This window comes from Eretmochelys imbricata, chromosome 2 (assembly GCF_965152235.1).
Source record: "Eretmochelys imbricata isolate rEreImb1 chromosome 2, rEreImb1.hap1, whole genome shotgun sequence".
In the NCBI taxonomy this organism is placed as follows: Eukaryota; Metazoa; Chordata; order Testudines; family Cheloniidae; genus Eretmochelys; species Eretmochelys imbricata.
This window is the reverse complement of record NC_135573.1, coordinates 43,282,759-43,520,454: the sequence shown is the minus strand read 5'-3', so window position 1 is coordinate 43,520,454 and position 237,696 is coordinate 43,282,759. Positions and strand designations below refer to the sequence as shown.

At 42.2% G+C, this 237,696-nt stretch overlaps 4 protein-coding genes across 7 annotated transcripts; 1 reads left to right on the top strand and 3 right to left on the bottom strand.

Moving 5' to 3' along the window:
- Positions 1–36,486: 36,486 nt before the first annotated feature.
- On the bottom strand, positions 36,487–159,479 carry RAD54B (RAD54 homolog B). Its single transcript, XM_077810008.1, has 15 exons — positions 159,373–159,479; positions 149,999–150,152; positions 148,299–148,479; positions 75,727–75,927; positions 72,356–72,643; positions 70,929–71,091; positions 69,608–69,833; positions 64,122–64,329; positions 58,165–58,304; positions 53,299–53,589; positions 48,572–48,747; positions 43,838–44,099; positions 42,378–42,444; positions 41,306–41,506; positions 36,487–37,665 (listed from the first exon to the last, which is right to left on the bottom strand). Exons 2-15 carry the CDS (start codon positions 150,134–150,136, stop codon positions 37,445–37,447), a joined length of 2,763 nt encoding a protein of 920 aa, XP_077666134.1. The 5' UTR covers positions 150,137–150,152; positions 159,373–159,479; the 3' UTR covers positions 36,487–37,444.
- FSBP (fibrinogen silencer binding protein) lies at positions 102,528–117,756 on the bottom strand. Its single transcript, XM_077810003.1, has 2 exons — positions 117,386–117,756; positions 102,528–103,390 (listed from the first exon to the last, which is right to left on the bottom strand). Exons 1-2 carry the CDS (start codon positions 117,754–117,756, stop codon positions 102,871–102,873), a joined length of 891 nt encoding a protein of 296 aa, XP_077666129.1. The 3' UTR covers positions 102,528–102,870.
- A 35-nt stretch (positions 159,480–159,514) lies between the features above and the next one.
- LOC144260983 (RING finger protein 151-like) lies at positions 159,515–187,382 on the top strand. Of its 3 annotated transcripts, XM_077810004.1 has the most exons (8): positions 159,517–159,710; positions 170,998–171,137; positions 173,591–173,817; positions 174,693–174,832; positions 176,707–176,869; positions 178,784–178,904; positions 184,366–184,608; positions 185,768–187,382. In XM_077810004.1, the coding sequence occupies exons 3-7, from the start codon at positions 173,612–173,614 to the stop codon at positions 184,600–184,602; spliced, it is 867 nt and encodes a 288-aa protein (XP_077666130.1). In that variant the 5' UTR covers positions 159,517–159,710; positions 170,998–171,137; positions 173,591–173,611; the 3' UTR covers positions 184,603–184,608; positions 185,768–187,382. The 3 variants fall into 3 exon arrangements, with proteins under 3 accessions (XP_077666132.1, XP_077666130.1, XP_077666133.1); XM_077810006.1 differs by lacking the exon at positions 170,998–171,137 and having other exon boundaries at positions 159,515–159,710; XM_077810007.1 differs by lacking the exons at positions 159,517–159,710; positions 170,998–171,137 and adding an exon at positions 171,609–171,629.
- Positions 187,383–189,301: 1,919 nt separating this feature from the next.
- Positions 189,302–228,922, bottom strand: VIRMA (vir like m6A methyltransferase associated). Of its 2 annotated transcripts, none has more exons than XM_077810001.1 (24): positions 228,837–228,922; positions 221,633–221,748; positions 221,306–221,392; positions 220,400–220,448; positions 219,199–219,367; positions 218,040–218,162; positions 217,212–217,505; positions 214,751–215,900; positions 213,267–213,758; positions 209,886–210,040; positions 208,203–208,285; positions 207,478–207,571; positions 206,788–207,332; positions 205,854–206,089; positions 205,051–205,303; positions 203,159–203,376; positions 202,217–202,349; positions 200,723–200,875; positions 199,796–199,956; positions 199,053–199,149; positions 196,199–196,365; positions 195,481–195,812; positions 193,392–193,535; positions 189,302–192,907 (listed from the first exon to the last, which is right to left on the bottom strand). In XM_077810001.1, the coding sequence occupies exons 1-24, from the start codon at positions 228,897–228,899 to the stop codon at positions 192,750–192,752; spliced, it is 5,472 nt and encodes a 1,823-aa protein (XP_077666127.1). In that variant the 5' UTR covers positions 228,900–228,922; the 3' UTR covers positions 189,302–192,749. The 2 variants fall into 2 exon arrangements, with proteins under 2 accessions (XP_077666127.1, XP_077666128.1); XM_077810002.1 differs by having other exon boundaries at positions 205,051–205,300.
- Positions 228,923–237,696: the final 8,774 nt, after the last annotated feature.

Sequence of the window (237,696 nt, the reverse complement as noted above, 5' to 3'; positions counted from 1 at the left end):
GAGGCAGAATGTCTTTCATAGCAATCTATCACATGGGGGACCGTGCCCACCTTCAGAGAGGGCATAATTCCCAGTGTGCTGGTCCCTGCCCATTCTGGGGCACTGTGCACCTCAAGGGGTGTGCAAAGGGAGAAATACAGAGACTGCAGTTGTGCCTGTCCCTTACACAGACAATGCAATGGAGTGAAGGTTCCTTGCACCCTCTCCCATCACTGCATACCCAGGTAAAGTCCAGCGGAATCTGCCGGGACTTTGTTAAACAAGAAATTGTTCTTTGCCTGCAAAGTATCATGCTTAGTCTCAACTGACAGTTGAATCTGTTGTGAGAACAACAAACATTATACTCTGCACATTTAGATCATTTCCTCCGGTGGAAAAAGAACCACATCAACAAGTCTTGCTATAAGGGGCTTGATTTTGTGCTCAGTTATACCAGTGTAAAAAAAAAAAGAGCAACTCCATTGCACACACTGGAATTAAGCTGGTATCAAACGGGTGTAAGAGAGAGCAGAATGAGATCTGATGGGATCCCAGAGTATGTATCTGATCACACCACTAGGGGAGCTATCACTGGGAGAAAATAGCTCATACATTTACAGTTTTTAAATCAACAAATTAATTTGGCTGAGGAGCAGCTAGTCAGGCTAGCTCCTCTTGTCTAAACATGGCTTTTAATGACATTTGACTTTTGAATGGATTTTGCCTTGGTTGGAGGCAGAATGTTGTGATGTCTTTCCTAGTGGTCCACAGCTACCATTTTTAGGAAAGTTACTTTGATGCTCTCCAGTTCCCAAGGTGACAGTTATTTATACATTTTGCTTTGTTAGACTTAAGTCTGATGGCTCTCAGTTCTCTTCTGCATATTAACAAAGAGAGCATCTGCTATTAAAACATCCTGGGCCGCTTTCCAACTGTATTCCTCTTTCATGTTTGCAAAAAGTGCACAGCTCATCAAATTGCACACTACCAATTACTTCTTCTAACTCAAGAAACCCTTGAAAACTTTTTAGAGCAGGTACGGAGCAGGTCATAAAACAAATGTGCTGAAAAACAGCAGACTATACCTGTAATTTGAATATCAGCCTTTACCAAGCATATTGCCTCTTATGACCAATGCCATTTTCTATCTGTAATTACAGCATTTGTTGCAAAATGAGTTCATCTGAATTCTATACAGTCACATAAACCTTTGCCAGCAAGAAATGTTTTTAGCAGGAGACCAGGCATCCAACAAACACTGCTTCACAAACAAAATTAAATATTTTAACTTTCAAGCATATATTTTGCTGTCATTTCCCTGTCAAAAAGACAGAATGAGAAATGTTAACTTTGATTTGGCTAAATAATAAACAGTCTACATTAGTAGTGCTTCCTTAAGAGAGTTCCACAGTTTAATAAACTAAACAAGACAATGTCTTATAACTTACTGTAGTGCACTCAATTACATATTCAAACTATATTCCATGTTACATATTTCATTTATCTACTTTGTTCTATAATTTCTCTTCACTTAAGTAAGACATTCAAACCAATACTTTTCAGCCAGCACCACCTTACTTTTCACAGTCTCTTCCACCAGTCAGCTTTGGTCTTATTGTCTATTTCTTGCAGTGGAGTGTGATATAGTGAACTGGTCTGCTGGAGTAAATCCTCTCCTGTTCAGTGGCTGCCTCTCTAATTCTTTCTCAGCAAACCTGGTTTATATTAAGCCCATCTGATCAGAGACAGGGCTTTTCCGTGACGTCGTTGGCCTGTTCACACAACAGCCAGCCCCCAGCTGGGAGGAAGCGGCCAAGCAGAAGAGCAAAAACTTACAGACAGTAACACTAACGAAATCATTTACTTGCAGCCATATGATTTTTTTCTTTATTAATAATGCCAGTAAACCTTTTGCCTTCTTATGGAGTGGAAAAATACAATAAATTCTCATTTCATCACAAGACTCTTTCAGCTTTGCCCTCAAGTGCTCTTGAAATCAGCAATATCTAAAGAATTGCTTGAGCTTTTCTAATGTCCCAAAGGCGACAAATATATTTCCTTATCTAACTACAAAAATGGAAGGAACTCCATTCTGGAGAACCTCATCTCCTAAACGTAATCATAGATCAATAATTTGGAAATACCTGAAAATTAGGGATTTTGTGCTATTTTTCAGTATAAGAATGACTAATACAAAAGATCCCATTTTTCATTTTCTTTAAAATCTACAAGTCACTGAACAGTTTTCTCAGTCTCACTACATGCTTTTTGGATGCACAGATTCTTATTCACCGCAGTGTTACTCCAGTTTGATGCTAATGTAATTCCACGGGTATCAAAGGTGTGACACTCGCCTAAAACTGGAGTAGCACAATGCTGCCTGGTTTTAGAAAAGCTGAAACTATATTGTACGTGTTACAAAAGAGGGGCTTGATCCTTAAATCTTTACTGTTTCAAGCCTCCTTAACTGCAAGGAGTTTTGCCAGAGAAAGCATTGCATTATCACACTCTTAGCCTGATACTTTTAAGGCTAGATGGAAAATTTTTATTCATTCTACTGATAAAGACTGGGGAGATTCCCTTACCAACAGTGTATAAGGTCTCCAGGTGTTATATAAAATCATATAAAATTTTTACTAATAAAGCACTATAGAAATCCGAACAGATGAAGTTAATCCATTTCTGAACATGGACACAGATGTCTTTGTGGGCATGATTGACTGCTATAAATCAGGAGTAACTCCGTTTCAGGTAATGACCCTGTAACATTGCTAAGAAAAGATGGAATTTACAAAACTCTTCAACAGAAACATGTTAATTTTGCTTTTGGGCAGGGATTCTTTCCATGCTCATTCTCCAACATACGAAGACAAGAACATTCTCCAAAATAATATTCCCCTATAAAGTCAATAGGAGTCACTCAAGCCTGGCAAGTGGAGAATTGGAGAAGAATCAGAATACGCCCTTACTTTCACCTGCCCATGTCTCCTAATGTAAAACTGATTGTATGACAAACACTGAACTGCTTCAGAACTCTGAGTACTAGCTAGCTCTCCCGGATGACTGAATCACCAGCCAGTCGTGTGTTTGCAATATTGGGATTAAGCATCAATAAGCAGCATGCACCATAAGAAGCAGCCTTTTATTTGGTCTACTGGCCATATGGAACTGCTATGAATACTGGACTGTACAGCACTGCAAAGTCCTATCATGCAGCATTGACTATTCTCTTGTGGGAGGGACAGCAGCATGCCCCACAGGCCTTGCTCAGAGGTGACTTTACAGAAAGGGCACCTTGTTCTTTGGCTGGCCATGCATTTGGCTTCAGTTTTCATCTTGCTGGTGGTTGTGGACTAGGTGCTGGTGGTCCAGCTGACTAGGTGCCTGGACTGCCCTGTTCTGTAGCGCATGTTCATTTTTTATTGTAGTTTGTAGTTCTAAATGTGAAAACAATCTTTCTCCGCCACAGGAATGGAAAGTTTATGGCCAGACTTATCAGGCAGAGTCAGAGGCTATGAAGGTTTCATGGAAAATTGTAAATAGATAATACTGGAAAGCACAGATGGTAGCGCTGTATCTAGGAAATAAACCCAGAGTCAGTCAAGCACTTAGAGATCATTAAGGTTAGTGTTTAAGACCCACTGTCTTGCATAAATTCTTCATAATATTCAAGGGCCTTTTTAGGGTAGAAGAAGAAAACACAGCTCTGTAGTAACTACACAGAACATCTCTTCCATAAAACTGTCTGTAAGGACCACCCTGGCCTGGTATGTGGCGCTGGTATTTGTGAAACTTGCATGCACATTTTTCCTTTTGTTTTTTTCTCTTAAGAGCCTATTTGTCACTTTTTCTGATGTGACACTTAACCCCTTTGTTTCTGATTCCAGCCTAGATTCTTCCACCTTTAGTCATGTGGAGTAGAACTGTATTCCTCATGCAACCTCTGTGATGTCAGCAGAGCAATTCTGTGTGAGGAAGGGTGGCAGAATCTGGCCCTCTCTGTTTTTAATTGTGTGAAAGTAGGGGAAATGTGCCGCATTTTTATCCTGTAGTTACATAGACAACAAAACAGGGAGCCAGAGGGATAACTAATTAAACATACGAACCAAATCTTTATTAATAAAGCTTATTACATGCTTGGACTTCCAAATACAATCCAATTGACTGTTGCAGGGCCATGTGATCCTGAATAGCTTTGCCCTCTTACCCTCCTAGCAGGTCAACCATTTTGCAACCAATAGTCACCTAACAGCTAACAACTGTTTGAGAGGGGTGTCACATACATGATCATGTTACTTAGATTACAGAAACCTTACCACAAGGAACTGTTATACTTAGGGCCCTTTGTTTTCAGTTTTTATTTTACTTAATTTTCCCCAGGAATTTATCAGTGTTTATTGCCACCACAACAAAAAACAGGTGAAGATCAGTGCAAAAGACTATTCATAATTTTTCTGGGTAAATATCAGGGTTTATGTTGGTGGACGGAAAGACAAGAAAAAAAGTATTCAGTAGATAAATGCTTTGAATTCCATTACTCAATGTTGTTTGCTGGACAACTAAAACAAAACTCAAAACACAATGCCACCTCTGAGTTTATCTCTAATCCCCCAAAATTTTTCCTCTGAATAAACAGTTTACTGTTGTAGACTTAGAACTATTAGCCTATAAATCTTTACATTTAATAATTGGGCCACACCATTTGCAGCGCATATACTCAACTTCATCCTTTTCTCCTGTTTTTGTTTTCTAAAACTTTTGAATACTTCCTTGTATTCTGAAGTGTATTCTGATACAGATTTTTGTTTTCTTCCCATTTGAGTGTGTCAACTCTTTAAACCGTTATCTGCTAACAGCTTGAAATGTGTACATGTGGGCATGAGATTCATCTGCACGCACTTCAGAGCTTGCGTGCGTGCCTGTTTGTTTATCGTGCATATCTTCTAGACTAATACATAGTCTTACGTTGTAAGCAGCTTTGCATATACACACAGATTAATGTATTATCATAATACATATATCTCATGCAACGTATTGTATTTTCCTAATAAAACAAGTACTTTTTTATATATGTTAATGATACAAAAGTAGGGTAAAAAACTGAATAATACTTTTTGTAAAACCTGGGAATTTTTAGGTAAAAATCAGTTTAAATTGGAAATGAAGGGGCTTAGTTATACGGCAGCACATTTGACCAAAAAGATCCCATAGCTGAGACATTTGAACTTAGTGCAGCATTTGGGGTACATGAGGGCTCAGACAACACAGGTGGGCGCCATATAAGAATGATAGATTGTTTTGCTCTCCTGCTGCTTTTCAAGCTTCTTCACCAGGCTGAAATACAAATTGTGGTGTGACAACTTCCGATCCCTTTATGGTCAGCTGGCTGCACAGTGCAATTAGGCAGATATTTTCACTAGAAAATAAAATACGGGGGGGTTCTCTGCCACCAAGTTAACCACTATATTTAGTGTTCGTTTGCCAGGGGTAAGGCATCTCCTCATTTCTAAGACTGACTAGCACACCTTGCAGGCAGACACATTGGAGACTATTTTCCCCCATTATATGCTTCAGTTGTGGCTGGACATCAGGGGCAGGCGGATCTATACCACTCCAATAATGCCTCAGCTGTCAGTCTGAGCTAGTAGAGACAGAGACTAGGTCTGACTGCTGCACTTGACAATGCAGAGCCACCTGCCACCATAGGGTGAACCCTGGTGAGACGGAGCATCTCCAGATAGGAAGATGAAAGGATTCTGAAACTGGGGGTGGTGATAAAATGAAGGGATAAGAGCTAGGGTGGGCAGGGCATGGAGTAGTCTTCACTGCTTGGGTGCCAAAGAAGGTTGGGTTGTTCTGAGCCTGATGCAGAAAAGAAAGAGTTTACGGCGCAATGGTTAAATGTTCATTGACTTCAATGGGAACGTACCCAAGCCAACATTGAAACTTCTGAAAGTCCCATCCCACAATTCTAGTAAAAGGATCAGTCTGTCATTCAGGTTTGTTTTCCCTCCGAAAGACAGAATGTGAGGCTGCCCTTCCTGTAATCTCTCCTTTCCAAGTACTAGAGAATTAACATCTACTCAACAAAACAAGAATACCACCAGCCACCATTAGGCAGGCCACAGCAACATTTTACATTTTTCAAATTGATCATTCAAAGTGTGAGGTTTCCCTTAAATACTAGAGGAAGAGAATGAAAAAGAAGCACTGTTTTGTACTTCTGCACGTAAGATTGCATTTACGATAAAAGGGACTATTAGAGCATTCAGAAAATGGGATTGTAGCTAATAAGCAAACTACCTGATTAAGCAGATCGTCATTACTATATTACTTGCAGATAATCTGGATTCTGACATCTCAAAGGGAAATTCTTCTACATAGACGTTCACTGCAGAGCCATGAGAACTATGCATACCAGCCACAAAGTGTCCTCCCATTAATGCATTTGGAGGGCCCATTAGAACACTGAGGCTAAGACTAAGAAACAGAGAATCCAGAGAACTAATGAAGGGGGTATGCTTCACACAGCATACTTGTTTTTAATAAGTTATTTTCCAATCTAGTTTATCGAAAGGAAAGAGAGATATTAACTCTTTGAGGTTAGCGCCGTAAAGATAAATGCAAAGAATTTCCTTTGTGTCAAATTCTGCACACTGAGTTTTCTAGTGGACCCCAAAAATAATCCAGTGAATAGGAGAAATGCATGAAATATGGAGGGGAAAAAAACCCAATGATGATAATTAAAGGTGATGGCAAAAAAGAACCAATGATGATCATTAAAGGCAAAATACAAAACTGTATACCCCTCTGAAACCTATATTATTAGCATAAGAAATGCTCAAAGAAGGAACTACTATGGCAGTGGTGGGCAACCTGCGGCCTGCGGGGCCTCATGCGGTCCATCAGGGTAATCTGATTGCAGGCCACGAGACATTTTGCTGACGTTGACCATATGCAGGCACGGCCCCCGGAGCTCTTAGCGGCCATGGTTCACCATTCCCAGCATGTCCCTGTGGCCCCTGGGCACATGGGCAGCCAGGGAAGCTTTGCGCGCTGCCCCCATGCTGGCTCCGCAGCTCCCATTGGCTGTGGAAGCAGCACCTGTGGGAGCGGGCAGCGCACACCACACAGAGCCGCCTGGCCACACCTCTACCCAGGAGCCAGACAGGCCAGCTGCTTCCAGGAGCAGCATGGAGGCAGAGCAGGCAGGGAGCCTGCCTTAGTCCCGCTGCACTGCAGACCAGGAGCCACCTGATATAAGCGCCACCTGGCCAGAGCCCACACCCCAAACCCCCTTTCCCAGGTCGGAATCCCCTCCCGCACCCAAACTCCATCCCAGAGCCCACACCCCCTCCCACACCCAACCCCCTGCCCAATCCCTGAGCCCCCTCGTATTATTATCCACTGGTGTAAACTGGTACTGAGTGCCATTGGCAATGGAACTGCACTGATTTACCCCAGCAGAGAATTTGGCCCATAGTTTCAAATCCATGCTGCACTCACTGCCAGAGGCTTTGTCTTGATTAGGACAGCTAGTTAAGTTCAGCCAACATATGTAGTGGGATTTAGCTGGTCAAGTTTTAGGCTATGTCTACACTAGCACTTTGTCAGTAAAACTTGTCGGTTAAGGGTGTGGAAAAACCACACACACACACACACACACCCCCGACGGACATAAGTTTCACCAACAGAAGTGCTGGTGTGGACAGTGCTATGCTGGTGGGAGATGCTCTCTCCTATCGGCATAGAGCAGCTCCAGGAGAGACCTTACAGTGGCGCAGCTGCAAGAGCTGTAAACGTAGCCTTTGACTAGCTAAAATCGAGCTAAAAGGTGTTACCCCACATCTACACTGGAAGAAAGATGGAATTTAAATCCAGCCTAGCTAGCGCATGATAGCTAAGCCCAACCTAAACTCACCCACTTTTCCTAGTCAGACAAAGCCAGAGTTATAATATGCCTTCTGACCTACCCCATATTGTCAAAGAAGTGGTTAGTTCCCTTCTATAACAAACGTACAGCTAAACAGCATTTGCGTCTTGCGATCCAATCATTCATTTCATTCCCGGTGTACAGGGTGCTCTAATCGCCTTCACTAGTGTTGTGCTTCCACCCTCAGCTGCATGCTTGTCGCTCACGGTGCTGACACACAAGGAAGTGGTGCATACAGTGAATGGCAAGTCATTCGTGGCTTTATTTTGATTTTCTGGCTCCCAGTCTTGTGCTTTTATCAGCAGACTGCACTGACTATCCAGCCCCAGAAATTGTGCTTTAAGCCCTGGATCATATGAGCTCTCTTTTAGCAAATGCTGTGTATCCTTGGGCTTAATTAATATATCTTAATACTTGGGGGATGGCACATCTCCCTTAACCTATATACACCTACACCTTTGTCAGTTGGTGCAGCCAGGTGCAATTGATTAAAGCAAAGTCCACTGTTCCCAAATAAAATACAGGAAAATGAACGCAGACATAGTTTGTAAGGGCATGATTCTGCCTTTTGTTACATCTATTTTGGGCCAGCATAATGGAGTAGAGAATCAGGCTAAATCCTGCCTGTCCCTAAAATGAGTTTAAAATGAGCTGCTCAGAAGGTATCCTGCCACGCTATAGAAGAGCGCATTAGCACATACTTTAGCCAACACAACTTGACCATAACACGGGTGGGAACTGGCATGTGTAGTACAAAATCTGTGAACACTAGGGCTGCCATCCACACAGCAACTGCATACCTACCGAGGTAATAGGGAATACATTGTTTGTGCAGAAAGAAGCAGTAAAAACATTCCACAGCTTGTTGAGGGGCCTGGCGGGTGGCATCCTGACCCAGGATATCAGAGTGGCAGGGTATTCATGATATGGCTCTAAGAGTCCATCTTTTAAAAATCATGTGTGTGAGAAGTACAGAGTGTTACCCTGGTTCTGTATTAATAGATGCAAGTCAGCACTGCAGGCCATTTGCCAACGAAAACAGAGAGAGAGGCCTTAAATAAAATGTGGGCAAGGGCTCGGTGATTATAATATTGTATACAGAATGTGCAGAAATCCAGGCATCCTCTTTCCCGTACAAGGGGTGATCACAGCCAGTACTTTTTACAGGGGACACAGTTAATACAATGCCAATAACTACAATACTCTTGGCGTCACTCCCACTCTGTATCACCAAGGTATGTAGCAGCTCGAAAGGCGTAGGCTGGAAAAGTGTTAGAGCAACCTATACACACAGAGGTTTGGGGACACCACTTTCATACACAGGATTTTTGTCTTTTCCTTTCTCTCTCTTCTTTCACAAAAATCTATTGATTTGTGAAAACAGACAATGAAGAACAGAGGGGTTGTATGTAATAAAAGTATTATCATTACAATCTCTAAAGTAACATCAGTGCAGAAGATTTGCTATGCTTATGATAACTTTTTCATGCAAAAGTTCATCTGACACATCAATCAAAGGTAAGTCTGAGAAAGTGTGTGGTATAGTACTGTCTCTCTTAGAGGCACCGAAATACAACGGCACAGGGAAGTTTCTGCATTAACCATGATGTCTTCTACATAGTAATTAACGAATTATCTGGTGGAGGAGAGCAAGTTCCCCTATTAGGTAAATTTTCTCCACTGACCCTTTTCCACTTCTAGGGGCTTCACATGAGAGGGGCTGTTCTTGTGAAGTTAATTGAAGTTGAGGGCACTCTGCACCTTACAGGATAAGGCCCAGAGAGAGGGTCATTTGTAGACAGAGAAGAAAAAGTTTTCAGAGTAGCAGCCGTGTTAGTCTGTAGTTGCAAAAAGAAAAGGAGGACTTGTGGCACCTTGGAGACTAACCAATTTATTTGAGCATAAGCTTTTGTGAGCTACAGCTCACTTCATCGGATGCATTCAGTGGAAAATACAGTGAGGAGATTTATATACACAGAGAACATGAAAAAATGGGTGTTATCATACACACTGAAAGGAGAGTGATCACTGAAGATGAGCTATTACCAGCAGGAGAGCAGGGGGGGGGGGAAGGGGGACACGACCTTTTGTAGTGGTAATCAAGGTGGGCCATTTCCAGCAGTTAACAAGAACGTCTGAGGAACAGTGGGGGTGGTGGCGGAATAAACGTGGGGAAATAGTTTTACTTTGTGTAATGACTCATCCATTCCCAGTCTCAAGAGACTACTGAATTGGAATTAATTTGCAGACTGGATACAATTAACTTAGGCTTGAATAGAGACTGGGAGTGGACGAGTCATTACACAAAGTAAAACTATTTCCCCATGTTTATTCCCCCCCCCCCCCCCCGCCCCCCACTGTTCCTCAGACGTTCTTGTTAACTGCTGGAAATGGCCCACCTTGATCATCACCACAAAAGGTTCCCCCGCCCCGTTCTCCTGCTGGTAATAGCTCATCTTAAGTGATCACTCTCGTTACAGTGTGTATGGTAACACCCATTGTTTCATGTTCTGTGTGTATATAAATCTCCCCACTGTATTTTCCACTGAATGCATCCGATGAAGTGAGCTGTAGCTCACAAAAGCTTATGCTCAAATAAATTGGTTAGTCTCTAAGGTGCCACAAGTCCTCCTTCTCTTTAGAGAAGAAAATCTGTTTCAGCAGCTGCTCAAGCAGTTTGGAAATAGCGCATTTCTAATGCAAACCCATGTGAACGGTGCATAAAGTTCATTTGTGGAAAATCTGCCCTTAAAGAGCAAGTCTGGAGAAATGGGCAAAAGCAAGTCTTGAATTCTTGGCACTATCAAAGCAGCTACATGTCCTGTTTCTAGAACTCCAGCTTGTGTTGCTCGCAGTTCAAGCAATGGCCAGGGGATGGACCTAGAAACAAGGAGGAAAGCGATAATCCAGAGTCAGAAGCACATGGATCATAATTTTTGAATGACATAAATCAGATCTGATTGGTGAGTCCCTGCAAAACTGGGCTGTATGTAGTTTACAACTTGGTGCTTCAAACACTTCCTGGCACGTATCATTCAAGGGCAGGTATTTACACACACTATATTCTATAGCAAGGTGAAAGTTTCTTTTAATGAGTTTTAAACAACACTGTCATAATATAAACTAAGACCCAATGTGCCACGTACAAGGACTAGAGAAGAAGATGATAAACATCACTCTGAACAAATAGGAAAACTAGGGGGCAAAACATAATGTAGACATATCTCATTACCCAAGGGACGGAAAATATTTTGACCTCCTAGTTACAAGCCCCACCTCTGTGTGACTTGTAAACTAAACCTACCCCATGAGTGATCACATCATACCTGCTAGGCAGTATGGTGCTGTTTCCAGGAACTCGTTGGCTCTTAGTGGACAAGCTAATAGAATTGCATGGCACAGCAGAAACTTGGTACCAATTCTGTCCTCAGAGCTGCACTGGATATCTTCAAAACATCTACTAAATTAAAGGCCTGATTCTTGCTTCACACTGGTGGAAATCAGCAGCAACTCTTGAAATCAATGAAAAACAAGCCTAAGTGAGAAAAAAATCATATCCAAAGTGTTTAACGGGCTGACAGCCATCACTTTTCTTAACTTATGGCTCACCAGTCCTGTGACCACCTTGATAACACAGGTCCATAGGGCCAATCTCTTGTAAATATGCAGTCAAAGAACCTAATGTATAGTATTCAGAGTAGCAGCCGTGTTCGTCTGTATCCGCAAAAAGGAAAGGAGGACTTGTGGCACCTTAGAGACCAACACATCTGATGAAGTGAGCTGTAGCTCACAAAAGCTTATGCTCAAATAAATTTGTTAGTCTCTAAGGTGCCACAAGTCCTCCTTTTCTTTTAATGTATAGTATGTAAGCAAAAATTCAATGTGCGTGAGCAAATCAGATATTCAGTTTGGTACCTACAACCATGTATGTGTGCACATTTCTGATAGAGTACTTGAGTAGTTGCATGACTAAGATAGGCAGACACAAATGTACGCAAGAAACTGCACGTGGCTAACTTGGCTATGTCTGACCCTAGAGATGTCGCGTTATTTCACTTTCGGTTGCCATTGTTCAAAAATGTCAGCCTCTTACAAGCAGATTTACTGACCTTGCACCAACAGTCAGCATGGATTCACCAAGGGAAGGTCATGCCTGACTAATCTAATCGCCTTCTATGATGAGATTACTGGTTCTGTGGATGAAGGGAAAGCAGCGGATGTATTGTTTCTTGACTTTAGCAAAGCTTTTGACACGGTCTCCCACAGTATTCTTGTCAGCAAGTTAAAGAAGTATGGGCTGGATGAATGCACTATAAGGTGGGTAGAAAGTTGGCTAGATTGTCGGGCTCAACGGGTAGTGATCAATGGCTCCATGTCTAGTTGGCAGCCGGTGTCAAGTGGAGTGCCCCAGGGGTCGGTCCTGGGGCCGGTTTTGTTCAATATCTTCATAAATGATCTGGAGGATGGTGTGGATTGCACTCTCAGCAAATTTGCAGATGATACTAAATTGGGAGGAGTGGTAGATACGCTGGAGGGCAGGGATAGGATACAGAGGGACCTAGACAAATTGGAGGATTGGGCCAAAAGAAATCTGATGAGGTTCAACAAGGATAAGTGCAGGGTCCCGCACTTAGGACGGAAGAACCCAATGCACAGCTACAGACTAGGGATCGAATGGCTAGGCAGCAGTTCTGTGGAAAAGGACCTAGGGGTGACAGTGGACGAGAAGCTGGATATGAGTCAGCAGTGTGCCCTTGTTGCCAAGAAGGCCAATGGCATTTTGGGATGTATAAGTAGGGGCATAGCGAGCAGATCAAGGGACGTGATTGTCCCCCTCTATTCGACATTGGTGAGGCCTCATCTGGAGTACTGTGTCCAGTTTTGGGCCCCACACTACAAGAAGGATGTGGATAAATTGGAGAGAGTCCAGCGAAGGGCAACAAAAATGATTAGGGGTCTGGAACACATGACTTATGAGGAGAGGCTGAGGGAACTGGGATTGTTTAGTCTGCAGAAGAGAAGAATGAGCGGGGATTTGATAGCTGCTTTCAACTACCTGAGAGGTGGTTCCAGAGAGGATGGTGCTAGACTATTCTCAGTGGTAGAAGAGGACAGGACAAGGAGTAATGTTCTCAAGTTGCAGTGGGGGAGGTTTAGGTTGGATATTAGGAAAAACTTTTTCCCTAGGAGGGTGGTGAAACACTGGAATGCGTTACCTAGGGAGGTGGTGGAATCTCCTTCCTTAGAAGTTTTTAAGGTCAGGCTTGACAAAGCCCTGGCTGGGATGATTTAATTGGGGATTGGTCCTGCTTTGAGCAGGGGGTTGGACTAGATGACCTCCTGAGGTCCCTTCCAACCCTGATATTCTATGATTCTATGATTCTATGACCTGAGGTGCGCCTGTGCTGGACCAAAGGGTGGTAATAAATCCCAAATGTATGAACTGAGATACTAGCCCAGCCCCTCCACTTGAAGCCCATTTAGAGCTGTGCTGCTAGTGGAGAGCAAAGGTCTCTGCCCCTCACTTCTGCTTCCTGGCGTCTCCCTGTAATTACAGGCAGGGCAGTGTCTGCAGAAATCCTGGCTGGGTGGCTCATGCTTGGAATTTACTTTCTCTGTGTCTAGGGGAAGATGGGAGGAGGTGAGGAGGAGAAGGAGCTGGCAAAGATAGGAATTGGGATGGTGGGGATGGGATAGGAGCAAGTTCTTCACCCACAGAAATACAGTGACTGACTAAGGGGGAGATTTCTGTGCAACCTGGGGATTTCCCTTCACGGGAGAATCCCCAAGCAGCCACATTTAGCTGGCTTTCTGCTTGCTTTCTGGAGCAGCACAAATCCAGCCTGTGATCTGGCCCCTTTTCTGTTCAGGTTATAAAGACCTTTTCTCTGTTTTTTACCATAATGTTTGCATTGCTGAATTAATGTTTAAAATGTATGTTCAGAACAGTACAGAAAAGCTGTCAAGAAATTTCCCCACTATTTTCTTGTAGATTTCTACCGAGAATTACTTTTCATTGTGGAAGGAAACACATGGCCCAGAAACAGTCTTTTGAAAAGTGTTTTTAAAAAAGTAAAGCTAAAGAGCCATGTTCTGAACAGGAATAAGTTAGAGATGGGTACGTGTTACTAAGGTTACTACTCCCCATTTCAGCTGCTCGATGCACTCTTCTGGGGGCCTCACTCCTCTCTCACCCAAGGCCTGCGCCGGTAGCCTATTAACGTACGCTGTGATGTGGGTTTTTTGCTACATTGTAGCACCTTGGCTGTGTTAGCAATGTGGTATTAGTACCTCAGCTATATTAGTAATATCAGGAGATCCTGACCGCCCGTGCTAAAGGGTTAATCTCATCCCTAGCTTTGCCTGGAAGCAATGAAAGGCACAGTGGATTTACATGTTTATGCTTTCCTAAAAGCCACTGATGAGAGAACTGCAGCTACAGCAGTTCTCTGAATCCTTAGATTACATGTTGGAGAAGGAAAATTTTGTTTTCATAAACTAAGCAATCTTAGGAAACTGACAATAAATAGCCATTGATTCTAAATGCAAGAAAGCAAGACATGATGCATTGTATAATCAAAATCCCATGTACTATGTAATAGTATTAACTGCTACTTCCATTAGAAACAAGGAGATTCCCAAATCACCAGGTAGTAACCCTTTTTTACATCCCATCCAGAGTAATACTGTTACTGGTATTACTGGTTTAGTAGCAGCCTTTCCTTGATGCACTCAAAGTGAATATACATCATTGCAAATGAAGCAGCAAGAATCAAAAGCTTTTTTATCTACCAAATCCCTTCCAATTTAAAAGCACAAATTTTACTTACCATATTTCAGAGGCGACAAACTAATTTAGCTCAAGAATACATAAGTACATTCTTGTGTCAGTTGAACAGAACATCTTGGGTTGCTAGCACATTATCGCTTTGAAAAAAAGTTTTTGCAGTGGGGTGAAGGAAACACTGAGTTCAAAACTGAACTGGAAAATATTTGGTATTGCCATAAAATGTGTCTGTTTAAAGGTTCAGAAAAACAAATTACCTGGGCATCAGACATAGTATGTGGGGCAAGCTTGAGATCCGAACGGAGCCATTTCAGATTGTGAGATTTGGTGCTTGTCACATTGTTTTATATTTATATCCATGTGGCTTCAAGTGATCGCAAGCATAATAAAGATTGGTCAAAGCTTTTAATTAAACATAGTAAGTCTGAACGACTTAGTGACAGAAATAACCTCTGTTAATACCTAGTGTTACCCAACTGCTGAACTAGGTTAAGGTACTGTTCAGCTTAGCTAGGTATGTCCCAATATATAAATAGTTTGTGTTTATGTTTAGCTAGGCAACAGGATTCCTACAAGGGCTAGTGTAGTACACAGAAGAGCTATTGATAAACTACTGCAAGAAAATAGAATGAGACTCACTCTTATTAACGAGTAAAAATAGAGCCCAGTGACAACACCAAACCTGAGTACAAGAGTGTCATTAAAATCAGGACGTTTACCAATCACAGTAGTTAAAATTATTGTGGTATTTGGGGAATTCCCTATTCTATGTATAAGGAATGCTACAAATACTGTGTGCAAGGCAGTAGCGGATTAGTGATTTTGCCACCCCTAGGCCCAGAAATAATTGCTGCCCCCCCAGCTCACCTCCGCTCTGGCTCCGCCTCTGCCTCTGCCTGAGCGCACTGCCGGGTCCTGCTTCTCCCCGCTCCCTGCTAGCACTTGTGCATGAAACAGCTTTACGAAGGAGGGGGGGAAGGGGGGAACAAGGCATGCTCAGGAGAGGAGGTGGGGCTGGGGTGGGGATTTGGGGAAGGGGACCAATAGGGGCAGGGAGCGGGCGGGGAATGGGGGCAGAGAAGGGGTGGAGTTGGGGCGGGGCCAGGGGCGGAGGGCGCAAACCAGCACCGTGCCGCACCTGCAAATTTGCCGCCCTAGGCCTAGGCATTAATACGCCGCTGGTGCAAAGTACCTCCGTGGAGTAAACGTTAAGGGCTAAATTATGGCTAGCACTGAAGAAGCACACTGGGGACTTAGCAGGTGCAGGGTTTGCCCCTTACTCTCTCTCTCTCTCTCTCTCTCTTTCTTTCTTTATCAAGGTATTCACAGTGGTATCTGAGTGCTTGGTTTTCAGTGCTGTGTGCTGTCTCTGAGCCACCGAGGGTAATCATTAACATCTGTAGGCCTCAGCTTGTAAAACAAGTATAACAATGCCTGCATCACAGGGTATGTCTACACTGCAATGTAAGCACAGGGTTAGTGGGACTCAAGTCAGCAAATCCTGGGTTTGAGCCTCTGCACTGATAGCTAACTTTATGTTAAGAAAAGGAGTACTTGTGGCTCCTTAGAGACTAACAAATTTATTTGAGCATAAGCTTTCGTGAGCTACAGCTCACTTCATCTGAATGCATCCGATGAAGTGAGCTGTAGCTCACAAAAGCTTATGCTCAAATAAATTGGTTAGTCTCTAAGGTGCCACAAGTACTCCCTTTCCTTTTGCAAATACAGACTAACACGGCTGCTACTCTGAAATCTATGTTAAGAATATTTTAACCCAGGCCTGAACCTGGGGCTCCAGCATCCACACTGCAGTACACAGATGCAAATCCAAACAACCATATCCCAGACTTCCTAGCACCCTCCCAAAATGCAGTGAGGGAAACCTTGACTGTCCATGCTCCCCGCCCCCCCCCCCCATTACAGAAAGTGTGAACAACCCACCAACACATCTGGCCAAGCCATTATCTTGGTCTGTGCTCTCCCAGCAACCAGAGCCAGCAACATGGAGAACTTGGCTGGGTCTTGTGCCCATAGTTGCCCTCTTCAAGGAGCACATGAGTACATAAACTGCCAAGGGTACTACTCCATTGTTAGGCAGGCCCTCATGGACCACAGAGGCTGATCTGGAAAAGTTCATCATGCCAGAGTTTTCCGATGATCATTCATGGAAAGGCTGGGACACTATTCACAGCACATGGCATTGTCATAAGCAGAGATACTGTCCCCACAGTTATTCTGGGGGACCCTTTGTACCTCTTTTTGCCTTGGCTTATGAAACTGTCCCCTGATTTCAGAGGCCCTGGCAAAAGAAGGTTTAATTACACTCTCAGCAGGAGTAAAATGGAGGTTGAATGTGCCTTTGGCCGATTGAAATCCCTCTGGTGATGTTTACAGAGCAGTTTGGATTCCAACGTCATCAATCCTGTCCGTGTTACTGCGGCTTGCTGTGCTCCTCCCAATCTTTGTGAAGCCAAAGGTGAGCCAATGCCCCTGGACTTATGACAGCGCGGGGCCACTGAACCAGGACACTGAGCAAGAAAGTGCACCTAGCACAGCTGGACCTGGATGCACCCAGGCAACAGAACTCAGGGCTGCTTTGTGCTCCCACATTATGGATTTGCTGGGCCAATGGAAGAGGGAGAATAGTAGCTTTATGCATGCGCTTGGAGAGTGGGGGGAGGGGACTGATCGTCATGCACTGTACTTCTGTGAAATGGGAGGGCACCGTTTGGAGTGATGTAAATAAATGATGTGTGGATTGATGTATATAGCTGCACTGACACGTCGGTTTTTGCATAGAGTCTCCCAGTTTTCCCTGATCACGTGTTTGACTTTATTACTTGAAATACTCATTAGAGGACGTATTGCAGTGATAGCAATACAATCTCTTTATAAAATAAAATACTTTATTTTCACACACACACACTGGAAAAGCACACTATTAAACCATTGCCTGGCTGGCCAGCTGCCATTAGCACACTCAAACACCAGTAACACCCAAAGCTTTCAAAGTAAGCATGAACAAAGCACATTAAAAATACAAACAGCTGAACCATGTACAGGACGCACACCCCTTATTATTGCATGGCCCCTGGTACCCCATTCTCCTTTCACTTTCTTCCATGTTTGCCATGCACTTGGCACCAAGCCGGGGGATGGAAACATTGTAATAATTTTTGTACATGGCATGTCTTGTAAGGTATCATTTGAAAACTCATAATTTGCTGGTCAGCATCGTCCTGATAAAATATGTACAGCCACATTGTATGTGAAGTTATAATATTTACTTGTATGATGTTATTAACACATGAGCCAAACCCACAGCCCTGCTCAAACTGAAGTTGGCAAATAGATCTGTCCTAAACAAAGGAATGTATGCTCTGCTTAATTTGCATTTAAGCAGTGAACAGAGTCATCAAGCAGGAAGGGAAACAAAGAAAGCCTGAACAGATGAGAAAAAGCCAGCAGAGAACATCCTTCCATATAGACGCGTTGTTTCCTACTGCCCAGCTGGAAATATTTTTCAAGAGAGGGACTGAAACTATAAAAAGGAGGGACAAACACTCCAATGTACCCCTCTCTCTCTCTTCCCTGTCCATCGCCTTCACTGTATCTGAAGTGACAAAGGAAGCAGATGGTGGGCTCTGGGAGAGGGGACGTGACCTACAGGGTTTGGTCAGTAAGGCTGCTGAAAGCATGTGGTGAGAAACTTTGCTTGAATCTGATATAAGTTAGGTATTAGTACTAGTGCTAATTTAAAATCTCTCTTTGTAGTTAATAAACTTGTTTTATCTAGTCCAGTGAAGTTAAATTGAAGTATTTGAATAACTTTCTAAGATAAGAAGCTGGCAATTATTGCCTTGAAGGAATAACAGGACTTAAAATATTTTGTACTGTCCAGGAGAGGCCTGGGCAGTACAGGACATACATTTCTGTGGGGAAATCTAAGATTGGGTGTGTTTTTTGGGTTACCCTGCAGTATAACCAAGGCTGGTGAGAGCCAGAGTGTAACCCAAGTGCGGCTGGCAGGCTGCAGGTACATAGAGACACTCAGGGTGTGGCTTGCATGCTGGAAAGCTGTTTGTGAGTGGCCCACGTGGAAGCTACTTCATTGTAGCATTGTAAGCCACCCAAAGTTGCAGGGCAGGGGTGACAGTGCTGCTCATTAGTCTGGATTGTACCCTGGTATGTCACAGCATCCACGGGGCAGGAGTTCAGCACTGAGGACTTCATGGGCACATTTGCCATGTCCAGCCTCTCATAGGGCCCGATTGCATGGGCCACCCAGCCATGGAGTTGTCCAAGCTGTTCCTGGAATGCAGGCCAGGGTACTGCAAAGCGGACGCAGCACTTGGTGTCTATCTTCCTCCCTTAACTACCATTCCTGTTCCAGCAACGGCAAAGCAAGTGCCTGCTCCCATGCAGTTACCATGTCCTCAAGCTGCAAAGCCAGCCTGAGACTTTCTTCTTGTCTCAGCGTGTCTTTCCTCTTGCTGCAAGTCCCTTTGCCTTTGGTACTCAACTGGCTTCTTGGCCCTGTCGAGAACTTCAATCATAAATTCATCACGGAAATACTTCCTCATGGAACTGTCCGTGAAGATATAGTGAGCCAGGCTTCTGCAAGTGTGTGCAAGCTGTGGAGGTAGTGAAGCCTGCAGAGGTTGAGGAGCCTGGAATAGGACAAGACTCAGAGAGTTATTGTCTCAAATAGCTCAGTGCAGGAGCACAGAAAAACTCATTTTGGATACAATATATATAGGTATCAGTTGAACACAATGTTTTATTGCTATATTTACAATTTTTAAGCACGTTCAAAGCTTACCAGTGACCTCAATCATAATAATAAAATAAAATAAATAGAATTTCAATTTGTATTTCTTACATATACCAAATGCTTCTATGTCTGTATTCTATACAGTGGAATAGTGGAATACATTTATCCAATCTAATTGGGACTGGGGTCAGATCAGCTGAAACCTGAGCCGATCCGCCTGGGGCTGAGAACCCAAGCCCCGCCACCCAGGACTCGGGCCGTCAGCCCCAGTTTGGTTAATATGGAGAGCCGGATAATAGAGGTTCAGATAAATGAGGTTCTACTGTATGTTTTTATTTTTTCACAAAATGTAAAAACTAAAGATTCTCTGTAAAAACTCAAATTCTGCGTTTTTCTGTGGCGAATGGATTTCTAGGCTTCTTGCTGAACAGCACATCTATGAACGGAGTGGGCTGATGCGCTACTGAGGTGGCCCTGAAACATACACCCTTCCCTGGAATGAGACTGCCTATCTGGCATTCCTGCTATGGGAAGAGTTTGCAGCTAATAGCACCTGGGATTGGGTCAGAATTGATGAGGTAAACAACAGCTTCCATGTGGGTCAGTGACTCCCCACAGCTTCCAATACAGATTGTTAGGGCAGCAGCAAACACACAGAACTCCACTCCCTTCTTCTCCTGGCAGATTTCTGGATTGCACTCAAACCCCCACTAGTACTTGGGACTAATGATTTTGTTAACCATGGAATTCATGGACTATATTTCATAGAATCATAGCATAACAGAGTTGGAACGGACCTCTGGAGGCCATCTAGTCCAACCCCCTGCCCAGAGCAGGACCAATCCCAACTAAATCATCCCAGCCAGGGCTTTGTCAAGCCTGACCTTAAAAACTTCTAAGGAAGGGGATTCCACCACCTCCCTAGGTAACGCATTCGAGTGTTTCACCACCCTCCTAGTGAAAAAGTTTTTCCTAATATCCAACCTAGACCTCCCCCTCTGCAACTGGAGACCATTACTCCTTGTCCTGTCATCTGCTATCACTGAGAATAGTCTAGATCCATCTTCTTTGGATCCACCTTTCAGGTAGTTAAAAGCAGCTATCAAATCCCCCCTCATTCTTCTCTTCTGCAGGCTAAACAATCCCAGTTCCCTCAGCCTCTCCTCATAACTCATGTGTTCCAGTCCCCTAATCATTTTTGTTGCCCTTCGCTGGACTCTCTCCAATTTCTCCACTTCCTTCTTGTAGTGTGGGGCCCAAAACTGGACACAGTACTCCAGATGAGGCCTCACCAATGTCGAATAGAGGGGAACAATCACGTCCCTCGATCTGCTGGCAATGCCCCTACTTATACACCCCAAAATGCCATTGGCCTTCTTGTTGACTCATATCCAGCTTCTCGTCCACTGTCACCCCTAGGTCCTTCTCTGCAGAACTGCTGCCGAGCCATTCGGTCCCTAGTCTGTAGCGGTGCATTGGATTCTTCCATCCTAAGTGCAGGACTCTGCACTTGTCCTTGTTGAACCTCATCAGATTTCTTTTGGCCCAATCCTCCAATTTGTCTAGGTCCCTCTGTATCCTATCCCTACCCTCCAGCGTATCTACCACTCCTCCCAGTTTAGTGTCATCTGCAAACTTGCTGAGGGTGCAATCCACACCATCCTCCAGATCATTAATGAAGATATTGAACAAAACCGGCCCCAGGACTGACCCTTGGGGCACTCCGCTAGATACCGGCTGCCAACTAGACATGGAGCCATTGATCGCTACCTGTTGAGCCCGACAATCTAGCCAACTTTCTACCCACCTTGTAGTGCATCCATCCAGCCCATACCTCTTTAACTTGCTGACAAGAATACAAGAATATTTAACAGAAATGGACTACATTTGAACCTCTTCCCCCCACCACCACCCTCACACACAGTTCAATCTTTTCAGGTGGTTCATTACAGCGCTGGGTTGGTGCCAAACAGGGTACATACAAGGAAGGTAACATAAAGTTCTTATTTTAACAAACCTGAACGTATTAGCACAATGTGCGCCTTCCCAGTAAAAATTCTCTTGCATGCTTTACGTTTCCCGCTCTCCATTTTGAATTCCATGTGATTGGAGGGGGACGGGACACAGAGACATTGGCATTCAGTCCTCCATTAGCGGATACACACTGCTGCTCAGGGCTTTTAATACCTTGTGCTTTGGTTTGTAGGTAGAATTCCCTGCCATTCCTATATTAATAAACTCAAACATGGAGCCAGAAATGTACCAGGCTCCAGGGCAGCTTTTCCCTTTTCTGTTTCTGCTGCCAGTTCCGCTGCAGAGCTGCTCCTCAGAGGGTGGGGAGGGAGGGGTGTCTAAAAGCTTCTCTGAATACAGTCCCAGGATGTGCTGCAGCTGCTCCTGTGGCAAAGCTTCCGCTAGGACCAGTTTCATCCGCAGAGTCACTTCATTTGCCTCATTCAACGCCCACTTCCGGTTCCCACCGATTCCTGTGCTGGCTTCTGGTGCCAGCAGACCACCATCCCTGATGATGATGTCATCGCACGCCACTGCTGGCTCTGTGTTTGGTGCAGTCCATAGCACCGGGTTAAACTCATCATAAAATGGGCCTGATGTTGGCGAGTTGCCACAGGTGTGGTTGTGGTTTTCCAATATTCGGTCTTGAGCCACTATCACATTCTGGGGTGCATCCAGAGCAGTCAGGGTGGTGTCACCACCCGCCCTGCAAACATGGGAGCCTCACAATACTTTGCTGTTGTAGCCCCCAACCTGGGCTGCTCACAAAGAACCCGAAGGCCAGGTTGTGTCCCACAGCCCCTGGCCAGATCGAAATGAGAAGGCAGAGCAGTGCCTCCAGGAGAGACGGGGAAAGCCACTGCAATGCCGTTAGATTTGATATTTTGTCCCTGATAATATCCTACCGTTTTGTCTATTTCATACCTTTTAACTAAATGATTTCTTCAGCATGCACAGAGGTCCTGGCAGATTGGAATGTGTACTATTACTGCAAATGTTTTGTCTGCTTGATCCATCAAACCCTTCTCATGCAATAGTGTGTTTGAGCAAGGGATGGAGAGTTGGACTCTGTGTCTGTATAAGAAAACAATCTCATCTGCTTTACTGAGAAGGCAAATGATGTACTGAAAATGTCTGGCTGTATTACAGCTTGTATAGCAGATAGCAATGGGCTAAATTGGGGTATATAGCCAAAGCCAGGCACTGGAGGCACAATGCCTCCAACGCCACAGGAACAATGTGCTCTGGGGAACAGTCACAACACCACCTTTAAGAGGAGGCAGTGTGGGGTCCGCTATGTGGCCAACCAATTCCACTGAAACAGTGGCCCAGTTTTAAAGGTCTCGGTAACTGTTATCAAAAGAGTGGACAAACTGCTGAGAACTAACGCTGGGACAAAGACGAGATTTCTTAAAGAAATCAGAAAGGCAGCAAATAAATGTATTGGAAACCATAAAGACAGCGAGAGGCAACTACTAACTCTGGGAGCTCTCGGGAAAAGCAGGGGTGGATCACTGAAGAACAGTAAAGGAGCAGAGTGGTGGCAGAGTAGAATGGTCAAAAAGAACCCTCAACTCCGTAACATTTCCCTCGGTTTCTCTAACTGAGTATGTTCCAAAGGAATTTAGATAATCCACCAAGAGGATCTATTTGTCAGACATACCATATGGAATGCTTATTTTTCTACTAGTTATCAATCCACTTTTTAAATGACTGCTGGCCTAAGAGAAGAGCTCAAAGCCACCCTGAATTTAGAAGGGTAGGGTTTAGCTTTACCAGTGGAATCTCTGAGTCAGGCTAGCGAAAGAATGGGGTTAGCATCCTGCCTCACAGCTGCCAGCACTTGCAGGACACTGAACAGACCCGTCAGGAGCTATAGCAGCTGCCTGGCAAAGAAATAGAAATCCCAACAATGCAGAGCTCCTTGACATTGATCAATTTATACAACATTTACAGGTAAAACATTTCAGCACATCTGTAATTGAAAAGGGGCCTTTTATACAAAAACTCAGTAGGAAAAAATAGTCCTATCTTTTCAAACTGTCTTTCCTTTGTATATTTGCCTGAAAGCCTGCCACAATCATAGCTTGAATGCTATCTAAACCATCCATGGGTATTTCAAATACTTCATAAGACAACAGCTGATTGAAACCAGATATTTACTACAGTAGCCCAAACCAAATACACACTGAAAATGATTTCTTACCAGTTCACCTATAATGTGATTCCCTAGCCATGGTATTTTATCCCCTCAGGAAAAGGTGTACAATACAGTGAACATTTATCTGGGAACATTAACAGAACAGTAGAAACTATAGGAAATAATTTAATGTGATTTCCAGGCCTTAGAAGGTTGTTGCTCGCAGGGTTATTGTGGACAGAGTCCTAACAACACTGAATTCCAATAACCTGCAGCTTGCCATGTGTTCGAGGAGATAAAAGGTGGGCAAGGTAATATCTTGCATCAGACCAACTTCTGTTGGTGAAAGAGACAAGCTTTTGAGCTACACAGAGCTCTTCCTCAGGTCTGGGAAAGGTACTGCCTCTACAACACTGCAAACATGTAGCTGAGTTCTCAGCCTTTGTTCTTCATCATCTCCAGTTGCATCACCCCTTCCTGTGAAGTTATCTTCACCATTCACTGCATATTTTGGCATAAACTATTTTTCCTAGAAAGAGTAGTTCTCAAACTGTGTTCCAGGAACGAATCTCTGCAGATAACTGGCAGTAACCAAGAATGCTGGATGGAAAGATGTGAACTGGAAGTTTGGGTGATCGCAACATGATCTCTCTGACATAGTGCGCCGCAGAATGGAAAGCAAAGAAGAAACAGGGTGATCCATGACTAACGAAAAAACACAAACATACAAGCCACCCATTTGTGCCAGTCTAGCTTATGTTTTTGTGTGTATAGAAGGGCATGTATACCAAATACAGCAGGAAAACTAAATTGCATCCAGTACATACTAGATGGGGGACAAAAAAAATCTCTATCATGATCATTTGAGATGAGTTTTTGAATACAAATTGCTGTCCTAGTCGAGGCCAGCCTTACCAATAGGCTAAAAGAAAAGGCACATGGCTCATACTCATGTTGGATATAATTCAAAATGCATGATTTCACACCAGATCTCTGTATTCTTCAAGGCTTGGTCACCATTTCTGTCTATGACAAATGGTTGCAAATATGGTGTATACAAGCTGCTGGCTGATATATTATTCACTTCCAAAGTACTATTTCTCCTCTTCCAATCAGTCTGTCTTATTTTCTGACTTGTGATTAAATGATTCCATGGACTTCAGGTATTCTGAAGCCCAGGATCATTTGGATGACCACAGTCAAAGGCCAGTCTTGCATCTGTAACTCACACAGATAGTCCCATTGATTTTATTTGGACTACGTGTATGAGTAAGGATTATTGATGTAAGGGAAGCAAGATACAGAACTATAGGAAAAAGAAACAAAACAGACATTCCAAAAAGTTAGAGTAAATCATGTAAAATAGTAAGTATAGTACACAAACTAATTGAGACAAAACACAGTCTCAAATATGCACTTGTTTTTCACAAAAGATTTTTACAAATGGTTGCAACTGCATCATCCAGGGCCAACTTTTCAAATTTCATCTATCCATGTGCACTTCTGAATATGTTTGCACATGCCTGTATGCTTGTGCAAAACGGTTTGGCTGTGCATTGGCATTAGTGCATGTTGAAGGGGGTGCGTCTCAGAATGCATGCACACACTTGTGAAAAATCTCTTTATTGTGTTAACATTAAGAGCTAATGTAAAGAGGAAACGGAGGAAGCCATTTGTCCTGTACAACTTTTTATTCTTGCTTTGTACAGTGCCTAGCACAACAGGGTCCTGGTTGGGTCTCCTAGATAATATGATAATGCAAATAATAAATAACAACAAGAAGTTTTATTGGTTCTACAGACCCAGGAGCTATGCTGCATGTTCTTGAGCACCATCTACTGGCGCATTATCTATTAGCTACTTACATATATACATAGAAAGCACTCCTATACCATATCCTTCCCATAATGGAAACTGAGTAATTTCAATCAACTATGTAACCCTTCAAATAACTAGGCAACTTTACAGCTCTTCCATTTTGTGTGGTTCCACTCTGAGTCCCTTCCTTCTCCGGCAATTTGCCTTTATTTTGTATATGGTGTTTCTCTCCTATTCTGAATGCATTCAAGTACAATTTTAGCTTTTCCTTTGTTTTTTTCACTATTGTGCCAGTTATCAACAGCATAGTTAAGTTGCAAGTGTGATTGTCACAATATGTGTGTGCTGGCTTTATCATCTTTGGTGCCTAAAAGTACTGCATATATGATCTCTAATAAGTTAGTGTGGGATTCACAAAGATATTGGCCCACCCTGGTTGCATGTTGGTGTATCATTTCAGCCTTATTTTGATCAGACATAATGAAAACACACCTCCTATATATTGCATTTCTTTTCGGCACAAAGGATGGCATTCACAGGGGGGACTTGAGTGCCTAAGTCCAATGTTTAGGTATTACTAGCATTCACAAAACCCTGCTCAGCTGCCACCTAACTCTGTGGGCACCTAAAGACCCTACAGGCTAGATTCACAAAAGGACTTAGGTGCCTAACTGCCACTTTAGGCATCTAAATCCCAGAATCAGACCCCACTGGCATTCACAAAGCCTCTGTTCAGCTGCTGCCAAACCCTGTAGCCTGAGGCTCCTACACTCGCTCAACACATGTGTTGTTGCAGTAAAAGTTTCTGCCTCTGGGCATAATCACTGCAGCACCATTCTAGGTGTCCAGATGCGTAAGACCAAGGGTGAAGCATGACCTGGGGAAAGATAGGTGTTCTTCCACCTAACTCACCTGCAGGGCCCAATCCAATAAGCATGCTCTGAGCTGGCCAACCAGATCAGGACCCTACTGGTAAGCTCACACAAGCTGGAGCAGACACAAGTCTCCTCATAATTTTTAGCCTGGAGGTTAGGGTACTCACCTGGGATGTGGGAGACCGCCAGTTCAAGTCCCCACTCTGCCTAGGGGGGAGTAGGGATTTGAACGGAGATCTGCCATCCCTCAGGTGAGTGCCCTAACCAGGGGACTGTTGTTTCATTCACAAAGGGCAAAGCTGAATGCAGGTTAAGTTGAACAAGGGAAACTCTATTCAGTTCTGTGCACTGCTCTGTCCATGCAGCTGAGTTCCTTCCAGCCTAACTTCTACATTCCCTGATCCACTGGTGTCCTGTCAATAGCAGCTCCTCTGAGCAACAATAGCCCTCTGACTCCAGTTCCACTGATCATGATACAGCTTTTCTATTTCACAGATGTTTTCATACAAACATTAAAAACAAATAATTGATGCTCAGGCCCCCTTCAGCCAAAGATTGCTAGCACATAGCCAAGTTGGAATCTCATCTTTATGACAGACTCAGCTGACTAGTCTCTGAGATAGTTTAGTCTCCTCAACAGACAACTACATGGGATGACCTCTGTCTGTCTCCTTGTCACCAAGCCTAGCTCACTATCTCTCTATGAAGTCTTCTCCCTCCCTGTGGGGAAGGCCTCCAGCTGGTTCTCTGTCTCTCTGTTCTGATCTCTGTAGTCTTTCTCTGGGTCTTCTGTCTGCTGGCTCTTAAGTGACTCCTGTTCTTTTGGATCACTTGTCCCTCTTACATAATCACTTTGTATGTCCTAGGTGCTCCAGCACCCGCTTCACAGCTCCTTCGGTGCACTGCTTCCAGTGTCTCTCTCTCATGGCTGGATCCTCACAGGAGTGTCCGTTTCCAAGGCCAGTAAGTCTTTGGCTGACCTGATGTACTCTAGTGCCTGCTTTCTCTGACTGTTGGCCATTTCCTCTCAGCAATGTTCCCATCCTGCTGGCTGTAGCAAACCAGCCGTCCGTCACCCCATCAGTGCCTGCACTGGACTGCTTTGGCACCCCTGTGCTTTGGCACCCCAGTTTGCCAAAAATGCTAACAAGAGGGCCAAATCAGAAGAAACAGCCGTGAGTAACTCTCTCTTAGCTGTTTCCACAACTGATTCCACCCTACCATTACTCTGTGGGTATGCTGGGGAGGAGGTGTGACGGTCAAACTCCATTTGTGTGCAAATTCTTTGAATTCTTCTGAGGCAAATTGGAGTCTGTTGTCAGTGCATGCCATGTCCGGAATGCCGTATCTCACAAAGTGGGCCTTCAGTTTACCAAAAACTGATTTGCTTCTTGTGGCGAGTAGGGCATTTGACCTCCCAAAAGTCTGAGCAGTCCATTTTAGATATATTATATATCAAAGGACACCTGCCATTAAGAAAGGTATCTCTGAGTCTTAGTCAAAAGCAGTAAAATATTATTAATAATATTCCTAACTGCCTGCAGTATGCTTTCTTTAGACCAATTACTATATTTTTCAATAGACTGTCATTTCCTTTCTACTTTATTTATATAAGGCCAAATGTTGTTGGGATCAGGCTACTCAAACAACCTTAACTCTGCCCCAGATCATCATCAATCTCCCATTTCCCACCCAGCCTTCTCTAGTCCTGCTCTGTAAGATGTGGGAGGGTTTTATTAAAGTATTTTCCTGCATGAGTTTGTAAGTACATTTTCATACTGCTAAGAGCTTCAAGAAGTTTGCAGCCTGTCTGTCACATTCTATTTGGAAAAAAAAAACTGTACTTCTAAAGTTTCCATCTGGAGTGTTGCAAGTACACAGCATTGGTTTTATAGATGTTTGTCTCTGAGCCAAAGGTATGTTTACATTGCAGCCAGTGGTTGAATGTCAGCTTATGTAGATGTACCCATGCTACCTGAGATCTAGCTAACTTGCTAAAACTATCGATGCTGTGGGCTGCACAAGCCCACCTGACCCTCCTGGGTATTTACCCATTCGTACAGCCTGCGCTGAAGTCCATGACACCACAGCTTCACTTCTCTTTTCTAGTGCGCTACCTACCTTACACAAGCTGCCATTCCCCCCCTGGCTGCAAAACAGACGTACCCTAAGTGTGATCTTTGGCAGCCACACTAAACTTTGGTCTCAACTTTTCTGTCCAATCATTGAAGGATCTAGTCTAATATCTGCAGTTTGTGGCCTAGTAATTTGAATCTGTAGATATGCTAACTATGGCTAATAACATCGATCTAATAGGCGATGCTCACCTTTTGGAAGTAGTGGGAACTACATACAGCTTTAGAGAAGGCAGGAATCCTTGGAGTTAGAGACATAAACACTGGTGCAGTTTGGTTTAAATTACACTGTAGTGTGTAAGATTCTGGTTTATTATTTATTATAATTATTACATTCAATATTATACAATAAAGAAAAAAGTGCCTTTTACAGAAATATATACAGTATAGTACAGATATTAGATCAGCTGATTACTTGCCTCTGCCCCACATAACCCACACCAAGTCAGTTAACTTTAAAATTACCCCATCTCTCTGAGCATACCAACCAGGCATCCCCTCCCACCCCACCCCACAAGCCTGGTAGATCCCCATCTAATTAGATGATCCTGGCTGCGGGTCCTGAATGTCAACACATTCAGGTTATTTCAGACCAGAGGCTGTGAATTCCACAGTAAAAGGTCCTCCATGGAGAACCGCCCTGCCAGCTGTCTCCTTTCTTTTAAATCATGGTAGCTCTAGCTTGAGCACCTCCACTAAGGATAACGATGTCAATCTGGCTCAGAAAAAGAAGCAGTGTCTCAGGTAGTTTGACAGGTTTCAGAGTAACAGCCGTGTTAGTCTGTATTCGCAAAAAGAAAAGGAGTACTTGTGGCACCTTAGAGACTAACCAATTTATTTGAGCATGAGCTTTCGTGAGCTACAGCTCACTTCATCAGATGTATACCGTGGAAACTGCAGCAGAGGAGGTATTGTTTCATATTCTCTGTGTATATATAAAGTCTGCTGCAGTTTCCACGGTATACATCTGATGAAGTGAGCTGTAGCTCACGAAAGCTCATGCTCAAATAAATTGGTTAGTCTCTAAGGTGCCACAAGTACTCCTTTTCAGGTAGTTTGGTGTTAGGTCATTTGGGGCCTTTCGGGGATGAGGTAAATGAAGTAACTGAATCTGTGAGTTCTTATAAGAAAACTGTGTCTCTACATTTCTGGGTATACTAAGGATAGCAACATGGGGTCAGAGTTAAGGTTATTTGGGTGACCTAGTGATATGAAGACATTAAGTTTGTTCGGAGGACCTTATCTGACCCTCTCCAGTGGCTGGTGTGTGTTTGTTGTAATTGAAACCTTAACATGGATTTCCCAAGTTTCCTAAGCTTACCTTTTTCTTTTTAACTGAAATGTTCTTTGTAGGCATGTTCCACACCCAACAATTTTAGAGGGGCACTTGGGACTGTTTGTTCATTAGCTGAGCTGGATTTCTCCTATTTAGGGGTTCATTGCATTGTACCCTCATTCTACAACTTCTGGGAATATATGGCTGTATATGGAAGGTTCACTTAGTTTTTTCTTCTAAGGTATATGTGGTTTAGCTCCTGCCCATTTGGAGACTGATGAAGTTGCTGGGATAGGACCTGGGGTAAAATCCTTTATTCTCAAAGGTCACAGAAGGGAACTGGGGAGTTTGGGACTTAGCAAGGAGGTGACTAGGGGAGAGCCCTGTGCGGATACAAAATTTGTGTTTGCATCTGATCCGTGATCCACAAAAATGATCTGTGGATATCAGCAGCTATAAAGTGGATGTCGTCAGAATTGCAGGGCTTTAGATATAAAATCTGGCTCTGTATCCATTTGCAATCTGCAAAAATGGTCTGCAGATGCAGATATCTGCGATATAAAGTGGATATCCATGGATTTGCAGAGCTCTAGATTAGGGTTCTCCAGTCCAGCATAAATGGGTGGGAATTTGAGAAAACTGAATACCTAGGGAACATTGCCACAATCTGTAAAATTGAACAGTGTTATTTTATGTCTCCCTGACTCACTCTTGTCCCTAGCCTTGGGTGGACAACTAACCCTGTCACCGGCAATCAAGTCTTACCTCCTAAACTTCTCGGTTTCCTGTGCTCAGTTACCTTCCCTGAAAATCAGCAACTGTGTTTGTCGTGTTGTCTTTGCCCCTCTTCTATCACAGCTGCAGATATGTACAATGTATTGCTTCATCCCAACAGCAGCACATTGGCTTGTCAGGCATAGACTGCAAGCCGTTGTGAAGCATTCTCTGGTACTTTTGAATGGAATCTAAACTAAATTGTGATAGAAAACAAAAACAATAGATTACCTACCTTGGGTGTTTCTGAGATGCTTAAAACCTGATTTTGTAATGCACCTAATGATGCAGATATAGACATACAGTTTGCGTAGAGAAAATCTATGTTAATTATTATGCAGCTCATACTTCAGATTTATTTTCCTTACCAGAATTTATCTTTGCTGAAATTTAAGTTTGCTGAAAGTGTGTGTGTGTGTGTGAGAGAGAGAGAGTGAGAGATTTATTACCAGTTTCAAAGGCTGTCTAACTGGTGACACCATTGCAGCAGTGGGGATTTCTCTTTGGAATTTCCCATTTAGTATTGGCACTGACAGCAAACAGAGGGCATGATCACTTTGATTAATAAAATGTGCATGACATTGCTTAGCAACCAGAGGTTGTTTCTCTGACTAACATTCTCAGGCAAGGCTCATGTGAAGGTCACTTTGTATCACCGAGGAATGCAGGAGTCACAATCTCATTTTCATGAGCTCAGAAGAGCAGGAAAGAAAAGTTACTTACCTAAATAGTTTATTACGACTGTTCTAATGCAGCAGGGACATTTTAGCAAGCACAGGTGAGATGACAGCAAAGGTTGGAAGGACATCATGTGCAGATGGAGAGAGTGCAGCTGGGAACTGTGTGAAGAAACATCTGTTGCAAAAGTACTTGGTTTGCTATCGTCTGTTTAGTTCTCCCCAAAAGGCTACTCAGTGTAACAAATGAATGACTACATATCATTTCAATGTGGCAAATACAGGAAGGACCTCTAAGGATACAGCTTTGACACTCTCCTGGAAAGCATGTGAAACACGGTCTCCTAGTCATTAGGCTGGTGCAGTGTTAACTCCTGATAAACAGCCAAAGCCAAGCACAGCCTGGCTTTCACCCTTTCTTCCACAGTGATGTTCACACACTTTCGACACTCTGACACTGACTATATATTAAAGAAGGCTATAAGGCTATGTATAGTATAAATTCACCCTCCCCAAAACAGTTGTTAAAAACCAACGCAAGTACATATACCACCACCAAGGCACTAGAAAAAGCCAGGAACCCCCTGTTGACACCCTCACTCAATCCCTGCAATCGACAGCCATGATTTCATTTTCTGCACGTTACCCCACTCCCACCCCCAACTCAGGAGTCTCCTCCCTCTGCCTCCACCCTTAAGCCATCTTCTGACACCAGTCCCCCGACTCCTTCCGCCTCCCACTTACAAGAGGGGGAAGGGAGAGTGAGAAACTTGGACCTGGAGTGTCTGATGAGCAACGACTTCTCCCTGCACTTGGCTACAGGGGAATGCTTGTCAGACTGACCTGAAGAGGTTGGTCACACTGGGACTCCAGCTAAGGAGAGTGAAGCTTTCTCCCAGAGCCGGGGGCCACAATTGATCCTACTCTCCCCATCCTCCCTCTCCTTTTCATGGCTGTTTAACTCCCTTGATTTCCCTTGCTCCAGGGAGACTGGGGGTGGACGTATGGGGCAAATAGGCATGTTGTGGGGCAGGAGAGCTGCTATCAGCCTACCTTAACAGTGTTCTTGTTTGCTTGTAGAATCAAAACAAAGCTATGACAGACACATATGTAAGTGCTGATAAATGCCTCAGCTACACTAGCAAACTGAGCCTTTGCTGGCAATGGCTGTGAGCAATGGGTCTGCTTAACCAGGGCAGAAATGATGCAGCCCATGACTAGACTGTTTTCAGCACCATTACAGGGAAGTGTGACTTAGATGTGGTGGTGCCAGATCCCTGCACACACAGCGAGGCCTGGACCAGTGACAGAGAACACCGTTTTCTACAGTCAAGTGGTGAGATTGTAGAGTCCATATAAGGGGCAACGTGACGGGCTTGGCAGTCAGGTAAAGCACGGGTAACAGGCGAAATAGCAAATGCTACTGCCAGCCAAGGGAGCTCAAAGATTAGAGTGTCTTATCAGCACAACTATTATTCACATATTAAATTCTCCAAATCAGAGCAATGAGAACACAGGGCCATGTGTTTCCTTGCCATGTAACTCATGTGTAGGGGTGATGGGGGAAGCAAATTAACATAAACACTGGCTGCAGTGAAGCCATTCTCCTTCCACCCCACTTCGCTAGACTGGTAGGGATGCAGAGTGGGTAGGACACAAAAAAGCCAAGGATCTGCAGAGAACCCAACCTCCCCCCCAATCTCTGTGCTCCCCTTTGCCCCCTTCCTTCACAAAGGCAATTGCAGAGCATATAGTCTCAGTTGTAGGTTCATAAGCCATTTCGATGCCTCTTCTGTGATATTATGGATATCATCCAATTCATCTTTGCATCCATATTGGGGCCCTGTGTTATGTGTTCGATGGTTTGGATGTTCTCACCACAGTTTCACAAAGGGGAGTCTCTGATTTTCCATAGAAGAGTGGGAAGAGAATCTTTGTGGCAAGCAGTAGAGTATCTTATCTGCTTTATAGCAAGCACTTTGCTTGCAGCTGTACCACCCCATTCTGTGATCTCACCAAATCAAACAAGCTACAAGGGGTAGGTCTTGAGAGACCAGCAAGTAAATCACAAGTGATGCAAGGAGTGATGCTGATGAATCCCTCTGAAGTCAATAGTGAATCAATGTCCCAAGATGGCATTAGGGGTTCTGTGCTATTGAAGACACCACCATCCAGATGATTTCCTAACCTGGTAATTGGTTTTCTGCACGTCAGTACAGTAATTTGTAACTGAAGAGGTCATCTACCCATTCTTTGAACAGACATGCAGCTCCAATAGCCAATCACAAGGCAGGAAAATTGCTGCACTGTCTGCTGTTTTGCTACTGCTGTGACTTCAAGGTGACTCCTAGTCTAGTTAAACTAAAACTCGAACCTATTCAAATAAAATGAACAGATAAAAAAAATAGTTTATATATTTGACAGAAAGGAACAAATCAACCGACTTGTAGGCAAGTTGGTTTTTATCCCAGTGTACTGACAGCTATGGCCAATTCAAAAGGGAAGTAAAAGTGGAGAGTGAGGAGTATACGTTGGCAAGGTGGTGTGAGTCAAACCAAACAAATATAAAGCGAGAAAAGGGAGAATTTAAGTTGCTGGGTTATATATGGTGAAGGGGCTAGAAGGTGAAAGGTTTCAGAGTAGCAGCCGTGTTAGTCTGTATTTGCAAAAAGAAAAGGAGGACTTGTGGCACCAGAGAGACTAACCAATTTATTTGAGCATAAGCTTTCGTGAGCTACAGCTCACTTCATCGGATGTAGCTGATGTCCTTACCCACCCCCCACCCCCCGACGTTCTTGTTAAATCCTGGATTTGTGCTGGAAATGGCCCACCTTGATTATCATACACAATGTAAGGAGAGTGGTCACTTTGGATAAGCTATTACCAGCAGGAGAGTGAGTTTGTGTGTGGGGGGGGGGTGTGTGTGAGAAAACCTGGATTTGTGTTGGACATGGCCCACCTTGATTACCATACACATTGTAAGGAGAGTGATCACTTTAGATAAGCTATTACCAGCAGGAGAGTGGGGTGGGAGGAGGTATTTTTTCATGCTTTGTAAGTATATAATAAGATCTTCTAAACTTTCCACAGTATGCATCCGATGAAGTGAGCTGTAGCTCACGAAAGCTTATGCTCAAATAAATTGGTTAGTCTCTAAGGTGCCACAAGTCCTCCTTTTCTTTTTAAGAAGGTGAAAGTTGCAGAAACTATTAACAGGCAAATGTTTACTTCAAATTAGGTTTGATGTGGATTGAAAACCAGGTGAAAGGCCATAACCAAAGGGTAATGACACTGACCAGTTTATCTAACTGGAGAGGTTTCTGATAGGGTACCACTGGGATTGCCCTAATAGTCAGTTGGCTTGCACGGTGACAGGTTTCAGAGTGGTAGCCGTGTTAGTCTGTATCAGCAAAAACAACTAAGGTGCCACAAGGACTCCTTGTTGTTTTTACTAATAGTCAGTGTTATTGATTTAGGGCCTGATTTTGCAATGCTTACTCAGCTACTTATTAACATAGCTAGTTCCTTTAAATTGGAGAATTGCATTCTATGTTGTAAGCCCTTCCAGTTCTTCTCAGGATCTGCCCATTGCCTGTAAGGGGCCTATCACACTTTTGGTGATATGTAAATACTAACATACAACTGTTTTTAAAAATACCCCTGTATTAAGTTTATCCCTCAGTAACAGAACCTCTTTAAGGTAGAGCAGTTGTTTCCTCTCGTTACTTTGTACAGCCTCCCAGATGGTCACACGACAACATATCAGTTATTTAAACTGCGTATGAACAGAAAAACACAGTTTACATCAAAGTTTCATTCCATGGAAAGCACATGAATGAACGACTCTCCTTCCACATGCATTTGGCCTGCAAAAGCTGAAATCTCACTTTGCAAATTCCTGATGATAACCCACGGCAATTGGCAAAGATTGTTTGAATCTGGCATTTTAGAAACTCCTGAGTTTTAGTCTGCTCCGCCAGCAGCAGTATTAACTGAATAGAAGCATAAGAAATTTTTACTTGGACGCTCAATTTATGAATGAACAATGAGGTAGTTCATGTGTATGTGTGGGAGACAACACTGCCATCACCTGAATTAAAGAAGATGTGAACCAGGGTGAGTAAAGCTGGAATCAGGAAAACCAGTCACTTGGAGCTGAGCTTAATGGAGACAAACAATTTTTGTAATAAAACAAACATGTGCCCCCCTGAAATCAGGGTAATCCCCAATCCAAAACATGGTGCATTTGAGTCTCTTTAGCAATATGTACTGTACCAGGAATAATAGGGTAGATTCTCTTCTGCATCCAAGCCCTGTTTGTCTAGAGTAGGTGTGGCAGGGTGCCTGTTATGTCTTGCTGATTCTGTGGCACACTTTGCCCTGCTGTGACAGAGCAGCAGTGTAGCTGATTTAATCTATGGTAGTGGAGTTTGGGGTCTAAGGCACAGATCCTCAAAATTATTTAGGCTCCTAACTTCCAGCCTAAATATCTTTGAGGATCTTGGCCCAAGACACTATATGCCATCTGAGGATTGGTGTAAAGGAGAAGAGTTCCCCTACATGCTTACACACCAGAACAGAAAGTGGTAGGTGCAGAAACCAGCTCTCCTGCTTTATGCCAGCTGAGAACTCCCACCCCCAACAGGGGAACTCTCAGCTGGCATAGAGCTGAGCTGGAATTCTAGCCAGTAGCGGCCTAGACTGTTACTGAGCATCTGGGTGCATATTAACCAAAATAAACTGATCATGCGGAAGAATAAAAGGTTTTGACCATAGAGAATTTGCACCAGGTTATTTCATTCTGATCCTCAATGGAGGACATAGACTCACACACCAACAGAACTTGTCTTTTTAAAGTGTTTACATTTTAGTGCCCCCCTCAATCTCTCACTTCCCTCCCCTACTTAGACTACCCAAAATCATTGCATTTAGAAAGTTCAGTGCTTTCTTTGTTCCTGTCATTAGTTCTCTGCACTTAAATACCATGACAGGTGCATCAAAAATAGATTCACGGTGGAGTCAGTGGGAACCAGGGCGATGGGAGCCCTAAATGTTGTGAACAACTAAAATGGAGGACAAATCAATTAGTTATTTCCTGCAGGTTGGGCTTTATAGTGGACACTCCAGAAACCTAACATAGTTACCAACTGTTCTGTCTTTATACAGCACGTAACACACTGATCAATGATTAGGGCCCCTCAGCACCACCACAATACAAATAAATAAATACCAATGAATTCCAAATTACAATTTTAATTTTATTAAAAGTGATTTCACTTTCTATACACTTCTAGTATTCCTGGAAATAATGCCACATTTTTGTTCATAAGATTCCATTTTTCACATTTGTGAATAAAATATTCTTCTTATAGAGAGGAATTGCATAGCTGAGATACCACACAAGGTATTTTTAAAGCTATAATTGCTATTTCAGATTCTTATGCCTGATCACATAAAGAAACAAATCATCATCCTAATATTATACTGCAATTACATTGTATGCATGCTTTGAGATTCAGAAAAATATGTTCGCCATATCTATTTAGATAGAAATAACATGCACCTGCATTGAGTATAGCTGGGAACCACAGAATGTTAATTTCCCCAACTAAATGCACCGTGCACTGCTGTTTCTTATAAAAGATGGTCAAGCACAATTAAGTTGTGGTCTCAGAATCTGGGTCTGATGGACCACTATGCTATTCTAGTTTTATGCTGGGGTAACTCCACTGAAACCATGAGTTATATTGGGGTAAAGCTGGAGTAATGTAGTGGTGAATCAGGCCCATTATCTTTACAGGTGCAGAGACAAATCCAGTCAGAGATTTGTAAACATCACATATATACTATAGCCTAATGTACCTTCTAACATCCAGCTAAGTTGTCATCTCTGTATTATTATTATTAATGTATTATTATCATTGAAAGAAAACTGTCAGGTAGTTTGGGCCTAACTAGGAGGTTGTGTAAAATAGTTTAAACCACTACTAATTATTATACCAAACCAGCAGATGTGTTGAAAAGCAAATTAAATTTTTAAAATTCTTTCAGTTATAACTATTTACTAATAAGTTACTTTTAATCTGATGGTATCTCTCTAACTTTACAAAAAACATCAACAGCTGTACATTTACACAGAAACCTCCTCGTAAAAACACTGAGTTTTGGCAGCAACATAAAGGCATCTGCATACTTTACTTTTCTTTGAAGACTGGCACCAGTGAGTACAAGGCACATCATGTACATGGAAAAATAATTTAGTTTTATGGAGTGGGAGTAGCTGGATTGGTTACATTCTGGAAAATAAAAGAAATACTCGTCTTTATTCTTTCAAGGAAGGGATCAGCAAGAGTCTGGTGCTGCCCCGAAAAGTGTTTCCATTGCATCAGCTGCGACATAGAAAGAGGTTTCTTTGAATCAGCCCTCTCATGATGTTGTCCAAGCTGGCAACCTCTATACACAGAGAGCTTTTCTGAAGAAGGATCTGAAAAGTGATAAAGTGAAACAGAGATTGAGAACTACCAAGAAAATTCTCAGTCTGGATCAGTATTGTATTTTCCAGAACAGCAAGTGCAACCTTCTACACCAATACAAGCCACACATACACAAAAACGTAAATTACTTGTTAATTTTATTTCTCAAAAATCCCCCTCTGCCAGCCCAGAGTACAAGTCCTGGTACAAGTAGATGGAATGGAAAGTTTCTTATCTGATCATTTCCTTTCTGCTAGCAGCATCTCCTGCAATTCTGTGACACATGGGCTATTCCCCTCTTCTCTGCAGTTCTGGAAGTGGTTCAGTGTTGCAGCTTGTGCTGCTACGACCCCCTTTTCTGGCTTCCTGCCAGGAGTCATTCCAGAGCTGTGGAGAACGTCTTAGAATAGGAGTAACAATAACCTGAATCCCAACCAGAGAACTATGTACAGTGGGCTACTTGGCCCACAAACTGTAGATATAGAAATGAAATGTTGTTCTTTGGTTAATAAAGCCATACAGGATAGGAAGAATTGTGGGAGATGCTGCTAGCCGGGAGAAAATCACTGCTAAGAAATTTTCCATTCTGCAGCTCAGCATCTCCCACAATTCTGTGATGTAGAGGAAGTAGCGAGCGGTGAACGTTCCCGTCCTCTTCAATTCCCAGACGTACCCCAAACCAGCCTGCCCTTCCTCCTCCAACCAGCCTGCCCCGCCCATCCTCTGAGGCCCTGCCCCCACTCACTACATCCCGAGTCCCTTTGTTTCTTGCTCTCCCTGCCCTCACTCACTCGCTCATTTTCACCAGGCTCAGGCAGGGGGTTGGGATGTGTAGGGGGGTGAGGGCTCCGGCTGGGGATGTGGGCTCTGGTGTGGGGCCAGGGATGAGGGATTTGGGGGGCAGGAGTGGGCTCCAGGCTGGGGGGTTCAGAGAGTGAGAGGGGGCTCTGGACTGGGGCAGGGGTTACGCGCAGGGGGGATGTTGAGGGATCCAGCTGGGGGTGCAAACTCTGGGGTAGGGCTGGGGCTGAAGGGTTTGGGGTGCAGGAAGGTGCTCCAGCCTGGGACTGAGGGGTTTTGAAGGCTGGAGGGGGATCAGGGCTGGGGCGGAAGTGGGGGGGGAGATGAGGGCTCTGGCTGGCAGTGAGGGCTCTGGGGTGGGGCTGGGGATAAGGTGATTGGGGTGCAGGAGGGTGCTATGGGCTGGGACTGAGGGGTTGGGAGGGTGGGACAGGGATCAGGGCTCTGGCAAGGGGTTGAGGTGTGGGGGGCGTTGAAGGCTCTGCCTGGGGGTGAGGGCTCTGGGGTGGGGCTGGGGGGTATGGGGTGCAGAAGGGCGGGAGGGGGATCAGGGCGGAGGCAGGCGGTCAGAGCGTGGGAGGGGGTCAGGAGTGCAGGCTCTGAGTGGCGCTTACCTCAAGCGGCTCCCAGAAGGCATGTCCCCCCTCTGGCTCCTATGCAGAGACGAAGCCAGGCGGCTCTGCACACTGCCCCCGCAGCTCCCACTGGCTGCAGTTCCCAGCCAATGGGAGCTGCAGAGCCGATGCTTGGGGCGGGGGCAGCGTGCAGATCCCCCTGGCTGCCCCTATGCATAGGAGCTGGAGAGGACCATGCCGCTGTTTCTGGGAGCCTGTCTTGGCCCTGCTGCACCGCTGACTGGACTTTTAACAGCCCGGTCGGCGGTGCTGACCAGAGCTGCCAGGGTTCCTTTTCGACCAGGCATTCTGGTCAAAAACAGGACACGTGGCAATCCTATCCTCTCCACACCAGCCTGCCCCTCTTCTTCCCCTCCAGGTACCTGCCACGATCCTGCCCCTCCTCTTCCAGGCACCCCCCAACCAGCCTGCCCCTCCTCTTCCTCTCCCAGGCACCCCTCTCCACCAGCCTGACAAATACCCCTCAGCTCATGAACCCCTACACCGACCCACCCCAGTAACCTCAGACCAGCATCCACCTTTAGTATTTCTGTAATGGTATTTTTTGGCTCTTGCATCTTACTCTATCTAATTGTGTGGCTGCTTATATGCTTACCCTTGTCAGAGTATTCCCTTTCATCCCTGGGATGGGAAAAAACTGGCAGAACTCTATATGAGAAGCATAATGCAAACAGCTTGCACTCTCTGACATCTCCATAACTACTTGGACAAAATCAGGGTGTGCACGCAATTTTTTTCCCTCTGGGAAGGTCTACAATACTCCTGTAACTGTATCTCTTGATCAAGTCACTATCAGGATACTAGGTAAAAAACAGGCCCTGCACGAGTGCCCATAGAAAACATTGAGCTGGATCCTCTAGGTATATTTTACCAGCTCACATGAGCTCCATTTCCCTCTCAAGAACTGAAGCTCCAGCTTTTCAGCCATGAAAAGAACACAAAGACAATGAAATCAGTGGATTGCTTGTCAGAGTGCTTTAACCAAAAGTAAAGTGAAAAACAAAAAACTCTTCACTATAAAAGCACCCTATCTTAACTATACAACCTCGTCCAGACTTTAGGTGAGAAGGGGAGGAGAGGAGAAATGAGCAAAACTCTAGTCTATCTGCTGGAAACATATAAACAACCAAACAGGGTCAACCCCTTTTTTAATTGCTTAATTTCCTGTCTGCATCTGCTGGTAAGAAGACACACATTTAGATGGAAGACTTTGGAGGATTTTAGAAGAATAATTCTCACCACCTGCATTTTTACTTAGTGCTGTTAAAATTCAATTTAAAAATGTTGTAGATATTTCTCATTACTATGATAGCAGAGTGTCTGTTTAGAAGAGATCCGCATTTGCCCCATTATCACACTAGTAGCGCTATTATAGATGAGCGTCTCATGCCCATCAGAAGAAGGGAACTTATTGGGGCAACAGATGCACCTGTTTCTTAGACGCTGGGTCTGTCATAAAGGTTAGACCTGATGGAGAGCAACCTTAATGAAAACAAGATTAAGACATTTCAAAAAAAAAAATGAAAACAAAAAATCCTATCCCTAATTTAAATCAGCTATATGCAAAAAGGTATTAACACCACACCACAAAGAAAGAGTGGAAAGGGAGGTATTAGGAACACTAGTGGAGATGGTACTATTTGTATCCTTGGTATAGGGCAGACAGAAGCTAGGGGGTCTATTTTTGCGCCTTTCTGCTGACTGTTCTAATCACTCTTCTCCAATTTTAGACAGTGACCTTGCCGCAAATGATTGTCTGTACTTTGGGCACTACTACACCTTTGGCCAGATCCTCGACTGATGTAAGCTGGTACAGTCCCAGCCAAATCAATAGTGCAACAGTGATTTACACCAATTGATAATCTAGTCCCTTGTTTGTATCATCTAATCATTCTTGCTCTTGATACTTTCTTTCTCTGAGTTTCATAAATTATCTTGCCTGATTATAACCATTGTCACTAGTCCAATTTGCCCTGATTGGTTTAGGGATTTAAGAGGCTGTTAAAAGTAGAGGTCATTAGTTCAAGGAAGGAATCTTTTCTCATCATCAGCTGATGAAAGGGTCCTGTGGATTTGAAAATAAAATCAGGCATAAGGCAATATCATGAGGATCCAATAAAGAATTTCATTACTTTAATCCTCTTGTAATGGGTGTCACTGGAAATGGATGGACCAACCCTGCAAGTGCCAAAGAGATAAAGAACAGAAAGCTCACTTTGATGGTCTTTCTTTCCCATACAGTTGCACTCAAGCAGGTCATGGGTAACACAGCTGGAATCTTCATGTAGTATAAAGAGATTTTTAAGTTCCTCAATGGAAAAACGGATGTGTTCAGATGTCTTGGAAAGGTCTACAACTGCCCCAGAAAGGCCTTGCTTGCTGATCTGTCTCTGATAGATCTTTTCTTCTATTGATCCTGCATTGAAAAACATCATATACATAAGATTAATTTTGGACCAGTATTTCTAAAGGTAGATTCCACTTACCTGATAATTGCATAATTGGAAATGTTGGAGTATTACCTTCAGTTACTAAAAGAATAATCAGAGCAAAGCATAAGAACATAAGAAGGGCCATACTGAATCACACCAAAAGTCCATTCAGCCCAGTATCCTGTCTATCGACAATGGCCAATGCCAGGTGCCCCAAAGGGAGTGAACCTAACAGGTAATGATCAAGTGAACTCACTCCTGCCATCCATCTCCACCCTCTGACAAACAGAGGCTAGGGACACCATTCCTTACCCATCCTGGCTAATAGCCATTAATGGACTTAACCTCCATTAATTTATCCAGTTCTCTTTTAAACCCTGTTATAGTCCTAGCCTTCACAACTTCCTCAGGCAAGGAGTTCCACAGGTTGACTGTGCGCTGTGTGAAGAAGAACTTCCTTTTACTTGTTTTAAACCTGCTGCCCATTAATTTCATTTGGTGGCCCCTAGTTCTTATATTATGGGAACAAGTAAATAGCTTTTCCTTATTCACTTTCTCCACACCACTCATGATTTTATATACCTCTATCATATCCACCCCTTAGTCTCCTCTTTTCCAAGCTGAAAAGTCCTAGCCTCTTTAATCTCTCCTCATATGGGACCCGTTCCAAACCCCTAATCATTTTAGTTGCCCTTCTCTGAACCTTTTCTAATGCCAGTATAAGCAAAGCAAAGCAAAGCCAAGCCACATGTTTATGCGATTTCCAAAAGTTCCCCACCCTCTTCTTATACTTGCCAAGATTTGCCTCCCTCCAGCCTATGTTAGAGTAGCATTTACATTTATAATATTTCTGACCTGTAGTTAGCAGTCTGTAAATATGCACAGTGTGTTTCTGACCATCTCTCCACACCCTGGCCATTGCCTAAAGAAGATAAAAAGGTAATGATGTTATTTGAACTCTCATTACACAAAGAACATTAGCTAAAACGTTTATTCTTTTCTAATCAAGTTCTTAGGTTATTAAATCTGAAAAATTTTTAAAATCTAATTTGCTTCTAACATTTACTCTCTGCCTCTCACCTTGCCTAGATTACCACATGAAATTTCATTTCTGCTAGCCCTAGTTTCACTTGTGGTTTTCAGGTATTAGCATGACTCTATTGGATTTAGATTTCTAACACTGCACAGGCGTTTAAGTTCCTACCCCCAATACTTTTTTTCAATATTTATAAAAACAGTGAAAACATCCATTTCAGTTGGGTTTGGAAAATCAGTTTTTGCACAAAACCTTTAAATCTAAAAAAATTACTTGACAGCGTCCACTTAAGTTAATTTTTGGCAACAGTTTAAGGGTTACAAGTACATATTCAGCATATGTGCACAAAGCACAAGTTTCAATATTTAGCAAGCTGTAATATTTGTGGCTGATTTTACTAGACTGTGTTTCAAGCAATACGACAAGTGACCACATGATGGTGCTGATGAAGATCAGGAACAAGAGCAAAGCCTCTGAGTTCCATGCAGGTGATAGGCAATTACCATTACTGTACAATCTGAGGCGATTTATTGAAATTGTAAGAAATTTTTTTTAAAGACATTTAAAATTTGTTAAAAAAAAGTTTTATCCAAGCACTCTTATGCCAGATAAAACAATACCCACAGAGCTACCACAATCATTACAAGAATAGCAGTAACTTTATTTTTTTTTTGTAACATCTGCTGCCATTTGATTTTGTCCCTCTCTTCATGCTACTCAGGACCCCCCCCCCCCCCCCAGCTCAGATGTAGCTGAGTTCCCTCTTCACCAGCACACATCACACAAAATGATCAGTTTTAATTTCATTTTCTTTTGGGAAACATAAGAAAGAGATGATGGCCATTCTACTAGAAAATCAAAGTCAACAGAAGACTGGGCCTTATAAGAAACCCCTCCAGGGAGACCAGAGATTTATTCCCCTACACTTTATGCTCCTTGTTTATCCCAATCAGCTGTTCTAATTTAATTTTACCCTGACTATTCAAACTAGAGACAAGCATCTCCTGGCTGAATGTCACAATACAAAGAGACCCAACGGCTGATCGATATGGATAAAGTTGCATGGAAAATCCTTCAGATGTGTTTCTGATATGGAGACAAAGCTAATTTAAACATTCTCCTTCCCCACATAACTACACTTGTCTAGATGCAGGCTGAGCAATATTCAATAATGGACCAGTGAGAGATTTAAGGTCTGACATTTTAGAATCTATCTCCTCATCAATTAAAACCCCATTTGGTCCACATCCCGTCCCTGATACACATAACTGTATCAAACCTGAATATCTGTGGCTGGATTCCAGTCAATGTCATACAAAATTAAATGAGATGCTCCAACAAGGTTCAGACCTACACCGCCAGCCTTCGAACTCAGCAAAAAGATAAACGCTGAACGGAATTTATTATTAAAACTATCCACAATCTGTTGCCTCTGGGAGACAGGAGTGTGTCCATCAAGTCTTGTATAAGAGTATCCATAATGTTTGCACATCTCTTGCAAAATATTCAATGTCTGTGTATAATTAGATACCAACACAATTCTGTCAATCAGAGAAACAAAGAACTTGTTATGTTGTGCATAAGTAGTTAAATCTAATGAAGCATTATATTTATTTATTGTAGACAACTGAAGAAATCAAATCACAACTCAGACAAAAATTGCACATCAGCCTGACTTTACTCACCTCTCTTTAAAAATGAAATATTTGACATTGCAAATAAAGACATGTCAGACCTACTGTGAAGCATTCAAATAAATTATTAAAGTTATTTTTTCAACAGGATTTTGCTTAATGTACAAACAGGACCAAGCACAGAGACTGGATTATAAAATTTCTACTTACACAAACTAGGTCTCGTAAGAGGAACTATATGCACCTGTATGTGGCTCCACTTAAAGAAAAAGCTACTGTGAACATCACCACACAATTTGAGAGATTTCTGAGTAGGAGAATTACAGATGAGCTAAATGGGGGCATTCATCTGAAGAAAATTCCTCCTCCCCAAGCTGGGGTTTGGATAAAATGGGATGAGGGAAAAAGGAGGGCAAATGACTTTGTAAATATTACAGATATTTCTGGTAAACTGGTCTCCAGGTCTTTTGAGCTATTGATCTCCCACTTACTTCTACTACATCAATGTTTTATCTGATACACTTATTATTCCATAATAGGGTGACCAGATGTCCCATTTTTATAGGGACAGTCCTGTTTTTTGGGGCTTTTTCTTATATAGACACCTATTATCTCCCACCCTCCGTCCCGTTTTTTCACAATTGCTATCTGGTCACCCTACTCCAGAATCACTTGGTTTCAGAGATTTGCAAACTTCCCCTTTAATCTCTGGGGAAGATTGTACTAAATGGGGAAGGGGGAAGAGGTCTAACTGAAGCAGTAAGACTTGTCACAAAGTAATGCCTCCGCACAAGCTGTAAATCAGTGGGTTTCAAACTTTTTAGGCTGCGTACCCCTTTCCAAATAATGTAGTCTACCATGTACCTGTCTGAAATAGACAGAGGCAACATGGGGGGTAGAGGGGCATTTGGGGGCAGATCACATATTACGCATGCGCCCCAGGTTTCTGCCTTCCATTTAGCAACAGCTTTTAAAGGTTTTCAAACTGGGGTGCACGCCCCACTAGGGCGGCATAGCAGAATATTCGGGGGGGAGGTGGCAAGGCCAGATGGCTTGGGCCAGCCCCACATGGTGGGGCTCAGGGAGGGAGAGCCACCTCCATCCCCGACTCACCTCAGTGGGCCACCTAGCCTGTCAGGGTTGTGGGGGGCACACAACCAAAAATTATAATTCAAAGTATCAGCGTAACAGCTGTGTTAGTCTGTATTCGCAAAAAGAAAAGGAGTACTTGTGGCACCTTAGAGACTAACCAATTTATTTGAGCATAAGCTTTCGTGAGCTACAGCTCACTTCATCGGATGCATACTGTGGAAAGTTTAGAAGATCTTATTATATACTTACAAAGCATGAAAAAATACCTCCTCCCACCCCACTCTCCTGCTGGTAATAGCTTATCTAAAGTGATCACTCTCCTTACAATGTGTATGGTAATCAAGGTTGGCCATGTCCAACACAAATCCAGGTTTTCTCACACACACACCCCCCCCACACACAAACTCACTCTCCTGCTGGTAATAGCTTATCCAAAGTGACCACTCTCCTTACATTGTGTATGATAATCAAGGTGGGCCATTTCCAGCACAAATCCAGGATTTAACAAGAACGTCGGGGGGGGGGGGGGGGTAAGGAAAAAACAAGGGGAAATAGGCTACCTTGCACAATGACTAAGCCATTCCCAGTCTCTATTCAAGCCTAAGTTAATTGTATCCAATTTGCAAATGAATTCCAATTCAGCAGTTTCTCGCTGGAGTCTGGATTTGAAGTTTTTTTGTTGTAAATAGCGACTTTCATGTCTGTAATCGCGTGACCAGAGAGATTGAAGTGTTCTCCGACTGGTTTATGAATGTTATAATTCTTGACATCTGATTTGTGTCCATTTACTCTTTTACGTAGAGACTGTCCAGTTTGACCAATGTACATGGCAGAGGGGCATTGCTGGCACATGATGGCATAAATCACATTGGTGGATGTGCAGGTGAACGAGGCTCTGATAGTGTGGCTGATGTTATTAGGCCCTGTGATGGTGTCCCCTGAATAGATATGTGGGCACAGTTGGCAACGGGCTTTGTTGCAAGGATAGGTTCCTGGGTTAGTGGTTCTGTTGTGTGGTATGTGGTTGCTGGTGAGTATTTGCTTCAGGTTGGGGGGCTGTCTGTAGGCAAGGACTGGCCTGTCTCCCAAGATTTGTGAGAGTGTTGGGTCATCCTTCGGGATAGGTTGTAGATCCTTAATAATGCGTTGGAGGGGTTTTAGTTGGGGGCTGAAGGTGACGGCTAGTGGCGTTCTGTTATTTTCTTTGTTAGGCCTGTCCTGTAGTAGGTGACTTCTGGGAACTCTTCTGGCTCTATCAATCTGTTTCTTCACTTCCGCAGGTGGGTATTGTAGTTGTAAGAATGCTTGATAGAGACCTTGTAGGTGTCTGTCTCTGTCTGAGGGGTTGTATCGCAGAGCTTGGCTGTAGACGATGGATCGTGTGGTGTGGTCAGGGTGAAAGCTAGAGGCATGTAGGTAGGAATAGCGGTCAGTAGGTTTCTGGTATAGGGTGGTGTTTATGTGACCATCGTTTATTAGCACCATAGTGTCCAGGAAGTGGATCTCTTGTGTGGACTGGTCCAGGCTGAGGTTGATGGTGGGATGGAAATTGTTGAAATCATGGTGGAATTCCTCAAGGGCTTCTTTTCCATGGGTCCAGATGATGAAGATGTTATCAATATAGCGCAAGTAGAGTAGGGGCGTTAGGGGACGAGAACTAAATAACATCACAGGGCCTAATAACATCAGCCACACTATCAGAGCCTCGTTCACCTGTACATCCACCAATGTGATATATGCCATCATGTGCCAGCAATGCCCCTCTGCCATGTACATTGGTCAAACTGGACAGTCTCTACGTAAAAGAGTAAATGGACACAAATCAGATGTCAAGAATTATAACATTCATAAACCAGTCGGAGAACACTTCAATCTCTCTGGTCACGCGATTACAGACATGGAAGTCGCTATTTTACAACAAAAAAACTTCAAATCCAGACTCCAGCGAGAAACTGCTGAATTGGAATTCATTTGCAAATTGGATACAATTAACTTAGGCTTGAATAGAGACTGGGAGTGGCTTAGTCACTATGCAAGGTAGCCTATTTCCCCTTGTTTTTTCCTACCCCCCCCCCAGACGTTCTTGTTAAACCCTGGATTTGTGCTGGAAATGGCCCACCTTGATTATCATACACAATGTAAGGAGAGTGGTCACTTTGGATAAGCTATTACCAGCAGGAGAGTGAGTTTGTGTGTGTGTGGGGGGGGCTGTGTGAGAGAAAACCTGGATTTGTGCTGGAAATGGCCCAACTTGATTATCATACACATTGTAAGGAGAGTGATCACTTTAGATAAGCTATTACCAGCAGGAGAGTGGGGTGGGAGGAGGTATTTTTTCATGCTTTGTGTGTATATAATAAGATCGTCTAAACTTTCCACAGTATGCATCCGATGAAGTGAGCTGTAGCTCACGAAAGCTTATGCTCAAATAAATTGGTTAGTCTCTAAGGTGCCACAAGTACTCCTTTTCTTTTAACTCAAAGTAGGGGCTCAGCTCAAAAAATTTGAAAAATAGTGTGTGGAGGTGGTGCTTCCTCCCCATGCCCTGCTGCATGGGGCTGATGCCCAAGCTGCCTGGCATCCCTGCTTGCCCCACTGAATGTTCCTTTGTGCCCCCCTAGGGGGGCATACCCCACAGTTTGAAAACCTCTGCTATCAATTAACAGTAGGAGGAGACAGCAGCTCCCTTTGTACAGACACACTGGGGAGTGCTTCTTCCCGACATTTTCTTTTGAAAAGGAACTTATAGACAGCTAACATCTCCTAAAATGGAGTAGAAGGAAAACCCTGAATGATAGCTAGTCATAAACATGACTATATGGGAGAGAGTTCAGTCTAGTAATTAAAAAATATTTTATTGAACAGTTTAAAATACTGAGCACATTAAATGATTACCCGAAGGGACACAAAGTGCTGGAAAGTCTATGCAAGTAACAGGCAGTATGTCACAGAACGGTAGTTTCAGTGTGAGACATCTGCTTAGTTGGTAGAACTCAGCATGAAAAAGAAAACAACCAGATAACTGTCCAGAAATAACAAAAACAGAAACTTGGATAAGTGTCCACCAGCTGTAATTCCTATGTTAATAATTTTAACAAGAGGCAAAGCTGTAGAGTAGAATACATGTACGTATGAATAAGTATGCTTGGTAGCTGTGGGAGTGACAGATCCCTAAGGGTAAATATTTTGGCATCATGTTTGTGTGAAAACAGCAAGTGGGAAAATCAAAGGGATCATCTAAATTCAAAAGTAGCTCATATGTCTCTCCTACCTTTCTTCTCTCTCACCTTTCAGAAGGGCTGAGTTCACGGATCGCTGCCAACAGCTTTGCCAGGACCTGTAATTTTCCTGAGTCAGTTTCAGTGAAAGTGGTGGAGGTATAATCTTGTGGGAAAATATCTCTTAAACCTTCATAAAGATTGGATTCCTCACATTCATCACAAGTTGGATTACATTCTTTTTCCTATTAAAAAAGATTAATCTGTGGTAGCTGCATGACTTTTTGAAAAGGTACTAAAAAAAAATAAGCTTGTCAATATTTTCATTATGATTACAGAAAGCATCAGAGAAAGACAAGATCAAGAACCAGCACACAGATTTTAATGAACAAACAAGCCATCTGGCTGATAACCTCTCATCATTGGCTCTACTGCAATTTTTACAAACCATTGTTATAATAAAATTAAACTTGATTCTATACCCTATAGACTAATGTCTCATCTACAACTGTATAGAGGATGGGGAAGAAAATAGTATTGCTCACTCCTGCTTCTCTGATTTAAAAGAAGTAGTTACATGACATCAGAAACATATGAGAGGTAAACTCATGCTTTGTTTGCTCCTGCTTCATTCTGTGCCAGCTTATTACAGAGCTTTAGGCATTTATTTTTGAGAAAACTGTTCTCTTCCCAACCAGAGATTAGGAACTGAGAGGATGAAGAGCAGCTATCAAAGGTATAATGGATCCAGAATGAAGGGGTAGAGGAAAAATGGTAAAGTCACTTAGTTGCAGTCTAACAATAGCTATATCAGTGTAATAAAAATAACAGCAATAAAACCAACTTGTGTTTATATCTCTCTCTCCATCCCACCAATTTCTAAGAAGTTAAGCTTTCATGTTAAAAAAAAGTTTCTAGCATTTACAGTTGTGAAGCAAATTTACTGAACGAACATAGTATTCTCTCTGAGTCATAGACACAGACTGAAACAATAGCTCTTGCACTCTTGCAATAGGTTTACACTTCTTCTATTCATCTCAATTAATGTTGACTCCCAAGAAGAGGTCCCCAAACTGTGGGGCATACCCCACCCTCCTAAGGGGGTGTAGAGGAACGTCCGGGGGGATGCGGCAGGGCCTGGGCCAGCCCCCATGGGGGACAGGGAGGGAGCACCACCCAGCCCCTCTGCACCCCCATCTACTGCTCTGGTTGTGCCTCCAGCCGCATCCCCAGCTCCCAGCCTCGGCCTGGCTCCGCTCCCAGCCCTGACCCTTACCGCAGCCTGGCTGCAGCTCCACCCCTGCTCCCACCCCCAGCCTCAGCCCCTGGCCACAACCCCATTCCCAGCCCCAGATCCACCCCCAGCCTTGGCCCCCTTACCCCTGTCCCTGCCCCCCCTTACCTCGAGCAATGGCCACCGCCCCAGCCCCGGTGTGTGTGGGGGGGAGGGGGGGAGGAGGAATAGATGGAGTAAGGGGGGCACAGCCTTCAAAGGTTTGGGTCCTGCTGCTCTAAAGGCTATGGATGTTAATTTTAATATCAATCTAATTATACCATTTGCAGCTGACATTTTAGTAAGATAACTGAGGGAATCATAGAAATGTAGGGCTGAAAGTTACCTCCAGAGCTCAGCTAGTCCAGCCCTCTGTGCTGAGGCAGGACCAAGTATGCCCTACACCATCCCTGACAGGTGTTTGTCTAACCTGTTTTTAGAAACCAATGACAGGGATTCAATGACCTTCCTTGGAAGCCTATTCCAGTGCTTAACTATGCTTATAGTTAGAAAGGTTTTCCTAATATCTAACCTAACTCTCCCTTGCTGCAGATTAAGCCCATTACTTCTTGTCCTACCATCTGCAGACAAGGCGAACAGTTGAACACCATCCTCTATAACGGCCTTTGAAGACTATCAGGTTCCCCCTCAGTCTACTTTTCTCAAGACTAAACAGGTCCAGTATTTTTAACCTTTCCTATACGTCAGGTTTTCCTAAACGTTTATTGCCCTCCAATTTATCCACATTAAGAAAAATGTGTGGTGTCCAAAACTGGACACAGTAGTCCAGCTGAGGCCTCACTAGTATTGAATAAAGCTGGAAAATTACTTCCAACATCTTACTTACAAGACTTCTGTTAATACACCCCAGAATGATACTAGCATTTTTTCTGCAACTGCATCACATTGTCAACTCATATTCAATTTGTGATCCACTATAACCCCCAGATCCTTTTCAGCTGTTCTATCATCTTTTTGCGGATACAGACTAACACGGCGGCTACTCTGAAACCTGCCATCTACCCAGTTATTCCCCATTTTGTAGTTGTGCAATTGATTTTTTCTTTCTAAGTGTAGTACTTTCTACTTTTCTTTATTCAATTTCATCTTATTGATTTCAGACTATTTCTCCAATTTATCAAGGTCATTTTCAGTTCTCTAAAGTACTTGGAGGTGTCATCTGCAAATTTTATAAGCATATTCTCCACTCCATTATCCAAGTCATTATTGAAAATGTTGAAACATATCAGACCCAGGATAGAGCTCTGAGGCACCCCTTATATACGTGCTCCCACTTTGACAGCGAATCAAAGATAACTGCTCTTTGAGTACGGTCTTTCAGCCAGTTTTGCACCCAATTTAATACAGAACACATTTCCCTAGTTTGCTTATGAGAATGTAATGTAGGACTGTGTCAAAAGCCTTACTAAAAACAAGATATATCTATTGCTTGCCCCCATCCACTAGGCCAATAACCCTATCAAAGAAGGAAATTAGGTTGATTTGGTATGATATGTTCTTGACAAATCCATGTTGGCTATTACTTATTATCCTATTATCCTTTAGTAGCAGTACATCCTTCCCATACCAATGATGGTGCACAGGGTGGAAAATAGTCTCTTCTATTCCTGTCATTTGCTGCTGCTTTCATTTGCACTATGGCATTGAGACCTTCTATTCTGCCCTTCCTGCAAAGAGTTCTTCATAAAGTTTCTATTGGGCACCGTTTTTCTCTCACACCAGTTGGCTTCTGCTGGACAGCTTCATGTGGGATTCTTTGTGTTGGCACCTGGAGTATACGCTCCAAATATGCCCAGCGTTTCCTTCTGATCCTGGGGGAAAGGAGCTGCAGATTGGTGATTTCTCAGATCTCTTTGTTGGTAATAGTCTTTCCAACCAATGCCCAGAAACTTTCATAGGCACTTCTTCTTGAAGACTTCTAGTTTTCTGTCAAGCATTTTAGTAGATCTCCAGCTCTCACAGACGGATGTTAGCACCAAGATTATATCTGAACTGAAAATTCCCTATTTTGTTCTGGTGACGTATATCTTTAATTTCCATACATTGCTGAATTAAGTAAATGTTGTGGGTGTCATTCCTTTCCTTGATGTCCCTTCTTTTTGAGGTCTCCATTAGCTAATATGGTGCTGCCCAGGTAAATGAACTGATGTACTTTCTTGATATTTTTGCCATTTAATGTGATATTACTGCTTGACATCTGGGTTACAAGGATATTTGTTTTAGCATAACTGATTTTGAGCCCTGCTTGGCCTGCTATTAACAACAAGTTGTCTATCTTTGTAACTTTTCATGGTGTGTGTGGCAGAGAGCAGGACATGGGTGGTCATGCCTAGTGATTGGACTAGGAGTCACACCTAGTGGCTACAGCAGGAGTTGGTAGGCAGGAATAAGAGCCCAGGATCAGAGCCAGAATCAGCAGCCAGAGCCAAGGGGCAGAGCTGGAATCAGAAGTCAGGAATGTGAGCCAAAAGTTTGAGACGGGTTGTCTGGAGGGCAGCAAGGCAGGAGCAAGGCTGGGTGCAAAGGAGCAGGGTGGGGTCTGAGGCAGGAACAAGGTAGGAGCAGGACTGGAACAAGGTGGGAAGAAAGCTGGGAACAAACAGGTGCAAGAGCTTTTAGCTCTGAGCAGCTACCAAACTACTGCTGCTGCACTAAAGAGCAATCTTCTGACATTTCCCACCAATCAGGCTGTGTATCCAATCTGGCAGCCGACTACAGGCAAGTTGCACTTGTTAGGTTGCCCAGAAACTGGCCTGGCTTCAGTGCCTGATTTGCAACGTTCAAGGGCATCTTAGGAGCCTATGGGCCTGGTTTCTCAGGGTATTTCCGCGAGAACTCCCGCAATAGGGTCAGGGCATGGATGTTCTCTACTTGTTCCCCCAAGACTACTTGTACGGACTGTAGCCTTCCCAGTCCACGGGTACTGAAGTCTTCCCCTAACTCACCAAGAGTTGAGGATTTTGGGGACCAGGTACTCCTACTGTCCACATATGGATATGGATGGTGGGGTTGGAGCAGTCTGAGTATCGGTTCCTGGTGTAGGTCTTCACAAGTGAGTTGTGAAAGATGGGGTGGATCTTCAAGGACTTGAGCAGCTGTAACTCAAAGGCCACTGGATTTACCTGTTCTATAGCACAGTAAAGGGAGCCAAATGCCCTGGTGGTAACTCAGAAGACAGCAAAAATACTGCTCCAAGATTTGATTGACACTCTCTGTCAAACCCACCTCTACCTCTCTGCAGCCAAAAGGTGAAAAGTAACAAAGCGGTGGAAAATGACCAAATTACAGCAAAAATCCTGGAAGTACTTGATAACACCACCCTAATGAAACTGACAAAACTGACTTTCTAATGTTTAAGTTTTTTGAAAGCTCTAAAGCACATCATTTTGGGAGGTCATGTGTGGAACTCCACTGATACAGTTTTTAACAGTAACTCATTTTAATTACTTTTATTGTGTAGCACTGTCTAATTATTTGTGTTGAAGTAAAATACAGTAAATACCTTTATGGCTTTAAACAGAAGACAGGGATGGTTGCAGAGTTTTTTCAAAGCTCCTATACATATCAGATGAGGACTGTTTTCTAGTACTCCTTGTAGGCAGGATCTAACAACTCGAGAACTAAGCAGTTTTCTATAGAGTTCAAGCTGCAAGGCTGTTGGTCGGCAGAAAAGTATGCTCTCTTTTTTCGGTGGGAGAAATTTGTTTATGATCTCTTGTGTTCTTCTAAGAATAAACAGTCCAGTTAGGCGAGTGAGTTCTGCTGCTCTTTTCTCTCCTAACTCCTTTTCCTCCTAATGTAACAAACAGAGGTTTAGATATGACTTTACAAGCATGTTCAGTTACATCACAATTCTTTGCTATAGGATTCTTAATCAGGCAGTAGTGAACACGGTTTGTTTGTATGATACCACTTTATGACACAGGGTTTTAATGATCAATTAATATCAGCGTATTTGGTTTGTCATAGGAGTTTTTAAACTCTTAACCAAGGCAAGAGCTAATGCACTATGAGTCACTACAGACTCAAATTATGTGGCTAGGTTCCTGATTTATGTAGCAAAGCTGCACTGAATTCTACAGAACTGTGCTGAAGTGATAAATGAATGGCATCATATCGCAATTTGTACAGCTCCTAAAATGTGGAATGGACAGACAGTGGCAGGAGTTGAAACAGTGTCTCAGGGCTTGTCTACACTGGCACTTTACAGCGCTACAACTGTCTCGCTTAGGGGTGTGAAAAAACACCCCACCGAGTGCTGCAAGTTTCAGCGCTGCAAAGTGCCAGTGTAGACAGTGAACCAGCGCCAGGAGCCGCACTCCCAGCACTGGTAGCTATTCCCCTCCTGGAGGTGGTTCTTTTATAGCACTGGGAGAGCCATGGCAGCGCTTTAATGTTGCTAGTGAAGACGTGCCCTTAGAGAAAGTAAAGGAAATGACTACCATCTCAGAGCACATCTACGCTTAAAATGCCGCATAGGTGCAGCTGCACCAATTGGAACAAACTACCAAATAAACCACTGTAGAACTTTAACGAAGATGCTCCACGCTGACAGGAGAGAATTAATCCACCTCCATGAGAGGCGGTAGCTACCATCAACATAGCACTGTCTACATGGGGGGTTATGTTGGTATAACTATGTTGCTGCAGGGTGTGCATTTTTCACATCCCTGAACAACATAGTTATACTGATATAGGTTTATAGTGTAGACCAGCCCTCACACTCCCAAACCCTGCCAGGAGCTCTACTCCTTCACAAAGTAGCAGAGGAAGACAACTGCCATGAGAAGCTCCTCAGAACTGCAGAAGTGAAGAATTATACCTCCATGCAATCCCTCCAAGTGTTTCATCCCCCTTCTTTCCCTCATGTCACTATATGCCCTCTCCCTTTCTCCAGCCAATCACAGTCCCCTTCCTGCCAGACTGCTACAATAGTGTGTAAACAGTCTGAGGAGATGGAAGATGGCATGAAAGTGACCATTTTTGTGGGGTTTGCCAGGACAAATTTCTTTCCTAGAAGGAAAGAAACATTGTAGCCATTTGCACAGTGGTAGATATGTGGAGCCCTTCAATTAATTGGACTGAATGATAACCAAGTGTTTAGATTCGTTGTTCCTACCATCTGAGATCATTATCTAATAAATAATCCACAAACTAATTATTCAATAAAACAGGTGTTTGAAAAACTCAACATTATATAAACTTTAAAAAGTTAATTAATTCCAATACAGTTGATTAAATAACAGCATTTAACTCTGATTTCAAATAAGAGGCTGAGAAGTCTGTGTTACCACACCTGCCCTAGACCAAATTACAATGCTCTCCCCACCAAACTACTTTGGTACCCCTCGGTCCTATGTTCCAGGTGGGAAAACACTGAATTGGGGCCATAGAGTCTGACACACGAAAAAAAGTGGTGTTGTAGCCATGTCAGTCCCAGGATATTAGAGGGACAAGGTAGGTGAGGTAGTATCTTTTAGTATCAGGTTCCGTTGGTGAGAGAGACAAGCTTTCGAGCTACACACGGTATGTCAACACAGCAATGTAAGCCTGGGTCTGAGCATAAGCTCGAGCCAAACCCCCCTTGCATCCACACTGCAAATTTGCTAACCTAGGGCTAAGCCCCCGGGTCCCAGGGCTGAAGGGCTTGAGCTCGTGTTAAGCTGGAACCTAGCATTCAAGCCCTACTGTTTTCCTGTGTGCATGTGGCCCCAGCTTGATTCAGAGCCCAGAAGTCCTCTGGATGTATCCCAGATTTCCTGGCAGCAGAGGAGCAGCACTGCAGGCAGCCAATACAGCAGCCAGAAGTACCATTACTGCCTGGCTGAGCGTACTTCCCCTTCCTACTCCTTCACTGCTGCATGGAGCTCGCCCAGAGCAGGGAGCAAAGCTGACAGGTGGGAGATGGCTCCTGGTTGCAGGGATGTTGCAAGTCATCCCTCCCCTGGCTGTGCTAAACTGGGACCTCAGGCACTGTCCCTCCCTGCAGGGTGGTGCTTGGTCCCTGCTCTGCTCTCTGGCCCCTCCTACCCTTCCTGCATGTGCAGGAATACCTGGGCTGCATGCACTGTGAGGGCAGTGAGTGGGAACCAGACCCAAAACTTCCCTGCAGCCTTCCGAGGATCCCTTATCCTTGCCTCGTGGGGTGCGGTGGGGGCAGAGATAATTGATCCCCGGGGGTAGCTGAAGCACACTCCACCCCAAGCCCTGGGAGTGCACTTCACCACTCCGCAGCCAGCAACACCCAGGCTGGGGTGTGAGTTTGTGTTTTTCCTCTGATACCTTCATTTTATGTCAAACTTCAAAACAAACAGACAAAAATAAATAAAAAAACAACCAAACAAAAAACCCCTCCACTGAACATCCCATTTTAAGAATTAAGAATCGCAAAGTTTCATTTTAATAGTTTGACTGCCCTGGAGACTGATATCCAGATGCACATGGGCATTTTTCTGCCACTGTAACTCAGCCTAGACCTGGAGAGCCCAAGTTTCAGATTGGATGGTAGTTCAGTATAAAGCCTTCTCAAACTGCCATCATTCTACTGAGACGGTCACCAAAGGAGCTAATGATGCAGTTTATGTACTCATGGGCTCCTTATGGGCACCTGAGTCCCATCAATAGCACCACCACAGTTGGGAAACAGGGTGGGCAGTAGGGTTTTCCCACAGTGCACCACGTTCCTAGGGCTAGATACTGGGGCTGAGGAGTGCTCTTGGCACTTTGGGATATGTTTACTTTGACTTGGGTCTGTGCACTGCAGTGTGGATGCCAGAGCCCTAGGTTTGAGCACGGGTCAGAAAATTCTTAACCTAGGTATAAAAAAAAAAAAGAAAAAAGAAAAAAAAAGGAATGTAGACGCTCAAGTCCAGGGTTCCCTGAAACAGGTCAGCTGACTCAAGTCCCACTAACCTTAGGCTTACATTGCTGTGTAGACATAGCCACAGAGCTGTTCCTTAGGTCTGGGAAAAGTACTCAGTGTCACATCTAAATATAGATTCATAGAATTGTAGGACTAGAAGGGACCTCAAGAGCTCAATCCAGTCACCTGCACTCATGGCAGGACTAAATATTGTTGCAATAAGCCATAAATCCAGTGTTTTATTATAACAGGCAAACTGGCTTATTACAACAAACTGTAACCCACTAACTCCCCTTTTTGTCCTATGACTACAGGGGTGTTAACAGGCCATTTCACCTTGAATGGTCTCTTAGAATATGTCCTAACTACTTGGGCTAAACTATCTGTTTGATCTCTTATTTAACTGTGACACTGAGTACCTTTCCCAGACCTGACCTCTGAGTAGTTCAAAAGCTTGTCTCTCTCACTAAGGGTATGTCTACACTGCAAAGTTTTTGTGCAACAAATTATACCATTTTTATTAAAGTGCTGGAATTAAATTGCTGTTATGTGTCCACACTGTACTCCTTGTGATGCTGGAGCGCATCCACATTAGCGGCTTTCGCAACAGCAAAGAGAGCAGTACATTGTGGTAGCTATCCCACTGTGCAACTGGCAGTAGGGTGCTTTGGGAAGGGTTTGCAATGTCTCATGGGGCAGGCACAGCATCACATGATGCAGGTTTCCCAATCCCATAGTTCCATGGCCATCCTACTACATTGCCTGCTGCTTTTCAACTGAAGTGGAGGGGGGAGTGTGTGTGACAGGGAGTGTGTCTGTGTATGTGTATTGGGTTGTGGGGGGGAAGAGACTGTGTTTTGGTGGACAGAGACTGTGTCAGCATGCTGTCTTGTAAGTTCAGACAGTGGCAGGAAGCAACCAGTCCTGAAGCAGACAGCCAGAGTTCATAACAATGAGCAGAGTGGCAACTTCGGGATTATGGGACACTTCCGGAGGCCAATTACAGTGCTGAAAGCAATTGATGCGTTTACACTGGCAATGCAGCGCAGGAGCATCTGTGCTGTAAGCCTTACGACTCTCGTTGAGGTGGTTTTTTTGCAACACTGCAACTGAGGAGTTTCTGCACACTAAGTGGCTTGGCAGCGCGTACTCCTCGGGAGTTACATTGCAGAAAGCTGCTTTACTGTGCAGTAACTTGCCAGTGTAGACAAGGCCTAATAGAAGTTGATCCAATAAAAGATATTACCTCACCCACCTTGTCTGACATAAAAGAAAGAAATGCCCAGAGAAGTCGTGCTTTGAGTATTACATGAACTTACTTATGTTTTGATACTGGAATTTTCAGAGGAGCCCAAGGGAATTAGGCTTGTTTGAAAATCTCAGCCACAGGCTATGCATTGAAGAAGAAAAACAGTCTAAATTACATTTGACTCTCTAGAAGATGAATTTCTAACTCTCCTTATGAATTATATTCAATGACTGAATTCTTGTTTTTAAATGATGTACCTTTGTTGCTGAAGGCTCTCGGGACCGAATAATAGGCTCCTCATATATTTTTCTGTATGTGGACAAAGAACCAAGTATTCCTGGATTTACAAACTCTATTAATGCGTAAAATTCTTGCAGGTCATTTTGTATTGGAGTGCCTAGGTGAAGAAAAAATATTTAAATATGTACTTTTACACATTTAAGAGTTTTTTTTCCCTTGAAATTGATAGTAAGTATAATTGCTAAATACAACAGAGTTTAAAGTTGACAATAATAGTAAGAACTTTGAAGTTCTTAATTAGCTATTGTATCCTGACTGATTAGATTGTATATCTAGTTATTGTGACTCAACTAATCATGAATTTGAAATCTTGTTTTCTTATTTAGCGCTTTTCTTTTTCCGTTTTGAAGAAATATGACAGATACTTACCTGTAACTGGAGGTTCTTTGAGATGTGTGGTCTCTATCTGTATTTCACCCGTGGGTACACATGTATTCAATGCTCTTGAGACAAGAGATTTCTATCAAGTAGTATCCTTTAGTTCATGCCAGCACAGTTGCTCCCCTCATGCACCACTTAAACTGAGAGTTTAAGGGGTGGACAGACCAACGTCTCTCTAGTTCCTTCTCTTACCCTGAAACAGATAGGATCTGAAACAGAGGGAAGACAGACACGTACTGGAATACAGATTGGGACCACACATCTCAAAGAACCTCCAATTACAGCTAAGTAACCTCAATTTCTTCAAGTGGTGGTCCCTATGTATATTCCAAACGTTGGTGATTGATAAGCAATATTCAAACAGCAGGAGGTACACAAATGCAGCTGATATACAGTGTATAATACTGCTGCCCCAACAGCTGCATCTGCAGAAGAGGCCTGAATTAAAGGGTAATGTTCCGTGAAGCATGAACAGAATTTCAGATTGCTGCCTGTCATATGTCCAGTATAAGTGCTTCTTGAAGAGATGCTATCGAGGTTGCCTGTGCTCTAGTGGAATAGACCTTTACCCCCACTGAGGGAAGAATATACACCAGCTGATGAGAAAGAATGATACAGCAGGAGACCCACTTCAAGAGTCTCTGAGCAGACAACGCTTGTCCCTTCAATCAGTCTGCTATAGCGACAAATAGTCTAGGAATTTTCCTAACTGGTTTAGTTCTTTGCAGATAGAACACTAAAGCCTGCTTGACATTGAGAGAGAGAAGTCTCATCTCTTCTCATTGGAAGCATGAGATTTTGAAAAGAATACCAGCAGGTGAATAGGCTGATTTATGTGTAACTCAGAAATTGTCTTAGGCATGATTTTCAGGAAGAGGCAAAGGGAAACCTTCTCCCTCTGAAATGTGATATATGGTGGGTCATCCACAAGTGCTCCCAGTTCACTCACCCTTCTGGCTGATGTGATGGTGACTAGGAAGGAGACCTTCATGGACAGGTGGGACATGGAACACATGGCTAACAGTTCAAAGCGTGATCTGGTAAGTATTGGGAGTACAAGATGGAGATCTCATTGCAGTGCTGGTTTCTCCCCAGGGGAGAAGGTCCTAATGAGACCTTTCAGGGATCTGACTGTTTGGGGTGAGTACAAATTGGAGAAAGTCCCAAGGAGAGCAACAAAAATTATTAAAGGCCTAGAAAACATGACCTATGAGGAAAAACTGAAAAAACTGGGTTTGTTTAGTCTGTAGAAGAGAATACTGAGAGGGGACATGATAATAGTTTTCAAGTACATACAAGATTGTTAGAAGAGAGATGGTGAAAAATTGTTCTCCTTAACCTCTGAGGCTAGGACAAGAAGCAATAGGCTTAAATTGCAGCAAGGGAGGGTGAGGTTGGACATTAGGAAAAACTTCCTATCAGGATAGTTAAGCACTAGAACAAATTGCCTAGGGAGGTTGTGGAATCTCTGTCATTGTCTAACCTGCTCTTAAAAACCTCCAAACACCTGTCAGGAATAGCCTAGTTATTTGTTAGTCCTGCCTTGAATGCAGGGGACTGGACTAGATGACCTATTGAGGTCCCTTCCAGTCCTATACTTCTATAATTTTATCGTTCTACCAAAGGATGAAAGGCACTGGTGGCTGCTAAATGGACCCACAAGGAGCTAAAAGGAAGATCCGATGTCTTGAGGATGAGGAAATAGTCTGTCATAGCACAAATACCCACTTTTTCTGGGGACAACTGGTTCTGTTGTATCTAAGTAGAGAAATGTCTCTATTTAGCTAGACAGAATTTTCTGATGGAGCATTACTGCTTTGATTGGGAATAGTCTGAACAGCCTCTGAACGTGGATGCTCTAGGTATGACACCCATCCAAAAACCAGGCTGTGAGGTGAAGAGAATCTGAGTTGGCATGTTTGATCTTACTTAATTAACAATTCGAGAAGGTTCAGATGCTTATGAGAAAATGGGTAAAAGATCTGGGAAACTAGAACAGTCTATGCAAGTTAGATGTGATGAGAATGACTCGAGCTTTGTTGTGATGAATCTTTCACAAAACCTGTAATAGCGGTGTGATGGAACGAAAGGTGTATCTCAGGTGGTCTGTCCAAGACAACAAAAGGGCATCACTCCTGGAGTCCCAGCTTAGTGCTGCTCTGGAGCACGTTATGTTGAAGTTCTTGTTCACCTGGGAGGCAAACAGGTCCCAAGATGGCATTCCTCACTGGGTGAAGATTTCATTCAGGACAGAATGGTGTTCACAGTCTGTGAAGAAGTGCTTCCTAATTTTGTCCACTAGAGAGTTCTGCACATCTGTCAGGTATGTTGCCGAGACCATGATGTGGTTTCCTGCTGCACCAGTTCCATAAATTGATTGCCTTTATAGGGCGAAGAGATTTCACTCCACCATGTTTGTTATACAGAAGATGGTCATCATGTTGTCTGAAATTATCTACATATGATGGGACTGTATAAGTGGGAGGAAGGCATTGCAGCAGTGCTTAATTTGTAATGAAAGAGGTGCCAGGGTCAAGCAATTTTTTTTCTTCCATAACTGATGTGGCAAGCCCAGAGGTGCTGAGGCTATGAACTGCCAAACCTAGAGGTGCCAGGGCTGGCACAAATTAAACACTGAATTACAGGCTAGGCAGACAGTCTTTAATTCTAGGAGACTGATATGCATCCTGGCCTCTCAAGGAGTCGTCATACCTTGTGTCCTGTCCACATGGGCTATGCATCTATGAGGGATGCGTCCACAATTACGGTTGTGTTGGGTATGGGTGGAAGGAAAGGGACTTTGAAACACACTTGTTCCACATTCATTCACCATACAAGAGAAGCTGTAACCTTGCCAGGGACTGTTACTTGTATTTATGCTGTCTCTGTTTGGTGAGTAAATAGACTGGAGCCAGTCCTGTAGACAATGAAGGTGAAGCCTGGTGAACAGTGTTACACAGGTACATGAGGCCATGTAGCTTGGTAGGGGAAGATTGGACCTTGACTGTGGTTTGAAGTTTGAGGGTGATTTGGCTTATCAGGCTGTTTCTGACCTGGAATCTGTCCATAGGGAGACCTTTGATGAGGCTGAGACTACAGTCGCTCTTATAAAGCCCATGATTTTTGCAGGAGTCAAGGTAGATTATTTTCCATTTACACAGACTCCCAAGCATGCCAGAAGACGGAGTAAGGATAGGGTCGCCAACTGGACCTCCTGATTGGATCTGCCCATTAGGAGTCAATTGTCCAGGTACAGGAAAATGGTACAGCTGTTCTGCCTCATCTGGGCTGCCACCACTGAGAGGATCGAAATGAGGACCCTGGGCGCTGTCGCCAGCATGAATGGGAGTACTCTGAACAGGTAGTACTCTTGGTCTACCAGAAATCTGAGGAACCTTTTGTGGGATGGATGAATGTCCCGATGAAAGTAAGCACCTTTCATGTCGGGAGCCTCACACCATGTGCTCTTCTCTAGGGAGGGGATTATTGATGCCAGCACGAGCAAGCAGAATTTGGATTTGCAAATAAAGATATTCAGCTGATTTTTCTTGGGATCTATGAAATTTTAGGAGTAGAATCTTTTCCTTGGATATTGAGGTGGCACTTCCTCTGTAGCTCCATGTTGTAGGAGAGTGTCCACCTCTAGACAGAGGCTCTCCTTGTGAGAATTGTCTCTGAAGAAGGGCTGGGAAAGGGATTTGTGCAGCTGAGGGGAGAGAAACTCAATGGTGTAGCCGGAGTGGATGATCTCGATACTTACTTGTTTGTTGTTACTGCCCTCCAGCTGTGGAGCAAAAGGATGAGGCACCCATCAAAAGTTTGGGAGGCAGTAGGGAATGGCATCAATAGTGGTACATGGTTCTGAAGCAGCCCATCAAAAGTAACCCCTGGATGGTGGGTGAGGCTGAGCAGCTGTGGTTCAGGTGGAGGAAGCTATATATCTAAGTCTTCGTACCCTTTGACATTTACATGGCGGCTCATAAAGGTGCTGGAGATAAAACAGCTGAGGAAAAGATCTTGGCTTATTTACCTGTTTTGAAAGATGATGCGAAAATAGCTTTGGACAGAGAATTTGGACTCAGGCCATGGGGTGGGGAGAAGGAACTGAAAAGGCATTGGTCTGCACTGCCCTTTATACCCTGAGCATGGAGCATGAGGAACAACTGTACAGGCACGGATAAATGGAAACTACTTGCCAGAAATTTCTGGTCTTAGGTACATGGAGCGCATGTGTACCCACACATGAAATCCACATACAGACCAGCACTTGAGAACTATTTGTTCTGTTTCAGATTGTGTGTTCCTAGGGGAAAAAAAAGAGTGAAGACTGTAGCTTCATTTGCAAGGTTATTCTTATTTTGAACAAATGCAGCAGTATCTCCTGCAACAAGTTAGGTTTTAGCTGTTCGCAATAGAGTACAAGGGCTTCTCTCCAGGCTGACAGTTTAACTTTAACACAATACAAAACACTAAGAAACCAGAAATATTTTTTAAATCTTCTTTTAATTTGAATTCTCCCTCCTGCAAAGTTCCTATTATGCAATGTAGTCCCTCCAAACTTAGATGGTCTAAATGGAGGTCTTTCTGATATGTAATCAATGTTGCTCTAGGCATCAACCAGAAGTCAACAGAGCGCAACATTAATAGATTAATAGTTTCATGGATTTTAAGGCTACATGGGACCATTAGATCATCTGTTCTGACCCCTGTATTGACCCTAATAACTTGTGTTTGACCAAAGCATATCTTTGAAAGACATAGACATCAACAGATGGAGAATCCATCACTACCCTTGCTAGTTTGTTCCAATGGTTAAATCACCCTGAGGCAGAGCAGTGTTTCCAGCTAGGGATCAGAGCCCACGTCTTGTCGACACAAAAAAGTTGTATGATTTAACTAAAATGGTGATGAAACTGATTTAGGTTAATTGGTGCAGTCCTAAGTTCCCTCTAAGCTGCGTGACCGTATGGCTGATTATTAAGTCCCGCGCCAGGGCTCAGGGCTGCGGTGGCGAGAGGCACCCCTCCCCACCGGCCCCTGTGCGGGCCTGCCCCGGACTTGCTGTGGCCGGGGGAGAGGAGTTCCTCCCTCGGCCCGGCCAGGTCCAGGCCCACTAGAGCTTCCGGGGAGAGGAGCCCCTCCCTCAGCCCGGCACCGCCCAGCCCAGCCCCACTGAAGTTGCCGCGGCTGGGGAGATGTGCCTTTCCCCCAGCCCCAAGCTGCTGAAGCGAGAGAGGGCTGGGGGGAGTCCTCTCGCCCCACTGCATCCCTGACCCAATCCCAGAGCCCACATCTCTCCCGCACCCCAATCGCCTAGTTTCTCTTCAAATTCTTTTTTAGCCTGCCTAATTATACTTTTACACTTGACTCGCCAGAGTTTATGCTGATTTCTAAAAAAACACTATAAAAACAATACCTCTGATAATGTTGCCAAAATTTTCATACTTGTATAACTTGCAACTTTCTTTCACATACTCACCGAAGTTAGCTCTTTTAGTCTAGCTATAAAATAGGCTATTTGTAATATACTGACCAGTCAGGATAATTCTTCTCTCACAGGACAGACTGACGAGGGCTGTAGCTGTCTTAATGGAACTGTTTTTCAAACGATGTCCCTCATCGCAGATTAGGAGGTTAAATTCTATAGTTTGAATTTGGTCCAAGGTGCGCAGCAGCATCTCATAACTGATTATCAGAACTGCATGAAGTGGGGAATTGATGAACTCTTCTACTTTGTTATCCTGTAGAGCATAAATAAAAGTTGCATCACACAGCCAATTCTCTTTGGAGCTCCTCAACCTGTTCCCCGATTCTCTGGTTTCAGGTGGAATTTCTGTTGCTTGACGAGAGCCCTGCACGGATACAAAATTTGCAGAGATCTGCAGATTTGCAGGGCTCTAGATATAAAATTTGGATATGCATCTATCCACGATCAGCAAACATGTTCCGTGGAGAACTGCAGGGCCCTTGTACGACATGAGTCATTCCCCACCTCCCTATGGGGCTTGGACTACTTCTTCCCTCTTAATTTGCAAAAGAAATATGGGAATCCGACATGGCAATACAGAATACTACTACCACGCTACTGGGCAGCTCACTGTTCTTCGAGTACACCAAGTCTACTAAAGCACATTACTGTGAAGGTGAAAACTACAGACCTGATGTAACAGCTACTTAACCCTGGTGTTGTGAGTAAGTTTCAAATTGATAATTGTAATGGAGATAATGAAAAAGCCTAAGAGACTCCCAGTACATTTATGGTGGGATCACAAGATGCAGTAGACACCAATTTATACTGTGATCTTGTAATAAATTTGCCACATTCTGTTTACCTCTTTCAGTTCAATCAAATAGTCCTCACTCTGTTATGAGCCACATAACATTGCTAACCCTAGGAGAGCATAGCTAGCATGCACAAGTTACGGCAGCATAGAAGCTGGGGAGACAGAGAATCAGGGATGCATAACCAGCTCCTTGACAGCACTCCTGCTCTGTTGTATCCAGCAGAGACGCTACCCCAAAATATTTTACTGACAGTCAGAAAAAAGCTATGGGGCCTATTGTTTTGAACCTTTAATGCCTTTTTCCTTCAGAAGGCATCAACATATATGTTTAACTCATGTTTACTCTTTGCTTTGGTCTCTTTCCTTAGTTACTTATTTCAAGGTATAGAAATAAAGAAAAGTGATAATTGAGTCTGAGCAGCATGGGAAAATCAGAGGTTTTAGATCTTGAAAGCAGCACTGGGGTACTAAATCAAACAAAAGTTCAATATAATACAAGAAAGTTTTTGCCAGATTAGATGGTTAAAAGTAGTCGCATTTGCACATACGACTCACAAAATGACAACACACCTTTTTATTTAAATCCTTGCACCATACCTATTTGATTGTCCATAGAAATCATTCAACAAGCCATAGACTAGCCAAAGGCTTATGATCTCTATATGTCAAAAATTAAGAAATATATGGACAAAAATCATTGCAACAAGAGACTTTTCAGCCCAAAGCCACTTAATAGAACAGTCTACTTTATATCCCAAGTAGCTCATTTAGCAGTTAATATTAACTACACTATTAATACTTGCCATGCTAATATCCCACAGTCAACCACCTCAAATCCTTCAGTGCACCTCTCTACTTGAAAACCCAAGAGATCAGTCTTGCAGCATGACCTAAAAGGTGAACACATTTTCCAATCAGCTCTCCCAAAAAAGGGATGCTTGATACAGATAGTTAAGATGGTCCAAAGCAAGGGATGGTTTCTTCAGTAGAGCCCTAACAATTGTTTTCTTAAAGGAAGCCAAAATCCTTTCTTCCTGGAGGGAGGTGATGATAATCTCCACCATGAGTTAGGCTGTACTTCCCTGCTGGCCTTCTCCAACTGAAAAGAACATGGCTCAACCCATAACCTGCAGCCTGAAGGTCCCTCAACACTCCAGAATTTTTAAAATTATGTTTTTTGCTTCCAGTCAAAGCTCAGTTACCAGAGACAGACAACTCAGTCTGGATCCAAGTGATCTGATCCACTGAGTTAGCAACCCTATTTATTCATTACCCCCATTACATGATTTGCTATGGTCATATATAATGGGTATATGAAGATGAACTATGGAATTAACAATATTCTTTGCAATCATTTCAAAACATTCATTCATTCTCTCAACATTTCTGTAAGGTAGGTAGCTATTATAACCCCGTGTAATGGATCATTCTGGCCCTTTAAGCCTAGGTACTATACATGCTGCCTTCTCTCTCAGAAGGGGGGAGATGTTGATGGGAGAAGGAAGACAAAACCAGAACACTGAGCTCTCGCTATGAAAGCGTATAAGTGGCAGCTTCACGAAGAGCAGATTGGGATAGAAGAAGAGTTCTGTGTGTGGCAGAAGAGCCAGAGCTGAGTATGAACTTTTAGGCTATAATGATGGACTTTATTTTGAGGACTGTCTTGAGTGGTTTCTATTATTTAACCAATCCCAGACGTGGTGTGTATCAGTGTGTTAGCCACAAGACTATATTAAAGTTTTAAGGGTGTCATAAATATAAAGGGAAGGGTAAACCCCTTTGAAATCCCTCCTGGCCAGGGGAAAGCTCCTCTCACCTGTAAAGGGTTAAGAAGCTAAAGGTAACCTCGCTGGCACCTGACCAAAATGACCAATGAGGGGACAAGATACTTTCAAAAGCTGGGAGGAGGGAGAGAAACAAAGGGTCTGTGTCTGTCTGTATGCTGTGCTTGGCCAGGGATAGACCAGGAATGGAGTCTTAGAACTTTTAGTAAGTAATCTAGCTAGGCATGTGTTAGATTATGATTTCTTTAAATGGCTGAGAAAAGAATTGTGCTGAATAGAATAACTATTTCTGTCTGTGTATCTTTTTTGTAACTTAAGGTTTTGCCTAGAGGGGTTCTCTATGTTTTTGAATCTAATTACCCTGTAAGATATCTACCATCCTGATTTTACAGGGGGGATTTCTTCATTTCTATTTACTTCTATTTTCTATTAAAAGTCTTCTTGTAAAAAACTGAATGTTTTTTCATTGTTCTCAGATCCAAGGGTTTGGGTCTGTGGTCACCTATGCAAATTGGTGAGGCTTTTTATCCAACATTTCCCAGGAAAGGGGGGGGTGCAAGTGTTGGGAGGATTGTTCATTGTTCTTAAGATCCAAGGGTCTGGGTCTGTAGTCACCTAGGCAAATTGGTGAGGCTTTTTACCAAACCTTGTCCAGGAAGTGGGGTGCAGGGTTTTGGGAAGTATTTTGGGGGGAAAGACGCGTCCAAACAGCTCTTCCCCAGTAACCAGTATTAGTTTGGTGGTGGTAGCGGCCATTCCAAGGACCACGGGTGGAATACTTTGTACCTTGGGGAAGTTTTGACCTAAGCTGGTAAAGATAAGCTTAGGAGGTTTTTCATGCAGGTCCCCACATCTGTACCCTAGAGTTCAGAGTGGGGGAGGAACCTTGACAAAGGGGTTCTAAAGAGGGGAACCAGAGGCAGGCTGAAGAAGAGCCTTCACCAGACATGAGGGGCAATCAGGAGGCGGCTGCCCCGATTTTACAGATGCAAACACTGAGATGAAAAGTTTAAGTGACTTGCCCAAAGCTACACATGGAGCAATTGCCAGTTAGTATGAGATCTCCACAGTTCCTGGTTCCCACTCCTGTACACTGAACACACATCTCTTGGCACCGGTTCAATGGGCATTGAAGTCAATAGAAGCCTTTCCACTGATTTCAGTGAAGTTTAAATGAAAAACACCTCAGTGACTCAAGTAGCACAAACTTTCATTATTAATTATTATTATTGTAGGTGTTTTGCTTTTTAAAATAGTAGTAGTAGTATTCTGGAAACTGATAATGACAACACTCCCTCAAATTTATATTTCATACAATCCAGCAACATGGATTAATGAAACCTGCTTGGCTATAAAATAGAACCTTTAAGTCAGAGCCTTCATTTTGTCAGCAAAGTTCTGTATGGGTCATTTGTGATTTAACAAAACTATCCCTTGATCAAGTTTCAACATTAAGTAGAAATTAATGTACTTGTTTTAAAATTTGATTACTGAAGGATCAAAAGTAGGGCTGAGTGTTTTCATGTATAGGTAAAGAAAACATGCCTGATAACTGTTTGAATTTATTATTTTATATGCAAGAATTTCAAAAGTCTGAGACAAGCTCTTTTTACGTTGTGCTGAAGAAATAATAGTATGATAATTGCCATTCTTCCCTATAAGGTAGAGAGGAAATTACTATTTAAAATACTTCATTATATTGTAGGCAAGTGGTATTGTTATCTCACTTTTGCATGTCAATGTTTTCTTTGCTTTTTAGGGGCCCAATCTTACAAACTGCTGAGTGCTCTCAAATGCCACTGGCTTCAACCAGATGAATAAGAATGTTAGACATATTTAAATGAAAAGGAAAATATGCTGTCACTTTGGGACACATTAATTACCAATAAATTCAATATTCCCCCACCCCAACATTAGTGTTATAATAAAACCCTAACAATTGAGAGAAAATGTGCAACAACCTCTAAATATCTGTTTAGGTAACTATTTTTTTTTTTTACGTTATAGTGAATCTTTTTCCACCAAAGCTGCTCTCTCAAGAACTAACACAGCTGATCATTTACTTTGCTCAAACTCAGTTACTGCCACATAGACAATTTCTGTCAAATCAGTTCACTTCAGTTCCACATCTTGAAATAAGTTACTCTAAGGAAAGTGATGGAAGCAAAGACAGCATATGAGTTAAACAGACATCTAGATTGGCCTCAGTATGTTCAGCACCATAGCAGGACTGAATGCTAAATAAGTAGAAAAAATAAAAGAGGTACACATCGAAAAAATTAAAAGTTTTGTAAAACATATAAAAACACTTGTAAAAAGAGCTTTCATTTCATCTGAAAGACTTACTATTTCATACAGACCATGAAGGAAGACTGCCAAAAAGGAAGTGTTTAAGGCCATACCTACACTATGGGTGCTACAGTGGCAAAGCTACAGCACTGCAGCTATGCTGCTGAGGTGAATTCTTCACACCCCTAAATGCTGTAGCTATGTCAACTTAACTTTTAAATGTAGATCAGGCCTAACTGTTAATCTATTCGCAACAAATATTAGGTCAAATTTAGAAGACAGCATTCTCTCTGTTACTTCATACAAATACATTTGCAGGGAATTATCAGGTTAAAAAAATATCTTTTTGAAAATAAATTGCCTTATGTTTGTTACAAACAACATGGCAGAGTAATAATAATTATTTTTTGAAGTTTTCTTTTCACTATTTCACTTCTTTATTTTTTGCATTACTCTAATTTTCGTCAATGAAAGTACACTAGTCAGTTTCTAATCAATTTCACTTTTAGTTTTCATGCATACATTTCCCTCCTGCAATGTTTTGGCTGCAAATACTGAAGACAAACATTTGCTTGTTAAAAAACAGCTTATTTGGAATATTGGATTTTTTTTTTTTTTTTTAATTTTGAGCCAGATTTGACCTTTTTGAATATAAATCTCACCTGATCAACTGTAAACACTTTGATCCTTTCACTTCCCAGCCACTTCTGAAATTCTTTTTTCCAGTTCTTCACCAGACTCCCAGGGGTGACAATCAGTGCCTGCTTTATTATAGGTTTGCATCCATAGAGCCCCTGACGTAGGAGAGTCCAGACAAGCGAAATGCACTGCAAGGTTTTTCCTAAACCCATTTCATCAGCAAGAATAGCTCCAAATCTGCCACTTAATCTGTAAGAAATAATTACAATTTAGTAATGAAAAGGAAACCCTTCAACTATTTGCATTCTCATCTGGCTAATATGTTTGTTTTTAAAGTAAATACAAACCTATTTCTTTCTACTATGATCACGCTGTAGTTTTTTATTCAGTTAAATCATTACTAGATTAACATACCGATCATCCAAAATTAGAGATCTTACTTGACTTCTTTCATTATTAAAAATGTTTAAGTAATTTATGTCAAAGCACATGAACACATACCATAAGCAGCCTATAGTATATAAAGCTTATGTAACAACTGTAAAAGTAATATAGTAATTTTTCAACAGAGTGGTACATTGACGTACCTTTATACTTGAGTGAAAATTTCTGAAATACCAACCAGCACTGCATTTTGGCTTGGTTTATAGCAGTGATTCTCAACCTATTAATCATTGTGGGCCGCATATTAAGGCCACAATGTGTTACCTGGGCTGCAGATTGAGAACCACAGCACCCCACCACCACACCGTTATGCCCAGTGCCCACAGTCCAAAGACCCCTTCACAGAGCGGGGCAAAGAGCAGAGCCCCAGTGCTGCGGCCGAGTGGCAGGGACCCCGTACCCCTTTGTGTGGTGCTGGGAAGCAGCCCCAAACCGACCCCATCGCCAACCCTGATCCCCGCCAGGCGGGGCCGGACAGCAGCCCTGACCCCAGACCTTGCTGTGTGGGGCCGGGTACAGCCCCGACCCCAACCCCAGACCTTATTGGGCGGGTCCGGGGGGAAACCCCGACCTGGGGCCCTAATGTGCGGGACTGGGCGGCAGCCCTGACCCCAGACCCTGCCGCAGCGTGCCAGGCAGCAGTCCTGACCCCAATCCCGGACCCCACCATGTGGCAGCCCAGGCCCTGGACCCTGCCACCCTTTAGCATACAGCTGGGCCACAGCTGTGGGCTAATTGGGCTGCATGCAGCCCGCAGCTGGAGAACCACTGGTTTATAGGATAATTCAACCATTCTCTTCTAACAGAGAAATACAGAATGCATCTCAATTTTGGGTTTTTTTTTTTTAAACACGCTAAAAATTACCAGAGTTAAAATTAATAGGACAGTTATTCTCCTACCTCATTCCCATCACACACTCGTACAGGAATACAATTCCTTCTTTCTGATGTGGGCGAAGATGATTTACAAGGTAAGGATCCACAACTACATCTACCACAGGTAAACCAGCCTTATTGAACATCCGCTGGTGATCTGGAGTTGGACGTGGCATAACTAAAGAATCTTAAAGTTCAACATATACACAGATGTGGTAAGAGATAATTTGTGTTCACTTCGTAAGCAAAAAGTATTGTTATTCCAAGGTAACTATATCAAGTAACTATTTGCTAGACTTCAATAACTGCTGAAAATTGCTTTTTAACATATTGGTCATTTCTAGACAAAGAATATAAAGAACAACAGTTGCTATTGTTACGTCTGAGTACCTAGATACAGTATAAATAATAAAAAAAAACCTATTAAAACACTGCCGCATATCCTAAAGGTTTCAGAAGTGCTTTAAAAGTTTAATACCTATAAGAACTACTTCACCCATCATTTACTACAATCTGCCACCTTTGGGATCAACTATAGCAGCTGTTCAAGTGAGGATTACCAACAATAATCAATTTAGGACAGGAAATGAGGAAAAATACCTCATCCAATTAAAACTGCAAGGAGTACAGAACATAATTACTCAAAATAGAGTTTATCAGAACACTGTGGCTAACCTTCTATTTCTTTTACACACACACACACACACACACACACACTATTCTCATCATCTCCGCTCCCCCTCAAAGACTACAGAGGAATGGGTAGAATACTTTGGAGTCCATCAGCAATGGAAGGGGTTAATACTGAGCAACACAAGACAGTGAACAACACAGCACACCCTACTCATGCTAGTTTAGAGATCAAAGGTCCCCATCCTGTGGGGTTCTGAGTGCTCTCAACTTCCATAGGAGTTGAGAGGCTCAGGTTGCAGGAGGCACTCAAATCCATCACAGGATCAGGCCCCCCCAAAACCAAAAATTGGAGAGAAACCCAGGTCTTTCACACAGCATTGCAGAAACAGACAAAATGCAGCCAACTCTGTGGTTGAACACAGCGCCCCAATCCACCCCTTCCCGCCCCCTTCCCTGAGCCTGCTGTGCCCTCGCTCTCCCCTTTCCCCCCCAGAGCCTCCTGCACACCACAAAACAGCTGATCGGGAGGTGCAGGGAGGGAGGGGGAAGGCGGTGATGGTTTAAAGATACTAACACTTTCTCAAATGTCAGTGACACAGCCTCCAGTCTCATGCTTTACAGTACACCTGCCACTTGTAGAACAGAATCATGTTGTGGTGTTATTGGTTAAACTTGATTTTCAGTGGGATACCCTAGATTCTCATTCAGTACTTGGACAGGGAACATAAAAACCTTGGTTATGCATTGAGCTTTCTTACAAAAGGACTTTTTTTACAAAAAGTGGATGGTTAAATAAATAACAGAATTTTAAATCTTACTTGATGCATTTGGATCATGGCGAGGTTTGTAGTTTTGGGACTCTTTAAGTAGATTTTCGTTAGTGCTTGGTTTGCAGACATTTTTGAATGGGCTACAGAATGGTTTCAAGGTACTTTGTGAAGAAGCAGTTGGGACTGTGGTGGACGTCCCTACACCAGTCTGAAAACATTTGCCACTATTAAAGTCCTCTGCTGAAATTACACCCATCACTTCAATTTCTTTTCCCCCAATCATCAGCGTTTGACCTTCATCAAGACTTTCAAGGTCTTTAGATTTGTATCCAGTACCTAAAAATAATAATTCATTTACTTACGTTTAGCAATTAATTAGGACCACAGAGTGGGTATCACTGCCTTATTCAACTGCAGGAAGTGAAAACAGAAATGTCATCAAATCCTTTAATAATCAAGCATATGAATTTGAATAACCTTTCATAACTAAGAAAACAAAGTGGCGACAAGTTTTTTCATTTAAGTGAAAACAGATTCAAGTAGATCCGTTTTTTTCTTGGTATTGTGAACATAACGTCACATCATCTGGAAATCGTTGTACCAAATATTTTAAAAACTGCTGTGAATTATCCTCTTATAACTGAATATAAGCATGCATTTAGATATTGGAGTACCCAATCACATCTTAACAAAGCGATTGTCTCATTGACCACTCCTCTTTCCCCTCCACCCCACTCATGATCAAAAGAACCACTTTCCTGTCCCATTTGCAATCTCATTATATGCCTGTGGCAATCACGGCAATGGCTTAAATGGAAAAATATAAAAACAATATATTTTAGCTGCCTTTTAATGCAAGTTAGCAGATGGATATGGGGGGAGCCTGCATCATCTGACCAACCACCTCTCTGCAACAAAAAGCAAGTGCTCTCTGTACTGCTAGTAATAAGCGGGGAAAATATCTGATCACTCCTCCATCTAAAAACTCAGTTTGGTTCTCTGACAAGAAAGTGCGGCTATTCCAATTTTTAGACTGTGACACTCAAGTAAATTGAAGTGGTTGTGGAAGCCTGGTGAAATTGGTATCCGTGTCAATGGCTGCTTCAAGCACAGAGATTTGATTTTTCTGCAGCTTTGCCTTGAAAGACCAGAAATGTTTTTATGCTGGAAAGATTAAATATCCATATTTAGCTTTCTACTAGTTCTGGAAAGCGCCATGTGCTTTATACTTACCTAGATCAGAACCTTCAGTATGACCCTAAAAGAAGCTAATGTGATTTCAACAAAAAACTCAACAGGGTGGTTGATGCATTCCAGACATTTCTTATTCTCTCACTCACTTTTTTTTTTTAGTCAAGCAAGTAAGTGTATATATAGTTTTGATACAAATTAAATTAAATTTGTAAAGTCATGGATTATTTTTCAATTAAAGTGCCTGACAGCAGCAGAGTTTGCAATGCTAGGGTTGTAACAAATTATTAGAGGGCCATCTCTGTCTTAAATTCAAATACAAGTGTGTTTTGCAGCAACACATTGTAAACTTGTAGTTTCTTACTAAATAATCTACTTTGGCTTTGCTGGCAACTTAAATTATCGCTGGTCTTTCAGGCAAAATTTTTGAGCTGACTGCAACCTATAGCTTACGAGCCTTATTTTTTCCTCTTAATATAAAATCAAAATGTATCTTACAGTAGCTGCTACTAAAAATTGCAGCACCATCAACTCTGGCTTGCGTTTCAGGCAAAGGCAATATTTATAGATACTTCACTGTAGCTGAAAAATGCAGCTCCAGTGTCACCAGACCCCTGATCAGAACGTTAACAAGTAACACATTCAAATAGAGGTTCAGCCTTAGGGCTGTCTGCTCAGCTGTGAATTTGTCCCTGGTGCAAACCCGCTTCTCCACGGCATTATTTGTGTGGCTGATGTCATCAAGGCCCAGCCCCTCCCTTTTGGCAGCTCTACTGATCTGCTCGGCCCTTCTTTTCTAGCCCCTCTCCTTGGACTGGCAGCTCAATGCTTTTGCCCCTGATGTAACTCAGTCCGCCCCATTTTCCCCTGTACTTTTTGTCTAATGGGCAGGAAACATTATCCTTTTACTTGTCCAAAAAACATTTGTACTTGTCCTGGGTTTCTGTGTAATAGTTATTTTTCTCCCATTCTGACCAGCGGTCCAGAGACCAGAGTTTGGTCATCACTAATTTACAGGATTTATAAACAGCTTCATTTCACTTCATTCATAGACTGTAAGATCAGAAGGGACCATCATGATCATCTAGTCCAGGGGTGGGCAAACATTTTGGCCCGAGGGCCACATCAGGGTGCGAAACTGTATGGAGGGCTGGGTAGGGAAGGCTGTGCCTCCCCAAACAGCCTGGCCCCTACCCCCTGTTTGCCCCCTCCCACTTCCCGCCCCCTGACTGCCCCCCTCAGAACCCCTGACCCATCCAACACCCCCTGCTCCTTGTCCCCTGACCGCCCCCTCCCGGGACCCCTGCCCCTAACCGCCCCCCGGGATCCCACCCCCTATATAACCCCCCCTGACTGTCCCCCCGAACCTCCACCCCATCCAACTGCTCCATGTCCCCTGACTGCCCCCCGGGACTCCCTGCCCCTTATCTAACCCTCTGGCCCCAGCCCCCTTACCATGCCACTCAGAGCAGCATGTCTGGCTGCTGCGCCACCCACCCAGAGCCAGACACGCAGCCCCGCCGTCCAGAGTGGGGGGGAACAGCAGAGGAGGGGCCGGGGGCTAGCCTCCCGGGCCAGGAGTTCAGGGGCTGGGCAGGATGGTCCTGTGGGCCGGATGTGGCCCATGGGCCGTAGTTTGCCCACCTCTGATCTAGTCTGATCTCTTGCACACTGCAGGCCACAGAACCTCACCCACCCAACTCCTGTACTAGACCCCAACCTCTGGCTGAATTATGGATGTTCTCAAATCATTATTTAAAGACTTCAAGTTACAGAGAATCCACCATTTACACTAGTTAAACCTGCAAGTGACCCATTCCCCATTCTGCAGAGGAAGGCAAAAAAAACCGCAAGGTCTCTGCCAATCTGACCTAGGGGAAAATTCCTTTCCGCCCCAACAATGGCAATGAGTAAAACCCTGAGCATGTGAGCAAGACCCACCAGACAGATACCTGAGAAAGAATTCTCTGTAGTAACTCAGAGCCCTTCCCATCTAGTTCTCATCAATGGCTGTTGAAGTTATTTGCTGCTAGCAATCACAGATCAGCTACATACCATCGTAGGCAGTCTCATCTTACCATCCCCTCCATAAACTTATCAAGCTCAGTCTTGAAGCCAGTTAGGTTTTTTGCCCCCACTGTTTCCTTTGGCATTTTTTGCTCCCATTCAAAACACACACTATTTTTAGGACAATGTTTAAGTAACAACTATATGTAAATCTATAATACCTCTTCCAATGTCTTTGCCTTCCATATCATTCAGTATCACAGACTTTCCTTTTGCAATAAGAACAGCATCACCTTCCCACTTCTTGTGTTTTTTCTTTGAAGCCTTACACCACACAACACTGAAGTATTTTGCAAGGCAGTCAGGTTCGTCTTCCTCTTTCTTGTGTCTTGCTATTTCTGGTGTTGGTACATACACTGGCTCTAAAAAGAAGCAAAATGAAGAAGAATATCAAAACATTTCTGTTGATGTAGAAAAACTATTTTAAAAAACATCAACACTATCATCAGTTAAGTGCAGTCTGTGCATTTCCTGCTACACAAACATAAGATGTCATGGTCCCTGTTCTGAGTAGCTTACAATCTAATTGAGACAGAGACATCGTAATTCAGGCTTAAAACAATGGATGGGGGTGCAAGCTCAAAGGGGCACTAATTTTACAAAATACTGTGTGGAAAGTATATGCTTTAAGGAAAGATTTTCAAGTAGGAGGGCAGTTATTTAGCCCATGAAAAAGAGGCAGTTCCTGGTGTGGAATGGAAAGAGGAGACAGTGGGTGAGGGATAAAAAGGAAGTTTTGGGAAAAACAAAGCGGTGAGAAGAAGAGAAGAAGGAAATGAGAGTACGGTCTCAGATGAGGAGGAGATGAGCAATGCCTTGAAAGTGAAGATGGGAACTTAGAACTCAATGCAGAAGGGGAGGCAAGTGAATAGATTCACAACTAAAGCCAAAAGATTGAATTCAGAATAACTATTAGTGTAGCTTTAGAAAACCTGAAAATAGCTAGAAAATAAAACTGTTTTACATTTCCAGTTGAAAGAATAGTTCACCCACTTTCTTTGTAATATATTAAAAACCATCCACTATCCTAAAATCCTGAAAAACAGCAGCATGACTTGAGATTGCAGCAAACCAAATGTTTCAACCTAAAATAGTCATAAATTTGGCAGCATTGCAGCTACTTATATCTATAATCAATGCAAGTATTTGCTGAATATAATTAGGTTAATAACTTTAAGGATTCTCAACATTACAAACAACAGTTGTCTATACTATTGAATAAAGACAAAGATCACATGCCTGCCATGAGTTACCAGTCTGGCATGAGTCAAGTAACAATAGAGCAAGTCTGCAGAATTATCTGAAGGAAAATCTGAAACACTCCTTTTTAGCAAAGCACATGTGCACAACATCAAAGTGAAAACCAGACTAATTTTCATTAAAATACCCTTGCATGCTGGTCAAGGCTTAATCAGCTTGCTCCTTTGATTCCATCTGGATTCAGCACTATACAGATTTGACACTAAAAGACTGCTCATACAAAAGACTAACTCTTCTTATGTGCTTATACTTAGACAAGAAGCAGAAAATATAAAATTCCATCTATAATAATGACCAGAGAAAAAGGGAAATCAAATAACCTGAACATCACTTCTTATGGTAATTGTTTAAAAAAAACCCCAGCAAAACATGATTAGATTAACTGCCTAAAAATTAATCTAAATTATCAGATGAATGTTAACTTTATCATTAATAAAACAATATATATGCAAGATATTTTATTTATTGATAGAAATTTTCATGCCACAGCACTTTACAAATTTCAACCCCAGTCCCATAGAGGAATCCACTCCCTTGGAGCTTTGGTTATGTGCAGAGTCCCTGAAGTAAATGGGACTCCTCGGGTGAATCCGCATACTGAATATATACATGTGGATCCACGGTAGAAATGCTTTCACCTCGAAGGTGCAACAAAGCAGCTATTTAAGAGTACACAGCAATGCTACACAATGACTAGAAGCAATAAAAAAACCCAACCCCAAAACAAAACAAAAAAACCCCTCCTCTTTTGCACCTGAAAATAAAGGGAGAATTTAATGTATCTGGAGTGTGGTAATTTGACTAAGACACATGAAAAAATCCTTACACTTTTGAAAAAAGTACCGAAGACCTATCAATGGACAGAAGTAGTCAGGGTGGTGGGTTTTTGTTTGGTCTGATCCTAACAATGGCAGCTACAGCAGTACAGTGCTCTTTTCATGATGCTGGGGCACTGGTTCAGTATCATCAGAGGAAAGAATGCCCTCTGCTAACTTACCAACACAACTTCCTGCAGCTGTTTTAGATAAAAAGCATTGCAGATCCATCCAGCACTTAAATACTATGGTAATGGGGCAGAGAAAACCCTTAAAATAGTGAAAAATACGAAGGACTGAACTTGCTCGGCTTCAAATTCCTAAGTTTAAAGTGGATCACAAAGCAAATATAGAATTGCCATCTCTACATTTTAATGTGCAGCTTTCAATTGCCTTCTCCTTTTAAGATTTTAAATGTATATTCCTGCAAGAACTGGAGACTTGTTGACAGCTGAACGTCCTTCCTCTTCACAAAAGGATGGACGTCGTCAAGTGGGTGAACACTTCTTCCCTTTCTCTTACATAGCCCTCAGAGACGAGTTCACAGAGCCTTCACGCCCGTTTTACAGCCGCTGCTTTTTACCCGAATGATTCTATTTAAAAATGTACCTGGGTATTCTTGGTGTGAACAGCCAGTAAGTTAGTTGCCAAGCCAACATTAATCCCGCAAAGTATTTTAAAGCAATTTAAAGCAATAGGGAAAACAAAATAGGACATAATGGTAAGTTTGGGAACTATTAGCTTTTGGAAATCAGATTTTTGCAACGAACAGTTCTTGAAGCAATTCGCCCCAGAGTGAAGAAAGCCAGATAACAGTATCCCATATGACATCCACATGCTCAGTGAGAAAACTAAAGATTAGGTAAAACATTATATTGCTGAGGTTCATTCCCCAAGTCCACCTTCTGAATCATCACTGCAATTTACATATACAAAATAGCTGGGTTGCGTATCTTTCTGTTGTACCCAAAATAGTCTCATTATTACCATTGCAGCGTAGTCCTATGTCAAAATGTCGAGATATTTGGCTATGTTTGCAGCAATATTTCATGCTTTTAAAATAAGAATATTGTCAGATTAAAAATCATTACACACGCCCAAAATATTCTTACATGTATGGTTGTTAATGCCAGAGACTATAAGATCTGTAAGAAGCTATTGGCTTGTCTATCAGGACATTAGTGTGTGGTAAGACAGAGTGTGCACTCTACAGTCTACTAGTTTGCAGGCAGTAACATCCCCTGGGCACAGCCACAGAGCACTAAAAGTTCCGTAGTGCATTCTGACATACCCCTGTTTAATCATCAAAGCACACCAAGGAACTTTTAAAGCGTGCTATAGCAGCATCCACATGGGATTTTACTGCACAGAAAGCTAGTGCGCTGTAGATTCACACACTGGGTTGCCACACACTTACAAGCTGTTTAGACAAGGTCAATATTTACTTAACATCATCAATGACATTTGTTTACTTATATTCAACCTTGCATTCAATTTGGAAAATACCAATCGACTACTGAGTTTTTCACTTTTGTTTGTACACAGTATCTAATCAATTTAACATGAAGGTTTTAGTCCAATAGCAGAATGTTTGCAAACAGTGGGTGAAATTTTTCAGGCAAATAGTTTATGGGGGGGGGGGAGGAGGAGAACAGTTTGGGTCGATTCAAAACAATTCATGAATTTCACAAATAGTTTTGGTCATTTACAAAACAGCTAGAGGAAGAGGCGGTGATGGTGCCCTCCATTATAACCTTTTGCCCAGTGGTTAGGGCACTCACCTGAGATTTGGGAGACCAAGGTTCAAATCCCCACTCCAGAAAAGACCCAGAACAGACTTGTTCAATTCATTAAACATTCTGAAAAGTTTCAGATTCAGTTCAACCCAAACCAATTTCTTTTTAAATTTTCGGAACGGTCACCAAATCAAAAAAATCATTTATTCACCTAGCTCAACGTTTAAATCATTTGGTGTAAGGCTGACGCACTCCATACAGCTGCTAAGGGCAGTGTTTGGTAGCAGAATACAGAGCAGCAGCTTGGACAGTGAAATTACTGCTAGCTGAAGGCATCCAAATACAGTTGCTTTTGCCGATGCCCTAGAAATGAAGCTACGTACATTGTGATCTCTCTTGTTGCTTCTGGTTATTATCTTGCACACAGACTAACAGAAATATGTGCGTACTATAAACAAAAAGAGATTGATTCCCTATCTGTGTCCACTAATTTCTCTCTCAACAAACAAAAAGCCCACTTTATAAAACTAAACTTTTCATGACCACTAAGAAGCTGTTGCAGGTGACGTGGTCCTTCTTCCTGAACTGAGAGAATACAGCTGAAGCATTATGGTCCAAAGGCTAAAATGCAGAGACTATAAAAGTGGGTATTTACAATAGGTGAAACAGTAAGTCCTTAAGTTTCAATATTTCAGCAAATGCTTGTTCTATGTGAGAATAAATTCCTGTAAAATGATGGAGTTGATGATTTATAGAAAATGGGGATGTGGGAGGAAAAAGAAAATAAATGCTGCAGTGGCAAATTAGTGTAACCAGTTTCTGCAGAACAGGTTTAGGGTAGACACTGATTATACCTGCACAGAGAAGTAAAAGGAAATCTGAAAGAATGCAAAATTTAAATAAAATATGCATTCCCAAATTAATCTGCAGCACTGTGTACAGCAGCTTAAATGAGAAATTCCCATAAGGAATGCAGCATGCTCCAGTGGACACTACAGGACGAGGAGTCAGGATCCTGGCTTTGCCAACACACACGGTTTGATCTTACTCAAGTCATTTGACTCCTCTATGCTTTAGTTTCCCTCATCTGTAAAATGTACATAAAGGTATCTACCCCTCTGTAAAGTGCTTTGAAATCTCCTGATAAAGCATTGTTTAAGTGCAAGTATTACTGTTCAAAAGAATAAGAAATCTGCTTCTAATTCTGCCACGTGATCATAAAAAAGGACAGATGAAGCCAAAATTTAGTTCAGAATATTTGAACATCCCAGCATACAACAGAATTTGGACCTAGAGCTTGTATTCTGACCCTTCTCTACAATGAAATGCCACCTTTGTATATTGGTATCTGAAATTAAATCCATTCCCGTATACATTCTTAAAACATATGCTTAGCAGAGACCAGGCTCTTGATGTCTTCTGAGGATCAACAGAAGTTTTATTTTACTTCAATTTCATACTAGCAATCAGAATAGTTAAGAGAGCAAATGAAAAATAGTACACAAATTCAGAAAACAGCTCTTTGCACTGTAGCTAGGTATTCTGTTACACATGGAGTGTGTATACATTATATTTAAAATTGCATGCTAATCTGAGATCCAGGAATATCTAACCCAACATTATGATAGAAAGATAATGTTACCTTAATTCTAAATTCAGGCTAGAAATAAAACACACATTTTTAACAGTGAGTAACTACTTGCACAAGTTACCAAGGACTGTGGGGGCTTCTCCATCACTGTAAATTTTAAATCAAGATTGCTAGTTTTTCTAAAAAATATGCTTTAGTTCAAACACGAATTAATTCAGGGCACTTCTGTGTCCTGTGTTATACAGGCAGTCAGACAAGATGATTGCAATGGTCCCTTTTTGCCTTATAATCTATGACTCTCACAATGGTGTTGTGGAAATAGATGCATTAATATTTGTGAAGAACTCCGATAGTCTAGTGATGAGTGCCATAAAAAAAAAAACTATGAGGAAATTGATAGTTCTGTCTGCAGGCCAGGACTGAATAGCATGCAACAAATAAGACATAGGGCCACACATTGAACAATGGAACACTGAAAAATCTCCATCATCAGAGATTTTTAGGAGGAGGTTAGATAAACACTTGTAAGGGATGATAATACTAAAATAATATTTAGTCCTGTCTTGACTGCAGGGGACTGGATTAGAAGACTTCTCAAGTCTCTTCCAGTTCTACAATTCGATGATTCTATGAATGAGGAAAAAATAAAATATCGTATAGCTGCTCACTACATGACCACCATCTAGACCGTGCACTGACTGAAGCAGGGGTTCTGTGGAAAAAAAATAGTATGTGATCATGTAATTAAAGACTGTTTTATAATTCTTACACACCATGGGGCAAAATTAAGGTTACACAGGCACTCTTAATTCTGACATTTCCTAATGTTTGAGTGCTTGACTTTGCCATCTTAATAATGTTCTTTTAATGCAGTTTTGTGTGTTCATGCATATGTGTGTCATAATAATAGGAGAGTTGTGATGGCCTTAACTATAGCAGTTGTGAAATGACTGCATTGTAACTTCACCTCTTAGCAAAATATTTAGCTCTTAAGGATACTGCTTTAATGGGGGATGATAGGTAGAGAAGATTTCCAAAACATGGCTTCTAAGGATACATCTTCACTACCCGCTGGATCAGCGTGTAGTGATCGATCTATCAGGGATCGATTTATCGCGTCTCATCTAGATGCGATAAATCGATCCCCAAATCAACACCTGTACTCCACCTCTGCAGGAGGAGTAAGCGGAGTCGATGGGGGAGCCGCTGGGGTTGACTCTCTGCTGTGAGGACAGCCAGGTAAGTCGAACAAAGAAGTTGCATATCTTAGTTCGAAACCACGCCCCCCAGTGTAGCCCAGGCCTAAGTGGAAAAAATGTTCTTAAACCTTTCTACTGTCTGGAAAAACCAACTGACTCTAGCATTCACAGTAAAAATTTAATGAACTAAGTTGAAAGCTTCTGATAAGTTCACAGAAATAATTATGCATGTCCTATCATCAAAGGCAACAGCACTATCTTTGACAATTCTGGAATGCGCAGGCATCAGATGGTGCACTAAACCAGATTACCTAAATAAAATGTTGAATCCATTCAAATGTCATCCAAGTTGACTGTTTACAATGTCTTCCAAGATGTTAGAACACACAGATCAATTCTAACATCTTTATATAAATAAAAAACCAAATGCTGTTCAGTGACAAATTAAATGCAGGTAAGACTTTAGAAAGTAAAATATACACTTGAATGCCATGTACAGTATTTTGTACGTTATTGTAAAATGTGTATTTATAATTATTTGATATCTATTCATTTTTTTCTGTTTATAAAAATAGAAAAACACCCAGTAAACGTCATCACTACATACATTTTTACTAATACAAAAGTTATGATATTTAACAATCACGAGTTAATTGTACCATAGTCAAAGGGGTCACTTTTCAAAGCATTTCATAGGGATTTAGTCATATAATTCACATTAAATGTTAATGGGAGGCATGCAGCTAAATCCTCATATGCCACACTGAAAATATACCGCTTGACATTCTCTGAAGATGTGCCAGTTATTGCAAATTTTTTGAGGTGTTTTGCGGAGGGGGACCCCCAAACTATTAAAAAGATGGACTATTTGTGATTTACAAGTCTTCATAGTTTCCAGAAACCCAATAGAAGTGAAGCAAAGAGTAAGTAGGCAAATAGGGGTTTATTAAGATTATGCATACTCAGTATTAACATCTATGTTAACTCATATCTGAGGAAAATCTGATTTACTTACTTGTTTGGGTTTATTTAATTTATTTATTTATTTATTTGCCAGCGATAACCTTCGATTGGCTTGAATAATATTGACTCAGAAAATCAACAATGGGCCATTAATGTTTCTATTCTGTATTTTAAAGAGCATTTATCAATAAAACATATTATATCCTCTGCAGTGGGTAGGAAACACAAACTATTCCTAGCCAGTCTAAATAATTTAGACATGCCTGTTTAAAATTCATGAAATTACCCTGGAAGAAGGTGGTACTTTAGCATTTTCATGTGTTATGAAGGAATGATTACTGACTGAGGACATTACTGGAGGGGAAGGAATAATATTTCCAAACCAAGTTACATAAATATGATTTACATAAATGTAATCCATTCAATAGTTCAAGCAGAAAAATAATGTTTAGGGCCAAAACTCAACAAAGCTGGTGCATAAGTTTTAACTTGCACCAGGAAAGCACACTGTGCCAGAGGGGGGAAATTCATTCCTGTGGAGGGTAAATGGTGGTTACTGTGTTGTCCTTGCTTGTCTAGATCACAGGAAAATGGAAGCAGTTTTAAATTACAGGGGCTCCAATGCAAATTCACAAACATGAACTTCTGCAGGAAACCACAGATTCAGGCTCCATAGGGCCGGCTTTATTTTAAATCAGTCCTGCCCATTTTTGGAGCTGAACTGACCCCTAACCTATGGAGGCATACACACACGAAGATGTAGCAGCTTTCAATCAACACAGTCTAGTTTCCAGTACAATTTCCAAGGAATCAAATCCCTCTACTTCCTTTTATACCAGGAGTGGGCAAACGTTTTAGCCTGAGGGCCGCATCGGGTTTTGGAAATTGTATGGAGGGACGGTTAGGGGAGGCTGTCCCTCCCCAAACAGCCAGGCATGGCCAAGCCCCCGCCTCCTATCCGCTTCTCACCCCCTGACGGCCCTCCACGGGACTTCTGCCCCATCCAACCCCCCCTGTTCCCTGACAGCTCCCCCAGGACCCCTGCCCCATCCACACACCCCCTTCTCCTTGTCCCCTGACTGACCCCAGAACCCCCACTCCTGACTGCCCCCCACAGCCCCATCCAACCCCTCCTCTCATTCCTGACTGCCCCCCACCCGGGGACCCCTGCCCCATCCAACCACCACGTCTCCCTTTCCCCGACTGCCTCCGGAACCCCTGCCCCTGACCTCCCCCCGCCATCCCATCCAACCCCCTCTCCTTCCTGACTGCCCCCCGCCGGAACCCCTGCCCCCATTCAACCCCCTTGTCCCCGCCCCCTATCCACACACCCGCCCCGACCACGACCCCAAACCCCCTTGGCCTCTATCCAACCCCCTCTGCTCCCGGCCCCCTTACTGCGCTGCCTGGAGCAACAGTGGCTGGCAGCACTACAGCCACAGTGCCCAGCCACAGCCAGCCACAGGCATGGCGGCACACTGAGCTGAAGCTGCGGAGGGAGGGGGAACAGCAGGGGAAGGGCCGGGGGCTAGCCTCCCGAGCCAGGAGCTCAGGGGCCAGGCAGGAGAGTCCCGCGGGCCACATGTGGCCCGCAGGCTGTAGTTTGCCCACCTCTGTTTTACACCAATGTAAATTCTTCCACTCACATTTGTTCCACAGATGGCTTTAGCCCTACTTTTCTAGTTTTTTTTATTTATTTGTAATAGCATTAAGGACTATCTCATTGGTCTCTTTACAGCATATAACAGTTTTAAATTTGTCATCCAAAGACCTGTTACATACTCTTTACAGGGTTCATTTGCATTTTAAGGATTAAAATAACAAAACAAGTTCAAACATACTTAAAATAATTTCTGGATTTTTACTAAAGTTATTTTTAGTACAGTGCTCATTTTTGCATCTTAGAAATGGATTTACAAACAGCCTTCTTTAAAAACTATATTGATCTAAGGTATAGTAAGTTATCATAAAAACACTGGTGTCAGGGACACATTTTATCATCTAAGACTGTGCTGAATACTAGTACGTCTGCAAATGCAGACAAAGATTTTACTAAAATGAATTCAAATAGTAAGCAACCCAATTCACTGACAGTTGTTCCTAACGTAAGAGGACTGCCCCAACCATAACTTTTTCATCCCTCTACCTTCCCCACTGAGTTCTCTGTTTTAGTAGTTTTGTGGACCGGACCATAGTTTGAAGCAGGGAAGTACAATCCAGATGAAAATATTTGCGGCCTGCAAAGTACTGCAAGCCCCTGGAGGATGTTAATACTATCTTGCCAGGTGGCCAACTTATTTATTTTACACCCCCTGGGACCCCACGTACACATGCACATCATCTGTTAAAAGAACTTTACTGTTAATATTGCAAAGTCAAGCATTGGGAAATGCCAGAATTAAGGTTGCCTGTGTAACCTTAATTCAGTCCTCTTGTGCATACGCATTATGATATAATCCTTAATTACATGATTGCATACTATTTTTTCCACAGAGCCCTTGCCTTACTCAATGCCCAGGATGGATCATGTTCACTTAATGTGGAGCTACTGAATATCTTGTTTTTGCCTCATTATTCGATGTGGAGCTCCATGCCTTATTTATTTCACGTTATTCAAATCCTTCTCTCACAACAGAATTTTTGATTTCCTTCATGGGCTTTTCTATGGTGCTCATTATACAATATTTCAGTGCTTCACAAGTATCAGTTAATTTATTTTCGCAACACCCCTGTGAGATGAAGGGCTATTATTATCTCCATTTTACAGATGCAAAACTGAGGCACAGACCTCTGCAACTTCAGCTAATGGAGTATCTGATGGCCAAAGTTGGTTGCCATCCTATGTAGATCAGCATTAATGGGGGATAAGACACTTTGCCAGTGGGTTTCACAGATATTTTCTAACAGCAGAGGAATGGTGACACTCAGGAAAAAATAGTTACTAAGCTATTCTCAAAGAACAGTTACAGATGTGTTGCACATGTCCATTCCACTTCAAGTGTGTGCATGCCCTCTGCACTAGAGTCAGAGATTTTCCCTCAGCAGTTCCTGTCAGGGGGGCCATGTGTCTGCTGCTGCTGCCACCTTGTGCTACTGCACGATGGAATAAAAGGCACTGACACCCCGACCATCCCCCAGTTCCTTCATACTGTATAGAGTCTGATATGGAGGAGAGAGGCAGGGCCGATGCAACCACTAGGCAAACTAGGCGGCCGCCTAGGGCGCCAAGTGGTTGGGGGCGGCCAAAAACACGCAGCGGGGAGGAGGTGGAGCGGAGGTGAGCTGGGGTAGGAGGGCGTGGGGAGGGCCGCCTACAGCAAGTAAAGGGTGGGGGCAGCGTACAGGGGAACCGCTCTCCAGCTCACCTCTTCTCCGCCTCCTCCCCTGAGCATGCCGCCCTGCTCTGCTTCTCTCCCTCCCAGGATTGGCACTGCAAGCCTGAGAGGCGGGAGAAGCGGAACGGCGGCGGCGTGCTCGGGGAGGAGGTGGAGCAGAGGTGAACTGGGGTGGGGAGTGCCGCACGGCTCCCTGGGCCGAGGGGAGGGAGGGAGGGGGGCGGGAAGCTGCCACACACGGCTCCCTGGGCCAAGGGGGTGGGGGAGCTGCCGCGGGAGGGGGTTGCCTCAGGGCTCCCAGGTGAGGGGGGCAGGCGCACGGCGAAAGTTTCGCCTAGTTTCGGCCCTGGGGAGAGGAGAGGGAGTCTTGGAATGGACATGTACTACACATCTCAAAGAACAACACAGTTACAGAACACATTAGTAACCATTCTTTTCTTCTAATAATTGCACATGTCCATTTCACTTCAGGTGACTCACAAGCAGCTCAATCTGGAGATGGGTTTCAGAACCTACCTGAACAATGCCTGAAGGTCTACTTGTCCAAACCTGGCATCATCTCTGGAATACTGAGATAAAGCATAGTGAGTTGTAAAGGTCTGCACTGTGGACCAAGTTGCAGCTTTACAAATGTCTGTTGTAGGTACTTGATCCAAAAAAATCCCGTCGAAGCTGCTTCAGATTTTGTAGAGTGTGCTGCCATTCTGCTTGCAGGGGATACATCAGCAATGTTAGCACAGTTGTATGCAAGACAAAATCCATGAGGAAATCCTCTGCGTCAAGACTGGAAAGCCTTTCATCCTGTCTGCAACTGACAAGAAAAGCTGGGATGGCAATCTAAAAGACCTAGTTCCGTCCAAGTAAAAAGCCAACACCTTCTAACATCTAAGGTATACTCTCTCTCCTCATCCTTACAATAATGGAGTTTAGGAAACAAAGTTGATAAGTACATGGGTTGATTGAGGTGGAATGCTGATATTACTTTAGTCTGGAATTTCGAATGTAGGCATAAGTAAATGTTGTCCTTATAAAAAAAAAACTGCAAACTGGGGGTCAGCTACCAATGCTCGTAACTCCACCACCCTTCTCAAAGAGATAATAGTTACCAAAAATAGTGCTTTCATAGACAGATGAAGTAAAGAGTAGGTAGCCATCGGTTCAAAAGGCAGACCCATCAACCTTGTTATACCAGATTTAAGTCCCAGGAGGAAGGGATCCAGACCCTTTAAGAATTTAAGTGACATAGGATTAGAAAATACAGAGTTACCCGTAATTGGAACATGGAAAGTGAAGATATCTGCCAGGTGAACCCTGATTGAACTAATGGATAAACCTTGTTGTTTCAAGTAGGATAAGTAGTCCAAAAATGTTGGATAGAGGTGCAAGGAGAAACTCCCTTCTGTTTTGACCATAAGGAGAATAATTTCCACTTCAGCTGGTAAGTGTATCTAGTAGATGGCTTTCTACAATTTGTGAAGATGTTCTGCACATTCTCAAAACACTCCACCTCATGAGAAGCTAACCATGGAGCATCCAGGCCATCAGATGGAGAGCAGGGGGGTTGGGATGTAGGGATGACTGTGGTCCTTGGAGATTGGGTCAGGTTCTGAAGGCAGTCTCAAAAGGAGCCCTGGGGGATAGGCTCAGCATACTGAAGAACCAATGCTGGCAGAGCCACGCCAGTGCTATGAGGATCATACAAGAATGATCATGCCTGAGCTTGAGCAACACCCTGGGAAGAAGTGGGAAAATAGGCCTGCAACAGCTTGTCCTTCCAAGATGATAGGAAAGCATCTGTCAGAAATCCCTGAGACCTGCCCTGGAACAAAAGACCTGGCACTTTGTTAAGACAAGTTGTAAACAGGTCAATATGAAGGACACGTTTGTTTTGAAAAATGAATCTCATGATACGCAACCTGAGATACAGCAGGGATCCCAAGTGAAAGATCTGCTCAAGCGATCCACCAAGCTGTTCTGAGCACCCAGAAGGTGGGAGGCTTTGAGATGTATTACACTGGTGATACAAAACTCCCAAAGATGTAGTCTTCAGAGAGATCTGATCTGGCACCTCCCTGCCTGTTCCCGCAGAACATTGGCGCAGTGTTGTCCGTGAAGACATGAAGATATTGTCCCTTGATGACAATGAGAAAAGCTTGATAGGCCAGATGAATAGACAGCAACTCCCGCGTGTTTATGTGGAGATCCAAATCTTGTTGGACCCACAGATCTTGAGTTCTTAAGTCTCCTAGGTGAAGCCCCCAACCTAGAGAAGAAGTGTCTGTAACTAGTGTTAATATGTGAAAGGGAGGGGCAAAGGGAACAACCTTAAACACATTAGCCAGGTCTGTCCACCACACCAAGGAGGCTGGCACTCCTGCAAAGGAGGTTGGCACTCCTGCAGTGTCAGGACAGCTGGGCAATCAGCAGTGACTCAATCAGGAGCAGGCAGAGGGTGAAGCAGGCAGGCGCTGGAGCAAGGGAACAACCAGGCACAGACTAGAGTAGGAGCAATCTGTCAGTATTAACAGGCAGTTAGGAGTATCTCCAGCAAGGAAGCAATGTTGAGCAGACTGGAGTGGCTGCTTTTCTTAGGAGCCTATACACCTGCCATGTGGACACCTTGTTAGACCCTTGCTTGTGGACTGGCTAGATCCTTAGGACTTTCTGGCTCAGCGATGACTCCTCAAACTCAGAACACATATCATATGCAAGTACCTGAATCAACATGTCCAGTGGATGATGAACTAAGGAGTATGAGGACTTTAAACATCCCTGCAATTTCCTGAGATTAACTCTGGCATTCCAAACCACATACATACATATCTATGAGTCAATTTCTCATTGTTGTAAGCAAATGCTGGGTGAGGACATAGCTGAACCTTATCTTTGAAGAAAACAGTATAAGTGGGTTCCAAGGTCAAGGCCTGAAATTCCAGAACCCTTCTGGCCAAAGTAATTGCCACCAGGAAGGCAACCTTCCACAAGAAGAGCAGCAGGGAGCAAGATGCCAGGGGCTCGAAGGGTGGCCACATGAGCCTGGATCAGACCCCCAGGAGGAACTGGGTCACAAACTTGCAGGTGGAGACTTTCCAGACCCTTGATGAACCTGCTTCTCATCTCATGGGCGAAGACCAATCTGCCTTGGATCGGAGAATGGAACACCGAGATGGCTGTTAAGTGGACCTTGAGGACCACGATAGACCTTGGTGAAGGAGATTCTAGTCTAGGATGGACTGCAAGGATGCCTGAGCCAGGCTCCTCTCGGCTGCCCAGCATATGAAGCAATTCCACTTGGCCAGGTAGGTGGCTCTAGTAGAGGGCTTTCTGCTGCCTAGCAAAACCTGTTGGAATTGCTCCAACCATGCTCTCTCCTCTGGATTCAGGCAGGCGAGGTTCGGATGGAGGAGTCCTGTGAAATCAAGTACGGTCTGAGTGGGAGCATCAGTGGGGCTGTGACTGCGAGATCTAGAGGCATGCCGGACCAAGGCTGATGAGGCCATGCTGATGCAATAATGATAACCTTCACCTTGTCCCCCTTGATCTTCGGAAAGACTTTGTGAACTCAGGGAATTGGAGGGATGGCGTGCAGCAGGCTGCCTGACCATGACTGTTGAAAGACGTTGGACAGGGAACCTTTGTCTTGACCGTGCCTTGAACAAAAGCAAGGACATTGTGCGTTCTGTGTGAGGGCGAATAGGTCCACCTGGGTCGTTCCCCACCACAGGTGGAGAGACCACTCACGGTGAGAGGGAAAAGGTTTCCTAAGGTGATCCGCCAACACGTTCCGCTGCCCAGGGAGATGAGATGCCTCCAGGTGAATGGAAAGCTTCACGCAGAAATCCCATAACCTGAGAGCTTCTTGGCAGAGGACCTTGGACCGGAAGCCTAGCTGTTTGATGACATAAAACAGGTGGGTTGGGCAAGGAACACTTTGCAGGCTAAGTGTATTGTCCTGAGCACCTTTACATTTATGTGTAGGGATAGCTTTTCTGCTACCAGAGACCTTGGTTCCTGAGATCGTCGAGGTGAGGCCATCACACTACATCCGACGTGTCAGATGCCAACGTTATTGTGCACCATGAGGATGGAAATGAGCAAACACTCGAAGAAGGAGGATCAGATTCTGGTGCAACTGACTTCTACTTGGAGCCTGGATCGACTTCATATCAGCCAGTCATTCAGGCAAGGAAATAACTTGTATCCCTGCTTTCCTTAGGAACGTAGCCACCACCACCATGCATTCTGTAAATAATCGCAGGGCAACAGACAGGCTGAAGGGTACTACTGTAAATGGAAAATGCATGTTGTTGATTAGAAATACTAGGAATCTCCTGTGGCTTTAATGGACAGCCACACGGAAATACATATCCTTCATGTTGAGGGCAGCGTACTAGTTGCCAGGATCCAGGGAGGGGACAATGGAGGTCAGGGTAACCATATGAAATCTTGTTTTCTTTATATATTTGTTCAGATTTTGCAGATCTAAGATGGGTCGGAGCCCTCCTTTTGCCTTTGGAATCAAGTAGTAACGCTAATAGAAACCCTTCCCTCAGAGAAGAGGGGGAACCTCCTCTATAGCTCCCAAATGGAAGAGAGACTGGATCTCCTGGAGGAGAACAGCCTCATGAGAGTGGTCTCTTAAAAGGAATGGGGATAGAGTGGAAGGGAAGGATGGAAATAAAGTGCAAGATGTATCCCTGTGGAGCAGGGATACATCTTGCACTTTAGAACACATCGATCTGTGGTAACACATCAATCTGCGGTAATATGGGACCAAGCAGATGGGATAGCCAGTCAGAAAAAAATGAAGGAGAAACTTGCAAGAGTGGATCTGGTAGTCTATCCTCGACAAGGTAGTCAAACATACTGCTTGGAATTTCTAGACTGCCTCCAGGAACCTGCCATAGATGAAAACTGAAGAGGTAGAGGTCTCCTCCTATGTTTTTTTCCCCCCTTGGCTGAGCTGCTGCTCTCCTGCTCTACCCTTACGCAGCCCAGGTGGGTGGAGAAAGTGACATGGATGCAGCGTTCCTGATGTCGTTCCTCACTCCCTCCCTCACAACCCCCATAGGAGAGAGCGGAGAAGCAGCGTTCAAGGGGAGGAGCGAGCAGCAATGCCAGCTGCTCCATGCATCCAGGTCAGTTTCCCCACAGGGGCACAGTAGAGGGGTTCAGGGGTTAGGGGTGTGGGAGGGAGAGTGCAGGGGTTGGGATGCAGGAGGGGGGCGCAGGGGTTGGGACAAAGGGAGCACAGTTTAGGGGTTGGGGAGCCCACAGGGACCAGGGGCAATTGTGGGGCACCCATGGGAACCGGGGCACCAAAATACAAGTTCGCCCAAGACACCATTTTTCCTAAGGCCAGCCCTGAAAGCCAGCCAACACACTCCAACTACCGACCACAGGTAGTAAGATGGAACTGAGGATGGTGCAAGATGGCTCCACCCTTTATACCATCATGGAGCAGCATAGGGCACATGCACCACACCGACAGGTAACACTGAGGAAAAAATCTCTGATTAGTGCACTGCGCACACATGCACACACACCCCTGAAGAGGAATGGACATGTGCAATCATTGAAGAACCATCTTCAGTTCCATCCTGGGCTCTGGAGGGGAGTGTTCTCTAGTGGGCACAGACTCTTATGCATCTTCCTCCAAGTGTGACCCCCTTCTGCTCCACCCCCTCCAACTTGCCCCTGTTCTGACTCTACCCTAACCCTGGCTCCTCATCTTAGTCCCATTTGCTTAACCTAGGCAGTCCCAATTTCCACTATTCATGATTCTTATCACTGTCCCAGTCTCCTTGCCCAGCCATTGCCAGTTCCCCTGTGCGCACCCCCTAGCTCCTTGTCCTCAGTTTCCTTGCCCAGTGAGTCCTATCTCCCTTCCTGCCAGCTCCTCATCAGATATGTCTCTCCCACCGCAGCATTGCCTCCAATCAACCTCCACCCATATTCCCAATCCCCACTGACTCCCAGTCTGAATTGCACTCCCCCGGAGTCCTTGTCCAGTATCAGTGCTCCTCCCCATCCCACCTTCCATCTCCTTGTTCCAGTAACTTTGCCCAGTCAGTCCCAGTTTCTCCCTCATACTCCGGTTTCTCGTCAGGTCTGTCTTCCCCCTGCAACTCCTCCATCTCACCCCACAGGTTCTCATCCCAAGTCTCCTTGCCCAGCCAGTCCTAGTCTTCCCCATACCTAGTCATCCCATATATCCCCCGTACTTATAGCTCCCAAAACCTCCTCCATTTCCCTCCCAGGATCCTTGCTCAGCCAGTTTCAGTCTCCCCCCAGGTCCCAATCTCCTTGCCCAGCCATTACCAGTTCCCCACCCCTCAACTCTCAATATTCCTCTCCATGCCACCAGCCTCCTCCACCTCCCCCAAGGCTTTTTTGTACTAATCTACTTTCATCCCATCTCCCTGATCTGGGTCTCATCCCCTTTGCATTGAAATTGGACAGCTTCCTCCTCCTATGCTGCCTGGGCACAGCAGGTCACAGAGTATAGGAGACATTCTCCCTGCTCTTAGTTCAGATGCCCAGACCTGGCACTGCGGGAAGCAGCCCAAACCTGCAATTGCAAATCTTGCCCCACACTGGCACTTTCACTGCACTGCAGCAGTGTCCACGCATCATTTTATGGCAGGGAAAGCTATTGCAATGTAGTTCACACCTTGGCTTATCACACAGTTACTCGCCATATAGACAACCTCTTAACAGTTAATTATAGGCAGTGCAGGTAGTACCAGCTATAGTTATATTTCCATTATAAAACACTGTGTTCAATGACTTATAACTTTGCCAAATTTTAACCATTCAGGCTGAAATTTCCCATGCAGGGTGTGTGCTTAAGGCTGAATTTTTTTAAAAAAAGTTTTAGCTAAAATGGTTCTCCATTTGAGGAGATTCTTAACTTATAAGTGCTTAACTTTACAACCTTAACTTTTTAAACATTTTCTTTTGTTTTTTAACTTTTTAAACATTTTCTTTTGTTTTTTATAAAATATATGTGTTGATTAAACTTAAACAATATGGAGAATCAAAGCTATAACAAACTCCCTCTAGTTTGAAGAAGCTTTTGTGCCAAAAGCATTGGAACCATAAGTAACAGAAATAGTTTGGACCATAATGTGTATTTTATACAGAAATGAATGTACACAAGAACCTATTTAAAAAATAATTAACAGGCACAAATATAACAAAGTATTTGTTTTCTATTTTAAAACATATATTCTAACTGGTATGTTTAAAGGTCAACAAGAAGCCAGGTGAACCAAGATAAGGACTAAGTGACCACAATACTTATTAAATGCTGGTTAGAAGTCACAAGGAGATAGAAGAGTGTTCTAGCTTACCAACTGAAGTGAACAGAATGGAATTACTGATATACAGCTGTTTTGTCCTACTGTTTCATTAACTGTTTCATTACATTCATCCAAGCAAATGATTAAAATTGGTCTATACCACTGCGTACTGGATTGATTAAATTAATTTATAATTTATCAAAGAATGCAGAGAGATTCTACCTGAATGAACACATTTTCAAAGGAAGAAAACAGAGAAGTTGCAACTTAAAAGGTAAACAGAGATATGCAAAAATTGGCCAAGCACTACACCTTGAACCTTATAAATACTATTACCTAGTCATCTTTATTCCTTCCTCTCTCTCTCTCATTTTTAAATTCTATTTCAGCTAATGAAACTTATAAATTTATTCAAGTGTGTAATTTAGCTAAGCAACATATATATAAGAACCATGAGAAATGAGGTTGTGTAACTGGTTAATTAAAATTACTCAACTAGTTTGTATTTTATAACTGTATGGTTCTCATATACCCAGTCAGCCAAGGAAACACCATTGTCAGTGTTACACCCAACAGGAGATCTTTGAACACATCAGGGTCCAAGAGATTATTCCACATAGCCATAATGTTGGGTGGTATCAGATCCCACATTGCAGAAGGAGGACAGGTACACTGGAGAATGTCTATGGCATTCCATGGTTGCAGAAGACAAAGCATTCCTGCCATTTCACTCTCTCCTCTACTCTCCCAAAGTAAGAATCACAATTATCTCCAAACTTAGTAGAGTACAGAATGACTGTGGAGGATCCATAAGCCGGATCAACGGAGAAGTTTAGCTAGCTAAAACCCAGTAAAATCTAAAGAAGTCATATCCTTGCTACTAATGGAACTTTGTTCAAGCCACATGGACTCCACTTTAATAAAGAACACCATTTAATCAATAAAGTCAGTCTGATTGGGATAAAACTGAGTGTTTTCATTTTTACTATTAATCAGCAAGACGCATAATTCACAGGACATCTTAATTTCAGTAATCTGTTACACAAAGAAGCTCCGTTAAAATTCTAAAATGTAACAATAGTAAATAGCAAACACTGTGTCAAAATGTTATGCAATGAGCTTTTCAGATTATTTAAAAACAAATTCAAAAGGAATAAAAATAGATCAAAAATGTGTATTATGAAGCACATGTACTACATTGCTATCTTTTAAATTGCATTTTCAACCTTTAAAATACAAGTTCTTTCTAAAATAAACTCACTATTCTAGGGTTTCTATTTATTTCCATCCAAAGTATTTAAAAGAAGTCAATATGCTAGAACAATAATTATTTAAATTCTCTCCGGTTGCAAGGATTTTTTGTTTATTATTATTTTATCACAACTAGAATTGATCAACCCTATAATACTGTGGAATAAGATAAGAAATTAAACCAAAAATATAGTGTGCTGTTAAAGCTTTTTTAAACATGGAAATTTAAGAATTGAAAATATATTCAGCTTAATGCCTGTAGAGCTATGTAAAGTTTAACATTTCCATAACACGTATTTTTAACTGAACACTGTGGAACAAAGCAATTTTCAAAAATATGGAACAAATTCCAAAATTTGTAATCTCTCTTTACTTCCTGGATTTTGCACCCCAGCCCACCCTCCCGGCATCCGACTACCTTGTTAAAAGGAGTTAGAGATGAAATCAGGGAAGATTACTCACCAACAAACCTGTTTGTCATATCCTCTCTTCTCCCACTCAGCAATAGCTCTTACAGACAGTATTATGGCTTCACCTATTGGGAAGCTGGGGGCAAAAGGTCTGTCAATCAAAGACAATATATAAACTCTATTCTGTCCAGTGAGAAAAAAATATCTAAAACGGGATGTAAGATACTAAGGTGTAGGTGTACTGTTAGGCTGGTGTCGTGGAGTCCAGAGGCGGCTACAAGGCAGTGGTCAGAGTAGTTGTGAGAGCTGAAACCAGAAGACAAGAGTCAGGGTAGAAGTCAGGCTGGGGTTGGAGTCCGAAGATCGGAGAGTGAAAAGAGATGACACAAGGCAAGGTCTGGAGTTGCAGCGAGCCAGAAGTCTGTGTGGTTGCCCAGACAACTTTCTGGGGCACGCTTCAGGGTTAAAAAGTAAGAGTGGTCCAATCAGAGGACCCCAGGGTGCTGCTGCTCTGGCCCCTTTGGGCAGTACTTCTTGCAGCACCTAACTGCCACAATGGTCCTTGGATGTGGCTCTGCATGACTTCCTGGGGGCGATGTGGGAACATCAGTTGCTCCAGGTTTCGCTGACCTAGATTCTAGTGCTGTGGATTCTTAAACAGGAAAATAGCAACAGAGATGAAAGAAAATAATTGGCAACACCCCAAGTGAGAAGGCGGGAGAGGTGGAAGACAAAAGAAGAGAGAACTATGACAAACAGGATTACCTGTAAGCAATACTGCCTTGTCATTTTGTAGATCCCAGTTCTCCCATTTTACCTGGCAACGGTCCTTACAGACAGCAACTGCATCCCAAAACTTATCTGTACAGTAGCCAAATGCAAGAGTCTGCAGCAAAAGACTGGACCATCTGGTAGTGGTGGGTGAAACTAAGTAGCTGCCTTGTTAGTAGTAGAAACAGGCATTTAAACCTGCCAAGCCCAAAATATTATCATTACTCAAGAGCAGTGACACTTCTGATATGAGGATGAGATTTCATACCTTGGTCATACAAGAACAATGCTCTTGCTCCTTCTGGGCAATAGCAGTTGCCTTGCCTTTATTACAGCTCTGAATACAATATTTTTAAGAGTTTGTGTAATATTTGACATGACCATGCACTCAGGGAGAAAAACAGTTGGACACAAAGGGAAATTAGGGAGATAATCAATTAATTCAAAACACTCACTGTTGAAAGAGAGAGATTCAACAGCAACTAGAAGTGCCTCCTTGAGAGAAAGCAATTTCAGAAATGCTTCTCCCAGTTTCAGAAGGGACACCTACAGACATCTGAAAAACTAATGACAAATGTCTGAGGGCTAACAGGCCAGTACTTTGGTTCCCAGCTCAATGTGAAGAGACTGCTTTCTCCTGCAACTGACAATGTCCCTTACCTGAATGATCTGCATATTGCAGCAATTGCAGCAAAATAACCTTCAACCCTCCATATAGAAAGTAGAGGACTTGAAGGGAGCATAATTGTGCATCCGTCCCTCTCTCTAATACCTAGCAGATAAAGGAATGGTCAGCTACTTTGGTGATAGGCACTATAGAAAACCCTAAAATAGAGGGAAAGATCGATGTCCCAATCTGACTGTACAAATTTAAGTCCAATTCCTCAAGGACGATAAGGCCATTGTGGAGAAATTAAATGAATTCTTTACATCGGTCTTCACGGCTGAGGATGTGAGGGAGATTCCCAAACCTGTGCCATTCTTTTTAGGTGACAAATCTGAGAAACTGTCACAGATTGGGATGTCCTTAGAGAAGGTTTTGGAACAAATTGATAAACTAAACAGTAATAAGTCACCAGGACCAGACAGTATTCACCAAAGAGTTAAGGAACTCAAATGTGAAATTACAGAACTAATAACTGTAGTTTGTAACATTTAAATTTAAATCAGCTTCTGTACCAAATGACTGGAGGATAGCTAATGTGATGCCAATTTTTAAAAAGAGCTCCAGAGGTATTCCTCGCAATTACAAGGCGGCAAGCTTGACTTCAGTATCGGGCAAACCGGTTGAAACTATAAAGAACAAAATTGTCAGACACATAGATGAATATAATTTGTTGGGGAAGAATCAATATGTTTTTTTAAAAAGGGAAATCATGCCTCACCAATATACCAGAATTCTGCACTTCTGTGCAGCCTCCGCATGCTGCGCTGCCAGCACTCTGGCCCGCCACTCTTGCAAGCTCCTGCCGCTCCGAGTGGCATGGTAAGGGGGCGGAGGGGTTGGATAAGCGGCAGAGGGTCCTGGGAGCAGTCAGGGGACAGGGGGCATTGGATAGGCGTGGAAGTCCCAGAGGGGCTGTCACAGTGTGGAGGTGTGGATAGGGGTCGGGGCAGTTGGGGACGGGGAACAGGGGGTGGTTGGATGGGGTTGAGGTTCTGGGGAGAGTCACGGGACGAGGAACAGGGGGGGTTGGATAGGCATGGGAGTTCCATGGGGCCTGTCTGGGGGCAAGGGTGTGGCTAGGGGTCGGGGACGTCAGTGGACAGAGGTCCCGGAAGGTCGGGGACAAGGAGCAGGGTGGGATTGGATGGATTGGAGGTTCTGAGGGGGGCAGGAAGTGGGAGGGGGCAGGAAGTGGGAGGGGGCAGATAGGGGGCAGGGGCCAGGCTGTTTGGGGAGGTACAGCCTTCCCTACCCGGCCTTCCATACAATTTCACACCCTAATGTGGCCCTCAGGCCAAAAAGTTTGCCCACCCCGGGCCAGACGGATCTTTGATCTGACCCAGTATGGCCATTCTTATGTTCTTACTCCTTCTCCAGGAGGAAACACCCCAAGCTACATCCTCCAAAAATCCTACAGTGAAAGACCATCTTCATTCAGCTTCGAGGATGTCAAGGCTAGGTGACATGAGCTGGGGAAACTGACTTGTCTCTGGAACAGATGCTCCAGGTGAAGGGCATTTATCAAGGAGGAGAACTTGGTGATACTCCTGTTCTCAAAGATGAAGAGCAACAAAAGAGGCAGTCGTATCATTTCTGACATGTCTTATTTTTCTCCAAAGTCCTGAGTCAAGAGGAAAGGAGGGGAACACTATCACAGTTCCTTGCCTCAATCTCAAGCAAATGAATATATCCCTCAAAATTGGGATTGCAGCTCTTTCCAGGACTTGTTTAGTATGGTTATCTTGCTGGAAGCACACTCATAAACTGTTCGGAGACCCCACGAAGGTGAAGGCTGAACTCACTCATCCTTGCTAAAGGTACACTTTTCTGTGGCAGACAGGGATAGAGGCACTGGTAAGGTACGGAGACTGGGGAGGGAGAAGGACAGAACATGGTGCTGTGTTTTCCAAGCTGCCTGATCATATGTGTTAGTTCAGTTAGGCTGTGTACTGGAACAGAGAAGTTCCTAAGACTGCAGGTCCAGAAGAACTGCCTAAGGGTATGCCTACACAGCATACTCCTGATGGCAGTGTGTAGAGTACGTAAACTGCATGCCCCCCACAAATGGGTATAAACAACATTCTAGATAATGAGGCACTGTTTAGGTGCATCAAGACATGCCAAAACTCACTCTCTACATGCCGAAGCAGTGCCTCCAACATAGCAGTGTAATGTCCTGATGCCTCCCAACTGCCGGATTCTTTTCATGCAGTGGAGAAGCAGTGGCAAAAGATTCCAGCAGCAGGGAAAGACTCTGGCAGCAGGGAGACAGTGGGGAAAGGCTCCAGCAGCTCCCCATGGCAGTGAAAGTGGGAAGCTGCCAGAGTGGGAAGTTGCCACAGTGAAAGACTCCATCAGTGCGGAAAGGCTCCCTCAGCTCCCCGCTGCATCCCCCTGGCCAGAGCCTTTCACTGCCATATTTAGCTACCCACTGTAGTGTGAACACAGCTTGTTTTTTGCTGCAGTGTAGATATACCTTAAAGCTGCAACATAACAATAGTGAAGGTACACTTTCTAAGAAATGAAAGATGTCCAAGTCTAAGAGGCAGGTAATGTGATGATGCAACCCAGATATGGGTGCTAGAGAAAAAGTGCAGACCCATAATAATTGGAGGGAGAGAAGCACCAAATGTGGTTGCCTTTTTGATAGACTAAGAGAAGGAAAGGATATCTTCCATGGGAAAAAAAATAAAGTACATTTGAAGGAGGATGGCTAAAGGTAGAAGTAAACCCACATGACAAGGTGCAAGCAAACTGCAAAATGACCCAAGAATTGAAAGATCCACCATGATGAAATTAGAAAAAAGGAAACTGGAAATATGAGAAGTCTCTGGATAGAAGATGCCGCTAGCACAAAGAAGAAGAGAAAACTCCTTTCTCTTACAAACAGAACAGAAAAAATACAATCATAATATGGAGTGAGGATGGTGGAGAAAGTGTCTTTGGGGGTGGAGGGATAGCTCAGTGGTTTGAGCATTGGCTTGCTAAACCCAGGGTTGTGAGTTCAATCCTTGAGGGGGCCATTTAGGGATCTGGGGAAAAAATTGGGGATTGGTCCTGCTTTGAGCAGGGGGTTGGACTAGATGACCTCCTGAGGTCCCTTCCAACTCTGATATTCTATGATTCATGGGACCTCCATATTCTATTATGTCTTCATCCACCCAACTCTTTTCCTCCCAGAATCTAAAACGCTGGGGAGATTCTGCCAATTTGGTCTTTGCATCTACCTCTCCATTCCTGGTGAGAAGCCACCTGATGCTGGCAAAGAGTGGAAAGTTGCATGGTTCTGGCCCTCACAGAGATAACATCTGTAGAGAGAGATGTTGAAAGAAATGGACATTTATGTCAAAAAGCTTCCAAAGTCTATGCGGGGGGCTCTGATAACCAGTGCAGAGTGAGTTGTAGGCAAGACAACCACTGCAACACCATAAGCCCTATTCGACCTCATTCCGGCCTCTGTTGAATGTGGGACCACATCTATGAGAACTTGGAACAAGAACATAGAAACAACTTGGCATCTACCCCATAACACTGGATAAGCAGAACCTAGATTCTCCGGCAAAGCCAGGTATTTCCATGCTATGAGGTAGGCACTGAAAATTTACTTTATGCTGGTTCCCATTCCTCAGAAGCCACATCCTGGGTGGTAAAGTACAGCAGGAAGAATGCCTCTTATTTTTAAAAAGTTTTCAGTCTTGTAGGCTCAGGAAAATGAATGTCCTGTGGAAGTGGTTCCAGCTCTACAAGACATATCAGTACCTTGGAATTGAGGAATGCTGGGGTTGGCCAGGGTGTGTACTGAAATCAAGGCTAGTTATTGGAGGTTAACCCTTCAAGGCATACAAAAGGCACAATACAGAGAATGGGGCTCTAATCTTAGGCCATGTCTACACTAGTGAACTTACAGTGGCACAGATGTGCCAATGCAGCTGCGCTGCTGTAAGATCGTTCATGTAGCTGCTCTACACGAGATCTCTCCTGTCATAATAAAACCACCTAAATGAGCAGTGACACAGAGCTATATACATGAGCACTGATGCTGGCAAAACTTATGTCACCCAGGTGTGTGTTTTTTTCACACACCTGAGCGACATAAGTTTTGTCGATATAAGTGTGAGTGTAGACGTGGGCTTAAAGTTCTGCTCTACCCTAAACTGACTGTAGGGGGAAAAAAATGGTTTGGGAGTTCCATATTCATTGAATCTCACTGATTTCGATTTCCTCAGGTTGCAAGTAAAAGATTTGTTTCCTCTCACTTTCCCAGCCCCCCCCACCCCGCTACCTCACATAATTCCACAAACTCATCCTGGGTTCTGACAGTCAAGCTGGTTTCTATCCATCTCTCACAACCGCATCACAAATAAAGGTACTTTAGGCTCAGTTAAGCCCTTAATTAAACCTATGCAATCCTACAGTCTTCAGACTGTTATCAGTCACACCTGCGGTTATAAAGATATCCTGAGGGGCCCAGGAGACCGATAAGTAGTAGCAGGGCTTACCTCATCTACTGATGCAGACCGCTGCTCCTCACCCATATGGAGAGACCCTGTGTGGGTAGAGAAAGCAGCTGATCTAAAGAGCATTGGTGGATAGAGTCATGAGTGGAAGCAGCCATAGGAGGGAATGGCCTCCTTATTGCTGCTTTTGTCCTCTCTGTGTTGCTGGGGCTCTAGACAGCAGACACAGGTAGAATGTTTTCTCTCTTTTTCCTTTACCCTGTATTTCATATCCTTTTCTTGTGCTAGAAGTTGGAAGAAGGGAAAATAGTGTTAGAAGAAATATGGAGTCAGAGGATTGAGGCAGGTGCTGCTCCATGATTCCAGAGGGCAGAAGGCAAAGAACCATGAAGAAATGGGCAGTCTGGAGCTTATGTAATAGCTATGATTGACAGGCATTTATTTGCCTCCCTGCTTCCTTGATAGTGGTCATAACAGTATAGGGACTATACTGTAAGCAAGGGATGTTGCTAGGAAGGATAGGAGAATGGATTTATTTTGTGTGTTTGGGATTTTTATTTGTAAATAAATAAAAAAAAGGCGTACCACTCACAAAAATTATCCTAGATCATAAAGAATCTTACTTGGATTTTGGGTCACAAATTATTTATGTAGAGAAACTATGGCATTTTGGTAGCTATAGCATAACAGTGATGTTGATCCAAATGCACCTGCATCTGTCTTGGTTGCACATGTATCATAGTAATTATGCATGGAAATGAACAAATTAGATATCTTTCTAGTCACTTGCCAGTGTAATTACCACAATTGAATACACAATCACAGTAACTGTGCACACAAATTATGCATGCGTGCAGTTCTGAAAATTTAAATGTTGCCTTCAGCATTTCTATTTTGAAATTATCATATGGAAACTTTCATACACTGAATATTATAAAAGATATGTGTTCAACCTTTCCTCAGTTGAGCATTAAAAAATAAAATAATCCAGTCAGTTTCCTATGTTCTCCAAGCTAATATAACACATTAGCAAAATCTCATCATTGCCATAGGCTTTACAAATTTAAAATGAGTGAAAAAGATATATAAAGAAACATGGCCTTTATTTCTTCTCTCTCTATATATTTATTAACCTTCAAATAACTTCATAAAGAATATTAAAAAGGATAAGAATTGCTTTAAAAAAAGAATAAAGCATAAAATCAACACCTTTAAGAACACCTGTCTAAATTTTCATTAGCTTGTTCCAGCTCTAATAAAGATCAGTGGAAGATTTCCAAAGGCAGTTTTTTATCTTACACACAGAGCTACAGCATCTGCTTATACTTCAGACTAGAAATATTGAGAAGACTCAAACCTGTGAAAGACATTTGACATTTTTGCTAATGTACATAAACAAAATGGAAAACATGCATTCGTTTTTCAAGGCTAGATTTTGATCCATCCAAATTAACATAAAAAATCATTTTGCTAGGCAAAAAGAATGTATTATAAAGTATCTCAGAGAATAAAACATCTCAGATTATATGACAGAGATGATAAATATTTAAAGACTGTTGTATTCTGGCAGATCACGTCGTAGTCTTATTGCCTTCAGCTTCTCTACTTTGATTTTTGCTTTCAGTAGCTCTTCTTCCAACTGCTGCTTTCTTTTCAAGCCATCCCTCTTTTCTTGGACATAAAGCCCAATTTTTCTTTGATTTTCTAAGATTATCTGATGCTCCTCTTTCAGCATTTGCAACATCTGTGGCTCATACCCACATGCTGGCCTAAAGCGTTCTCCAACCTCGAGCCTAAAAAAATCATCTCTTCTTGGGATGGGAGATGAAGACAACATCATTCTCATATCAACAGAAGACAGTGAAGTTGAAGGAGATCTCTCCATAACATGCACCAATTGGTGTTCTTCTCCTTGTTCTAAGTCCTCACTCTGCTGTGAATCTACAGCCAAGGAAGGAGGAGGTTTGACATCCTCTTCTGGTTCCAACTCCATTGTGACAGGATGGTGATCCAACACTGCTTGTGGGGAACTGGTACCAGCAACCATTTCTTTATCTATATTAGCACTAAAACATATATATAATAATTAAGTCATTATCTGTAAACAAAAGCCATTATATACAAAAATAGGAGCAAATTTAATTTGTGATAAATATGGCAATTTCCTGCAATATATCTTGGAAGACCTTACTTTATTAAGGTGAGCTAGGACTGTATGCAACTTCCCTAGTGGGGAGAGGTGACAGATGTAAGCCCTGGGAAGTACATAGGATTTCAAGAGACTATACTGAGTTGTGCCAAATAAATGTGTACTTTTTGGGATAGAAAGTGTTAAGTGGATTTCCTGAGGAATCCCTAGGGAAAGGCTAATGCAAATTCCACAACTCCAGTTATGCATAAAAAAACCCCAAAACAGTCTTTCAAAGGTGCACCCTGAGGAGTCTGTTGATTACCTGTCACAAAGGACCAAGATCAGAAGATTGAGCTGTATTAAAAAAAGCAACTGATCTGCCCTGTCTCCGTTCTGTATCTAAAATGAAATGATAACCATCGGGAAAACCCAGTTAGGTGGGTTTAAAAGGACTAAAACTTACCAGAGCCCCAAAGCAGAAATTGGGGGTGACCTCTAATAACCTTTTTAGCCCAGGTGTAGGTTCTTTTATTGTTTTAATATGTTTTCCCCTATAATGCTTTTACCTTAAGAATAAATATACTTGCTTAGGAGTTGCGAGGTAATTTATAACTGTGGGCAACACACTGGTCAGAAAACAAAGCACAGGCCTTTTAAGGCAGTGTGGCTTGGTAGGGATATCAAAGTGTAAGGCAGGGAACTGTGCAGCCTTAAAAATCCCTGCTCAGGAGGGAGCGAGATGTGGGTCTCCATCCAAGAGGGGGATGGCTGGGAGCCAGAAACCTGTAAGTAGGTGCCTTTGAGGGACAACTGTGGGAGAACAGAGGTGCAGTTATCCTGCAACTGTGACATAGCTAATCAAGAATAATTTGTTTAAAATGTTGCCCCTCTGCCAGATAAAATACAGGCAAAACCTCACCAGTATACTGACTGGGATTATCTCTCTCATAAAGATAGTCTCTCTCTCACTCTGTCTTCCTCCTTTGGGTATTATATTCTACCATGAAGGAGGCTACATAGATTAGACAGAACCAGCCTGGTGGGCCCTTCTTCTCCCACAGGATGGGTAAAGCAAAAGCTATCAGTGATAAGCAGGCAAGGGAGCAATGCAGGAGAAGAAAGTGAAAATGACAGAAGCAGGCAACTCTTATGCACTAACAACAGAGTGGGATGGGAGAGAGAGAGAACAGCATTTAGATTTAAGTGGTCCCTGCTGAAACAGTTTCACTGCCAGCTGATACTTCCTCTCCCCAGTGCCACCCTCATCCACTCCTCCTCTGACCTAGAGTGCTACTCATTTCTGAAAACAGCCCTGGTAGAAAAACATATAAGCCCATCACTTTAAACCTTTAGTTTTCAAGGGTTATAGCTCCTATTTTATATGAATAAGAATACAAATTGTATTTTCCTATGTTAATATTAACTAAAGTCTCTTCGCTTAATTTATCTTACAAGAAGTTGACCAAAAGCAAATTTTAAGAGAAAAAAATTCCTAATAAATGGAATCTCAAAATATAAATATTATTTTGTCTGATGAACCATGGTCCATCTCGCCCAGCATCCTGTCTTCTGACAGTGTCCAGTACCAGATGAAATTTACAGAGTGCTCCATCCTCAGTCATCTAATCCCAGTTTCTGACAGAGGTTTAGAGCATGGGGCTACATCTCTGACCCTCCTAGTTAATAGCCATTGATGGATCTATCCTCCATGATTTTATCTAATTCTTTTATTCAGTTATACTTTTGGCCTTCACAACATCCCCTGGTAATGAGTTCCACAGGTTAACTGTGCACTGTGTGAAGAAGCACTTTATTTCATGTGTTTTTAACTTGTTGCTTATTAATGTCATTGGGTGACCCCAGTTCTTGTGTTATGTGAAGGGGTAAATAACACTTCCCTATTCACTTTCTCCACATCGTTCATGATTTTATAGACTGCTATTATATCCTCCCTTAGTCATCTCTTTTTCTAAGATCAGCAGTTCCAACCTTTTTAATCTCTGGTCCCCAACAACAAAAAAAAAGCTGTTCCATACCCCTAATTATTTTTGTTGCTTTTCGCAGTATTTTTTTGAATTCTAGTATATCTTAGTTTTTTTAGATGGATTTACTAGAACTGCACACTGTACTCACAGATTTATATAGTGGCATGATGATATTTTGGGTGTTCTTATCTATCCCCTTCCTAATGGTTCCTAACACTCTGTTAGCTTTTTTGACTGCTGCTGCATATTGAGCAGATGTATTCAGATAACTAGCCACAACTATACCAAGATCTCTTTCTTAAGAGATAACTAATTTAGACCCCAATACTTTGGCTGTACAGTTGGGATTATGTTTTCCAATGTGTATTACTTTGCATTTATCATTGAATTGAATTTAACATTGAATTTCATCTGCCATTTCGTTGCCCAATCACCCAGTTTTGTGAGATCCCTTTGCAACTCTTCAGAGTCTGCTTTGGACTTAGCTATCTTGAGTAATTTTGGACCATCTGAAACGTTGCCACCTCATTGTTAACCCCTTTTTCCAGATCATTTATGAATATGTTAAACAGCACTGGTCCCAGTACCGATCCTTGGGAGACCCTGCTATTTACCTCTTTCCACCCCAAAAAGTGACCATTTATTCCTACCCTTTGTTTCCTATTTTTAAGCCAGTTACTAATCCATGAGAGGACCCTCCCTCTTATCCATGAATGCTTAGTTTGCTTAAGAGCCTTTGGTGAGGGACCTTGTCAAAGGATTTCTGAAAATCCAAATACACTATATCCACTAGATCACTCTTGTCCACGTTTGTTGACCCCCTCAAAGAATTCTAATAGTTTGGTGAGGCATGACTTCCCTTTACAAAAGTCATGTTGACTCTTCCCCAACTTATTATGTTCATCCATGTGTCTGATAATTCTGTTCTTTACTATGGCTTCAACCAATTTGCCGGGTACTGAAGTCAGGCTTACTGGCCTGTAATTGTCAGATTCACCACTGGAGCCTTTTTTAAAAAAAGGTGTCACATTAGCTATCTGCCAGTTATCTGGGACAGAAGCTGATTTAAATGATAGGTTACAGACCACAGTTTGTAGTTCTGCAATTTCACATTTGAGTTCCTTCAGAACTCTTGGGTGAATACCACCTTGTCCTGGTGACTTATTACTCTTTAATTTATCAATTTGTTCCAAACCCTTCTCTATTGACACCTCAACCCGGGACAGTTCCTCAGATTTGTCACCTAAAAAGAATGTTTCATGTGTGAGAATCTCCCTCTTATCCTCTGCAGTGAAGACAAATGCAAAGAGTTCATTCAATTTCTCTGCAATGGCCTTGTCTTCTCTGTGTTCCTTTAGCAGCTCAATTGTCCAGTCGCCCCACTGACTGTTTGGCAGGCTTCCTGCTTCAGATGTACTTAACAGCAAAAATGGTTTTAGTTTTTGTGTCCTTTGTTAGTTGCTCTTCAAAATTCTCTTTTGGCCTGCCTAAGCACACTTTTACACTTGACTTGCCAGAGTTTATGTTCCTTTCTATTTTCATCACTAGGATTTGACTTCCAATTTCTAAAAGATGCCTTTTTGTCTCTAACCACCTCTTTTACTCTATTGTTTAGCCATGATGGCTTTGGGGGGGGGGGTCATCTTGTAGTTTGTTTTTACTGGGGGTACACATTTAATTTGAGCCTCTATTATGGTGTTTTTAAAAACTTTCCATGCAGCTTGCAGCCATTTAACTTGTGACTGTTCGTTATAACTAGCCTCCCCATTTTTATGTAGCTCTGAAGTTAAATGCTACTGTGGTTGATTTCTCTGGTATTTTTCCCCTTAAAAGGATGTTAAACTTAATTACATTATGGTCACTATTATTACCGAGTGGTTCAGGTACAGTAAAAGCTGTTTTATCTGGCATGTTGGGGGAATGGGAGGTGCAGGTAAGTGAAAAATGCCGGTTAACTAAGAAGGAGGGAGTTTGGATGCGGGAGGGGGTTTGGTGCGGAAGAGGGGGTGCGGGATGCCAGATCCGGGGGCTGCTCACCTCAGGCGGCTCCTGCAAGCTGTGAGCTGTCCCGGCTGCTCCTAAAAACGGAGGTGCGGCAAGCAGCTCTGCGCGCCGCCTCCACCCACAGGAGCTGCTCTTCCAGTTCCCATTGGCCACAGTTCCCAGCCAATGGGAGCTGCATTGCTAGCACTTGGGGTGAGGTAGCGCAGAGAGCCGTCTGTCGCATGTCCGCCTAGGAGCAGCCAGGACAGGTCGCCGCTTGTGGGGATCCACCCGAGGTGAGTGGCTCCTGGATCCAGCACTATGCATCCCCTCCCGCACCCCAAGCCCTCTCCCGCACCCAAACTCCCTCCCAGAGCCCACGCTCCAAACCCCTTCCTGTACCACAACCCCTTGTGAGCTCTGCACCAACCGGACTATAAACCAGAATTTTAATGAAGCTCAAATCCCGGTTTATAGAGCTTTCCGGTTGGTGAAGTGCCAGATAAAACAGCTTTTATTGTATTATCACTTTCTGGGCCAGATCCATTTAGGATTAAATCAATAATTGCCCATCCCCTTGTGGATTCCAGGACTAGCTGCTCAAAGAAGTCATCATTAATGGTGTCTAGAAATTTTTTCTCTGCATCCCATCCTGAGGTGACACGCTTCCAGTCAATATGAGGATAGTTGAAATCTCCCCTTATTTTGAGGTTTTAACTGTTCTGTTTTTGAAGACTTTCTAACCTTCATGAGTACTTCTCAATCACAATAACCATCCTGGCCAGGCGGTGGTATGTTCCTCCCGCTATGCTCATTATTCAAGCATGGAATTTCCATCCACAGAGATTCTATAGTATTGTTTGATTCATTCAAGATTTTTACTATATTTGACTCCATGTTTTCTTTCACATGTAGTGCCACTCCCCCACCAGCACAATCTACTCTGTCGTTCCTATATATTTTGTACCGATATTCCTGCATCCCACGGATTATCATAATTCCACCAAGTTTCTGTGATGACTATTATATCAATAGCCTTATTTAATACCAGGCAGTCAGGTTCACTCATCTTAGCTTTTTAACTTCTTGCATTAATATACAAACAATTTTAAAATTTTGTCAATATTTAGCTGTTTGCCTTCATGTGATGTAACTGAAAGGCACTCTTTTTCATTTAACTGTTTCTCTTCAGATCCTACCTGTACTTTATCAACTTCTATCCTCTTCTCTTTACTAGGTTTTAAAGTATTCCCTTTAATAAATCCTCCCCTAAGGGGTGTGTCTGTCTGAACCCTGTGTTCTTCCACATCTGTCAGCTTTCTTAATTTTAAAACTCCTCTTTTTTTTACATTCCAGAAATCTGGTTCCATTTTGGTTTAGGTGGCGCTCATCCTACCTGTATAGAGCCTCCTTTCCCAAAAGATTCTCCAGTTCCTAATAAATCTAACTCCCTCCTCCAAACTCCATCACCTCATCCACATACTGAGACCCTGTAGTTCTATTTGTTTAACTAGCCCTGCATGTGGAACTGCAAGCATTTCAGAGAATGCTACTAATGGGTCCTGGACTTTAATCTCTTACCTAGCAGCCTGAATTTGGCCTTTAGGACCTCTCTCCTACCTTTCCCTATGTTCCTGGTACCTATGTGCTCCCCAGCACTGCACAGAAGTTTGTTTAGATGTCTTGAGAGGTCTTCAGACCTGGCAGGTTATTCACCATATGGTTCTCCCAGTCATCACAAATCCAACTATCTATATTTTTAATAACTAAATCCCCCATTACAATTACCTGTCTTTTCCTAATAACAGGGGTCCCCTCCCACAGAGAGGTATCCTCAGCGTGAGAAGATACCAGGACATCATCTGGAAGGAAGGTTCCAACTATGGGATTGTTTCCCTCTGCTCCAGCTTGATGTTCTCCTTCCCTGAGATTTCATCCTCCTCAACTGACAGATGAAGGGGTGGGACCACTCTACTGCATCCCAGAAAGTCTCATCTATGTACCTCTGTCTCCCTTAGCTCCTCCAATTAAGCCATTCTGGTCTGAAGAGCCCAGGCATGAACTTTATGGGCCATGAGCCACTTGCACCAAATGCACACATTTGCTACCTACCCACAAGGAAGTAATCATATATGCTGCACTAAATGAAATAAACTGGAGAGCCCCCCACTCTGCTGCTGGACTTCTGCCTGCATTATTTTTTCTCTTGCAGTGTGTGTGTGTCTGTCTGTGTGACCTGAGTAGCTGTAAGGTAGCAAGAGAGTCATAGCATGGAGTGCAGGTGGGAAATCACAGTCAGGGAGGAGGAAGGCTGGCCAGCCAAGAAAGTTAAGTACAAGAATTAGGACCCATACACTCTTAATTGCCCCCCTAGTGCATATGCATTATGATATAGTTTTTAATTACATGATTACAAATTATTTTTTTCCACAGGACCCTTCTCTTCTTTAGTGCATAGGACGGATGATGCTTACTTAATGATCAGCTATTCAATATTTTGGTTATCCTCCTTGCTGAATGTGTGACCCTAGGCCACATTTACTGCACACTTTTCAAATCCTGCTCTGAAGACAGAATTATTAACTTCCTTATGGACTTTTCTATGGTGCTTATCTCTACAGAATCTGAATGCTTCACAGATATTAATGAATTTATTTTCAAAACACTCCCATGAAAGTGGTATTACAGTATTATTATTCCCATTTTACAGATGAGGATCTGCCTAGAGTCCTGTGTGGCTACACAAATGTGTACGTGCATCCGATCCGCAAAAATTATCTGTGGATAACCGTGGATTTGCATGGCTCTACACTGGGGGCTGGGCTGAGGCTCCGAGGCATCCCCCCGCAAGAGCCCAGTCAGCGAGAGCTACGTGGGCTGCTGTGGGGAGTCCCGTGCGGAGTCGCGGACCCTCTACCTGCCCTCAACTGGGGGGGAAGATGGCTGGGAGCTACTCTCAGCCCCTCCACCACGGGCAAGTGGAGGGTCCACCGCAGCTCCCCACGGCTCCCCGGCTGGGCTACACACTGGCCTGGCGAGGGGGTGGGGGGAGCCTGTGGAGCTGCCCCGGGGCTGCCAGGCCCCCTGCCCAGGGCAGGAGGAGGGTCTGCCGCGGCTCCCTGCAGCTCTCCGTCTGGGCTCCACACTGGCCTGGCCAGGGGAGGGGGAAGACCTGTGGAGCTGCCTGGGGGCTACTCGGGCCCCCCACCCAGGGCAGGTGGAGGATCCGCCGCAGCTCCCCACACAGCTCATACCATGGCCAGACTGCGGCTTTGAGCCACCCCCCTTCCCTGCCGGTTCTGGGTCAGGGAGAGCTGCACTGGCAGCTGTGGGGAACCACAGCCCCTCACTCCCCACCCAGTGTCCCTGCCCCTCTGCCAAATGTCCCATCCCCCCGCCCAGTGTCCCTGCCCCCTAGCCCCCAGCCCAGTGTCCCTGTCCCCTAGCCTCTCCATTCAGTGTCCCTGCCCCCCAGCCTCCCTGCCCAGGGCAGGTGGAGGATCTGTGCCATGGTTCGTCACAGCTGCCCACCTGGCTCTTACAGTCAGAGCCCTGAGCGGATACAAAATTTTTATCCGCATCCGCTATACGCAGAAAGGATATAAAGTGGATACCTGCGGATTTGCAGGGCTCTAGGACTGAGGCTGTCAAGATTCCTTCCCCACTCTGAACTCTAGGGTACAGATGTGGGGACCTGCATGAAAAACCCCCTAAGCTTATTTTTACCAGCTTAGGTTAAAACTTCCCCAAGGTATAAACTATTTTACCTTTTGTCCCTGGACTTTATTGCTGCCACCACCAAGTGTCTAACAGATATAACAGGGAAAGAGCCCACTTGGAAACGTTTTTCCCCCCAAAATCCCCCCAAGCCCTACACCCCCTTTCCTGGGGAAGGCTTGATAAAAATCCTCACCAATTTGCATAGGTGAACACAGACCCAAACCCTTGGATCTTAAGAACAATGAAAAAGCAATCAGGTTCTTAAAAGAAGAATTTGAATTAAAGAAAAGGTAAAAGAATCACCTCTGTAAAATCAGGATGGTAAATACCTTACAGGGTAATCAGATTCAAAACATAGAGAATCCCTCTAGGAAAAACCTTCAGTTACAAAAAGACACAAAAACAGGAATATACATTCCATTCAGCACAACTTATTTTATCAGCCATTTAAACAAAACAGAATCTAACGCATATCTAACTAGATTGCTTATTAACTTTTTACAGGAGTTCTGACCTGCTTTCCTGCTCTGGTCCCGGCAAAAGACAAACACAGACAGAGAGAGAGAGAACCCTTTGTTTTCCGCCCCTCCAGCTTTGAAAGTATCTTGTCTCCTCATTGGTCATTTTTGTCAGGTGCCAGCAAGATTATCTTTAGCTTCTTAACCTTTACAGGAGAAAGGGTTTTTCCTCTGGCCAGGAGGGATTTATAGGTGGTTAGCCTTCCCTTTATATTTATGACAGAGGCACAGAGAGATTAAGGTCAAAAGTGTCCACTAATTTCGGATGCCCAATTTGAGGGCCTATGGCCTCTTTTTTTTTTTTTTTTTTTTTTTTTAACAGAACTTAGCATTAATTTTATAGCACTTTATTTCTTTAAAGCACAGCTCTTGTCTTCAGTTTCAGCTTGAGTGTTCTGCACTTCTGTAAATCTAGCCCCACATTTCTCAACTTGGACACCCAGAAAATTAGGAACACATAGGCTATGTCTACACTAGAGACCCTACAGTGTCACAGCTGTATCAATGCAGCTCTCCACTGTAAGATCTCTACTGTACTTGCTCTATGCTGATGGGAGAGCTCTCCCATCAACATAATTAAACCACTTGCAATGACCGGTGGTAGCTATGTTGGCAGGAGCGCTGTGCACACTACCACTTATGCCAGTGACACTTACGTCACTCAGAGATATGTTTTTTTCACACCCTTGAGCAACATAAATTTTGACGACATAAGTGGTAGCGTAGACATGACCATAGTTACTGGCAACCTGTGAAAAGTTTAGTTTAAGTGAGTTGCCTAGCATCACATAAGACCCACAAAGGGACTTAGATGCTTAAATCCCAGTTTTAGGCATCACTGCAATCCACAGTTCCCTGTCTCAGCTTCTGCGTAATCCCATAGGCACCAAAACTCACTCAATGAATAACTTTTTTACGGTAGATGCCTATGTTTTCTCACTTTGAGCATGTACACTGCAGCCTCACTCTAGAAGTCCAGAAATCTAGCTCATGCCTAAGCCCCAGCAAAATCCACAAAGAAAGGGAAATGAGGTAGTCCCCTACCTATCTTCCCTATGCAACCCAAACAGGGGAACTAGACACCCTGGGTCACCTATCTGTCAGGTGGGTGCCCTAACCACCAAGCTACAGAGTTAGTCTCGCTCTCTCACTCTGCCCCAATGACTCTAATTATTTACCCAAAGTGGAGGAACAGATTCTATAGAAGAGACTGAGGAAGCCCCACATCAGAATATTCCATATGTCTGTGGTTATGGCACTCTCTTAAGAGGTAGGAGACCCCTGCTCAAATCCTTTCTTCCCATCATACATAAGGGGGAATTGAACCCTGGTTTCCCACATCCTGGGTGAGTGCTCTAACCACTGAGCTAAAAGTCATAAAGGAGACACATCCACCTCCTTCTCCATTTTTTTGCTTAGGCAACTAAACTGCCTGACTCCAAGAAAGGGACTTCTGGCTGTAGAATGCAGAGATAGGCACCTAGATCTCAACTACAGGGAGGTGCCTAACTTCATGAGAGGGGAAGGCTTAGGACACACCCTTCTTGGCAGCATCTCCCATTAGCTAGCTTAGGCAACTCCCTGTCTAGTGTGCGGGCTTTTGTGGATCCCATTCTTAGGCACCTATTTCTCCCTATGCATTGTATAGGGAGCATAGACACCTAATTCAGGCTATGTGGATCCCAGTGATGATAGTGGTTTTCTAGGAACCTGAAAGTCAAGCATTGCAATGCTGAGTGTCACAACACCTAAATCCCTGTGTGGATCAGGGTCTCTGTGGCAGAGGCAGGAATAGAACCCAGTTTTCAAATGCCTTAACCATGAGACCATCCTTTCTCTTCATGCAAGACCCTGCCTCATTCACTACACACCTTTCAACTTGTACAACAAATGAGGCCCGGGGCCTACTGACAACTGCTTCATTCAATACACAGCCCAGATTAATTCCTTAAGCAGTGTACATCTTGTGTACTGAATGAGACAGGGGTCCTGTGGGAAAAATAATGTGATCATGTAATTAAAGACTGTATTATAATACATACACAAAAGGGGGACAATTAAGGTTGCATGGGCCTTAATTCTTTTACTTCCTAACTTTTGAGTGCTTGACTTTACAACCTTAACATTCTTTTTGTATGCAATTTACTATATTTTTAAAAAAGTAAACTAAAAAAACAAAATTCCAGCATGTGAAACAATACTGCCAACCACACTGTTCACCAGTAGGGCTGGAACTCTTAGATCCACAGTACAGACCTCTGCCATTTGAGTTAACCGAGTAAATGATATTCACAGTAGCTTCTCATCCTGTACGTGGGCTAGTCATTAGGAGGAGATAAAGCAAACGTTTTGCCAGACAGTTTCACAGATATTTCCTGATAGCAGAAGAATGATGAAATGCTGGAATTTTTTGTTATTTCAGATTCTAAGGAGAGTGTAGTCTAGTGGTTACAGATCTTTCTGTCCCATTCCCATTCTCCCCTAGCAAGTCTGATCTTCTCTGCTCCTAGCCCTTCTTCACCCTGCCCCTGGGTAACTGTCCTCAGTCACAGTCTTTCCCCCACTCCCTTTCTCCATGCCCCAGTCTCTCAACCTCCCCACCCCTTCCTCCCAGTCTCTCCCACCATCCCCAGCCATCCCTCAGGTCTAGCTTCTCACTCCTCTGCATTTTATCCAGAAACCTTCCTCCTCCTCCTCCTTGCTGTCTGGGTGCCAGCAGGCAAAGTACTGAGAGCATACAAAACTAAGTTTCTGTTCCATCCCCGATAGCTCTGAAGAGCAACTGCACAGAAAGTCCTGCTCAGCCCCTGCAGCTTCAGGCTGGAGCGTGCCCAGATAGAATTTTCAGAGTATTAAACTGTCACATGGTAACAAGCCTCTATTGAATATGTGCAAATAGATTTTCAGGGGATCCTAACTGAGCCTAATTTGGATGGATTTTCATAAGGATGGCAAAAGGCACATCACTGACACCAGGGCGACCATCCTGCTTTAAAGCATGGAGGCAGTAGAGCTTCTTAATGAAAATTATTATTTGTACATTAGATACTGTACAAACACAGAATTAAAAAAATTCAGCCCAAGGCTAGCACTTGGTATGGAAACTTTCAACCCAAATTATTAAACTTTAGCAAAGTTATAAGCAATTGAAAACAGGTCTTAAAATGAGAAGTGTTGGGCAAGCCTAATTATAGGTGTTGTTTCCTGCTTCACTTATAATAAATATAGTACCTCATTCCCTCTCACTTCACCCAAAAACTTCACTCTCTTGAGCCTCTTGTGCCCTCCAACCAGTAATGTTTCTCTCCCCAAGCAAGCAAAGAGCATCATGCTCCATTCCCACTGCCAAGTACTACTGACAGTCTCTTCTCCACTGCTGGCTACATGCTGTTTTTCTTCCTGCCATAGCCTCAGCTCCTAATGTGGCCTTCCTCACCCTTCCTTGCTGTTCCTAGCCTGAGGCAAGGGGTGGAAACAAGTATCAGGAGAAGCAGGTCAAGCTAAAGAGAAAGAGAGGCTCCCAGAAAGGGGAGGTGAGGTTGACAGGGAGTTGATACGGTCTAGAACAGCCCAATGGTGAGAAATCTACACTGATCCACTACAGTGGACCCCACCAAGAAACTAGCAAAATGCTAAGTCTCCATGTGACTCAGACCTGTGGATTATTTCTAGTTAAAAGAACAGGAGTACTTGTGGCACCTTAGAGACTAACAAATTTATTAGAGCATAAGCTTCCTTGGGCTACTCTAAACCTATTTCTAATTAGTTTCTTAAGAGCTAAACAACAGTAAGATAGAAGGTGAAAACAGAAAGAAGGAACTGTAATAAGAGAAGCTCTTCTTTGGCAGTTATAATGGGACTCCTGCCAACTCCACTGAAAGAAAGGGAAATAACAGTTACCATAATGGGGGTGGTATTTATAACCCTGAGGCACCCATGATTCACAGGTTTTGTTTAATTAAATTAAATTAAGGTAAGAATTTCTTACCAGATACCAGGTGACATTAGGACTTTGTCACCTACTTATATATACCTCCAAAAACTAAGTCATGTTATAATGGGTTAAAACTGGTTATGTTTGGGTGGGGGGTGTAATTCAGGGTTAAAATGAAAGAATACAAAATAATAGTGCATTTTGCATAAATTATTTAAAAGTATTTCTCCAATACTTAGTGCACCAACTGGTATATTAGGGGAAATCATTTTGGGCCCCAATTCACTGTTCTCAGAGTCCTAACAGATTTCAAATATGTTTGCGTTGCAGGAGTCAAATTATGGAGATCACTGGCTCTTGAATATGCTGTGCATGAAAAGCACCATTACTATATACAAGTCCCGGTAACATCTATAGCTCTCAGACTAATTTTTTCATTACAGGAGGTGGTGATCAAAACATCACTTTTATACCTAATTAAAAAGGCTGTTTTGTTTTTTATAAGATCTTTTGAATTTTACCTATATGGGCATTCACCAGTAGCAACTAGGCTGCACTGGTGTTACAGATTTCTTTACAACAAAGCCCCACAAGAGCATGTTATTTCTTTTTTTTAAGAGCATCTGGCACGTTAGGATTTAGACAATTGTTACCATTCAGTTCAGCCATTGGCACCATGAATCAAACTTCCCATGTGTGCACATGCCAGCTTCCCTTAGAACACTTAGCTGTTGCACCAACCAACTATACGTAGTATCTGATTAATGGGAAGCCAACTTCACATATTATTTTGATCTGCTAATGAAAATAATGTAAAAATGTAGCTTTATCATGTTTACTTTTATCCTTGTTAGTTTAAAATATCTGCATCCAGAGGAAGCAAAATCTGACCCTGGCAGTGTCTGATCCTGGAAAGATCAATACTGTACCAGTAGAGTGTGTTGCAAGTCTGAACTGAGGGGCATTATAGCAGTTGTGGGGAGAAGCTTGCCCACTGCCTGCTTGTACTATGTCTGATTCAAATCTAGACAGTCTCTTACTTCATGGAGCACTAAAGAACTACAAAAGAAAAAACTTCTGATTCTGTAGCTCCTCAATCTCTGTCTATATGCTTCCAAACTGCCTAGCATACAATACATGTATTGTTATTTACAGTTTATTTTGCAATTAGCTTTGCTCTGGTTTCAGAAAATGTCAGCAAGTGAAGGAAAGGTAATCTGTACAAATCTATTTGTATTGTTAAAGGCACTTTACTGTATGGAGACAAAGTACTTAAGATCTGGATTCAATTAAAACATATTCAATATTTGCCTAACAGAATAATTTATGATACAGACAAGGTATACGAAATAGATTTCTTTGTTCCCTGAACTTTATATGGATCTTATGTAAACTGGTAATAGTTTTATATGCAGCAAGATGACTGCAGTATTACCTTAAATGGAGGAGAATAGCCATCAGTTCTTCGGTGTTTGAATAATCTGCCTATTAAAAGGTGAGGGAGGGGTAGAGGTTGGAGCTACTATTTCTCTGTGATTCCCTCTTAACCCTCACCTTCCAGAATATGACACAAGACACTGAAACAAGCTTTGAAACACAGCTGAAAATAGAATGCAATGTTAAGTCACCATAAAACAAAGGAAATAGTATCTTACTATTGTTTCCAATCCTTTTCAGCTCTGTTGTGGGTATTTGCTTTAGGACACTGAACTCAAGTTAAGAATAAGACGTATAAAGTAGGTAGGAGGCGCTATAATTTTAATTTAATAACAAAGTAAAATGAATCTCACCTTTGTAAACTGCTCCTGTCTCTTAAACACACACTGGAAATCTGTGGAATCATCTCCACAACTTTCTTGGTTGGCTCAGAAATGCTGCTTTTATAATCTGAATGGGTCTCCTTTTGCTGCAATAGCTCCTGTTTGGCATATTCTTTGAGCCTCTTGTACAGCGTGCGCAGGCCCTGTGCAGTACGAGGAGGACGATCTACTCCGATGGCATTGTAGTTATCGGCTATGATATCCCAGCATTTGTTTTTTTCCACTATTACTGAATGCTTATTGGTATGTTCTTCAAGAATTTTAACATACGGCTTCACAAGTTTTAGCAAATCAAGCTTTTCAGATAAGGTAAAATTAGAAGATCTGGCCTTCCCAACCATTGTTATCTCTGAATTAAGGAGGCAGTTTTTGAAACCACCATGCAGTCCCTAGCTCTGCTCAGCTCTTTTTCACAAACAGAAAAAGATCAGGCTTAACTAGGCTAGTCTCATTTAGGCCCACGCCTACAAGGGAGGGTTTATTAAAATTCCTTCAGCTTAAGCTGACGCAGGTTCAGGAAATCTGCTTAAGCCAAGCCTGACCTACATAAGGCTTCAGACTGAAGACGACGGGAAGAAACAAGCAAAATACACTTTAGTATGAAGGGACCAGACACACAGGATTTAAAAACAGAAAGGTTTAAAGATAAGCACGTTACCCAGCTGAAATTTAACCAATTTAGCTTGAGTAAAAAGCTCTCACAGATCTCTAGCTGAAAAGCTGAAACTGCTCTGAGATTTTAAATTTAATATTGTCAAAAAAGCAACAATTGTTTTGTGTAATTTATTGATTGTTGAAATGAAACACAACAGCAGAAGAGATAAAAACTAGAGAGATAAGTGTGGCGTGTGTAGAGAGATCCCTAACAGAGCCCCTGATCACTGTTCCCCAGCTGCTGTTCGCTCTTACAGCATTTGCATAATGCTAGTCCTGCTGTCAATCAGGAATTGCATATCCTCTAGCTAGTTAGGTTACACTCAGACTCAGACTTCACAGTAAAGCTAAGCTTCTCCTGCATTTTGCAGGCTGCTTTAGCTACCTACACACAGGCGTTTTAAAGAAGCAGTCTGTTAATGATAAAACATTTATCTAGAGCAAAAACAAAAAAAGAGATATACATGAACAATGAATTGTCCTTTAGCTTCTGCCTGCAGCTGTGCCCTGCTAAAACATGCCTGTCCTGTAATGTGTATGTCATCAACATTCAGTCTGCAGTGCCTAAGAAATGGCATGATCTAACTCCCAGTCTGCATGTAATAAAGGTTACATTCAGTCATGACAGATTTACTGAGTGTATTACAGTGTGTGGATACTGGGATTTTCATACTATTCACCAGGAAAAAAAAAAATCTACTTTTATGATAATACTTCGAGGCATTCTTTCAGTGTCAAATATTTTTATTAACAAGATGTGCATACTGTACCAGTGCTAATCATTCTGCATAGCTAATATTTTTCAAAAATCTCACTTTAAAACACAGTCTTATTTAAAAATACATATACCAGGTTTTAAACATCCATGGTCTAAATTAAACCAACAAAATCTGAGAAACAAAAGAACTTACAAAGCTAAGGAAAAGAATGGTTCCACTTAAAAAGGGGGAGCTTGTAGGGGGTTACTGTGTACAGTTCTGAGCACCAAGTTTGAAAAAGGAGTTTGATTTGAAGGGATATTGATAACAGCTTCTCAAGCTTACCATGTTTATCCTTGAAAAATGTCGGCTGGGATGGGGGTGAAGGGGAAGAAATCCAATTATAGTTAAAAGTATCTAAAGGCAATAAAGACAGATCTAGGTAGGAGTGTGCTGATTCATTTGTCCGGGGCTGCATTCAAAGCAAGATTAAATAGAGTTTCTTAAGAAAGGTTTGAAGCCCATTGTAGATGGAACTTGAGAAACAAAAACTCGTATTTGGAGTGTGAGCACTTGGTAAAAACATTGCTTTTTATGCTTAGCTTGCCCTCTTTTTCCCATGCTTTGCTCTTTGCCTATAGTAATGTCTAGTGTGAAAGATTAAGGTGTCTGACCCTGAATGAGAGGGCCATCAATTATGAATGACTCTATGAGAACAATGGTATTTGCTGAAGAGAGTAATCAGGCAAAAAAACCTGATTCTACCAGTTTGTCTCTAAGAGGGGCTAGGGCTTTAACCACCTGACTATGACACTGAAGCCAGTGAATGAGTCACATTAAAGAGGGGACAGACACTTTACTTAAGATCAAGGTCTACTCTACTCCCTCTCAGACCAACCAACCACTGCCCACAACAAGAGGACTGCAGGAGGAGCCTACACTTTGATATATGGACTATGCCCTGAGGACTCACAAGAAGGCGTGAGGGCATATAAGTTTTTGTTGTTTCACCTAAAGATCTGTAACTCTTGTATGCTTTGAGAGTAAAAGTTACTTTGGTTTTAGAAATTCCTGTGCAAAGCTTCTATTCCTTATTTTACCTGCCATGTGGTCACCAAAGAGTTAAACGATAAACCAGAGTATCCCAAATGGAATGGAACTCTGGGGGAATAGGCATCAGCAACTGGAGAGACTTAGGAAGTCCAGGACTGGTCTTGAGGCCTAGGGCAGTTGGACTGTGGAGTCTCAAGTCCCAAGGAAGGATTTCAGACAAGGATCTGCACCTAGGAGCGAGCCTTATCTAAAGCCCAAATCTAAAGATCATGGTGGGACTCTGCCCAAGCCAACTGGCTTGGAAGAACATGAAATCCAAAGGCTGAGTCCAGTTACTACAGACTGGTGACCCCATACTAGGAGGACTCAGCCAGGTCTGTAATGTTCATTAAAGTGCCGGGAACCTTCCAACTTCCCTTGAATGAAACATATCCTAAGCCTTCATTTGATGATCCTAATCGCTTCCCCCAAATTTCTCTCTGTCTACAACTCCAATCTTCCCACAGCTCTTGACCAACTTGTAACCTACCAGTTTCAATTCTCCTTCCCCTCACTCACTCACATGCTTCAGTACGTGTATTAACTCAATTAATTCAAGTGCACAAATCAGAGCTCACTTAACTGGGACACCTGAAAATCCCAATATACTGTCTATTGCCTACTCCTGTGGGAATTCTGCGCCACTGCGCATGTGCAGAATTTATGTCCCTTGCAGATTTCTTTGCTTCCCCGTAGAAAAATGACTTTCTGGCAGGGAAGCCACAAAACCAGTCATAAAAAGAAAAGGAGTACTTGTGGCACCTTAGAGACTAACCAATTTATTTGAGCATGAGCTTTCGTGTGCTTTCGTGAGCTACAGCTCACGAAAGCTCATGCTCAAATAAATTGGTTAGTCTCTAAGGTGCCACAAGTACTCCTTTTCTTTTTGCGAATACAGACTAACACGGCTGTTACTCTAAAACCAGTCACGCAACCCTTGCCAGCAGTATGTTTCAGGTACCCAGGGCAGCCGGAAGAGAAGTGAACCACTGTGGGGCAGGAAACAGGACTGGGGAAGATCTTGCTGGTGGCTCATACCTTGTGCCAGGCTCAGCTGCTAGTCCAGGCTGGCCTAGGAAGGAAGAGACTACCTCTTGCCCCACACGGCATCTGGGGCTCGGTCAGACCCACCCCCACATTTCTCCCCTGGCTGCAGGAAGCTCTGCAAAATCCCTTCCCCACTCCCACCCCACTTCTTGCATCCATCACTCCTCAGCTGCAGAGGGAGGGATCCCTGTACAGGGAGCTTCTCCCCCATCCACACAACCCCTGTGCATCCAGACCACCTCATGCCCAGACCCTCCCATTGAGCCTCACTCCCCTGCACTCAGAATTCCCCTGATAAGGCCCAGTTCCCCACACCTGGACCACCCTGATGAGTGACTCACACCGCCACCCTACCAAGCCCTCCCTCTGCAGCTGAGGAGTGATGGGCGCAAGAAGTGGGGTGGGAGGGGAGAAGGGATTTTGCAGAGCTTCCTGCAGCCAGGGGAGAAATGTGGGGGTGGATCTGACCCAGCTCTGGATGCTGTGTGAGGAAAGCCTTGTTATTCATGTGAAAAAGTGAGATAAGAGTATCAAATTATGAACTTCATGTTACACAATATGTAAAAATATTAGCACTATGACTATTCAAGTCTGGACTTGGCCCAGGGCAGCCTCTTGTACTGCATTCCAGACAGCCGACCTGCCTCGAAAAGGTGTTAAACACCCTGAAGGACTAACACTGATGCCATCAAGACAGAACAGATAAAACAAATTTCTTATTAACAATATTCCCGAAGACTCTAGAGGCCAACCCCCTAGCACCAAACCAACAACTGGCTGAAATGAACAAATGGTGCAACTCTGTGGACCTATGAACATTGCAAATAAAACCATGCCAGAGGATTTGTTACAAAATTATTCAAATTTCTAGAGTAAAAATGACCGTAACCATGTTTAAGCATGACAACATGTCCAAGAGGCATTAATGTCAAGGGAGATATGGCCAATGCTTTAGCCCTGTTACAAAACATGGTCACAATCCTCGCTACATTATAAACTGGAAAGATAGTATAACTCATTCACAGAACAATTGTGGTGTAACCAGGTCTCCCAAACAGTTGTATATGAAGCTGTGGTGAGTTAGGAAGCTCTGTACAACTTATGAATTCTATTTGATACTGGGGGATTTTTGCAGTATACACAGATGCATACAAACTCCAACTGAATGTGCAGCTTTTTGCCTTCTCTATTACCTGTTTGCATGGGCAGCGGATGTTGCCCCCCTTCTCCCGCTACTGGTCACCTGGCAATGGCACCAGTGGAAAAAGGAAGGTTATAAAGAGGGAGGAGCTGATCTTTCCTGGGTCATTTTTTCTCTTGCTCAACAGGAGGGGAGAGAGAAGCAGCCCAGTATGTCAGGGCTTGCAAGAGGTGTGGGGGACCCTGCCTCCCTTCCTGAGACCACATGGTCCCCCCTCCAAGGACTACCCGGGGTAGGGTGAGCTAGTAAGGGGCATTGCGATTAGGATGTTTATTGTTTTCTAAATGATATCAACACTTTCTTGTATTTTATACTATTAAGGAAGAAAACCCAGAGTGCAACACAATTACTGAATTATATGCTTCACAATTATTACAAGGCTTCCAAGAAAGTTGAACTGTAAACCAGAAGCTTCATACCTTTGGGGTGGAGTTCTAGGAGAAGGTGTGTTTATGTACAAGGGAGTCTGAAGGGTCAGCATTGTGCCTACGTGGGCTATGTAGCTATACAGTGGTTTGCTGCTCTCAGGATGAGGTGCTACATAGCAGATCTGTACCCCAAGAGTGGGCCCCAATATTGGGACAGTTGCTGGACTGCGTTCAGGAAAAAACGGTTACTCACCTTCTCATAACTACTTTTCTTTGAGAGGTGTTGCTCATATCCATTCCAGTTAGGTGTGTGCACGCTGCATGCACAATCGTTGGAAAGTTTTCCCCTAGCAGCACCCGTCAGGTTGGCTGTGGAGCCCCCTCGACTGGGGCTTCTATGGCGCTCAATGTATGACCCTGCCAACCTGGCATCCCCTCAGTTCCTGATTGCTGGCTACTCTGACAGAGGGGAAGGCGGGTAGGTCTGTAATGGATATGAACAGCACATCTTGAAGAACAGTTACAAGAAGGTGAGTAACCATTTTTCTTCGAGTGCTTGCTCATATTGATTCCAGTTAGGTGACTCCCAAACCCTACTTGGAGGTGGAGTCGGAGTTATGGAATGACAGACTGGAGCACTGCTCTGCCGAAGGCTGCATTGTCTCTAGCATGCTGGGTTATAGTGTAGCAAGTAGCAAATATGTGCACTGAGGGCCATGTTGCCACCCCGAAGAATTCTTGAATTGGCACCTGGGTCAGGAACGCTGCCGATGAGGCCTGTGCCCTCATGGAATGGGCCATGAGATCCGGGGCTGGAATGCTGGCTAATTCGTAGCAGGTGCAGGAGGTAATCCACAACGAGATCCTCTGTGACTAGACTGGGAGACCTTTCATACAGTCTGCTACTGCCACAAATAGTTGGTTTGACTTTCGGAACAGCTTCGTGTGTTTGATGTAAAAGCAAGTGTCCATCGAACATCCAGAGAGTAGAGCTGTTGCTCTTGGAAGGTTGCATGAGGTTTAGGGTAAAATACAGGCAGGAAAATGTCCTGGTTGGAGTGTAATTGGGACAAAAACTTTGGAAGGAAAGCCGGGTGAGGCCTAAGCTGCACCTTGTCGTTGAAGAAGACTGTGTATGGAGGGTCAGAGGTGAGGGCCTTGAGCTCCGAGACCCTCGTTGCCGAAGTAATGGCAACCAGAAAAGCAACCTTCCATGATACATACAGGAGTGAGCAAGTTGCCAACAGTTCAAAAGGAGGTCCCATCAGTTTAGAAAGAACCAGGTTGAGGTCCCATGCAGGGATTGGTTGCTGAATCTGTAGGTACAGGTGCTCCAGGCCCTTGAGGAAGTGGCCTACCATGGGGCTGGTGAAGATGGAGCTTCTGGCCACTCCCAGGTGGAATACAGAGATAGCTGCCAGGTGCACCTGGGTGGACGAAGCAGCCAGACCTTGCTGCTTGAGTTGCAATAGGTACTCCAGGAAGAAAGGAATAGGGATCTGCAATGATGGAGTACAGCCTTGGGAGCACCAGACTGCAAACTGCTTCCACTTTGCCAGAAAAGTGGCCCTAGTGGAGGGCTTCCTGCTACCGAGCAGAACTTCCCTGACATACTCCAAACACATGAGCTCCATGGGGTTCAGACATGAAGCTTCCAGGCCGTGAGGTGGAGAGACTGGAGGTCTGGGTGATGAAAGTGACCATGGTCCTGGGTAATCAGGTCCGTGAGCAGTGATAGCATGATCGGGGTGCCTACCAAAAGGTCCAGGAGCGTGGTGTTCAATGTTGGCATGGCCACGCTGAAGCCGTCAGGATGACTGGCACCTTGTCCTGTGGACTTTGAGCAGGACCTTGTGTACAAGAAGAAATGGTGGGAACGCATACATGAGATGATCTGACCATGGGAGGAGGAAGGCGTCTGTGAGGGAGCCCCGGCAGTGGTTCCAAAAGGAGCAGAACCTCAGGCACTTCCTGTTGCTCAGAGTGGCGAAAAGATCGATATGGGGATTTCCCCACCTCTGGAAGCTGGGGAGGATGACATCTGGCCAGATGGATGACTCGTGAATGCAGAACAATCTGCTGAGGTAGTCTGCCAGCTCATTCTGTGATCCTGGGAGATACATTGCCTCCATATGCATTGAGTGGGCTATGCAGAACTCCCACAGCTGGAGGGCTTCCGAACAGAGGGGAGAGGAATGGGCACCACCCTCCTTGTTTATGTAAAACATTGCAGTTGTGTTGACTCCCACGCATTGACCCCTCAAGTGGGCCTGGAAGGTCTGGCACTCTAATTGAATTGCTCTCAGCTCCTTGATGTTGATGTGGAGTGAGAGCTCGTCTTGAGACCAGAGGCCCAGTGTCTGAAGGTCCACCAGGTGTGCGCCCCACCCCAGCACCAATGCCTCCATTACCAGGGACAGTGAGGTCTGAGGTCTGTAGAAGGGGACTCCCTTGCACATAGCTTGTTGGTTGAGCCTCCAGCCCAGAGACTGGAAGAGATAACCCGGAAGAGTAGCCACAGAGTCCAGACTGTTGCATTCCAGGCGGTATGCTGACGTGCGTCACAGACCTCTCCAGATTTAGCTCATCCTGGCATGCTGTACCACGTACGTACAAGATACCATGTGACAGAGTAGTCTCAGGCAGGCCTTTGCTGTGGTGGTAGGGTACAGTCTGAGACCTTGTATGGAGTCCGAGATCATTAGAAAACAGGTCTCCAGCAGGAATACTCTAGCACAACCTGTGTCCAATACTGCCCTCATAAACTCTATCCTTTGAATTGGTATCGGGGTCAACTTGCTTTCATTGAGAAGAAGGCCCAACCTGTTGTATGTGTACCTCACAATATGTATCTGCGCTTCTACCTGGTCCCTGGAACGCCCCCGGAGCAGCCATTCATTGAGGTCCGGATATACCTGCACCTGCCTCTGGCAAAGGAAGGCAGCAACGACAGACATGCGACTGGTGAACACCCAAGGGGCTGTGGACAAGCCGAAGGGGAGAACCATAAACTGGAAGCGGTTGTGATTGACCACAAACCTCAGGTATCATCTGTGAGCAGGACATATGGATATATGAAAGTACATGTTCTTGAGCTAGAAGACGGCGTACCAGTCTCCCAGATCCAGAGTGGGAATGACTGAGTTCAGGGAGACCACGGTGATGCTGAAGTGCCGCATGAATCTTTTGAGGCCCCGCAGATCTAGAATGGGTCTGAAACCCCCTTTGGCTTTGGGGATTAGGAAATAATGGGAGTAGATTCTCTTTCCCCTTAGCTCCTGAGGAACCTCTTGTTCCGCCACCTCTTCGGCCTGCAGGTCCCTCTCGTGTGCCACCCTGCACAGCAGGTCCTGGTGGGCACAACTGTTTATGGGCGGCATCCCTAAAGTAGAAGTCCCCACCTCTGCCTCATCTAGAGAGGAAGAAGATGAGAACGCAAGTGGGGAAACAGGGTCATCCTGGATCTCCTGGTCCATTAGGACTTCCTGTTTCAGATTGATTAACCCCAGATCAGCTGTAGGAGGGGGGTCAGCTCCAGCGGAGGCAATGAGGCCAGAGTCCCCTCAGTATCCCTGGGGACAGGGTGCTTGGCCGAGGCTGCTAGCACCCTGAGCGTGGCTACCACCGACCGGGAGCCCTTGGACAAGGTACCCTGGGCCTGGTGATATGCCCAGGAGGTCCAAAAGGGACACTCTGCCAGCCCCTGTGATTGTGCTGGTCATGGCTTTGTGCCCACATTGGGGCGTCTATGTGCCGACCAGTACCAGCTCTGGTGCGAATATCTGGACCCCACCTCCAAGTCTGAAGATGAGGACCGGGATCTTGACGGCCATGGCAGTGCCGAGCAAAGCTGGGTTGATGAGTGGTGCTGGGATCCGGAGTAGCGCCATGAAGACAATCGGTGCCGAGACCTCGACCAGTGCCGTGATGACCAGTGCCGAGATCGGGACCTCTGCTGAGTCGGGAACCTGTGCCAAGGTGGGGATTGAGGACATGATGGTGAGCAGTGCTGTGAGATGGATTGGTGCTGGGACTCAGAGCGGTGCCTCCTTGTCGGTGCCGGTGAGCAGTACCTTGGAGATGCAGGTGGACACAACATCACCGGCTTTCCCCATGACTGTGCGTAGTGCTGGAGGCTTGTCGTGGAGGGCTAGGGACCGCAGTGCCATCATAGCAATGAGGTCCCTCAAAGGTGTCTGGAGTGGATGGTAGCCCCACCTCTTCCACCATATGGCTTATGGAGTCCAACGGCACCAGACTCAATGGTCTCCTTTGCGGGGCTGAAGTCAAAGGTGCCAGCTCCAAAGCTCTCCGTGCCAGGTGCTCCTCCCTGCGATATGCCCCATTGGCTGACTCCAAAGGAGTGGGTCTTGAAGGCGGTGATCCAGTCCTACCCTGCTTCGGTGCAGTTCCTGTGGTGCTGGGGAATGGGACCGGTGCTGGACAGTTCCCACCAACTTCAGCACTAGGGAGCAGTGGTGCTGCAAATCTCTGTGCCCAGAGTCCTTCCACGATGCCTCTTCTGTAACGGATACCAGAGCGTTCGCACCAATGAACACAGTGCCGGGTCTTGCCGTGCCGAGGCAGATTGTGGTCTCAGAGTTGTCTCCACAAGGAGCTACTTTAAATGGAAGTCCGACTCCTTTTTTCTTTAGGGCGAAACCCTTTACAAACCCTGCACCTATTGGCTTGGTGCGCTTCCCGCAGACACTTTAGACAGGCGTTGTGGGGGTCACCCACTGGTACAGGCTTATTGCAGGACTTGCGGGGTTTGAACCCTTGCGACTGAGGCATGCCCCGAATCCCTAAGGGGAAATAGGCAGTCAGGGTGGAGGGAAAACCCCCACTCCCAACAGCTAAACACTACTAACACTAATAACTACAGCGAACTGAAAGGCTAGGAGAAGGAGAGGAGACCTTGCTAAGCAAGCCACCACAGTTCCAATGACCGCCACTGGCGGTAAGAAGGAACTGAGGAGGTGCCAAGTCGGCAGGGACATATATTGAGCGCCACAGAGGCGCCACTGCAGGGGGCTCCACAGCTGACCCGACGGGTGCTGCTAGGGGAAAACTTTCCGACAACTGTGCACCCCACTTGATCTGTAACAGAAGTGTAGACAGAACCCAAAGGAATCTTATTATGCCCAATGAGCCCATACAGAAGAAATACTTGATGATTAATGGTACTGAATACAGGTGATAGAGCTAATATTAATAGTAGGAAAAGCCATCTCAAATCTCACAGTTAACACTCCATCACATGACTAACACTGTCTTAAGTCCTGCAGCTAGACCAAATGATGAAAAATTCCACTGTGAGTAGGTGTTCACAGAGTTACAAAGGAAATCTTGAAACTAGGCAATGTCAGACCATTAATACCAAGAGAAGATTTTTGAGCATGGACTCATTTCAGCCAGGGTTGCTTCCTTCCCTCTAAAAAAGAAAAACATAAATGATAACTTTCATCTAATGGCAAACTGCCTTGTTTATGTATTCCACAAACCTCAAGAAGCTGTCAGCCTAAGCAACCACAGAATTTTTTAGGACATGAAAGTGACCCTAAACTAAAGGAAGTAATGGTTGATCAATGACAAGCCTATACTCCCAATCTTTATCCTATCCCAAACATTAGATCCAGACTGTGGCCAGCTCTAGGAAATTAATCAGAATCCACATGACACAGTCCCTTGGTTGTCATAGTACCATGAGACCCTCAGCCAACTGAGAAAACCATCATCATCCGCATAGACACTGATGCCGCAAAGCACTATCAGTCTTGGCAACTCCATAATTGTTACAATTAGTAATGGCAATAAATTCACAAAGGGGCTCTGATGTGACTCTTCAGCAATGTGTACACCAATTCTTGGCCCACATTAATCTCATCTTGGGACTAACATTCAAGATGGAGACTCACAATCACATCTAGTTTAGGGGCAAGCAGTCTCCTGTAACTGAGGTCAGAAACAAACTACACAGTTACACCACATTTCCTGATACTCCCTCTATGTAGAGCCAAAAACCCAGCTAAAGACTATTGTGCCAATAATGGCCATGTAGTGGCATCCAGCTAGGTGATCTCAGTTACACACACACAGTCAGGGATCACAACCTTAAGTCATGGGGCATGATTATTAAAACACTGTCCTTCCAGTGAACAGCATTATTTGAGAAGCCAGCTCAGCAACCAACTAACACCCTGAATTCCTGAAAATAAAACAGACAAAACCAATGGGATTAAAATCAAACATGACACAGGTTTATGCGCACATTTTTCCCCTGTGTCATTTTACCTTACCAACCCCCCACAAACAATTATCTCCCTTCACTCAGACTACTATATTCCTAGCACAGCAGCAATATTCAACACTGTCATTCTAATGTCATAGAATCATAGAATATCAGGGTTGGAAGGGACCCCAGAAGGTCATCTAGTCCAACCCCCTGCTCGAAGCAGGACCAATTCCCAGTTAAATCATCCCAGCCAGGGCTTTGTCAAGCCTGACCTTAAATGAAGTCAACGAAGTCACCCCAGCTGAAAATGCGCTACTGCTAGCCAGAACCAAGCCACCTAATACATAGGTCAGGGCGGGGGGGGGGGATAAAACTTTACCTTTAAATAAAGGAACAGAAGTAAACTTAACAGCTTTTAAAATAGGCTGCCTACTCCCACACACAATATCTCAGATTCAAACAAATGCCAAACAATATGGAGTCTCTTATCTCCCCCGCAAGAATGGCTGTTACTGTCAACTTAACCCCACTTGCCCTTGTACGTCTGACAGACCAAATTCAGAAAGGAGGTAAAGGGAAATTTAACAACCTTTCTGCATGGACCACTCACATCCACCTAAAGCCACACATCAATATCCCCCAAAACAAATATGGACTCTGCAGTCAATCCTCACAAGTCTTGTTGTCAAGGAAACAGCACTATAAATTAATCTACTAAATGGGGATTTGTTTCTACATTACAAAATTTCCTGCATTGTGGAAACAGTGCAATAAACAATTTGATGCATGCAGATATAAAATATTCAAGTTTATTTATTTCTTTTTACGTGTATTATAATCTATTACAATTTTTCCTGTGTCCTTTTGTTTGTTTCGCTAGTTACCTTAATATTTATATTATTTGTATAGGACATTACCTTGAATTGTGCCCAAAATTTTATAACTTTATTGTACAGCTTTGCCTGTACATTGCAGCCAAATGTATTCTGAAATAGTGAGTTAGGGCACAATTTTGCATGTTAACAACATAGGACTATTCAAGAAAAGGAGCTATCACAGCTCTCCTTGGCTGAGCAGCAGTTGACTCAATTGACAATTTCTAGACCAAGACCTGCTCAACTTAGTTCAGAAGGACATTAGGCCCCTCAAAGGCCAAAGAAACTGAAAAGCAAATGATACCCAGATCAAAAAAAAGAACGTGTTTCAACTGTGGACAGGAAGAACATTTCATAGGAGACTGTGAGAATACACCTAACCTTACTTACTGCACCAATAACTGATCAGCAGATATTCAGCGTGGCATAAACCCAAAGTTAAAAGAGAAAAACAAGAGATTTTCCCCAAGCAAAGCTCCCTACTGGAGGATTTGTACAAAGAGTACAGACAGCAATCTTGCAGATGCATGGAGTACAAGTTAGATCTCAGGAGAATAATCCTGAAGACGAATCAGCAGCTCATGCTACAGGATTTGTAGACACTGTCTTGTGGGGACAGCACACCACAGGAGTTTCAAACTCAAAGTCCATGGCCTGGAAGACCAAGTGCCCAAGATTCTATTCCCATTGACTGGAAAGCATACAGCACATGTGATTCACTTACCGAAGTCTCGCCATAGACCAAGTCAGAATGAGGAGAAGGAGCAGAACTACGAGACCCAACTATACTTGCCAGAATGGCCAAAACTCTTCCTTTCAGATGGGATTTTATATAGGAAGGTTCAGAGGAGAGGAGAAGGTTGGGGAAAGCTACACTCATAGAAACTGTGCTTTAGAGTCCACAATGAGATGGCCCATACAGGAGTAGAGAAAATGTTAGAATTGGCTAGAGGTTGATTTTATTGGCCTTGAATGATCTGAGTGGTGTAAAGGAAATATCAGATCTGTAAGCGTCGTCTCAGACGGAATGCTACTGTGGAAAAGCCTGCCAAGCTTTTGAACATTAAAGCATCTGTTCCAAAGATAACAGAGGTAGAGCTTGTCATAACCATACAGCTAAGGGTAGCCTAGAATTCCTCCTTACCTGTAAGGGGTTAAGAAGCTCAAATAACCTGTTTGGCACCTGACCAAAAGGACCAATGGGGAAAGAAGATACTTTCAAATCTAGGGAGGTGGGAGAAGGCTCTGTTTGTGCTCTTTGTTTGGGTGTTCTCTGGGGAAGCAGAGAAGCATCAGGTCAGAAAACTCCTTCTCCTAAAATCATCCTAAAATGAGTCACAATATTGCAAAAAGAGTAAGTAAATAAGGCAAGGCGCGTTACATTATCTTTTGTTTTTAGCTTGTGAATTTTCCCTATGCTTAGAGGGAGATTTATCCCTGTTTTTTGTAACTTTAAAGTTTTGCCTAGAGGGGAATCCTCTGTGTTTTGAATCTGATTACCCGGTAAAGTTACCTTCCATCTTGATTTTACAGAGGTGCTTCTTTTATTTTTTTTCTTTATAATAAAGTTCTGGTTTTTAAGAATCTGGTTTACCTATTTGGTTGGTATATTATTCTCAAGCCTCCCCAGGAAAGGGGGTGAAGAAGCTTGGGGGATATTTTAGGGGATAAGAACTCCAAGCAGTCCTTTTCCTGAATCTTTGTCTAACTCACTTGGTGGTGGCAGCAGCACCCATCCAAGGATAAGGAAGGATTTGTGCTTTGGGGAAGTTTTTAACCTAAGCTGGTAGAAATAAGCTTAGGGGGTCTTTCATGCGGGTCCCCACATCTGTACCCTAGAGTTCAGAGTGGGGAGGGAATCCTGACAGAGCTGCTGGAAGAGACTCAAGTAAAAAGGAGATCTCAACAGAAGGGAATCTAATGCAGGTGTGCAGACTGAGGAAATGGATGAATCTTCATTTGATTTGACTCTGCAATCTGAACTTAAGACACTGGCGGAGGAATTTGACCCAAACCAGAGTACTTCACTTGATGAAAATCAAGGGAAATTTCATGATATGAGCACTCCACTGCAGCTAAAGTGAATCTGCCTTTTCCCATCACAACATTTGTGGAGGGTAGCACAGATGTGGTGGGACTGCCTGACCAGGTAGAGCTAGAAGTCAACCCAGCCAAACTTGGGGACTAGTCCTTGAGTCTGTACTTCTGTGGAGATCCAAGATCCCCAAGTGATAAAGTATCACTGCATATACCTTTCTTTACTATCTGACTTTGCAGACAGATATAGATAGGACATTACTGTGGGTCACAGATGTCATCAGATTGTGGGGATGTCATTTATTTAAATAGGGGCACAACCCAAATGCCATATGTTGCAGTATTTGACTTTGTTTGGCCCAAAGAAAGGGAGAAAAGCAATGGGGGGGGGGGAGACAGAGAGACAGGTATTTTAGTTGGAATTTTTTAGAGTTACCTATAAAAGTTTATTTGAGGTCACCCTCTTTTACCCTCTAAGAGCTGAGCCAACCAGAGCTCAGAGGGGAAGATGAGAAATATAGGAATTGGAGACAGCCTTGTGGACTTAGCAGCTGATTGACACAGGACCAAAAGATGTGTCTGCTATGAGGGCTGGAATGCTGCTAGCTGTGGAGATTCCCCAGATTGATTGTTTGCTTTACAGGATTCTGAATTTTTTGGATAAGGACTGAAATGCTACCATTTTTCTCAAGTTCTGAAGAGTCCACGTGACACATAGGACACCTTATGGTTGCACTATAAAGACTGAGAAACCCTCTCTAAAAAAAGATCAGCAAGGAATGTGTGAGTGTGTGCACGTGCACGCTGAAGTATAAATTCATAGATTCCAAGGCCAGAAGTGACCATTGTGATCATCTAGTCTGACCTCCTGCATAATACAGGCCATAGAACTTCCCCCAAATAATTGCTGTTTGAACTAGAGCATATCTTCTAGAAAAACATCCAATTTTGATTTTAAAACTGCCAGTAAACAAGAATCCACTGCAACCTTTGGTAAGGTGCTCCAATGGTTAATTACCCTCACTGTTAGAGAAGTTATGTTGGAACTAAATATTTAAATATATGTAACAGCAACAAAGTGGGGAGATCTGTATAAAGAACACCATGTAGATTTATTGCCTAACTCCTCTTGTTTAAAAGTTATTCATAGTATTCCAAGTACTATTTACAATGCTTCTGTGCATTAATGTTTGTTTATTAAGAAGCTGACTGGGAACAGCTAATTATCAGGGTTTTACATATAATAGCCCTGAGGTTTAACTTGTAATGCTTTCTGAAAAGTCCTGAAAAGACAGAACTCTGATCTGTACTTCAAACTGAGGTGCAGGAAGGAGAACATAACAGAGTTGTACATACTATTACTTTGACATTCCCCTACTACATCACACTTACACTAACATTAATCCTTCAAACTTGCAATTTACAAAAATACTGTCTCCATGACGAATATTAACAAGTGTGGCAGAATTTGTGGATGACACAAAGTTGGGAGGTATTGCCAATATGGAAGAGGACTGGAATATCATACAAAGATTCGGACGATCTTGAAAACTGCAGTTATAGAAATGGAATGAAATTTAATAGTGCAAAGTACAAGGTAATGCGTTTAGGGATTTCTGCTATGTTTTGGGGGACTTATCAGTTGGAAGTGACAGAGGAGGAAAAAGCCCCGGGGTGTATTAGTCCATCACAGGATGGCTATGAGATGCCAATGCAATGTGCCTATGAAAAAGGCTAATGGAATCCTAGGATGCATCAAGCAAGGTATTTCCAGAAGAGATAAGGAACTGTTATAATCATTATACAAGGCAATGGGAAGACCTCAACTGGAATACTGTGTGCAATTCTGTTTCCCCATCTTTAAGAAAGATGAATTCAAACTGGAACAGGTGCAGAGAAGGGCTACTAGGATGATCAGAGGAATGGAGAACCTACTTTATGAGAGGCGACTTAAGGAGCTTGGCTTGGTTAGCCTAACAAAACAAAGAGCTGAGAAGAGATATGATTATCCCTCTGATGTATTTAGAGAGCAAACACCAGAGAAAGAGAGGAGTTATTTAAGTTAAGGGCCAATGTTGACACAAGAACAAATGGATATAAACTGACAATCAAGAAGTTTAGTCTTGAAATTAGAAAAAGGTTTCTAACCATCAGAGGAGTGAAGTTCTGGAACAGCCTTCCCAGGGAACTAGCGGAGGCAAAGATCCTAACTTGTTTCAAGACTGATCTTGATAAGTTCATGGAGCAGATGGTACGATGAGATTGCCCACAGTGGCATATGCCCCATCTGCGACTCCTATTAGCAAATAGCTCCAATGGCCAGAAATGGGACACTAGATGAGGAGGGCTCTAAATTACTACAGAGAATTCTTGCCCAGATATCTGGCTGATGGGTTTCAACCACATGCTCAGGATCTAACTGACTGCCATATTTGGGGTTGGGAAGGACTCCTCCCCCGCCCCCAGGTCAGAATGGCAGAGACCCTGGGTTTTTTTTGCCTTCCTCTGAAGCATGGGGCACAGTTCACTTGCTGGTATGAACTAGAGTAAACGGTGGATTCTCTGTAACTTGAAGTCTTTACATCAAGATTTGATTACTTCAATAACTTAGCCAGAGGTTACGGGCCTATTACTGGAGTGGTTAGGTGAGGTTCTGAGACCTGCAACGTGCAGGAGGTCAGTCTAGATGATCATGATGGTCTCATCTGGCCTTAGAGTCTCTGAGAATTTGATTTTTTTTAAATTGCAAAAAAATAAAATATTTTTTCTTTTTATAGCTGCAGACAATTAATGGGGGGGAAAGGGTTGGGATTAGGGCTGCATTGACAGCAGGGCTGTATGGGGTTCATAGCGGAGAATTCAGGGGGCTCCCTGCACAGCCCAGGGGCCCAGCACACCCAGGTGTAAGGCTGCGGTCCTGGCATCTCAGAGCAGACCCACCAGACAGGGCTGCAGGGGAGGCCACCCCACTGTTGAACAGGTCCTGCCTGGGGACAGCCCCCACCTTCCTGGCTAGTGATTGGGAGAACAGGGCCATGACAGCAAAGCTGCAGAGGACTCCCTGAATGGCTATAGGGCCACTGACACCCAATCCCCGCAGGCACAAGGTACCAGGGGGAGGTGCACTCACACTGACTGCTCCCGATGGATTTTATTTCCTCGTTGATTTCACTGTATCAGATGAAATTGACGTTTATTGAAATCTATCCATTTAAATCAAAGAACATAAGAATGGCCCTACTGGGTCAGACCAAAGATCCATCTAGCCCAGTATCCTGTCTTCTGACAGTGGCCAGTGCCAGGTGCCCCAGAAGGAATGAACAGAATAGGTAATCATCAAGTGATCCATCCCCTGTTGCTCATTCCCAGCTTCTGGCAAACAGAGGCTAGGGACACCATTCCTGCCCATCCTGGCTAACAGACATTGATGGACGTATCCTCCATCTAGTTCTTTTTTTAACCCTGTTATGGTCTTGGCCTTCACAACATCTTCTGGCAAGGAGTTCCACAGGTTGATTGTGCATTGTGTGCAGAAATACTTCCTTTTGTTTGTTTTAAACCTGCTGCCTATTAATTTCATTTGCTGATTCCTAGTTCTTGTGTGATGAGAAGTAGTCAACAACATTTCCTTACCTACTTTCTCTACACTAGTCATGATTTTATAGACCTCTATCATATATCCCCTTAGCTGTCTCTTTTCCAAGCTGAAAAGTCCCAGTCTTATTAATCTCTCCTCATACGGAAGCCATTCCATACCCCTAATAATTTTTGTTGACCTTTTCTGAACCTTTTCCTATCTATCTTTTTTGAGATGGGGCAACCACATTTGCACACAGTATTCAAGATGTGGGCTACCATGGATTTATATAGAGGCAACATGATATTTTCTGTACTATTATCTATCCCTTTCTTAATTATTCCCAGCATTCTGTTCGTTTTTTTGACTGCCGCTGCACATATTGTGGATAGTTCTCTGAAAACATCCACTTAGACACCAAGATCTCTTTCTTGAACAATAATAGCTAATTTAGACCCATCATTTTATATGTATAGTTGGGATTATGCTTTCCAATGTGCATTACTTTGCATTTATCAACATTAAATTTCATCTGCCATTTTATTGCCCAGTCACCCAGTTTTGAGAGATCCTTTTGTAGCTCTTTGCAGTCTGCTTGGGTCTTAACTATCTTCAGTAATTTTGTATCATCTACAAATTTTGCTGCCTCACTATTTACCCTTTTTTCCAGATCATTTATGAATATGTTGAATAGGACTGGTCCCAGAACAGACACCTGGGGGACACCATTTTTTACCTCTCTCCATTCTGAGAGCTTACCATTTATACCTACCCTTTGTTTCCTATCTTTTAACCAGTTCCCAATCCATGAGTGCACCTTCCCTCCTATCCCGTGGCAGCTTACTTTGCGTAAGAGCCTTTGGTGAGGGTCCTTGTCAAAGGATTTCTGAAAATCTAAGTACACTATATCCACTGGATCCCCTTGGTCCACATGCTTGTTGACCCCCTCAAAGAATTCTAGTTGATTGGTGAGGCATGATTTCCCTTTACTAAAATCATGTTGACTGTTCCTCAACAAATTACGTTCATCTATATGTCTGACAATATTGTTCTTTATTATAGTTTCATCCAGTTTGCCCGGTACTGAAGTCAGGCTTAGAGGCCTGTAATTGTCGGTATCACCTCTGGAGCCCTTTTTAAAAATTGGTGTCACATTAGCTATCCTCCAGTCATCTGAGCAGAAGCTGATTTAAATGATAGGTTACAGACTACAGTTAGTAGTTCTGCAATTTCACATTTGAGTTCCTTCAGAACTCTTGGGTGAATACTGTCTGGTACCGGTGACTTATTGCTGTTTAATTTATCAAGTTGTTCCAAAACCTCCTTTAATGATACCTCAGTTTGGGACAGTTCCTCAGATTTGTCCCCTAAAAAGAATGGCTCAGGTTTGGGAATCTCCCTCACATCCTCAGCCGTGAAGACCGATGCAAAGAATTTATTTAGTTTCTCTACAATGGCCTTATCGTCCTTGAGTGCTCCTTTAGCACCTCAATCGTCCAGTGGCCCACTGGTTGTTTAGCAGGCTTCCTGCTTCCAATGTACTTAAAAAAAAATTGCTATTACTTTGAGTCTTTGGCTAATTGTTCCTCAAATTCTTTTTTGGCCTTCCTAATTATATTTTTACACATTTGCCAGAGTTTATGCTCCTTTCTATTTTCCTCATTAGGATTTAACTTCCACTTTTTAAAGGATGCCTTTTTGCCTCTCACTGCTTCTTTTACTTTGTTGTTTAGCCATAGTGGCTCTTTTTTAGTTCTCTTACTATGTTTTTTAATTTGGGGGTATACATTTAAGTTGAGCCTCTATTATGGGGTCTTTAAAAAGTTTCCACACAGCTTGCAGAGATTTCACTTTTGGCACTGTACCCTTTAATTTCTGTTTAACTAACCGCCTCATTTTTGTGTAGGTCCTGTTTCTGAAATTAAATGTTACAGTGTTGGGCCGCTGTAGTGTTTTTCCCCCCACATATTAAATTTAATTATATTGTGGTCACTATTACCAAGCGGTTAGCTATATTTACCTCTTGGACCTGATCCTGTGCTCCACTTAGGACTAAATCAAAAATTGCCTCTCCTCTGGTGGGTTCCAGGATCAGCTGCTCCAAGAAGCAGTCATTTAAGGTGTCAAGAAACTTTATCTTTGCTTCCTATCCTGAGGTGACATGTACCCAATCAATATGGGGATAATTGAAATCCCCCATTATTATTATCATTGAGTTTTTTTATTTTAATAGCCTCTCTAATCTCCCTGAGCATTTCACAGTCACTCTCATCATCCTGGTCAGGTGGTCGGTAATATACCCCTACCGTTACATTCTTATTATTAGAGCATGGAATTTCTATCCATAGAGATTCTATGGTACAGTTTGATTCATTTACAATTTTCACTTCATTCGATTCTGCACTTTCTTTCACATATAATGCCACTTCCCCACCAGCACGACCTTGTTGGGATATAGATATTCAGGCCTGCCTGTAAAGGCCTATACTTTAAGAATGTAGGTATATGTTTATCATTTAGCTAGTGATAGAGGTATACAAGAAAATCTGTGTAAGGGCCTTCTCTCACTGTGACAGTCTGAGGCCCTGTTCTTAGGCCAATGCCTTTGGCTAAGCAGCAGAGGCAGCCATAAGCTGGGAAGCATATGGTCACATCCTCACATTCCAAACTAGTCAATATGGGGCTGTAAGCAAGGTGATCATAGAATCATAGAATATCAGGATTGGAAGGGACCTCAGGAGGGCATCTAGTCCAACCCCCTACTCAAAGCAGGGCCAATCCCCAATTTTTGCTCCAAATCCCTAAATGCCCCCCTCAAGGATTAAACTCACAACCCTGGGTTTAGCAGGCCAATGCTCAAACCACTGAACTATCCCTCCAATCTATCATCTCCAGAGAAAGGGAAGAGCCTAGAAGATGTAAAAGGAAATTTAGGTTGATAGTTCTCTGTCTGGTAAGAACTCACCTATCAATAGACACAGCTGGGAAACCCTCATGTCTTTATAGATGTAGTTGTGAAATCCTCACTTCTGTATTGTTTTGTCATTATAGTTCCCACTTTGCTACTGTCTATTTGCATGGTCTCTGTCTGGTTCTGTGATTGTTTCTGTCTGCTATATAATTAATTTTGCTGGGTGTAAACTAATTAAGGTGGTGGGATATAATTGGTTAGCTAATCATGTTACAATATGTTAGGACTGGTTAGGTAAATTTCAGTAGAATGATTGGTTAAGGTATAGCTAAGAATATTATTATTATAAATTAGGGGCAAACAGGAAGTAAGTTGGGATTCAAAAATAAGGAAAAAGGAACTTGGATTTAAGCTTGCTTGAAGTTCACCCCAGTAAACATCTAATTGTTTGCACCTTCGGACTTCGGGTATTGTTGCTCTCTGTTCATGCAAGGACCAGGGAAGTGGGAGAGTGAAGGAATAAGCTCTCTAACAGACCTTTTCTGTCCTTCCGATATATTTTGTACCTTGGTATTACTGTATCCCATTGATTAGCCTCATTCCACCAAGCTTCTGTGATGCCTATTATATCAATATCCTCATTTAATATGAGGCACTCTAGTTCACCCATTTTATTATTTAGACTTCTAGCATTGGTATACAAGCACTTTAAAAACTTGTCTCCTTTTGGCTGTCTGCCATTACATGATGTAATTGAATGGGACTCTAATTTAACTGCTTCTGATCAGATCCTGCCTGTATTTTATCCTTTTCCATCCTCTCATTCTCTATTAATAAATCCTCCCCTAAGGAATGTCCGAACCATGTGTTCCTCCACATCTGTTGGCTTTCCCCCAGCCCTTAGTTTAAAAACTGCTCTATGACCTTTTTAATGTTAAGTGCCAGCAGTTTGGTTCGATTTTGGTTTAGGTGGAGCCTATCCTTCCTGTATAGGCTCCCCCTTTCCCAAAAGTTTCCCCAGTTCCCAATAAATCTAAACCATCCTCTCAGCCACACATTGAGACTCTGCAGTTCTGCCTGTCTAACTGGCCCTGCACGTGGAACTGGGAGCATCTCAGAGAATGCTACCAGGGAGGTCCTGGACTTCAATCTCTTACCTAGCCATCTAAATTTGGCTTCCAGGACCTCTCTCCTATCCTTCCCTATGTCATTGGTACCTACATGTACCATGACCACCGGATCCTCTCCAGCACTACACATAAGTCTATCTAGAGGTCTTGAGAGACCCGCAACCTTCGCATCAGGCAGGCAAGTCATCATGCGGTTCTCCCGGTCATCGCAAACCCAACTATCTATGTTTCTAATGATAGAAGAAAAGGAGTATTCTGGCACCTTAGAGACTAAAATTTATTTGCGCATAAGCTTTCATGAGCTACAGCTTACTACATCAGATGCATTCAGTGGCTACCTTCAGTCCTTTTGATATGATGTCCATCTGTCTGGTTTTGGAAAGGAAGATGTCTGTCTGTATCTGTATGAGTTTTTTCATGAAGTTGATAGATTTCCACTCCATACGGCTAAATTCAGTGCCTTGCATAATGACAGGTTTCAGAGTAGCAGCCGTGTTAGTCTGTATTCGCAAAAAGAAAAGGAGGACTTGTGGCACCTTAGAGACTAACAAACCCATTACTAATGCCTGCCTCTTTCTAATAGCTAGAGTTCCCTCCCCCGGAGAGGTATCCTCAGTGCGAGAGGATACCACATGATCATCTGGAAGGAGGGTCCCAACTATCGGATTGGTTGCGTCTGCTTCAGTTAGATGCCCTCCTTCCCTGGGACTTTCATCCTCCTCAACAGCACAGAGGCTGTCAGACTGGGGGACACCGTTCTACTGTGTCCTGGAAAGTCTCATCAATGTACCTCTCTGTCTCCCTCAGCTCCTTCAGTTCAGCCACTCTGGTCTCCAAAGCCCGTACACGGTCTCTGAGGACCAGGAGCTCCTTGCACCGAATGCATACATACGCCACCTGCCCATAGGGCAGGTAATCATAAATGCTGCATTGGGTGCAATAAAGTGGGTAACCCCCACTCTGTTGCTGGACTTCTGCCTGCATTTCCTTTTTACTCCTGCAGCTGGTTCCTTTGCTGTTCTTTTGTTTATATCAAAGGAGTATTAAAAGCCTGACAAGCCTATTAATAAATCAGCTAACTATTAGATTGTTTTCCTTTCAATCAAATTGACCTCACCCACTTCCTCCTCTAAATCTGTCTATTTGTCTCCATTCCTCTTTCCACTCTCTCTTTCCCTAGTCCTTTTTCATTCCTCTCCATAACCACAACTGGTCGTGTCGTCTATTAGTTGACACTCGGTATCAAAGACGTGGGTTCTAGCTCCAGCTCTGTCACTGACTTGTACATCAGCTCACAGAAACCGGCCTCTTTATTTGTTTCCTTATTAGTAAAACAGTGATAATGCCCGTGCCTGGGGCCCAAATCAGACCAGGCCCAAAACAAAAGTTAGAAGTTATTGGATAGCCCTTGCCAACAGTAACCCTGAAAATGGTCTCTTTCTTGGCTTCCACCGATAGACATGTTTCTTTCTAGAAACAAGGTCAGAAAACATGATACTTATTTGCAGGGTGGATAAAAATCAATGATTTAAAAAAAAAATCAAATTTTTTTGATGAAATGCTTTTTGAGGAAAAAACTATCTAAAGATAGTTTTAATTAAGATATCTTTGAGATATAATGTATCTTATCATGGAACAGGGATTATAAAACTAATTCTATAGCGTGAGAATATATTCATGTAATGTTTAAGAAAAGTTTTGTAAATGAGTTTCAATAATTCATGGATTAGGGACCCAATTTTATGGGGTTCCAGGGGCTTCTGTGTAGATTATTTAGGTTAATCTTTCTATCTACCCAATGGGACTCAATGCTCAGTCTGGAATATACCATCAGAGATGCTTAGTTTTGCAGTTCTCTAACTGTGGATTTGTGTCTCCACTCCAGAGAACATTTTTGCTGTTAACAAGCAAGTTAACAAACAATTTATAGAGGTGAGAAACAACAGACCTCAACCTTACTGTCCCTCTGCAAATTTGTGCACAAAAAGTCAATCCCTTACCTCTCTCTAAAAGTGCAAAGTTTCAAAACGTTCAATGAATAGAAGATGGTTGGGGATGGAATAGATTTGGACAAGGAGAAGAAGTCTGGAGATAAATGTGAAAAGGGAGGGACAGGCAGTAGAAACAAAAGTGAAACTGTTTGAGCAGCATATTCCAGAAGTCTTCAGGTCTTTATGAGCGTAGCCTTCATTGATTTGAGATCTACCATACCATTATCTCACTAGAAAGGAAAACCTATAATGGCAGCAGGCCATAAAAGAGACCCAGTTTGGGAATAAGAACCATTCAAGAAACATGTTTGCTGATGAAGTTTTAAAGAAAGTCACACCAGTGAACTGGTGGAAGTCACTTAAGCCAGGGGTCTCAAACTCAATTTACCTTAGGGCCAGTGCCAGTCCTCAAATCCTCCCAGCAGGCCAATAATGTCACTGCAGATGGTGTTCACACCACCTCCCAGCCCGTTTCCCATCCTTTGTCCTCGCTCCCTTGGCCTCATGCCGCCCCGGCTGACTGCCCGGGCGATTAGTGACACTGCTTCCATGGATGACTCTGCCTGGCAACTAACGATGCTGCCTCCATGGCCAACTCTGCTCGGCGACTAGTGATGGTATATCTCTGTCCCTCTCCCCAGCCAACAGGAACTGCAGAGGGCAGCGCCTGCAGCAGACAGCCGGCAGTGTGGCTGCATGGGTCTCTCCTCCACAGCTCCGCCGGCAACAACAGGGATAGGGAACCGCTTGCAGGGAGCGGAGCTGCCCGAGGTGAATGACACTTTGCCAAGTGCAACCCCCGAGAGGGTCCCAGGAGCAGCAGGATGGAGCAACATAGTGGGGAGGGGCATGTGAATCTCTCCTGCCCGCTCCTCTCCCGCCCTCTCCACTGGCAGCCATGAGGGCCGGATGAAAGAACTTTTTAAAAATTTTCCACGAGCCGCAGTGGTGAGGTTCTTAGGTGGCCCACAGGCCAGGACTTTGAGACCCCTGCTTAAGCACTTGGATTCAGAGACTGTTGAAGAGGTAATCTCAATTTTAACAGCAGTAGCTTCTTCTGCTGGTGTAAAAAGAATATTTTCTTCCTTTGGACTAATTCATTCCAAATTGAGAAATCATTTGGGACCTCAAAAAGCAGGAAAGCTTGTTTTTCTTTTCCAGATTGTGAACAAAACAGGAAAATGAAGGTGAAGACGACTGAGTTAGCAGCAAAAGCCAATATTTTAAGTTTCTCATGTTGACCTGGCTGCCATAGTCTATTTAATTTTTTTTTTAATATTTCATTTAACTATTTTAATTTAAAACAATTTTAACAAAAACAAACCTGATTTTAAAAAACTTGAATGTTTAACTAAATTCAAAAATTCATATGCTTGTTTTGTTAAAATATTATATGTTTGCTGAAGAAAAAAATCCAGAATCCATAACATTGTTGTTTTAGTTAAATAAAACAATTGAAATGTCTGTCTGGTGATGTTCTCCTCCTAATACAGCATGGCAAGAAAATCCTCCAAATATTAATGATTAACCTGTTGAACTGTAAATAGTTCACCTCCCAATGACTTCATAAATATCTGCTTCATTTACCTTTGGTAAATGAAATAACCAAACAATCATTCATTTTCTGATATAGCTGTAAAAATAATCTGAAAAGTTTTCAAAATAAATCACTGTTTAAAAATGTAGTGTGTACCTTCTAAAAATGAAACCTACATCTATCTCTGAATTGTGACGAATATGTATTAAAGGTTATAACAACCAACAAGAATGCACTTTTATGTAGAAATCCATGATTAAATCAAGACTCCCCGACTAGTGATTTAAATCAATTTGATTTAAATCAAATCCACCCTGGTTATTTGGGGGTTACCACATCCATATTTCCTGACTTTTCTCAACAGGTACGTCAGAGAAAGTTAGATATGCTTAAATCTGAATCTACAAGCGCTAGAGTGCAAGATGCAGCCTTTTGTGCTGCTAACTTTTGCAAGGTTTGGGGGGTATTCGGAGCACAGCAAGGAGTATATTTTTCCTGATCAACAGTGACATAAGAATAAATTTGACATACTCCATTGTGAGAAAAGAACAACTTATTTACCAGATTTTTTTCTTAATTTTGAATAACTATTTGGGTTTCACTTTTCCCTGCTCTTTCCATGTTATTTTTATTGGTTGTAATCATTCTAGTCTCACACTGAATTGACAGTACAGTAATACTTATAAGGATTTATTGCTTTTAATTCTATAAAGTAATTTAATACATTTATGAACTATCTTCGTTCATCTGAGGTTCAGATGTTGAATCTTCCGAATGTCCAGTTATGTTTTGTCCTCTTGTTCTATTTCAAGTTTCCTTTTAAAGCTTTCATTAAAAACAGCAGTAAGCAAGTTTAAGATATGCTTGTGTTTTTAATTAATGCTTTGTAATGCTTTCTCTGTGATTTGTATTTATTAAACTGAAAGCCTGATTTAAGTTAAATTTCTCACAGTTCAGCACAGTGATTTGAATAAGTCCACCTAGCACACTCTTGAGAATAAAAAATTGTTTGACTCACTTCAGTTTTCCAGCTGAATACAACTGAAGAAATCCCATGAAAAAATGATTAATCAAAAATATTCAGTTAAATGTACTGTTCAATTCAGATTGATAGAAACTATTAGTTTTATCATTCTCAATTCAAGATTAGACAATTAAGAATGTTACTGTGCACAAAGACACTGATGTATATCCACTGACACTCCAAATGCAAGCTACTGTCACACTGGTTACAAGTGAAACTTGACAGGCAATTAGGAGAAGGCAGAGAGATTTATCAAGCGCAACTAGATTCTCCCTGACAGCTTCTGAACTCAGTACTCTTAAGAATTTTCGTACTGAGAAATATATCACACTTTTTTCAAACATATTAAAGATTTTTTTTAAAACTACCCAAACTTCTTGCATAAGAACACTGTTGCCCAACGTGAGGGCACTAGACTAGTCTGGAGGCAAGGAAGAAGAGCAATAAGGGCAAAGTTAAATAAACTACTGGATTCCCCTCGGCCCCCGCCTTGCCTCGCTTTGCTGTCTCCCCTCCACCTTTCCAATGTAAATGTGATCTGGCTGGAGGCCTTCTTCTTAAAAGCCACCTTCTATTCATGTAGCTGCCACAAAGCAGCCGGCAGCAGGAGAAGTTCACATGAAGAAAGCTGTAGTGTCAGATACCAGTTCTACAAATCAAATTTTCCTTCTCTCTGCTGCCATGGTAGTCAGGTTAGCAAAGAAAGTATATTTGGCATGGCCTCCAGGAATTCTCAATGTATACTATTTCCAAAGAGCATGCAAACTTTGAAATGCAGGAAAAAGGAAAAGCCAAAAAAATAAATAAAAGAGAAGACAGAAACCTCACCCACTCTTCACCAAGAAATAAAACAGTAATAAAAAGACAGAATGTTACCAGATAAAAGGAGAGAGAGCACATCACTCTCTCAGGACATCAAACGAAGGAATAAAGGGTAAGGTGTCCCATATACAAATGGGTGGGAAGAGTTCTAACAAATAAGATTTATATAGGCTATGTCTAGAGCCTATGTCGGCATAATTTAGGTCACTCAGGGGTGTGAATAAACCACCCCCTTGAGTGACACAAGTTACACCAACATAAGCGCTCATGTCCACAGAGTTTCTCCAGTTGACATAGTTCTGCCATTTGCGGATGTGGTTTTATTATGCCAATGGGAGAGCTCTCGCCCATCAGCATAAAGTGTCTTCACCAGATGCGCTGCTGCAACGCAGCTGCATCAGTACAGCTGCGCTGCTGCAGCACTATAGGTGTAGACATGACCTTAGTCTCTTCATGGCACTTAGCACCCTACAAAGCCCCTGTAAAATACAGAAGTATTGCCACCTCATTTTGCTGATGAGAACTGAGGCACAGGTAACTGATTTGCCCATAGTCATATATGAAGCCTGTGACAAAATCAGGAACTGAACAAAGTTCCCAAGTTCCAGTCCAATGCTTGAACTGCAAAACCATCCTTTCCCTTCTTCATTAAGACCTGCCCACTCCTGCTACCTCCTTTGGATTGATTTAGAAGTAGCACTTATTTATACTAAGAGAGGGCTCAGAGGTCCTCTCTTATGTAGGAAATCACAGCACCAAATGTATTCACTCACTAGTAGCATTGTTCTAAGTTTTCAAGATGTGCTGGTAGCAAATACCAGCTCAGTCACCATGCTTTGTTATTATACAAGCTAACTTAGCTGCCATCGTGTCCTATGTTCTAAATACAAAAGAACCCGCCAAGTTACACTACCACACTTTGCCACTTCAAATGAGTCTAATTTTCCAACAAAAGTAATGATAAAAAAAAATCCTCCAAAATGATGTATTTTTGAAGGAGCATCATATTTTTCACTAGTCATAATTATACTTAAATGGCTTGTTGTGTAATAGGACCTTTTTGTCAATCTACACCTAAAATATTAAAATTCAGTGCAAAAATTCTTCAGGGTTGAGTGTCTGAGAACATGCAGTTTTAAATCAGTAAAATTTTCCAGAAAACAAATCCATAATAATTTCAATCTAAACTAAAGCTAGCAAGGCAAGAGGTTTTTAATGTTAGATATGAACACAGTATTTACATAGTTGCTATCTAATACAATTGTATATGCTCCAGAAAAGGGACACAATGAAAATGTGCAGCTGGAATGTCAATTTTCAGGTTTTAAAAGATTGAATGCAGAGCATTCTCCAGGAGAGGTATCAGAATGACCATCCAAATGAACTCAATTGTTTCAGCATCCCCAGGTGCTTCATAAGAATTTCAATCAAAACTGAGGCATTTATTTGCACATTCTCCTGCTATTTTTGAAACCTAAAAAACACAGCAGCATTGTGCCAGTACCGAAGAAGCAAAAAGTGAAACTTACTAATCGAGCTTCACTGTCCACACTGAATGATTTGTAGGTAACAAACGAATATGGTAGAAGAAATTAAGATTTGTTAAATTCTTTTAATCATCTAAAACACCCAGCTTTAAATTACATCATCGTGATAATATCCCTTTAACCAAACCAACTGATTTTACCACCTGGCTAGAAAATTCATATATAATTCATTAGTCAAAAAAAAATCTATGCAATCTGATTTTCATGAGCAGTTTCCATTATTTTTGAGTTTCATAAATAGCAGAAGCTTTAACAAAATAAAATTGATTATTAAGTTTCATGCTCTGACTGAAGTTTATGGCTTACATCGTTTACATAATTGTTGCGCTCGTTATGCCGAGTAGCACATGAATTGGTACAACTGATAGGACTTATATGGGTACCTTGGAAAATATAGGATATTGAAAACAAATTAAGTCTTGGTAAAGGCTGGATCCAGGGATACGCTAGCAGAAGCTGGTAGTTGTATCTAAATAACAGTGATTACTTTAAGCAGTATTTATAACAAAATAAAGCTCTTCTTATATAGTGCTTTTCATCAGTGCTTTACAAAGGAGGTCAGTATCCATTTTACAAAAGGAGAAACTGAGACACAAGAGATGAAGTGACTTGTCAACTGTCACCCAGCAGGCGAGCTGGGAACAGAACTCAGTGTCCTGAGTTTTAGTCCAGTGCTCTATCCATTAAGCAACACTATGTCCCTCTATTCACAACTCTATTTCAGAAGTACTAACATGGATCTTCACAGGGAAGATATGCCAGCAGTTTTCTCCCTTTAGCACTATGACTTCCAGGGGGAATCTTTCACTTCTGTAGCAATTTTTGTGGGGGAATCTGCTGATAGAGGTTCCTCCACAAGTATGTCATTTTGAAGTATCTGCCAGTGTGCAATTTAATGGACCCAGAGAACACAAACATTGAACATGCACTTACATCACAGCAGACCATAAATTACTCAAAACCAAATAAAGTTGTCCTCTGGCCATTCTTCCTACCACCCAAACACTTAAAAATTTATATTTAATTTATAAGCATCAGAAGGAACAGGAGTTAACGTGTAAGACAGGTAAACGTGAGGGCCTTAAAAAGTTGAGAAGTCCCTTTCAAACAAACCGAGGTTTATGATTTTATTGTGAAAGCGTAGGTCACCATAATCCATGAGGACAAAACAATTTCTAACCACCATTTTCACAGTTCCTTGCAATCATTACAAGACAGATCAGGTAAAGACTCAAAAAACAACGTTCTGAAAGAAGTCCCTAACAACTACTCCAAAGAAGCCACGTGATCATATGCACCAACATGTATTATGAAGTTCTGTAAAAATGTAAGCAAAAATGTTAAACCATCTCATCACAGTCACATTTTATAATAGGGTTGAACATCACTTTGTTAAACAAAGACTTGATTACAATTCCAATGGTTATAAAGAGTCACAAATTGTATAGTTTAAATTACAAACAGTTGTGGAATTTTTCTAACATCAGACCCAATTAAACATACTACACTTAAAATAATAAATTATCAATCAATCATTAAATTAAGTCAGAAAAAATAAAAATAGTAATTTAACAGAAAACAAAAAGTGTTAGGGCTTGTTTATACTTGAAACGCTACACCAGCACAGCAGTAGCATTGTAGGACTTCAGTGTAGACACTACCTACGCCAACAGGAGGGGTTCTCCCATCAGCATAGGTAATCCACCTCCCCAAGAGGTGGTAGCTAAGTCAACAAAGGAATCCTTTGGTCAACCTAGTGTCATCTACACCAAGGGTTACGTTGGATTACCCATGTTGCTCATGTGTGGACTTTGAACATCCCTGAGCAACGCTGCTGGGTTGACCTAACTTTTTAGTTTAGGCCAGGACTTAGAAAGGTGGCGCCAACAGCTAGTCTCCACTTTCTTTTAGATCCCCCACCAAATAAAAGGGAGGGGTTGAGGAAAGCAGTCGATTTGAGCAACTTTAATTATTATTATTACTATTTTTTTGTAATACAGGAGATAATGCTACCACTACAAGACTTTAAGCATTTATGTAACGTTCATATCGTGTCAATGAGTAACAAATCAGCCTTATGTTTTTCAAATACTTCCAAATTAGTCCACTTTTTTAAAGTTGCTGTGATATATCTTACCTGCTTTAGGTCTATTTACTTTTTTCATTCCAGCAGCCTCACATTCATTTTCTCCATTACACTTTTCCATGGAGCTTATTTCTTCAAGAGATTCCACAGCCTGTGTAGAATTTATATTTATACCACATATTCTAGAAAGAGCTCTTATATGCCTAGAGCCATTCTGCTGTTTCTCTTCTACCTGCAAAAACAGAAATTCAGGGTAGCATTTTCCCTACCCTTAATGCAAAAGTGAAAAATCTGCCTTTAATAGAATAAAAAAATATTAGGGTTGGAAGGGATCTCAGGCGGTCATCTAGTCCAACCCCTTGCTCAAAGCAGGACCAATTCCCAACTAAATCATCCCAGGCAGGGCTTTGTCAAGCCTGACCTTAAAAACCTCAAAGAAAGGAGATTCCACCAGCTCCCTCGGTAACCCATTCCAGTGCTTCACCACTCACCTAGTGAAAAAGTTTTTCCTAATATCCAACCTAAACCTCCCCCACAGCAACTTGAGACCATTACTTCTTGTTCTGTCATCTGCTACCACTGAGAAAAGTCTAGATCCATCCTCTTTGGAACCCCCTTTCAGGTAGTTGAAATCAGCTATCAAATCCCCCTTCATTCTTCTCTTCTGCAGACTAAACAATCCCAGTTCCCTCAGCCTCTCCTCATAACTCATGTGTTCCAGTCCCCTATAATCATTTTTGTTGCCCTCCGCTGGACTCTTTCCAATTTTTCCACATCCTTCTTGTAGTGTGGGGCCCAAAACTGGACACAGTACTCCAGATGAGTACATCCTTGAAAGATATATAGTTCTTTTCCATATTTAAACGTATTACAGAAAATACCAGTTCAGACTATACAAAAATATTAAAATCTAAATTTCTCCTGTTGCCAATTTAAGACAATAATTAGGTACTACCCACATCCAAACTTTAGTAGCTCTCTGCAATTTTGAAGTTTGATTATACAGGTCAGGATTAATCATTCCTTCTCTAAGTTTGCAAGTTACTCTAGTCCAAATTCTGCCACCCTTTATTTACGCTGAATAGTCCCATAGATTTTCAGTGGTACCTGCTGAGAAGTAAGGTACTATTCATACATAAGGAAAAATCAAGCCTCTACTATGTATATTTGTGTGTATACACATGGATACATGAAAATAAATAAATGTGCTTTTAATATAAATGGCCATCCACAAAAGCAGCAACTTCTACTTATGACTTCTATTCAACAGAAGCCTTAAAATTAAAGATATACTAAAATGAGGACATACTGAACCTTTTTCTATATCAGAGGCTTTGCTGTCTTGTAGCCACACTGTGACTCAGTGTATTGACATTTTTGAATTATCCATCTTAAGAAAGGACCTTCTTTTCTGAAATGCTTTTGCCAGGACATTCAAAACATTTTACAGTCCAGTCTCTCAGTAACCCAGTGACGTATAGGCCAACCCTGCAATCCACGCGTTGGCTACAGTAAGACTTGTATATATGCTGAATTCTGATACTTTTTATTCATAGGTAGCACTTTTACTTCAATGGTGAAGTGGGAGTAGTAATGGGACTACTTGAGGAATAAGGTGCAATTCAGCATGAGTTAAGGTCAGAATCTGACCCATTACGACTACTTGCATGAGTAAGAATTAATTACTGTTGGCATATTTTAGTTGTGGTGCTGCATAGCTAAATGTTTCCCCATCCCATTTTTCTTTTTACCTCAGTCAACTTAATTTCTGGAACCAGCTGTTCATTTTCTTTCTTCAGACAGATTGTGTTATTTTTTCCTGGGGGTATAAACCTTGGCTTTTTAGCTGAATTCCCTAGACGTTGACTTGGAGCTGCTGATCGCCTCATATTTACTTCCGCCAGTCTGAAAAACAGCAGATACAGAAATTTTTGGGGGCAAGAACCTTTAACGGCAGAAATATTTCAGGATATCACTCTACATGCACATCTTAAAAATGAAAGCATCTATCACACAGTCTGTATCTCAGATCATTTCCAAGAGCAATTTTAGTTCTCAGGTTTAACATACTATATGTACAAAACTGATGTAAGATGTTCAAACAAGACATGCAACTACTGTAATTAAAAAGAGAGGAATGGAAATAGTAAACTGTATCTTTACTAATCCACACTGTAGGACTCGGTCATTAACATTTCCACTTTCACCTGAGAAGTCAATGATGCACTTCTCAAGAACAAGAGGTATTTTAAGGATGAACAGTATACAAATTGCTTTTCTACAAACTGTACATGGACTAATAAAGACAGACATTTGGGAATGGAAACTTCTCTTGTGCCCTCCACAGCTAATCTTGAAAAATCCATTACTTTACTTATAAACAGAGTACTGAATGTTCAAGATGCGCATTTGAGGTTAGAATTCTGCCTTTAATAATCAACTAATTAATAATCAATTAATAATCAAACTGGTTGTGTAAACTCCCCTTATCAAGATGCGAATAGAGCTGGGTATAGTCTCAGCTCTATATGCACTGTTACAGTCAGGACAATTACTCTGTATCCTTTCAGAAAAGGAGTACTTGTGGCACCTTAGAGACTAAAAAATTTATTTGAGCATAAGCTTTTGTGAGCTACAACTCACTTCATCAGATGCATTCAGTTGAAAATGCAGTGGGGATATTTATATACATAGAGAACATGAAACAATGGGTGTTACCATACACACTGTCACGAGAGTGATCACTTAAGGTGAGCTATTACCAGCAAAAAGAAAAGGAGTACTTGTGGCACCATAGAGACAAATCAATTTATTTGAGCACAAGCTTTCGTGAGCTACAGCTCACTTCATCGGATGCATACTGTGGAAAATACAGAAGATGTTTTTATACACACCGACCATGAAAAAATGGATGTTTATCACTACAAAAGGTTTTCTCTCCCCCCACCCCACTCTCCTGCTGGTAACAGCTTATGTAAAGTGATCACTCTTCTTACAATGTGTATGATAATCAAGGTGGGCCATTTCCAGCACAAATATCATACACATTGTAAGGAGAGTGATCACTTTAGATAAGCTGTTACCAGCAGGAGAGTGGGGTGGGGGGAGAGAAAACCTTTTGTAGTGATAAACATCCATTTTTTCATGGTCGGTGTGTATAAAAACATCTTCTGTATTTTCCACAGTATGCATCCGATGAAGTGAGCTGTAGCTCACGAAAGCTTGTGCTCAAATAAATTGGTTTGTCTCTATGGTGCCACAAGTACTCCTTGTCTTTTTGCGAATACAGACTAACACGGCTGTTACTCTGAAACCTGTCATATTACCAGCAGAAGAGCGGGGGGGGTGGGGGAAGCTTTTGTAGTGATAATCAAGGTGGGCCATTTCCAGCAGTTGACAAGAACGTCTGAGGAACGGTGCGGGAGGGGAATAAACATGGGAAAATAGTTTTACTTTTTGTAATGACTCATCCATTTCCAGTCTCTATTCAAGCCTAAGTTAATTGTATCCAGTTTGCAAATTAATTCCAATTCAGCAGTCTCTTGTTGGAGTCTGTTTTTGAAGTTTTTTTGTTGAAGAACTGCAACTTTTAGGTCTGTAATTGAGTGACCAGAGAGACTGAAGTGTCCTCCAACTGGTTTTTGAATGTTATTATGCATTTAGCTGTATGGAATGGAAATCTATCAACTTCATGAAAAAACTTGTACAGATACAGACAGACATCTTCCTTTCCAAATGCAAACAGATGGACATCATACAAAAAGGACTGAAGGTAAAAAATCCATTACAATCTACATACCACAGACTATGCTGACGGCTTGTGCCACACGCTCTCAAAGAAATTGCGGAACTACCTGATCAACATCCTCTACAGCAAAGAGGGAAAGATTAAGAATGAGCTCTCAAAAATGGATACTCTCCTAAAAAATCAACCTTCCACACAAACTTCCTCATGGCTGGACTTTACAAAAACTAGACAAGCCATTTACAACACACACTTTGCTTCTCTACAAAAGAAAAAGGACACTAAACTATCTAAACTACTACATGCCACAAGGGGCCACAACAGTAGTTCCCTTAACCCACCCAGCAATATTGTTAATCTATCCAACTATACTCTTAGCCCAGCAGAAGAATCTGTCCCTCCACCCCCACGAACATGATACAGTTCTGTGGTGACTCAGAATCCTATTTTCAACGTGTCCGACTCAAGGAATATTTCCAACACACCTTTGAACAACATACTAACCCACAGAGACCTTCCTACCAAGACTACAAAAAGTCGGATTCTGGGTGGACTCCTCCTGAAGGTCGAAACAGACTGGACTTCTACATAGAGTGCTTCCGCTGACGTGCACGGGCTGAAATTGTGGAAAAGCAGCATCACTTGCCCCATAATCTCAGCCATGCAGAACACAATGCCATCCACAGCCTCAGAAATAACTCTGACATCATAATCAAAAAGGCTGACAAAGGAGGTGCTGTCGTCATCATGAATACGTCGGAATATGAACAAGAGGCTGCTAGGCAGCTCTCCAACACCACTTTCTACAAGCCATTACCCTCTGATCCCACTGAGAGTTACCAAAAGAAACTACAGCATTTGCTCAAGAAACTCCCTGAAAAAGCACAAGAACAAATCCACACAGACACACCCCTGGAACCCCAACCTGGGGTATTCGATCTGCTACCCAAGATCCATAAACCTGGAAATCCTGGACGCCCCATCATCTCAGGCATTGGCACGCTGACAGCAGGATTGTCTGGCTATGTAGACTCCCTCCTCAGGCCCTACGCTACCAGCACTCCCAGCTATCTTCGAGACACCACTGACTTCCTGAGGAAACTACAATCCATCGGTGATCTTCCTGAAAACACCATCCTGGCCACTATGGATGTAGAAGCCCTCTACACCAACATTCCACACAAAGATGGACTACAAGCCGTCAGGAACAGTATCCCCCATGATGTCACAGCAAACCTGGTAGCTGAACTTTGTGACTTTGTCCTCACCCATAACTATTTCACATTTGGGGACAATGTATACCTTCAAATCAGCGGCACTGCTAGGGGTACCTGCATGGCCCCACAGTATGCCAACATTTTTAGGGCTGACTTAGAACAACGCTTTCTCAGCTCTCGTCCCCTAATACCCTACTCTACTTGCGCTACATTAATGACATCTTCATCATCTGGACCCAGGAAAAGAAGCCCTTGAGGAATTTCACCATGATTTCAACAATTTTCATCCCACCATCAATCTCAGCCTGGACCAGTCCACACGAGAGATCCACTTCCTGGGCACAACGGTGCTAATGAGCAACGATCACATAAACACCATCCTATCCCGGAAACCTACTGACCGCTATTCCTACGTACATGCCTCCAGCTTTCATCCAGACCACACCACACGATCCATTGTCTACAGCCAAGCTCTACCATACAACCACATTTGCTCCAACCCCTCAGACAGAGACAAACACCTACAAGATCTCTAGCAAGCATTCTTACAACTACAATACCCACCTGCTGAAGTGAAGAAACAGATTGACAGAGCCAGAAGAGTACCCTGAAGTCACCTACTACAGGACAGGCCCAACAAAGAAAATAACAGAACGCCACTAGCCATCACCGTCAGCCCCCAACTAAAACCTCTCCAACGCATCCTCAAGGATCTACAACCTATCCTGAAGGATGACTCATCACTCTCACAGATCTTGGGAGACAAGCCAGTCCTTGCTTACAGACAGCCCCCCCAACCTGAAGCAAATATTCACCAGCAAACACACACCACACACCAGAACCACTAACCCAGGAACCTATCCTTGCAACAAAGCCCATTGCCAACTGTGTCTACATATCTATTCAGGGGACACCATCATAGGGCCTAATCACATCAGCCACACTATCAGAGGCTTGTTCACCTGCACATCTACCAATGTGATAGATGCCATCATGTGCCAGCAATGCCCCTCTGCCATGTACATTGGCCAAACTGGACAGTCTCTATGTAAAAGAATAAATGGACACAAATTAGACTTCAAGAATTATAACATTCAAAAACCAGTCGGAGAACACGTCAATCTCTCTGTTCACTCAATTACAGACCTAAAAGTGGCAATTCTTCAACAAAAAAAACTTCAAAAACAGACTCCAACAAGAGACTGCTGAATTGGAATTAATTTGCAAACTGGATACAATTAACTTAGGCTTGAATAGAGACTGGGAGTGGATGGGTCATTACACAAAGTAAAATTATTTCCCCATGTTTACTTCCCACCCCCACCGTTCCTCAGACGTTCTTGTCAACTGCTGGAAATGGCCCACCTTGATTATCACTACAAAAGGTCCCCCCCCCCCACCCCCGGCTCTCCTGCTGGTAATAGCTCACCTTAAGTGATCACTCTGGTTACAGTGTGTATGGTAGGTTTCAGAGTAACAGCCGTGGGCCGTGTAGCTCACGAAAGCTTATGCTCAAATAAATTGGTTAGTCTCTAAGGTGCCACAAGTACTCCTTTTCTTTTTGCGAATACAGACTAACACAGCTGTTACTCTGAAACCTGTCTGTATCCTTTATTTCCAGTAGCACCCACAGAGTGCTAGTTGCTTTCCAAACATCAAATGTCATTGTTCACGCAGATGAACTCAAGACTATAATATACTCCAAGAAGTCATTCTGATACAGTATACTTGCATCTATTGCAACAGAACTTGAAAAAGATAATGTGTTTTTACTATGAAAATGTTATGTGGCAGTACAGAGACACAATATATGGGTTAAAGTTTTGTTTAATTCTCTCAGATTTCATAATTGGGTTTCCAGAATTATTTGTTTTAATTACATGACAGATATTGACCAAGAATACAGTCAAAGCTTAGTAGGTCTCCATGTGATACAAACATCTCTGTCCTTTTGGGAACAGGACACAGACACAGTTTTGGTAGCCACTGTATACTCCAGTTGCACAAATCTTTTTCTGCACTGTTTTGCACTCTAGTGGTCTACTAGCTGCACAGCAACCCTTCGAAGAACATTCACACAAAAGCAATTAAGGGGCTACTGTTAAGAAAAAACACTTCTTAAAAGATTTAGTTACAAAAATGCTTAGTATTAATGACTGTTTTATAATTGAGGTTTACCTAACCAGACAAACAGAGTGCATGTATGAAGCTACTGGCAGAGCTACACCTGGATGGAAGAATGATCACCATTTGATTTCACCCTATATGTTAGTCACTTTCAGTGTGGTTGTATTAGGAAGCACTCTTCTTTTGAGTGATATCTTTGCTTTTCCCTTATCATATTCAAGATTTGCAAGTCTCTTCTATGGCTCTGTTGATGCAACCGGGGGCTACTCTTCTTGTATATATAATAATTCAATATCTGTTCCTTTGTTGCTGTTAAACTTAAGAACCTTTAACAGGCAGATATCTTCATGCATCTATGGAAAGATTTAGGTTTACTGCATTGTTTTTATAAATGTACTATTTTTACTTGAATAAAAATTATACCAGTCAACTTTATTACAAGTTACAAGGGTTATACTTCACATACTATCTATGTTTTCTTAGGACCAGTCTTCTTTTAAATTATAAACTCTGGGCAAGGATTGTCCTTTACTATCACTTCTGGGGGAATTCTGTGCCACTGTGCACGTGCAGAATTCATGTCCCCAGCAGAATTGTTTTTCTCTGCAGAAAATACAAAGAAATGTTCTGCCAGAGAGGTACTGCAGTTATGCCTTTCACCCACAAGGGGATGCTGTGGTGCCAAAACAGAAGGCAGCTGCTCCAGGCAGGAGCAGACCTCTAGGGATAGGGAGGAGAAGAGGCTGCCTTCCTCAGAGCGCCTTGCCCATAAGGCCAGGTGAGGAGGCATGGAATATGGGGGGCACAGAGAAAGCAGGACACAGAGCTGCAGGGGGTGAGATAGGTTCAAAAGGGCTAGTGGGAGGACAGACTGGAGCAGGGCCTGAATGGGAGTGGGGGTGCAGGGCCACATTGGGATGAGGGAAGGGGGTGGCTGAGTGAGTGTGCAGGGGCACATGGGGAAAGGGAAGAGGGGGTGCAAGGATATATGGAGACAGGAGGTGAACGGACACATGGGGACAGGGGCAGATATACCTGACTGAATGAGAGAGGCAAGGGGTCAGCCAAGGTCTGCATGGGGGAGGCTCCCCAACTCCCTAACAATCCCCCCCCCAAAAAAAACCTGTTCCATACTTCTCTCACCTACATCCAAATACCCACCATGTTCACTCCCAGCCTTCTTTCCAGCAATTACTTCCTTCTCCCTCAATTCCTCTGTTACCCCTTACTCCCACAAGCCTTTGCACTACTTCTGAGGGGTGCAGGAAATATGTTTCTGTATTGTAGTTTAAATGAATTATTACTCAAAGTTCTTTATTAATATGCCTAGTAAGGAATTTATTTGTCAAAAAACATTTCCTGAATCTTTTTTGTTGTCTGTATTGTTACAGACATACTTGCTGTCAGGTATGTTGAAATAAATTACCAAAATAATTGAAACTGGTTTGATTATATTGTGTTATTTTGACAAATAAAATATGCAACATTTTAAAATATTGCGTGCAGAATTTTTAATTTTTTGGTGCAGAATTCCCCCAGGAGTATATTATGTATCTGTACAGCCCATAGGATATTTTGGGTGCTATTGTAATATTATACATTGTATACAATGCATATAATGTATTATTGTATACAGGGTGTATTGCAAAGCATAATGTAAAGAACATAGAAAAAAATATAAAAAGCAAGAGAATAATTTTACACTAGCTCACTTTTTCTCAATGTACATACACTCCTACTTTTACTAAAGCAAACAGTGAAAGAATACCCTTTATGTACAAATACATACAAATTTTTAGAATACAACTGAGCAGATCTGTATAGAGACGTAAGGTTCCAGGCCTGTTAGAAAAATTCCCATATTGGAACAAGTCCTTCTCCTGCAACTGACTGGTAGGTAGGTGCATTTTCTCCAGTGTTTGTCTGAGAGATGGCTTTCAATATTACTCATCTTTACAGGCATTCATTACCATTGTATTGCAATTTATATATCAGGAAGGAATGTGAGTGGTCTTGTTGCAGTTGGTTATACTATTCACATGTATCAAGTTAAGCATTTACCTAAATGTTCATGGGACCTGGGCCTTAAATTTCATGCAAGAATGGCCCTTAAATTATTGCACTGCCCAGTTTGTTTGCATTTTTTAATATTGTGAAGGGAGCAGATACCATGTTCAAGATGTTTATATAGCAATCTTAGACCGCAGATGGCTCACCTTCCCTACCCTGATAACATCAGGTCAAATCATTGTATAGGAATAATAATCAAGAACATCCAAAATAGGTACAAAATACAATGCAATTTGGACAGCACTGGCCCATCTTGATCTACCCACCTAACTGTCAGTAACTTCCAGCTATCACCTTGTGAAATAGTGCAAATTAATCTGGAAAGTTTGTGTTATACATGGTATGCACATTAGATCTCTAAAATCCAAATACTTAATTTTAAATGAAGTCCATTGAAAAAGAGTTTCCAGGGTCAGTGCAGTCTTAAAAGATTCTACCCCAACAAATCAGGAGAACCTGAGATTTTGACGAATTTCACTTTATACCCCAAAACTTTACCAAAGGTTTTAATCAAAAGTAATAGGTATGCAATGTTCAGGAACAGAAAAAAGTAGATAAATATACAAATCAACTTCTTGTCAATGCCTGAGACTAACATCTTTGGGCTAGTCTACATTGGCAATGCTAAAGCGCTGTCATGGCAGCATTTTAATGTGCCTTGTGTGATCAGGTCGCAGCACTGGGAGAGAGCTCTCCCAGTGCTCTAAAAAATCCACCTCAATGAGGGGCATGGCTCCCGGAGCTGGGGCACTGCTTACACTTGCACTTTACAGAGCTGCAACATGCTGCGCTCAGGGGGGTGTTTTTTCACACCCCTGAGTGAGAAAGTTGCAGCACTGTTAATTGCCAGCGTACACAAACCCCTAGATAGCAGCACTATTTCTTATTGCCTGTACTAGGGGTTCAAGACTGATGCATTACTTTAATTTCAATTTGTATACATATAACTGGAAACACACATTTACTGGGTTATGTATCATCTACCTCAAAACAAAGAAAGATAGATCTTATTTCTGATGAGAAGGCAGAGCATATCTAATTCTACAGGACAAGTGGCTGGAAGAAAACTGGGAGAGCACTTTAGAGAAGAGAGGTGACTGCCAATATTCTCACACTGGGGCATAGCCACGTAGCATTCAAGCCCACCCAAATCTGAGTCAGGGTGTAGTGCTGCCACAGCAGCCCAGAGCAACACTCAGGCACTTGAAATCCAGGACAGGAGCTATGCGCCCGCCCTTCAGAAAACTATGCTCCGGCAACTCTGCCTTGCCATTTTCTGCACTGCCCCATGCACGTGCCCAGCTCAGCAGGTGAAGCCCAGTGTCTGGAGACACCTAGGAAGAGGGCGTGGCATCAGGGGAGAAGCTGAGTTAGCACAGTCTGTCATTGCCCCTCCACCCAAGTCAGGGCCCACCAAAATTTCCACTCCTAGGTACTCCACTATCTCAAACATACAGGGGCAATTTTCCGTTTTTCCCTCTTAGGCCTCACACTCCAGTCACGGCAATAAGATTGTTCCAGAGACGAGCCAGATTAAAAATTAGCAAAAGGAAACGTCGCTTTACCGATCGGCTGGGCGAACACACCCTGATGCCCAAAGCAGGCATCGCCCAGCAGGGATGAGCTGCTGGGCAGGGCAGATTTGTCACAGAGGCAGGGCTCAGGACCCTCCGCCAAGCCAGTAGCTTGCTTACAAGTACCCTCTGCTCCCCCTTCCCCCGGCACTCACTGCCAGGCCCCTTGCGGGTGGGTCAGGCGGGACGCTCACTGCCCCCCCGTGCGGGACTGCAGCATCCGCGTACTGTCCCTGGAGGAGAGCTGCGCTCCCCCTGCCGGGAAGGAGGTACCGGACTCCGCCGCCTCCTCAGTCACTGCGCCCCTGCCCCACACACCCGAGCTCCCCCGCCCCACTCACAACGCGCTCAAGTCAACCGTCCCGCCGCAGCCACCGGCTCCCGTCAGCCACCTGCCACACAGCGCATGCGTCCTCCTTTCCTCCCACCGGCCATCGTTCAACCGCGCATGCTCCTATCGCTCATCCTCACTCCACCAGCTATCCTGCACCCGCGCGTGCCCACTGCCCTCTCCCCTCTCTTGAACGGGTTTGCTGGGTGCTGCATTGCGCATGCGCGTGTTGCCACCCACAGTATGGTGGTCCTGCTGGGGTCATCCCTGGTGTGTGACAGGCAGCCGTCAAGCAATAGCAGTCGCAAAATGCACTGCTGCTTGCCGTTGCGGCGGTGCTTGGAAACCAACTGAGAACCGAGAGAGTGTGTGTGGTGTGAGGTGCCGCCGGGCTGGGCGGTAAGTGGGTCTCTGGGACGGGGAGCGGTTAACCGTGCGTGGTGGGGCCTATCTCCAAGGGTTGCGGGGGGTGGAGCTGCGGGATCCCATCCCCAGCGGGGGATGCCGCACGTGCACTGGCCCCTGAAGCCAGCGTGACACGGCCAAGAGCGGGGGATGGTGCGGGAGGAGCGGGGTATAGGGCCAGGCGGGCGCCTGAGGGGCTGACCCGGTGAATAACGGCTCGTCGCCAGGGATTCTCTGGCAGCGGCCTGCGGGGGATTCGGTCAGCGAGAAATCGGAGGTGGAGATGTGACTTCGAGCTATATATCTGCCAGCGGAAAACTGGCAGCATCTGTCCATCCAAGTCCCTGACTTTCCTCCCCTTGGTGGTCAGTTAGCTCTGCTCCAGATCCATCTGTGTCTCACCCACTTACCCAGATACAGTTTGTAAGAGCATTAACTTCTAAAAACTTTACCTATTACGTCATTTAATTTAAATTTCAAGAATCTGCATTTAAAGTGTAATCTTTTTTTCCTCTGTAGTAGCATATAAGAATGTGTTCCCCTTTGTACTGCCATTCAGTTTGTGTAAATTGATCGAATGTTACCTGTATGAAACTAAACTTAATTGAAATGTTGCTAGTTACACCTTGCTTCCAATCTGGCCTTAAAACGAATAACAGCTAAAAACAAAATCTGAAGTATAGCAATAACATTGCTAGTCTCCACCTTTCACAATTGTAAGAAAAGTTTTAGATAGCAGTATGGGGGTTTCAGAGTAACAGCCGTGTTAGTCTGTATTCGCAAAAAGAAAAGGAGTACTTGTGGCACGTTAGAGACTAACCAATTTATTTGAGCATGAGCTTTTGTGAGCTACAGCTCACTTCAACTCACGAAAGCTCATGCTCAAATAAATTGGTTAGTCTCTAAGGTGCCACAAGTACTCCTTTTCTTTTTGCAGTATGGGGGTGAAGTTCAGCTGGTGATGTCTTTGTAAGCAAGTGTTGGCAGAGAGGAGCACTTCTCATTTGGGGATTATTAGTGAAATTAGTGAAACTTCATACAGAACCAAGTTTTCATTTTAAAGCATATTTTCTCTCCCTTCGGGAAAGAAGTGTCTGTAAATTGTTACAGAAGGATTACTGAATTCACATTTTTACTGCACAAATTTGTATTTATCTTATAATGTGTAAAAGTAGTATGTGTCAAATATGTGCATGCCAGGTTCAATCTTGCTTTTGACTCTAGTTGTTGGAAAATAGCAAACAATGAGTCTAACTTTAAAAAATACATTCTTAAATGCTTATTTATAGTGGAAGGTTATATACCTATCTTGATTTTTGCAGATTTCTAAATTTTAGTGGTATTTTTATTTTTTCACATATACTGAAAATTAAGAGAGGTTGGGTAAGGAATGGTGTTATTGGTAAGGAACGGTGTCCCTATACTCTGTTTGTCAGAGGGTGGAGATGGATGACAGAGAGAGATCACTTGATCATTACCTGTTAGGTTCACTCCGTCTGGGGCACCTGGCATTGGCCACTGTCGGTAGACAGGATACTGGGCTGGATGGACCTTTGGTCTGACCCAGTATAGCCATTCTTATGTTCTTATGAGGTTGCTAGCACTTTTGAGGAAGGATTATTATTCAAAATTATCTTGACAAATTGAGAATTGGTCTGAAAGCAACAAGGTGAAATTCAGTAAAGACAAGTGCAAAGTACTACACTTAGGAAGAAAAATCAATGCACAGCTACAGAATGGGGAGTAACTGGCTAGGCAGTAGTACTGCTGAAAAGAATCTGGGGGTTATAGTGGTTCATAAATTGATTGAGTCAACAATGTGATGCAATTGCAAAAAAGGTTAATGTAATTCTGGGGTGTATTAATAGCAGTGTCATACCTAAGATACAGGAGGTTATTGTTCCACTCTACTTGGCACTGATGAGGTCCCATCTGGAGAACAGTCTCCAGTTCTGGACTACCACTCTTTAAGTAAGATGTGGACAAATCAGACAGAGTCCGAAGGAGACCAACAAAAATAAGAGGTTTAGAATTCCTGACCAATGACGAAAGTGTAAAGAAACTGAGTCTTGAGGAAAGACCGTTAGTCCTGAGGGGGGAAAAAAACAGTAAATTCACTCTTACTGGCCCTCATTTTAGACCAAAACTTGACACTAGGTCCCCACAGTTTCTTATCCTTCTTATAAATTATGTAAGTCAAAAATAAAGAATTATGAAATATTATTCTAAATAAATGATTTGTCATCTTAAAGTTCCTGTATTAACTATTCTCTTGTGTCTCTTATTTTTGGGTTATTATCCCACATTTAGATATCAGCATACTGAGAGCAATGACTATAAATAAGGATCAATATTCTGACTAGTTGGCACACATTCTTTCAATATAATATTACAATTATCCTCACATTGTGTTTACCTAGAAGATTTTAAAATGGTCACTTTTTCTTTTTAATAAATTCTTGTTTTAGAAATATAGTTGTTAGGCTAGGTATCAGAACTTGATTGTTTCTCAGCACTATACACTTGCTTGCAATAATGCTTTTTTTAAAAATCTAAACTGCATCTTATGGTCTGGATATAACTTCAGTTAGTTAGATAAGTATGTTTCATCAGTTCAAGCAATTTGACCTTACCAGACTTCAGCTGTAATTTTTTTTTACATAATATTATATTGTTTTTGATTGCATTGATCTGAACATAAGATTTTGGAGTAATCCTTTGCTTTAGTGTCCGTTTACTGGAAGAATAAAGCTGTGACCTTGTAAACTCACGTTAACTTACTGGCCTTGTTTTTTAGCTCCGTATAGAGTCTATTTGTTGTATTAAAAACATTGATTTGGATACATTTCTAAATCTCCCATTGAGCACTCTGGGAACCTGCTTCTAAGATCACAAATGTTTTGGATTCAAAAGCTGTCTTTCCAAACACCTTCAGGAGGTAGTTTCAGTTGAAATAATGCTCTCAAAAATACACTGACACATCTCCTTGTTTTATCAAATAGAAAACTGAATGAAATTAAGTAACTAAAAGCTAAAGTTTTTCTGACCGTAAATTTGAATTTAAATTCTTAATTTATTCTGCAATAATAAGTGGGGGTCTAAAATCTCCATTCCATTGGGCCTGTGTCATTAGCGCTAAAGTATACCCATAATCAGCTTCAGAAGTGCCCTTGTTCAGAAATGTCACTTTTCAAAATTACATCAGGAAATGGGCTCTTCCATTTCTTTCCGCGGATAATAGAACACAAATGTACATAAGTAGTTTATTGACTTTACCAATGTTCAATGTCTCTGCTCCAAAGGTACTAATGCTCCAGCTGATGCCCTCCAGAAAAGGAGTCAAATATGTGCATGTGTTTTGAAGAAAAGGTTTCAAAGTGGTTTGGTAAAGAGGTCCTTTTCCTAGATTTGCCACTGTCCTTCTCTGGGCAAGATAGTTTACTTGTCTTGGCCTTGGTTTCCCCATGTGTAAAACGGGAATAAGGACACTTGGTTTCCTTTGTAAAAACACATTAAGATGTATAAATGAAAAGCACTGAAAGAAAAACATTTAATATAAATAAAGTTTAGAAGAAAAATGAATTGAGTGATTAGATTAAGGTGCCATAATTACAGCTACTGTACCATTCCAGAAGCTCTCAACCCTGCAAATTGCTGAGCACCTTCAACTCCCTTTTTCTTCAATGGAAATACAGGGTGCTCTGCGCCTTCCAGAATTGGGTTCCATGTTTGGTTCAGTTTGGGGGTAGTGTTCTAATTTATTTTAGAATAATTTTCAGAAGTATTTTTTTAAAACGTGAGATGTCATTAATGCCATTATTGATTAGGAGCAAAAGATAGCATAAAGTACATGCTTATTCTGAGAGAGAAATTGATCCCACTGGTTGAATTAATTGTTGGCACCCATTTAAAAAAACAGCAGTTAAATTTAAAAAACAAAACCCCTCTTAAGTGGATTAAATTCGACCTTTTTTAAGACTTAGAAGCTGAAATGCTGTAATCTTAAAACATTTTACTTTCATACCCTCTGGGCGGGAGTTTGGGTATGGGAGGGGTTGCGGGCTTTGGGCTCGGGCAGGGGTTGGAGTGTGGGAGCGGGTGAGGGGTGCGGCGCTTACCTCGGAATGCTCCCTAAAGCAATTGGCACATCCCTTTGGCTGCAGCTCCTAAGCGGGGGGACCGGAGGCCTCTGTGCACTGCCCCGCCCATAGACTGCCTCTGCAGCTCCCATTAGCCATAGTTCTTGGCCAGTGGGAGCTGCGGAGTCAGTGCTCGGGGCAGGGACAGTGCATGGAGACCTCTGGCCCCCAACACAGGGGCCGCAGAGACGTGCCCGCCACTTCTGGGAGCAGCAGTGAGCCAGGACAAGTAAGCCTGTTCCCCAGCATGCTGGAGGCGTGCCTCAGAGGGATGGGGAGGAGTTTCTCAGCGGGGCCTGCAGACCCCCTGAAGTCCCCCCGAGGATCCCTAGTGATCTGCAGATCCCAGTTTGAGAAACACTGATCTAGACCATCCCTGACAGGTGTTTGTCTAACCAGCTCTTAAAAATTTCCAATAATGGAGATTCCACAGCCTTCCTACGCAATTAATTCCAGTGCTTAACTACCCTGACAGTTAGGAAGTTTTTCCTAATGTCCTACCTAAACCTCCCTTTTAAGCTCATTGCTTCTTGTCCTAATAACCTTAGCAGTACTTCCCCATGTGTTAACCAATTGCACTACTAGAGCACTGAAGGATGACTTCCATATCCAGACAGTTCAAGTGGCTTTTCCTAACATAGGAGGATGGGATATCTGAGGCGGAACTCCAGTTATCAATTTCTACATTACTTATTTGGCAAAAAACAAGTCTGTGAATCTAGAAAGTTGTGACATTGTTTCATGCTGTGAAAGTAACAGGGTGGATTTGATTTAAATCATTGGTCAGGAAGACTCGATTTAATCATGGTTTTCTACATAAAAGTGCATTCTTGTTGGTTGTTATAACCTTAATACATATTCTTCACAACTCAGAGATAGATGTAGGTTTCATTTTTAGAAGGTACACACTATACATTTTTAAACAGTGATTTATTTTGAAAACTTTTCAGATTAGTGTTACAACTATATCAGAAAATGAATGATTGTTTGGTTATTTCATTTACCAAAGGTAATTAATTGAAGCAGATAGTTCACCTCCCAATGACTTCATAAATATCTCCTATTCAACAGGTTAATCATTAATATTTGGAGGATTTTCTTGCCATGCTGTATTAGGAGGAGAACATCGCCAGACAGACATTTCAATTGTTTTATTTAACTAAAACAACTTTAAGTATTCTGGATTGTTTTCTTCAACAGCAAACATATAATATTTTAGCAAAACAAGCATATGTCCCTTACTTCTCACATTTATCTCCAGACTTCTTCTCCTTGTCCAGATGTATTCTGCCCCCAACAATCTTCTATTCATTGAACTTTTTGAAACTTTGCACTTTTAGAGAGAGGTAAGGGATTATGTGTACACAAATTTGCACAGGGACAATAGAGTTGAGGTCAGTTATTTCTCACCTCTATAAATTATTTATTTATTTATTTAAAAACATTTTTGCTGTTAACAAGCATGTTACCTCTGGAGACACAAATCCAAAGTTTGAGAACTGCAAAACTAAGCATCTCTGATGGTATCTTCTAGACTGAGCACCGAATCCCATTGGGTAGATAGAAAAGATTAACCGAAATAATCTATACAGAAGCCTGTGGAACTGCATAAATTTGGGTCCCTAATCCAAGAACTATTGGAACTCATTTACAAAACTTTTCTTAAACATTACACAAATATATTGTCTGATACTATAGAACTAGAATTTATAATCCCTATTCCATGATGAGATATCTTTGATCTATAATGTATCTTTATCTTTAGATAGGTTTTTTTCCTCAAAATACATTTTATTTAAAAAAATCTGATTTAAATAAAAAACTGATTTTTTTAAATTATTTTTTTTTAAAAAACATTGGTTTTTGTCCACTGTGGAAGGTAAATATCTCTTCTTGACCACGATGGATAGATGTTTGTTTCTAATCTCTCAAAATGTATCTACAAGCAGTAAGTAGTCCATTATTCTGTGACAGTGCTCTCCATTCCATTGTGGTTTATACTTTTTTTTTTTACTTCCCACCATTAATTTTCAATAATAAAAACTTACATGTGTTGCATTTCTGAATTTTATGAAAAGGTTTACTTTGGGGATAGAAAAATGAGAATTGTGTCACCATATGGAGTTAAAATGAAATGAAAGAGTTGTCCTAAAATCAAGCTCATCTTTTTAAAATAAAATATTCTAGAATATTTATATAGTTTATTTTCTATATTTACTTTTATTAATGTTTTTAGTTGCTGCTTATATTACTGACAGGCAATCAATGAAAAATCAGTTTAGGCTTTTCAAGCCTGCAAACACAGAAAACACATTAAAAACAAACACAGTTTAAAAGAAATCAATACCTACAACCACATTTTAAAAAAGTCCAAAATCATTAGTCAGTATGTTGTCTTTTTTGTGTATAAGTATTATAAAATCTGATAATTAGATTTATTTTTAATAAGACTTGTAGTAGCGTTTGCACCTTCTCTCGGGGTATGGCTAGACTGGGAGCAAGAGGGTGGCAGGGGAAAGGGATGTTAATGTTTTCAGCCTTGATCAGTGAATTAATGTGTCAAAAAGTAGCATGCCTTGTCCACACAAAGGTTTAAAAGCACCTTGTTTTCCTAGTCTAGACAAGGCCTATTAGGGGCCATGTCTGAACTGGGAAAACGGATTGTTTTAAAATGTGTTAGCTACCGTGAAGAAGAGCTCTGTGCAAGTTCGAAAGTTTGTCTATCTCACCAACAGAAGTTGTCTAATAAAAGGTATTACCTCATCCACCTTGTCCTAGGGCTTGTCTACACTTGAAACGCTACCGCGCTGCAACTGTGCTGCAGTAGCACTGCAGTGTAGACACTACCTACACCAATGGGAGGAGTTCTATTATCGGCATAGGTAATCCAACTCCCCGCGAGGTGGTAGCTAGGCGAAAGGCTACCACTGTCTACAGGGCGGGCTAGGTTGGCTTAACTTCACAGTTATGGGGTGTGGATTTTAAACACCCCTGAGCGACATAGATGGGTCAGCCTAACTTTTTAGCAAAGACCAAGTCTTAGGGTATAGCTACGCTGGCAGTTACAACGCTGGCAGTTACATCGCCCCTCAGAGAGTGCTGAAGGGAAACCACTCCTGCGTGTTCACACTGTCAGCTGCCTGCACAATAGCGTGTTCACGCTTGCGGCATTTGCATTGGTATTTGGAGAGGTACACTCTGGGCAGCTATCCCACAGAGTATCTCTTCCTCTTCTGCTGCTAAGGGTTGTGGGAAGGCAGAGGGGGTCACGGGGCATCCTGGGTCCTGTCCCAATGCCCTGTGATGCATTGCTTTGCATCCCAGCAGTACCTGTGCTTCCGTCCACATTTGGTGCCATCTTTCAACGGTTTGTGTACTGTGCGCTCTGCCTCTTCTGCAGGAATGGATCCTGCACTGTTGACCAATATGCTGTTCACTGTAACACGTCACGAGTGGCAGCGGAGTTATTCTTTAAACCAGTGGTTCTCAAACTAGCGCTTGTTCAGGGAAGCCCCTGGCGGGCCGGACCGGTTTGTTTACCTGCCTCATCCACAGGTTTGGCCGATCGTGGCTCCCACTGGCTGCCCTGTCGCTGGAGAAGCGCATGGCAATTGCACTATGGAAGCTGGCTACTCCAGACTGCTACCGATCAGTCACTAACCAGTTGGGGTGGGAAAGTCAACTGTTGAACTCCTGCTGACGGAAGTGTGCAAGGCCATTAATCACATCCTGCTCCGAAAGACCATGACTCTGGGCAAAATGCATGACAGTATGAATGGCTTTGCACAAATGGGCTTCCCTAACTGCAGAGAGGCGATAGATGGCACGCATATTCCAGTTCTGGCACCGGACCACCTAGCCACCAAGTACATTAATTGGAAGGGGTATTTCCCTATGGTTCTCCAGGCACTTGTGGATCACTGTGGGCATTTCACGGACATTAACGCAGGCTGGTTCAGAAAGGTGTATGACACACTCATCTTTCAGAACACTGGCCTGTTCAGGAAGCTGGAAGCAGGGACTTTCTTCCCGGACCAGAAGATCACCGTAGGGGAAGTTGAAATGCCCATTGTGATCCTGGGAGACCTACCCCTTAATGTCGTGGCTTATGAAACCATACACGGGGCACCATGACAGCAGCAAGGAGTGGTTCAACAACAGGCTGAGCAAGTACAGAATGACTGTTGAGTGTGCTTTTGGCCTTTTAAAGGCCTGCTGGCACTGCCTATATGGGAGGCTGGACCTGGCCAATGATAATATTCCTGTGCTTACAGCTGCGTGCTGTACGCTCCATAATATTCATGAAAGGAAGGGTGAAAGATTCACTCAGGGCTGGACCGCTGAGGCTCAGCACCTGGAAGCTGAATTTGAACAGCAACCAGGGCTATTAGAGGGGCGCAGCGCAGGGCCATAAGGATCAGGGATGCCTTAAGGCAGCAATTTGAAGCTGAAAGCCACTAAAATTTGTTGCTATGCTCGGGAGTGCAGTGCTTGTAATGCTAGGAGGTAATTGTGATCGTTGAAGACTAATACACTATGAAGGTGTAAGACAATTGCCTGTTGCTTTGTAAGGTTCTGTTTGCTTTCAATTAATGGAATAAAGATTGCTTTCAAACCAACACAATTCTTTTATTAAAAAACAACGACCGGAAGGGAGAGAGAAACAAAAAAACACATCAGCATTGTGGGGGATGGGGGAAGGAAGAGTCCCAGGAGGAGGTGAGGTCCGGGGACGGTTAAAGATTTGTGTATGTCCAGGTATCATATGCAACATTGTCCTTTGGAGTACAGTGCAGCGGGTACTATACTTCAGCAGGACTAAACTGTGGCGGGACGGTTGTTGAGTGCAGTATGGGGGTCCGCAGGGCTGGACTGTGACAGGGCAGGAGTGGAATGCAGCAGGTACGAACTGGAGCCAGGAGTTGATAAGTGTGTTGGTGATCTCTGGAGGGTATATGGGAAAGAGTTTTCCGACAGCTACTGCAGGGGAGGGCGGGCACGGAGCTGCTTAGTTTTCAGTGCTAGTAGCTCCTAGAGCGTGTCCGCTTGGCCCTCCGTAACGTTTAAGAGCCACTCCATGGCTTCGTTCTGGTGTGCCGCGTTCTCCTTTCGGTCGCTCTTCTCACTGTCCTGCCACTCCTTCAATTCTTATTTTTTGACCGCGGAGTTCATCATGACCTCACACAGGAAGTCCTTTTTAGTTATTCGAAGCCACTTTCTAATTCTGCACAGCCATTCAGCCAGCGATAACAAAGAGGGAGGCTGGGCTCCCAAGTCATATTTGTGAAACCAAAATGCAACATTTTACAGAAGCAGTATTGTTTGCAACACAGAGACCATTGGTTTAAAACACAGCCACTAGCTGGCTGACCCAAGAGGCACTCAGGAGCTACAAGCCCCCAAAATGTTGAGTAACCTCAGGGGCAGGAGAAATCAGTGTTCCAGGACTGTACTGTACACTGGACACGTGGCTCTTGGAGAGAGCCAGCACTGTAGGGGGGGTCTTATAATCATTCCTGTACCCACGTTTTCCACAGGCTGTGTTCATTATTGAAGATATCTCGCTTAGGGTTAGGGTTTCTGCACAGTATGTGGCATGGCAGTGTGTACGCCTCGGGAGTTATAACGCAGAAAGCTGCTTTACTGTGCAGAAACTTGCCAGTGTAGACAAGGCCTTAGTTACAATGAGTTAATTAACATGTTTTTAAATGCCACTTAGCACCTACCGTAGACACAGTAGTAACTAAAAATGTGTTTTAGATATGAGCAGTTAACATGTTTTTAGAGGTGTTAAATTGTTTATACACTGGATGCAAAATTATATTTTAAAATGTTAGCTAACATTTTCAAACATGAGCTGTTTTTAGGCTTGGAAGGATTAGATTTTTATAGGTAAGTTTTGATTTCACTGTACACACACAAATGAACAACAAATATTTCCATTGGTAATTGAAATTTAAAGATAGGCAAAGTAAGAAAAATGCTGCTTGTGAACTTATTAAAGTTTGATTTAAGGATATTTACTCTGAATATTTTGACATGCAATGTTTACAGTTTGTGTTTTTAATGTTTATAAATGCTTTAATTTTTTGAATCTCAACAACTACTGTCATTCATAGGGCCCTAGCAAATTCACAGCCATGAAAAACGCATCACGGACCGTGAAATCTGGTCTTGCCCTGTAAAATCTGTATATTATAGGGTAAAAGCACACACAAGACCAGATTTCACAGGGGAGACCAGAGTTTCTCATATGGAGATCCTGACCCAAAAGGGAGTTGCAGCGGGGTCACAAGGTTATTTTAGGGGGGTTGCAGTATTGCCACCCTTACTTCTACACTGTCTTCAGAGCTGGGTGGCCGAGAACAGCAGCTGTTGGCCACATGGCCAGCTCTGAAGGCAGTGCCCCGCCAGCAGCAGTGCAGAAGGAAGGATAGCAGCCCACCAAACTCCCTCCCCGTAACCTTGTGACCCCCTCCCCAAACTCTTTTTTGGGTCAGGACCCCCTACAATTATAACACAGTGAAATTTCAGATTTAAATAGCTGAAATCATGAAATTTACTGTTTTTAAAATCATATGACCATGAAATGGAGCAAAATGGACCATGAATTTGGTAGGGCCCTAGTCATTAAATAAGTATTGTTTGACCACCCCATTCTTTCCCACAACTGTGAATATATAAATTAATTTTTTTAAATGCTTAAGCTGCATAATTTTGGGCAACTGAAAATATAAATTAATAAAAATAAAAATGCTTTGTCAAAATTATAACAGAAATAATATATTGTGGTCTGGACAGGGCCCAGGAAAATAGGGGGTGTTTTTAAAAGCATGGTAAAACATTTTTATTAATGCTTTTTAAACAACACTTAGCACCTAGTGTAGATATGCCCTCAGTCTATGTATTGTTTTAAAAATGTATTAATTTAACACCTATTAGCTATTTTTTCCAGTCTATATGAGCCATGGGTGACAACAAGCTAAAGTGTTAAACATACTATAAAGTAACCTTTCAAATGCATGCCACTTTAAAGTTTAGATTTAATGGCTATGAGAACAGTAGTCTATTCAACAACTAGCTGGTTAAGCATGGGGATCTGTAACTTAGGAAACACAACAATTGATTCTGTTTCTTTTTAGTGTTCTTGTAGAAAGTAACACAAAGCAATGAAGAGATGATAGAGTAGGATGGTTTGGTACTGCTGTCTCCCCTGAAAACCATAATTCCAAAGCATTTATGTGGTGAACTGCATGCTACTTATGTGAATTAAATCTAAAAGGTAAAAAAAAATATTTTTCTATTTATAATTAATAAATATCTTTATTTAGAAATTCGAACTTAGGAAATACTGTTTCATGAGGCTTGAGTATGTTGCAAAAGTAATTTTTTATGATTAAGAAAAAATGTGCAGCCTAAAACATATGAAGATGGTTAATTACATAAAATAAGTATTGTTAGACTCGAGCCACATCTTCCTTGATAGAATTGTACTCAAGTACAGAAGCTTGTTACTTCTTTTTCATATAACTTTCAACTTAGTTTTAGGGCTACTGATCTTTTAAAATTCACATGTTTTATGGGCAGAGCTGGTAGCACATGTCATCGTTACAGGGCTAGCGGCACCTCTTTCTCCTTTCTGGTCTCACTCAGTTCAACCGTCTTAGGTGTCAGACTGAAGCCTTTACCTATCCTAGGCTGGAATTCTGCAATTCTCTCACTGTTAGACCAGGACCTGAGTTACAGTACAGACGGTATCAACCATGCTTACCCAGTAAGTCCAACTGACTTCTGATGCCTGTGGTCCTTCCTATCAAGGGTCTGTGACCAGGGGTATCCAGTGACAAAACAGACTTCTTCAAGCCAAAGTATAGTTTATTATTAACAGTACAAACCGTTTAAAGAAAACAGATTTTTAAAACAGTCTACACACTTCTGTCTTACATAAAAGCTAACCATGCCCTGATAGTAACCTATACAGGACTAACTTCTTCAGATTCCTCTCTCCTTCCCCTCCCCCGTACTTGTACTCTAGTTTGTTTCCAGAGCCCCCCTTGAGAGAGAGCCCTTTTTAAACTGCTACAGTCTTTTTGATCTCTGCTGTCCATTGGCCTTTTCGTCTATTGGCTTTCATTTTAACAACCCTCAAAGGTTTGTGGAGAAGTGGCTTATCTTAAGCCATTCTATTTCTTTCCTGCGTGTTGCTCCATACAGTCCTTATTAAACTGAACCAAAATATTTATAAAGTAAACATCCCAATAACCCTGTCAACATACAGTATTCATAAATTACAGAATAGCTCCACATCTGTCAGTGTTGGTTATAATTAACATTGCCCCCTAGACTTTCCATTCTAAGACCCTGTTTTCAGGTGGTTATAACTTTTCCAAACTTAAACCATTTGGGCTGAAATTTTCTATGCTGTGTGTGCGCCTCTGGCTGTTTTTTGAGCAAAGTTCAGCTAAAACAGTTCAGCCGTTTTTTAGAAAGAAGTTAGGGAAAAATAAATTGTAACTATTTTTAATATGGGCAAAACATCTGTTTTATTGAGGAGCTCTGGTACCTCCATGCTTTAGAGCAGGGACTTGAAACTTTTTCGGGAAGGAGGTCACCCTGGTGTCAGGGATGTGTCTTTTGCCATCACCATGAAAATTTGGTGTAGTTATATGATTTGAAAAACTGCAGCTTGCACAAACTCAGAGGCTTGTTAGAGTTTGTCTGTAAACCAAAGATTCAAAACTGACCCAGAACAAGCCTAAATAACAGGAAAAACGCATGAAAACCAGAAAATATAAGCAGGGGGTAGGGTTTGAATTTCTGCACCATGATGCTGGGTTGGGGGGGTTCCATAAAAGAAACCCCAGGGGGCACAGTTTAAAAAAAAAAGGGGGGGGGGCAGCTCATGAGACAAGTGGAAACACCTATAGGCTGTGGCTGCCTCAAAAAGCCAGCAAGAATACTTTGCAACCTGCACGGAGCATGCTTCAGTCCAGGGTTGCAGGGTCCAAGCAGAACTTCCTTTGTAGTTACTCTTCTTGGCTGTTTGCAGCTGCTGTGGTGCCATGTACAGGAGCTGAGGGCACCACTGCCTGTGCAACCTTAATTTGGCTCCTTGTGCATATGCATTATGGTACAGTCTGTACATACAGGATCATACACTATTTTTTCTAGACTCCCACCTCATTCAGTAGATGGGTTGTTATTAATAGTTCTTCTTATGAGCATAAGAAGAAACATACATCAAATTAAGTTACCTGTGGTTGACAGATATAGATAAAATCATATGGATAAGAAGTACTCAAGGGTGTTCAATACTATCAGTAAAAACACTGTTTTACAAATTTGCAGAGTTTTATACAAATAAAGGTAAAGAAACAGAAATCAAGTTCTGACATTTGAACAGCGCTTTTTCTGTAATTCATCTTTAAATTTTCAGTTACAGAATAAATCTTCAGTTATTCTCTAAATACTCTCAAAAACATTGTGCAAATGCAGAATTAAACTGCTATCTTTCACAATGTCCACAAGAATCACATTTTGTAATAAATTCAAAACGAGAGAGAACCTACTAAGTTAATCCTCTCTGTTTTTACCAATGTCTCTGCTTTCAAGATAGAAAGCTCTTTGAGCAGGACCTTTCTTTACTTTTGTGTATTGTACAGCACCAAGCATTCTGTCAGTGCTAAATAATTAGTTGTCAATCAGTTACTAACTGCTGTTTTAACATTATAACAGGTTGAAAGTCTGTGGAAAAGAATGGGTTATGATATTGAGCGGTTTGTTGGCTATGTTAATGAAGGACTTTTATGCTGTATATGCCGAGATGTATTAGAAGATCCTTTACAGGCTCCTTGTGAACATGCTTTCTGTACTGCCTGTATACATGGCTGGCTTGTTCATCACAACAACTGCCCTGAAGACAGACAAGCACTTGATATGTCTGTGCTACGACCTCTCTACAGGTACGTAACAAATCTGGTTGTTGAAGGGATTTTTCTAAAGCCTGGTTTAGGAAATTAGGTCAATATAACTGTCACTCAGGGATGTGAAAAATCCCACCCCGAGCCACATAGGTAAGCTGACATTAGTCCCCATGTAGGCACCATTAGGTGGACTGGAGAATTCTTCCGCCTGTAGGGGAGGAAGTCCCGTCAGCATAGGTAGTGTCCACAACTGAAGCTCTACAGCAGTACAGCTGTGCCATTAACATTTTAAGTGTACACAAGCCCCTAGTTTCAGGGGTGGGCAAACTACAGCTCGGAGGCCGCATCTATCCCTTCAGACATTTTAATCTGGCCTTTGAGCTCCCGACGGGGAGCAGGGTCCAGGGCTTGCTCTGCTCCACACGTGCCATGGCTCCCAGAAGCAGCAGCATGTCCCCCGGCTGGCACCTATGCGTAGGGGTAACCAGGGGACTCCGCATGCTGCCCCTGCCCCAAGCGCCACCCCACAGCTCCCATTGGCCGGGAACCATGAGCATTCATGGCCCGCCATACAATTTCCATAACCAGATGTGGCCTTCTGGCCAAAAAGTTTGCCCACTCCTGCCCTAGTTAGTGCTAAAATCTTAGTTTTGTGACCTCTCAATAGCCATTCTTCATGAACTAATTTGCATATTTAATTTTGAACCTTAATATTCCATCATCACAGCTTTCACCCTCCCAACCCCCTTTCATCAAGTGTAGTTATTTGAATGTTGAAATATTTTGAACGGAGCATTTGACTTTTTTCCTTGTGGAAGGTAGAATCCCTGAAATGTGGCAAAAGTAAACACTTTTACAGTGTTGCAGGAGTTTAAAAAAGAAGAAGAAACAAAGTAACTCTTTTCTGTATATAGATACATGAAAAATGATCTAAATCGACTTCAGCTTCATTGCAAAAACAGAGAGCGTGGTTGTGAAATGGTTTGTTCTCTAGAATCTATAGACAGACATGAGAGAGAATGTGAATACAGCCAGATACCCTGCTCAAATGCTGGTGAGTAAAGTTCAAAGTTGAGCCTTTTGTTCAGAAAATTTGTATCTGTCATACTTAATCACAGTGGGGTGGCAGTGATGGACATTCATTCACTTCTATGTTGAGTTCCACATTGTGAATTTCTGAGTTCTAGACCATATTCATGCTAGACCAAAAAGATTGAAGTAAGCTTTCTTTAGGCAGGCAGGTAGGTACTTCTGCTTGCACATTCCTACACAGACATGGCCTCTGCAATGTGGTTGCTTCAGTTTAACAAGCAAAGCAAAACAAAAAAAAGAGCCAAATAAAAATTAAAAAGATAATACAATGATCAGCGGTTGAGAGTTTACAGAAATTTTTTTAGACAGTGGATTTGCTCTCCGTTGTAATGGTGATTGTCATCCATCATCAGTTTTTCCTTTTTCATGTGAAAATTAACCAGAATGAATTTGAATACTGGACCCCTAATTTATCAGAATACACAGCAGTGCATGGGTTTTGCTTTCTGCCAAGGTATGAATTTGTCTGATATTCAGCGTTTATTACTCATCTGATTGTGGTTTTTTGCATGTGATGATTGAACCATCTTTTTGGCCAATTTAACATTTATTATATTAAACAGAATTACACTATAACTTGCTGCTTTGCTCCTTTTCCAGAAGGTATCTCAAACTTTAGCCAGTGTAGGTAGTGCTAAGTATATATCTGATAAACTGCTGTTTGATGCTTAATATGGGACAAGAAATAAGGTTTTTTGCATTCTGCTCCCAGTTATGCTGCTGATGTGTTGCCTTGGGCAAGTTATTTACATCTGTGTGTTTCTTAATCTGTAAAATGGGAGTAATAGCTCTTTCAGAGAGGTGTTGTGAGTCTTTTGAGATCTTCCAGTGGAAGGTGATCTGAAAGTGCAAAATATTTTTATTAAATTATATAGGTGTTTGTCTTAATCAGAAGTGCACACACTCTGAAACCTACCACTTGCAAGATTTTTATGGCACATTTTTGTTTGTGCTTGTAGCTAGGCCACCTCTGCTAGGTGATATTTTCTGCTTGTCCTTACCAGCCTGTCTGCAATACACTGCACTTGATCATGCTGCCTTTTATCTCAGACTTGTCAGGTAGGCAACCCATTATTTGAAGTCAGAAATGTGCACAACCTACTTACATTTACTATAAAAGTAAGAGTAAAAATGTATACTATTACTACATTTGATCTCACAGACTTTGAAGGCTTTTGACATCCTTAAGTTATTTTAAATTCCCCCCCCCACCCTTGCTTTAGAACTGTAAATAAAATTTAATGGCCTCACAATGCTCCTGATTCCTTTGGTTCCCCACCCTTCAGGAGTCGCGGCCCATTGGTTGAGAAATACTAGTCTACTAGTAGGTAGGGCACAAGTGTAGTGGTTAAGAGAACTTGGTTCTAGTCCCAGCTCTGTTGTTGATTTGCTCTGTGATCTTGGAGAAGTTGCCAAGGTCCAAATTTTCTCTAACCTTGGGTGCCAAATTTTTGATACTCAAGCCTTGTCTAAACTGGCATTTTTCTTAATATCTCCAACCATTGCTGTTGGTGGTGGAGTAGGGCTGGTGAGAGCATAGTGTAGGCCAGCTGCCAGTATTTTTTCTACTATCCGTGTCTTACATTAGTGTTACCACCAGGATTAGAGCAATGATGAGAGACTTGAGCAAAAAGTTTTAACGTAGACAAGGCTTTGGGATCTGTAGGTGTATCTCTTCATGCTGTAAGGGAATCACTTTCTTTTGACGTATTTGCATATGATCAGTTCTGTGCGCTGTGGTTTGTTTGCTTGCTTGGGTGTTTTTGCCTGGAATGGACTATGCTTCTGTTAATTGCAGTGATTTAATATTGTCTTAATTTACTGTTTCCTGTTCAGGTTGTCCAGTTCAGATTGAACGACGTAACTTAGATGGCCATTTGGCAGTGTGTGAATACCGGAGCCGTGAATGCCCTAATGGTTGTGGTTACACCATTTTCAGGGCAGAAGACACGCAGCATAATTGTGTAGCAGAGCTAAGAACAGAAGTAGAACTGCTCCGGTAAAATACTACTTCTGTTTCCTGAGTATTTGTGTTTAACCTGGGCCTAAAATCACTGCACATAAAAGACAGGTCCAACTACTAGCTCTGTTTAAGTCTGATATCTAACCGATAATGTGTAAATCACTTGGTATTAACTTGTAAGGATATTTTTGAAAAGCCATTACACACTTTAAACTCTTACTGTACTTTTTAGTCTGAGTTAGTTGAATTAGTTTGATTAGCCCAGAACCCTAATGAATAGGGATTGCAATTATCCAAAATTATGTGATGGTTACATGAAAGCGTGAAATACTTACAAAGAACTAGACTGAGTGCATTTAACCTTTTCACTTTTTACCTTAGTCTGATATGGACCCAGAGCCAAATTATGAAGTAAGATTTATTATTTAAGATTTTAAAAACACTTTGGAGATGAAAAACTCTGATTATATTTGGCAGTTATAAAGTTATCAGAGATGAGAGGCTGGTGACCTACGAGTTCAAGCTTGTCCTTGTGCCTAAAATGCTGGAAAACTACTAATACTTATCAGTATACGTCTTTACCTTCTGTCTGTTCCCTTCTTTCTTCTTGCCTCTCTCCCTCTTCCAGTTTATCATTTCCATGATCTTCCAGCAGTTTTGTACCTCTTCCCACCCCATCCTGCTGGTACCTTCTCTCTTGCTCCTTTGGTCAATGGAGGCCCCAGCTCTCCTGCACTTTGCTGGTGACCCAGGTTCAGTTCCTGGTAAGTGCAGCAGGAAACAAGTGAACTTTCCTGATACCAATAAAATGCCAAACTGCTGCTCAAAACTCAAACGGTTAACCTGTTAATGTTTCAGTTTTGGCTATGGCTGTGTTTAATAACTAAATAATACTAGTTTCCTTCTCCCACAACTACTGTCATTTCACATCCATGATAAACCAACAAGTGTTGATCCAAATGCTGCTAGATGGTATGCTATCCTGAGCTTAACCTATAGCTCTCTATATTATGTCCTTGTTTCAGAATTCCATTCTCCTTGGGTTAAGTGGAATGACACAGACTGAGGCCCATTCATGCTTTGTATTTTGAGAAACATATTACATTTCTCCTAAACTACTGCACAAAGTTACCATATACTCTTAAAATAAAATTAATCAAAATGACAGTTATATGTTTGGATGAAAGGAAATAAACCATCCAAAGCCAAAAAAAAAGTTAGTCTATAGCTTCTGGAATTATTTCAGAAACATCTATCTTGGAGTTCTGTATTGCTGCCCAACGCCATAGGATTTGAGCACCAAGAATCTCTGATATTGATGCCAGGAGTAGAACTTGCACATTCTATCGAGAGATTAAAACCCCTAAATCGGTACATACTGAGCAAGAATACTGTCTGTTGGTAAAACATGCTAAATATCTCATATTACCTCTGGAGAGCTGTGTAACACAAGACAATAGCAGAGCTTCAATTTAGGACTAAATTTGGGCAAATCACGAATTTGGGGGTTCATTGGCATTTCCAAATTTTAAAAAAAAAAAAACTCTCATTTTGTTTTTGTTTTAATTTTGAACATTTTTTTATGTTTTTTAATTCTTTTAAATAAAATTAAAGGAAATTTCTAAAGAAAAGGTAGTTTAAATGTTTCAATTTTTCTGTTTAAATCTAGAAACTGTCTAAATGAAACATTTTGATTTTGGGGGGAGAATTTGCTTCAGTGTTTCTTTTTCTTTACTGAAGCAACTCAGTGAAATCACCATGAATTTGCAAAATCTTTTGGTGTTCTTGAATCTGCATTTTTTTTCTCCTGAGGAAAAAAGTGTTGGTTGAAAAATTTCACCCAGTTGTATTCAGGAATGATGTGGCTATTTGGCAGCAGTAGTTCACTCTGGTACTTAAAAGTCACAGGTATAATGGTTAGGTTTAAAAAGGAAAAATACACTTTTTTAGGTCAGAAATGATCTGCAGAGTGGAGGAGGCAAAGCATGAAATGGAGTCCAGATTAGATTCACAGAGAAGGCATATGGTTCAAAAAGAGAGTCTTCTGCAAAATGAAATTGAAGAACTAAAGGTAAATAAGCTCCAGTGTCATTTGTAGAAATGTGTTTTTGTTTTCTTTCCCTCTCCCAACAGTGTAGCTTTTTTGCTTTTTCAAGTAGTGGGGAGTTTGTTATCCTAATTCACTATAGAAGATACAGTCCTACAGTCCAATGGTCTGAACCTGTCCTTTTCAAATAATTGCAGTGTCGTGGCCTGGTAAAGCGCTCCTGCTGGAGACTCACCAGGCTGCTGTTTTGGGCCCAAATGCTGTGGCCGTGTGCTTTTAAGCTTCCCTAGGTCTCAGTAGACTCCAACACAGTCTCTCTCTTGACCTTTCTGGCACAGGTTTTCTGTCAGTTACCCCTTCGGAGAATTGGAATCTAGGGGTCCGGCTACCCTATGCCCCTACAAGTAGTGCTGACCCCAAGATATCCTGGTATATGAAGCACATCCTTGCTCACAGTTCCACTTTATGGGCACTCTAGCAGACACTTCAACTCTTTAGAGACCTGTGATAATTGAAACTCACAAATTAATAAATTTCTTACCTGATGATAATTTCCTTTCTGCTAGCAGCATCTCCCACGATTATAAGAGGTATGGGCTAGTCCCCGCCTGACTGCAGTTTCTGGAGGCAGTTCAAAGCGGTAGCACAGCCTGTGCGAGCTATGCCCCCTTATCCAGCCTGCTGACAGATGATTCATTCCAAAGCTGTGTAAAAACTCGTAGAATATGATTAGTAACAGTAACTTCAGTGCTAGACTATGTGGGCTACAGCCTATAAACATAACCATCAAAATTAAATACTGTCTCCTGGCTAGGAAGCCAACCAGGAAGGGTAGAACTGTGGAAGATGCTGCTAGCAGAAAGGAAATTAACAGGTAAGAAATTTACCATTCTGCAGCTCAGTGTCTCCCACAATTCTGATACATACGGAAATTAACAAACAATGAACAGAAATAAGGGGGGATAAGACAAAAAAAAGAGAGAAGATTCCCCCTTGAGTTAATTGCCCAGAATAGCAATGCTATTCCTGGCTCAGTGCCTGCAGCACCTTCCTGCCAAAGAAGACCTTCACAGAGACCAGAAAGTCAATTTATAGTATCTGCTAAATGTGTTAACCTATGACCATATTGCTGCCCTGCAGCTCTCAGCGGTGGAAGCACAAGCTCTTTCCACCCACAAAGTCATCATAGATATTGTGGAGTGTGCCTTGATGTCTTTATAATGCATAGCTTGATCCATCTAGCTAGTGATAGCTTGAATATCCTGGGCCTTTGGCATTTGAGATGAAAGGAGATAAATTAGGAGCCTGATCTTCTTGTCAATTTGGTATGCTTGGCATCATCTTCAGTGCTCTTCTGATGTCTAACATGTGACACAGCTTTTCTGTCAGGAGCTGTGGCTTTGGACAGAATGAAGGGAGGACAATCTCCTGTGTGGCATGAAAAGATTGATTCACCTTAGGCAAAAAACTATTCTAATATTCTTAGTACCACCTTGTCATCATGAAACACCCAGTGGCATTCCTGCATGGCTAGAGCTGCCCATTCAGAAACTCGTCTAGTAGACATAATGATGACCTGAAAAAAAGAGTTTTGATAGATAGGTGGAATGGAGATATTGATGTCAGTGGCCCAAAAGTATGCGTAGTTAGGGCCTTTGGAAAGATTGGTTTAACCACAAGTTTAGTCAGTCAGAGTACTCTGAGATATCTGAGAGTTCTCTGTCAAGGAATCAGAGGATGTGGTGAATAGGACATTTCTACAGCTGACACCGGGCACTATGGAGCTGGTTCCTTGTCTGTGCCTTTCTGAAGAAAGTCCAGACTAAGTGGGATATCAGGATCCTTTGGATTTTTGTTGTTAATGATACCACAAGCTAAACCTAGTTCAGATAGAGGAGCAGGTCTTTAGGGTTGAAGCTCACTGGGAGGAGAATGTTGTTCCCTCTCTTTGAAGGATAGTTCTAGTGTGGCTAATGCTTCCTTCTTAATAGCAGGCTGTCAGTTGTAGATGCTCTAGATAGAGTAATGGGCCTTGTTAAAGGATGTCTGGTCTCACTGGTAGCTACAGTGGTAGTTCCAATTTCAGTTCTCTCCGATCAGAGAACCATGCATCTGCTTGGCCAGCGTGGTGGTAGCACTGTCACCTTTGCTTCTTCTGGTCTTACCTTGCTTTCTGGATCACCATTTTCAGAAATGGGAAGGCATATAGAAGGCCTTGCGGCCATATGTGCAAAGAAACAACCATCCCCAGGGATTCGGGGCCTGCTTCCCTGATGAAGTACTTTGGCTGCCTTGTCTTCTTGTGATTGGCGAATAGGTTGACTGCCAGAAGGATGAACTTCTGCGAAATCCTAGTAAAGATTTTCCGATTCAGGCACCACTCTGAGTTGTTGATAGTACATCTGGTGAGTCAGTCTGCCTTTTAGTTCAGCTATCCTTTTGAGTGTTTTGCTCTTATGGAGTTCTCTGGCCATCACTTCTGCGTGTAGAATTATATTCATTGTTTCCACTTGATTGTTGACATATGGCACAATGGTCATGTTGGCCAACCAGATCAAAATATTTTCATCCTCTAGGTAGTTCTGGAACCTCCATTGGGCTAGCTTGAGAGCTCTGAGCCTCAATAGGTTAATGCCCTGGTTCCTTTCGCATGGGGTTCCAGGTGCCTTGTACTGTTCTGTTCCCCTGATGTGCTCTCCATTCTGTTAGGCTGGCATTGGCTGTGAGTACTTGTGGGTCTGGAAGGCATATGGAAAGTCCCTTGCAGACATTCTCTGGGATTGTCCACCATCTTAGAGAGTTCATCATCTGGTTGGGAACTGATCTTGCATGTTTTCTGGTGAATGGTTCCATGCTTTTAGGAGAAAAACCTGAAGGCACTTGATATGGGACCTTGCCCACAGAGCGATTCCTATATTTGAAACCAGGAGGCCCCGTAGTTGTAAATATTGAGTTATGGGTGGACTTGCACACTTTACCAACATGCAGGTTCTGGACCTTGTGGAATCTGTCTAATGATAGGTAGAATCCTAGAACCATAGGGTTAGAATGGACTGCAAGGGTCATCTAGTCTAACTACCTGCCAAGATGCAGGATTTGTTGTGTCTAAACCATCCAATACAGATGGCTATCCAGCCTCTTTTTGAAAAGCTACAGCGAAGGAGTTTCCATAACTTCTCTTGGCAGTTCGTTCCATTGTCCTACTGTTCTTACAGTTAGGAAGTTTTTCCTGAGATTTAATCTAAAATGACTATGCTGTAGTTTTGGAAGGGTTGTCTAGGAAGAGATACAGTTAAGTGCCTTGAGACCTGAGTCTGGCATCTTGGTAAAGAGCCTAGGGGCTAAATGGGAGCATTTGGTACTGATAGCAGGCTGTGTTGTACATAAATCTCAGCAGCATGTGGTGGTGTAGTCATATGGGAATGTAGAGATATGCATCTGCTAGATCCACAGAAGCAAGGAAGTCCCATTGGACAGGGATGCTACCATTGAAGCTAGGGTCTCCATCCAGAATCTCACTTTCTTCATCCATAATGACAGGTTTCAGAGTAACAGCCGTGTTAGTCTGTATTCGCAAAAAGAAAAGGAGTACTTGTGGCACCTTAGAGACTAACCAATTTATTTGAGCATGAGCTTTCGTGAGCTCACGAAAGCTCATGCTCAGATAAATTGGTTAGTCTCTAAGGTGCCACAAGTACTCCTTTTCTTTTTTCTTCATCCATTGATTGAGTCGCTCGAGATCTAGGACAGCTCTGTGTCCCCATATGCTTCTGAACAATGAAGAAAATTGAGTATAGTATAAGAATCTTCTGAGGGAAACGTTTCTATTGCTCCTGTGTCCAGGAATAAAATAATAAGCTGTCAAGAAAAGTTGGGAGCAAGGTGAACCATCATTTGATTGCAGCTGTAGACGCAGAAAATCTGTCAGCAGGCTGGAGAAGGAGATGCGGCTAACATGGGCTGTGTGACAACTTTGAAACAGCTCCAGAAAATGCAGACGGAAGGGGAATAACCCATACATTGCAGAATTTGTAAAGGTTCCAAAACCAATCACTGTTCACTTTAGATAGTATCGGAAATATACAGATCTAGACAAAATAATAAAATACCTATCCATGTTTCCCTTCCTCAGACTCTTGAGCATTCTTTGGACTTAGGTCAGATCCTGGCGTCCAGGATCCTTCCTCTACTCCACATGGCTTCTTGGCTGGATGATGGAGTTTGTCTTTGTCTCTGATCCCTGCTGCAGTGTGCTTCCTTTCTCTCCAGTGGCTGGTGACAGACCTTCTTTCTAATAACCTCCAGTCCCCTGTGTCAGGTGACCCACCCATCACCTTCTCAGGTGATCAGCCCCCCACATCTGTTGCTAAGTTACCACACCCCTGGAGTTCAGAGTTGGCTTGCCTGGGGCAGCAGCCATCTCTTTGTCAAAGCTGAACAACCCTCCATTGTTAGCTCTGTGCAAGTTGCAAGAATTTCTCGTCACCTTTTGTGGGTTTTAGCTCAATATGGAGACAAAAGACAGCAGAAAGAAGGCAAACAAGCCGCACATTCCAAATGGAGTTTGCAGTTTGACAGATGTGCAGAGAGAGTCCCCAGTATCAAACAGGATTCATAAGCTGTACCTATATGTTCCGTTCTATGCATCCAATGAAGTGGGCTGTAGCTCATGAAAGCTTATGCTCTAATAAATTTGTTAGTCTCTAAGGTGCCACAAGTACTCCTGTTCTTTAAGCTGTACATAGTGGTATTCCCCAAATTGTAACATGCAGCATCTGTTTAAGTCTGGGCGCTTTAAATACAAGACACATCACTGCAAGTAAGGGTTTGCTGCCCACATGGATCCAGTTGCTGGATCAGGGCCCCATACGAAACCAGTTTAGCTAGAGCTGTGTTCAGACTCTGTTCTAACTTGCTTCAAAACCCAGTGGTGATAAGGCCAAAGTAAAAAGCAGTGGGGAGAGAATGTATTATCTAATCCATTCAACCAGCTTTTATATTGTAACAGGAAAAAAATAATCATCAAAACGCAAGACAGTTGAGCCTTTGTATGTTTTAAGGTTTCGTCGTATTGGATTTGAATTAAAATATTGAAGATCATATCTGCAAGTAAGTCACACAGCTCTGTCCTGAACACGTTTGGTTTTTGGAATAATGTTCATTTGGGTTTTGAGATACAGAACATAACCAGCAGCCAGTGAAATCCAGTGGTACATCTGTGATCAGTTGGATTTTCGCTGTCTCTCGTGGCTCTCGCAGACTGGAATATTTGAAATGAGTGCCACAGCAAGCAAAAACTGTGCTCTTATCAGCAAAATTAAGTTTGTTTAGTGGTTTATCAAAAATTGCAGATTCTTTCAGCTGTGCCTGGTCTTCATTATTTCTTCTCCTATATACAATAGTCATTTCAGCTTCAATACCACCATTATTGGAAATGTATTTATATGATCTCTTATTTTAGTCTGTTTTCACACATGCTTTTTAGAGTCAGATGTCACGAATGATGTCTGAGGTGCGCTCCCTTATGGCTGCAGAGAGACAGCATCGTCAAGAGCTGGAGCAAGCAGAGCTCGAAAAGCGTGAATTAATGGAACTGCTGAAAGGCCTACAGAAAGACTGCCGATTAAATAATACAGAAGGAAACAAGAAATCAACAAACTTTCGCCCCCTAACACGACTGGAGAGTGTGAAACGAAAACCCAGGGAAGTTACAGTCATCTAAACAGAAGTAAGTTCACAGACATACAGGATTCTGCTTCCTGTGAACAGTTAGCAAATGTTGTATTAGTTCTAAATGACCTCTTTTCTATCTAAATTCCAAATGGGTCCAAAAGAGTGGGGGAAAACACAAGTTTTTATATCTAGCCCACTTTGCATACTATACAAATCGTAAAACTAGTTTTTAGGTATTTGGGAGAAGTTGTAGGCCCAATATTAGTTTTTAAAGGTCCATTAATAGTATATTGGGATTACAACAGGCATTTGAAAGGACATTTTCAACTAATATTTTCGTATACCAGGAGCTGTTACTCTATAGTCCTCCCCGGATTGTTTACAACAACCTCCTTACAGACCTGGAAACTAGAACTTCAACTAGGTGACATGGAAATTTTTTTTCACTGCTACTGCAATTTCAGCACAGTTAAAGCTGGTATATGACCCCTCATTTTTCTCACGTGTGTATAAGCATAATGATGACAGCAGCTGGAATGTATTCTAAGAATAGGACTAATTCTAGGAGTAGTATTTAAGTACTTCAGTCAAGCCAGCAGGGGAAATGAACAAATTTGGAGGTATTTGTGTCCTACAAAAATACCGTACTTCCCAAAGAATGGTGGCTTAAATATTCTTAATTCCAGACAGTTGCCACCAGCATACAACAGCTTTAAATTAGGTCAGTTTGGGCTTTAGAGTATTCGGCAGTTTTTCTTTAATCTCCAACCCCTTCTTAGCTTTTTATCAAGCTAGCTGTTACCAAAACCCCTGATAGTGCAGAATTTTAGCAATGCAGTCTAACTCACTGCCAAGCTGTGAATTCTCCTTCATCTGTTTCCATCATGAAGGAACTTGCAGGAGATTACCTGTTCATGTTGAAAATTTGTAAGCATTTGTATTGACCAGGATTGCTTAAATACGGTTACTGTCCTTTCTTGCACCTCCAACGCTTTTATAATATTTGCATTACATAGTGAACATTAGTGCATATTCAGAGTCCTGCTTGTTATCACAGTCTGGGTGAATTGTGTATACATTTCCTTGGTGTGAGCAATCTATTAGCTGTTTTTACAAGGACTCTAAGATTTAATACTGCTGACTGTAGAAAGATATACGTCTTTTTAAAACATATTAAAAGCACCTGTTGAACATCTTTAATTTTCTTTTGACAGGTATGACAAAAACTACTTGAATGTTGTTTTACCCACAACAGACCTCAATTTTATACAAAGGACATATGATCAGGTGGACTTCTATATTGCTACTAAAGTCTGGAACTATACAATGGCACTAATAGACCCACGGATCTTGAATCATGGGGTTTCTTACATTTGAGGACTGAAGGACACTTTTTAGAAATGTGGAGAGGTCAAATATGGCAGCCAGTTAGACCCTGAGCATGTGGGTGAAACCCACCAGCCAGACATCTGAAATATATGTATGATGAAAGAGAACCCCATGATGTTACAAGGGTTAATGCAAGTCTCCATGCCTGCTTTGGTTATTTTTTTCCCCCTACTGAACTTAATACTAACAACATACCGAAAGAAACAAGTAGAATGTTAGTGAGTGCAGTAAGTCTGTCTTAGAAGCAGAATTAGCACTTAATGATTAAGACGTGAGGATATCACTAATCTTTCTCAAATCTTATTTAGTACATTGTAGTTTCACTTAATCCAGCTAGTCCAATAATTTGAAAGATGTGCTGACTCAATTTAAGTAAGACACAGCCCTCTGTGGCTCTTGCACCATCAATTCCCATACACCCTTCCAGCTCAGTTTTTTTCATAGAAGCATACAATTCCTGTGGAACAACTAGTGAGCCAGACCTGATTGCTGTTGCTGCATATTTTTGCTTTCTTTATTGAAATGTAGGAATAGAATAGTGTTCAATGAGCACCTGTTGGTTTCAATAGGACTTCTGAATGCAAGACTTTCAGGAGAACCCTATATCTGCTGTTTAATTGAGTTGCAATGTACCAGTTTGCTTGTAAGCACCCATGTTATTTTAGTTAGGCTAATTCTAATATTAAGTTAAATTTTCATCTCAATCATAATTGTTCATGTGTGTTATCAGATGGTTAGCCTAACATCACAATTGCATGGCAGATTTCTTTTCCTTATTAGTAGCAGACAAGTGAATTATGTAGCCAGGTAACATATGCAATTACTGTAAATATTTTAGTTGCAAAGTTATTGTATTTTTTTACATCTTAAACATTCTTAGGTGCTTTAAGAAGTTTTTTTTAAAAAGTGACCCTCAGATAGTGAACAGGTCCTGGAATATATTAAAATAAGAATCCTTGTGAAATTTGCTAACTCTTCCCCTCAGATGCGTTTTTGATAGTGTTTCTCTACAGATTTGCCAAGGAGTCCTGGATAACTTAGGAAAATTGCTGGCATCATTCCACATTTCTCATGAACATCTTTTGGATAGACCCATACAGTTTATCCTTGGTACGTGGGGGGGATCTTATGCAGCGTTTTCTCACATTGAAAGATGTCTTTCTAAATACCTATAAGTCTATGCAAATTTTATATTAACAAATGAATGTTAAAATGTCTTCCAGCCACACGGTTCATTGCCAAGCTAGACTGAAATTTGTTTTGTTTTGTTTTTTATTTTTACATTTAATAAAAAATGGGAAATGGGCTCAAAAGTGGAATTTTGGGGCTAAATGTCATTGTGTCTAAAAGAGAGCTAACAGGTAGCTTGTAACCATTTGATTTGCACTTTGTATAAAAGTTGAGCTACTCAAGTGTTCATAAAAGTAGTTATTCATTTTGCTTCTCCTCTTTTCATTATGAAAGATCAGGTATCCTCGTTGCCTAATAAAATAGTGAGACATACATGCAAATAAACTTGCTTTCATTATTCCCTGTATACTTCGCTCAGCACGCAGGAAAATGAGGGACTAAAGTACTATAATAGGGGACAGGTACTTTATTAAAAGGGACATAAGGAATAGGGGTCATAGTTAAAGGCCTTTGTCTGACCCATGGCTGGGATATATTAATAGACAGGGCTAGCATTTGATCAAAACAGCACTCTACTCAAAGACTTTGCATCTCTTCACAGATGGGAGTTCTTGCTGCCCATTGTCTCTGGGGTATAGGCAAAGGCAGGCAACCATGCTGAAGGGAAGATGACACAGGCCTCAGAAGTTGCAGGTGCCTAGGGTGCGGTAGGGAGGGGGGCTAGGTCCTGCTTAGCAGGTATTGATTCAGGATAAACAGAACTTGCTATCCACTGCTTAAAGGGTTCTCATCACAAAATGTATTGCAGTAAGGCCTAAAGGCCCCTTCTGTTGCGGGTAGGCCTTTGTGTTGGAAACTATACAAAAACAGGATGCCTCAGTATACTCTATTGCTGAAACTTTCTAGAGATTCCTTTGCTTTGGCATCAACACCCATCTACCAGTTGGCTTTTCTGAGAGGCATTATGGGGCTGGTAGCAATCTTAATCTACCATTTATTTCATTTACCCCCTCTTAGGGTAGAGTGCATCATTTTGCTAGAAACTGCCTAGTGGAAAAAATTCAGTTTGACAATATTTCAGTGAAAACTGACATTAACTAGTATCATAAAGGACTGGCGGAGCTTGCTAGAGAACATTCTACCTTAGATATTGGCTGTTTACAGTTTAATTAGGGCCACTGGTAGAAAGAGGAAAATCTGTTGCACACTGCTCCTTTAGAATAAACAGAGGTTTGTAAAGTATGCAAAACGTGAAGATTACATACACACTCATCCTTAGCTGGAACACCTGGAGTTTTATAAAGGGACATGCTAACCATGCTAAATTAGCCAGGAAAGACCAAACCATCTTTAGGGAAAGTGTCTCATTCTGATGCTGTCAGATTCAAAAGTCCCAACCTTGGAAGGCTCCAATTGGATTGTGGACACTGCTTTGGTACAGAGCAAAATGGTTGATATGTCTTAACTTTTGCAAATATGAATGCTGGTGCTCTACATTTTTACTCTCTCTTCACTTGCTTTCTGGAGCCCTGTTGTTTCTGTGTATTTTTCCCCACAAAGGAGCCATGCTTGAGGCCTAGGAGCTTTACATTGTTTTACAGCCCTGAACAAGTAACCTAGCTAGGGTCCAAAATGCAACACTCCTGAACTAATATTAGTCCCCAACTCTGCACTTGCTTCCTCACACACGAGCTCAATGGAACGTCTCCTGTGCAAATATTTTCAGGACTCAGGCCACAGTCATTAACTGCCTAACAGCACTGTTGCTGAATTGAGTGAACATGAAGAGCAAACCCAACCTACCTGTCCTGTCGATCCCTGAACGGCTGCCTACCCAGGACTGATGAGGAGAGGAGTAAAGGAACCAGACTGTTAGCCAAAGATGTTCTAATTATTAAAACAAGATGTAACAGCACAGTAAAAGCCACTCACTATTAGCTAACAGCTATATGGCAGAAATGTACCTAGACTGATGTAAATAGTTTCCACTTCAGCTCTGAACATAAATAACACTTTGAACATTCAAAGAGAACTTTTGGTGGTCTATGTAATAGATTTCCATTAGGAAAAAAACAGTTAGGTACTCTAGCTGCTGTAACATTGCCTCCTTTCTCCTTAGTAGAAGTCAATGGGACTGCTTTCTAAGAAAGCTGCTATTCAACACTGATGTGGTCCTTTGACTAGAGCACTGGAAGTGGCTAATGCCAATTAGAGAACAAAGTTCCAAGTTAAATTAAAAAGTGGAATTTAATGTTTTAAACCTGAGTTGCTCATGGTAAGAATTCAATTTAAATGTATCAAATCAAGTAAATTAATTTTAAACATAGCATTTACAGCATTATTTCAAGTTAATTTAACCTTGAGAAAGAATTCCCACAAATATTAAATAAGTCCTATGCAACTACAAGTCCTAGAACTATGTTTAAAGAAACTGTAGACATGCTGCTCAGTTTTCAAGTCTGACTAATGATTTACTGAGATTTTGTTCACCTTGATCAATTTTACCAGCCTTTTATTTTTTAGTTTGAAAGTGACAAGCATGACATGCTGTATTTCAAACTTTAAGAACCAATTGAATATTTACAGTTTGTTCCATACTTGAAGCTTTTTCTTACCTTTTCATTCCAAATCCCCTGCCTGAAAACAAATCACTCACGTCCCTGCTGCAGTTTTGTAAGTTGTAAAGTTTCTAAAAAAAATAAAAAACCTCAAACCCATGGTTTAAAGGAGCCTCAGTCTGCTTTACAAAATATTTATGCAATGCTCCTCAATTTAAAAAAATAGCATTAATACCTATGTTTGCTAGAACATCACCCGTTTTAGTCATTACAATTGAATTAGTAAAATTCCATCTTCCTTGATCGACTTGAGTATCTGATGCTTTTTTCACAATTCAGATTCTACTGTTCAATCATTTTTCTGAAGTCTGTTACTTTATACAGTACTAAAATATACAGCTGTGTGAAACAAAATTATTCCCTTTTGCCATGCCCAGTTAATTAGAACAAGTTTACTTTAAACTATCCTATAGGTCCTGTCAATTAACTTTCTTTGTGCAAACTAATAGTCTTGATAGAAACTTCTGGAGCTATGATGCCCCGTGTCTCCACCACATACAAGGCCCCTTCCTACACTTGCTTTCTCTGTGGTTTCAGAGAAAACTGTTGAATGCAACTTAGTCAATAGGACTAAACAATGTTTTAAAACATGTTCTTACTTAGTCTACAGTACACATTAAAATATGCTTTTCTATTCTATATAGGTTCTCATCACTGTAGTATCTGAGCCTCTCTCACTAGTGAATTAAGCAAGGTGACTAACAGTTCTCATGTGTTTCTCTCCATCTCCCCAGGAGGAGAAGCATGGGCAGTGGATTGTCATTTTGGTAGTTATATATATAAAATAAATAAATACACACATGCAGAGTGCTGTGTATTTGTTAAGAGAAAGTAAGGTCAAAGAAATATGCTTTGCACTTGGAGTGGAAGATGGTGAGTTTTTAATGCTTAATGGCAGCATGCTTGCTGGTTGACCAAAGCACATTAAGATCAGTTTTAGCTGGAAGTGTATAAACTAACTGGGCTTGATCCTCATTAAGATGAACGCTCATTTACACCACTCTGGTAGTGCAAAGGGACCTATGTGTAAATGAGAATTAAAGTCTAAATTCAAACAGTTGTCTACCATGGGTTAACATATACAGGGCCTTTATAATGAGGGCTGCAGCTATTAACTTCTTATCTTCCTAGTAATTATGTTGGACAAATTCCTCAGAGATGAACAGAAAAAGTAAACATTTGAGTTCAAAATATATTTGATTTTGAGTTTTTTTAGCTTGAAAAGAAACGTGAAGGTGACTATTTGTACAGATTCTTTGTATGTTCTTAATTTTCAAAGCTTTTCCTCTTGCATTATATATCTCAACCTCGACATCTCAAACAATTACGCAAGCAAAAAGCCAAAGTGTCCATTAAAGGGAAAAGTTTTGTATCTCTTGCTTCCTTAGGGAATTGTTTAGTTTTATGAAAGTCTGCTTTTAAATGCTCTCCCCGCAACTACACAAGTCAGCAGGCTCCGAAGAATAATTTAACTCCACCCAGCTTCTGTTTATACTGAAGGTACCTCACCCTATGATCTCCTTCTAGTACACATTAGAGCGACATGGTAGGTGAGATGATATCTTTTATTGGACCAACTTTCAAGCTACACTGAACTCGTCCGCACCACAGACCAGGACACCAACTCAAAGTGGCACCAGACCGTGCCAGAACAACCGATGCAAAACCTGCAGACACATCTACACTGGTACAATGATCAACACCCTCTCCCCCCCAAACACACCTTTCAAGATCCATGGTTACACACATGCCTATCACAACATATGGTCTACCACATCCAGTGCACTAAATGCCCGAACAACAACTATGTGGGTGAAACCAGACAATCATTACACTCTCAAGTGAAAATGATAAAAAGACAAAAACACCACATCACCTGTGGGTGAACACTTTTCACAAAGCAGTCACTCTTTCTGACCTCTGTCCTCATCTTCAAAAGGAAACCTGCACAACACTTTCAAAAGACTACCCTTGGAGAATAAATTCATAACTTTGCTAGACACTAAAAATCATGATCTTAATAAACACACTGGATTTATGGCTTATTACAACAATCTGTAGCCCACTACCTCTGGTTCTTGTCCTCATGATTGGGGGGGGAGAAGGGGTATTAATGGGCCACTCCCCCTGAAATGGTCTCTTCGAATATGTATCTACTTATGCTAAAACTATCTGTTCCACTTTATATTTAGCTGTGACACTGAGTACCTTTCCCAGACCTGAGGAAGAGCTCTGTGTGAGCTCAAAAGCTTCTCCCTCTCACCAACAGAAGTTGGTCCAGTTAAAAAATATTACCTCACCCATCTTGTGTCTCTAATATTCCGGGACCAACACAGCTACAACAACACTGCATAGGCACCAGCTCTTAACATACAGGCTTAGAGCGATAACATCTCTAAAAGTTACGCTCTGGGCCTTAAATTTACTATTACTAAAGTCAGTGGAAGTTTTCCTGCCAATTTCAGTGGTACAGGTTTGAGTTTAATGTATGTAATGGTGGTATCAGTGTTTATCCATAACTTCTAAATTAAATTTGTAAGTTTTGTGTTCTTTCACATATTAAGTCTCAGTCAGTCTTTTTCTCATTTACTAGGACCATTGGAAAGATGTACCTCAATCATTTTATAATAACTAACAGACCAATAGGAAACTGAGCTAATGGTTCTAAACCCGGGAGGAAAACCTCATGCTGCCTTCTATACTACTGCAAAATCAGCACACCTGTACCTTGCTTTTGGCACAATTAATATTTTAGAAGAGAAATCCTTGAAGTCTTAATTCACATGGGTTCCTTATTCAGTATTGTCTACAGAAGTCCACAAAAAAGTTAAAATGTTCTTTCAAGGGAACAAAAGATATACAATTGTACACAAAAAGTCTTGAATTTTATTGAAATTTCAAGTCTTGTTTCAAACAAAAACTGCTTTCTTCAGACAAAAATATTCTCTCGCTGTCTCCAGACACCAGTAAGTCTAAATTGGTCCTTTAGTGCCTCTTTTTGTTGTCATCATCATCATAAGAAGTTCACCCTGCTGGGCCGTTCTATAAGGTCTCATTTTTATCGTGTGAAGGAACGTACGTGACGACCTCTTCCACTGCCTCCACTAACAAACTTTCCTCTTGAGCCACCGCTGCCACCGCTATTAGCACTTGCCCAAGACGGTCCAATTCCACCCCTGCCTCTGGAAGCACGATCACGAGGACTGGGTCGATAGCCTTAAAGCAAAAAAAATATATATATATATTAACCGTGGTAATGCCCAGGGATTAGGCCCTGCTGAGCTAGGGGCTGAACAAACGTAAGGATACACATTAAAGGACCTTTAATTTATTTTCTAGTCTTTTATCACTTTTTCATTAGGCAAACATTGTTTTGTTTTAACTAGAGATGCAATTACCAGGGTTGTTAAAACAATTACATTGCAAAAAAGTTAGTATTAATGCAAGATTAAGATTGTAAATTCAAGCACTCAAATCAGCGAGTTTTGTAAATTTATAATGGATTACATTTTAACAAAAGTTTATATTAAAGTGGATTTTGGATTTACCATTATCGAACCATAGTTAATATATATTTAAAGCTTTTACTGTATTTCAAGGTGCCAGCAATAAGCTTCATTTGTAAAAAGAAAATGCAACTCTGGGAGCTTTGTACAATTTGACGCCCACTTCCGTGTACTGTAAAAAGAATACCACGTACCTGCAGAACTTAATGGCCTCAATGGTGGCAGGGGACCCCTATTAAAATTGCTTTGACCTCCTCTGCTTTCATTGTAAGTTCCTCGTGGGGTATTTTGTGCACTCCAGCTTGAACCCCGGGCTCCTTCACGACGATTGTAATTTCCTAAACACAAAACAGGTGCTGAATAACACAAAGTTTTCTGCATTTTAATTTCTGCAATGTTTAACTAGTAGTATGCTGCAGTACATGACCAGTCTAGTAGGAATAATTATACTGTAATAGGACAACAAGAATGCATTGACACACAACCCCAATGTTTTAGATGACACAAGGAGCTCAGAGTCCCTATATGCCTATCCAGCACTATCTATGGGGAGACTGATATATTAACCTAGAGATGGCTTGAGCCTACATCATATGCACCAGGGTCGACACAGTGCTGAGACTGTCAAGCCTAAAGGAACAGGATGCACACCGTTATGCTTTGGAGATGCGGGGAATATATTCCTCAATATACCAAGCTCCAAATGAGCTCTGTACGGATGAGAAACCGTACTGGTTTGATGCAGTCACATCATGAAACTCATTCCAGAGGCCACATATTATACAGTCTGCCTGAATTCTAATACCTGGAACAGTCACCAATACACAGCCAAACAAGGCTTAAGGCATGGAAGGCCTCAGACTCCAAGAAAAACGTTAAGGGGAAGAGTCGGGTGGCTGAGATTAATTTAGACTACTGTCAGATGCCTCACAGTTAGCAGTAGGGTTGAAACCTATCCTCTGCCACTGCATACTCTTGTGGCAAAGCCCCTTACTTCTGCAGCACACTGAAACTTACCTGGTTTTTAACTTACTGATTCACATATAATGAACAATACGACCAGTACAGTATTTTGACAGTAAATTCACACAAATCTCAATTATGGAATGCTTTATCAATTTAACACTGCCCAGACCATTTTCACTTTTCCATGTGCCACAGTATTTTTATATCAGCTGCATTACAGAAGCTGGAATGGCAAAGCTGGAGGGTTGGCAGCTGGCAAGGGAGTAGAGGTTGAGATTTTGGCACCCAGAAAGCTGTTGAGGGTTTTGTATCTGGGAAGTGGTTGAATCTCCGCCTCCTTCTGGATAGGGCAGAGGCTACTTGACCTTTCTTTGTGTGGAGGGGTAGGGGAGGAGAAGCTGGGGTACATATTGATTTTGGATTAGAGCTGAACAAATAACTGATTTTTTAATTCAGTGGCTTAACCAAAAAAAAGTTTGTTTGAACTGAAACTTAAGAATTTTTCACACCAAATGAAAAACTTGAAAAACAATTATTCAAAAACATCAATTCAAAACAGTTTTGGCATTTCTGGAAAAAAAAACAGTGGAAACTTCACCAAATTCAAACCAAATTTGCACACAGTTTCAGTGCCCCCCAAAATGCATTTTTTGGCAAATTTGCTATTCACCACAAAAAAAAAGTCTCACCCAGTTCTAGTTTGGGCACCTGCTGGCGGTAGAAGAGAACGCCTTATGGAGCACTGGAGTGTTATATTAACAGTGCTGTAGACAATACAAAGGTGGAAAGGAATGCACATCTATCCCCATAACTTCTCATTGCCATGTTTTTAAGGTTTTGGATGGAATGGATGTATCCCGCTGCAACCTTCACTGTCACAAATATAGGTTTATTTGTCTGCTAATTTAAAGAAAGCCTAAATTCTGCAGCAGAATCTCTACCCAGAGAATCACTGCAAACATGGGGCCCTGCACATTCTTCTTCTCCTCCTCGAGACAGGGGAGCCTTTCTAATAAAAATGCATTTAAAGTTGATAGTACTGTTATGCTTAATTTGACAAATGCCCATATCATTTCGTAACAAAGCAGTTAATTTTTTTTCTGTTACAGCTACAAGCACTCCTGTAGCCGTTGCACACAACAGCGTGAGACCAAAGAGTGAAGATTTAGCTAAATTCTTTTGCAAAAATATCACTCAGACCGTAACAGAGAACAGTTAAACATAGCTTTGGTTTAACTCCAGCATAGCCTAGAGAAGCATTTTTTATCCTAGACAGTAATCCGTTTACTCCAAATCCTCAGAGAAGCAGCAACATACCTTTTGAAGCAGGTGGCGTAAAGAATCTGTTCTGACTGTGAAAAGCTCCTCGTCCGCCACGATTCCCTGAGAACCCACCACGTGAAGATATCTTCTGGGATACTTTTGGTGGCCTTTTAGGTGGTGGTATCCCATCTGGAGGGACCACTTCTTTGCTCTCTGCAGCAACAAAATCGTCCACATGCATAGAAGGTGGTCTGCTTGTATTCTGTTTCCTTTGACGAAAGATATCATGTGGTCGAATACCTTGTCCAAATCCTCCCCGGCCTCTTCCTCTGGGAGGTGGCACAACATGTGCTCTCTTTGCAGGTTCTATGTACTCAGATTTTCCACTATACAGCAAAACAAAATGAACAGGATTATTTACTGACCTAAGAATTTATTCCATCTGAATGTTGGGCATTCTCTGTATTAGTATTTAGTAGAAGTTTAAATTCATAATTTAAAAACTGTGTAACATAACTGCCAAGATACGATGAAGCTTAATGTTGTAGGCATGCTCTCTGCAGAAGTCTTTGCTTCTTCATATTTCTTAAATATGCATCATCCATAATATCTCACTACCTAACTAGATAGCTTTGAATTCACTGCTCAAAAAACAGCTTTTTCTTAGTACACAATATCAATCGCAAGTATCTACCTATCCACAGGAAGGTATCTCCCACTCAGCTGGACTGCATTAACTGTATACTGATTCAAAGTCAGCAATACATCTTACCTTGAAGTTATAAAGGTCTCATGCTTGTGTTTGCCAAGTTTGAACCCTTTTGTGGTTTTTGTCCTACCAGGAGATGAAGGTTCTGACAAAAACGATCTCTCCAGTTCTGCTTGCAAGTCAAAGTCACTGCAGCCTTTCTCTGACAGTTCAATTAAGTCTACCTTTACCTGCAATAACAGAATACAGTTACACCACAATAACCACAACCAACAACACTGGATAAGACGTCAGTATTTTTGAAACAGGAGAAGTGCAGCAGAGGCAGAAGGAGCTCCAGCAGCAGGATGGGAGGAGCTCAGCTGGGGTTCCTTCCTACTCTGGAATCCCCCATAGGAGTACAAAGCCACAGTCAGCCCCTTTAACCCAAGTCATATGGCCTGAGAGAAAAGACGCAGCACCTGTATAGCCCTGGACCTCAGCAATGGCAGGGCCTAAGGTTCAGATTTTGATTTTGACAGTCTGCTGCGATTAGCACTCCAGCAGGGCCCATATCCTGCCTGGAGAACAGCCTTACAAATTCAGTTGTGTGACTTCTGTACAGGAGGGAGGCATAGGAAGAGACGGTCCGCTAAGGAAAAAGTTTATTTACATAATATCTATCTTTGTGTACTAGCAAGAAGAAAGGAAGGTAAAACTATGAAAAGATGAATGAGAATTAAGTTTGAGATGAGTTATATTTGATAGTTTTCTCTAAGTATGGAAATCTAAGGATCGGTCATTGTTTCCATTACGATCGCCTAACTTCAAAGGCAGTAACTCCCAGGAATAAACTCTGACCTATGATACTCTCCCAGCACAGATTTTTTTAAATCCGAAATTTGGAGTTCATGTGTAGAAAGACAAATGACGTTTTTACAAATAATTTAGCCTGTAACTATGAATTTTTCTTTAATTTCTTTAGATCGCAAGTTCTTTGGGGAAAAGGACTATCTTTTTTATTATGTGTATACAACTCCTAGCACAGTCCTAATCAGGATTTCTGAATTCTACTGCAGTATGAATAGATGAAAAAGAGGAAGAAACTTGGTTTCTCTAGCTAACATATATCTGAGTGCCAAAAAGCTCCAAGAAGTGATATAGAAAGAGAACTTAAGAACATAAGAACGGCCATACTGGGTCAGACCAAAGATCCACCTAGCCCAGTATCCTGTCTTCTGACAGTGGCCAATTCAAGATGCTCCAGAGGGAATGAACAGAATGGGTAATCAAGTGATCCATCCCCTGTCGCCCATTCCCAGCCTCTGGAAAACAAACAGAGACTGGGAACACCATCCCTGCCCATCCTGGCTAATAGCCATTGATGGATCTATCCTCCATGAATTTATCTAGTTCTTTTTTTGAACCTTGTTATAGTCGTGGCCTTCACAACATCCTCTGACAAGGAGTTCCACAGGTTGTGCGTTGTGTGAAAAAATACTTCCTTTTGTTTTAAACCTGCTGCCTACTAATTTCATTTGGTGACCCTGAGTTTGTGTGTTATGAGAAGGAGTAAATAACCCTTCCTTATTTACTTTCTCCACACCAGTGAGGATTTTATAGACCTCAATCATATCCCCCCTTAGTCATTTCTTTTCCAAGCTGAAAAGTCCCAGTCTTATTAATCTCTCCTCATATGGAAGCTGTTCCATGCCCCTAATCATTTTTGTTTACCTTTTCTGAACCTTTTCCAATTCCAATATATCTTTTGTGAGATGGGGTGACCACATCTGCATACAGTATTCAAGATGTGGGCATACCATGGATTTATGTAGAGGCAATATGATATTTTTCTGTTTTATTATCTATCCCTTTCTTAATGATTCCCAACATTCTGTTAGCTTTTTTGACTGACGCTGCACATTGAGTGGATGTTTGCAGAGAACGATTCACAATGATTCCAAGATCTTTCTTGAGTGGTAACAGCTAATTTAGACCCCCATCATATATATATGAAATGATGGGGTCTACATTAGCTGTTACCACTCAAGAAAGAGATCTTGGAATCATTGTGAATATATAGAGAGAGTTAGGATTATGTTTTCCAATGTGCATTGCTTTGCATTTATCAACGTTGAATTTATCTGCCATTTTGTTGCCCAGTCATCCAATTTTGAAATCACTTTGTAACTCTTCGCAGTCTGCTTTGGACTAAACTATCTTGGATCATCTGCAAATTTTGCCACTTCACTGTTTACCCCTTTTCCCAGATCATTTATGAATGTGCTGAATTTGACTGGTCCCAGTACAGCCCCTAGGAGACACCACTATTTACCTCTCTCCATTCTGAAAACTGACCATTTATTCCTAACCTTTGTTTCCTATCTTTTAACCAGTTACCAATCCATGAGAGGACCTTCCCTCTTATCCCATAACTGCTTACTTTGCTTAAGAGCCTTTGGTGAGGGACCTGGTCAAAGGCTTTCTGAAAATCTACGGTTATTGTGTATGTACATTAACTATTCTGGAAGTTATTCCAAGGACCTCAGTGATTTTCTATCTGCTTCTGCATACACTTAAATGTGTGCAGTATTAATCTTTAAGGGACGCCAGCCAGTGTCAGATTGTAGGGCAAGGGCAGAAAGAATGAGCCACTCACCTAGATGGCATCATTGATGCCCATTGGCAGCCCTCCTTTTTTAATTATCTCTGTTCTTAAAAAGCCCTGAGGCTGGTCAGGTGGAAGCTGGCCTCTTCTTGTCTACCCTCAGCTGCTTCAAAAATCCTACTCTCTTTCCCCCTTCTTTGTAGAGGCTGTTTAGACACATATTGACAAAGCGATAAGGAAAACTGATATGTCTTATAAACAAATTTCACTCTCAGCTTAACAAGGAATACATTTATGACTTTTTTTCTCAATTTTAATTAAGCCTTTTACCATATCCAGATCAGTGTCAATTTCTTCAGCTTGGAATGGTGAGAACCACATAGATTTCAGCTGGTCATCCATCACATCTGCCAACACATATGTTGTCCTGTAGCAATGAATATCAAATGTATTTCTGATTAAAGGCCAATATCTGCTGTAAATGTATTTGGTTATTGTACTGGGGTATCATGGACTCCTGGAGTCACTGCTCTTGCAGAAGTGCTCTCTCAAGGGTTTCATTTACATTCAAAGAAATTTAAGTTTGGTATTTTGTGGCCAATCAAGAAAGTGCAGATTATAAAACATAAGATTCAGCAAGAGTAGCAAATGTATTATAAACAAGATTAAGCTAATACAGTAATTAGAAAACTGAACTGAAAAAACACTTCAGTAGTAATTGCATCTCATGAAATCATTCAATAGTGTTATATTTAAATTTCACCTCATCTAAGTGCGAGGCTGCCTGAAAAAAGAACAGGATTCCTTCATTGAATTAGCATGAAAAACCTTTGTAAGAGCTACTGTGGGAGAAATCCTTAACCTTAGCATCATATAAAATTCAATTTGGAGGAGTTATCAAATACCGTTTGTTCCCCTACAGTAAAGATATACTAATAACAGTAAGATATATAAAGCATAAAACCTGGAAAACAAAGGCCTGTATTAAATCCTACACAGAACATACTAATCCATAAATTGTTGCATTTTTAAAAGTTAAGCACACTCAACCTCCAACATATTTAATATTTTACCTATTATTAAACAGATTCTGGAGAGAGTCTGGTGCAGAAAGAACAGGTTCTACATCTTGGTCACTCAGAGGACAAGGATCGCCTGCTGATTCCAGCATCTGCCGAAGTCCAGCTACATTGTCCAATAAGGATTCAAGGCTGTCATCTTCCTTAGAACGTTCCTGCATAAGAGACATCACAATCAGACATTTTTTCCAAAGAGGAAAATTTAGAACAGTCAACATTAAGCATTTGCCAGATTGAAAAGAAAATGTTTCACAGACTATTTTCTGCACGTTCTATTCTATCCATCCATATATTATTATCTAAAGTAAACAGATGCAGAAAAGCAGACAGGACAGCAGAGGGCACCCTAGTACCTTAAAAAAAGAACAAATAGCAGTCACCACTTCTTTCAGAGTCTAGCCTTTGTTTACCTACCAACTGACTTGCAGTGGCTATTAGAGGTGGGTGAGGTAATATCTTTTATTGGACCAAGTGCTGTTGGAGAGAGAGACAAGCTCACACAGAGCTCTTCTTCTGCAGGGGTTAGGCAGCTAGTTTAATACACTGGTCCCAGCACACCAATCATCTTACTACCACCTTATGCTCCCTGTCTGTTGTATTCACTTGTTATCTCTGGTCATATATAAAGCTCTCAAGGGAAAGGATTATTGTCTCATATGTGAAAATAGTGTCTTAGCACAAGGGGTTCCCAAACCCTGATTGGAGCCTGTTGGCATTAACACAGTACAAATAATAAATAATAATAAAGCCAGCATACAAACAATTCTGAGCACCACTCAAATCATTCTTACTCATTTCATTAGCTAGTGCACATCAACATGAGCCCTCGTTACTAATAAGTAGACAAGCATCTATACATACTTGTAAAGCGAGGTCCGCTAAGGACAAAAAATGAACTTGATTATTCAAAAACTGTTTTACCAAAACATGTTTCTCCAGTTCAAGTAGCAAATTTTCTGGAGTTTCTTCTTTGTTCTGTAATAAATGTTTTAACTCTGCAGTAGTAAGACCCAGTGTTCTGGCTGGATGGGAACCATCTACTTCCATAAGACTTCCATCATCTCCACAACATCCCTGGGGGGGGGGGGGAGGGAAAAAAAAAAAAACCACACACATGCAAAAGCTAATTTTTTTTAAAACATCAAAAACTAGATCTTGTGACAGCATTACAAAACCTACAGCTATCCAGACAGACTTTAGCACAGAATACAACAATATGGAAATTTATTGCATTTCCTCCAAAAATAGTTTTTGGTGGATATCTAGTGAAACCATTATCTCCACGCCAGACAAAAACAAAAGATAACACTGCAGCTCAACTAATGGAGAGAGAATACACCAAAATCTCAGAGGAAGATTTTAAAATATATATATATTTAAAATATATATATATTATATTTAGTGATTTAAAATAAAAACCACAAAAAATATATCATTAAATAAAGTATACTCAAAAGGACATGGTTAGCTCATCCCATCAAGAGGTTCCTTTTTTCCCCATGTACTGTACATTGAAAATAGGTTTGTATCAGAGCATTAATAATGTTTCAGGTTGTTTCTAGCCACATGTTAATTTTAGGATTTTTTTTTTTAATTAAAAACAAAACTCAGAAACACAGCAAATCTCTATCTTGACAAGACTCCAATCCAAAATCTGGATACAATATCACACTGATCACCTCAGAAACCATTCTTAAGGAACTCTGCAGAATCAATTTGCAAAAGGGTCTTATATACTTACATGCCCCTAATATTACAAATTCTGTTTAAGAAACAAAAAAAAAAAAAAAAAATCTCTACGGAAAACTTCTCTCCCACAGGTATATTTCACTATCACCACATTACAGCTACTGTCTCATATTAGTTAAATAACCAAATCTGTAACGTTTCACCCAAAGTATTTTGAAATTGCTCTGACAGGTTATGACAAGCATGCATACATCTGAACTGTGTTTTTTAATTGGGAAATTAATGTAAAAATAAAAGGGAATCTATTTCTAAACTTCAGTAAATTTGCAAGATGAAGAAAACTGCTTATAGAAATACCACAATAGGAACAGAAATATGGGAAAGCATTCCAAAGAAGCATTCCAAACATTAAGAATATGTAAAATTAATGAAAAAAATATATGAAGGCCAGAAGACTGCATTTTGTCCCTGAGGAATGCAACTAGACTTTCTTCACATGCTGATAAAAGTTCTACTCTTCATTAACAGACATTCTTTGCAACGTGTAGCAGGTTTTGTTAAGTGATAAAGGATGCACTAAATTATTGATGAAAAAAATTATATCCAAAACTACACAGCCAAATGTCTTCTGAGCCAGCAGTTTTTACTTTTACATCACCTCTGATATCTGTAACAAAAGCAGTGCTTCTAAAACATTTGAAAAGTGTTCAACATATAATCACTTACCAGTGTGTCGGAGTTTAGAATTTGTCTCATAAAATCCAAAAAAGAAGAGGCCAGTTCACCTGTATCCTTACTAAAGCTACTTATTACTCGCTTTGATACGGTATACAGAGCATGGTTGCGTTTTCTTAGAGAGCTGTTTTCATAATAAAAAGGGGGGTGGGGGGAGAATTACTTAGTGTTTATACCACATCTCGCAATTGCTGCATTTTATTTCATTGTTAAAAAAAAAAGTTGCATATAAGGAAAATAATCGAAGTAACAGAATATTGTGTAAACAGATTTAACTAAAATTCTCCTGTGATGCAGCGTGACAGCCACTGTGTATCCATTCTCACTAAGGAAATATTATTCAAAAACACACCACCACTTGATGACAGAGAACAAAAAGATGCTACTAGCAGCTCAATACCCATCTAGTCAAAGCTCATTATCTCTTAACTGTCCCGCTTGAAATTTTTCCATATTATGGAAAAATTTAAGTTTTTCTCAGCATGAAGTCTTTCGGCACAGGAAATTAGTATCTTAATATTTTTGGCAACCAAGAAACAAAAATTGCACCGCCACCCCCAAAATGATAACTACAACTAGTTCAGTGACTAGAATGCTCCATTGGGACTCACAACAGCTGAGCTCTATTCCTGGTTCAGTCACTGACCTATTGTGTGGCCGTCATTAAGTCTCTTCACATCTCTGTGCCTCTGATTTTCCTCCCACCTTTTTCTGTTTTACCTATTTAGATTGTAAACTCTACAGAGCAGGAACTACCTTATGTGTTTGCACAGTGGGACTCCAATCATGTTTGGCGCCACTAGACACTATTGTAATACAAATAATATGTCAGAATAAAAATATTCTCTCTCTACATCTTTGTTTCAAAAACTTGATCTGATTTTAAAATTCTAGATGATAAAAGGTCATTCAAAATCACTTATAAAACAGTACCTCTTTAAGTGGTAGAATCCATAATCATGCTCTGTAAGGAACATCATGGTTCTGATACATGTCAGGAGACAATTATAACTGGTCTCTGCATTAGCAAGTGTTTCCATCAGACAGTCACAGATTAAGGACATCAGTTCTTTGCTTGGTAATGAATTGGAGAGCTGTTCTAATTCAGAAACAGATCCCTCTGAGGAACTTGGCAAAATCAGTGCAATGTCCTGTAAAGAGAAACCATGACTACTTTATAACCATTAAAATATCCATTATGTGTAGAGATGGTAAACACTGACCATGCATTTAGGCTATTTACTTTAATGTTCATGAAGAAAACAATGGATTTGCTCAGTAGCTACTTAGAAACTTTAAAGTGTATTGGATTTTTGAAAGAATGTATTCAAAATTAAAATACAAATTGTCAGGTTTATTGTTTTACTGGTTGGTAAGCAACACAAGAAATCCAAAATAAAAAAGGAGTGTTTAAGTGATACAAACAATTACGGTTTTGTTAAAGATATATAGGATGAAAATGCTGGCTAAGATATTACTGTAGAGTACTGCTAGAACATTGTTTTTGAATGATTTGTTAAACATCTGCTGTGTTGACTGAGATAGAGCTGCATAACATGAAAGGGCTGACGAGACAAACATGCACAGGGACACTGTACTTTTTTTATATATATAAAAATATATAGATAGATACACACACTTTTATATATTTTTATAAATATTAAAAAAGTATAGCGTATATATAATTTTCATTCGAGTTGTCCCTCTCTGTCACAAAAAAAGAGTTAAATCAACCATGATAAATAATTTGAGATAAGTCTTAGAATTGCTTATACCTTCTGGAAAGGTTAAAACCATGCTGATTCCTGCATATTGAAGAATTCATGATACACAAAATAAGGTAAGACACATGATGTATAAAAACAAATGGATAATTAACCTCTTTACTGACTAAGCATGCACAAAGGCTCCTTTGTACACACAACTCAAGGTGTCTGCACATAAATCACACATGCAAATGTATGCATGTACCTAACTGAAGGTTTGTCCCTAAATGGTCTATTTCTTAAATATGAAGTTTTCAGATTAAATTTCCTATTTTACTGACTATTTTTACCTGACTGATTTTCTTAATGCTGAAATTTTATGCTAACAGCATGTGACTAGTATTTATGTTTGTAAGAGGCTTCAGGCTGACACCATGGAGGAAGAGATCTATTTATTCATTGATCAGGTAAAGCAAAGTCAGCGTGAGCTTCCCCTATGCCATTCATGTGCCAAAATCTTCATGTGAAGAGGATAATTCAGTCTCCATGTCCATTCAGTTCTTGGTCTCTACTAATGCCAAACAAGGGTTCTGGTTGCAAAAGTGGTTTTTGTATATGTGGACACCTGTTCACTGAGATCAGCACTTAGAACAAACCCATTTCAAAGAAGCCAGTGAACAGCCATCAATGGTTATTTGCATCATATGATATAAATCTAACTCTCCCCACAAAATTTTAACAGTAATTTTCCCTAACATTTTTTTTTGGAAAACAGACACCTAAGTGCAAACATCACAGAGTTCGTACCCTAAGAAAAACAAATCATGAACATTAGAATGTGCTAAAAAACTAAGGGGCAGTACAAGAACTGATAAAATTATCACAACATTTCCCATCTGAGAACAGAAATTAAGAATGTTCAAATTATCAAGGCATCAAGATTACATATAACATTCAAGACACTACTGCAAATGTAAAGAAAATCCTTTTCAGTGGCACATAACCACAGCAATCTAGAATTTGTGTACTACTGTTTTCCCCTCTCTCTCTCACACACACACATACACACCAGATTATTTATAAATACACAGTAATTTTTATTTTAACTGTATAAAATACCTGATCACAGAGAGACTGCAAAATGGATGTTACATATTCAGCACATTGCTGATGAATAACATTGTCCCCAGTAGATCTCATTAAAGCCAACAGCTCCTGGAAAACTTCTGCATACTTTTCATCGCCTTTAATAGTTCCATTAACTAGATGCAAAATGGCTAATTTACAAGCTTTGTGTGAAGCCAAGGCATCAAGTAAAGCAAGTAATCGGGTAGTCTGGCCAGTGTACTGTTTCTCTTTATCTTCTGTACTGCTGAAACAATATCAATGCACTTTAAAAGCAGTGTTCCTACATATTAGGAAGTTATTAAATTAACTATATTGTACATCCATCTTCATTTTAGTAGATTTAAAAGTTTGTATTTTAAGCAAAAACCATAATTTAAATGTTTAAAATTGATGTAACATATTTAGAAATTTCTATCTTAATTTATATTTCTGGAAAACTACCACAACTACTACATTACTTGGATGGTTATATTGCATATAAACTCATTATTATCAATTTAACAAATTATAATTCACCTAAGCATATACAGATAGATGTTTTTAAATACTACTCATAATTTAGTTTCAATTTCTCCCAAATATTTCCTATAAACATACAATAATGTGAAATTCTTTACATTAAAATAATATATTGTTTGCTTGTTTGGCAACACAGGATACTCAATCCACGTCTGTAATGGACTAAAAATGTATCTAAAATTCAGTGTTCTTCACCTAAGAAAATAACTGCAGAAAACAGGGATGAATTCAACAACTATTAAAAAAAATCTTCGTGCCATGGAGAACAAAGATACCTTTGTAGATCTTCTACAACCAGATCCAATACAGTCCTCATAATAAGAAGAGCAGTTGGTGATGCCAAGTCACACAACTGAACACAAATACGCCTCAGCATATGCTGAATAGGCTGGCAAGTTGAACCAGAGAATGATCGAACTATTTCTTGTAACAATTTGGCTTGAACATGGAGATGCATGCTCCACAGTTTCCTGGTGTTGAGTGCCACCGATATATCATGTGGTTCAATAACCTGTGGAAAAAGTATAAACAGGCTCTTTAAAAGATTTTTGCTTTACAGAAGAAAATCATTCAGGACCAAATACTGCCCTCCTCAGATACTTGCCCACAAGTCTAGTGATATCAATGAGATTTGCAAGCATGTATCTCAAGACAGAATCTGGCCCTAAACTGCAAATTAAACTAATAGTCATCTCAACAGATTAGGTGTTCCTTTGGGGCCTAGCCTAACCTCACACCAGTGTAAACACAATCACAATGAGGCTGTTTATTTTTATTCTTTTGTTAAACATCAAAATTGAATATTAAAACTCCCACCTCTTCCAGTACTAATGTACACTGAAAAGTCCAAACATCTCTATGCAGCCATTTTAGCTCCTAGTTTTGGATACAAAAGCTGCAAAGTTAATAATTTAAGTAATATAATGGGATACCAGAAAACTAGCTAGTTAAATAACAGACAAAATCAATATAAGACTGACTACAAACCTCCACTTATTTGGGAAGTTTAAAATTAACACAAAACATGCACAAATTCATTTCTGATGAACAATTAAATATACCTCAAAACAACCTATTTGATTACAAATCCCTTTTTATAAGTCTCAATCGACCCTTTTATTCACCTCGGTCTTCTCCTCAACAAGAACATGATCTTTAAAGGAAGTATGGACAATATTTATTAAATTGCTAATTTAATTAAAATCATACCTGAGTTGTTTGCATGGGCAATGGAAGAGGCAGCAATTCTGAAAGCAGTATAAGTCCAGAGAAAAATCCTTCAGGAATTCTCAAAATTGAAGAGAGGACCTCCTTTAACATTAAAGACCAAGTATTATTGGCCAAAGTTTCTTCTGAGATTGTAAGTTTTTCATTAACTCCCTGGGTAAAGGTCAATAAAATATCAATAATGTCATTCTGAATTTTTTGTTCATCACTATCTAAACGGCCTGAGAGAGGGATAGAACACAGAAGCATATGTAAAGAAACAAGTGCTGAAGGAACACGCATGTCTTTAAATTCAAAAGATCCACCTCTCAGGAGCTCAGTTAACATGGTTTTAAGGAGATTGAGTGTACATCGCGCCATGGAAATGGTAGTAACTCTATGAAGTGTGGTTCCCATGTTGACATGGAGCCTCCAAGGCTGAATAAGAATGCTGTTCAACTTTTGCAGAACACGAATGAAAGTGTCCATTCCTTCAGCAGAAAAGAGCTGAATAACTGCAAGGTTCCATTTAAGATCCTTCTGTTGACCTGTAAAAGTGCGGGGGAGGAACGAGGAATTAACTTTCACACATCTCATATCAATTATATTTAAATCAGACTTTATCAGGTGTGATTAAATAACAGATACTTAGAAGACTGGGTTTTATGTATCAGGAAGTGATCTGTAATATACCTTCAACAGGAGGTGGCGGGCATGCAACATGACAAAGAACACGGAGTGCAGTAAGAAGACCAACTCCTTCCTGTGTCATCAAACTATCAATATTCTATTAAAAAATAATAAAGAACATATATTACAATGGACTAATTTTCAACTAAGATATGCTTGATACATTACACTAACCTTTTTTACTAATCTACATCATGTCAGAAGACTATTTAGCCATCACAATATAAAAAAAAAAATTAAAGCCATTATTTGTTATAAAGACAGAAGAGTCAGAACGGCTATGGATCATTAAAGAAAGCTGGATCTTATTGACATTCACTCTTCCAGCTCTTCAAAAACCTGCTTCACTCTGTCTATGTTCTACTCATGGGCATGAATGAAGCTGCCAAATAGTGATGCTCTTCAGTTGCAGAAAAAGCCCTGTCAAAATTTACAAACATACAATACTTTAGGAAAACACTTCAAACTGTCGCATTAAATTCCGTATGTCATCTTCTATCAGAGATAACTGCCAGATTGTTAGCAACTTTTAAGACTGCTTCCTCTTACATAATCAGCCTACTCCTTCCTTCTATTTCAATGGCATCACAATCTGCTATGGAAATCACAGACTTTGCAAATGTTGGACTGAGACATCAAGAATGGAAGCAGAGATTGATTGCATAGGCAAAAGCTTTTAATATCACATTCCCAAACAAAGTAACATCTGTATCAAAAATTTTACTAACCTGTTTAATATATTCAATGAGATTTGGGATACAATTAATTTCAAATCTAAGATTTTTCAAAGGTTCAAGCCACTTGCAGAGCTCTAAAAAACAAGACAGAATATTTTGGTGAACAGAAAGGTCATAAATTAGAATTGTATTTGTTTTATAAACCCGTGCTTTAATTGATACAGAATATGCTATGCACTTAGATGAAATTTGCTAGGTATGAGCCATAGTAAGAATCATAAGCAGAAGGGATTTTAATGATCTTCATTAATATAATGAGGAAGAAAAAAAAATCACATTAAGGCAGGACATGCATCTGATTTGAACGCTATAGTATTCAGCTCATGCAAGTTGGTGCTGAAATGATTTTTTGGCATATGACCATCTTATGGTTAATCACCTTCTAAATGGAATGAAAGTGAACACCTGGAACAGTGCTAGATTAGCAAGGCATTTTTCCCTTTCTAGGAATATTCTTGTGGGGAATGTCCCTAATGAAGAGGTTTGTTCTAGAAACAATATCAATACACGTTATTATCTGTTAGAAACACTCCTGTCCCTGTTTTCATTACTCCTACTCATACACGTAAACAATTTGTGATCACTTTGTATGTAAAACTAAATTATAAATGCTTTTTTCTTATTTATTTGAAATTAAACAAACACCTCTAAAGAAAACCCCTCATGGACTCTAGGGGCCCCAATTTCCTTTAAAAATACAATGCCAAAGCCATTCAGAACCAAAACAGCAGCACATTCTTTTCACGCAGACAGTCATATAAAATTGGTAATTACAAACCAAATCAAAATCTTCTGCTCCTTAAATGCCCAAATAAACCCCATACCCAGCCACAGGGCGTTCTCCATCAAAGTTCCTCAACTCTGGTGTTCACTTCCCTCCTTGGTCCACAACAACCTGGATTTGTTAACCTGCCAGTCTGGGGGTTCACAGGTGGAATAGCTGGAAGCTGAAGAATCGTTTATGAAGGATTTCATGATATGACTGGGTAGAGTGACATCTGTCTTTGGGCAAGAGACTGGTAACTGGAAAAACTGATGAACTAAAAGTTTTGTATTGAAAATTTTTGGTTTCTAGTGGTGCCTTTTATGTTTGGAGGGGCCCAGAGTTCTGGGCTGGTGGGAGAAAAATTTTAAAAAACAGCCAAAGTAAGAATCAGCCACTGACTCCCTATTTTTGCTAAATCTTCCCTTCCTAATTACACCTCTACCCCGATATAACGTGACCCGATATAACACGAATTCGGATACAACGCGGTAAAGCAGCGCTCTGGGGGGGGCGGGGCTGCGCGCTCCGGTGGATCAAAGCAAGTTCGATATAATGCAGTTTCACCTAGAACGCAGTAAGATTTTTTGGCTCCCAAGGAAAGCGTTCTATCGGGGTAGAGGTGTATTTCCAACAAAGAGTGCAGATTTCTTGCAATTATCAGATATTCTTGGTAATGAATATTACATAAAATATAAACTTGGAAGCTACTCAAGTTGAAGAACTCATATTAGTATAACAGAAAAAATTATACATCTTTTCTATGACTCAACCTAATCATACACAGCTAAAAAGGGAACTTCATTATACCCATTGTCAAAACCAGATGATCATGAAGTACTAATTACCAACCTACAAAAAAATTTTCTATACATTCTGAACAATTCACTTGATAATGACACATACTGTACCTTGCAATTTGGTGTTATTTTCATCTGCCTTACAAAGCTTCAATAAAGGCGCTGAGTACTGTTCCAGCATTTGGACATCACTGGAAGACTGAACCACCAGCAAAACAAGTATGCATGCATAATTATAGGCAACCGACTTCTTGGACTTGGAGTCACTGAAAGAAGGATACAGGATTTTCCTCTTAAATTCTAGACTAGCACACTGGATACTTGATAGATTTTATGAATCTGCCTGCAGAACTCTATCTTCATTACAAGTTCACCTACAGAATTTTCATACTGTGGAATAAAAATCACTCTCTCTTTATAGAAGTTTTTGAAAGCTAAAACAATTGGCAAGAGATCAAAATATAATTAATATCTGGTCTGTTTGTTTTTTTTTTTTTTACAGTAATTGCTACTTATATAGTTTATACATTTCTTATGTTTCCCCTTTTGAAATTTCAGTACTCAAAGAAAAGGGAAACGGATAGCATTGGCTATATTCAAGCAAACAGTGAGTATATTTTCTTATGCTGCTTCACTAGTGCTGTTCAAGAAAGGAATAAACAAATCTGCTCCTCAAGTCATAAGTCTCTCCAGAAAAACAGTGACATTTTCAAGATTTGGGGAAACTTGTGATGGGGGGAGGGGGGGAGATATCATCTCTTGTACCATATAGTCTCCAATCAGGAAAGCCAAGGCAAAGAATGAGTTTCAGCTGGCAAGTAATGTTAGACACAACAAGAAGGAGTTCTTCAAATACGTCAGACAAAAAAGAAAGATCAAGGATGGTGTAGGTCCACTGCTCAATGGAGAAGGAGAGCTGATAACAGAAGATGATAGGAAAGCAGAGCTGCTCAGTGTCGACTTTGTTTCAGTCTTCTCACAAAAAATAACGTGACCAGGCAACTAGTGAAATTACCACAGACAATAAAGGGTAGGGATGCATATTGGGAAAAGTAAAAATCACGTCAGAGATCTTCTGACCAATTTGAATGAATTCAAATCACCAGGGCCAGATGCTATTCACCCGAGGGTACTGAAGAGGGTGACCAGATGTCCCAATTTTACAGGGACAGTCCCAATATTTGGGGCTTTTTTTTTTTTTTTAAATATGGCCTCCTATTACCTCCCACCCCCATCCCGATTTTTCACACTTGCTATCTGGTCACCCTAGTATTGAAGGAATTAGCTGAAGAAATCTTGGCGCCACTGGCAATAATATTTAAACTCGTGGATGACAGGAGAGGTCCCAGAAGGCTGGAAAAAGGCTAACATAGTGCCCATCTTTAAAAAGCGGGGGAAAGAGGAGTCGGGGATCTATAGACCAGTCAGCCTGACTTTGATTCCTGGGAAGCTAATAGAGCAATGTTTAAAACATTAAATTTGCGAATACCTGGAGGATGAAGGGGTGACCACTAGCAGCCAGCATGGATTTACTAATAACAAATCATGCCAAACCAGCTTGATTTCCTTCTTTGACAAAGTAACTGGTTTGGTGGATAGGGGGAATGTGGTGGACATAATACACCTGGACTTCAGCAAGGCTTCTGACACAGTTCCACATGACATTCTGGTAAGTAAACTGAAGAAACGTGAGCTACGTGGAACTACCATTAAGTGGATACATATAATTGGTTAAACAACTGCAAACAAAAAGTAACTATGAATGGAATGATGTGGGTTTGGAGGGAGGTTTCAAGTGGGGTTCCACGGGGATCTGTTCTGGGTCCAGTCTCATTTAACATATTTATTAATTACCTGAATGTAGGAACAGAGAGCATACTGATCAAATCTGCAGATGACAGAAAGCTTGGGGGGGTTGCCAAAACTTTGGAGGATAGAGATAAAATTCAGAGGGATCTTGATAAACTGGAGAACTGGGCTATAGACAACACAATAAAATTCAACAAAGACAAATGTACGGTGCTACACTCAGGGAAGAAAAACTTCATGGCACCATGACCCCCTTCTGACAACAAAAATTACTACATGACCCGGGGGCAGCGGGGGAGAAAGAGACTGAAGCCTGAGCCCCACTGTCCTGGGTGGGAGGGCCACCCAGCTCTGAAGGCAGTGCAGAAGTAAGGATGGCAATACCACAGCCTCCCCTAAAATAACCTTGTGATCCCCCTGCAACTCCCTTTTGAGTCAAGACCCCAATTTGAGAAACACTGGTCTCCACCGAGAAATCTGTAAAGCAAGGGTTCTCACGCTTCATGGCACCATGACCCCCTTCTGACAACAAAAATTACTACATGACCCAGGAGTGAAAGGGGAGAAAGAGACTGAAGCCTGAGCCCCACTGCCCTGGGTGGGAGGGCGAAAGCCCAAGCCCCATCATCCTGGAGGGGGCCAAAGCTGAAGCCCAAGGACTTCAACCCCAGGCCGGGGCCTGTAACCTGAGCCCTGCTGCCCAGGACTGAATCCCTCGGGCTTTGACTTCAGCCATGGGCTGTGGGGCTCAAGCTTCAGTTTTGGCCCCAGGCAGTTTAAGACAACCCTGGTGACCCCATTAAAACGGGGTCATGACACACTTTGGGGTCCCAACCCACAATTTGAGAATCACTGCCATATAGTATAGGCTAAAAGCACATAAAAAACCAGATTTCACAGAGGGAGACCAAATTTCATGGTCCGTGATGTGTTTTCATGCACGTGAATTTGGTAGGGACCTACATATGAGTAAAGGCTGAATGAACTAGGTATGTTTAGTTTGGAAAAGATTAAGGGGGAACATAAAAACAGTCTTCAAATACTTGAAAGACTGCCATAAAAAAAAAAAAAAAAAAAGAACATGGAGAAAAGTTCTTCTCTCTTGCCACAGAAGGCAGGACAAGAGGCAATGGGTTCAAACTACAGCATAGCAGATTTAGATTAAATCTCAGGAAAAACTTCCTAACTGTAAGGACAGTAGGACAAGGAAAGAGACTGCTTAGAGAGGTTGTTGAAGCTCCTTCACTGGAGGTTTTCAAAAGGAAGCTGGATAGCCACCCATCTTGAATGGTTTAGACACAACAAATCCTGCATCTTGGCAGAGGGTTAGACTAGATGACCCTTGCTGTCTCTTCTAACCCTACGATTCTATAAATGGTTTCACAGGCAAACAGTAAACTTGGATAAAACACTGCCTAATACTTTATAATTTTTTAAAAAACTGACCTATAGTGAAACAACCAAACATTTTTCTTGATGACTATATAGTTTCTATGCTAACAGATATCTGATTTCAAAAGATGTCTGCAATTTCTATGCTGTAATTCTATTTTGAATCAATGGTAATTCTGCAAAACCATCAAAGCGTAAGGTTTTCTTTTGTTGTCTTCTACGCCATCTATTTCTTTACAAAGAGGACAGCTGATTTATTCAAATAAGGAGTAAACACAAAAATACAATTACCCTAAAGCTTCTTTGGAATAGTATTCCATTAAAGTAATAAGACTTTGGAGGTTCTTCTCAAGGCTGAACACATGAGCTACAGCAGATCTTCCAACCGGGTTAAAAGTAATCAGGTAAAGGTTATGAAGTGTTCCCAAGAGGTCGGAATGGTCAGTTTCCTCACTGGCTGTGCACCGCTGAAAGTGGCAGAATAATTCTGAAATACACTGCAATGTCTGTGTTGAATGCAGGAGCCACAAGGCAAATGCATCATCACTGGCACCATCTGATTGGAGACCCTCTTCTTGATCTGGATCAGAAAACTGACATAGCGCTCTAATCAACAGGTTTGTTGCTTCATACTCAGACAGAAAGAAGAGGAGGCCCTTTTGTGACTGTCCCAGGAACTTCAACACATCTCTGACAGCCTGAAGCACACCAGGATGAGCACTTGTTATTGGAATGGAGAGTAGCAAGGTGATAGATTCCAAGAAATGGTGACTACGAAGGTATCTGCAGAAATGTAAAACAGAAGTATCTGTAACATATGATGATCTGCATACACAGAACATTGACAGAAAATAGATCCTCTGTATCTTATCCTATATTTTGGACCACCAGAATTTATTCTTTTGTATATTATAAGAAACTATATATTAACCATACTGAACCATGATGAAGTAGCAGAATTCTGAACCTTTTTTCCACAATGTAATTATAACTATGTAATGAGGATTAAATCCCCACTGAAATAAATAATGCATACAATAAAACCACACATTGACCATCACCACCAATGAGCAAAAACTTTAATTTTTGGAACAGTCTAAGTTTTGAGTTCTTGAATGCTCAACCTTAACTTTTTATACTGCTAGTTCTTGAACTTAATTTCTCTTTAAAAAAAAGAACACAACTTCTTTAGGATTCCTTCTCTGTGGTTTTTTGTACATAGAAATGGCCTTTAAAAGGCATCTTTTGCAATATACATACACCCTGCCCATTCAGTCCTTAGTCACTCTGCTGCAGCTGCCAAAGATGACGGTGAAGGATTTTGTGATATGGATGCCTCTCCACAGCAGGAACTAGTCTGAGACCATCAGGTACAAGCTCTTCTGGGGCAGGAATTGTCTTTTTGTTAAGTGTTTGTACAGTACTTTGCACAGTGGACCCTGATCCATGAACGGGGCTCGTAAATGCTACCACAATACGAGTAATAAGTAGTAAGACGGTAACAACTTTTGGTTAGCATTAACATAGGCTGAACTGGAAACAACAACATAACTGCAATCCCATAAACCATCCAGTTCTCCCAAAAGCTTATTAAAGCAATCTGTAAGCCTCCACTAAAGGTATATTAGGAAAGCGAAAAATCTAGCAGTAACGTTAGTGACTGCTTTACTCTATTACCTATGTAGTCCACAAAACATGCGTAGGTACCAAACTGAAAAAAGAACCCAGTTCTGGTACCCAAAGCTGGTATCTAAAGTGAACCACAGCTCTCTTACCTGAAAAGGACTGGATAAGGATCATCCCTTTCTGGTGGTCCTGTAATGCGTGCCATTGTTGGAAAAGATTTTACTGGTGGCTGAATCATTGTATGTGGTGCAGTCTCCATCAAATGAAAGATTTCATCTAAGAGACTAATAAGTTTTTCTACTTCTCCTTCACTGATATTAGAAGATTCCAAAAGATGATCCATATCCATAGGCGCCTCCACATCGTTGTCATACTCTGGGTTGGTTCTCTCAAGTCCAAGGTCTGGTTCCTGCTCAGACTCCGTATGATTAGGAAGGGGAGGAGTGTTCTCTGCTAACTGGTCACCAAGCTTTTTAATGTCTGACAGAATCTCATAAAAATGGCATTTCTGAAGAATTGCAGAACCTGCAGTGACCACTCTCACAGTCTGATCTAATAGTATGAGCTCCAAGAGTTTCTGATAACCACTTTTTTCATGTACCTCTAACCCACCTCTTAAAAACATTTCCATTCCCTCAGTCATGCTGATAACACTATCCAAAGCTTTAAAAGCATTAAGTTTAAGGGAAGATGAAACATGATCTGCAAATAACAGTTCAAATAATGCATTAATAACTCCTGCATGCAAGAGTCCCATGATTCCTTGAGTCCCACATTCTGCTAGTGATGACACCAATTTTGTTCCAGCTTTAAGCTGTCGGACATTCAAAGCAATGGGCTGCCTGAGAGCTACCTGCAAGTTTAAAGCCTGCATTGTCCAGTCTACTAATTGGGTAATATAGTCTTGTTTTGTGTTCTTCACTTGCAAGTAACTTAGTCCTTTTGTTATTAAATTTGGAATTTCTTCTAAAGCTGTGACCCATTTTGCACCCCTTTCTTCCTGATATAATTCCAGGAGTTCAGTTAGCTTAACTGAGGCTTCTACTAGCCCTGAATTTTCCTTGTCTGGATCTTGATCCTTTATCTTACCAACTTCAACCTCAAATATGGTCTTATAAGGACAGTTAAAGTACAAAAGAGGTCCAAGCTCTCTTTCAAAAGGCTCATATGTCACAGGTGGCACTGAGGCTAGATCCTCAGGAGTATATTCAATATCAAAGCTTGGATACTTAAATGTTTCACGTTCCAGATCAGCAATTCCATCTTCATCACTTGAAATCTGTTCATAGCCATCATCACCTGCAAGAGAGTTTTAAGTTTAATTTAATAAATAAATCAGTTATATCAAGCCCAGTTTATGAACTTCAGAGAACTACTCAAAGTACAAAAGGAACATACAAATTTTTATTTGGAAAATATAAAATATTCAAAACACTAAAAGATTTCTTTCTACTACTATATGTGGAAGTCAAAATTAGGAGACTACTCTTTCTCAGAGCGCGGCTGCAGCACATCCATGAATCAGGAAGCAAAGAATCTGTTTACTAGAGTGAGAAATCCAACCACAAAATGATAGTTCTAGACAACAACATTATGTAACAGCAGCAGCATATATCATAATTACTCTTTTAAACATCTCTGATTACGAAAGGCTGACACGATAAGAAAAATATCTGCTAAAAATCTCTCCCTGATAATTTTATTTAGGCTTAAAAAAAAATCTTTCCATAAACCTAGTTGTCTCTTGTCCTTCTCAATGTTCACTGCTTGACTGCTCTTCTCTGCTGGAGTCCCTATGAGCCAACAGAACTCCTTTGTATTCTTTGAAATGCTGACATTCCACTGGAATGTTGGCACATTAGTACAAACCATAGCAGGTCCATGGAGCAGCAGTGGAAGGGTGTCTTGCTTTACGCACCTGGCAAGTTAGGCGTCAGTGAAGTAGTTAAGCAATTTTCAAGGCTGGGAAGCATGGATTATTTTGGGTCAGATAGACATATATTAATTGGTCACTTTCCTGAGAACACAAGGGGGTTCTTGGGCATTGGTGAATATCAACCTTCCCTTCTCCTTTCTGTGTATTTTCACATATCCTTGAAAATTCAGTCTAATGCCTTTCCAAAATATTCAGTCCTCCATCATGTAATTATAAAAGTATAAAAAATTATAATTTTATTTGTTTTTCAGGGAATATTGGGGGGGTTATATTTTAAGAAAATAAAGATTATTGAGTTGTCACAGCACAGGGTTTAATACCAGCTATTTTTAAAGTTCCTTGTTCATTGAATTAATTTGGATATTTATCAAGTCAAAGGTGTAAGATAGTGTTGGTAAAGCACACATACACCTTCACAGTTACTGAGATAGAAGAATCTGAGTTTTTATTAATAAATAATAATTTGCATTTATAGTGCCTTTCTTCCACGTTCTTTACACATTGAGAAAAAGACAAGATAAGTGACTTGCCCAAACATCACACAAACAGAGCAGTGGTAGAGCTAGGATAAGAATCAGATCTACTCACTCCGAGTCATCTGCTTTAATCTTTTGACTACACTGCATCAAAAAATTCTATAATCTCAGTCATTTCTATTTGTGTATATTACTCACCTTCACCCTCCTCTTCCTCCTCACCTTCCTCTTCTTCATCTTCCTCTTCCTCCTCCTCCTCCTCGTCTTCTTCCTCAGGAATACTCTCTACTGTATGGCCATCCTCCTCATCCTCTTCCTCATCTTCCTCAACATCCACATCTTCCTCCTCATCCTCCCCTTCTTCTGGCTGCTCCTCCTCTACCTCCCCTTCATCCGAGTACTGACCTTCTTGGTGAACGGATGTTCTATCAGGAGAAATTGGCTCAAAGTAGTCCTCTCTGTGATCAACATCATCTTCCTTTTCCCCAGCCACTGAAAAAATAAGGAATAAATCTCATTACTAAATCCAGTAGTTAACAATGTTCACAGGTTTTGTGGTGTGAACAGTGAAATTAAAAAAATGTTTTTCAAAAAGCATTCAAATGCTTTTACTTAACATTCACTACAATTATTTACCTCATTAGAATTGTATTTACATAAACAGTTCTATGCACTTTTAATCCATAATAAAAATGTATAGACTACTACTTGGATTCTGTAGTCCTTATGCAGGAAAAAAATTCACTGAAGTCCATGGAAATTTTGCATGTGATATAGAGTGCAGGATCAGGCACTACAGTGGTCTATATTTAATGTTTCAAAAGTTACTCACTTTTACATTGAATACAGTTATTAAAAATGGCACAGCAGAACCAGGGGTTCCCCTACCAGTCCTACATCTGCATTGCTTTTCCTAAAGATGAATCTATCAACATCAATGAAAGCAGAAAGCTCACCTACCATTTCCCCCCCTCAATATCCACTGCTGTGCAGTAGACAGAGAATAAGAATCTACATTAGCTATACCTGCTACAGGCATAGGCTCGTCTTCATCATCGTCAGGAGGTGGAGGACCTGGAGGAGTCCTTGGTCCCCTGGGCTGTGGTCTTGGAGGGCTCCCATTGAACTGATCTTCTTTCTCTCCATCAACTATATTTTTGTTTTTTGAAAAAAAAAAAGATTTTATTTTGGGGGAGGACGATGGAAAATGTAGCACATTTTACAACGTGGGTGCCAACCTTGATTATGAAGCACCCTTCATGTAGCATATGCACCTTCATCATCCAACATCTAAGGGGAAAGTTAATTAAATGGAAGGTGCCCTCATGCTGAAACCACCCTTGCTGAAGCACCCATAAAAATTTAAAGCCACTGGGTGAATTAAAAGCTAACAGAAGTCACTGCTTATGAACAAAGATATTTCTTACATAAACACTGAGTTCAAGATTCATTTTAGAGTTTTTTTTAATCATGTTACAGTGCAGATTTGTATTTACTTAGCCACTTGATTATTTGCTTTGAATGTGTTTAATAATACTATAAATCTACCATGACTAGTTAAAATTATTTAAAATCCAATATTAATCTGAAGCTGAATGTTTATAGTACAATAGTTATATTTCTACAGTAAAATGATTAAACATCTGAACAGTGCAGTTCTCTCCCTAATTCTGAAACCAGTACGGAGGCAGAAACGGAAACCTGTTTGTGACTGCTCCACAGGGTCACTCTACTGCTGGTACCATCAATCACTCTTTAGCAACCTGGGAGTCACAAACAGAAGGCTAAGTAAAAGGCTTTCCTTCATGTCCTTTAACTACTGCTTTGTTCATTAACCCTCAGTTTTGGAAGCAGTGATTTTAGTCACCGACACTTTGACTTAAAAGTTTAGCTCATGGGAAACACAAATTAATTTACATCTTCAGCTGCACCCTTTCATCAAGTACCTTGTGATGAATAAAGTTGCTCTCAATAAAAGCATTAGAAAAAGGAGAGGAACTTATTAAAAAATACTCTACCTAAAACCTACAAAGAGATAACATGGAAAGAGACAAAAATTTACAGCTGGATAATTAGATCCAATGAAATCTCAGAATATGAAGATTGCTCTTTAGCCACTGGGATAATTAATTTTAATGAAAGAAAACTTTTGCTGTCTTACTTCAGATAATTCTGACATACTTACCATGTTTTGGGTTTCTTTTCAAACCTGGTTGTTGCTGGGGCGGAGGTGGTGGTGGTGGAGGGGGTGGAGGAGAATCTCTGTCATGACTTATTACCCTATCAACTGATCCATATATTGCTAATGTCAAACAGTTGTACCAGCCTCTTAGGACCAATCCATCCGTGTTGACCTAGTTTGTAAAAGAAAAAGCATCTTTAAAAAACTCAAAGTGAATTTGAGGATTTTTACTTAATTTTAAATTGCTAGTTCTGTATGGGTATATACTTAAAATACACACAAGAAAAACTGCAGATTAATATATTTTATATCTATTCAAGGTTTTAAAAAATTGACCTACTGATTATACCACATGAATAATTTTACAACCAAAAGAATTCATAACAACACATTGTCAAAGCCACTAAATCCAGTTTATTCAAATATTCATCGGGGCGGATCGCACTGGAATGTATCAGACAAACATAATAGATATGCTCAGATGTAGGCTACAATCATCAATAACAATTCTGCTTTATAACTGTCAACAAATTATTAAATTACTTAAATAAGAGCTCTATGTAGCTCAAAAGCTTCTCTCTTGCACCAACAGAAGTTGGTCCAATAAAAGCTGTTACCCTCACCCATCTTGTTTCTCTAACAAATTATTACTGATATGCCTCTGTATTAGTAATAAGTAATCTGAAAGGAAAAAGGTTAAACCCTCTTTATTCTTCACATATTTGTATACTTGTGATGTTTGATTTTAGCGTTTTCCAAATATGCAGACTGAGACCAGTGACTAGACCCAGACATGAAGTGGTTTAGCTCTGTCAAAATGAAGCAACCCTTATCTCAAACCCCTTCCATTTCATCAATCAGGCCAAATTCTGAGGTGAACATTCACCAACATGGCTGTGATCACCCGGTTCATTTTCATTAGTAAACTTAATAGGAGCTACTCAGTGATCAACACTTTTGAAAATCAAGGCACTCATTTGGAACATAACTCTAGGCTAATTTTTAAAATCATGGCCCTAGTGTATTATACAATTGAACTATATGGATTAGCTTTGAATATGAGCTCTCCAGAGTAGGGTCTTCCCCTACAACTGCTTTGCATAGTGCTAAGCACACTAAATAGCAGCACCATGGTATTCAAATAGCAGCCACACAGGAAGAAGAAAAACATTGAAACTATAGCATAAATAGGTACAACAATTACCTTTGCATTGGGTCGAAAGATAATTGAAGAGTTCTCATCATATTCAAGGCTGTTAAATAGAACACAAACTTATTTTTCAATGTTTAACAAAAGTCCTTTACACACAAAGTATGGACATTTCTGTACGTGACCCTTTAATAATACCTTATTTTCACCTTAAGTGAAAAAAAGAACGAGACTTCAAGCCAGTATCAAAACACTATACAATATCTATGCTTATCAATTTAGGAATGTAAAAAGCCCAAAGGACTTTCAATATACATTGACATTAAAGGGACACTGTCAGTTTAAAAATTGCAGTTGGGATCTTCTACCCAGACCCTTCAAGCATAGACCTCTCTCCCCTTACACAATGAATGAAGAGGGGGGCAACTAGGTTCATCCTAGGGAAAGAGTAGAGAGAGAGAGAGAGGCAAATATGGAAGCACAGATAGGCAGGACTGGATGTACATATATCACCTAGTCTCACAGATTTTCAGGAATAGATAAATTCTCAAGCTGTACTATCTTTTCTACAGAGCCATCTCCCCCCACAGAAATCTTAAGCACATCCACAAACAGGGTGGGGTCATGGTGGAGGGAAAAATGCTTGCAAACACAAAAGTGTGAAGTTCTGTTATTAACAGTGTATACAAGTAAGAGCCCAATCCTACAAACACTTATTACAGACCATAATAAGTATTAACTTGAGTAGTCCTATTACAGAGAACAGGGTTACTCAGTGAAGTAAGTATTATGTCCACTAATCACTATCAGACCCTAAACCTTTATTTTAAAAAATAAACTCCTTTGGAGATTTAACAATACTGTGTTGAATTTCTCATTTCTACACACCAGGAAATGCAGCACACTCTTCTATAGAAAAACCCTTGAATGTATGAAGCACATGAATTCGCAAATTCTTACCTTCCCAGCCTGTCAAAAACAGGGGCACTTGGCTTGCTGACATTGTTGAAAAACAGATCTAACTGAAATGTATGTGGGGATGTCTCTCTGTTGATAAAACAGAGGGAAAAATTAATCCTGTCAGGCTTCCCTTAACCAAAACAAATAAGACCTGAAATCTCTAACATATTATTGTTTAAAACCTGAAAGAAAATACCAAATATATATATATTGCATATTCAGTGAATGCATAAGCACAGACTACCTTCCTACATTGCAGTTTTTACTGTGATTTACAAGTCCCAAACAAAATGCAAGGAATGTGCATCTGAATATTTTAGGACTTACCCATAAGCCCTATTGTCAGGCAAACTTGTGTGAGCTTTTACTCCTGGAGGAATGACACGTACTTCATTTATGTAAACCACACATGGAAAACGAACTACATCTATATTGGTACTTTGCTAAAAACAAAGAGTAAACAAAAGTTATAAAGCTTGAAAAATACTATATTGTTTTTATTTTACATTCCAACCTATTTATGTACCCTCTATTTAAAAAAGCACCAATTTAAAAATGTCAATCCTGATAATTTCTTTAACTTATTATTGTGACAATACCTAAAATTAATGTAAATGAAAGGGTTGAGAAAATCTTTTTTTTTTCAGCTTGTACATTTGAAAGCTTCATATAGAAAGTTTCATTGTTTCCCCTACAGAATTATTTCCCTTTTTATTTGTGAGGACCTTTCAAACAGCAACAAGGAGGAGAAACATTTTGAAAATGATAGTAAACAAAAATTGACAGAGGAACTTAAGTTACTTTCAAAATTCACTAATTTTCAAGTGGACAGTGCCACTTTAAACACTGCCAAGTTTATTATGGTATAAGAAATAAAATGTGCTCCAATTTTAAATACCAGAAGGTAATTTTTTTTTTTTTTTTAAGAGCAGCTGACACTGTTGGAGAGATTAAAGACTACAGCCAGAATTTTGTGAGAGCTACGCAAAGATACTATTTGGTGCTGACTTTTCTACCTCTGCAGCAGCATTTGAAAACTTTCAGGCACTCCTGACATTTCTGCTGACATCATATAAGTCAGGGATGGCAGAGATCTTTCAGGCCATTCAAACATCAGAACAGAGATATGTTTACACAAAGAAAGATATAAACAAAAACAGAGCTGTGATGGCTTCCAATGTATTAGAAACTGAAAAATAATCAGTTTACCAAAGTAAAAAACACTACCTCAGCAAACCACAGACACTGATAATTGAAAGTCTCCTTTCACTAAACTGTATATATCCTCATGAGACACAGTTATAAAACAGGAAAAATATATTTATCCATAAATACCAGACAATGGGCAAGGAATTATATTGTGTTTCTTACACATGAGCAGTTACTTTCCCTGAAGCTCATAATCACATTTCTCATTAGAACAACTTAATACTATATATCCACTAGCCTGCCAATATATTAATTGCCTATCAACACATTCTAAAAAGTGGAACTGCAGTTAAAAGATTTTAAGAAAACAGGAACAAAGGGAAACTAGATAGCTAATGAGACTGCTTATGGGATACAAAAATCTTTCATGATTATGTCATCTGTTCAAATCAAACTCTGGTCATTAGTATCTGCTGACTTTCCTGTAATCAATGTGAAATGAATTCATAGCTTCATTCAAGATTCTACAGAACAACCACACTGCACAAAACCACCACTATAACTGAATTCCTTGTAGGAAGTCTTAGCAGAAAAGCCAAGGATTAAATGATTATGAACATTTAACTAAATGTCTTACTACTAGGGCCCTATCTACACTGCAGACACTACTGTATTTGGAAACTGTTTATAAAACATTTTCAGACAAACACAACTGTATCATTAATGGGGAAGAGGGAGCTCATATTGTTAAAATGGTTTTTAAGAACTATTTTAGATACAAGAATGATTTTTCTGAGCCGTTTTAACAAAGTCCACACTAACAAACAATGGTGCACTAAGATGACAGTGCAAAGTGCAAGGTCACACACTTAGGGCCAAACAATAAGAATTTTTGCTATAACCTGAAGACTTATCAGTTGGACGTGACAGAGGAGGAGAAGGATCTGGGTGTATTGGTCAGTCGCAGGATGATTATGAGCTGCCAATGTGATGCAGCTGCGAAAAAGGCTAAGGCAGTCCTTGGATGCATCATCAGGGAATGTATTTCCAGTAAAGATAGGGAAGTGTTGTTACCATTCTACAAGGCACTGATGAGACCTCATCTGGATCACAGTGTCTGCAATTCTGGTTTCCCACATTTAAGAAAAGATTAATTCAAACTGGAACAGATGCAGAGAAGGGCTTCTAAGATGATCAGATTAACGCAGAACTACTTTACAAGACGAGACTTAAGGAGTTTGGCTTGTTTAGCATGACAAAACGAAGGCTGAAGGGTGATATGACTGCACTCTATAAATACATCAGAGGGATAAACTCCAGGGAAGGGAAGGAAAGGAGTTATTTAACTTAATGGCCAATGTTGGCACAAGAACAAATGGACATAAACTGGAAATAAATAAGCTAAGGCCTGAAATTAGGTGAAGGTTTCTAACCATCAGAGGAGTGATGTTCTGGAACAGCCTTCCAAAGGGAGTAGTGAGGGCAAAAAACTTAGCTTGATACATTTATGGAGGAGATGGTATGATGAGATTGCCTACAACAGCATATGGGCCAACCACGAAGGCTATTAGCAAATATCTCCAACAGCCAGAGATGGGACAATAGATGAGATGGGTTCTGAATTACAACAGAGAATTCTTCCCAGGTGTCTGGCTGGTGTGTCTTGTCCACATATTCAGGGTCTAAGTGATCACTATATTTGGGATCAGGAAGGAATTTTCTCCCAAGTCAGACAGGCAGAGGCTCTCGGGGTTTTTTGCTTTCCTCTGCAGCCTGGGGCCTGGGTTACTTGCTGGTCTGAACTAAAGTAAATGGTGAATCCTGTCACTTGAAGTTTTAAAACAAGATTTGAGGTCTCACCCTTGGTCTTAAAATGGAAGTGCTTAGACCAGGGGTGGGCAAACTTTTTGGCCTGAGTACCTCATGGGGTTTCCAAAATTGTATGGAGGGCTGGTTAGGGGAGGCTGTGTCTCCCCAGACAACCAGGCGTGGCCCGGCCCCCGCCTCCTATCCGTCCCCACCGCTTCTCACCCCCTGACAGCTCCTCCAGGACTCCTCCCCCATCCCAACCCCCCTGTCCCCTGATGGCCCCCCCCAGGACTCCGGCCCTATCCACCCCCGCCCCCGCTCTCTGTCCCCTGACTGCCCCCCACCACCCCATTCAACCCCCCCCTTCCTGACTGCCCCCCCCGAGACCCCTGCCCCATCCAACCCCTGCCCCCTATCGACCCCTCCGCTCCCTGACCACCATGCTGAACTCCCCGGCTCTCTATCCAACGCCCCGTGCCCCCTTACCCCGCTGCCTGGAGCACCGGTGGCTGGCGGCACTACAGCCGTGATGCCCAGAGCACCGGGTCAGGCCGCGTCTCTGCAACTGCGCTGCCCAGCTGCCCAGAGCGTTGCACCAGCGGCACGGCGCGCTGAGGCTGCAGGGGAGGGGGAACAACAGGGAGGGGCTGGGGACTAGCCTCCCGGGCCAGGAGCTCAAGGGGCCGGGCAGGAGCGTCCTGTGGGCCAGATGTGACCCGTGGGTCCTAGTTTGCCCACCTCTGGCTTAGACAATCTTAAATATAATCATCACAAGTGCTTCAGCTACAATTTAATGTATGGAGTAAAATAAGTATCAAAACGGTGTGCATGTGAGAGAAAGAAACTCCCATATGCAGATCTACTCTAGTCTTCTCACTCATTTAGGAAGAAGGATCTGTGGAACTTTTTGACAGAGGATTTCGTGAAGGGCAAGACTATAACAGGGTTCAAAAAAGAACTAGATATATAGGATAGATCCATCAACGGCTATTAGCCAGGATTGGCAGGGATGGTATCCCTACCCTCTGTTTGCCAGAAGCTGGGAATGGGTGCCAGGTGATGATTATCTGTTCTGTTCATTTTCTCTGGGGCACTTGGCATTGGTCACTGTCGGAAGACAGGATACTGGGCTAGATAGAGCTTTGGTCTGATCCAGTATGGAAGTTCTTATGTTCCAAACTTCTTCTCCTTGTCCAGATCTATTCTTCCCCCAACAATCTTCTATTCATTGAACTTTTTGAAACTTTGCACTTTTAGAGAGGTAAGGGACTGACTGTGTACACAAATTTGCAGAGGGACAATAGAGTTGAGGTCTGTTATTTCTCACCTCTATATATTATTTATTTTAAAACATTTTTGCTGTTAGCAAGCATGTTACCTCTGGAGACACAAATCCACAGTTTGAGAACTGCAAAACTAAACATCTCTGATGGTATCTTCTAGACTGAGAACTGAGTCCCATTGGGTAGATAGAAAGATTAACCTAAATAATCTATACAGAAGCCTGTGGAACCCCGTAAAATTGGGTCCCTAATCCATAAACTACTGGAACTCATTTACAAAACTTTTCTTAAACATTACATTAATATATTGTCTCATACTATAGAATTAGAATTTATAATCCCTATTCCATGATGAGATAGTTTTAATTAAGATACATTTTAGCTCAAAGATACCTTTAGATAGGTTTTTTCCTCAAAAAGCATTTTATCAAAAAAAATCTGATTTAAATAAAAAAATCTGATTTTGTTTTATTTTTTTTAAATCATTGATTTTTAACCACCCTGGTTTTTAATCACCGTTTACACATGCCACAAATGTATTCAGTGTTCTAGAAAATGCATGTTTCCATGTTCCTTAGCTTCTAAACTCTTTAGAACAAGAATGGGCTTTTTGTTGTGTGTTTCTACAGTGCAATAAGATTGTCCCTAGCCACTACCATAATATTAACAGTAATGATAAATGAGTAACTAACAACACATTATCAAAAGCATGTGCACCAGACAGACCATCATTTGTACGCAACAAATTTGACAATTTTTTTGCAAGCACAACTATATGGCTGTACGGACAAAAGGAAAGGGTTTATGAGCACAGGGATTGCTACCCCAGATCAAACTTGATCTCTACCTAGTTCAGGATTTTGTCTGACAGTGGCCAGTCCCAGATGCTTTAGAGGAAGGTGTAAGAACCCACAGCAAGTAGATGTGAGGTAATCTGGTCTCATCCTGATCTCTTATAATTAGAGACTAGCTTGATCCCTAAAACAAGTTTTAATATCACTTCCAAAAACTATTAAGTAAGAATGGCCATACCGGATCAGACTAATGGTCCATCTAGCACTGTATCCTGTCTTCCGACAGCAGACTGTGCCAGATGCCTCAGGGAGAAACAAACAGAACAGGGCCATTTATTCAGTGATCCATCCCCTGTCATCCAGTCCCAGCTTCTGGCAATCAGAGGTTTAGGGACACACAGAGCATGGCGCTGTTTCCCTGGCTACTAGCCATTGATGGACGTATCCTCCATGAACTTATCTCATTTGTTTTTCAAGCCATTTATCGTTTTGGCCTTCAAAGTGTCCCTGGCAACGAGTTCCACAGGTTGATTGGACACTGTGTGAAGAAGCATTTCCTTGTTTGTTTTAAACCTGCTGCCTGTTGATTTTGTTGGGTGACCCCTGGTTCATGTGTTACATGAAGGGGTAAATAGCACTTCCTTATTCACTTTCTCCACACCATTCACGATTTTATAGATCTCGATCATATCCTCTCTTAGTCGTCTCTTTTCTAAGACAAACAGTCCCAGTCTTTTTAATCTCTCCTCATATGGAAGCTGTTCCATACCCTTAATCATTTTTGTTGCCCTTCTCTGTACTTTTTCCAATTCTAATATATTTTTAAATGGGCTAACAAGAACTGCAAGCAGTATTCAATATGTTAGCATACCACTGATTTATATAAAGACATTATATTTTCTGTCTTACTATCTACCCCTTTCCCAAAGGTTCCTAACATTCTGTTAGCTTTTTTAACTGCCACCACACGTTGAGCAGATGTTTTCCGAGAACTATCCACTGTAACACCAAGATATCTTTGAGCGGTAACAGCTAATTTAGACCCTATCATTTGGTACATATATTTAGAACTATGTTTTCTAATGTGCATTACTTTACATTTATCAACACTGAATTTCATCTAGAACATATGACCGGCCATACTGGGTCAGACCAAAGGTCCATCTATCCCAGTATCCCATCTTCCGACAGTGGTCAATGCCAGGTGCGTCAAAGGGAATAAACAGAACAGGTCGTCATCAAGTGATTCATCCTGTCACCCATTCCCAGCATCCGGCAAACAGAGCCTTGGGACACCATCCCTGCCACTTTGTTGCCCAGTCACGCAGTTTTGAGAGATCCATTCGTAACTGTTCACAGTCTGCATTGGACTTATCCATGCTAAGTAATTTTGTATCATCTGCAAACTCACCACCTCACTGTTTACTCCTTTTCCCAGATCATTTATGAACATATTGAACAGCACTGGTCCCAGTACAGATCCTTGGGGAACTCTGTTATTTATCTCTTTCCACTGTGAAAACACTAAACACTTTTATTTTAAGACCAAGGTGACAGCCATACAAATGTCCAATCTCTTTTGAATCTAGTTAAATTCTCAGCCTCAGTGACTTCCTGCAGATCCACTTTTGACAATTTCACTTTTAACATCATGCTTGCTTAAAGATACATCTCTCCCACACAAAGTGTCACCACATCAGGTGACACAATCACTGACAAAATTCTCCGCTACAACAAAAGTATCTTTGCAACACTGAGCTTCTGTCTGTAGGGTTACCCTCTGAGACTAGAAGCTTGGTACATCCACACTATGCCTACTATGCAATGGGACACACAGGACATATGAGCCTAAATGAATATTCCCCATCTCCTCATTAACTGCTGCAAGGAAGAGATGCACCATAAGCTCCAGCAAAGCACTTTTGCTCCTGACTTCTCCCCTCATTCTCACTCTCATAACCTTATCAAACTGTCCCTTTTATAATTCCTCTCCCATTTCCCCATCACCCACCCCTTCAACTTCCTCCCCTATCGATTCTTCTTTTCTTACTCTGCTACCTCCTCATTAACATCCACCCCATTTCTACGCTGCCTGTCACCTGCACGACAAGCCTTGCTAAAGCTTATGGGGCAGGAAATATTCACCTGTTGTAGCTACAACGCATTAAGCATCTGACCAGGCCGGGGCTTCACGGTGTGATACGAGGGCACTGGGGGTGTCTCCTCTGCATGCTTATGCCTTGATGGCCCCCCTACCCGGATCTGGAACAGGCAGCGTCACCCGCCCAGTCCTTGTCCCTGCCCCTCTACAGCCCACCCCTTGGCTCGCCCCCACCTGCACTCTCCCACGATCCTACCCCCACCCCCAGCCCGCTCCAGCCAGAGTCCCCACGCTCTTGAGCGGGCCAGCCCAAGGGGAGAAGGGAGGATCTCTCTGCCTCCCTCTCTCTTTCTCTGAGGGCAGGTGTGGCTCCGCGGGCCCCGCCCGCCCAGTACCTCCGCGCTCTGGTGCTTGAAAGTGTCTAAAAACAGCAGCTCAGTTGCGGTGTCCGCCGCCATCTTTGCTCAGCAGCAGCAGAAGCACTTCCGGGTGAACGCAAGCGCGTCCAGGGTCGCTGGAGGCGCCTGCGCCCTCCGGCCCCTCCCCGGAGGGGGCTCCCTGGAGCGCGCATGCGCACGCTACCGCGGCTGAGGCCGAGTGAGTGCGTGGATCGCTACGCGCCGGGGAAGGAAGGAACGCGCGGGCAGAGCCGCCGCAGGAGCGTCCTTAGGCACGCGCAGCTGCCTAGGGCACCATGAAATTTGGGGCACCAAATTGCCCCAAATTTCATGGTGCCCTAGGCAGCTGTGTGCTGCGTACGCGGCAGCCCCGGTGCCCGCGGGCTGCGCCCACAGCAAGGGGCAGGGCCGTCCCTAAGGGGGTGTGGGGCCCCGGACAACTCCCTCCGCCCCACCTGTTTCCCTGCTCCGCCACCAGCCCGCCCCCCTTCCACCTCTTCCTCCCCCCAGCGACCCCGCGCTCACCGGCAGCGGCGGGGAGCGGAGCAACCCGGCCCCAGCCCGCGCCGGCTCCCAGCCGTGGCGCTCCGCTTCCCGCTGCCGCCGCCGGTGAAGGCGGGGGGTTGAGGAAGGAATGCCGGCTGGCCCCACCCGCAGTCACCGGCGGCGGGAAGCGGAGCACCGCGGCTGGGAGCTGGTGGAGTAGAGCGGGGGGCTGGGATGCTCTGCTTCCCGCCGGTGAGGGGGGGGGGATCCCTTCCTTCAAGCCCTCTCCCCCAAGCGATACAGCTGGGACCGGGGCGAGGCAAGCGGAGCGGGCTGCTCCCGGCCCCCCGCTACCCCTCTGGGCCTGTGGGGCCTCCAAAAGTGCCCTCCCGCCACAGCTCCTGCCTCCCAGACCACAGGGGGAGGCCTGGGGCCCCACATAGCCCGACCCCCTCCCCCATGGCATAGGACGGCCCTGAGTCACTGTTTAGTGTAGATGGGGGCGCGGCAGCAGGTGGTAGGGGAAAGCAACGCCTCGAGCGGCGAGCCCCAGGCTCCCTCACGCTGGGCAAACCTGTAGTGGCGGGGAAAATGTGCTGGTTTCGTTAGTGCCACGTAGCAGGCGGGGGTCCAGCCGCTGTATTTATATTGTGTTCATCACCATAGAATTTCATAGGGGGGGTTCATTTAAGGTGAGGGAGACCATTGAACAGGAGCAGAGGGGAATGATCCCATAGTTAGGATTCTCCTTCCAGATGTTGTCATGGTATCATCTCCCACTAGGAAACCTCTCTGGGGGAGGGGGACTCCTGTTATTAAGAGACAGGTAATAGTAGTGTGGGACTTGATTATTAGAAATACAAGATATTTGAAAAAAGAAAAGGAGTACTAGCGGCACCTTAGAGACTAACCAATTTATTTGACCATAAGCTTTCGTGAGCTACAGCTCACTTCATTGGATGCATTCAGTGGAGTTTGTGATGACTGTGAGAACCACATTGTGATTTACCTGCTGGATGCATAGGTTGTGGCTACCTCAAGATATCTAGACAGACTTATGGGCAGTGATGGGAAAGAGCTGGAGGTCATGGGTACATGTAGGTATCAATAACATAGGGAAAGGCAGGAGGGAGGTCCTGAAGGTCAAATTCAGGCTGCTAGGTAAGAGATTAAAGTCCAGGACCTCTATAGAAGCATCCTCTGAATAGATGCTAGGGCCAGTGTAAACAGGCAGAACTGCAGGGTTTCCATGCGTGGATGAGACTATGGTGTTTGGAGGAGGGATTTAGACTTATTAGGAACTGGGGAATCTTTTGGGAAAGGAGGAGCACACAAAAGAAGGATAGGCTCTACCTAAACCAAAATGGAACCAGATTGCTGGCATGTTCAATTAAAAAGGTAGAGGAGTTTTGAAACTAAGCACTGGGGGAAAGATAATAAGTGCAGAGAAGCACACATGGGCAATGGGTATAATAGGCTGGAGGCTGAGGCTCCCTTGGCACTGCTGCCAGAGCCCCGGTTGCTGGGTTTGGGGTGAAGTTTTTGATTTATTATGCCCCATGCAGGTTCCGGAGCAGCTGAGGAGGCAGTATGTACTATTCAGCTTCCTGAGTTCATCAGTAATCACCCTGGACTCCAGGGAGATTACTGATGAACCCGGAAAGAAGGTGAGTAGCACATACGGCCTCCTCAGCCGCCCGGGAACCTGCTGGGGCATAGCAAAGCTTCTTCCAGAGGAGCTTTGAGGGATGCACACTTTTCTCCAGGTGGCTTGAGGTCTGGGGAAGGGAGGGGAAGCGCGGCAGCAACTGGCCCAGGACTCTGGGCAGGGGGGCTCGGGGCTTTGACCAGTTGGGGGCTCCTCCAGGCAGGTGGGGGGGCCCTCCGGCTGAGGGGGGGTCTTGACGTTCTGGCCATGGGGGGGAGAAGGCTTCGGCTGGCTCGGGGCTCCTCCAGCCACTGAGGGGGCAGGGTGGGGCTCTGACTGTAGGGACGAAAGGGGGTCTTGGGGCTCCAACCGGCTCAGGGCTCCTACGGACAAGGGGGGGGCAGAGCCAAGGCTAGCCTCCCTGAAGGGGTGCTCCACCTGCTGCCCATGAGCACACGATTCAGACAGAGACATCCCTTAGAGGAGGATTTATTAACAGGAATTTTCTATATCCTAGTAAAGCGGTGAGGACAAGTTAAAGTACAGGTAAGAGCTGAAGAGAAACAGTCAAATGAAAAGGAGTCCCATTCAATTACGTCACATAAAGGCAGATAGCTAAAAAGTGACAAATTTTATAACTGCTTGCATACAAATGCTAGACGTCTAAATACTGAGATGGATGAACTTGAGTGCCTGACATTAAATGAGGATATTGATATAATAAGCATCACAGAAATTTGGTGGAGCAATGATAATCAATGGGACATGGTAATAGCAGGGTACAAAATACATAGGAATGACAGACTCGGTCACGCTGGTGGGGGGAATGGCACCATGTGTGAAAGAAAGCAATGTCAAATATAGTAAAAATCTTAAATTAATCGAACTATACCATACAATCTCTATGAACAGAAATTGAATGCTTGAATTTGAAGAGTGTAGCAGTAGGGATATACTACCGACCATCTGAACAAGATGATGATGGTGATTATGAAAATAGAAAACTAAGTAACAATGAGGGATTTCAGCTATTCCCATATTGACTGGGTACATGTCACCTCAAGACAGGATGCAGAGATAAAGTTTAAATACACCATTAATGACTGCTTTTTGGAGCAGCTAATCTCCCACAAGGGGAGAAGCAATTCTTGATTTAGTCCCCAAGTGTCGCACAGGATCTGGTCCAAGAGGTGAATATAGCTGAACCACTCAGTGATAACAACTGTAATGTATATAATTTAACATCCTTGTGCGGATGAGGGGGAAATACCAAATAAACCCACCACAGTAGCATTTAACTTCAAAAAGGAGAACTGTACAAAAATGAGGAAACTAATTAAACAGAAATTAAATGGAACAGTCACAACAGTGAAATGCCTGCAAGCTGCATGGAAACTTTTTAAAAACACTATAATAGAGGCTCAAATTAAATATATGCCCCAAATAAAAAAAAGCAAGAGGACTAAAAAGTATGCCACCATGGCTAAACAACAGAGTACATGAGATGGTTAAAAGCAAAAAGGAATCCTTTTAAAACTGGAAGTCAAATCTTACTGAGGAAAATAGGAGCATAAACTCTGGCAAGTCAAGTGTAAACGTACAATTAGGCAGGTCAAAGAAGAATGTGAAGAACAACTAGCAAAAGACACAAAAATAAAAGCACATTTTTTTAAGTAGATCAGAAGCAGGAAGCCTGCCAAACAAAGTGCTGAAGGAACATTCAAGGAAGACAAGGCCATTGGGGAGAAGCTGAATGAATTTTTTACTCTTCACTGCATACCATGGAAGGGAGATTCCCACATCTGAGTCATTTCTTATGTGACAAATCTGAAGCATTGTCCTAGACCAAGGTGTCAATAAAGGAGGTTTTAGAACAAATTGATAAATTAAAGAGTCACCAGGACAAGGTGGTTTTCACCCAAGAGTTCTGAAGGAACTGAAATATATGTCCTCTGGAATGGTGGCTGAAGCGTGAAGGGACATAAGATTGTTTAGCATATCTGGCACATAAATACCTTGGAGTGCTGGCTACAAAAGTGCCATGCAATGCCTCTTCTCACTTTCTGGTGACATTGTAAATAAGAAGAGGACAGCATTACCTCCTGTAAATGTAAACAAACTTGTTTGAGCAATTGGCTGAACAAGAAATAGGACTGAGTGGACTTGTAGGCTCTGAAGTTTTACATTATTTTGTTTTTGAGTGCAGTTATGTAACAAAAAAAATCTACTTTTGTAAGTTGCACTTTCAGGAAAAAAAGATTGCACTACAGTACTTGTATGAGGTAAATTGAAAAATACTATTTCTTCTCTTTATCATTTTTACAGTGCAAATATTTGTAATCAAAATATATACTTTGATTTCAGTTACAACACAGACTACAAGATATATATGAAAATGTAGAAAAACCTCCAATATATTTCATAAATTTCAATTGGTATTCTCTTGTTTAACAGTGCAGTTAAAACTGCGATTAATTGCGATAATTTTTTTTGAGTTAATCGCATGAATTAACTGTGATTAATTGACAGCCCTACAAAAAATATATATTAGAATTTGAAAAGGTACAGAGAATGGTGACAGAAATGATTAGGTGTATGGAACAGCTTCCATATGAGGAGAGATTAAAAAGACTGGGACTGTTCAGTTTGGAAAAGAGACGAGGGGGGATATGATAGAGGTCTATAAAATCATGAATGTTGTAGAGAAAGTGAATAAGGAAATGTTTTTAGCCCCTTCACGTAACAGAGGAAGCAGAGGTCGCTTGTGAAATTAATAGGCATCAGGTTTAAAACAAACATAAGGAAGTACTTCTTCACACAATGCACAGTCAGCCTGTGGAACTCATTACAAGAGGATGTTCTGAGCACCAGAAGTATAACTAGCTTCAAAAAAGAATTAGGTAAATTCATGGAGAATAGGTCTATCAATGGCTGTTAACCATGATGGCTAAGCCTCTGACTGCCAGATGCTGGGACTGGACTACAGAAAATGGATGAATCACTCAATTTTCCTGTTTTGTTCATTCCCTCTGAAGCCTATGGTATTGGCTACTGTCAAAAGTCAGGAAACTGGGGCAGACTGATCTGACCCAGTATTGCTGTTTTTAATCATGAGGTGAGAATGACTATGTTGGCCAGTGGTTAGGGCACTATCTTGCGAGATGGGAAACTGCTGTTTAAAACTTTTCTCCACCTTCAGGCAGAGAGCACAGAATTGGATCAGGTTTTCCACATCTGGGATGAGCCTTCTAACCAGTGGGCTAAAAGTATTAAGAGAGGGAGACACCACCATCATCTCCTCCTCATCCAGCATTTCTTGCAAGAAATAACTTGGACACCTAAGCCTCCTGACTCCATGAGAGGGGCTTCTGGCTGTGGATCACAAGCAGAGATATGTGCCTCCCTCTACAGCCCAGATTTATGTTCCTAACTCTTGAGGGGCGGGATTTAAGATACATCCCTGTGGTCTGCATCTCCCACTGGCGAGCTTAGGTGGCTTCCTGCCCAGCATGCCAGCTTTTGTTGGTCCCATTCTTAGGTGTCTGTCTTTCCCCATGCATTATATAGGGAGCCTAGATGTGTCTAACACTGGGTTTGCAGATCCCATTGTTGTTTCAATTATTTTCTAGGCACCAAAAAGTTAGGCATTGCAATGCCTATGTCCCTTTGTGGATGTCTATACTACAAGTGCTGCAGTGGCACAGCTGTGTAGGCAATTGCTACAGTGATGAAAGGGGGTTATCCATCACTCAAGGAAATCCACCCTCTCTAGAGGCTTTAGCTAGGTTGAATTCTTCCATCCATCTAGCTTTGTTTTAATGGAGCCTAGGTCAGCCTACTCACATCTCTCTTGGGTTTGAATTTTTCACACCACTGAGCAAGGTAGTTAGGTCAACCTATGGTTAAGGTGTAGACCGGGCCTAAGAGCCCTTGAAGTCAATGAAAAGGCCCCCATTGACTTCAGAAGGCTTTGGATCAGGCTACCAAGGAAGGAGACCTTGAAGTCTAGCGCCTTATTAGTACAATGAGAATCAAACTTGAGGACATGGCTCCTCAGACAAGCCATTCTCTGTCCATGCCCTATCCCCTTTTGATACTTGAGCACCTGAAAATAAGGGAGCAAATATGCAGAGAGCTTGAGACTTAGCCCATTGGAACTGCTGTGTGTAAATTTCCAACTTTATCTCTTGGTATCTCAGGTTACATATTTTTAAAATGGGTATAATAATACCTAAGTGATTAGAGATACTTGTATGAAAGGCACTAGCTGCCTACAGCCATTAGTTCCATTTGGATATTTTTCACTTCCTGTCCCAAACTGTTGGGTAATATTGTTGTGTAACAACTGCAATTTGAAAAAAAACATGGCTGCATTTCAGTGCACATTAAAATGTTCTGCAGATCTCTTTAAAAAACCTCTGTGTGTGTATATGGGGAAGGAAGATTTAATTAATGAATAACTGTAAAGACCTTTCAGATCCTTGGATGAACGTTGCCCAAAAAGGACAAATAAGTATCTGCTATGGCTAATTACAAAAAATTTGGAAGTGAGTTTTCTCATAAATGGCCTTTCACAGTAGTCGCATCTCCTCAGTGTGCCCAGCACACATGTCTGTGTGGGAAGGCAGCTGGGTCTCCCGTAGGGATTTGATTGACGGTCTGGAACCACTTTATGAAACGTAGTCTTGTTTGAGGGGGCAGCAGTTAGAGTTGCCAGGTGTCCGACCAGTTGGAGCTGCAGGGGCACCACCTGCGGGCGCAAGGGCAGTGCGCGGACCCTCCCTGGCCACGCATGCGTCTAGGGGCTGCAGGGACCTGGTATCCACGGAAACCACCACCGGGATCCCACACCTGAACCCCCTGTCCTGACCTGGAGTCCCCTCCTGCATCCAAACTCCCTCCCGGAGCCTACACACCCCTAACACCCCTGCCTCAGCCACCACCTGCACCCCAAAGCCCTCATCCCGGCCCTACCCCACAGCCCACACTCCCTCCCACACTCCCCACCCCCTGCCCAGCCTGGAGCCCCTTCATAGAATATCAGGGTTGGAAGGGACCTCAGGAGGTCACCTAGTCCAACTCCCTGCTCAAAGCAGGACCAATCCCCAACTAAATCATCCCAGCCAGGGCTTTGTCAAGCCTGACCTTAAAAACCTCTAAGGAAGGAGATTCCACCATCTCCCTAGATAACACATTCCAGTGCTTCACCACCCTCCTAGTGAAAAAGTTTTTCCTAATATCCAACCTAAACCTCCCCCACTGCAACTTGAGACCATTACTCCTTGTTCTGTCATTTGGTACCACTGAGAATTGTCTAGATCCATCCTCTTTGGAACCCCCTTTCAGGTAGTTGAAAGCAGCTATCAAATCCCCCCTCATTCTTCTGCAGACTAAACAATCCCAATTCCCTCAGCCTCTCCTCATAAATCAAGTGTTCCAGTCCCCTAATCATTTTTGTTGCCCTCTTCTGGACTCTTTCCAATTTTTCTACATCCTTCTTGTAGTGTGGGGCCCAATACTGGACACAGTACTCCAGATGAGGCCTCACCAATGTCTAATAGAGGGAATTGATCATGTCCCTCGATCTGCTGGCAATGCCCCTACTTATACAGCCCAAAATGCCGTTAGCCTTCTTGGCAACAAGGGCACATTGTGGACTCATATCCTTCCTTCACCCCAAACCTCTCATCCTCAGTCCCATCCCAGAGTCCACACCCCCAGCCAGAGACCCCACCCCCTCCCACACTCTAAACCCCAGCCCAGAGCCTCCTCCTGCACCCCAAATCCCTCATCCCTGGTCCCATCCCAGAGCCTGCATCCCCAGACGGAGTCCTCACCCTCGCCACACAGCCCTGCCCTAACCTGGAGTCCCTTCCTTCACCCCAAACCCCTCATCCCTGGCTCCACCCCAGAGTCCACACCCCAACCCCTCCCACACACTCAGCCCCACCCCAGAGCCTGCACCCCCAGCTGGAGTCCTCACCCCCCCACACACACACCCAACCCCCTGTCCCAGCCCGGAGCCCTCTCCCTCACCCGAAGGGGCAGGAGGGGTGTTTGGTTTTATGCAATCAGAAAGTTGGCAACCCTAGCACAGACGCCAGACGCGCCACAGAAGTCACAGCACAGCGATGCAGGTCTCTGCCCTAACCACAGGCTGCAATGCTGCCAGGGGCTGCGCAGTGCTGATTTGATGGATGCCTTCTCAGCAGTATTGTTGCCTGCTTCTTACCATTGAATAAAACGTGGTTAAAGGGATCGGGAGGTGCTGAGAGAGTGAATGAGGGGGGCCTGGTCTGGGCTCACTGCCTTGAATTTGCTGCTAGGATCCCTCTGATCCTGAAAAGGGAGTTAGTGGGAAACTGCCTATCACCCGCTTCCTAACGTGGGCAGGCAGGGCGCGCTGCTGCTTCTGCACAGAACAAGTTCCAGCAAGGCCCGATGAGAGCTCCCTTCCCACACCCAGCAGCAGCTCCCCACCCATTCGCCTCCCTTCCGCTCCCAGCCCCACACGCAGATCTCTCTGGGGCACCCGTCTGCTGCACATGATCGGCTTTCCTTGTACTCACCTCACCTGCCGGCTCCTCATCATCTCCTTCCTCTCCCCTAGGAGCCTGGCTCCCCATCCCCCGCCCCCACAATCCACCTTCCCTTCTCTGACCCATCTAGCTCCCCAGTTCCAACTTTGAACTTGAAAGCTTCGGCAGAGCCGGTTTCCCTGTC

Coding starts and splice junctions, on each gene's coding strand:
- FSBP (XM_077810003.1), bottom strand. CDS start 117,756: ATGGTTGGGAAGGCCAGATCTTCTAATTTTACCTTATCTGAAAAGCTT. Junction 103,391..117,385: donor GACAGGAGCAGTTTACAAAG/GTGAGATTCATT, acceptor TATATGTTTTAG/TGCTAATATAGATAAAGAAA.
- RAD54B (XM_077810008.1), bottom strand. CDS start 150,136: ATGAGGCGATCAGCAGCTCCAAGTCAACGTCTAGGGAATTCAGCTAAA. Junction 75,928..148,298: donor AGTAAATAGACCTAAAGCAG/GTAAGATATATC, acceptor GCTTCTTTTTAG/AGCCAGTGTATGTACCAACA. Junction 72,644..75,726: donor AGGCAAAGACATTGGAAGAG/GTATTATAGATT, acceptor TATTATTTTTAG/GTACTGGATACAAATCTAAA.
- LOC144260983 (XM_077810006.1), top strand. CDS start 173,612: ATGGGTTATGATATTGAGCGGTTTGTTGGCTATGTTAATGAAGGACTT. Junction 173,818..174,692: donor GTGCTACGACCTCTCTACAG/GTACGTAACAAA, acceptor TTCTGTATATAG/ATACATGAAAAATGATCTAA. Junction 174,833..176,706: donor GATACCCTGCTCAAATGCTG/GTGAGTAAAGTT, acceptor TTTCCTGTTCAG/GTTGTCCAGTTCAGATTGAA.
- VIRMA (XM_077810001.1), bottom strand. CDS start 228,899: ATGGCGGCGGACACCGCAACTGAGCTGCTGTTTTTAGACACTTTCAAG. Junction 218,163..219,198: donor GAAAAGAAACCCAAAACATG/GTAAGTATGTCA, acceptor ACAAAAATATAG/TTGATGGAGAGAAAGAAGAT. Junction 206,090..206,787: donor TGCCCATGCAAACAACTCAG/GTATGATTTTAA, acceptor CTTTTTCCACAG/GTTATTGAACCACATGATAT.